Source organism: Monodelphis domestica, chromosome 2 (genome assembly GCF_027887165.1).
Source record: "Monodelphis domestica isolate mMonDom1 chromosome 2, mMonDom1.pri, whole genome shotgun sequence".
NCBI lineage: Eukaryota > Metazoa > Chordata > Mammalia > Didelphimorphia > Didelphidae > Monodelphis > Monodelphis domestica.
This window is the reverse complement of record NC_077228.1, coordinates 359,952,738-360,241,095: the sequence shown is the minus strand read 5'-3', so window position 1 is coordinate 360,241,095 and position 288,358 is coordinate 359,952,738. Positions and strand designations below refer to the sequence as shown.

The following is a 288,358-nucleotide window of genomic DNA, read 5'->3' as shown; positions in this document are numbered from 1 at the left end:
AGAAGAGAGAATCTCCAATGGGCAGTCTTCATAATAACTTCAACACCAAACTCAAAGACTATTTTATAGAGAACTCACAGAAGGCAAGGGCTCACATGGAAGTCAAAAGGCAATACAAGGATGCTCTTGAAGTCTCTCCAAAGAACTTTGGTATTGGTTGTGAGACATGGGAAATACTGGCATAGAATGGTACAGCATGGTATGCCGGCATCAAAGAAGGCATTGTGCTCTATGAACAAAGCAGGGAAATGTGAGTTGTGAAAATACTGTGACATCTCCATCCCAAATGTCCTAATAGGCTACTTGTGCCTGACCTGTGGTAGAATCTTCTGAACTCATATAGGACTGGTCAGTCACAGCTGAACATACTGTATCCTGGCCCCAACATCTTGATGTCATTAGTTGTCTTTGAAAACAAAGAACAAGCAACACAGATAGTAAAAACAGAATCAGAAATTCTAACATTTTTTTCCCACTGTCCCACACAATTTATGTGTTGGTAGTGTTTGAAATTCCTTCTATTCAGTTAGTAGAGCCTGTGAGAAGATAGGAAGTCAGTGTCAAAGCTTTAATTCTATGACTTCCAGTTTAGGGCTTTTAAAGTCTTGAGCCTGCAGGGTCTGCCTGAAGCATAAATAAGCCTTTGTGTCAAAACATACTGCTTCTATTTCCCTCTGAATCTTACAATCAAATGGCTACAGTCCCATCTTCACTGATACATAGCACTGCTTTAAAGTGGTACTGAATACAAGGACTATATTAGGGGAAGAGACATTCTCCCCTTGACGCCAGTACTAGAATGCTAACGTCCCATCTAATCCAACCTCCTCATTTTTCCAAATTGCAGAAGACTTTTGTCTGTGATATATACATAGTAGGTTCTTAAGGAATGATGGCAGAATTGAATTCTTTTAAAAATAATCCTTACCTTCAGTCCTAGAATCAATACTATATATTGGTTCCAAGGTAGATGAGTGGTAAGAGCTAGGAGTTGAGTGACTTGCTCAGGGTTGCACAAATGGGAAGTGTCTGAGGCCAGATTTGAAGCCAGGATCTCCTGTCTTAAGGCCTGACTCTCAATCCACTGAGCCATCTAGCTTCCCCTTGAATGGAATTTTTTACGTTAACCCACTTTTCAAGTTGGTGTAGGAAATCAGATGCTTTAGTATGGAATTAATTGCATGCTTCTAATACAAGAGTAGAGAATAATGACCTTCCTTTGGAATTGCTTAATAATTCAATAATTCAAAATACTTTTGGAAGATGGACATGTAGGATGCCCCACAGTCAGGGAAAGGGCATCAATCAATCCTCAGTTGAAAAAGTGCCCTTGAGAGGTAACTAGTAACTTTTAGACAAGTTCTATATATCTAAGATTTTCTTTCCTCTCAGTAGTCCATGAATTTAGTAATCAGAAAAAAAAATTAAGTTGTCTTAGCTATTTATTCCAATAGAAAAAGTCTTGGTTTGAGCTATAGTGACAACTGGAAATGCACATTAAGGAAAAATCAGCAATGTTCATAATGAGAGTGACTTTCAAGATTGAAGGAGAATCTTTTAATCTGGAAGATTTGGGAAAAGTTTAATGGTTTAGATGATTGGTCCAAGTGTGAAATTGGAGGAAAAAATATGGAGCATTCTATGTAATTGTTTCCCAAGGGGTAGTGTTTTTTATTTGAATGACATTACTTGTAAATAGTGGAAGCCTCATTAATTTGAAATTCAAGGAAGTAGAAAAAAAAGAAACTTTGAATTAGTTAGGTTTGGATAGTCCAAGGTCTTTAAAAGAACAATAGGACATAAAATTGGTTAGGAAATAAGAGTTGCTTTACTTTACACACGATTTTAATAAATCATTATCAGATTAACAAGGTAGAACTCTAGCAATTTGCCTCGCAGAACAGTTAAGCATACAACACTGATTTTATCTTGTCATCTGAATTTTGACTTCCATAGATTAAACATCAGCCTATGCATCTATATAATTCAAGGATAGGTTGCCTCTAAAGGTAACGAATACCTGCTTTACCCTTCAATATTCAGGCAAAGACTGGCTAGCTGTTAATGATATTGTAGAAGGTTTTCTTACCTTCAATGTAAAAGTGAATTAGATGATTTCCCAGATTGCAACTCAAAGGTTCCACAAATCGTAGAACCACCTTTGATATAACACAAGAAATGTTTAAGTAACAACTTAATGATCATTCAATCATTATAGTAAAGTTGAGCCAATTCAGTGATTACCAGCTAGACAGTAGCTCGGAATATTGCCTGGGATACTGCATCATCTTCCTAATTGGTGTCTCTCCCTCTGCCATCTATTGTCAACACAACTGCCAAAGTGTTTCCATCTTACAACCAAGATCAAATAAAAACTACCTGTTTGGCATTAGAACATAGACCCAACATAGACCCAAGTTACCTTTTTAGCCTTCTTATCAGTAAATCCTATTTGTGCACTCTATGGTACAGCATACTGTTCTTCTTGTTTTTCATATTACACTCCATCTACAATCTCCACTGGCTGTCCCCTAGTTTTAGAATTCATTGCATCTCAACTATTTACTTTCACAAAATACAACCTATAAAGACTATAGTTTTGTGGACAGCCCTCTTCTGCAATTATACTACATAAATGGAAATGCCCATTTTATTTGATGTTAAGTTCATGATAAAAAAATGAGCTAAAGAGTCAATTCAAATGCAATGGTTTTTCTATATGAAGCCTTTTATGATTCCAGCAGCAACTAGTGTCTCACTTCGCCCCTTCCAAATTACCTAATTGATTTTGCCTATTTTTGTCTATTTCCCTTTCTAGAATGTGAACTCTTTGCAGACAAGTACAGAATCAATAATATTTGATTCCATATTTTCCTGGAATATAGTAGGCACTAAATAAATACTTGGATCTTTTAAATAAAGATGTATTTTTTCAATCAGTAGCAATCTGTATTCTCTCTCTCAATCTTTACTCTTAATTGAAAATATAAGAAAAACAAACCTTTTGTCCTCTGATTCTTTCTTTAGAGGTGAGTAATGTATTGCATTATTAGACCTTTAAAATAACGATTGGTTATTACACCGACAAAAGTACCAAAGACTTTCAAAGTTGTTTGTCTCTTCAATATTGTTGACATTATAGAAATTGTTCTATTGGTTTGGTTTACTTCATTTCGCATCAGGTCATAGAGATCTTCCTAGGTTTCTCTGAAACCACACACTTCATTTCTTATAGCATAGTAATATTTCATCAACTTTATATAATATCACTTGTTTAGTCATTTCTCAATTGATGGGCACACCCTCAAACTTTCATTCTTTGCTCCCTCAGAATGAGCTACAAATATTTTTGTACATTCTAAGAGTTTCTTTAGCTTAGGATTAATTCCTCCTTTAATTTAACCTCCTAATTTGCCTTTCTGCCTTTCTCCATTTCCCTCCTACTTTTGTTTAGAGAAATATATTTCTGTATCCCAATATGTATGTAAATTTCCCCCCCAGTTTAGATGAAAATGAAGTTTGTCAGACATTCCTGCACATTCCCCCTTTTTTGTATAGACTTCTATTTGTGCATCCTATCATGTGAAACAATTTTTCCTAATTTTAATTTCCTTCTGCCTCTACAGTATATTTAATTTCTGTTCTCTTTTCATTCTTCTTTTAAGAACATTAAGATACAAAAGAAGCAGACCCAGGACTGACATTGAATTGGACTACCTTTCTTACCTCTGAATGATGATAGGGACAATAGGCTTCAGAGGAGGCACATATGAAAATCAAGCATGTTAGCCTGGTTTGCTCCCTTATGACTGGATTCATCCACTATCAGCTGGGAAGCTCTGTTGGTTCAGGCTCCCTTTTGAGCTATGATTCCTACTCTGGTTATTCCTCCGCAGGCTTCAGACTGAGCTAGAAGTAGGAACTGAGGCTCCATTATTCTCCAGGGTTCTAAGTCACTGCACTATTGCTTGCTTTTAAACTTGTTTTTCTCTGATTATACAGCCTATGGTTTCTGTCCACTCCTCATCTGGATTCTTAGCCTCCTACGTGCAAGTCCCTTCTCATTCTTTCAGGGATCTGTGATGGGGAACTTGGTAGTGAGTGACAAAACTTGAGTTAGCACATGGTACGTCACTTTGCTTGATGTTTCCACGACTCAGTAAAGGTCTCAGATCTCCACTTGCCCCAGTACACAGCCTTGTGCTAGAGTGCTCCTTGGAGGGTGCTTGCAGTCGGAGTTCACCCCTAATATCTACAGACCTCTGTCTCCTAAGCTGGACTAGAAAAATGACTCACTGATTGTGTGTGTGTGTGTGTGTGTGTGTGTGTGTGTGTGTGTTTCCTCATCAGGATTTGGTCTGGTGTATTTTCTGGACCTATTTAAAGCAGATTTTTCTGGTGGGTGGAGGAAGATCTAACTGCTTTCTGCTACTCTGTCATCTTGGCTTCAGCCTCTCCCCCAGTAAAATAATTGTTGATTGAATTTACAAGAGTATTTTAGGTGTAAAAAGGGCCATTATTTCCATGGATGAGAAAGCAATTTTAGAATACATGGTCTGGGTTTAATAGCCCATAACATTTTTTTTCTAACTCTTACCTTCCGTCTTGGAGTCAATACTGTGTATTGGCTCCAAGGCAGAAGAGTGGTAAGGGCTAGGCAATGGGGGTTAAGTGACTTGCCCAGGATCACATAGCTAAGAAGTGTCTTTAGGTCACATTTGAACCCAGGACCTCCCATCTCTGCCCCTGACTCTCAATCCACTGAGGCACCATGATGCCGCCCCTCCCCCCCATAAATTCTTTATCATAGTTACTGTAGAAAAATACAAGATTGTGGACTGCAATTGTAGAGATATCTTTTCTTATTTTATATTACATAAGTTGAAAAATATGTACATCCTGTTCCCTCACTAAGTCGGGGTATCTTGTCCTGCTATTGCTTCCTCAAGGTAAGCTGAACCTCTCCTTTCCTGACATCCAGCTGATGTCAAAATTGAATTTTACTGTAACTGGTTTAAACTATTCTTCCAAATGCTGTAGAATGCTATTGAAAAGCATATGTGTGTGTATTTATTTGTTGTTGCTATTTGTACTGTTTTTCAGTCATGTTCAACTTTTCATGACCTTATTTGGGGTTTTCTTGGCAAAGATATTGGAGTGTTTTCCTATTTCCTTCTCCAACTAATTTTATAGATGAGGAAACTGAGGAAAACAAGATTAAGTGGCTTACCCGGGATCACAGAGCAAATGGTGTCTGAGACCAGATTTGAACTCAGGAGGATGTCTTCCTGACTCCAAGCTGGCACTCTATCCACTATGCTATCTTGCTGTATAAAATATAAAATATTTGTATACACACACATATAGAAGGTTCACATTCTTATTCTTGGGGTGGACCCTTAGATACACAGATAGAAAAAAAAAAGACTTTTTGCTTTATCTTTGGACTCCTGCTCACTTACTGACCCTATCTCTACTGAGAGAGGTGAGCAAAAACTCCTTAGGGTCAACTTCAAACTTAATTCCAACACATCCCTAAACCGCAAGGATTTTACATTTAGAAGGTAAAGGCAGGTTAGTGACTATGATGAAAATAAATGCTGACTTTAACTGTATATATTTTTCAAGCAAAGGTTGCAATTCTCTACTTCCTAGAGTATTTCCTAAGATGTTAAGGCTGGAAGAAATTTGAAGATCGTCTAGTCTAGCCCTTATGCCACTCCTCTTGCAGAAAGTAAGGCCTAAGGAAGCCAATCAATTCTAGCTTCTACAGCTAGTGTCAGAGCTGAGACACCAATGTAGGTTTTCATGCTCGCTCCTTCCTTCGTTCCTTCGTTCCTTCGTTCCTTCGTTCCTTCGTTCCTTCCTTCGTTCGTTTGTTCGTTCGTTCCTTCCTTCCTTCGTTCCTTCCTTTGTTTGTTTGTTCGTTCGTTCGTTCCTTCCTTCCTTCCTTCCTTCCTTCCTTCCTTCCTTCCTTCCTTCCTTCCTTCCTTCCTTCCTTCCTTCCTTCCTCCCTTCCTCTTTCCTTCTCTCCAGAAGACATGCCTTTTTGTCTTTTCATCTTTCCAAAGCAATAAAATGGTTTGTTCATCTCTTCCCAGGTAGATGACCTCTGATCTCCCTGGGGAAGACACTAGAGAAAGATATAATCAGCAAACTCTCATTCTGATGACTAATGGGTCTGTCTAGTCAACCCTCAGTGCCCTCCAGATTTACTTACAGGTCCCTGGGGGCCATTCACCAAATGAATTCCCTGGCCTGACACTGCATCCATTCTTCTCACTGGTAGCAAGACAGACTGACTTTTTTGTGTATTCCGATGCCAAGAGATCTAGATACAGTAAAAATATATATTCAAATTTCCAAATGTTTTATCTGTATTAGACAAATACTTGGCTATTTTGGTTTTCCTGTATATATAGTTCTTACCTATTGAGTCTTTTAACAATATAACCACCAGGCAAGCTTATCATCCCTTTGCAAAGTATTAATCATTTATTAATCCAGAAGTTCACATTTGATATTTAGCAAATTTAAATCTTTGGAAGCATGATGGCATGGTAGCAAGTCTTCTGAGCTTGGAGACTGGATAATTTAAGCACAAATCATTCTTCTGACACTAGTTATCTGACCCTGGACAGGGTTTAATGTGAAGGAGAGTGAACAAATTTGATTTCAGAACTGATCCACTGTGGAATAATGCCTATATTGTGTTTATATAGCAGCTACTTTAAAGAGAGAGAGAGTTGGTCTCTGGGTTAGGAAGACCTCTGTTCAAATCCTGCCTCTGACACTCATTTGCTATTTCATTCTGGGCATATAACTTAACCTCTAACTGTTCTATAGAGATAGATGGATAGACAGACAGACAGACAGAAAGATAAATGGATAGATAGATAGATAGATAGATAGATAGATAGATGTAAAGAGCATACTCTGGCCTCATTTTCTTAGAATTTGGCTTCCTATATATTTTTCAGGGTACCAGAGAGGAACTGTAAAATATTGGGGTATCTCTTTTCCTTGCCATCAGTTGGGTTCCCAACTAGCTCTGTCCCCTGTCTCATTATCAGGGATTTATGGCTAGTGTCCCAATTCCACATAACTGATTAATATCAATTAACTTATTCAAAGGGATGTTTTCTTCAAAGATATAGCAAAATCCAACATATAGATATTTCCTCTACAAACACATTGGGGGCATACTATCTATAATACTATGCTGGGAGAGTAGTCTATATCCTATACCACACTGATTCCATCAAAATTCACATTAAACATCAATATTACTAGTAGTTGAGTACAGAAAGTCAATCCTAAAGATCTTTCCTTGATCCTCAAGGCACTGGTGTGCTGGCTGCAAAATATGTCCCCAAATTTTGGCACTGTGCTTGGCACATAGCAGGTACTTAATGGATGTTTATTTATTTAAAAAAAAACCCTACCTTCCATCTTAAAATCAATATTGAGTACTGGTTCCAAGGTGAAAGAGCAGTAAAGTCTAGGCGATTAGGTTAAGTGACTTGCCCAGGGTCACACAGTTAGAAAAGTATCTGAGGTCAGATTTCTACCCAGGACTGGCTCTCGATCTACTGAACATTGCAGGTGTCTCCCCCAAATTTATTGATTGATTGGATTCTGTCTCCTACTATATCATTACTCCTTTTTCTAAGATTTATGACTTTATCCATTTCACATAGAACATGAGAAAATGAAAAGGCCAAGACCCGAGACCTATTTCTCAAGGACTATGTGGTTTTAGAAGGGAGGAAGAGTCCTCAGGCCCTTTTCTTTATTGTAACATTTCTCACAGAGAGAAAGAATTATGGAGTACTTTAAAACTTCAGTGCAGCAAAGAGGTCAAAGATAGCTCAAGCTTTTTTGAAGATGTCAACACTTTTGGTTATGAAGTCAATTGGAAAAGGTTCCTTCCAATTATGTGGTCAACCAACTTGAACCAGAGTTATACATGCATGCTCCATGGTTTCTCCAAGATTCTTTCCATAGCAGGGTCCTCCTTGAGGAACAAGCTGATGAGGTCCATGCATATTCCAGGTCCCTGTATATATATATTTTTTGTAGTGCTTCAGAGGTTACAAAGTCCTTTAAACACACAATAACCCTCAAGATGACCCTTTGGGGAAGGTAGAGGAAGCACTATTCCTCCCATTTTCCATTACTAGGTCCATTACTCTTTCCAATATATTTCACCACAAGGTTATGATCTGTTATTCTAAGGCTACACTTCTAGATATAGTTTTAGATTGTGGGTGAGTGGAGAAGACACAACAAAGTCAATGAGTACAAGATCGACACCCAACTTCCTCCTTGTCCTTGGTGATCTCAGCAGTCCTGTGAAGTATACTCAAGGCTCTGGTTAAACTATTTGGTTGCCACCACAGTCTTCTTGGGCCAGAGATGTTTTGTCTTTGTTCTACCTGAATTGATATTGTTCAACAGTGCTTTATAGACAAAGCTGCATTGGGTAGATTGATATGTTTGTTAGGATATCTTACAAGGGAGACAAAATCTAGGGCATCTTCTTAAGTCCCACATAGTGGCATTTTTAAGAGTCTGGGGTAGGTTTACAGTCATAGTTTCTGAGGTCAAATTCTGGTTTTGCCACTCCTCTACAGCCCTTGGCAAGACATTTTACTTCTCAGTTTCCTTACTTGTTAAGTAAGGGATTAGGGCCAGATGACTTCTAATGTCCCTTTCAACTCTAAATCTATGGTCCTGTAATTTCAGTTTACCATAGAGAAGAATCAAAGAAACACCAGCCAAATGTCACCTGTAATCCCTCCAGACAGTCCACGCTCTTGGTATGCGCTTGTATTTTAATTTAACATTTACTGTTTCTCGCCTTGTGTAAATAGGGGTATGTGAAACTTGAGTTTATTACAAATCAGGCCTGACAACATGGGGAAGGAAGAGGGAACATTTCAGTGAAATATTCTGTGGCCCCATGCCAGGTTCACCTTTTGTTCCCCCAGATCCCCCTTGCCCTAGGGCTTCACTTCCCATTCATTTCCTTAGCCTTGAAGCCCAGGAGCCCTTGTTGGTGGGGACTACAGAGTGGATATTATCTGAGCCTCCAGTGAATCACAGCTGACAGTGCTGCTATTTCTAAGCTGGAGAATCACTCTTTGAACAAAATGCACTCGCTGTGTCTTTTCAACCTGTGCTCCAACAGAGGGAAGCAGCAGGATTCCCGCACTGTATAATAACTGTCAGAAACAATTTCTGCTCTGTAAGTGAGGTGAAGCAAAATGTCAAAATATTTGAATACATTTCATTGAGGATATCTTCTTTTAAATTAGTGAAGGCTAGAGAAAAAGAATTCCATTCTCTTGCATAATAAATATGCAGGGAACTGTGGATCCACGTGCATTCGGTTCTGGCTTGTTAATACATTAGAGGTCCACAACAATAAAATACAATAATTATTAGTTAAAGAGATGCCAGGGTTGGCCTTTTACCAACACTCCTGGACATATAATTCATAATAAATTTGGTAAGTCTGAAGTCAGGCTGTTAATTAACCTATTTCCCACAATGGTTGAGATGGAAGAAGCAATCATATTATCTGATAAGGCATCCCACCCAAATGTAGATATCTCATTATTAGTCCACTGTGCTTTTTGGAACTCATTAGCCCTGACTCTCCTGCCTTGTGTTAATAGTGGTGGAGAAAGAGCAAGAGGCTATGACATGCATTATGGTTACCACAACAATATCTCTGGTACAAAACTCATCAATGAGAGGTGGAAAGATGGAGAATGAACTCCTAAGTACCAAGAACCACAATGGAGGTTGAGTCCAATGATATTTTCAAGACAGCAACTTCTAATAAGGAGATACAGATGACTCAAATTCAGATGCACTTAGTGTAGGGATGGGGCCAAAATCATCCCACTCTGGTTAGTCCTGACAAACATATCAAAGAAGTAGTGGGGCTGGATGAGATGGAGTTATTTTGACCCTATTAGTTCATTAGGAAATAGCATGAACATACCTGGAGCCCTTGCAAAAACACTTTCTCCAAATGGGCAAAATTCAGAATTAGATCTATACTTACTGGAGGACCCTAAGTAGCTTATAATTTGGTTTCACCCATCTATGTCCCTCTCAAATAATAAGAAATTATTTAAGATGTAAGAGGGACTTTAGAAATTTTCCTTGGGAATAACGAATTGGAGAAATTCCATAGGAACTAGAATGACCTCCAGGAACTGATGCAGAGTGAGAGGAGCAGAACCAGGAGAACATTGTACACAGAGACTGATACACTGTGGTACAATCGAATGTAATGGACTTCTTTACTAGTAGCAATGCAATGATCCAGGACAATTTTGAGGGACTTATGAGAAAGAACATGATCCACATTCAGAGGAAGAACTGTGGAAGTAGAAACACAGAAGAAAGACATATGATTGATCACATGGATCGATTGGTATATGATTGGGGTTGTAGACTCTAAACAATCACCGCAATGCAAATATTAATAATATGGAAATAGGTCTTGATCGATGACATGTGTAAAATTCAGTGGAATTGCTCATTAGCTATTGGAGGGGGGTGGGAGGAGGGGAAAGAAAGAACATGAATCATGTAACCATAGAAAAATATTCTAAATTAATTAATTAAATATTTTTAAAAAAATAAATTTTCCTTGAATGAGACCTCTTATATCCATCTACATGTTAATCCATGCTAACAAATAATTATTGAACATTTACTATATCAAAAGTGCCATGGTAAATGGTAGGGACAAAAAAGCAAAAACAAAATGATCAAAAATCTTCACAGACAATATTTCTATATTCGGGTCATGTAGCAAGCTCTAATCAATTTCAGTGGTATAGTGGGAAGCACAGTGAACTTAAATTGAGAATATCTGGCTCTGTAACTTTTTAACTATATAACCTTAGAAAAGTCATTAAAGATCTCTGGGGTCTCAGTTTTATCATCTGTAAGATGGAGGCAGTAATAAACTTCTAAGATGACAAAGATGTTTAATGATCAATTGAGATAATGTATTTATCTGGATTCTTTTTTTTAAACATTATTTTATTTGGTCATTTCCAAACATTATTCATTGGAAACAAAGATAATTTTCTTACTGCCCCCCTTCCCACCACCTCTCCCATAGCCGACGCATGATTCCACTGGGTATCACATGTGTTCTTGGTTCGAACCCATTTCCATGTTGTTGGTATTTGCATTAGAGTGTTCATTTAGAATCTCTCCTCAGTCGTATCCCATTCCCCCCTGTAGTCAAGCAGTTGCTTTTCCTTGGTGTTTTACTCCCATAGTTTATCCTCTGCTTGTGGATAGTGTTTTTTAGATCCCTGTAGATTGTTCAGGGACATTGCCTTGACACTAATTGAGAAGTCCATTACTTTCGATTGTACCACAGTGTATCAGTCTCTGTGTATCATTTCCTGGTTCTGCTCCTTTCGCTCTGCATCACTTCCTGGAGGTTGTTCCAGTCTCCATGGAATTCCTCCACTTTATTATTCCTTTGAGCACAATAGTATTCCATCACCAATATATACCACAATTTGTTCAGCCATTCCCCAATTGAAGGGCATCCCCTCATTTTCCAATTTTTGGCCACCACAAAGAGTGCAGCTATGAATATTCTTGTACAAGTCTTTTTCCTTATTATCTCTTTAGGGTACAAACCCAGCAGTGCTATGGCTGGATCAAAGGGCAGACAGTCTTTTATCACCCTTTGGGCATAGTTCCAAATTGCCCTCCAGAATGCTTGGATCAGTTCACAACTCCACCAGCAATGAATTAATGTCCTGACTTTGCCACATCCCCTCCAGCATTCATTACTTTCCATAGCTGACATGTTAGCCAATCTGCTAGGTGTGAGGTGATACCTCAGAGTTGTTTTGATTTGCATCTCTCTGATTATAAGAGATTTAGAACACTTTTTCATGTGCTTATTAATAGTTGATTTCTTTGGCTGAGAACTGCCTGTTCATGTCCCTTGCCCATTTATCAATTGGAGAATGGCTTGATTTTTTGTACAATTGGTGTAGCTCTTTATAAATTTGAGTAATTAAACCTTTGTCAGAGGTTTTTATGAAGATTGCTTCCCAATTTGTTGCTTTTCTTTGATTTTAGTTACACTGGTTTTGTTTGTACAAAAACTTTTTAATTTGATGTATTCCAAATTATTTATTTTGCATTTTGTGACTCTTTCTAAGTCTTGCTTGGTTTTAAAGTCTTTGCCCTCTGTAAACCTTAAAATTTCTTAGACTTATAAATGTTGGAAATTTCACCTTTGGGAAATTTCATACTTGAAAAATTTCCTATTGATAGTGGGAACTCTATTGGAATGTGAACCCCATTGGCATGGGAGGTTCCTCCTCCTCCCTTCTTAAGATTACTTTAGGACAGAAACCTTTTGCTGAACAATGGAAAAGGCTTTGACCTATGCTTAATCATAGAACAGGAAGTTCTTTGAGTCATGATTGATTTTAGAATTGATACAATAGAGATACTTGGAATGACAGAACCAGGTCTTGGAAAATACAATTTCCACCCCACTCAGTCCTAACAGGATTTAGGAAGGGCTGCAGCAAAGGATCAAGATTTAATTATTGAGAATATGACCTTCAACAGACATGTGCAAAGCCACAGACCTCTGGGCGGTCCTGGGTTAAGCTAGAGCCACCATTGGCACAGGGAAGACATGGACAGTGATTGGTAGATGTGAGAACTGAGGGGAGGGAACTTGGATGGTTTGCTTAAAGATAGAGGGGTCTGAGGACTGAGGAGGTTGGTTGGAGAGGTTTTTGGGCTGAGAGGTGGTGCTTTGAGAGTTGGCTCTGAAGGAAGCTGGAGGTGGAGGCCCCTGAGACTGTGTCTCCATTTTGGTCACATGAGTAATAGGGACTGATCTCCTTTCTTTGCCTCAGCTATCTAAGGGCTTGGGCCTTTTGGCCCAGCCTAAACAGAAGGAGTATTTAAGCCCTATTCCCTTCTCTCCCCTTTCTCTCTCCCTCTCTCTCTCTCTCTCTAAATCCTTTCTTCCTCCTGTTTGTAATTAAACTCTATAAAAGGTTGACGGCTGACTTGAGTTTTCATTTAGGAATTACATAGCTGAATTCCTTGACGACCTTAAATTAATATATATCAGTCTTTTAAAGTGATTTCCTTGGCACACCTCCCAAAGGTCTGACATGTATACTATTCTGTGTTCACCTAATTTACTTATAGTTTCCTTCTTTATGTTCAGGTCATTCACTCATTCTGAGTTTATCTTGGTGTAGGGTGTGAGGTGTTGATCTAAATGTAATCTTTCCCACATTGTCCTCCAATTTTCCCAGCAGTTTTTATGAAATAGTGGATTTTTGTCCCAAAAGCTGGGATCTTTGGGTTTGTCGTATACTGTCTTGCTGAGGTCACTTACCTTGAGTCTATTCCACTGATCCTCCTTTCTGTCTCTTAGCCAGTACCAAATTGTTTTGATGACTGCTGCTTTGTAATGAGATAATGTATTTAAAGAGCTTGGCAAACCTGAAATTCTGGAAATTTCAAGTATTTCCATAAGATATTTAAGGAGCTTTATAAACCATAAGGAATTATATAAGGCTATATCATTATCTATTACAGGTGGACTTATGGAGCCCAAAATAATAGAGGAAAGTTGATAAGCATCTGATGAATAGAGACAGCTATTATCTTCAAAGCCCCCATTTTTTCTTTTCTGAATGATTCAACTTGATTGCCTTCAGTAATAGAGGATATTGATTGTCTTCTAACACAGAGATAGTATAGTAGACTAGTGCTAGTCTTGATGTCAGAAGACTTGAGTTTGAGTCCTGGGTCTGAAATTTTTCCAGTTGTATGATCTTAGTTAAGTCATTTAACTTCTCTGAACATCACTTTTCACATCTGTAAAATGAGAATAACATTTGCAATGGAAACTCCACAGGGTTGTTATTATGAAAATGTTTGCAAGTTTCAAGTTCTATATTTCTAAGTTTTTATTACATTTTTTGTCAATTAATCCTTAATCAACCAGAATGTCTCTTTTTTCTTTTCTTTTTGTTACATTTTATTCTGCTTTAACTAGATTACAATTAAATTTAACTCACAAACTTGTGAGAACATTTTATAAAATAATGCACTAATAAATATGATTTATATTATTTTACTTTATATTTTCCTCAATGCTTATCATTGGACATTAAAATTGCTGAAAAAGGTTTGTTTAATGAATGATTGAATGGATTAAATATGAAAACTAGCTTTACGATGAGCTAATTGAAGCTGTGCATATTCTCTCTTGGTAAATCAAGGCAAAACTGGTCAACCTAACATATAGCAGCAAATTCACATGATATGATAAACATGTTATTTATTTATATACTACACGTGATGCATACCACACTTATGACATGATTACATAACATATGTATACATACATCATATGTGATAAATGCCACCCATATGACATGATTATATATTATTATTAAAAAAAACTTTGAAGTTTTTTGACTCTTTCAGTTTTGTCTTTGTCTTCTTGGCACCTTGCATATAAGATCTTTTTTTTTTTAACCCTCACCTTATGTCTTGGAATCAATACTGTGTATTGGCTCCAAGGCAGAAGAGTGGTAAGGGCTAGGCAATGGGGGTCAAATGACTTGCCTAGGGTCACACAGGTAGGAAGTGGCTGAGGCCAGATTTGAACCTAGGACCTCCCATCTCTAGGCCTGGCTCTCAATCCACTAAGCTACCCAGCTGCCCCCTGCGTATAAGATCTTAGTAAATGTTGGGTGAATTGAATTGACTTGAAGATGGTTCTTTGGAATTAAAAAATGTGGGACCCTCAAATCTGAATGACTAGTTTGATGAACTCAACCTTACCATAATTACTGTTAGAAATTTGTTGAAAAGCTATGAGTGATAACAATGAAGAATATTTCTCCCAGAAATTCTGAATTCTTCTAAAAATGTTCTCTCAGGTCGTAGCTGCTAACCAAGACTAAAAAGTTTTGGTTTTGTTGGTTCACTTCCCCTAAAACTATAGTCAAGGAATTCTCACCAATGAGGTTACTGTTACTAGTCAAGAAGAGTCTATAATTGAGTGAAAGCAAAGCCATTTGGCCAAATGCCAGAGTAAGAAAAATAGTAACAAAATATTCCTTTCATAAACCTTTTGCACACTCTCCCATGAAGACAGACTGGGAAGGGTAGATAATATATAGATCACATATGGAGAGTATCAGATAGGGAACATGTACAGTCATGGCACACACATTCAGAGAACACGTGGTGAGAGAACAGGTGTAGAGAGGTGCCATGTAAGGAATATGTGTGACCAGGGCAAATGTGGAGGGGCAACATACATGTCTAATAATCCAAGACTGCTGATGGGAGGCAACTAGGTGGCACAATGAATGGAGTGCTAGTCAGAAAGACCTGAGTTAAAATCTGACCTCAGACGCTTATTTAGTTGTGTGACCATAGGTCAGTCACTTAGTCTTTATCTGCCTTGGTTTCCTCAATTGTAAAATGCAGATAATAATAACAATTACCCTGTAGGGTTGTTGTGAAGATAAAATGAAATTATATTTGTCAAATGGTTAGTCTGGTGCATAATTTATACTTAATGAATATTTGTTCCTCTTTCCTCCTGATGTCACTATGCTATTTCTAGAAGGTGCTTATTCTCTGAAGTCTGTTGCTCATGAGCTGTCCCATAGTTCCTACCGGATGTCCTAGTCTCCATTGTATATGCTCTTCCAGTTTCTGGCTCTTCACTTCCTCAGGGACGAGGAGGTAAAATCATGTTCTTACTTTAAAGCCTATAAGCTTTTCCCCATTCCTTTTAGAAAAGGCAAAAAAGCCTTGATTAATTGATTTATTGAACACAAAAAGCTTTCCCTTTCCCATAGTTGCCCTAGAGGCTTAGCTACTGTAGATGCTTTTCATCCAGGAGATTCTCAGCCAGAGGTGCCAAAGCCTTTAGAACAAAGAGCAGGATCTTTCCAGCAAGCTAATACCCCAGGCTCAAATTTTTTCTTTTGACTCTTCTTGATCCATGAACTTGGGTTATACAGTCATACACCTTGTGCTGGCTAATAGTAAATATTGCATTACTTCCCAATTTTCAATCTCTCAAAGCCAGGCTATAATTTAATCAGAGATTGTTTGACTAGCAACTATCAGAATAGCTCTTAAATTCAGGGTACCTTAGCTTTCAAACCCCAAGTCTCTCCCATTCTCCTACATAGAATGGTGGAGAAAAGGCAGAGATAATGCTGAGGTTAAGGCGCTAAGGCATCACGTCCTCTGACCCAGGGACATTTCTACCTGGTCAGTTAGAGCCAATCAAAGTCTAAAAATGGCTTTGCAAAAAAAAAAAAAAGAGTGACTGCTGCATTTTCTATGTGTCTTTGAGAGTCAAATAGATACTCACATATGTAAGTAGGGTGTCTTAAATGACACCTTATCTAATTGTAGGGATTGAGCCAAAGGAATCTGTCAAATATCTTTCCTCTTCACAGAACACTCATCTTTATTCTCCCCTAAAACCCTTACCTTCCATCTTGGAGTCAATACTGTGTATTGCTTCCAAGGCAGAACAGTGGGGCTAGGCAATGTGGGTGAAGTGACTTGCCCAGGGTCACACAGCCAGAAAATGTCCGAGGCTAGATTTGAACTCAGGACATCTTTTCATTAGACCTGGTTCTCAATCCACTGAGCTAAAATAGTTGCTACCTCACCTCCCTATCGATTTCTCCCAACCAAAACTGTGAAGAGAAAAATGCCATCTTTTACAAATGGAGAAACTAAGACTAATTGAAGCTAGGATTTGTCCAAAGTTTTATCTCTTCTGATAATCTGAATACTTAAGGAATGCATATTGAAAATACATTCAGTGTTTGATATCTTTTATAAACATCAATGACTCAAGATGCAGGCAAGAATAATACAAGGAAGAACTCATCAGATGACAAATTGGGAAAGGAAATTGAGGCGCTAAGTGCAGAAGTGTTCTACACCATTCAATGGAACTGGAAAAAAAATCTTTTCAAAGTAAGGAAGAATGAGTCTGATAGCTTGATCCAGTGACACAGCAGTTCATGTACAAAAGGATAACTCAACCCTGATGTGGGGTTTTTAGATTTTTTTTCATCTTTTTTACTTTTTCTTTTAAACCCTTACCTCCCATCTTAGAATTTACACTGAGTATTGGTTCCAAGGCAAAATAGTGGTAAGGGCTAGGCAATAGGGATTAATTGACTTACACAGGGTCACATAGGTAGATAGTTATATGACATATATCTATATCTATGTCTATATCCTCTCTATTCCCAAATCCAATCTCATACCAATAGGACAATATGTAATAATGCTAATAATAGATTAATTAAATTAATATTAGATCTTATTGTGTGTTAGGTATTATGCTAAGTGCTTTATAATTATTATCTCATTTGATCTTCACAATAACCTTGGGAGGTAGGTGCTATTATAATCTCCATTTTAGAGATGGGGAAATTGAGTAAAAAAGAAGTTAAATGACTTGCCCTGGATCATATGGCTATGAAGTGTCTGAAGGCAGATTTGAATTCAGGTCTTCCTGATTCCAGGTCTAGAACTCTATCCACTGTATCATCTACCTATATCTGTCTATATTTTACTTGTTAGGACATAATAATGAACTATACATAACAATAATAGCCCACATTTCTTTAGTACTTTAAGATTTCCAGAGGAATTCCCTATAGCCACTTTGGCAAACATATGGCACGTGTGCTGAAGGGAGATGCTCCCCTCCCCCTCTCCACAGGCTCCTGAGGACATTTCTTTCATTTCTTCCATCCTGAGGACATTTGTCCCTCTGCCCAGGCGCTCGTCCTCCTTCTCCTATCTGGGGTAAGGTGGGGGACTCCTATGTGGCACTTGATCTCTAAAAGGCTTGCCATCACTGCCCTATATTGATGTGGAGTAGGCAGCACAAGTATTTTTATGCTACAATCACAAATTTAAAATAGAAAGAGTCTCAGAGACCACCTAGTTCCACTCCTTGCCCCCTTCCATTTTTTTCTATAGAACCCAAATCCCAATTAGCGTCATAAGGTTTATAAGTGAAAGAGATGGGATTCAAATTCTACACTTTTTCCCACTATACCACAAAGCCTTCCCATTTTACAAATGAGGAAACTGAGGCTCAAGGAGTTTAAGTCATGGCTATACATACATATGCATAGAGTACATATCTAACACTCAATTCAAAGGTTTAATGATTGCCTATAGTATGTAGCCTTATGTTTTAGGGAAGCAGTGCAGTAGCTTATAGGAAACATAATTCTTGCTCAGATGGATCTTATAGTTTAATAGTGGGATGCTCTGAATTTTCGAAGATTGTCCAAAGAGTAGCTATTATCTTTCATAAATACTGACACATCAAATTGCAAGCCCAAGAAAGAGCTCATCAGTTTGGAAAGGATACAGTGCTCTATTGCAAACGAATGCATCACAAGGTCATAAGAAGGTACAAGCACTGGACTATGTGAGGTTTGATCATTACTGCTTCTGAGGTCAAGGAAGGCCTCCTAGAGAAGGCAGTATTTAAATTGGTCTTTAATGGATGGAGAGGAATTTAATTGCTGGGGGAGAGGAAAGACATAGGTCACTTGCTGTATTTTGATCTGCTTTTTTGAAGTATTAAAATGTCAACTTCACGTCCAATAACATTCCTTGTTGTTGATTTTCTTATTCTCCCACTGTTGTATGAAGCACTCTCTTAGACCATCTCAGAGATATTTCAAAAGCATTCTTTTTTTGATTTGCAATTTTAACAAGTCTTTTAAAGTCTTATAAGCAATCAGGAGCAAGACCCAGGAACATATAAGCACTTGGCTCCTACTACTATATTACTGTTATGTACTAGACTTTCATTTAGAAGTATATATAAATCAATTTCTGGCTCAGGCCCACCTACTTGACCATGTTCCTTTTCTTCCTATCTCTTCATGATGACTCAGCCCTTCACTTTCACTCATTGTCATAATTTAAGCACACAGTTTAATTAGATTAATAAATGCATACTAAAAGCAGAAGCATTAATCATTTGCTACATAGACTATACATTACATTCAGTCCCCAGATCTAGTTCCTACCAAGGCAGAAACCACTTTTAGCCTGGAGTCCGTCTGTTTCCCATCTCTTCAAATAGCTGGTCCTCAGCATGGGCACAAAAGAGGAAGATGACTAGAATTTCAGTGTCTGATAATAGGTCATTTATTTCTCTCTGAAGTAGGAGGGGGATATATTTGCTTAACTTAAAAAAAAATTAGAGACTACTGTGGAAATTCCAATAATTCTTATGGTCAAAGACTCATGGGCAAACCAAAACAAAAAACAAAACCCCAAACCAGAACCAAAACCCAAAAGTTTTTCTTCTAGGGTCCTTCCAGGCCTCCAGAGTCTAGCTTTTTCCTGTTTATTCCAGCACTGGAAGGAAACACTGCTGAAATGTCCTGGAGATTATGCCCAAAGATGCTGTCTCATTGTCATAAGTCAAATGCCAACATGATCAGGGAGACAGATTTGACTGTGTGTCAGCCCAGCCGCCATAGTGTCTTTTTCAGTCTTTTTGTTTCCCTCTCAAAACTCCAAGTACAGAAGCATGCACTCTGCTTCACAGTTAGCCAGCAAGACCATCGATATAAGCCAAGTCGGCAGTCAAACAGTATAACCAAATGCTTGTCCAATCTGTGTAGGTAGACTGTGTAGTCACAACCCTTCTGGGGAGCAGGGGTTGTTTTTCTTCCCCCATCACTCAGAATATTTGGAATAGTAAGGCTCTGAATTCTTTTCCTTAAGGCACTAGATAAAACTCTTTTTGAATTCACAAAAGTGAAAAGGAAACTCTAACCCACTGAACCATCCTATTCATAGATCATCAAAAATGAACTTCCGTTTGTAGAATGTCCAAACAGAGAAAGAAAGGAATTAATATCATTTCTTATACCAAAGGCAGATGTGGAACAAAGCATTTGTGGGCCATAGGCAAGGCTCAAAAACTATATCCCTTAAGTTCAAAAGTAATACTCTTTATTAATGTCTGCTCAGGATCTTGAGCCTGCCCTATAATGGGAGTGACTTACAGATTCAATTACATTCAAAAAACAACCTTTACTTTCTGTCTTAGAATTGATGCTGAGTTCCAAGGCAGAAGAAAGGTAAGGGTTAGACAACTGTGGTAAAGTGTCTTGTCCAGGATCACACAGCTGGGAAGTGAATGAGATCAGATTTGAACGCAAGACCTTCTGTCTCCAGGCCTGTCTCTCTATCCACTGAGCCTTAGCTGCCTTTTCAATTACATTAAAAAGATTTTTTAAATTAAAAATTTACTCTGTACAATGAACAATGTTAACCACTGAGATACAAAGATTAAAATGTAACCGTCCTTACTCTCAAGGTTTGGAGATAGCAGATACATATATAAATATTATACACTGTACATACAATCAAGTGATTTCAAGAGGGAGATAGTATTAATAATTTGTGAGATTGGACAAGTTTTACCTTAAGTCAGGCAGCAGCATTAAAGGCAGCTAAGGGGGCAATGAGGTGTCCCGGTAGAAGGAGCACTAGGGCATAAGAGGTCCTGGGTTCATATATGGCTCAAATTTTTCCTTGCTGTGTGATCCTGGGCAAGGCAATTAAACCCAGTTGCCTAGCCCTTACCAATTCTTCTGTATTGAAACCAATATCTAAAATTGATTCTAAGATAGAAGAAAGGTTTTAAAAATAGAAAAACCAGCTAGGGTTCCTAGCAGTCCAACATAGCAACGCAAGGAAGTTCATTCCAGTCATGGAGGACTCAACTGTGCCAGGGCACATAATTAGGAGATGAATGATTTTATATGGAGAATAGCTAGTTGGCCATAGCTGGGGATGGTGGGATATTTTGGCATCAAAAAAGGTGTTTTTACAAAGAATATAATGAAGCTGGTACTTTGCAGTGGACCTCCTCCTCTCCTCCAGCATAAAGAATGGGCACTATGCTGCATCTTACCTTGCCAATCCTAATCTTGGCTCCAATCCAAAGTATTATGCTGCATAACCAAATGAATATCATTGTGTATACATTGAAAATGCCCAAATGGCCAGTTCATCTTTTCTTTTTTGCATCTAAAATGATGCTAGAAGAACAGCCTAATATGATAAGAAATAAACTGGACCATACAAGTAATGATCCAATCACACAGGCCTTTTATAGCTACTTGTTGTTAGAGGAAGAATACTATTACACATAACTATTAATGTTGATGGGCATTTGAATAAGAGATTCATTCTTCTTCGTGTCAGCATAATCTTCCACATCACCCTCCTCTGAACTCTGAGAGGAGAGAATCTGCAGAGATCATCAGATTTTGCTAATGGTCCTGTTGATTCATGTTACTCTGGCCTATTGATAGATATAGATTAATATATATGCATATAGGTAAACCCATATAGATGTGCATATATACAACTGTGTATACGCACATGAAGATAATAAGGAAAAGCAAAAGAAATTGCATCCCATTGGTACAAAAGGAATCTGGGGGGTAGAAATCTTTCTCTGTGTGTATCCAAACACACAAACACAGACATGCATGCACATACACACGTCTTAGTCATAACACTATCATAAAATCATTGGAAATGGATAATTGAATAGATAATGAAACCCATTCCCTTGCCTAATTTAGAAGCCCTGCTGTATTTGGCAAGATACATTGGCCAGCCCACTTTTGAATACTCTTAATCACTGTATTGTTGTACTATTAGGTACTATTACCCATGTGTTCATTATTTCAACAGTGGCAGAAACTCCTTGATGGTACAAACGATGCTCAACTCAGAGCCTCGCAAATGGCTGGATAATTTAATTTTAAAGCATTCTGTGACCTCTCGGCTAATTGGTTAGGATGCTTGTTCTGTCTTCTGCTCACCTCTTTGGTAATTACCCTAAGTTCTAAAAACAGAACAAGTGATTTTTCAAGCTGCCTCACTGGCTCCTCTTGAAAGGAACAATAAATATCTGCCCCAGACATACGGTATTTTGCAGCAGAAGCTGGAAGGGTGCTGTTACCTGTGGGCATTCTATGCATTATTGACATTCAATTTTTCATGGGTCCTGTCCTGCTTTTTTCTATGTATGAAAAACAAAAATATCCAATGCCCTTGTGATTTGTTCTTTAAGTCTTCGACCATATTGCAGTGGAGTGGCTATGTCTGGACCACTTTCTTGCATCAGGTCATGTAAATGTCACTGATATTTATTTACTAATCAATAGGAAATGTTGCAGACTAGTTCACATACCGGCCAGCCAAAGGGCCTCTGAGTCATTGACAACATGAAGGAGGAAATACATAGAGAAAGGTTCATTTATACATAAGTGAGTTGGAGAAGATTTGGGTTCTGGAATTAAAATCCAGGGCCTCGCACTTAATACTATTGTTATTGGTCACCTCACAACATAAAATAAATAAACAACAATAACAAACAAAACTATGGTTCCTTCCATGAAATTTCGCTTATCATAACAAAGATAAACCTATGTAAAACTACATGGGGTGACTATCATTGGTCCATATAGAAGAAAGGCTATTCCTTCCCTCTTTTCTGCCAAAGTGAGACTTAGAAGATTGTCCAACTGAAGGTGAAGAACTTGAGGAAATGAGTTCTCCCCTTTTTGAATGGCCTTTAAGCTTCTAAGATAGGATTTAGAAGATGCTAACTCAGAAAGGGACAGGATCCACCCACAAGTCTCAGATTTCCTTTTGGCTGTGTTAAATAGGGCAGAGAGTAAAAGCTTCCAGAATCAAAACTTACCAACCCTGCTTCTTTTGGACCTTTCATGGTCACTTTCTTGCCTCCTTGCATCTTAACTCCAAAAAGACAGAAAGAATAATCTAGTATCCACTCCCACGTGCCTGAGTTGACCTCTATTGGTCTAGAACTTGGTCTAATTAGACCCGTGATATCTGCTAGATTCCTTCTGATTAGCTAGACGCTTGGTCCTAGCCACCTGTTCCTACATATACATACATACATACATATATAATATATATATATGTATATATATACAGACTATATACCCTATTTCAACAGATAAACTTAAAGCTACCCAAAGCATGTTTGTTTAATTTCCTTGTAGCTGATTATTTTGATAGGCACTTCAGCTACATTCTCTGCTCCTAAAATGTAGAAGAGGTAGCCAAAATGCCAGACAAAGTAGCATGTGATCATATTCTTTCCAGGATGCTCATGCCTCTTTCTACCTGTCCAGATCAGCAAATCGTCTGCCAATGTATAGTCTTTGAGACTGGTATGGTAAAAAGTTAAGTGCCTACAGTCACACAGCCAGTATGTGTCAGAGACAGGACTTGGACCCATGTGTCCCTGATTCCAAGGCTAGCTCTTTTCCCATTTCACCATAATTTAGTAGGAAATGGAGTACATAAGCTGAACAAAATTAACCAATGAAAGTAATACTTTGTATTTGCTCGGTGCTACGTATGCGTCTAAGCTATGAAAATGCCCCTAAAACCAGTATCCTTTATACCTTCACATTTCTTTCTGCAGGCAAACAAGTAGCAAATGTTATTGTTTTCATTTTGTGTAAGAAGGAGTGGATGATCAGTTTCTCAGAAATCACATGATTTGACTGGACAGGATGCATATAGAGCTGATGATTCCTTGATTTTCATTCCTTGATACCAGACTAATTGAAAATAAAAGTGGGCAGGGGATCCTATGAGTGATAAAGGATGAGAATTTACAAGAAAAATATTACATTCCACTACACAGATGACAGAACCAGCTATGGTGTGTGTGAGCATTTATTTATTTATTATAGTCTATGTATCATGTCAAATTAGCCCACATTCATCATTGGCTTGAATTCTCCATTGGCTTACATGAATGCATTTACCACCCCTTTTCAAATGTAGCAGAATAAGAAGGATAGAAAGACCTGCTTCTGATTTATACTAGTTGTATGACCCTCAGCTATACTCTTCAACCTGTCTGTGCCCCCAAGCAACTCTCCAAGACTGTACAGTATAGAGGAATGGCTGATCTGCATTAGTGTAGGGAGTTTTCACACTGGGAGTTACCCTATACAAATGAAATCATAGGTTTAGGGAAAATCTGAGTGATCTAGGAGACTGTTCTTAGAGTTAGTGAGAGATGTGACAGAAGTACAATGTTTATTCTTAGCAGTGGGAAATTTGAGGGAGAAGCTGGGTAATGATTTTTACATCATTAATCACCTGGCATAGCAATGACATCATACTGAGTGATGACATGTAAGTACTCTAGAAAGAATGATTAGATCACAGAAATCAATTAAGCACCAAAATTTCAAGTGTATGAGTAAAGACTAAGCTGTTTGCCCACGTGAGAACCTGTTTAGGGGCTTTGGTAGGATGTGATTGAGGTAGTGGAATTGATGCCATATTCTACCATTTTTAACTTTCAGTCAATCAACAGGCAAATATTAAGTGCTTACTATGTTCAAGGCACTGTGCTTCATTTGCCAACTTCATTTGCAGTTCTTGGGAGCGACTCCCCCATCCCCTAGGAAATGTCCTCATCACAAATTTCATTTCCTGGTGAGACTACATCAGCTTTGGTATTCATACCTCCTTACTACACTCAGTGCCCTATGCTCCTCTGATTGGAGGGCTGGAGAACAAAGCAAAGAATTTCTCCTAGAACCTCAATTTAAAGAGGATTCTCAGACCAACCATTTTTTTTTTTGTATCCCATTAATTTGCATCCCTTGGATTGGACTCCATCATGCATTCCCTACCCTGTTCCTTTCAGCTTTTCAGATTCCTTTTTTTTGTTTTTGTTTTTGTTTTGGCTTCCTCCATTAAGATTGTAAGTTCTTTATAGGCACAGACTGGCTTTCTTTTCTGTATTTATATACCACTGCTAAGCACAGTGCTAGGCACATTGTAGGAGTTAATTGTTAAAACTGTGAAGTTAAATCTTAATCAATTAGTAATTGACTATTGACTGACAACTCTATAAGCACAAAATTGATATAGGACCCTACCCTCAAGGAGCTTACATTCCAAAGCTTCCTTATTGTTAGCCTCTGTGTGGCTCTGTGGATGGAAGCCTGCACTTGGAATCAGGAAGGCTTGAGCTCAAATCCCATCTCAGACATTTTACTAGTTATGCTACTAAGGCAAGTCACTTGGTCTCAGTATCCCCATTTGTAACATGATGATAATAATAGCACCTTTCTCACAAGGTCGTTTTAAGACTCACATGAGATAACAAATGTAAAACACTTTGTAAACCTTAAAGTGCTACATAAATGTTGGCTTTCATTATTATTGGCTTTCTGACTTCAGAGTGTTAGTGAGGAAGCTAATTAATGGTCTGCTGCATTATACAATCTCAAATACAACACTTGAATTCTCTCTCTAAAATTTTCTAAATTCAGGAATAGTAAAAAAATCAACAACACATTTCCAGAAAGTTTCAGCATCGTAGGCGTCTCAGCCTACTGAGAAAAATAATGGGAAAGAGGGTCCTTTTATAAACGAACTAATTTATCTTCATTTCCCACAAGGTGAAAGAACAGCTATAAGGGGAACTCTCTCCTGGAGTTACCTAGAATGAGACCAGGAGCCACTGACCTAAATACAGCTATTTTGATATATGACTAAAGTTCTGGCAGCTGAACTTTTACTAAACAAACCACTTTTGGTCTTCTGCAATCTGGCTACAACAGACTCGACCTTTTTAGGCTTCTTAGAATATTCCTCCTCATGGATTCTACATTCTAGCCAAATTAAAGTTGAGTATGGACAAAATAGAGATAGAATGAAAATTGTATTGCAAAATAAATTAAAATTTAAAATTTTTTGTATCAGTTGATAATGCCTGATCCTTCTAGTCTCACGATACTCCCCTGTTCAAAACCCTTCAAAAGCTCCCCATTGCTTAGAGGATCAGTACTAACGCTAACAAGGCACTCAAAGTACTCTACTTAAAGAAACTTGTTTTTATCATGGTAACTATGCAATATATGGCTTCATGAGTGTGTGTGTTGTGAAAAAGAGATTACTATGCCAGAAAAATATTGGCAAGCAAATGTGTGTGTGTGTGTGTGTGTGTGTGTGTGTGTGCAGAATGGCAAGGTAGAAATGCATGGGTAAATAACTTTTAATAATTTTCAACCTCAGTTTTCTCATCTATAACATATTGATGATAATCAGGTCAGGTAGGTAGCAAAGTAGATAGGATGCCAAACTTGGAGTCAGGAGGACCTGGGTTCAAATTTGACCTCAGGCATTTCTTAGCTGTGTGACCCTAGACAAGTCACTTAACCCCAATTATCTAGCCCTTGATGCTCTTCTGCTTTAGAACAAATATTTAGTATCTCTTCTAAGACAGAAGGTAAGGGTTAAAAAAAAAGAAGATAATAGTAGTATCTACCTTGGAGGAATTGTGAGGATCAAATGAAATAACATGTAAAGTATTCTGCAAATCTTAAAACATTATATACATCATACCAAATGCAAGGAAAACAAGAAATTTGGTGGACAATTTATATATTCATATCTCAATCAAACAGAATGTGGAGAGATAAAGACTGAAGTAAACAACTTTAGATTACAGATGTGATGTGCCATTTTAATGTAATATTAATAGCAATATTTATATAATGATTTGAGGTTTGTAAAGCACTTAAATATTTCAGTTTATCTTCAGCAATCTTATGATGTAGGTATTATTAACTTTACAGATGAGGAAATTGAGGCTGACAGAGATTAAATGACCTTCTCAGGATCATATAGATTTATAGTAAATTACCTAATCTGGATTTTTACTTAGGTCTTCCTGAATCCAGGTCTGATACTCAATTCTCTGTGCCATGGAAAAATGTATAGAAGTTCATTAATGCCTGCTAGGAATTCTACCTTTAATTCAGGTAAATTATACTAAGTACATGGAGTTTTGCCTTGGATTATGGCAAATGTAGGCTAATTGGGTGACAGCTTTCTACAGGTATAATAGTTGAATTTCAAAATAATTATGTCTCTATTTCTGGGCTTTTTCATTTTTTATAACTTTAATTTTTAAAAAATTATTTAATCCCTTTTCCCTCCCCACATCGTTGGAGGCATCATCTGGCAATATATATATATACTATGTCTTTCATATTTTCATTTCTCAATTCATTCTCTAGAGGTGAACATTCATAAGTTATTCTTCAAATATTAAATATGTAGCTATATACAATGTTTTCTTGGTTCTACTCATTTCACTCTTCATTATCTCATGTAGTTCTTTCCAAGTATTTTTTCTCTGTTAATTCTTGCGGTCTTGTGAGATCATTAGCTTCTACTTGCCCAGTTTTATTCTTTAAAGACTGGTTTTCAGTTATGATCTTTTAACTTTCCTTTTTGGTTTGGTCTAACCTGCTTTTCATAGCTCCCAGCAAGTCAATTCTGGTCTCCAATTTGCATATTATTTCATGTGATTTCTGTGCCTTTTTTTTTTCCAAGTGGGAGATTCTGTTTTTTTAAGTTATTCACCTTTTGAATTACTTGCATTTCTTTCTCTCACTTTTCTTCCCATTGTTCCTCCATCTTTCTTACTTGGTTCTTGCACTCCAATTTGAGATCCTTAAGAGCTTGTGACCAATGTCCATTTGTTTTGAAAGTTTGAATGCTTTTGCTTTGCTGTCACCTCTGTACTCTGCTCTTTTTCTCCATAGAAGTTATTCAATGTCAGAGGCTTTCTCTGTTGTATCTTACTTTTTCTTGGTACTTGTGGACTGTAGTTCTTGGGTTTTGGTGGCCACTGCTATATTAGTTTTATCTCCCCTTCTTAGCCAGAAGTCTGAGTGAGGTTTCCCAGAGTGATTTATGCCCTGAGGTTATTTTTCAAATCTCCACAGTGTCTGCTATGGATAACCCTTCTCTATGCTATCTCTGATTCCTAGCTCTGGAAATTCCAAGTCTCACTGCCAAGGCTTTGCACTATCCTCAGGGGGTAAGACTGTGATGCCCTTAGTCAACTCCCAAGAATTTAGATATTGCCCTGGCCCTCTCTCTGACTATGGTGCGGTAGGTGGTGCGTGTGTGTGTGTGTGTGTGTGTGTGTGTGTGTGTGATTAGCTCACACTTTGGTAGGTATAATTACACTCCCTTATAGTGTGGAAATGACCAAACCATGTGTACCTTCAAGGGTGTGCCCTATGATAGAGCTTCTTTCCTTGTCTGATTTTGATTTTTGTTCTTTTGAGACTCTGTTGTGATCAGTTATAGGAAGAGTCATGAAGTTTCTTCTACACTGCAGTCATCTTAGCCTAGAAGTCCCCCACGTTTTTTTTTTTAATTTATTCATCATTTCTTATGGAATAATATTGTTCCATCACAATTATATGCTACCATTTGTTTAATCATTTCCTAATTCTTGGACATTACCTTGATTTCTTGTCCTTTATCACCACAAAGAGAACTGCAATAAATATTTTGGAACATATTGATTCTTTTCCTTTTCCCTGGTCTCCTTCAAATAGGCCCAGCAATACTTTTGCAGGGTCTAAAGATATGCAGTTTTATAGCTCTCTGGACATAATTCCAAATTGCTCTCCAAAATGGTTGAATCAGTTCACAGTTCCACCAACAATGTATTAGTATCCCCACTTTTTCCATGCCCCATCAACATTTGTCATTTTATCTTTTTATCATTTTAGCAGTTTCTTCAATTCAAATGAAAATCACAACTAAGAAGTGATTTAAATGTAAACTATTCACCAATATTTGCATGCCAATATAATTTGACAAGATATAGAGCAGTTAAAGACATTAAAGGGTTTGAAAAAATATAAGCATTGAGGCCAAGTATCTTTTCTCTCTAACTAGACATAAATTATTTTCAATAACTCCTTATCAATAATTGCTTAATCTAACTTTGAGTTTGCTTCCTAGGCTTAAGTAGATATTGCCCTGATTCCATTCATAGAGTCAAAAGCCTTCTTGGCTTCTCTTCCTCTGTATACTTCAAGGCCCTTAAAAGCCCCCATCTGCTTACTTTTATCAGAAAGAAGGCATTAATACCTTTAAAACTTATTCATTTTTCTCTATCTTGAAATCCACAAATAAGGACTCTCCTTCAAAATCCAACACTGTAGGGATGATTAAAACCTTACAGTTTTTAGTCTCTCCTTCCCTTCCCAAAGCATTTTAATTCCCAACATTAATACTCCATGTAATCATTGATATAAGTGCTCCTTCCAAGGATGCCGACTGCTGCTTATCTATGACTGCTCATCCTGTGAGAATCTTGTCCACATATTCCTGTAAATCTTCTTGGTAGTAGGAGAGAGGGGATGGTAGTCTGCCCAGTAAAGTCAAGTCAACTAGCATTTGTAAAGCACTTACTACCTGCCAAGTTAACTGTGCTAAGTACTGTTAATATAAAGAAAGAAAAAAAGATGGTTTCTGCTTTTTTTTTTAACCCTTATCTTCTTTCTTAGAACTGATACCAAGTATTAATTCCAAAGCAAAGGAGTGATAAGGGCTAGGCAATGAGGGTTAAGTGACTTGCCCAAAGTCACACAGCTAGGAAGTGTCTCAGGCCAGATTTGAACTAGGACCTCTTGTCTCCGGATCTGGTTCTCTATCTGCTAAGCTACCTTGCTGCCTCTGATGGTCCCTGCTCTTATGGAGCTCTCAGTGTAATGTGGGTGTCAAGAAATGAACAACTATGTACAAATAAGAAATAGATAGCTTGGAGATTATTTTAGAGAAAAAGCACTGGGATTATGGAAGGCTGGGGAAACTTCTTGTATAAGGTAAGACTTAGATTCTTTGATTATTAAGTCACTTCGCAACCTTGAGCACTAATTACTGTTGATAGGAAGAACACCCGGAAACATTCTGGGTAAATTAAAAAAGCCAGTTTGCAAATAAACTTCCTTTGGACAGTCTCCAAAATGTAATAATCATCCAGGTATGCATTGGCAGCAAAACAGCAAGCTCCAGAGTGATCTTGATGCCACATATTTTTTTTTTTCTGTTTTCTCTTCCTGTTTCCCTCTGTTTGTCACAACCCCCTATGAGGAATATTGTACAAATGATGGCATCTGAATAGAACATTTTAACTAAGCCTTATTTGTTTGTGCTTTGTTTCCATTTACCTCATTTAAAAAACATAACAGTGCACTTAGAAAAAACATTGGATAGGAATTGTCAACTAGAAACAGCTCCCGGAGGCACTGCTGAAAGGAATCTTGGGAACTGAAATTGTAGATTAAAGAGAAGTTACAAGACACTGGTGCTTTGGGGGGTGGGAGGAATTCTGGAAGATGGACAAAAAGGATATTTTTTGAACAAATAATATTCCCTCTAGAGAATTTATCAAAGTTTTGAAAGACTTCAGATTGTACTATTTACTCCCTCTTTGCAATCATACATTTGCATAAATGTGCTATTCTTCATTGATAATGCTGCTGACCTACCATTAGCAAGGCACATGCTCTGAATTCTACTCCCAGCAGTGATGATTGGTTTTGTCTACCACCGCATAGATTCAGATCCTTCAACTCTGGCAAATACTTGTAGCACATGGGAGCTGTCCATACCTAAAACTTGTTCACAGAAATAAGAGGAAAGGGTTCAAAATGAGGAAAACAGTCAAGGTGTGTAAGGACTTTCTGTACTGTCTCAAACCTGTTTGAACATTTGGTCTTTTAATCTGTTGCTCATCTTGGATATATTTTCTGTTTGCCCCTTGGATTCCATTACCACCATATTCTTGTCATGTTACGCATAAAAGAACCTACTGTGTGCCACCACCCTGATGAAGGATATCAATCATCTCATGCCTGGACTATTGTAATAGTCTGCTAGTTGGTCTGCCTTGCACCAAAGCTATCCTTGCTTCAACTTCCAAAGTGATTTCCCTAGTATAGGTTCAATCCTCTAGGATCACATCCAAAATCCTCTGTTTGGCTTTTAAAGTCCTTGAAAACCTAGACCTCCTCTTCCCCCTGATCATACTTCAGGTCTTCTTCCACCTTAAACCCACCGTGGACTCTTCAGTACATTGACAATTCCTCCTTGCTGTACCACAAACAAGACTGTCCATCCCTCAGCTCTTACACATTTTCCAGACTATCCCTCATGCCTAGAATGGTCTTCTTCCTTATTTCTGCCTCCTGGATTCAATGGCTTCCTTCAAGTGCCAACTAAAATCCCACCTTCCACAGGAAGTTTTTACAAATTCATCTTAATTTTAGTGCCTTCCTTTTAAAAATTATTTCTTATTATCCATATAGACTTAGCACAGTGCCCAACAGAGAGCAGACAACAAAACCTAAGCACTGAGGAAAAAGGCAAAAGACAGTCCTTTCTTTCACAACCTAATGGGGGAAACACCAAGGAAACAATTATTTACAAACTATATACAGGCTCACACTCTCCTAAATCTTCTTTTCAGGGTCCATTTTTATTTTTGCTGGAATAGAGAAGCTTTGCAGAAAAATCAGATGAACCTGACAATATTAAAGGCCATAAGCACTTTTATTTGGTTTATGTAAGAGATGATCATATGCAAATTAGAGATGCCCACAGGAAGATTGAAGGAGTGATTTAATATGATGTGACAAAATCTATTCCTGATGACAGTGGAAGGGGGACAGGACATTGTATAAGATAAAAGAAGAGCTTGGGATGTATGTCTTCCTGTGGCTTTCCAGATGGCTTCCTGTAACTCCAAAATGTCCTGTGAGAGGGTGGAGGATGGTGGACATTTCTTCACTCCAGTGTCATGGTAACCAGGAAGTTAGTAAAAGGAGTCTTAACTAGGAAAACTTTTTTTTGGTTCTTATTGTTTCCTAATCTTGGATGAATAACGATCTATTCCTAGATGACCATGTCCAAGCTTGGAGATGACCTTGTGAAATTTAGAGGTCTGGGATTTCTGTTTACAATGAGTAGAGCTGGCTAGAGATAGGGTATGTTTTACATTAGAGGCAATCACTATGGAGAAAAGGATTGGGCCAAGTTTGGCTATTTTTGCAGAAGATATGCATTAGTTGTTTAGACAGGACAGAACAGAGGTGAAATTTTAAATGCTTAGTCACTAGTCTTATGAAATGATTTATGTTCTAATGAGGTGTAAGTATAAATCTCCTATGAAATTGTAATTATAGTTATATTATGCTACTGAATCCTATTTAAGTTGTCCTAACAGAAATTTGCTATAGCTTCTTTTTGGTTTGACTTATTTTTCTGTGTCAGAAAAAATACCTCTCTCATGCATGATTCATATTGTATCTTGAGTATCTCTTTACCCCCTTTGCCCTTTTGGGGAAACACTAACTATGAACCATAACTTGAGCTATAAATAAAATTCCCTCTAGGGCATCAAAGCTAGGTATTTAATGAGCCACTGAGTCTGATAATAGGGACTTTAGTTCCCTTTCATCAGAGTACAAACTCACCAGGAATAAACCTTATCCAAATACCTGAGCACAAAATAGGGAGAGGGTACAGTATTCCAGTCATGGTGAACTAATCAGTAGTTCCTTAATGATAGATACATATTATCTCATTTGAACTTCACATTAATCCTGTGAATTAAGTATTATTCTAATTTACAGTGAGGAAACTGAGTCTCAGAGAGGTTACATCACATTGCTAGATATGAACCAGAGGCAGTATAAGAATTCAAATCTTCCTGATTCTTTTCTAGGGCAATATCCACTACACCACACTGCTTCTCTGCAGGCTTCTTCTTCTATAACATTTATGCAGTTCCCTCACCTACAGAGATAAGACATTCTCTTAGTTTCCCTCTCACCTTTCTATTTTCCTCATCTATTCTTAGCCTTCTCTTGACCATTTAATTTGTGTTTCCCAAGAAGCATTACTTGAATCTCTTCTCTCTCTCTCTCTAACCTTTCTTAGTAACCCCATTTGCTTCAGTAGTTTCAAGTACTTTGTCTATACAGAGGACTCTTAAGTCCCTAGACTTGACATCTTTACTTATATGTCATCTCAAATCCTTCATGTCCCAAATCAGATTCATTAGCTTACTTGTGACTATGTTGCTTCTCTAGGTGATACAGTGGGTAGAGTGTTGGGTCTGGAGTCAGGAAGATGGAGTTTAAATCTAACCTCAGGCACTTACTAGTTGTGTGACCCTGGGCAAGCCACTTAATCAGGTTGCCTCAGTTTCTTCTGTCAACTCTTTAAAATGAGCCAGAGAAGGAAAAGACAAAGCACTCCAGAGTCCTTGTCAAGAAAGCCCAAAATGGGATCATGAAGAGTCAGACACAGCTGAAACAACTGAACAACAATCTCTATTCAACCTATCTCTCATGTTTATAAATTTAGGATTACCTTTGATTCTCCCCTCTCTCTCTTACTCGTCATATCTAATCAAGTAGTATACAACCAAATATTACTACCTCTATCTCTCCACATTTCTCAAATTAATCCCTTTCTCTCTGTTTCCACTGCTGCCATCCCAGTATGGGTCTTTGTTAATACACTGTTGGCCTCTTGCAATAAGTAGCTTTCATATTTTCTTGTCTGCATTTTCACCATCTCCCATTCATCCATTGAACATATTACAGTCAGAAAACTTTTTTATTCATGGATCTGGTCAATCCATTCTTCTGCTCAAAAATCTTTAGTGGCTCTATGCTGACCAAATAAAGTTAAAAAAATTCAAGGCCCTGTATAATCTGGTGCCTTACTAGTTTTCTATATGGTCTTCCTTCACTCTATATCCTCACACACCTTTGCTATATACCCATATTCCCTATGTATACTTTTGTTTTTTAGGCTAAGAATAAATAATCTCAGTCCCTTAACACTCTTTGCTTATTAGATTCCACTGAGATTGGGAGAAGTTGCCATTTACAGAGCTAGAGGTAGCATTTTATCACCCAGGAAAAGCTTCAAAGAACCTACCCTGGACAAATAGTAACATGAAAACTGTCAGCAAAGTAAGTAAACTTTTGAAGACAATTTTTCAGTGAGAGTGAAGGAAAAGACAAACATGCCAGGGTACAGCATTGCCAATGCTACACTGCTTTGAGCCGAATAGGTTGCCTTTAGGATATGAATTGGTGAGGAGGAAGCTATCACATGGTAGCTTCCTATTTTAACTAATTATTCTTGCTAACTGGGTGCTAAACTCTCTTGTTTCTACACTGGAAAAGGAATCTTAAGTGCTCCTAGCACCTTCATATTTTAAGGCCCTGGGGCAAAACTCTGATCATCTTGTCTTAGTTATGGCTTCGGCTATCAGTCATGTGAGAGAGGACCTATGTTGAAAAAAATCATATTTTTGAAAATACCACAAAGTAAGAGAATTGGCATAGATGGACAACAATCTAAGGGAAATTAGGAAATGTCTAATGAGATCATTTTTAGTAAGGCTCACTTTAAATTGCAGTTCATTATTCTTACTGACCTGGAAATCAGAGTACACATATAGCACAGGCTAATTTATGAAGGGGACAATTGGTGGATGGCTATAGAATCTTAATGAATGAATAGTGCTCCCATTTATTTTTTATTTTCATCCAAATGTTAATAAATAGCTCCTGTGATAATTACTGATTTTCTATATTTATGGAAAACTGGCATTTCATAAATATCAAATTGTGATGTTATCTCCATGTGCACTATTTTTCTATGAATATATAAAATTTAGTTATTGCTACTAGAGCTCTGATTTAAAATTTTAAAGTGGATAAATCAAGCAAGGTATGACATGTATCTGTTACAACACTAGAAACAAGTAAGCAAGTCCCTCCCATTGTTCCTTTTGAGAATTTATGCTAAGATGGTGCTAACAGAATGGCTATAATGAAAAAAAGCATTCACTACAAGCCATTATTATTTCCATCAGAACCAAGTCAATTTCTAGGCATTTGGTTAATGACCAGAGATAATCCTGATTAGGGCATTCCCACAAGAAGAAAATAAAAAGGTCTAATAATGCTTTGCTGAGTAAAGTTCTAACATTTAAAGAAAAAAAACATTAAAAAATCATAGTGTGATTGGCTGGTGTGGAATAATAGAGGGAGCAATGCACTTGTATTGAAGAACTAGATTTACCATAGATTCATTGGGTGACCTTGGGTTCAGTGGTACCCCTCAGTCTTTTTCTTTATTTTTAAAATGAGGATAATGATATTTTAATATGCCACTTTGAGGGACTGTTGTGAGGATCAAATGAAATAATTCATGTAAAAGATAAGGTAAATTTCTATATAGATGTGAATTATTGTTAAAGAAATGCTGCAAATTATTTCTTTAAGGAAAAACTGCCACGTGTGTCAATTTCATGGAAATAGCATCACTTCCTATATTAACTATTAAGATGAGTGCTCTCTTAACTTATCAAAAGAGATTACTCATAAATATTTATTTTTGGAATTATGTTTTGCTCAATTTAAACTGCTTCATTTTCTTTAGTATTTCTGAATAATGTTTCTTTCATCTTCAATCACTCCTTATAATCTGGCTCTTTACCTACATTAAAAAAAATATGCTCAGGACTGATCCAATCTTAAAAAGACTTCATTTGACCCTGCTATTCCTTCAAACTATTGCTTTTCATTTCTTCCCCCTTTCACAGGCAAACTCCCAGAAAAGGTCTCCTTACCTTTATTTTATCACTTCCCAATCTTTTCTCAATATGTGTATCTTTTTTTTTTAACTCTTACCTTACACCTTGGAATCAATTCTAGGTATTTGTTCCAAGGCAGAAGAATGGTAAGGGCTAGACAATGGCAGTTAAGTGACTTGCCTAGGATCAGCTAGCAAGTGACTGAAGTCAGATTTGAACTTAGGACCTCTCATCTCTAAGTCTGGCCCTCCATCCACTGAGCTATCCATCTGCCCCCAATCTCTCATTATCTTAATTCCACTAAAGGACTGAAACTATTCACTAAGGTAACCAATTAGTTCCTAACTGCTAAATCTCACTGTCTTCTATACAGACTTCATCCTTCCTACCACTTAGAGTTTTTGATGCCCTTTCTTCCTTATCTCACACTCAGAGTTGGCAGGATATATAGGGTTTTTACCATTCTTCCTTTAATACTTGAAAGGTCTATATGGGGTGTTCAGAAAAAGTAACACTTCTGGTGTAAAGACTTTCCAAGCCCTCTGCAGGTCTGCTTATCCACTTTTGGTGTTCATTTTTCACCCAATTCTCACCTATGACTCCCAGAAGCTGTAGCTTCTGAAGCCACCACATACTGGTAAAATTGTCTTAGCAGATGAGCTAAACCAACTTGAGAGTTATCAGCAGATCTAGAGCCCATCACCGAGTTAAGAGGATGTCTACCTATCTCAAGCATGTGAAGACTTTCCCAGGTGAATTGGGTGAATGAGAACATTTTCCCCCTTGTCACAAAGACAGCTAAAGCAGGCATTGTGGAGTGCTTAGATCTTGGTCACATATTGAAGATGCCAAGGTCATCTTCTGACTCTTGAACCATCACCAGCTATCCTGACTTTTGTCCTGCTACTAGACTTCTATGACTCTGGAAGAGAGTCTGTCTTTGTGCAAATCTCCCTCACTTAAATTAGATTTGTACACCTGTCAAAGCATCACTTTTGTTATAATTAAAAGAGTGTTTTGCATAAATTGTGACTGTGGAAATATGGTTTCAAGACATTGTCCTGAGATAAATCAAATATAAAGTGGTTGCCAGGGAAAAATTCCCAAATTTGAAACATACCCAAGTCAGCTGGGTTTTTAATGGAGATTTAATTAATACAAATAAGGAATTAATGAGAGAGAGAGAGAAAGAGAGAGAGAGTAAGAGGAAACAATGAGAAAAGGACTAGGCCAGCCTAGGCCCAAGCCCTAAGAGAGAGATCAGTCAGTCTTTAATCCACTCACCACAAGATTTGTCCCAAGCAAGATTCTAGTGTTCAGAGAGAACCACCAGTTCAGTTCCTGAGCCTCACTTCAGCTTCCAAGGCTGAATTCTTCCTGGAGGCCTTCTGATTCTCCTTTTAAAGAGAATTTTCTCCTATGTCACCTCCCCTAAGTTCTCATATCCACCAATCACAATAGACATTTTCACAGGACTGACCATTTTTAATTCACACCTTCTTTAGTTCTCAACTTCTCTGGGTAGACTAAAACTTCTGAGTAAGTTCACACCTCTTTGCCCCTTGCAAGTTTGCAAGTTGCCTGACCTTTTAGTGATTAATTTGACCTTCATAGGTACTTAGCACCTCTTTGTATTAGATCTAAAAATAGACTTAGCTTAAGGTTTTTTAGCTTGACTTTAAATATGTGTTAAGTACTTTTCATTGTTCAGTAAAGAGTTTACAACTTTATCTTCCCCTAAAGTATGCTTAAGTATGGGTGGAGTAGAGTTCTCACATTCCTGATCAAGTACCTTCATTGTTTAAAATGGGGAATGGTCTTAACCAAATCTTCTGAAGTAGGGTCTGAGAATTTTTAAGGTTCACAATCCCCCCTGATGATCATTGGGAGACTAGTCTACCCATTGATCATTTAACATAATCATCTTGTAGTCCAAAACGCACTTCTAACTACACATATATACAATATTCAATTTCTAAGAGGAAACTGGAGTAGTGAGGGAGGAATAGAAAAGAAAGAAAGCAAAACCAATGTTTTGCTAAGCGCATTGACAGAAAGCCAAATTAGGGGCAGTCCCTTTTGGCATAAAAGTATACATTTACAAGAAATGTTCAATCAAACTTCAGTTCAATCAACCATATCCAAAGTTAATTCTTGATCTTCTTGATGTAGTGTGGGTTTTTTGCATCTTTATGCAACAGTTCATTCTCTGGATTTAGGAGTTAGCAAGCTTCTTCCTTGAAGATCTTTTCTCAAACAAAAATCAAAATACTGGATTTTTATAAAAATACAATCTCAAACAAAAAATCAAAAATCTTGGATTTTAAATTAAAATACACTTTGTGATGTCATCAGTCTACTTCAAAAATGAAGGAGGAGAGATGGGAGGTCCTAGGTTCAAATATAGCTTCAGACACTTCCTAGCTGTGTGACCCTGGGAAAGTCACTTAACCCCCATTGTCTAGCCCTTACCACTCTTCTGCCTTAGAACCAATATACAGTATTAATTCCAAGACAGAAAGCAAGGGTTTTAAGAAAAGTGGAGGATCAACATCAAACAACAGCACAGAAAACAGTAAGGTAGGAGTAGATAAAGGCCCAATGAGACCAATTTGAATAATAGGTTCCATTCCTAGAAACAACTTCAATTGAACAAACAACTGAATGGCTCAATGACTACAGAAGGACCCATGCTGGTATGCAGTATTCTCATAATGAGAGCTGGAGAATGGCTCTGTTGACTTCAGGTGTCCACTCATGACTGGGGATGGGAAGGAAAAGGTGAAGAATTTTATATGATCAGACGTTAATTGGCACTTGCATGCCCAATAGATTCAAAGTTGTCAGGGTCAAAATTGAAGCCAGGAGGTATTTTCCTTATACATGCCTTTGGAGGGTGTCCCAAATCCTCAAGCTGCTGTATGAGATCTAGCACCATCTTAAAGCCACACACCATTCTGTGTGGGATTCTTGCCTCTAGCTGCTGTTTTTCCAAACTGCTTACAGATCTTGCACATGGCATTGTACTACTTGCTGTTCCTAGTACTTTTCAAATTGTTTTGGGGCAGTGCTTCAAGGTGGCTATGCAATCACTTCTATATATTGCTCTGATTTCTTTTAGTGATGGATATACTCCATCATAATTATATTATCATATCATATTATGCTCCACATAATAGAGTATATATTGCCTTTTCATTCCCATGGCTATGTCCACCTCCTCTTCAGACATGCCCAAGTTTTGAAGGTCAATAGCATTCTTTGCTAGTAGCTCCTTCAGGCAGTAAGCAAACTCTTGTTGGGATTTTGTATCACTGATCAATCTCCCTCAATTTCCCTACAGCCTCAGAAATTCTGGAACTGCTTCACCAGGTGGGGTTCTCCCTCAGCAAGTTCTTTCATGGCCTTCTCAAACTATGCATTGGTTGGCAGCATTCTAGCTTGACTGCAAACAGTTCTTGGAAGAACTCTTGGGAAGCAAAGAAGTCATATTAAATTCTGCTTGCAGGTAACCTCTTCTGGGAATGTAAAGCATAGGGGCTATGGTGGTAGGAGAAAATGCTGGAAATAGTTTAGTTCTACTGGGATAATCAAGGGCATTTTCTTTTTTTTTTAAACCCTTACCTTATGTCTTGGAGTCAATACTGTGTATTGGCTCCAAGGCAGAAGAGTGGTAAGGGCTAGGCAATGGGGGTCAAGTGACTTGCCCAGGGTCACACAGCTAGGAAGTGACTGAGGCCACATTTGAACCTAGGACCTCCCGTCTCTAGGCCTGGTTCTCAATCCACTGAGGTACCCAGCTGCCCCCTCAAGGGCATTTTCTAAAAGTTTATCTATAGGTCTATGCTAGATGCTCTCTCTTTTTGGGGGCTATCTTGTTACCTTTGAATTGTGGTAGAAAGTAGGGCTTCCATTTTCCTTTCATGTGCTTCCCCATTCCTATCCACTGTCGTTCAGTCTATCTCAACCAATGGAAATAGGTTAGTATTTAGTAAAATTCATTACTTTAGTTCTATTTAGGGTTCAATAGAAATGTGGCTTTTTTGGTCTATGGTTCACAATTCATTTCAAGCCAAGCTCTTGGCATATAAGAAATAACCCCTCTCCATTAGTGGTAATGCAATGTCCCTGAACAATCTGCAGGGATCTAAAAAACACTATCCACAAGCAGAGGATAAACTATGGGAGTAAAAACACCGAGGAAAAGCAACTGCTTGACTACAGGGGTGAAGGGGATATGACTGAGGAGAGACTCTAAATGAACACTCTAATGCACATACCAACAACATGGAAATGGGTTCGAACCAAGAACACATGTGATACCCAGTGAAATCATGCGTCGGCTATGGGAGAGGTGGTGGGAAGGGCGGGGGGGGGGGGGAAGGAAAAGAAAATGATCTTTGTTTCCAACGAATAATGTTTGGAAATGACCAAATAAAATAATGTTTAAAGTGAAAAAAAAATAAAAAAAATAAAACTGAAAAAAAGAAAGAAATAACCCTAACTGATTTAGAAGTAAGGACTAAGACTATGAAGGTCTATGGTATTTTATTTTACTAGATTGTATTTTTCAATTCTGAATTGTTTGTGTTCTGTGACTCACCTTGTACTCTAATATTATTTCCCTTCTTCCCTCCAATTCTTTGGTTCTTTTGTTCCTTCCTTCCTTCTTTCCTTCCTTCCTTCCTTCCTTCTTTTCTTCCTTCATATCCCTTTATTTCTTCATATGCTGTACATTTCTTAATATGTAATTTTTATTGAAAGGCCCTTGCTTAGGGATATTAAAAGGCAGTCAAAGACATTGATTGACTCATATCTGCAGGTTCACCTATATCCAGTAAGATTATAGATTTAAAGTTGGAAAGAACTTTAGAAGTCACCAAGTCTAATGTCCTTATATTATACATTAGGAAACTGAGCACAGAGAAGTTAAATAGTTTTCATGAGGTCCAACAGCACTTAAATGACAGGCAAGATTTAAGCCTTGTTTGGATGCCTAAATCCAGATATTCTCATAGTACCACACCGCTTTCCTTGGGTCACATATTCAGTGAGCCATTCACCAGATCAAATCATTGAATGGATGCAAATTATTTACTGACATTGATTATATAGATGTGAATTCTAGTAGCTAATGCTACAATATACTGTTATTCATCTTGGATAGAAGTTTGGTTATCAACCTAGGAAGTCAGTCCCCTATAGAACAGAGACTTTGAAGACCTGACAGGAGCAGCTGAAGAGGTGTGAATGTTGGTTAAGCATTCTTTCATCTGCTTGTAAACAAATTTTAAGAAAACACATTTCACACCTGTTCAACTGCTCTTACCCAGTTTTCAAAGGTTTTGGACCTACAACTACTCCTGACAGTCAGCAGCCTTTAGGGAGGGAGAGTGGTTATATGAAGCAAGAATTCAGGGATAAAGAAAGAGAATTATAGGAGGGGAATAATATTAAATTGGGAAACAGGGGAAAACAATTTGAATTGTGTTCAATTTCTGATGCTGAGGCTATATCTGATGGTAACCCGAGAAAGTCATGTGACAGGTTTGCTGCCCTTAAATGCACCAGACTAACCCTTTGAGATAATTCCTACTATTAAAAACCTTCAAATGAAAGATTCCACATCTTCCACAGAGAGAATATACTTTAAACATAATCCATTAAAAGAATGTTCTTTGTTTTTAATTGAAGCCATATTTCTTTCCCATTTTGGAACTGTTCCTTTTCTTAGTAGCCACAGGGATCAAGGAGTCATTTTATCCTCATGTCTACTTTTGGGACATTGAACCGACACTCCCCTTCTTTTCTCTAGTTAATCAAAACTACTTATAACATTTTCGATTAGTCAAGAGAAGGAAGGAAAAAAGAGGAATTATATTTATCTTATTTGCCTTGTAATATAAAATACAACATATGATAGGACTAGTATCTTCCAGGGTTATTCCTTCCCCAACTGTCCAGGGGTTAAAAAAACCCAGGACTTTGCTGGCCAGAGGACCACCATGTCTATGCTGGCATGACTTGCTGGACCACTGAGGGATTGGGATTGCTCCAAATTGGTAGATGTCTGCAGATTTGATGCACTCTGTCTTGATGACTAAATGTAAACAAACAGAATAAAATACACAATAGCCACAAAAGCTTAAAGAAAAACAATACTAAAAACATCAGAAATTAGATAAATTGAATGATGAATCTTTATTTCAGGAGACTAGTGATAAAAATATCTTCTCTCTGTATTGTAGAAGAAGTAGACTATGAGTATAGAATGCTGCATATGTTACCAGAGATGGTGGAGGTATCTGTTTATTTTGGTTACCTGCTTTTCTTCGTTACATCAGAATGTTCTTTTGGGGTAGATGAATATTGGGAAGTGACATTATATAAAAGAAACAAAAAAATTAAACTTTTTTAAAGGAGGGCAGGAGGCAGCTAGATGGCTCAGTGGATTGGGAGCCAGCCCTAAAGATGGAAAGTTGTATGTTCAAATATGGCCTCAAACATTTCCTACTTATATGACCCAGGATAAAATATTTAACCTCCTTACAGATATTCTGCCCTGGAACCAATACATGGTATTTATTCTAAGATTTAAAAAAGAAGGGCAAAAGGAAATAGGAGACAGGAGATGTTGTGGAAGTACATTGGAATAATTTCAGAATTCATTTAACTGATGAAAATCTTACCAAATTGATAACATTATAGACAAGAAAGAATATTGGATCCAGAATCTATAGACCTGTGTTTAATCCATTTTCTATCACTTATTACCTGTGATCTCTAGCAATTCACTTAACATTTCTGGGCCCCAGTTTCCTCATATGTAAAATTAAGGGTAAGGACAATTGATCTTTAAACATTTCAGTCCTAAATTTGTGATCCTTTGGCTTAATTATATGTGTACAGTATCTCTCCTAATGGTGCACAGAGGCAAGATGCCCAGACTATCTATCATTCACAGACATCTTACTGATAGGTAAGAGTCTGATTGCCAATTTAGGACTGGAAAAAAGGTTTAAAAAGAAAGATCCAGGAGGCAGCTAGGTGACTCAGTTGATTGGGAGCCAAGCCCAGAGATGGGAGGTCCTGGGTTTAAATGTGGCTTCAGATACTTCCTAGCTCTGTGACCCTGGGAAAGGCTCCCCCCTCCCCAATTACCTAGCCCATACTATTCTTCTGCCTTGGAACCAATACCCAGCATTGATTCCAAGACATAAGGTAAGGGTTTTAAAGAAAAAAAGAAAGATTCAAAGTCAAATTAATATACTCTATCAGATGAGTAACTTATAGGAGGTATACAGAATGTTCTGAAGCCAAATATAAAATGTGAGGCTTTTTGTTATTGAGGAAACATTTCAAAAATACTTTGTTTCATGTATTCCTAAGAAATCACACATCATATGTGATATTTAGAACAATACAGAAGATGCCTCCCGGTGGTTTTCTCTTGGCCCAGTTATTCTGTAGAGAGAAATTGATTAATAGAAAGCATTGCAGTACACATCTAGTCTAGAAATAACACTGTTAAACATAGTATTTTCCTCTTAGTTTATTTTTATATACATCATGTTTTCCCTAGTTTATTTCAAGAAAGGTAAATACAAGCATACTTGATATTAGAGTAGAAAGGAGTTTTTTGAGCTATTAAGAAGAAAATATTTTTATTAATCATTTTATCTACCAAGGACTACAAATATGATTATTTGTAACTAGGTAAGTGATTAACACTATACAAATGTTCTATGAAACTGAGTAAGCATGCTCATATGTTGTATAAGAATCTTAGAATTGAAAATAGAGTTTGAAGGGATCTTTGAGTCATTCAGCTCAATCTGTACCTGAACAAGAATTCTCTCTATAATATACCAGCATATGGCTATCCAGCTTTTGTTTAAAGACCTCCAATAACAAATGGTCTTAAAAAGAACCCTAACTCCTGCAGCAGCTCATTGTTTACATTTATCTCTCTTAAACAGTTCTTCCTCATCTCAATCCAAAATCTCTTCTATCCTTTGTTCTACTTCTTTCCCTCTGGGGCCAAGCAGACCAAGTCTACTCTCTCTACCATATCACAACCTTTCAAACACTTGAAGATAGTTTTCATGCTTTATTGTCTTCTTTATCATGTCTTATTGTCTTCTTTCTGAGACCATGTATTTTCATTTTATTCTACCATTTCTCTCCTGATGATCCTCCTGATGCTATTTCTCTACTTAAAAATGGACTACCAGAGGTCAATATTTCTTGAGGCCATGCATCCTTATCTTTACCCTGGCCATTTTCTACCCTCCCTTTGGAATAAACCTGCTTCTCACACCTCATTTCCATCTCTTTCCCAGAGAACTATAATCAAACCACCACTATAGTTCAAATTACCTTTGAACTGGGCTTGTTAACAAATTGCTCTATTATTCCACTTACCAAATTCAAGTCTTCTCACACCATAACTCCTTTCCTTGGTCACTATTCCCCCATATATATTGTCTCTACCATTAGAATGTAAACTTCTTGAGGGCTAGAATCCTTTCACTTTTGTATTTTTATCCCTAGCATTTAGCACAGGGTTTAATAAATGCCTTTTCATTCACTGACTGAATTTGGAAATAGAAGATTTGAGTTTGCATCCCATTTTTAATCACCTAATTATTTCTGTGATCTTGGGACAAATCATTTAACCTCTTTGGACTTTAATTTCTTCATCTCTAAAATGAGAAAGTTGGATAATATGATCTCTAATATCCTTTTCTGCTCTAAATCTATGATACTCTAGTAACAATTGACTATGACATCTGACATTGGATATAACAGATACAATCAACATTAGTCTTTTTTCTTGTACAGTAGGATCAAGAACTTTTTTTTCTGAGAAGTTATAAGGGGTCAGAGTTTGGCACAGAGGTTTAATATGGAGGTCACCATTTCTGTCTTTGCAAATAACACAAAATTAAAACCATTTGGTTTAGGAACAATATCCCAACTTCCTCCTCCTACCCCTTTTGAAATTAGGCTAGTTTTTCCTTAAAAATTATTGAGAACTTTCTCAAGACTTGGTTGACTTAGAAGAGTCTAGGTTTAGATTAGTAATATCATTTCCTCGTTGCTTAATGCTTGACTGGTGTATTACAATGAGCAACTCAGGTAAAGATACTTCACTCTGCTGAATCAACCTGAGATGTTCTTAATTCTTATCCTTGTATTTCCTTCTCCAACTGTGGCTTAGTAAATCTCATTTTCTTAGTTATAAAATGACATACAAATGCCTCATTTTATTTCAATATCAAATTTTAACTGTCACAGGACTGGCATGAGTCGGGTTCAGCCCAGAATGCCACTGGATAATTGCTATGCAAATCATATATCAGGGAAAACCTGTCCACATTGTAGTGACAGAAGTCTCCCACATCACTCAGTTATAGCCTACATACTACAAATCATCTCATGCATGGATTATTTTCTTTTTTTTCTTTTTCTTTTTCTTTCTTTCTTTCTTTCAGAATTGGAAAAATTATTTAATTAATTGACTTAGAATATTTTTCCGTGGTCTTTTCCCCCTTTTTCTCTTTGAGATATAAACCCAACAGTGGTATGGCTGGATCAAAAGGCAGACAGTCCCGTAAAGCCCTTTGAGCATAGTTCCAAATTGCCAATGCATGGATTATTTTCTTTTCCTTCATTTATCATATTTCTTAAGTGGCTAATATTTACCTTCCTCCTTTACTACCCCAGCCCCATGTTGTTAGTGTTATTCTATTTTCATCCATCAGCATGATATTATGATTTTGTTACTAGAATCCTGTGTTGCTGACCCAAGTGCACTAGAAAAGTTAGGTTAGGGCTCAGAAGGCAATGACAAGGATAAGGCTGCATTGGCCTTATAATATACCATTATCACTGACTTTTCAATATGCTGTGCCTTAAGATTTCTAGCAATTTGAAGTACAGTATAGCCTACTGTATTTATTCGTAGAAAACCATATAACACAGGGTAACAGAAGCATGTCAGACAGAGTAAGCCTATGCCTGCACACATATTTCAAAGCTACCCTGCTCTCCCCACATAGAGAGCTTACCTTATTTTCTCTTGCTCTTTTGTTGTCAGCACGGTCTTCTTGTGCATTGTAAAGTCTATGGAAATACTGGCCCAAGAGAAAATGTGTTAATAATCTGGCTATGGGCAACTTTAGAGAAAGAAAGTACCCATTTTTTGATTATCCAATAAATGAATGGCAACATTTACTATGCATAGGATACTGTATTAAGTGTTGGGAATTCAAATACAAAAACTGAAACTACTCCTATCCTCAAGAAACTTATAGTCTTTTGGGGTGAAACAACGAAGGGGAGTAGTGGAAAGGGAGGAGCATTTTGGTCCAAAAAATTATAGGGATGGTGAGTGGGGACATATGGGAGTAGATTGAATATATTTCTCCGAGGGGTAATAGTGGTTTATGGTTCCAAAGCTTAAGGACAATGCAGGGGGTGGGGGAGAAAAAGGGAAATGAGGTTTCTAACAAATCAGATAGTTAGGAGAAATGCAGGTGGTAGCTAGAAAGGAGGAATTTAAATTAATCATGGCGGAGGTTCTTCTGAAAATATCCTAGGAGAGATTGGAAAAGCAGGATGTGGATGTGGAAAGCAGGACACTAAGATGTAAATTCCTGTGGGGTATGATTTCTGGTATGAATGGTGAGGCAGCAGGTGAAGAGACTATGGATTTGGGCAACTGCTTTCCTGATGAACAAAATGAGTTCTCTGGATTCATGATTAGTGTGACAAATTAACTTGTGCTTTTCTTTTAAGCTCCTTTAGAGCTGGGGTCTAGTTTAAAAAATCTTTTCATCTCCAATAACTAGTACAACTCTGCAAACATAGTAGGTATCTCTCTGACCCATATTTTGAGCTTCTCCTTCTTAGGGGAGAAAATACATTACAGCCTGATCTTTTCTTTTAAGGCATATAATATTTAAGAATTTGTGTGTCAAACAACACCTCATCATACTGACCTAGTTGTAAGATGCTGTTCCTTTAAGGTATTGTGAACTTTCATATAGAACAATTTGTTGTTGAACTAAGTCTGCCTTGACAGTTCACTTGCCTAGGTCATTTATTAGCTCAGAGTTCTTTTTTTTTTTTTTACAAAATTTGTCACTTCATCTGTGGAGAGACTATAACCTTGCTTTTCTTGCTTTTTTAAAGATTTTTTTAATTTAAAAATTTAAATTATTATTCCAATTTTATGAAGCCAAACAAAACAAGAATTTCCCTATATAAATAAAATCACAAATCTTCTGTATGATTAGCTGCCTTTTCTTCATATCTATATAAAAATGCCATTCACAAGAGTCCCAGCCCCTCACCACCCACCCCATATGATAGAAGACATCATCAGGGAGACCACTATGTACATAAAAAATAAATCTTTCATGTTTCTTTCTGTTCACTTTCTGGAGATAACATTCATAGTTTATTCTTCCAGCATTAATTCTGTGCTGTATATGCTGTTCTTCTGGTTTTATTAATTTAATTTCATTATATCATGTAGTTCTTTCCAAAATTAAAAAAAAAACTGGCCTGCTGATTGTTTTTTTTTTATGGCACAGTAATATTCCATCATGATCATATACCACAACTTGTTCAGTCATTCCCCAATTGATGGGCATATCCTTAGTTTCCAATTCTTTGTCATCTCAAAGAGAACTGCTTTAAATATTTTGGGTCAAATGGGTTCCTTTCCTCTTTCTCTAATCTCCTTAGGAAACAGACCCAGAAATAGTATTGTTGGGTCAAAGGGCATATACAGTTTTATAACTCTCTGGGTATAATTCCAAGCTGCTCTCCAAAATAGTTGGAACAGTATATAGTGCCACTAACCATAATGCCTTAGTGTCCTTCATTTTCTAACATCCCCTCCAACATTTGTCATTTTGCCCTTTAAGCAGTCTGATAGGTGTAAAGTAATATCTTAGAGTTGTTTCAGTTTGCTTTTCTCTAGTGGTGATTTAGAGCATTTTCTCATATACCTATATATGGCTTTGATTCCTTCATCAAAAATTGTTCATATCTTTTACCCATTTATCAATTAGGGGACAGCTCTTATTCTTATAGATTTGACAAAGTTCTCTATATATTTTAGATATGACACCTTTATCTGAGAGATTATCTATAAATCCCCCAATCCAATTTTCTGCTTTCCTTATAACCTTGGCAGCATTTGTTTTATTTGCACAAAATTTTTCAATTTGGTATATGCAAAATTATGCATTTTATATTTCACAAGGTTCTTTATCTCTTACTGACTTAAAATTCCTCTCCTATCCATAAATATGATAGTTAGTATGTTCCCTTTTCTTCTAAGTTACTTATAATTCCTCTTATATCTAGATCATGTATCTGTTTTTATATTATCTTAGTGAATGGTGGTCAATACCTAGTTTCTGCCAAACTGGTCTCCAGTTATCAGCACTTTTTACCAAATAGTGATTTCTTATCCCCAAAACATGGATCCATGATCTTATTAAATATAAGATGACCATAATCTTTTATTGCTGTTTGTTGTATGTCTGTTTTGTTCCACTGATCTATCTTTCTGTTCCTTAGCAAGTACCAGATAGCTTTTATAATTACTGCTTTATAATACAATTTAAAATCTGTTGCTGCCAGACCTTCTTCCTTTACATTTTCCCCAAATTCTTTTGATTTTCTGGATCTTTTCTTCTTCCAAATGAATTTTGTTATTATTTTTCTAACTCAAAAGATAATTTTTTAGTATTTTTAATTGGGACGACATTGAAGAAGTTGATTAGTTTAGGTAGCATTGTTGTTTTATTGATATTGACTCTGTTCATGCATGAACAATGAACACTTTTCCATTTATTTAGTTCTGACTCTGTAAAAAGTGTGTTACAATTATGTTCATATAATTCCTGAGTTTGTTGTGGCAGGCACACTCCCAAGTATTTTATTCTATCTGTGGTTATTTAAAATGGAGTATTTCTTTCAATCTCTTCTCATAGGACTTTGCCAGAATATATAAAAATGCTGATGATTTTTGTGGGTTTATTTTATATCCTGATACTTTGCTAAAATTGATAGTTTCAACTAAATTTTTAGTTGAATTTCCAGGATTTTCTACATATACCATGATGTCATCTACAGAGACAGTTTTATTATCTCTTTGCCCATTTGGATTGCTTCAATTTCTTTCTCTTCTCTAATTGCTATTGGTAGCATTTCTAATACTATGCTAAGTAATTTTGGTGGTAATGGGCACCCTTGTTTCACTCCTGATCTTATTAGGAAGGTTTCTAGTTTCTCCCCTTTATATACAATACTTGCTGCTGATTTTAGGTAGAAGCTTCATATCAATTTAAGAAAAAATCCACTTACATCTATGCTTTCCAGTGATTGTAATAGGCATGGGTATTAAATTTTGTCAAAGGCTTTTTCTGCTTCTATTGATATAATCATATGGTTTTTATTACTTTTGTTATTGTTCATCAATTATGTTGATAGTTTTCCATATATTAAACCATCCTTGAATTTCTGGTATAAATCTTCTTCAGTTACATTGTGTTGTCTTTGTGACATATTGCTGTACTCTCCTAGCTAGTATTTTGTTTAGGATTTTTGCATCCATACTAATTAATGAGATTGCACTATAATTTTCTTTCTCTGTTTTTGCTCTTTCTGATTTATGTATCAGCACCACATTTGTTTCATAAAAGGAGTTTGGCAAAACTCCTTCTTTACCTGTTATTTCAAATAATTTGTTTAATATTGGGATTAGTTGGTTCTTAAATGCTTGTAAGAATTTCCTTATAAATTCACCTTGTCCTGATTCTTTTCCTTAGGAAGTTTGTTTATGATTTGTTAAATTTCTTTTTCTAAAATAGGTTTATTCAAGTATTATATTTCTGCTCAGGGAGGAGTAGTATCTCTGGTATGGAGGGCTTGTCGTGCCCTCTTAGGGCAGCTCTCCAGCCTCTGACCCTCACCTGACACCCAGCTCTCACTTGTGGCTCCTAGTAGCTGCTAGCATGCAGCAGTGGCCACACCCTGGGCAACGGCTTCGACAGGATGGCTAAACCTTGTGAGGGTAGCCATCTGGTCTTTGACCCCTGGTGAACCAGGGCCTTGCTCACCCAGCATGTGAAGACTGCTTCGGCTGAACAGATGGAAGAAACCAACAAAAAGGTTCAATGGCTGAGAGGGTGACGCAGCAAAGCACTGTGGAGTGCTTAGGGCATGTTGGAGCACAAAAGACAACCTGGCCATCCAATGCATCTGAGGAAGTCTCCAGGTGTAAGGACTTTTCATGTCAATGGACCCAGGCTTCCAATGCCGAGAGAGTGGGACTATCTCTGTGCATCGACTTTTCCACTTAAATATCCTTCACGCACAAGTGTTTTTGTGCACACTCATCTACATTACAGATGAAAGCTCACAAAGACAATCATCATCCTCGGTTACCGAGAGACTACTACCATATTTCTTGCTCTGAAAATCTAGGCATAATTTATTCTTTAACCCACTCATTCTTTAAGATTAAGTTAGTCTCCAATTAAGTTTTACTTTCTGTAAATATCCTTAGATTTCATTCTATAGCATCTTGGAAGTCCTTATTTATTAATGGACATTTTTTTTGCTCTATATCCTGTAGGCATAAGAATTCATGATTTATTTTCATTTGAGTGATTCTTCCTCCAAAAGGTAAAGCAGTTGTCCAGCACAAGATTGATCATACAACATAGATTGTCCAATTTTCTGCCAATTTTTAAAAAGTCCCTTTTGCTTCAATGAATAAGAAAATCTTTAAATGGGCAGTAGATCAAAGTTTCTAAGTTTCTTGAGGTCAGAGACCACAAATTCTGTTTCTTCAGTGTTCTCCTACAGCTCCTCATGTAGTACCCTGAACACAGTGGGTTGATTGAGTGACTGGCTCTGTTTCAAATCAAGGATGAGCTCAACCATATCTCACCCACTGCCAATTGCCTTTTCTGCCCTCGGTTTTACACAATCCCCACTCTGTTTCTGTATTCATGTAAAATCTTTTGCCCTTTCACTATAATCCTGAAGAGGGAGGCAGTAGAATTTGAGGAAAGGTCAGGCTGAAAAAATTAGGTATGGCAGAGGAGAACAATGACGTCAAACAAAATAAACACTAAAAATGCATCATCACAGTGATGCTTAGGGGGACCAGATGCAGTAGATATATGCTACATTTATTTTTGGAAATGCAGTTTGACATGTTAGACTTATTAGGCAGGGGCTATTATTCCTATCCCTGCTCTAAAATGATATTGGTACCCGCTTGGAATACAGAATTTTATCTGTGGCATGGTAACAATGGAGAAAAGTAAGAATGATCGTCTCTTCAAACCTCTCATCTCTTATTCATCCATCCTACAGTACTTCTGAATTCACAGGAGGCATTTGGATGTCTTGATACAATGTCGAGCGTAGTTTTGTCTGGTCTGGAACCAGATATATTGAGCTAAGTCTACGCTTACTCAAGATAGTCTATCCCCAGAACAGGCATTCTCTGAAAGCACAGAAACATTCCAGGGAACAAAAGAGAATAACAATGCCCCTAGGTTAACTGAAAGGGCATATAGCACTCAAATCCCAACCAAAGACTATTCTCAATGACCATGTGATTTATCTGTATCTATCTTTTTTCTACTGAGCTCTAATGCCTCATCTGCATTTCCTGCTCATATAGGGTATGACTCAGATCATCTTCATTCTATAACCCAGCCAAGTGAGGAGAAAAGGAGTAAAAGAAGATCTATTCAGAAATGGAGCTGACGCTCTCTCTTTCTGTGTGTGTGTGTGTGTGTGTGTGTGTGTGTGTGTGTGTGTGTGTGTGTGTGTGTGTGTTGGTAGACTTTAATTAGTGAAATTGAATGGTAACTCATTCATGACAGAAGCACTATAGGCACAAATTTTCATCTCTCTTTGGGTGGGCATGATAAGGAATAAAGTCATATTTGTATTTCTTCTTCTCTGGGCACTGGAGGAAGGCAGAGAGAGAGATCCATTTGGATCAGGGAAAGACAGTGTAGAGTTATTTTCCAAGGGAAGGAGGTTGGTTATCAAGCAAACAGATATAGTCTTGGAAAAGATCCAGAGGCAAGAAGTGACTGGATACATGTAGTTAGTAATTCTGCATCACAATCTATGAACAGGCTTAATTGAAAGTAACAGGGAAAATGAAGAGTTAGCCAAATTGTATGCCAGGAATGAAAAGGAATAGGGTTAAAACCTGGGCAAAGACTTTATGCAATTCATAGATTCATAGAATGCTAGAGATTAAAAAAAAAAGTCCTTAGTAGTAAGGCATCTACTAGTCCAACAAGAAACTAATGCCTGGAGAGGTCAAATGATTTGCTGATGCTGGGTGGACTGAATCTTTGGGAATTTCACACAGTTGTTGAATTCTAGTCCTGCATTCATCCAGATGAACTGAAGCTGCAGAAAGTGCCTAGGTTCATTAGTCTTGCTTTCAATGATTAAATAGGAGACAACTATATCAGGGCAATAGTGAAGAGGTCGAAGTACTAACTTTGTGGATGATTAATTTCTGACCTGAGACAAGTCATATAAAATCTCTGGGTCTCTATCTTTTCAGATTTAAAATGAAAGTATTGTCTGGAGCAGATGTTTTCAAATGGATTTTAACAAATATTTCAAAAGTAATAAATACCCATACTACAAAAAAATTCTGAAAATTAAGGACATAAAACATTCTATCAAATTCCTTTTCCGAGTGAAATGTTACTAATACTTAATTCAAGGAGAGACAAGATAGAGTAAGAAAAATACAAAATTATTTCCCTGATTAAAATGAGAGCATATATTTTATATATAATCTTCACAAGGAAACCACAACAATATATGCAGAAAATAATTTACCATCACTAGGCATGTGAAAAAATGATTCAATTTTGATAAAGTAATGAATACAATTATATAAGCACCAAAGTTAACATAACTTACATTTCCATTTTATATATGTTTATAAAATGTAACACTCATTTTAAAAATTACAAAAAAGTACAATTCAGGAAAGATTTTCCTTTAATATGTTTAAAAGTATAAATTTATTTGTGATAAAAACATATATTTTGTGATGAAAAGCTTTAGAAGTTTTTCCAGTACAAGCAGGGGTAAAACAAGAATGATTTCTCTCCACAATACTATTTGACTCAGTTCTAGAAACTATTACTACCATTACAAGACAAATGGATAAAATTAAAGGTATAAATATAATCAAATGGCATGCTGATGGCATGATTATATGCCTACAAAACCCATACTATCAATGAAGATAATAATTGAGACAATAGCTTTAGCAACATCTCAATATATAAAATAAATACATGAAAATCATCAGCATTTTTACAGAACAAAACCAATGAAAAATCAATTATAAAAGTTCTATTCGATATAGCTACACAATGCATAGAATATCCAGGGATTACAAGCAAGACACGCGAAATAAATAAAGATACAATTAAAAATACATGCTTCACAGAGGATAAATGAAGGGGGAAAATTCTGAAAACACCAAAGGAAAGAGCTCTGATGAATGGGAACAATGGGATCTAGCAGAAGAGGTTAATGTGGATACATAAGAAACTCTCTTTGAAATTTAGACTTTTAAAAGAAATGTAAAGAAGATGGAAGCAGGGCCAGGTGCCAGAAAATGAATATGGACTTTGCATGGTCCTATAAATTAGTTTCAGAAATGTTAAAGCTCAGAATTAAGCTAAATCTGAATATGAGAGATAATGACAAGAGTAGTTGTTTTAAAAGAATTTAAACTGAAAAAAAAGAACATCAAAGAAATGCTAGGATTTTTACTTACAATGGATGTAATGATGATAAATGACAACTGAGAAAGGTGATGATGGTTCTTAGTTTCTATTTTTCTCTGTAAAGAGAACAACCTTTACCTTGGAATGACATAACAAAAATGAATAAGAGGATGTTGATATTCAAGATAAGTAAGGAAATAATATAGATAGGGAAGTATTAGCTGTTTCTGATGAAATCTACTATCCCGGATCAGATGAACTAAAAGTTTTTAATGGTTTAATTTCTATGTGGCAGGAAATCTCTAATGGAATATTCCAGGAATCTGTGGTTGTGGTCTTATGCTCTTACTACTTTTGTCAATGACTTGAATTAACATTTCTTTACCTGTGACATGGGAATTTAAGTATTTAAAATACTTTGATAATTGTGTTTTGATGTGATTGTTTTCCTTTGTAATCCTCTGCATTTAATTTTATGCATTTAAGACTTTTTTTTTCTGAGTAAAGGATCTATATATAGACTTTACCAGACTGCCTTAGGAGCCTATGACACAAAACAGGTTAAGAACTGGACATGCTAAGTCTATCAGTCAATAGGCCAAATAGGAAGAAGAGTTGGGGGATATGATATCTGGCTTCAAATATTTGGAAGATTGACATGTGGAAGAGAATTAGATTTATGTGTTCCTAGTGGCATAAACCAGTAATAATGTGTAGATGTTACCCAGAAGAAAATTTAGACTTGATGTCAAGAATGCCCCAAAGTGGAATTGCTAGCCTCAAGAGGTGGTAAGTTCTGTCTTGTTGGAATTCTTCAAGCAGAAGGTGGACAACCACTGGTTTAGTGGCTTATAGTGTGGCTTTCTTTTATCTACATGTTAGACCAAGTGGTCATTGATATCTTTTTCAAGTCTTAAATTCCGAGTTTCTGTAAAATAATTCTGAAGTCTCATTTCCTACCATGTAACCTGGAAAAGATAACCAAAAATTGGGAACATTAATTTGCTGAAAAGACTATGGGAAGAAAGGAAATTTGATCCAATTTTGATGGAGCTATAAATTTGTCTTATCATGCAGGATTTCAAATTGCAACTATGTAAGAAAATAGATCAAATTGTTTGTACCTTTTGACCCATCCTGCTATTGGCTATCTATCCCATATAACACAAGGAAGTAAAAAATGTAAACAAAGGTTTTAAATATACCAGAATATTGCTAGCAGTATTCTTTGTGGTAGTAAGCAAATAGAAACAATGTAAATATTCACTGACTGAAAAAAATGACCAGAAAAACCATATCAGATATGATTATTATGTAGTAAAAATGACAAATGTGAGGACTTCAGAGAAACAGAGGGGGTGTTGCATGAATTAATTTAAAATGAAATAAGTAGTTGTGAAATAAGTGACTGAACAAGTGACAACCTTCCTGGACCTAATCTTCCTTATCTGCAAAATAAGAAAAATAGAATAAATGGCCTGTGAGTTTCCTTCTACCTCTAGGGTCATCACCTACTGTTTAATAAATCATTAATACTATTTTCTCAATGAGTAAAAGTATCACAGAAATGTAAGCAGAAGAGATAGTTATCATAGTAGGTTTACTCCTTGCCCTTCTGGGTTAGAATGTTACTGCCAGAAAGTAAGGTTTTTTTTTCAAAACTTCAACATGGTCTTTGTACCAGCTGTACGATACCCATATTTCACATATAATGCAACATTATCCATAGCACATAAATAGAAGCTGTTATTTATCAAGCAAAACAATGAGAAATTTAGGTTAAAATTTGATGAACCTCAAAAGAATTAGCTGAAAGATTTAGCATGCCAAGGAATAAAATTTTTGGTTATATGACAGTTTTGACCCAACTCCACTGGTAGCCTTGGTGATATTCCATATTCTGACAATTTACTATATAACCCTTCATGGTTGTTTCTTGAGATTCAAAAATAGAGTGGTGGAAAAAAATTCTGTCAGGGGAATTGTTTTGAGTAAATTCTAGAAAGGTAGTTGTTGAGTGGTGGGATTGAAAGACAAGATGGATGGGTTGCCATATTGGTGTGAGGAAGGGATGCTTTTTGAGCCTGGATCTCTCTGAGTGAATAATGGATCTTTTTATAGTCACTTAGCTTAGCTAGTGAAAAAGAGTGACTTTAGAATAATGTGGTTAGGAAATCCCTTAGAATTGATGTAACAGAGTAGATTCTTTTAGAATGAGGGTGAAAAGGAATTGGCAGAGTCAATTGGTTAATGAAGAGGTAAATAATGGGCTTTTAAGCCTTTATAGTTCCTTAGATAATTTTGTTAGCTAATATGATGCCAGAATTTGTAAACTGTGGAATAGATGGGAAAAAACCATTGCTAAATAAAAAGTTATCATTATTATCACATCCACCAACACCATCATCATCATCATCATCATTATGATATTGCACTGTTCTTGAAGTTAGATGATTTGGATTAAAATGTTGCCTCTAAAACATAGTAGTGTGTGATTTGGGGCAAATGACTCAGTTTCCTCATCTATAAAATAAGAAGAATTGAAATAAATTACTTGTGAGGTTCCTTCTAGCTCTTTAGTCATCACCTACTGTTTAATTAAGCATTGATATTATTGTCCTAATAAGTAAAAACATACCAAGAGTGTAAGCAGAATTGGTAGTTATTATAGCAGACCTTGCTAGGGAATTGAGAGGCATTAAGGACTTGAAGGACATCAAAGGAAGGCCAATTATAATAAGTAGTAATTGGGTGGAGCTCCACATATACTAGTTAAACATTTCAAGGAACTGCAGATTCATTAATCACTGCCATTCCTTAAAAAACACTTCTGATCCTGTCCTTTGTAACATATTCAGCAATAAATTGGGAAAATGTGATCTTGGCTGCCTACTTGTCATATTACTGGATAATTTTTCACTCGGCAATAATTATAATATATTCACTAATGTCTATATTTTATAACATATTCAAAACAGATTAATTTGAAAAGTGAAGAATGTAAAGTTAAAACATAGTTTCCCCTTAATGATGAAAAGTAGCCTTAAAGAATCAAATGAATACCAAAAGAAGTAAAATCCTTCCTATAGGTGTAGCCTGTGTTGGATTGAGCCAGTGATTTAAATTCCTGGTGGACCTTCCTTTAAGCAAACTTTTACAAATATTAGATTTACTAGGAAAAAACCATCAATTAAGGTGTGTGTGTGTGTGTGTGTGTGTTTGCATTTCAAAACTTTTCACTGTTGATTCCCCCCCATCCCTTTTTTTAAACCCTTACCTTCCATCTTGGAATCAATATTGTGTATTGGTTTCAAGGCAGAAGAGTGGTAAGGGCTAGGCAATGGAGGTTAAGTGACTTGCCCAGGGTCACACAGCTGGAAGTGTCCTCATCCAGATTTGAACCCAGGACTTCCCATCTCTAGGCCTGGCTCTCCATCCATTGAGATACCCAGCTGCCCTCTGTTGATCCCCTTTTTTTTTTCTTTTAAACCCTTACCTTCCATCTTGGAGTCAATACTGTGTATTGGCTCCAAGGCAGAAGAGTGGTAAGGGCTAGGCAATGGGGGCCGAGTGACTTGCCCAGGGTCACACAGCTTGGAAGTGGCTGAGGCCGGATTTGAACCTAGGACCTCCCGTCTCTAGGCCTGGCTCTCCATCCACTGAGCTACCCAGCTGCCCCCTTGTTGATCCCTTTTAAATAACTGTTGAAATAATTTTAAATATTATTCAGTTCAGGTTAGAGATGACTTTTTAAGCATGTATCTTATATATATGTTACATTATTACATTGCAATGATGCAATGATGATAGCTGTGAACTGCCTCTTCTAGCCTGGTTCTGCTTATTTAAAGTTTGCTTCTGTTTCTAATCTCAAGAGTAGGCTGACAACATGCCACCAGCAGCAGTGAACATTCTTAAATGGGCAACCTAATGGACAAGGCTAGCACAACGCCTGGTACATAGTAGGTACTTAATAGATACTTATTGTTCAGGGAGGGGTAGTACCTCTGGTATGGAGGGCTTGTCGTGCCTTCCTAGGGCAGCTCTCCAGCCTCTGCCCCTCACCTGACACCCAGCTCTCACTTGTGGCTCCCAGTAGCTGCTAGCATGCGGCAGCGGCCACATCCGGGGCAACGGCTTTGACAGGCTGGCTAAGCCTTGTGAGGGTAGCCATCGGGTCGACATCGACCCCTGGTGAACCAGGGCTTTGCTCACCCAGCATGTGAAGACTGTTTCAGTGGAACAGGCAGAAGAAATCAATAAGAAGGTTCAATGGCTGAGAGGGCGACGCAGCAAAGCACTGTGGAGTGCTCAGGGCGTGTTGGAGCACAAAAGTCAACACGGCCATCCAATGCAGCTGAGGAAGTCTCCAGGTGTAACAACTTTTCGTGCCATTGGACCCAGGCTTCTAACGCCGAGAGAGTGGGACTGTCTCTGTGCATCGACTTTTCCACTTAAATCTCCTTCACACACAAGTGTCTTTGTGCACACTCATCTGTATCACAGATGAAAACGCACAAAGACAATCGTCATCCTCGGTTACCGAGAGACTACCACTACTATTAAATACAATAATCAGTTCATGAAGTGACTTGCTCATTGCTCATTTAACCTCTAGCAATGGGCTACCATCCCTAGTTCCTTAAGGATTTTGTCTCCTTATCTATTAATCCTCAACAGGAACTAAACCCCCTTCCTTTGGGAGCTTGGGCACATGAGATGATAAATCTTTCCTAACCTAGCTTTATTTAATAACAGATATAGGAACAGAGTACTTTACATGGTTTAACTTATTTGATTATCACAATAACCCCGTGAGCTAGGTGCTATTATTAATATCATTCTATAGATGAGGAAACTGAATCTGAGAGTGGCTAAGTGACTTGCCTAAGATAACAAAGCTAGCAAGTGTCTTAGGCAGGATGAAGCCAGATTTTCCTAATAGTGTACATAGCAGTCTATTCACTGTATCTTTTAGCTAGCTATCTCCTAACTTCTCCTTACTTCTCTTTGAAAAGAAAGAAGGGTATTTTTTCTTTTTTAAAGAGACTTGAGGCTCCTTAGAAACTAGGAGATAGCTTATTAGCAGACATTTACAGAGAGACGATCTATACATAGTCAATTAACACCATGTTTCTTTCACAAGTTGACTTATTCAGACCATCTCACTATGAATTGCTAATAGCAGAACTACCAGTGCATCCAGGCTATGAAGGGGCCTTTCTAAGTGGCTACTGACAAGCGAGGTATAACACCAGGTGGTTAGTTCTATAAATTTAACTGATTTAGACTCAAGTTGATGGTAATTTCCCACTGGGTCTGGATAGAATAAATACTGTCACAGATTAGAAGTAACACAGAAATAGTCAATAGGTAAAGTTTGCCTCTACATTATACAGCCCATAATACACGAAAGTTTTCAAAGCTGTTTTCCTTGATTTCCATGCTACCTGATTACAACTGGTCTTGGCAAAATCCTTTCAAATATTCCCAATTCCAAGTTGCAGGACATCTCTGATTAGAACCAAATATTTGATATCTGAATTAGAATGGAGATGGCTATCAAATGGTGAGTCACACCTGAAATGGTTTAAGGTGTATAGTTTGAGAATATCATTGTGTTCACCACTATATTCTTTTTATAAACCTTTACTTTATGTCTTAGTAGCAACTCTAAGGCAGAAGAGCAAGATTTAACAGTGCCAAGGGCAGGAAGACTTGCATAAACTGATGCTGAGTCAAGGATGCAGATACGGGGGAAGCATGATACAAAATGACTGCAGCAAAGAACAAAGACAATAATAAAAACAAAGCTGAACACTGAATACCAAGTTTGCCCCTGAAGCAAAAAAGATGAGAAGCTGCACTTCCCTACTTTATTTGCCCAAATAGGGACTATGGTTATGGAAGAGTGCACATAAGACTTCATTGGTGTGTTAGTTATGTTGAAATGCTTTCCACCCCTTTTCTTATCTCTTAAAAATTCTTTGTTGCTAGGAATAACTCCCATAGGATGAGAGGGGAAAGGACATATTTGGGGAAAAGGCAATTAGGTACAAAAGATAAATAAAAAAATTTTAAAGTTACCAATGACAACTAATTTTTCTTTTGTTTCTAGTTAATTAAAATACATTCATGCCTATAAATCAAAGAAAGACTGGGAAGCAAGATAATAACTTCTCAAAAATACTTAGAGGTGATATCAGTTTAAAGAGAATTTATTAATAATATCAATACATATCTACCATTAAGAGAAAGCTACAGGCCAATAAAAATTTTCACAATTTCATACTCATTCCATACAGATAAATATAGACCCACCAAGAAACACTGATTTCGTTCTCTTTTTTTAAATGAGCATCATTGTAATATGATGGATGGAAATATGACCTCAGAGTGAAGAGCACCTAAATTCAAGCCCCGTTTCAGACATATACTGACTATGTTACTCTAAGAAAGTCACCACCTCTAAGCTCTCCAGATAACTCTCTGAGACTATATAATGTAGTGTAACAGTTAAAATTTAGGGAAACTGAGGCAGGGTAGAAATTAGTTTCTCTCTGCAAGGAGTATTATATTTTTAGAGGTTCATTTAAGATTAAGAATTTAAGAATATACAAGTAAGAAAAGCACGTGTCTAGGCCAGAGAGAGGCCTAGACAACCTCACCTACATCATGAAAGACCCGTCTGCTTGCAAGAGGAGACAGGAAAGAAAAGAGAGGCCCAGAAGCCTTTCCAATCAGGTTAAATACCCCATCTCAATCTTGGCCCAGGTGAGAATTCAGTGATATTACAAAGCATTCTGGGGAAGTGGAGCAAGGACTTCTGGGGATTGAAGTCCTGGATTCAAGTCTCCATTTTTACAGTAGTAGGTAGGTGTCAATCTCTATGAGTACAAGGAGCTTCCTCCAAGAAATCCCATGGAATGACAGGTACAGTCTCTGTCCTGCTGGTTAAATTTTGATAATATTCAACTTACAAATTAGTATCATTGGTGCAAATGCCTTCTTCCATATATGAAGAGGAATTTCCAATAATTAGTTCAGAATATCAAACATGATCATTGATCAATCATTGTCTTCATATTAGAATTCTATAGTTTCATGATGGGAACATCTATTCTTGACCCCAACAGGAAGAAGAGACTTAATGACTTGGATTTTCAGGCATCTTCAGAGCCCCAAATTTGGGGAGTACATCACAAAACCTAATTAATTTTTGGAGAAAATTATCCCTAGTCATTCACTTTTTATGAATTGATTTGTATGAACTAAACTTTTTTCAAAAACATTTATTATTTGAAAACCATGCTTTTTATTGTTTCCATAATGCTAATATGACATACTTAATCTTTTTTGTCTTATCAGGGCTCTTAAATCAGGGCTTCAAAAGAGCAGAAAACTTGTGAAGTGGCATATTCTTAGGACACAGTATGACAAAGAAATGAACTTGAAATGGGGGAATGAAAAGGACCAAGAAAAATTATTCTGTTAAGGAAAGCAGTACACACTTAGAATTTCTTTGAGGGTAGGGACCACATTTAATTCCCTTTTATATTCCCTTTGGTACCTAGCACTGTGCCATATGTTCATTAGGAGACTAAATGCTTGCTGAATAAATGAACATGATAGAACTCTTAATTTTTCATTTTCAAGTATTGATCCTATTAAGTATCTTTTTGAGCTCACCAGATCCTTCAGAAGAAATGCTTTGTAATTGAAGGGACTTCATTCCAGTATACAACAATAAAATGATAGAACAATAATTGTAGGGTTTTTTTGTTTGTCTATACATTGGCAGGGTAAGATTTTATTAAAAATATAAATGCTGGCAATTTGATATCATTGGTGATATTTTACTGAACACTTAGTTCTGCTGTAGGGGAGAAAATGACATAATAGTACACTTAATTATGCCTTTTGCAATGCCTGCTTAATGTCTCTGATGTGCAGTGTTGTGACACTCATTTTTAAAGGCTGAAATTCCAAATGAAATTGAATTCTTGAGGTGTTTAGATCATATTTTCATGTTATAAATCAGTAGTGATAGAACTGTATAGGAACAGCAGGACTCTCAGCATTTTCTTGTTTACTAATAAGAGTAGCACCTTCATGCAATCAAGGTTTTGTATTCAGAGGTGAACATAATCTAGTGATTGCATTTGCATCTTGAAGTATTGATCCTGTTAGCATCTTTTCAAGCACACCTGTGGTGTGTCCTTTGAAATACTGTTTCACAATGTGAGAGAACTACATTCTAGAACACTTCATTAGTATGGTCAGAAAAACAAAAAGGATCTGAATCTTTCTTATCCCACTTGGTATACATAAACAAATGAGGAAAAGCTCTCTTAAGTTTCTTTAGTGAGGGAGAGGCAGATGAAAGGGAGTATGAGAAGTCAGGGAAGTCATATTCTTCTAGCTGTACAAGCAAGGATTCATAGGTCCCTTTCTTTTTTGTACCACATCCAGAGCACAAAAGTTTCATTTTGTATTTTTTTTCTTGAGACAGAGCCTCTCTATCTTTCATGAGCTGGAAGTGTGGTGGCCACACATATCTCATTTCTATCCCAATGTTAGCTGGTAGCTGATCCATTTTTCTGACATGGACTGTACAGAGGTGTGTCACCATGTCAGGCCTCAGTGCATTTTTAGGAGTAGTGGTGGAAGGGAGGGTTGAAACTGGAAGAAAAAAGACTGTTTTAAGAAAATGCTGATTGAAGCACTCACAGGTCTTTGGAGAATGTCCCTTTCTTCCCTAAAAATCTATGGCTATTAAGATTGTACAATACTATTATGGCACAGAGACTCTGGGCTCACTCTCTCAACTAATGTGACACAGTGCCCAGCATATGACACTTAATAGTCAGCACTTAATAAATATTTCTTAATCAGTACACTTGGACTAGTGGGTCAAGTCCCCAGAGCCTGGCTGGTTACTTCTTCTCTCAGGATTCTAGTGGTAACCTTAAGTAGTTTGATGGAGGCATAGAAGTTTAGTACTACTACTCATGAGTCCCCATGGCATTGATATGGTCCTCTTAATATCACTTGACTAGTTATCATCTCCTCAAAATCAATTATCCAATTAACATCAATTTGCTTTTGCAAATGGATATTTACTAATATAGTACAATGAGGACCCAAGCACAAAAACCTTCTGTCCTCTTAAATCAGGATCTACTCTATCCTTTATATACCCTATCAGTCCTTAAAGAGAAGGGATTTAAAGTCCATTAGTAAAAAAACAGTTATTAATTGCTTACTATGTTCTCGACACTGTGCTAATTGCTAAGTTGCTACAGAAAATTTCCCACTTATTTCCATCCACTTGGAGCCAAGAAAAGGGGTACTTCCTGACTTGGGAAGTAATTTTCTCCCTTTAAGGAGTGTCTGCCAAGTTCACTTCTGAGTTAGTATGGATGATAGACAACTGTTTCCCCACTTTCAGACAGAAAGTCTCAGGTATTAGGTCAATTCCCTACTGGCCTGGGTCACAGGTAGCTTCTTAGGATGGCTCCTCCCCAGACTTGATTGCTGTGCTTATCAGCAGATTTTGTTTCCATCTCAAGTTGTTAAACCTCTAATGGAGCTTTCAGTCTTTCCAAGCTTACAAAGTCATAGCATGATATAGTTAATCTCTGATACTCATTCATCTAAGATCAAGAAAGAATAAACTCAATAGAGACAGGAGAAGCTGAATTCATGTGTTCAAAGCTGTTCAAAGGTGGCCAGGTGGAAAGATAAGGGACCAATTGCAGCTTGCTGGCACAATTGCTAGTCTTCTCCGTATTCCTCCTTTCTTTTTCCCTCCTCCAGGCACATAGCAGTTGTTCCTCCTCACATAGAAGCTGCCTTGAAGAGAGAAAAAAGATGATTTGTCCAAAGAATATTTTTATCTGCATAGTCAGATTTGGATAAACAGTCAAATAAAAGACTTTTCCATCACCATGCAGTGAACTGGCAGAAAATAATGAGAAGACGAATCGATAATATATGAAATTACAAAAGGGGGCAAGCATGCCAGGTTCTTTGAGCACTCACAGGAAAAGGCTATGATTGGCAGTGGGAAACAGGGCAGCAATCACACTTTAATAAAGCTAAAGGGTATGAGGGGAAACAGCAGAGAAAATAGAGACAAGAAGTAAAAAGTGGGGATGAATACAGAGGTAGATGGCATGGAAACAAGGGAGAGGATACTAGAAGAAGCAATGTAATATGGGGAAGAAGATGCAATGGGGAGAGGCTGAGAATGTCACTATTGTAACCTTGGATTACAGTTGGGAAGTTGGGAAAACTTGGCAGCATGGGATTAATAAATTAGAAGAGTGCTTGGGGGCAGGAATTTAAGGACTCATTTTTATAGAGTTTTGGGGAAATGGATCAACTTCTATCTGTGCCACATTGGAGTTAGTTCTTTAACATATTCAAATCATCTCAAAATGATAAGTAAAACTTCAAAGTTAATATATTCACTCATCATCTTAAAGTTATCAGTGCCTTTTGATGTTCTGCTGGTCTGAAGCCATTGTTGTACCATTTTCATTCATGTCTGAGTCTTTGTGACCCCTTTGTGGAATTTTTTTTTTGGCAAAGATATGGAGTAATTTGCCATTTCCATCTCCAGCTCAATATAATGATGAGGAAACTGAAGCAAACAGAGTTAAGTGATTTGCTCAGGGCCATATCTTGGTAAGTGTCTTGGGCTAGATTTGAATTCATAAAGATGAATCTTCCTGATTCCAAGTCCAGTGTTCTGTCATCTGTACCTAATTGCTCAGAACTGTGGAGGTCTGGAATTTGTTTAGGAATTATATATCATTGGACAAATCTCTGACAATAGCACCTAAATGGCTTTCTCTGACTCAGCATATGTTACCAGGATGTGAATTTTGGTTATTATATGATATGTAATTTGTAAATTGTGTTCCTTTATCTTTAGAATGATTTGTACTGGACTTTCAGGTCCTCCTTTTCAAACTTATTTCCTGCTACTGCCCCTTTATACTGGTTAAATGTAAACTTACTATATTGACTAGAACAGGTGATGGTGGACCAGAACAAGATACAGTTTTAAAATAGAAACTAGATGTGCCTGATATGAAGGTGGATGGGAAATGGCCCTTCCATCATTCCTTAACATAGATCGACCTTCATTGTTCAGTCCCCCATTACATAAATTCTATGATACTACAGTTCTTTGAAGTACTATACATTGAAATAACAAAGTTTCTTTAGATGGAGAAGAAGGTTCAGATAGGGAATGAAAAGGTGGTCTTATTCGTGTTCTTAATAGAGAAGCATAGGATTATCATAAACCTTATCATAAATGAGATTCACCTTTGTGCACCATGATTCACTATAAATAGCATGGAGAACTCATCATGTGGTTCTTCCTGTCCATATTTAATACTATAACTGGTGTGTAGTAGGGACTTTGAAAATATCTTTGGAGATGTCTTGATTGCCCCATCCATATCTAGTAATTTAAAAAAAAATCTGCTAACCTGTATTCAAAAACCAAAACCAAAAATGACTTCCTGGAAGCCCCTTCTAACTTGAGAGACACAAACACTAATGATTTTTAGATTTTTATTCAGTTTTCTCATTTGTAAAATGAGTTTGGATTATATGATAACACACTTCCTGTTAAGTTCTAAAATGCTATGACTTTTATTTTAGGTAGTTCAAGTAGAATCAATGAGTAGAAAGTTTAAAACTTGGGATAATGAACATAGGAAAAAAGGAGGAATATGGTTCCAGCAAGGTGCATATGACTGATTAATTAAATGAGTTAGAAGGTTGGTGGCTCTGTTAAAAGACTAATTATTCCTGTAGTATGGAAAGAATGGTACCCTTCAAAGCTTCAGACTGAAGAAATTGCAGGCAACCTTTTAACTTAAGAAACTTATAGAATCAATTCATTAAAGCTGTACAGCATCTTTCCAAAGAAGATTGGATTTCTTTGTTTATAGGAAAAATTAAGAAATCAAGACCCAGGGTGTTTAAGCAATCTGCCTGCTGTTAGAGAGAAGCTAAAATCAAAGCCATATCTCCTAATGCCTTTCTATCTAGCCCCTTAAATATGGACTGCTTTAGATTTTGAAAAAAGAATCTTTTAAAATCATTTGTGTTGACTCTAACAAGGTAGGTACATATATAATTTTTGAAAAAGAAGTTACATTTTTCATCGCTTAAGGAGAGAACAAAGAGAATATATCTTGGATCATCTGATTAAAGAAGATTCTTATTCCTAATAATATTCACAAAGATATCTTCCACTACAATCATTTGTAAATGAGACTCTATCTATAGTTTGGTGTTTTCATAAGTAGAGAGATATTTTAGCATGGTACACATGCTAGATATAGCAATGAGATGAGAAAAAAAGAGAGACAAATATAGGCAAAAAGTAAACAAATTACCTTTCACAACTATGGGTAGAGGAAAAGTTCATGGAGAGAGACATACATACAAAGGAGAGAGACAATCATAACAGAGAAATGGAAAATTTTGATCATATAAAATTTTAAAAGATTTTCCATGAACAAAACTGAAATAGAATATAAATAGCTAACTGTTACATCATATTTCTTTAGTAAAGATCTCACTTGCAAAATATAAAAGGAAATGATTCAAACTTATAAAAACTAGAGCCATTCTTTAAAAGATGAATGGTCAAAGGATGTAAACAGGAGATTTCAAAGGAAGAAATACAAGCTATCAACAAGCACAGGAAAAATACTCCAAGCAACTAATAATTAGAGAAATGTAAATTAAAGTAACTCTGAGATACCCCTTCCCACCTACCAGTTTGGCAAAAATGGCAAAAATGGAAAATGATATTTGTGAAGGTTCTATAGGAAAACAGGCACACATACAGAATTGGTGAAACTACAAATTGGTATAGTAATTCTGTAAAACATTTAGAACTATGTCTAAAAAGTGAGTAATTATATAAACCCCTTTGACTCAGCAATGTCATTAGGCACACACTTCAATGAGATCAAAGAAATAAGAAAATCATATCTATATAAGATAATAATATAATATACAAATTATTGTTCAGACATTTTCAGGCATATCTAACTCTTTGTGGTCTCATTTGAATTTTTCTTGGCAAAGATACTGAAATGGTTTGCCATTTCCTTCTCCAGCTCATTTTACAGGTGAGGAAATAGAGACAAATAGGATCAAGTTACTTGCCCAAGGTCACACACACACACATATGTATATGAAAATATATATAATCTTTTGTAGTAGCAAAGAACTAGAAACTAAGGGAGTATTCATCTAAATCATATTTTGTGGAATATCTAAAAAAATTATGGCATAATTTGAATGTAATAGAATATTATTGTGCCTTAAAATGATAAAATAGGTAGTTTCAGAGAACACTATGAAGACCTATATGAACTGAAGTGGAATGAGGTGAGAAACAGAAGAACAATTTTCACAATAATAACATTATTTAATAAATAAATTGCCAAAAATTGTGATCAGTGCAATGACTAACCATAATTTCAGAGGACTAGTGATAAAGTACCAATTCTTCTTAAAGTAGAAAGGTGATGGATTCAATATGCAGAATAAGACTTATATACTTAGATAGATGTAGGAATTTGTTTTGCTTGATATCTTTTTTTAGAACAATTTTGTATAAGGGCTGTGTTCTAATTTCCCTTTTCCTTTTTTTTTAAGGTGGATGGAAGGGCAAGAAGGAGGGGATGATAGGGATACGATTGCAAAAGAAAAGTTTAAAAAGAAAGGAGACTCATTAAAACTTTTTTCCCAAACAAAGTAGAAGAAAAACCAAGAAGACCAGATACTTAGGAAGCTTAGAAAGCAACATATTGAATAATATATAATTTAAAAGAAAAGCAAGCTTAATAAATTGGAGACACAAAGTTTCATATATAGTTCTTTTTTCTGTTCTATTAAATTTATGGAAATTCCCATTTTATATGGTTTTTGTTAAGCTCCAACTAAAAATGAATCAAATTCTAAAAAAGAAGTGTGAAGGTAAGCTATCAGAGAGAAAAAAGTCTTATGCACCTGACACCTCTCTAAATCCTTCCCCTGTGTGAGTTTTTCTCTTGCTCCCATTACCACTATTACTTTGGAGACTGTTAATAACAATTGTAAATACTCACAGCCCCAGTAACAGTCATGGTGGATCAGCACATGATAGGGGGCAACTAGATGACTCAGTGGACAAAGCATTGGTTCTAGAGTCAGGAAGACCTGAATTCAAATCCAGCCTTAGACTAACTAGCTGTGTGACTCTGGGCAAGTCATTTAATCTTGTTTATCAATCCCCTGGAGGATGAAATGACAAACCACTCTGATAATCCTTGCCAAGAAAATCCTATAGGATGATATTGGAGTGCTATCATCCAGGGGTTTATAGAGTCAGAAACAATTGAATGTGAATCACAATTCCATTGTGAATTATGATTTCCTTTTTCCCCATTCCAGTAGCATAGAACTAATGCTAAAGGATCCCCCAGAAGTTTTGCTCAACACCTCTTAATTCAAGTGTTTTCCCTCTATTAATTGCTTCCTGTTTGTACTGTATAAAGCTTATTTTGTATATATTTGTGTATTTGTTATCTCTTCCATTAGTCTGTGTGAACTCCTTTTGCCTCTTTTTTAATCTCTATTATTTCACACAATGGCTGGCACATAGTAGATGTTTAATAAATATTCATTGATTGATTGATTTTACATATGAAGAAAATAAGAGTTGTGACTTGTCTGGAGTCACACAACTGGGAACTGTAGACTATGGGATCAAGGATATCTGGGAAATATAATGATAAGTCTCATGGGAATCTGTCCAGAATTATCTCTGGATCAGTGAGCTCTGCTTGCCAGAATTCTGAGATAATGTGAGATATTCTGGGCCTCACAGAGGCCACCTAATTCCCTAATAGGCTAGTGGCTATTCTTTCTTTACTATAGCACTGCAGGATTTGTATATGCTCCAAACTAACTTCTTCTGCAAAGTTATCCTGTCGAAGGGGACAGACATATCTCACTTATGACTCCCTATTGTTCTCTCTCAAAGGTAAAATCAGGCAGTTTGGACCCCAGAGTTTTAACCAGAATCCGAAAGACCATGGTTCGGAGTCTTAGAGAGTTTCTACAGCAACCTTGAGATATCATCCTTATAATACCCTGGGGTTCTATATCCTAATTCTAACACAATGGAATTCTTAAAATTTATTCTATGCTTAGCCACAAAGGGGAACACAGTTTATGATTGAAGGTAATGTGCTGATCTAGCATTTTTGAAAGTTTGGGACTCCAAATACTATTAGAGATTTGGGATTCATCTTTCCCTTTAGGGAAAAGAGATGCTCATAGCTCCTGCCCAGGTTTTCCATGACCTAGTCCTTTATGACTACCTAGGAAATGGTTCCTTCCTGTGTGTTGTCTGAAAGGGGCAAAAGGAGGGGGACTGTGGGTAGATGGGAGACAGAAAGTGATGCCAGGGAAAATATAGTGTCTTAGAAATGGAAAGATTTGTTTTATGGCATAATATATTCATAATAAAACTACATTACTCAGGAGGAAAAGAACCCATTGAAATGGAAAAAAATTCAAAAGAAAATAGTTTTCTGTACGGCACACAAGGTACCTGCAATGTATCAATGGAAGACATATCTTTTATGAATCAGTTGAATAGATAAAGAAGTCTAGAAGTCAGTAAATGAGATGGGGCCTCAATGAAACTAGTCCTTTTATCTTTTCTATCCAATAGTGGCATATTCATTCCCTAATACTTGATCATGGTGAATGACCCTTTTGATCACTTGCTGGAGTCTTTTTGCTAGTATCCTATTTAAGATTTTTGCATCTATATTCATTAGGGAGATTGGTCTATAGTTTTCTTTCTCTGTTTTTGACCTGTCTGGTTTTGGAATCAGTACCATGTTTGTGTCATTAAAGGAGTTTGGTAGAATTCCCTCTTTGCTTATTATGTCAAATAGTTTGTATAGTATTGGGATTATCTGTTCTCTGAATGTTTGATAGAATTCACTGGTGAATACATCAGGCCCTGTGGATTTTTTCTTAGGAAGTTCTTTGATGGCTTGTTGGATTTCATTTTCTGATATGGGATTATTTAAGAATTCTATTTCTTCTTCTGTTAGTCTAGGCAGTTTGTATTTTTGTATATATTCATCCATATCACCTAAATTGGTGTATTTATTACCATATAATTGGGCAAAGTAATTTTAAATGATTGCCTTAATTTCCTCTTCATTGGAGGTGATGTCCCCCTTTTCATCTTTGATGCTGTTAATTTGCTTTTCTTCCTTCCTTTTTTAATTAGATGGACCAGTACTTTGTCTATTTTGTTTGTTTTTTTCAAAGTACCAGATTCTTGTCTTATTTATTAAATCAATAGTTCTATCCCTTTTGATTTTATTAATTTCTCTCTTAATTTTTAGGATTTCTAGTTTGGTTTTCTGCTGGGGTTTTTTAATTTGATCGTTTTTGAGGTTTTTTATTTGCATTTCCAATTGATTGATCTCTGCTCTCCCTAGTTTGTTAATATATGCACTCAGGGATATGAATTTACCTCTGATTACCTCTTTGGCTGCATCCCAAAAGGTTTGAAAGGATGTCTCACCTTTGTCATTTTCCTCGATGAAATTATTAATTGTTTCTATGATTTCTTCTCTAAACAATTTTGGAGTATCATATTGTTTAATTTCCAATTAGTTTTTTATTTGGTTTTCCATGTACCATTACTGATCATTATTTTTATTTCCTTGTGATCTGAAAAGTCTGCATTTATTATTTCTGCTTTTCTGCATTTGTGTGCCATGTTTCTGTGACCTAATGTATGGTCAATCTTTGTGAATGTGCCATGTGGTGCTGAGAAGAAAGTATATTCCTTTTTATCCCTATTTATTTTTCTCCATTTATCTATTAATTCTAATTTTTCTAAGATTTCATTCACCTCTTTTACCTCTTTCTTATTATTTTTTGATTTGATTTATCTAAATTTGATAATGGTTGGTTTAAGTCTCCCACTAATATGGTTTTACTGTCTATTTCTTCCTTCAATTCTCCTAGTTTCTCCATTAGAAATTTGGGTGCTATATTATTTGGTGCATACATGTTGATTAGTGATATTTCCTCATTGTCTAAAGTCCCTTTTAACAAAATATAATTACCTTCCCTATCGCTTTTGATCAGATCTATTTTTGCTTTGGCTTTATCAGATATCATGATTACCACTCCTGCCTTCTTTCTGTCAGTTGAGGCCCAGAAGGTCTTACTCCATCCTTTACCATTCCCTAATATTTGAGAGGAAAATGACTTACTTCTCACAATTTTTGATGGCTTCTGCCATGGCTAAATGAAGCCTTTAGTCAGGCAATCATAATGGACCCAGATGGTGACTGACTTCCAGAATGGAAATTTAAAAAATTAAACAAAATATTTCTCCAATCTCTCTTTCTTCCAGAGAGATTCTATAAAAGCAGCAGGTAGAGGAGGGGCAATCCATTAAGGATGGCCTTGGGTAAAGAGATATAGGCTGCTGTGAGCACAACAAAGAAATAATATTTATTTTTATGGTCAGTCAGTCAGTCAACAAACATTTATTAAATACCTATACTGTGCTAAGGTTGTGGCTTGGTGGCACAATGGAAAGAGTGCCAGGCTTAGAGACAGGAAGATACAATCTTTCAAATCCAGCCTTAGACACCTACTAATTGTGAGACCCTAGGCAAGTCACATCATCATGTTTACCTCCATTTCCTGAGCTAGAGAAGGAAACCACTTTAGTATCTTTGCCAAGAAAATTCTAAATGGTGAAACAAAGTCAAACACTACTGAAAAATTATTGGAAAACATACTGTGCTACGCAATGAGGATACAAGGAAAGCCAAAAAACCAAACATATAGAAACAGCTCAGGCTCTTCTCTCAAGGAGCTCAGGAGTCTAATGCGGTGGAGGTGGGGGGATAACCTACGATTATGTTTAGACAAAATAAATATGAGATACAGTGAGGATTATCAACAGAAGGAAGGCACTAGCAGTAAGGAGTTTGGGGAAAGTCTTATAAAAGTCAAGGAAACAACCTGGCCAGATTGTGCTAAAAGGAGACAACATTACTACAAAGTATCTCTAATTAGAAGTAAAGAGTCAAGGAAGTCAGAAAGCAAATATTTTTTTTCTTAGGCTCACTTGGCTGCAAATAATTCTACACATTTTTCCATGTTATTTTGGTCTTTCTTTTGTGTTATAATAATAAAAGGGGGATGCTCTTGGATTTGTTTCTATTAAAAATTCTGTTTTGAAAGTAAAAGCTTCATCGGGACTTGGGAAAAATCTATGAAAGGATGTAGAGATGAGGAAGGAGAGAATTCCAGGCATCCAGTATAGCCTGTGAAAATGAGAGAAGTGGGGAAATAGAGTGTATTTATTATGTGAGGACAATAAGAAGGTCATTGTTACTGTATACCAGAAATATGTTATAGGGGGTAAAATGTGAGAAGACTTAAAAAGTAGGGAAAGGCCAATTGAGGAAGAGCTTTTTGTATTTGATTCTAGAGGTAAAAGGAGACACAAGTGTATCGAATAGAAGGTGTATGTGACATGTTAGATAAGCCTTAGGAAGATCAATCTGACAGCTGAGTGAAAAATGGATTGGAGTAGGGAGTGAATTAGGCAGGAAGATGAACTAGAAGGCTATTTCAACAGTTCAGGTATGAAGTGATGAGGACCTGAACCAGGTTTATATACTTTGGATCCTCAGACCTTCTGAGGACAAATCCTGGGTGATTTAGTCTACTTTGTTCTGGAACTATTGCCCTGGAGTTATACTATCCTCATTGGTGAGTCAATCAGTGAAAATGCACATCTAACCAGCTGCTCACCCCAACTCATTTGACTGTCCATCTGGGCTACATTTTTTGCTACTCCCCCATTTCCAAATCAATATTACCAAGTATTCTGGAAAGAGCATGTCAGCCAACCCTCCCATCATCCCTTTGATTCTTGAAACTTAAACATCCTTTTTTTTTTTGCCCCTGCTCCTTTACATGTATCGTCTCTCTTCCATAATAGTATAAGTTTCTTGTGGGCAGACACTCTTGGTTTTGTATTTGTGTTCCCAGCACTTATCATGGTACAAGGCACATAGTTAGTGCTTAAGAAATGCTTTTTATTATTTCATTTCACTTATTTCACTTTTTTCAAGAGATGGGATACAATTCTTTTCCCATTATCTTCTTCCAATAAAAAAACAAACACAAACAAAAACCTTGAAATTTGGTCTACCAGTTTATTCCTCATGGGAAACTACTGTCATCAAGAAATTACAAAGAGAGGTAGAGCTAGTAGTCTAAATCAATGGGTTAAAATCCAAATAGGAATGGATTGACTTCGAAACTAAAATAAAAAAAATCACATTATTCATGTCATATTATATTTTCATTCATTTTATTAACATTTCCCAATTATGTTTCAATCTGATTCTGTCATACTTAGGAGTTTTACAGGCAGTAAGTTTGACACCTCTGGACTAGACTGCCCATTCTGACCAAGAAAATAATATATCAGATCCCAACTAGGGATTATTACAATTACAATATTACAATTACAATTATTACAATTACAATACAATTACATTATTACAATTACAATGACAATAAATTACAATTATGAGTTCAAGAAAGATGCCATGAATGGTTAAACATATTATTGGAACCTGGTTTCTTTTTACTATGACTATTATACATTTAAGGAGGAGGGATGGAGATAGGGCTGACCAAAGAGGGCCCAATTCTCATCAATATGGGCAGCTTATTCTTCCTGAATGCAATCATCTACTTGGGTGTTTGATGACCCTGGAAGCTTTTGATGTTATAGAATGGAAGAACCTGGCTCTCAACTTTAGAGTATGCACCAGTATTCTGGACCTGGATCCTAATGATTACTGGTTGCTAAAGAGAATCCTTTTGACTGGGTGCTAGCCTGAGCAAACTGAGTTTGCATACTAAAGGTATTAACTAGCCAAATCACTCTTTCTCTTTCCTAGTGGTGACTGGGGATGAAAAGTAGTTCATGTGAAAGAGATATTGGTGTTTTTGTATACTACAGCAGTGAGTCAGCAGTGTGATGTGGTAGCCAAGAAATTAAATGTGATCTTGGGCTTTATTAATAGAAGTGTAGTATCTGAAGTAAACAAAGTGATTTAACCCTGCTGATCTTTTTTCCTGGTCAGGTCACAAGTAAATAATTATCATTGGCTCTGAGTCTGACAGTTTGGAATACTTAAAACTGAAGCTAGACCAGAGCAGGGCAACCAGGATGAAAAGGAGACTATAAAGTGCCCCAGGGGAGAAGTTGAAGAAAGTGAGGATGTTTGTCAAAAAGAAGGAGAATTCATGTCCGATATTTGAAGAGTTTGACAAAAGAAAGATTAGGACCCTTTCATGTTTGTCCCTCAAGTCATAATTAGTCCCAATGAGTAGAAGCTACTAGGAGGCATATTTCTGCCCAATATTAGGGAAAATTTTTTCTTATAATTAGGGATGTTCAAACGTAAAATGAGAGGCCTCAAAGAGGTGGGGAGACAAAAGTCACTAAGTTGCAAGTCCTGCCTCTGACATAGTTTACCAATGACCTTTTGGCAAACTATTTAGATGCTCAGTCCTCTGAACAACTCTTAAAGATTAAAAGTTGTCAAGAATGTGCTGACCTGCTTAGGTAGAGGAAGTTGTACACTGACAATTCCCTAAATAAATAAAATCACAAATTCAACATTTATCCCATCATATCATAACTAGCTTCTAAGGTTCTTGGCCCTCCATAGAAGAGGGATGCAAAATAAAACAGAAAATCCAAATATTTATGTGAAAAAAATGATATGAACATGCTGCAAACTTGGATAATATAAAGAAGGAGGGAAGTACTTGCCACCATGTTAGAAAAAAATACCTAAGGGGCTGAGAAAGAGTACATTATTCCAGTGTATTCCCCAAGGGAGCTGCCAGATGCCCAGTCTCTGAACCTGAAAAAGTGTGAACAGTACCCTAGGGAATACACAACTTGCAGAATTGTCCTAGCTTATCAAGCCACTGACCCAGAGATGCCAGTAACAGGGATTGAGAAAATATGATTTGACTCTAATTCTGGATAAGCAGAAGGGAGAGAAGCATTCCAACTTCAGGTGAAACCCTATGACTCTTCCCTGGGCAGGGAGCATAACTAATTTTATATTCTAGATGTCACCTAATCCTCTTCTGGTACCCAATAAAAATATGAGATAACACATTAAGCAAAAAACATTTTTTTCTCCAAATGGTTAAAGCTCTTAAAGACTGCAATCTCCAGAATAGAGTCAAGATTTGACAGAAATAATGTTTGCCCCTAATTCCCTTCTTCATTATTCAACAATGACATCAGGCACAAACCTAGGAAATGCTAAAGGTCAGGTGGGAGAGAAGGGGACTCAGCATTCACCCACAACCTTGACCACTATATTCTGTTGTCTGATGGAGTATTCAAGTGAATTAATAAATAATAACTAAGAGGTATTGTAGTACCATGGAAAGCCTACTAAATGAGTATCAGGTGACTGATTCTAGTCTCAGGTGTGACCCTGGATGACACAGGGCAGGTAGTTCCTTTACCTCTATTGGAGTCAGTTTTTTTTTTTTTTTGTGAAATAAGGTGGTTCAGTCAAATGGTGCTCCAACCCCTTTCTACCTCTGAAATTCCAGGATTGATTGACTTTAGCAAAGTTTATTGAGTGTCAAATATAAGGCTAGATTCTGAAAATACCAAGATCTACCCCCTCCAAAATGAAACAAATAGTCCCCACCTTCAAGGAGATTACATCTTTTGGATAGCTGAATATGTTTAAAGAAAGTTAAGTTGATCTAGAAACTAGTCACCTTAAAGTATAGGTGTACTTGGTCTTTCAAAAGTCCATTGCTTAAAATCTAGAGTTCTATCATTTATTGAACGCACAAGTAACTTGAAGTAACAGGAAGCTTAGTTGGGTGGAAGCTGTTTTGTCAATTATTCCAACAAAGGTCTTATATATTGTACAGGTGCACTCTTTGTGCCAGTATATCAATATATTCATATGAATAAGTTTCAATCATTATTAAAAACTCTAGTTTCAGAAGGCATACTGTTAGCATACATAAATCGACAGACTGAATAGATATAATGGTATAATGGATTGGATATTGGACTTTGAGTCAGGAAGAGTTTGGTTCATATCCTGCCTCTGGGTTTCATTCTGCGTGACTCTCAGGAAGTCACTTGTCTTTTCTGAACATTAGTTTCCTCGGGTGTAAGTGGAGATGATGGAGCACTTTCTTCACTCAATAGTTTTTTGGATTTAAATGAGATCATATATGTGATTGTGTTGCAAAACTTAAAGCACTAAAAGGTCAGTGATTATTTCTATTTTTATCATCATTCTGAGACCCATGACTAGTCAGCCATAGAATACAGACAGCAGTTACTAATGTATCTAGGGTCCATTGATTATAGACTCAGAACTAGTATGGCAACTTCTAAGAAAGAAGGAAAAAAAGGCACTTTCTGAAAGAAACCTTTCAATGACTGCCATATAAATAAGCATTCCCTCATAGCATGAGTTAATTGTATCCCATTGATGACATTGCAGCACCAATATGATGAAACTGATCTACTATTTTGAGTTTTAAAATGCTGGCTATTTCTTCTTTTAAATATAACTTCCTTTACAAAATAAGTAAAAAAAAACTACCACCAATAATAATCAGATATTATACTGCAATTAAGTGACACAGTTTATCTTCTAATTAACATCTTACCTACTTTTATCTTGAATAGTTTTAAATTTAAATCAGCTCAACAGAACAAAATTTATTAAGTTTCTATATTGTGCTAAACATTTGGGGAGATACAAATGTGAAATAAGACAAGGATCCTGGTCCCTCTGAAACTAGTCTGCCTTTAGTGGGGAAGGCATCAAATTTAAAATGATTTTTTAATGTATCAGTTAACTGAGGTTGCTTACAATTTATTATTTTTATAACTTTATATTTGGACATTTCAAATTAATATGATTTGATTAGATGAAGAACAGGGATAGAATTCAAAATATCTAAGCCTGTCCCAATGCTATAGTCTACCTTCAACTCAAGGATCTTATTTGCAGAACATTCAATCTTTCTAAGTCTGAATGCTATAAATATTTCCTATGATGTCAGTGGTAGGCATAGTACAAGGGTAAGGACAGAGGGAAAATAATAAATTAAAAAAGGAGCATAGGAAAAGCCAAAGAAAAAAGATAGAAGAACAGAAAAGAAGATAAAAATGGTAGTGACATGATAAAGTGTTTTATGCAAAATAAGAGAAAATACCAAGAATAACCCTACTCTTTAATATTATTCCTTCTTAGAGAGTTCTAGCCAATGAAAACTTACATCACAGTGAGGAAGCTGAGAAGTCACTTTAGCCCTCAAATGACTGATTTGCTGCCAAGTGGTAGAAGATGGCAGGTACAGGCAATAAAACAGTTTAGGAAATAAACTCATTAGCAAAATATTTTAAAGGAGCATGATGGAACATTAAGGAGAGTACAACCTTCGAATTAGTGAAAAGTTATTGAAAAAGGTTTTCAGAGAAATGGCAAATAGCTATTACAGTTAGTAATGCGAGCTTTTAGAGATAAAACTGGAAAACACACCAAGAAACATCATCACCTAACAATTCTATAGGAGACTATCATATCACAATGACACCTAAGAAGAGAAAGTTGGAGAGAATAGTTGGACACAGAAAAAAATGTGTTGGAAGATATGCAATTTGAAAGATAGGATCAAAATTTTCAAACTATTTCAGAAGAGAAAATTTCTAAAGAATTGAAAAATTCATGGATGATGCTTTAAAAAACAAAAACAGGAAGGCATAAGTTTTATGTCTTGGTATAATAACTAACTCATTTTAAGCACAGGGAGACTATATAGTGGTCTCCTAAGATCTATATAATTCCATACTCTTTGATGTGAAGGATTTTAATTTAAACAAGCGGCTATGAGTGTAGTCACAGCTATTCTGAATCCAGTTATGAAAATTTCTAATATTTAGGTACAAATTGGTCTGCTTCCCTAATTATATATATATATATATATATATATATATATATATATATATATATACATATATATGACAGCAGAAGCAAGCACTGCTGTGGAACTCTTACAGTTTCATTAGACATCAAAGGAATCAAGGTCATCCACTGCATCCTGAACCATCACCAATCATCTTGACTTTTGTGTTGCCATTGGACTTTGATGAGTAAGGCTGATGACTTTGTGCAACTTTTCCCCATTTAGATCCAATTTGTGCATGAGTCAAAAGATATTACTAGTGGTGTCATTTTGGTCCTTTTTGAATATGAAGAACAAGAACCATAACCAGTCTTTTGGGTCAAGGCTGAAAAGATCCTAATCTTTCTTTCTTTGGTCAGACTCTTCAAATATTGGACATGAGTTGTCTCCTTCCTTTGACAAACTTTCCTATTTTCTTCAACTTTTTCTCTGGTGCATTTTAATTTCCCCATCATCCTGGTTGCCTTGCTTTGGTTAAACTTCAGTCTTCAGTGTTCCTGTTCCAAATGATAGTGCTTAGAGCTTAGACCAGGAAAGACTTCAAAATGGTTATCCCTTTGCTTTAGTTCAGACATTATTCTTCTATTTATACAGCTCAAGATCTTATTTGATTTCTTGGCTGCCACATCACATTGTTGAGTCAAAGAGAGCTTGTTGTGCACCAAAACACCAAAATCTCTTTTACATGAACTGCTTTCAAGCCATCTCTCTCCCATCTTGTATTTGTAAGCCATTATATATAATTGTTAACTTTCCAGGCCAGTTTCTTTTTGAGAGGAAGAATCAATACAGAGAGAGTATCTGTTTCCTTTTTGAGCCTATGTAGTGATAATATTTCTTTGAGAATTTGAATCAGCCTGAGAGGACTGGAATTCAAATCCTGGCTCTGCCACTCATTGTGTGACCTTTGGCAAGCCATCTGGACCTTCATCTGCATAAGAAGGAGGTTGGACTAGATGACCTCTCAGGTCTCTTCCAGCTTTTGTTTTTTAATTTAAAATTTTTTTATAAACCCTTAACCTTCCATCTTAGAATCCATATTGGTTCTAAGGCAGAAGAGTGGTAAGGGCTAGGCAATGGGGGTTAAGTGACTTGCACAGGGTCACATAGCTAGGAAGTGTCTGAGGTCAGACTTGAACTCAGAAACTCCCATCTCTGGGCCTGGCTCTTTGCTTTATTCTTAATGTATATATATATATATATATATATATATATATATATATATATATATATATATAAGTGTAAGTATGCAGCATATACAAACACAAATTCCTGTATTTATGTGTACACATACATATACATAGATGATGTGGCAACTGGACCTCTCATTTCACTGGTATATGGGACTCCTAGAGGAAGGAACTCCTCTATCAAAGCACATTGACACTTTCTCTTCAACCTATACTATTATTTAGAATACAGAGATGTTGTTAATTACCTAGGTTTTCACAGTTTGTTTTAGAAATGGGACTTGAACCCAGATCTTCCTGGAACTTAATTCACCTTTCCATCTACCATGCAACACTGCTTCTCATGTCCATACCATATATTTAAGATAGATTTGAAATGTAAAATTTTGATATTTAATTATTAAAATATTTTGATAATACTTATATTTCTTTTACCCATGTTTCTAAAAACCAAGAAACTGAGGCATAAAAAGTTGAGTGACTCTTCAAAGACAGAAAAGTAGTTATATATAGCCAGTTACAGAACTCAGCATGCTGACACCAGTCCTGGGCAACCCCCCTGAACCATGATATCTGTAGAGCCAGAGAATTGTGTCTGCTCTAATCTTCTCTCCCATTGATTAGTTTTTAACTTTGCTGGAGGTATTTATTGTTCTGGTCAATCTTTGAAAACCAAGAGGTGAAAAAAACCATCTGATCCCAATTAAAAGGATGTTTCCCTTCTAAGGTGTGAGAAATCAGCATCTTTTCTTTGTTCCAATTTCCTGGGAAGCCTTACAATAGAAGGCAGCCTTAGGCCACTTTATGGCTCTCTTGGCACCTAATTGATTTCAACAGGCTTATATGTCATGCTCTGAAATACTTCCTTTCTAGGAAAATAGTTAATAAGGATCCATCTTTTCTGCCCCAGATTTCCAAGAAGTAATTGAGTAAAATGTAAAAAATTATAGAAAAATAGCACAGTTATCACCTACCATACATATGGTGCCATATGTATAGATCTTTTAATACCCAGAGGTCTCCAAATTCCTCCAATTTTAATCTGTTCTAGTATGGTTTGTCTACCTACCAACAAGAAATATTTTTATTTCTCTAATCTTTTCCTTTTTTCTATTCAGTTTGAAGCAACCAAAATTGGAGATAGCTTTCAAAGTGAGATTGAACTATTCATTTCTTATTTTCCAGGTGATTTTCTATCTCCAATTGAATAAGAAATGAATGTTTTCAAGTGAACAGAACTCCTTAAAGTTCCACATCATTACCAGATTGCAAGTCTACTTTAAGTTATCAGAGTCTCAAATAGAATGATCTTTCAAATAGAATGGCTCTTCCTTTACCTGTGAGCCATTTTATATATCTTTCTTAAAAGTCACTGATCAATTAAGAGGAAATTTATTAAGTATCTACTATGTGCAAGATACTGTGCCAGATATGCTGGTAAATCTTTTCTGCTCCAGATTTCCCAAGCAATTCATTTCCAAAAGAAGTAACTGGATAAAATGCAAACAAATCTCAGAAAAAAAATAGAGGCAACATTACTTAGTGGATAGAGAGCAGGTGTCAGGCTCTGGAAGACCTGTGTTCAAGTTTGCCCAGTAATATATACTGGCTATGTTAAGTTATTTAACCACTCAATACACTAAACAGTTCTCTATGATTATACACTTCAGAAAATATGGACCTTTAACATTAGAGGGAATTTCCTTAGCCAGTGTTTCCTTTGAGCTTTCTGTCTTTTATTTGGACTCCATCATTATATACAGAGGTAAGCATGATGTAGGGAAAGGAGAGACATTGCAAAGCACCTTGGAAATATTTCAAGAGGGAAAGAATATTATCATCTAGGAAGAATAGGGAAGCTTCACCAGAAGAGTTAGTGTTTGTGATGAGTTTTGAAGGAAGTTAAAAAAACTAGAAAGGTGGAGATGAGGAAGAAGTGCATTCTAGGTAAGGGACATGGCACCTGCATCATTATAAGATCATGGCAAACTGTTCTGATAAAGTAGCCATCATTTCATCTTGCACTGTAGGAGGGAAAGTCACCATAGAAACTAGAAATAGAATTGACCTTATAGATCTTCTAGTTCACCCCTTAATTTTATAAATGAGAAAAAATGATGCAAAGAAAACATAGACAATAATTAGCAATGCCAATATTGGAACCTAGGTTTGGGAATTCCAAATCTAGTGCAAGAGGAAAAAGTGAGGCTGGATTTTTATGTGTGTGTGTGTCAATCAGAGGAGAGGGTTAAAAGAATTATTCTGACCTCTGATCACAACTTCTTATAAAATTAATTCAATTTTATTTAATAAACTTGTTAATGTTCTTGCTACATGTAAGACACTGTGCAAGGCCATGAGAATACAAAAATGAAATCTAACATACCTCTTGCCTTCAGGAGTGTTGTCTAAAAGAAGTGATAAAAGCCTTGTACAAGTAAGTAATATACAAAGTAAAATGTGACAGGGCCAAGAAGAATTCAGAAAAAAGTATTAAATCTTTGAACTGAAATACATAATCTAAGATTTGAGGGAAGAGATGGATTTTTAACAATCTCTCTGTCCTGTGGATGGACTGCTTCACAGGTGTCAGAGATGGACTATATTTTTACATGGAGGTGGGAAAATGTAACACAAGATTAAAGGATAGTCAAGTAACCTAGATTGAAATGGAACATGTGAGGGGAAATAGTGTTAAATGACACAAGAAAGATATGAGGGAAGCCATTTTGAGGTGACTTTAGTGACAGGCTACAGAATTTATATCTTAGCCTGTATGCAATGGTGATGAAGCTTTGAAGGTTTATAGCATGGAGTAAGTTTGTCTCTAAAGGATGAAAGGGAGGAGAACAAACATGCTCACTATCACCATACCCCATACATCCTTTCCCATTTTTCTTGTCTCCTATTGTGTTTTATCTCTATCCATTAGATTATAAACTCCTTGAGGGCAGGGACAATCTTTATTTATATTAATTGTATTCCCCTAAACTTGGCTCAGAGCCTGGCGCATTGTAAGTGCTTAAGTGATTGAAATGGATTGGTCTATAAAAGTATCTTGTGGGGGCAGCTGGGTAGCTCAGTGGATTGAGAGCCAGGCCTAGAGACAGGAGGTCCTAGGTTCAAATCTGGCCTCAGACACTTCCCAGCTGTGTGACCCTGGGCAAGTCACTTGACCCCCATTGCCTAGCCCTTACCACTCTTCTGCCTTGGAGCCAATACACAGTATTGACTCCAAGACAGAAGGTAAGGGTTTAAAAAAAGTATCTTGTGCTTCCTTCTAGAAGGATGGTTTCAATCTTTTCAATAAAACATGAGAAGGGATCATTTGGTGAATGAATTGGATGTAGAAGAATTTAGAGACTAGAGAATAGAAGAGAAGGTTTGATAAAGAGGTCATGAGAAGTGTGACAGTCATAGATTCATAGAATGATTATCATACAACAGGGTGGATTCAATTGAAGTCACATAGCATAAATATAGAAATAATTCAATTAGTACCTCTGATGGTTTTCTCCTGCAATGGTTGGATTTTCCAGAAAGGATTGTAGGATACTGCAAACAAATGTGCATTAATGGGGAAGAAAAGTGGAAAGACAAGGGGATAAGGAATTTAAGAGTAAAGAAGAGTTTATGGTTGAAGTGTCTGACTACATAGTCAAGAATGAGAAAGAAGGGAAATGAAACCAAAATAAGAGTGAGGTGTAGGTTAGCAGAGCAGAGAGAAATTGAAGGACCAAAAGTGAAGGAGAGGATAAGGAACAGGTTCAAGAGGAGTTGTGGGAAAGAAGTGACAGGATAGAGTATTGCATTCAAAGAGGGGGATATCAGTGTTCAAGGACTTGGAGTTAGAGCACTTTCAAGTGATGTTGAGGTTCAAAGAGTGACAGTTCTAGGATAGTTAAGATAGAATGGAGATGGACATTGTGGGTTTTTAGGAGGTTGAAGAATGGAAGGGCACAATGGGAAAGGGAACAAGTATTTGTTAAACTCCTGTTATATGCCAGGAACTGCTAAGAACTTTACAAATACCTTATTTGATTATCACAACCCTTAGAGGTAGATACTATTATGAATTTCATTTTATATTTGAGAAAACTGAGGTAGACAGAATGACTTGACAAGGGTCACCTGGGTTGTAAGTGTTTGAGGCTAGATTTGAATTGATCTGTCTCTATCCACTGTGCCACCTAGATGAATGGAGAAATTATGAATGAGGAATGATGCTAAAAATCCATTAATATGGATATTGGAGTCATAAGGATAATAGCAGAGACTAGAGTGGAAAGGTAAAAGGACAAGAATTTGGGCAGGGTGCCATAATCAGATTATTTGAGGAGAAATTGTTTGATGGTGGCAGAGCAAGAATCAAGGAGAGACTATTGGAAGAAAATATAGATTATTCCTCCCTTTCTCATCTTGGGGTAAGGTGGAACTAGCTGAAAGAGGAGCCGATGTAGGGAAGGTGTTAAGTCTCTGGAGTCTTTTTTTTTTAACCCTTACTTTCTGTATTATTAACAACTCTAAGACAGAAGGACAAAGGTGAGTTTTCTGGGCTCCTATGCAAGATCTCTATCAAAATATATCTTAAAGGCTTTCATAAAATTCTATTACTGGAAATTTGGGTCAAACTAATGCCTTATCAAATAGTCAAGAAAAGAATTTAAAACCTAGAAGACCTTTTGCAGTCAGATTTGCAGACAAGGACTTAATTGACTGGTTTACTCATGGCACCAGAATTGCTTTATACAGGCTAAAGCCAATGTTTTATTCTCTTCACATATGCCAGCTTAAGATTTGGGACCTATCCTGTGCCAGTGATGGTCACTAGAGGCCAATTACATTCATCAGCAGAGGCTTGACTAAAAGTGAGACTCATTACTTTGTCCACAAGCTTGAGTTCTTGGCTTTGAAATGGGCTATCACTGAGAAATTCAACTACTATGTATATAGAGCAAAACTCCAAGTATGGAGTAGTGACAAGCAATTTGCATATTTGACAAGTGCCAGGTTGGATGCTGCTTGCAAGAGATGGACAGTAGCACTGGTCAATTATTTCATCATACACTATAAACCTTGAGAAAACTCACGGAGATGCAAGTGCCCTCATCTAGATTGCCAGTTGACACTGGAGCTACAGTGATACCATAAGAAGATGTGAGGATTATCTATGATATCCAAGGATCTGGACTACAAGTGAAAGTATAGCAGAGAGCTTGTGACTTCTACCAGCCTGCATGCCAAATGCTTATGTAAACATTGCTTCATTGAACCAATTTTTCTTGCCTCACTGGTTTATAGGTGCCTAGCAGGGAGAAGAGATGACTAATGGAGGACTAAAATAAGTGATACACACCAAAAAGGAAAGAAATCATCTAAAGAACTTTAGTTCAGTCAGAAAAAGGCACTTTTTAAACAATGTCAGAAATCAGGGCCATGTCATGAAGTATTGTCTCAGATGGTTACTAATCCTATACAAGGAACCAGTTAATAGCTGGAGACACCCTAAACATAGCCAATATTCATGAATGCTTTATATGAACACTTTGGACATATGGGTCAAGAAAAGGTCCTTGACCTGGTAAGAAATAAATTTTACTTGCTTGAGATGGTTGCAGATAGAATAATAAAGATTGAACCTTGCTAGATATGCACTAAGAAAAAATATAGCCAAATTATACTGATAATTTGGTGAATATAATTATCATCAAGTCTTTTGAATGTTTCCATTGACTTTTTGAATGGAGATAATGGAAAATATGCCATATCTTAGCGGTGACTTTCACCAGCTTTGTATAAACATACCCAACTCTAAACCAGAAAGCATCTGCTATTTTCCAAAAGATTGTGGGAAAAGCATTTTTAATTGTACCAGTTTCCTGCTGGGATCTACTCACATCAAGATGGTGACTTTTACAGCAAACCTATCAAAGGAATACTGGATTTTATGGATAATAAAAAGCCTAGCACTACTCCTTACCAATTGCAAAGGGACTCACAGTCAGAATGTTTCAATCATACACTGTTGAACATGTTGAGAGCTCTGAGATGAGAACAAAAAGTTCAGTGGAATCAACATGTATCATTTCTTGTACATGTGTATAATTCTACCAGAAATGATGCTTTAGGCTTTATATTATACTTATTAATGCTTGGGAAAGACCTAGATCTACCTTTTGACATTTGTTTTGAACTTCAGTTGAAAGAAGTATAATACAATTCAGCAAATCTCTCAGGTAAGAGAGAAGCGAAAGAAGTGCATCAACTGTCCATAATACAGGAATAGCTTGGAATATTGGTGACAGAAAAGAAGCTGATAACTTGCTAGAATATACCATCAAGACATTTAACATGGAGGCAATGTCCTGTTGAGGAACTTTAGCATTCAAGAGATTTACAAATTAGTTGTCCAGTGGAAAGCTAATCCAAGGAAAGGCATTTTGAGAAGCTATAAAAATTGCCAATTTACAAAAGAGTCGCAGAGAGTGGAAGAGAACCTATCAAGATTGTTCACTACAACCATCTAATTCCTGTAGAAGAGTTAGTTGGATGACTCTCCTAAGGGCAAGTAGAGAAAATGGACCCACATTTTATTTAATGATGAGCAAAAAGGACTGTCCACTACTAGTATTGATTATAATATGGAAGATAAGACTTAAAAAAAGACAATATGATCAGAACAGCTGATGGTTCTAGACCTCAATAGCACAATAGCTCATGTGACTATGGATGATTTCTGACTCCTCATTTGGGTGGAAAATCTCAGTCAGTATGGTTCTGGAACTATTAATGGATACAGTGCTGGAGATTAATGATTAATCCTCTGGAAAGAGAAAGAGGGAGAGAGATAGATAGACAGACAGACAGAGGCAAGGCACAGAAACAGAAATAGTGAATGAATAAAAATCTGCCAAGTCTTAAGTACATATTTATTTGTATTATGTTACGCCTTTTATGTGTATATCATGATGATTTAGTATGTAACATATTTTCCCTCATTTCTTTTTTCACTACTACATTTTCAGCCCAACCTTGAAATGACTATTATGCAAGTGATAAAAAAAACCCCACTAAACTTTCCACAGTAGTATGGTTGAGAAGAAGCACCAAACTTGGTTTGATTTCCCCACCCGCATGAGTTATCCTTAGTACTATTGTCCAACCTATTCCCTTTCCTAATTAAGGTAGGATTTGGGGTAAGGGAGAAACAAAAGGAAAACATATAAATAAATCTGCTTTATTATTCAGGAAGGGAAAGGAATAAGGGTTTATTCTTATTTTAAAACTAACTAAACTATATTAACTATGTTACTAAACTAAAACCTTAGCTTCCCAAATATCCCAATCTTACAATAGGAGTCCAAATCAAAAAGAGCCAGGATTTTTTGTTAGATGTTCAAGTAAATCCAAACTGATGCTGGCAGCAGCCAGAACCAGGAAAACTCCTTCCTCTGTTGATCACAGGCAAACTTCTCTTAAGGTCTTCCAGGAGAGCAGACTAGGTCATTCAAGGAGAGCAGACACACTCAGAAGACAAACTGTTGGTCATAGAATCTTCCCAGATCCCCAGGCTCAGGCTCCCATGTGACCTTTGGTCACATGCCACTGTCAATCATTCCTAAGGTTTGCATTTCTCAGTTTTTTTTGGCAACAGTTTTGAAAATTGCAAACCTTTTCATCCTTTATCACAATGGAGACCCTAAGACACCATATTCATTGTAACAAAGTCATGTCCACATACTCCCAAAATGGTAAGACTGATGGATATTGGAAATTTGTCTCTTTGGGGGTTTAGCCAAAAGATTATGGCATCTAAGAGCCAAGAAACTTAGAATTTGAAATCTCCATAGTACTAGAATGTTGTTACCCAACATAATTATAGGATGGAGGATACTGAATGTCTGAGTGTCCAACACTGAATTTGAACTCAGGTCTTCCTAATTCCAGGTCCAGTGGAAAATATTAGCTCTGATAACTATCTGTCTGAGCTTGAGGAAATAACAGAACCTCTATGAATTTGTTTCCTCATTGATTACAGAAGATGGAATATATAGAACTTTCTAGTTCTAGAACTATGATCCTATGTTTAAGTATATTTTCAACATTATTGTCCTTTTAACATGGCTACCATCATTGACGGTTAATTTATTTCTCCCAATATACATCACTGGAAATTAAATTGTTTGGTGAATATATCTCTACAATTCTTTGAAATGAAATATTTTAGTTTTGAGTATATCAGTACCTTGATGATAAAGGAGACTTTGGGGGAATTAGTATACCTGCTAGAGTAGTCTCAGCTTTTCTCATCTAATTGATGGAAGAAAGACTGTGAGGACACTGAAGTATTTATCTAAAGATGTGAGATACTATATTCTTATGTGAAGGACAGGAATAAAAAATACATTTTGGATTGGATTTTTGTAAATAAAAATTCCTCGTATTTTCTAGTTTTTTAAAAAAAATATTCCAATTTCAGAAACATGTAAAACTGTACATCAAGGAATTCTATGCTAAATTTCTAGCTAAAAGGGAACTTAAGTCAACCAACCCAACAATCTTATTGAAATTGGGAATCAGAGAGACTTGTCTGAAGTCATATTGGTAGTAAATGCAGCTAGAATCTGACTCACACCCTTCCCCCTGCTTTTTGTTACTCTATGCTGAGGCTTAAATATTATCTAAATATACCAGTAGTTCATGAAAAAAAACTGTGACGAAGTGACGAGACATCAAGGGGACTATATTTAAGTTTCATCTATTGTCATAGTTTATGGTCAGTGACAACTAATTTTACAGTGGAATTATCCAAGTGGATTATCTTTACAAACTAGAAAGCTCAAAATCGAGAGTAAAGAGGGTGAAGTTTGTATTATATCTGGGCATAGCAGCTAGTAAGGAAGGCTATGTGTACACTTCCCACCTGACTGCACTTTTTGGACTTCTGTGACTTCTCTACCATCTCCTCAGTAAAGTGATCACTGGGAAATTTGCAAGATCCTCAGTACCCTTTGCCCCTCTAATTGGGGGATGGAGTCATCAACTGACATCCCTCATTTAAGGATGGAGGATGGAACAGATTTTCATTTCTCACTTGACTGCACCCATTTTGGATTTGATATCTCCACCATGCCCCGATCCTGGCTACCTACTGCCTCCGTTTTATCACTCTTATTTGTGTATTGTCTTCCTCCATTAGACTGTAAAGACCTTGAGAGCAGGAACTATCTTTATTTTTCTTATTTGTATTCCTATCACTTAGCCAGAGTGCCTGTCACATACTAGATGTTTAATAAATGTTTATTGAATATTGATTGGCTATTGACAGAACATAGTGTGAAATGACCGACTACCAGAGTCAAGATTAGCTTTGAGTTGACTCTATGTTCTGAATATATGCATTTTTATCTGTCCTCTCTGCCTGAAATTCTCCTTCTACATCCTTATTTCCTAGTTTTCCTAGTTTCCTTCAAGTCTCAACTAAAAAGCCATTTTCTGCAAGAAGTCTTTCCTGATCTCTCTTAGTGGTAGTGCCTTCCTTCCATGGATTATCATCAAATTATCCTGTACATAGCTTGTTGTATATAATTGTTTGCATATTCTCTCCATCATTAGACTGTGAGCTCCTTGAGAGTAGGCACTGCCTTTTTCTTTTCTTTGTATCCTCAGAATTTAACACAATGCTTGGCATGTGGTATATTTGCTATATGATTATTGACTTATTGGCTCCTTTCATAAAGTTTTGGAGGCACAGAGGGAGGTGTACCACAGTTTTGAGAAAGGTAGTGTCTTATAGTGGAGAACCACAGTTGAGTTCAAGTGGCTGAAGTTTGAATTTGGTTTCTGACACTTTTAGCTATGTGGTCCTAGATAAATCATTTAACCTTTTCTGAGTCTTAATCTCCTTTTCTAAAAAAGTGGGAATTGCAATTCTTTAAATATCTTCCTAACAAAATTGCTGTGAGAAAATATTTTGCTATTCTGAATGACAAATGGCTGTGTATATGTAAAGTAATAGTTCTTCCTACTTGAGGAGGTGAAAGGTTTAGAAGAACATTTCTCTATATTATAGGTAATTGGAGAGAAAGAAAAGTTCCTTAAAAATGAAAGGAGTATTTTTGAGAAAAACAACCAAATAATCCTGATGTATTTGGTAAGTATTTAAAAAGATAATATCTGAGAATTGAATTGGAATTTCTGGATAATAAGTAAATATATGGAAATGAAGGGCTCTTGACCAAAAATGCAATATATCTTAAGAGGGCCAGTAGAATATATATATATATGTATGTATGTATGTATTTGCCCAGTCTTATAAATCTGATCAAGAAGGCTTTAAACTGAAAATATAGGGGAAGGGAGAAAAGTGCCAACATATTTCTGCCAAGCAGGGTATCACACAGAATAGTGGGTACAATGTGGGAAGCAAGATATTAGTAGAGAAAGTCATGGATTTATAGGAGAGAGTAGCCAAGATAAAATACAGCAATAAAACCCTTGGTCTCAGAAACTTTTATACACAAATGCAAAATGTGTGAGTAGTACATAAGGCAAGTTAGAAATTATGTTCTAAAGAGACAAATTAAACTTTGTAGTCATCACTAAGACTTTAGAGACTAGGAATCCTGATTTATCTGTTGTTATGGAATTATTTGTTTAATTCAAAAGGAATTGGATTAAAGAGGTGGCAAAGCAGCATTGTATGCCAAGAAAATATTCTTGTGAGGAAAATACAAGAGTGAAAGCACAGTGGAGGACATTTGGTTAACTGTAAATGAAGAAAGAAACTATTTTCTTGAGAAGACCTCACCATAGAGCATATGGATCAAAAAGAAGCAGACAAGGGGCTCAGGAAACCACAAATCTGACTTAGAACTATGAAATAGTAGTGATGGGACTTCTATGATTCAGTCATCTGCTCACAAATGTTTTACTTTCCTTAATGATAATCTCATTTTTCAAAAGGTGGAGAAAGCAACAAAGGGGACTGTTATTCTAGAACTGACTCCCCATAAAGGAGAATCTGATTGTTAAGGGACAAATATCAGGAATGAGTAACATTTATGGGAAGTGACCACTACATCTTTGGACAGGAAAATTCTCTGACATGTATCCTACATTTGGGAAATCCTTCAAATGAGGGGCATTGGACCATATAGCTTCTGTCTATTCATTCAGGTTCATAATCAAAATCCCATAATTCTAAGAAAGAGTTGAAAGAAAGAATAGGCAGGAACTTATGGCTTGAAATTCTCTAGGGAAATTGATGAATGAATGAATGAAGAAGCATCTATCAAGTAATTTCACTTAGATTTCAGGAAACAATTTGACAAAATTATGATATTCTTTTTTGGAAGTTAGGTAGGCTGGGAATTGTTTGAATAATTTGGATCTAAAGAATAAATTAACGAATCAAGGACAATTTGGAGGGAATCTTCTGAGGGCTGTGTATGTAAAGATGGGAAAAGTCCTTGGTTCTGGCTTGTTCGATAGTTTTAAAACCAAAGATATGGATGAAATTATAGATGTCCTGTTTATCAGATTTTCATGTGATATACTATGAGGAGTGATAGTTCATAGATTATATTACAGTAATGTCACTAAGTCTCGAATCCTTGCCCTGGAGGATTTAACCCATTCTGTCTATGAAACTCCTGCTCTGAAATCCCCTGTACTGATTAATGGTTGTCTTAATCACCCAATACAATCAGTTTCAGCTATACATATATTCCAATTTACTGACCAGCTACCATATCAAAACACAAATAAACCCATCTTTTCTGGAATAGTTCTGGAATATATTTTGTTCTGGAACCATAATCAAATCAACTCTGCAATTTCTCTTTGCAAGAATGAGTAACTAGATCCCCAGGTGGCTCTACTACCAATTCTTTATAAAGAAATATCCCTCCCAATCATGTATTAGGTTTTCTGTTAGAATGGGGGCTCCTGTAAAGAACTTTTACATTTGCATTACTAGCACTTATTATAATGCTTGATATATAGCAAGCACTTAATGAATGCTTATTTATTCAAAAAGTTCTCAGCATATTACAATGTGAAGACTAACATAATTAGAAAAAAGTTTGTAGTGATAATGTAAAGTCCTATTTTAGAATTGAAACACTGCAAAAGTACATATTGTGGAAAGCGTGGTTAGACAACAATGCTTGTGAAAAAAATCTTAGGATTTTGTACTACAAGCTCATTAGGAATCAAAAATCACACAGTGGCCAAAAAAGAGAGGAAAATCAAAGGTAGCATTAAAGGCATCCCAGGGTGACAGAGATGATTTTCCTACTAGCCTCTGCCCCATTCACATTCAACCTGAAGTATTATATTCAGCGTTGTGTCTTACACTTTAGAGAGGATGTTGACAAGCCAACATTCAACTGGTATTATTATTTAGTATCAAGACACAAATACAACTTTCTGAAGAATTTCTGAAGAATTAAAAAGGAGGCAGCAATGTTGAAGCATATATTAGGTGTGACTAGAATGGGGCACAAATGAGGAACTTCAAAGCACAGGATTAAAAGATACCATCAAGAAATAGGTGATAGACATAGAGAATGGATTGGTCACAGAGTGGTGATGAGGGATCACAAGTCAATAGAGTGCTCACAGAATGTGAGGAAAGCCTCTAGAACTAAAGGGTGTGCGTTAATTAGGGTCTAATAAGGTAAGAAAGCATAGATGGGTTGAGAACTCTTACCATTGACAGAAACTCCTAAATCAATACATTCACAGATCCATTTTCATAGTAGAGTATTTGAGAGTTGATTTGTTGGAGTTTGACAAAATGAAGATGAATAGAATGTTGCCTGGATAAAATGTTTAGATATTTTGGGATGTTTTGCCAGGACAAGAGAAGACTTACTGGTAATACTATCACTGTCTTCAAATATTTGAATGACTCTAATGAGAAAGAGGCATTAACTTTCCTCTGCCTGCACCCAGAAAACATTTAAAGAAGCACTAGGTGAAAGTAGCAGAGAGGCAACTTTAGGATTAACATAAGGAGGACTTTGTAACAATCAGAGCTATTTAATAATAGAAAGGGCTGCCATTGGAAATGCTGGGCTCCCATTTTTTAGTTTTAAGCATTAGCCTCCCAGGCATTCACCAGGGATGTCAAAGAGAATTCCTGTTCAAGTTCAGGTTGGACTAGAAAACCTCTTCCAACTCTAATATTCTGTGATTTGATGATATCCACTCTTTGGGGGAGGCTCTTGTCTGTGTGGGATCTGGGTTGCAATTGGCAATAATACCAAGTCATCACATTCTAGCACTGATACCACAGCAGCAGCCACCATTGCTCCTGTATCTTCTCATTCTCTAACCATAGGGAAGAAATCAAGGGACTAATTGAGGAAAACTGAGTTGGAATGATAGGTAAACCAGTGCCCCAAGTTATACCCCTGTAATGTCACTATTTAGACAAATATGTAGATGATCATTTTGGATATGGTATAATTATTTAAATGAGGAATGATTGAAATTATCATCTATGATTGGTTATGGCTTCTAGGATGCTAGAATAACAATTTTAAAGAAAACATTAAAATCTTTCAGTATAGAAGACAAATAATTGCAATGAGTTTTTCCTGAGTTTGACATAATATCACTGTTACTATAACTTGATGGTATAATTGGGGCTTTGGGGCTCTCTGGTTCTATGAGTTGGTAAAATTCAAATCCAGGGGAAAAATAAATTTTCTAAGAGAAACATTTTTAGCATCACTAATAAGTTGTGATTTGTTTGACAATTTCACTTAATGATAAAAAAAAAATAGCATTGAACAAAGAAGGCTGAACATATTTTTTTTTTCCTTTTCAAAAGTCTAGTTGTCCATGATCTGTAGCCAGACTCCCTCTAACGTTCCTTAGGCCTTAATTAAATAAGAGCAGGACAGGACATCAGGATTTGGGTTCATGATAAACATCCCCAGCTTGAACAGGAGATGTTGCTTTAATGATTTGGAATCTGTCCAGAAAGCACACACTGGCTAGCAGGCAAATTTGACAGCTACTGGATCTCCCTGGCAAGAACATTTCAACCAATTAAAAGCGAGGCTAGAAATAATGGTTTGTCACAGAATTGTGTAACAGAAACCAATTGGTCCAGATTAACCAAAGGATTAACTTTTCTAACTGAATTTAAAGGTCACAAGGAGCTAGTTTTAAAGAGAAAAGCATTCAATTAGAAGGGGCAAATGATTTTCAGGTGTTAGATGTGTCAATGAAAATTAGGTTTATAGATTGTTCAAAAGAATTTATGGTGCATAGAGTAAATTGTTGTCTGTTTTTATTACAGAAATCATTGTTAATGATACAAACACACATACACATGGACACACAATGTTTTAAACAAAATGACCAAGTGATTCCAAGGCATATCCCTTACTTTTTTTTAAAGCATATGGCCAATGTCTAATAGTATGTCCTTCAAAAGATTTCCTGCTAAGTAAATCTGAACTCTTGATGACTATTATCTGCAGAAGGCTGTACCATATTATCAATGAAGAAATGTACAAGAATCTATATAAAGTATGGCATATGAAATATGTACAATCAGAAAAGACTGGGCAGTCATTGTGTGTATATGTATATGAAAACTGATAGACAACTCATGTGCTCCATTGCTCTCTTTGCAATATCCAGAGAGAGAAGACAATACCTAGCACATTGGGTAGAGACCTGGGGAAGAATTTACAAAAGGACATGGACAAAGCTCAAATACAACGAAAAGATATGAGTGGGCAGTGATCTACACCAATGGAGGAAACTGCTACATCAATGAAGAAATCACAAATCCAGTGAAGTACTAACATTTTTTTTAGAAAATTTTTAATTCCAAATTTGACAAAACCACATGAAATAAACATTTCCATAACCAAAGTAAAAGAAGATAGAACACAAATGAAATGAAATCACAAATCTCTTATAGCTTTAGCTTACTTTTCTTCATATCTATATAACAATTCTAATTACAAATGTCTCAGTCCTTTCCCATCCTCCTCATATCACAAAAGATATTGGGCAGGTAGTCAACATATATGTATATATATGTATAGATATATGTAGATATATATACATATATATATATATATATATAAATTGTCTTTAACATTTCACCTTTCTGTTCACTTTCGGGAGATACATTCACAGTTGATTCTTCTAGCATTAATTCTGTGACTGTGTATAATGTTCTCCTGGTTTTACTCATTTCACTATTCATGATCTTGTGTTGTTCTTTCCAAATTTTAAAAAATCAGTCTGTTCATTTCTTATGGTACAGTAGTATTCCATCCCAATCATTTACCATAATTTGTTCAGCCATTCCCCAACTGATGAGCATCCCTTTAGTTTCCAATTCTTTGCCACCACAAAGAGAGCTGCTATAAATATTTTGGAACATATGGGTTCTTTTCCTCTTTTCCTGATCTTTTTGGAAAACAGACCCAGCAATGATATTGCAGAATCTGAGGGTATACATAGTTTTATAACTCTCTGAGTATAATTCTAAATTGTTCTCCAAAATGATTGGATTAGTTCACAGCTCCACCAATTTTTTGATATTCCCTTCAACATTTTTCTCTGTGCCCTTTTGTCATTTTAGTTACTCTAATGGGTGTGAGGTGATATCTCAGAGTTGTTTTGGTTTACATTTCTCTAATCAGTAGTGATTTAGGGCAATTATTAAATATACCTATATAGGACTTTGGTTTCTTCATCCAAAAATTATCTGTTCATATCTTTTACCCAAATATCAATTGGGGGAAAGCTCTTATTCTTATCATTTGACAACATTCTTTATATATTTTCGCTATGAGATCTCTTAACTGAGAGGCTGTCTATAAAAATCCCCCACCCCTAATTTTCTGCTTTCCTTCTACTCTTGGCAGAACTTATTTTATAAGTTCTTTTTATAAGAACAAAACCTTTTTATTTTATAAGAACAAAACCTTTTCAATTTAATGTACTCATAATTATCTAGTTTACATTCCACAATGCTCTTCATCTCTTGTTGACTCATTAATTTCTCTCTTATCAATGAAGATGATATGTGTTCTCTGTTCTTCTAATTTGCTTGTGGAATTTCCTTTTATGTCTAGATCATGTATCTATTTTTATCTTATCTTAGTAAATAGTGTAAGATATTTGGCTAGATCTAGTTTCTGCCAAACAAGTTTCTAGTTATCCCACCAATTTTTACCAAATAGTGATTTCTTATCCAAAAAACCCTGATCTATGATTTTGTGAAATACAAGATTAATATAATCTTTTGCTGTTGTTGTATATCTGTTCTGTTCCACTAATATAGTTTTCTATTTCTTAGCCAGCACCAGATAATCTTGAAAATTATTGCTTTTTAATACAATCTAGTATTGCTAGACTTCCTTCCTTTATTTTCCCCATTAATTCCTTTGATATTCCTGATCTTTTATTCTCCCAAATGAATTTTATTATTTTTAACTAACAAAATAATTTTTGGGTAACTTAGTTGGGATGGTATTGACTAGATAAATTAGTTTAGGTAGGACTATCATTTTAATTATATTAGCTCTTCCTATCCATGAACAATTGACATTTCTCCAAGTACTTAAAGCTGGCTTTATTTGTGTAAAAAAAGTTTTAAAATTATGTTCATGTAGTTCATGGGTTTGTTTTAGCAGGTATATTCTCAGGTATTTTGTTCTCTCTGTGGTTAATTAATTAATTAATTTTTAAATTAATTAGTTAATTAATTTAGAATATTTCTCCATGGTTACGTGATTCATGTTCTTTCCCACCCCTCCTTTCTCTCCCCTCCTGGAGCCAAGAGCAGTTCCACTGGGTTATGCATGTATCATTGTTCAAAGCCTATTTCCATATTATTAATATTTACAATAGAGTAATCATTCAAAGTCAACATCCCCAATCATATCCCCATTGAACCACATGATCAATCATATGTTTTTCTTCTGTGTTTCTGCTCTCACAGTTCTTTCTCTGGATGTGGACAGCATTCTTTCTCATAAATCCCTCAGGATTGCTGTTAGTAGAAAAATCCACTACATTCGATTGTGCCATAGTGTATCCATCTCTGTGTATAATGTTCTCCTGGTTCTGCTCTTTTCCCTCTGTATCAATTCCTGGAGGTGTTTCCAGTTCACATATATTCCTCCAGTTCATTATTCCTTTAAGCACAATAGTATTCCATCACTATCTGATGTGTGTTTATTTTAAGTGGAGTATTTCTATCTCTTCCTGGAGATAGCATTTTAGTTGAATTTCTACAACTTTCCACATATGCCATCATGTCGTCGGCAGAGACCATTTTGTTAATTCTTTGCCCATTCTGCTTCCTTCAATTTATTTTTTTCTCTTATTGCTACTGCTAGCATTTCTAATGCTATGTTAAGTAATATTGGTGATAATCAGCATCCTTGTTTCACTCCTGACCTTACTGGAAAGGCTTCTAGTCTCTTCCCATTATAATTAATAGTTGCCAGTGATTTGGGGTTGATGCTTTGTATCATTTTAAGAAAAAAATCCATTTATACTTCTGCTTTCCAGGGATTTTAATGAGTGTTGTGTTTTGTCAAAGGCTTTTTCTGCCTCTATTGATATAATCATATTTTTTATTACTTTTGTTATTGACATTATCAATTATGTTGATAGTTTTCCTTATATTAAACCATTTCTGGTATAAATCCTGTTTGGTCACAATGTATTATCTTTGTGACATATTGTTGTAGTCTCTTAGCTAGTATTTTGTTTAGGATTTTTGTATCCATATTCATTAATGAGATTGACCTATAATTTTCTTTCTCTGTTTTTGATCTTTCTGGTTTATGTATCAGCATCATATCTGTTTCATAAAAGGAGTTTACCTGTTATTTAAAATAATTTTTAAATAGAAGTACTAAAATTGAAGTAAGTAATCTGTATTGCTCAAATAGGGCAACAAATTTCTGAATCTCTTCAATTTTACCTGAGTATAGTCTTTCTGTTAGTCATTTATATCAAGAAATACTTACTTTTCCATTTTTGGAATAAAGAAATCTCATGTCATTTATTAATATCCTCTCAAACTCTTTAGTTGAAGGTTGTTGTTTTTTTTTTACTCTCAGTATCTACATTATTCTCTTTTTATGGAAACAACAATTAAACAATGAAATAATTGGTTATAACTCAGGTTCTTCAGACATTTGTTTCTATGTTTATAGTAGCAGGTTGAGATTGAAGGAGGTTGTCAATGGAGTTTATGATCAAAGGAATGAGGGTTGTCTTTCTCTGTAGTGACTGATATGGATGAGATCTGGGTGATGGTGTTGTTGAGAAGGTTCCACTTGAAAAGAATCTAAAGTCTGTAGCCAGAACAGTTCACATGTAGTGTTTTACTATATGAAAAATGCTTTGTGTGTTTTCTCATTTTGTCCTCATTTCAATAATAAACATAATTCTGTTAGATAACTTGTGTCTAACTCTTTTTTGAAGAACTTTAAAAAATTTACCTTTTTTCCATTAATTTCAATTTGTTCAATTACATCTTAGCTTCTGGCTGGAAAATTAAGACTAAGAAACACACAAAAAGACCCTTCCTTGTTAGGTTTGTGACTTAGTTGGAAGGAATCATGGAAAATTAACCATAAATACATTGCCTCTTTAATTCTAACCCCATGTTCTTACCATGAAGCTTTCAGATAGTTTGTGCATGTAAACATTCTGGTGCTTGTGGAAACTGAGACTTTTGAATCATTAATTTTGCTCAACTGTACAGTATGTAGAAATAAAATAATTTAGTATTAACACAATTCTCTATTATTAGCTTTGAAAAAAAAAGGTGGAAAGTCAAAAGAAACAAAACAAATCAGGTTAAGTTGAAACATAGACTCTTCTGCAAAGAGGCAACATCAGATACACATACCTTACACAATGTATGTTTTTCTTCCCACTTCCACCTAGAATAATTCTTCAGTTCCCAGACAAACTGCATATTGGAAGGCAGAGGCAAATTACACTTGAGACCATCCTGTCGAAAGTAGATGGAGTTTTTAGAATTGTGCATGGCTCACCAAACCAACTTCTTTTCTTGTGGAACCCCAAATAAGAAAAATAAAACCCAATCAAACTTTGAGAAAGCCACTAGAGGGGAATAAAACACTAAGAGAATAATCACAGCAGCAGCAGCAGCAACAACAAGCCAACTCCATAACTTATATCAAGTTGACCTGACTAGTTAGTACAGAGGGGTTTTTTGGGAGGTGTATGTGGAATGAGAGTTCTCCCCTCCCTCTCTCCTTTCTTTTTTCACTTCTCTTGTTTCCTCTCCTGCCTTGGGAAACTCATTAAAAGCAAGGCAAAACTAGCCACATCATTATATCCACTTAAGGCAGAGCCCCAGCTAGCCAGCTTATGCCACTGACAGTAATAACTACCACTTCTCAATTTTTGCCCTTATTGGCATCATGGTTTGGGCTGGGATTTTTTTTTTATTTGTCTTACTTTGAAATTTACATGTCTTCAGAACAACTAAAATTCGCAAGAACAAACTAATTAATGGATTCCATTTTTGACAGCTACAAGAAGACGGATGAGAAAGTAACATGCTTCTGGCAGCGTGTTATCAATTGGGAGGCAACAGTGCATTCCCTCTATGTGGAACACTGAGCTGGAACAGACACTGACAGATGACACGGCCCTTTGACAGTGAAGCCTGTACAAGCTGACAGCTCCACTTGCAGTCAGTCAAGTCCACATTTTGCACTGGAATTTCAACCAACTTGATTTGCAGAATATGCTTTTCCAATTTCCAGTATGTAGAAGAGGTGAATAAAAATTTCAGGGCATTTACATTAACCAGTGAATTCTAGGATCTATTACTCAACTTTCCTTTCACCCTCAAAGGGGCTAATCATAATAATAAAGAGAGGGGAGCGGGTAGGATAGATCCTCCAATGAACTGGAGAATAGCCATCTGGGAATAAGAAAATATTTTTCTTTACACTGAGATTTTTCTATGAGTAATATAATTCATATACAAATCAAAACATTTCAGGAAAGATAGATGATAACATTTTAAAAAATCTTTAGAATTGGAATGTGATTTTTAAAAATGTAGAGATCACCTCCATAAAATGGCTATTCTTTACTGAACAGTGCTTCAAACATATTCATTGCTTTATAAATGTTAGTGGTTATTAATATCATCATCATCATTGGTATGCCCTTTGCATTGAGAAGCTATGTTCAAATCTTAGCTGTTCTATTCCTCTTTTAATGAATTATTATTAATTGTACTGGCCCAGGTCTCAGACAATGGTTCTTGTGCTACCATTTTGCATGTCATCTTATTCTACTTGAAACTAAATAGAAGTATAATAAAATGAAAGGTGCTATCAATAAATATTTTTAATTTTATATTCATGTAACAATTAATTGGATTTCAAAGGAAACATCATCTACAGATAAAAAGCAATGTTTCAGTAACTTTACACTCTCCATTATCCCCCAGAACTGAACATGAGTATCTTCCAAAGGTCAACAGAAGGGCCCATTCAATTCAATTAAACAAGCATTTATTTATTTAAATGTATTTTTTTTTGAAAAATTTATTTAATTAGTCAATTTGGAATATTTTTCTTTGGTTACAAGAGTCATGTTCTTTCCCTCCCCTCTTCCACCCCTCCCGTAGCCAATGCACAATTCCACTGGGTTTTCCATGTGTCCTTGATCAAAACCTATTTCCATGTGGTTGATGTGTACATTAAGGTGATCATTTAGTCTACATCCCCAATCATATCCCCCTCAATCCATGTGATCAAGCAGTTGTTTTTCTTCTGTGTTTCTATTCCCACAGTTCTTCCTCTGAATGTGGATAGTGTTCTTTCTCATAAATTCCTCCGATTTGTTCTGAATCATTGCATTGCTGCTAGTAGAGAAGTCCATTACATTTAATTGTGCCATAGTGTTTCAGTCTCTGTGTACAATGTTCTGGTTCTGCTCCTCTCACTCTGCTCCTCATTCAATTCCTGGAGGTTGTTCCAGTTCACATGGAATTCCTCCAGTTCATTATTCCTTTGGGCACAATAGTATTCCATCACCAACAAATACCACAATTTAAACAAGCATTTATCATGTACCTTCTATGTGTGAGACATTGTGCTAGTGCTGGTGATACAAAAACAAAATTTTTAAAGACTATCATTACTCTCAGAGAGCTTATATTCATATGGTGAGCAGATTATAATGTTACCAAAGAGGGACTACGTGAAGAAAGCAGAGTAAGAAGTGTCATCAGAGACTTAGTTGACCAGAAAAAAAAACAATGAACTAGTCACATGATGAATATGCTGGATTTATAACCTGTTTATAAATGGCTTGTGTGCAACATTGATTTACAAGCAAGTTGAAGAGATCTAGAAAATAGTGCTAATTGGACAGAGTCCCTTGTTATTGATTTATATGAAGATATGGCAAGAGTCATCTAGCATGGGCAGGTATGGATGGATTTGATGTATATTTCTGGAGGGATTACCCATATAGATGAAATGTTGTAGTATTGGCAGTATAATTGTGAACAGAGAATACATTCACAAGGAAGAATTCAGAATTTAACACTTCATATGGAGGCAATCAGATTTATAAAGTGCAAAAAATTGTGCATATCATCCTTTGTATATAAAAAATGCATGTATTGCCATATGACCAGAGCCTCAGAAAACAGGTAGCTACTTCTACCACTTTGGGAAGCCTCTTCCCTTTTGCTCCAACTAGTCAAGAATCTCATTGATTCTCTGTACTGGTTTTTTAGACACGACTTCTTCTAAATTACCTGAGTTCTGAACCACACAAGATTTTTATAGGAGAAAGGCTTTTCTTTCTGTCTTCCCTTCCTAGATTCTTCATGACAATATCCCAAAATGTTAGGTTCATAAAGTTGTCATAGACTTAGATTTTGATGAGGCCTTGAGAGTTATCTAGTTCACCATCATCATTTTAAAGTGATTTGGTGGACAGATTGCTAGAATTAGATTCTGGAAGAACTGAGTTTGAATACTGTTTCATACCCTTACTAGCTATGTGATCGTGTTTCTTCTTCTGAAAAATGGAAGAGCTTAGTTCAACAGCCTCCAAGATCCCTTGCAGCTCTGGACACAAAATGGAGAGCTCGGAGCTTAGAATTGGGAGAGACCTGGGTTCAAATCCCATCTCTGATATTATTAGCTACATCGCCTTTATCATAGTCTCTTAACTTCTGCATGCCTCAGTTTCCTCATCTTTAAAATGGAGATAATAATACTTTAGTATCTTTCTCATAGCAATCATAAAGTTGAAAGGAAAAATGCATAGAAAACACTTTTCCAAGTTTAAAGCACTAAGAAAATGTTACCTATTATTAGAAAAGGAAGAAGGATTGTTATAGACAAAGAGACAGTAATGGATTAGGTTAAGTTTTCATAACCGGAGAGCAGAGACTGTGGTATATAACATGGCCAAAAACCAGACCACAAATTCCAGAGTGTTCTTTAGATTAAATAGAAATATACAGCAAGAAGGTATCAATTTCGATTGTATATAAATGTCCTTCAGAATATTCCTGCTTTCCTTTTGTTTTCCTGTAATTGGACATTCATTTAGTGAGTTCCCTATTGTACCATGACAGATAAAATAAACAAAAAAGAACTTTTAGCTTTCATCATATCTATCAAAATCTTGAATGTCAAAGAAAATTTATATCTTGAGTTACAAAGAAAATGTATATACCATTAACCAGAAAGTTACTCCTTCTTAATGATTAGAATTTGTCTGTGGTGTTCTCACTGAAGATAACTGGGCTGGCTGGGTTTGAAGAAATATAACACAATGAAACATGGAAATGCCAGTGGTTGTCTTCTGAGTGTATTCTTTGAGTTTTTCCATCCATTCCTTAAACCTTTTTTTCTTCTAAAGAGCATTTTTTTTTATGATTCTCTATCAGTGGACCCTCACTGAATAATATCTTCTAAAGTCCAACATTACCCTAACTTGATAGAACATCTGAAACTGAATACAAAGCTGACTTCTCAGCTTAGAATAATTCAAGCACAAGTGTTGAGCGAACACTCAACATGGTTCTAGATGTTCTAAGAGATATCAAAGAAGTAAAATTAAAAAGAAATTCCTACCTTCAAGGAAATTATAAAAGTTGTTGAGAAAAGACATATATTCCAGAGGCAAATGTAGAATAATCCTAGAAAAAATAATTTTCCATTAGCTAAAAACTAGTTGCTACTTTTTTATTACAAAACTTTTTCCTAATAATGATTCTTATGAAGTAAATAATATAAGTATTATTACGGTTAATTTGAAGATGAGGAAACCAAGACTTTAAGACATTACATAGCTTACCCAAGGGTATATCAATTAATAAATGACAGATTTTGAACTCAAAATCATGTCTTTTGTCTTTGACTTTCTTAAAATGATTATAAAGACAAATGTTTTAGTTATAATTTATGAGATATTTTCAACTAACATCAACATATTTAAAATTGATAAGCATTACTATCCTTACTCACAGACTCTAAAATAAAGGAAGCAAATAAATGAGAAGATATCTGCTGGTGAGTATTCGAGTGAAATAGAATATATGTAGCACCCCTGGCCAAAGATATAACTAATGCACAGTGAATGGATCTTGCCAAAGGCTCCAAAAATCTGAGGGTGCTGACAAACCTTGCATTGCTTCAAAAGTTGGAAAAATATGGTAGATTAAGTAGGTAGCTAATATCTGTGTAGTACTCTTCCCTCTATGATCTTTCTATCAGCCCTGAACCTTGTAGTTCTCTATCAGTTCCTTGTTAGTTTCTATGACATGACAGCTCCTGCTCCCAGACCTGGAGCCACCAACACTTATAGTCCTTCCCCTTTCCTAAGTCTGGTCTGGAATCTATTGGCCCACCTGACCAATCAATCACAATTTTCCAATGGCATTTTTTTCACTGCATTGCAGCTTCTCCCTAACTGCTCCTCTTTATTTCCAAAATGTGGATTTTAAATCCTCAATTTCAAAAATAGTCCCACAGAGATTGAGACTTACTTGAGTTTCTCAATTAGTAACAGAGTCAGGATTCTGATTATGAGTCAATGTTCTTTCTACTATACATACTATAATGGAACCAGGAAAAGGCCCAGACAGTGGGATGGGTTGGAGGGGGTTGTCCTCATTTTGGAAATAAAGAGGGGCAGCTAGGTATCACAGTAGATAGAAAGTCAAGCTTGGAGTCAGGAGAACCAGAATTCAAATATGACTTCAGACACTTTCTGTGTCTGTGTGACCCTGTGCAAGTTACTTAATCACAATTGCCTATCCCTTGTCACTTCTCTTTCTTAGAATTGATCTTAAGACAGAAAGTAAGGGTTTATAAAGGGGAGAAAGAGAGAGAGAGAGACAGACAGACAGACAGACAGAGACAGAGAGACAGAGAGACAGAGACAGAGAGACAAAGACAGAGACAGAAACAGAGACAGAGAGAAAGAGAGAGACAGAGACAGAGACAGAGACAGAGTCAGAGACAGAGACAGAGAGAAGTTGATCTTTCAGTTCCATTTTGGTTTAGACCAATGAATTGAATTGTGTATCTGCCATGCAAAATGCTATGGAAGGCATCTCCCAAGATGGGCTTTTCAACAAAGCAAATTATAAAGGAATGACATGATAAGAAAGAACTACCTTCTTTCTTAACATGAGTCTAACAAACAATATTATAATGAGTGCTGGAAATCATGAGAGGAATATGAAACTTCATCTATGGGTATTAAGGAGATTTTCAGAGTCAGGAGATTAAGACTTAATAGTTCCCAGTTTAAAAGAAATCTATGCTAATTGAATTAAAATTAGAATTCTGTAATGATTAAATCTTCAATTAATTCTTTAAAAAGTATTCTTCTAGGATTCAGAATAGCTACAGTGATGAAAGGATAAACAATTAGAAGCGGAGAAGTTTTTTCCTGAATTGAATAGTTTTTTTGGTAGCAATATCAATCTGAAAAACTTCTTGGTCCAGTTTAAACCTCATTGACATGACAACAAACATATTGAAGCAAGGAAACATTTAATATGTAAAAATGAGCACTGAAGATATCATAGTTTTTTAACCTTCATAATACTTTATGAAAACCATTCCTTTAAATTTTTTATAATTTAAATTTATTTGTTACATTAAAATACCCAGTTAGCTCCTTCCCTTCCCTTCCCCATTAGAGCAGCCACAGTTTGACAAAAGGCTATATTATATATATATGTATATATATATATATATATATATATATATAAAACTATGCTTAATTTATTTCCATTTATCAGTTCTTTCTCTGGAGGTTAATATATACAAGTCATTCTTCAAACTATTTATGTTGTTGAATGTACTGTTTTCTTGGTTCTGCTCATTTCACTCTTCATAATTTCATGTGACTTAACATGTTTTTTCCAAATTAACCTGCTCGTTCTTTCTTATGACTCAGTGGTATTCCATCACAATCATATACCACAACTTACTTAGCCATTCTCCAGTTAATGGGTATTGCTTCAATTTGTTTTTTTGCCACCACAAAAAGAGCTACTCTAAATATTTTAGAACATATAATTTCTTTTCCATTTTTTTGATCACCTTAAGAAATAAACACAACAGTTGTATTTCTGGGTCAAAAAGTATATGCAATTTTATAACTCTTTGAGCATAATTCCAGACTGCTCTCCAAAATGATTGGATCAGTTCAGTTCTGCTAACAGTGTATGTGTCCCTGTTTTTCCACATTCCCTCCAAAATTTCTCATTTTGCCCTATTATAATTTTAGCCAATCTGATAGGGGGTGAGGTGATATTTTAGAGTTGCTTTGATTTGCATTTCTCTAATCAATAATGAATCAGAACATTTTCCATATACTTATATGTAGCTTTGATTTCTTTATCTATAAATGATCTGTTCATGTCTTTTGACCACTTATCAATTGGAGAACAACTCATACTCATATGTTTGAAAAATGTTTCTAAATATTTTAAATATGAGACCTCTATCCAAGAGGCTATCTATAAAAATGTTTGCCCAACTTATTGCTTTTCTTCTAATCTTGGCTACATTAGTTTTATTTGTATAAGAACTTTTAAATTTAGTGTATTCAAAATTATCCATTTTATGTCTCACAATGCTTTATAATCTCTTATTTACTTGTAAATTCTTCTCCTACCTACAAATCTGATAGGGAATATCTCCTAATTTGCTTATGATATCTTGCTTTATGCTTAGGTCATGTATCCATTTTGATTTTGTCTTTGTAAATGGTGTAAGATAATGGTTTATATCTAGTTTCTGAAAGACTGCTTTCCAGTTTTCCCAACAATTTTTACTCAATAGTGAGTTCTTATCATCAAAACTTGTATCTTTACTTTTCTCAAAGACAAGATTATTATATTTTTTACAACTTTTTGTTGTATGTCTGTTCTGTTCTACTGATCTACTTTTCTATATTTCTTAGTCAGTCAAAAATGGTTTTGATAATTACTACTCTATCATATGGTTTGATAATTTGATACTGCTAGAGTTCCTTTATTTTTAAATTTTATTCCTTTGATATTTTTGATCTTTTATTTTTTCCAAATAGATTTTATAATTTTTTCTAATTCAATAAAATAATTTTCTCATAATTTAATTGGGATGGCATTGAATAAGTAGATTAGTTTAGGTAGAATTATTTTAATTATATTGGCTCTGCCCTCCCACAAGCAATTGATATTTCTTCATTTATTCAAATCTGACTTTAACTTTGTATAAAAAATGTTCTATAATTTTGTTCATGTAGTTTCCTTTAAATTGAGGTGTACTCAAGTGTAGTAGTGTATGCCTGCAGTCCCAGATATGTGAGTGAATAATCTTTGAACTCAACATAGGCAAAATTGCATTCAATTGCATAGGCAAAATTGCATTCAAGAACAGATGTTCTTCACCTCTTCCTCACTCCCCTAAAATTGTCAAGGGTATTGCTATCCTCATCACCCAAACTCATAACCTAGATTAAATTCTTGATTTTCCATTTTCTCTTACACCAACCAGTGGTCAAGCCCTGCCATTATAACTCCTTTATCTTCTAGGCACTTCCAGGATCCTGGTATATACCTTTATCAACTTATATCTGGATTATTACAAAAATCTCATGCATGGATTCCCTGCATCAAGTCTCTCCTCACTCCAATCCATTTTCCAGTTAGTTGTCAAATTGATCTTCCTAAAATTCAGGTCTGATCATATTAATCTCTTATTCAATAAATTCCAATGGCTCCCCATTACCTGTGTGATCAAATAGAAAATACTCTATTTAGCATTCAAAGTCTATCATGACCTGGCCCCTTCCTACCATTCTTGACTCCTTATTCCTTACTCTTTTCTATGTACTCTCTGATCCATTGACAAAGCCTTGCACATTATACTCTATTTTCCAATTTTTATAGGTTATCTCCCCATGTTTAGAATGAACTTCCTCATGTCTACTGCTTGGATTCTCTGGTTTCACTCAAGTCTCAGCTATGTCCCACCTTTTGCAAGAAACCTTATCCAGTATTCCTTACTCTTAGTACCTTCCCTTTGAGAATACCCCAAATGCCATACATTTATGATAACTGTATGTGTTTTAAAAGAGTATAATATGATAAGCATGCTGAGATATTTATACATGTACATATAAATGTGTTATATTTTGCATGTATAACTCATACATATATACATATATTGTTTGTACATAATTTGTACATAAAAATAAGCTTATTGAGAGAAGAGATAAAGCTTTTTATTTCTTTTTATCTCCAGAACTTAGCACAGTGCTTGGTACAAAGTAGGCACTCCATGAAAATAAAGACACAACCAGTTTTTTAAAAAGGCTATGATCTGTATAAAGGGACTATCTAGACAAGAGATGTTATTGCCCCACTGGAATGTAAGCTCATTTAGGGCAGAGGCTGGGTGTCACTTTTTATGCCCATATCCTTTCATATATTAGAGACTTCATATGTGTTTCTTGAATAGAATTAAATGTTTCTTGGGGGAAAAAAGATATCCAGCTTACTGTCACACCATGATGAGAAGGACTTGAGAAGAAGAATGTCTCACATGCCCTAATAAAGTCTTTTGCCATGCTCCCTCATATATTTTAAGAGATGAAGAACTGTGAAAAGATAATGCTATCCACAGTGAACAACATGTTCATTATATTGATTGGTATTCTGAATTGTTTTTCTTTATTACAGGAATAATTCATTGGATAGGTGGGAGCAAAGCTGGAAAGTCTATGATTTTAAAACAAAAAAAGGCACTAATTTGAAAACCTGGAAGTTCAGTCAGTGATATTATGGAGTTGTGAAATAATAATTGTAAAAGCACTTAGCCTTTTTCTGGTCTCAGATGCTAGCTGTATGATCTGGGGCAAGTCACTCAATTTCTGTTTGCCTCATTTTCTTCATCTGTAAAATGGAGGTTATAGTAGCACCTACCTCTCAGGATTGTTTTGATGATCTAACGAGAAACTAATTTTAAAAGTACTTATCTAAATGTCTAAAACATTGTAAGCACTATATAAATGTGAGATATTGTTGTTAATATTGTTAGATAAATAGCATATATATTGTTAGCCCCATTTTGAGGATACAAAACCTAACATATATTAGCACATAATATGCATATAAAATTAGATTTGTACATGAAACAATATATATTCATATATATTGAAGGCAAAATTATTTATCCACAGTTTCATATGTAGTATATATTACATCTAAGTAGGAATCCAGAGTTTCTGATTTCAAGTCCAGAATCTTTGCCACTGTTCTATTCCTATAGAGCTCCTTTGACACATTCCCTTAACCTGCATTTGTTGTCTGTGGCCTCCGAATCTAGCTATACCTTCAAATAGAGAGGTGAAGTACTCAGAGTAAAAAAATGGAAAAAATTATTCTTGAACATACCAATGCAGAAATTTGTTTTGCTTCATCATATATGTTTATAACAGGAGTCTTGTTTTACTTTCATTCTAATTTTGAGAGGAGCAAAAGGTAAATTTTAGCTAGTCTTGTTTTTTCTTAATGGTGGAGGAGAAAAGGCAAATTTTTCTAAGTGAGAAAAAAAATTTTAACAAAGATATGGATAATTTCTAGAGGAAAAAATAACAATATAGAGTCTGCAGAAGACCAGTAGCAACACCTATAGAAAACTATTCTGTGGGAGGAGTTGAGGTGGAGGGAGATAGGAGGAGTCACACTAATTGAATAACAGAACTAATTTAAAGATTCTGACAGAATTCCTTTTCCCTGGTAGAGTTTAGAATCCACATGCTTCGAAGGAAAAATCCTCATTTTCATTGCTCCTTTCAGACTACGACAGCACAGACATCATCCCCCTCCCCCTACCTTGACCATGCCTTCTTCAAGGGTGCTACTATATCTTCAATGTATGATGAAACAGAAGAATTAGTTCTCAACCCATAATCTTATAACCATATTTCATTTTGACTATATTCCATCACTATAGTTTCATAGTTATAAGAAGTTCTGGTATATTATAAGAACCCCTTTATTTACTAAAAATTGAGAATGTTGGGCTATATGACCTTAATTTCTGAATCTATGAATCTTTTCCTAGGCCAAAGTATGGCCTAGAAATAAAAATAATGGATGCTTTCACTGACTTGGCTATTTTTTAGATTGATTATTTGACCCCCATGTTTACTAATCAGTATTTCTTGTCTTTTTTATCATAGAGAGGACAAAAGGATTCTCCCAGGCCTAGAAGAAGTCTGGCCAACTAGATTTCTCCATGGGTATTAGTAGGTGTAATACCAGTCTGTATGTTACCCAAATCTAAAATCAAATTTTTTCTGCCAAGGGTATTTTCTTTGTTTCTCAAGTACTTCTGAATAAATTCCTTGCTGAAATTCAACACTGTCCTAGCAAAACTCCTCATTTTCCCTAGTGCCCTTATTTTCCTGATTTCCTCTCTTTTTTACTCCCCTTTAGCATGAGCATTATTAACTCTGTTACTTTCATGCAATCACCATGTTAGTATCATATTTAACATCTCTAATTCACCAAATTCTACCAGTTTCCTCATCCAGATATCCAGTAAAATTTCTTTTTATGTCTACCTTGCAACAATTCAAATCCCCATTCAAATGCTGGAATGTGTTTGGAATTATTACAATCTTTACTTTCTCTTTATTATTTTACCTCATGAACTCAATATCCTATGGCTAAAAAGTATTCTTATTGAAAACAGTACAACACAGTCTCTAACTTCTTCAAACCTGGCTTTCACTGCTTTTCAAAAGAAGTTTAAAGTTTTGCTCTCATTTTCAGTCTCTACAAGTCTCTTGTCTTTGATTATATCCATGCCCTTGATTATATCTATGAACATCTTTCCTGTACTCATGTTCTCCCTTATTAGTTTCCCAAGTTCTGGACAAATATTCCTGCTATTTGCCATCTTTATCTTTCTTTCCTTTGACCACTAATGTTCCACTCCACTTGCCTTGAATAACCTTACCCTAAATATCTGGCAAGCAGCCTCACTATTTTCCTTTAGTTCTCTCCTTAAGACTCATTCATCCTGGCAAACCTTCCTTGAATATTGTCCAACTATTGATTCCTGCATTTTGCTGAAGCTCCATAAATATTAATATTCCACAAAGAACATCATTGAGATGTGGACTGAATAACTGGGAAGAGGAAATCTTCTATTATGGATGTGTCCACACAATGCCAAAATCACCAGTCCATTTAGTCAAATAAATCAGTTAAAGTTGGAGGCAATATGGAAAGATAGTCCTGTGGTCAAGACCTCTGGGTTTGATTGCTGGCTATGGTGCTTACTGGCTGTGTGACCATAAACATGCCACATTGTCTCTGAGCTTTAATTTAATTATCCATACTGTATAAGAGGGAAAGGCCAGAAGCAATGGAAAAATTTGAATTTTGACAACCTATCTCAGGGGAAGAGGAAATGGAACCCCAGCTGACTTCCAGGGATGGTATGGAACTTTTCATACCTGAGCTTTTCATACAACTCCTGAGCCAAGCTCAGGAGGGGATAGTTAGAAAACTGGAGGAGGTTCTTTGCTCCTGGAACTGAGAGAAGAAGGGACTGACCCTTTGTTGTGAAGATACCCATTTTCTTAATCCTTTTGCCTGAGCCATAGAAGATCTTATTTTTCAATTGGTGACAATGTTAGGATAAAGACTTTTGGTCCCTTAGGGGAACTTCAGAGCTTATCCTGAAGAAAGACCCTGGTTCAAATCCCCCAGATCTGTATAGGAAACAACTAGGGATTTCCTTTTCCCCTCTGTCCTCATCACCTTTCAATGCTTTATTCCTAAATAAATAGACATCTTGATTTAATAGAGACTTCAATCAGATTCAATTTATTAGGAGGGGAACTTCAAAGAACATCATTTCAGGAAGGAGGGCTGAGGGGATATCTAACTAACCCTTTTAGTCCAGTCAAAACTGACGCCATTTGTTAACAGCCCAACTTGGGGGAAGGTGAGGAAGGAAGGAAGTGTTACCTAATATCCATTTCCCAAGTAGCTGGAACTTTGGTTCCTTCTTCAAATTTCCCCACTAATACAATAGATGGGAACAATAATACTTATATATACTGCAGAGTGCCAGGTAATAGCAATTGGTTAGTAAATTTTTGTCAATGGATTGATTGATCCTAAAGCTTTATGGGGGGGTGCCTTCTGAATCATTAACTTCTATAGAAATGTGAGTTATCATTATTCTAAACATCCTACAGATCAAACAAATAGTAGACTGAATGTTTAGTTTTTCACTGACATTTGCACTGTATAACAGAGAATATGAAATCTTTGTGAGATCGTGTGAATTGTGACTGATTTTTTACATTTTTTAAAAATAAAGACTATATTAATGGCAATTGACCATTAATTATATAAACTGAGATGTTAATTAAACTAGCTCCCAATTCCCAAATCAGAGGAATAACCAAAATCTAAATCAGGCTCTTTGCTCCTGAAATGTAACTACAGAATGATGATCACGTATCACCAGCCGAGTATCATCAAATGGCTGTTAGATTCAGGATGTTAGGACTCTTCAGCAACATCTACATCTTGTCAAATAGAATGTAAGATCCCTGAGAGCAAGAATTCTTTTCATTTTTGCCTTTGTGTCATCATTGCTGAGCACATAGCTGATATTTAATAAATGATTGTTGATTGAATCCAGAATATCTGTGGTCCAGGATATTTCTTCATGTTTTCTCAGAGGCCAATATTCCATTACTAGTGTGAATCTGCTTTCACTTCTAGTCTTAATTGAACTAGACTCCCTTGGCTCCCTCATGAATGAATTTCTCCTGGCCCCTTAGCTTCTACTAAATTAAAACCTTTTTCTTTTTCTAACTGTCCTCTACCTCTTGTACTGGGCTATTTGGATTTATCATTAAGCTATCACACCATGGGATTAAGCCCATTAAGTCACTCCTAAAGGAACTCTGCTTATTCATTAAAAATAGACACTTCCCAGCACAGTTATAGGCCCTACACACAGACATCAGTATGAGAAGTCCCACACTCAGGCACTTGCAATAAGTGGCAATGCACCACTGGACTATTCCATAGGACACTGAGCCAAACCCTGCTACACAGCTCTCAATAGCATTGTTACTATTGTAGACAAGGACTTCAATTTCCATGTCATCTGACAGTCCATAAGCTCCATCAACGATAGATAAATAAAGGAGTGATCTGTTTCAAAAAGCTTTGCAGCATTAGCCTGTCTTTGAAACCTTATTTATTGTGCACTATAATACGTCAATTTAAAACTCATGTTTGGTCAACTCTTTTGACAAATGTTAGAACTGCAATCTGTACTTTCTTTGTTGGTTTGAATTTTTTATAAAAGAATTTTTCCAATAACAAAAAATAACCAAAAGGGCTTTCATTCATGAAAATATGTGAGGCATTTGGAAGCCTGGTACATGTAGGAGTAATATCCTTTGGTACAGTTCTTTCTGAAGAAAACTTCTTTTAACTCTTTTCTAACTCTCAAAATGACTCTGATTTATGGAGAATGCCCTGTTTACAAATAGCAACTAAAAAACATCCCTTCATAAAAATGGATGTTGTTATTGGGAGCAGAAAGAGGTAGAGAATAGATCAAGGTTAGGCTCAGTCAGAGAAAAGAGAGAGCAGGGAAAAAATGAGAAATGAATTTCTTGTGGCTAAACCCTGCAAGTATTCTGCTGGCTATTTCTGTTTAAACAAAAGAACAAAAGAAGTTTAAATGTCATTAGTCATTCCCTCTCAACCTGACTTGTAGCAGTTCTCTTCCAGAATTGCCTTTCCCCTATTTTCTCACTTCCTAAATCTAAGCAGCACCAAGGGATTTAGTCATTGAGTTAGTCAAAAGAGCAGTTCTTTGAACCTTTAATCAATTAACACTTTCCAGGATAATTGGCCTCTTAAGAGACTTTGGGGAATTTTTCATGACAGAGAATTTAAAAATAGGCCGAATTTGGGGGATAGAGGTGAAGAGGGGCAAGGAGAGTGGGGATTTCAAATAAAAATTGCCCAGAGTATAATCAGATGCCATGTCGGTTTCCTTAATTTGTAGGTCACTTACAAAGCCAGCTACTATATAACCTTGATATATCTTATCTGATAGGTAAGCGTATACAATTAAAGCACTAGATAGGAAAGGAGGAAAACAAATGAGGCCCACTCAGCCTAGAAAAACTTTCATTAAACGATGACATTTACCATAAAAAACTTGACAGTTGCTCCATTTTTTTAGTCTCTATTTTAAGGATTCCTGAAAGTTTTTAAAACTAGCTATTCCCATATGAGTAATTTAGGGACAACTACCCAGCTTCTCATGAATCCTTTTCTACATCTCTGCCCCTAGCAATTGATAAAAGACCATAAAAAAAAGTCAATACAGTCTATCATTTGGCAATGAATCAGGAGTTCAGATGGCAGATTAATATGCCTAATCAGTATGGTAAGCTCATTCATTAAACACTCATTCAACTAACATTTTTTTTGAGTATCTATGATGTACAACTAACTGTGCAAGGAGCCGAGGGAAGGAAAAAGATAAATAAGACATAGTCTCTTACCTTAAGAAACTTAAGAGCTAGAGGAAGAAATGAAATGTGTAGAAAAAATAATTATTAACTTAAGTTGGAATGTAAAAAATGTCAATGAGAGGTACAAATGCTATCAAAGTTCTAGGGAGAAAAATCTTTTTTAGAGATTATGAAAAACAATTATAAGTCTATCAGAGAAGGCAGCTCATGAGTTCAAGAAACTGAAAAATAAAATTAGATCACATTGTCAGTGTGGAACAACTTCTTTAAGGATACATGTCCCTAAGTTATGAGAGATTTGGCTGTCAGTCAATAAGCATTTTTTAAAGCTCTCACTATGTGTTAGACACTGTGCTAAAGGGTTAAGAATACAAATACTAATCAAAAGAAAGACAATCCTTGTCCCAGTGGAACTTAAGTTTTAATGAGACATGACAACATATAAAAGAGAGATGAAAAGAATGGGAGAAGAGAAGGTACCCTCATTGAAGGAGGATGGAAAAAATAACCTGAGAGAGTCAGAAGAATTTTCCTTAAAATGGAAGTTCTGGGAGGAATTAGTCAATGAAAAAAAGGAACTTCTGGGGTAAAATGATCTTCCAAGGTAAAAAGGCTACATCTCTGGTCCACTATGAAAGAATCCATTTAGAGAGTAACATTAGGGGAAATGTGTGTAGGAAGAAGGACAAAAAAGAGCTTATTGAACTTTCACTTATAACTAGTAATAGCTCAAGGAAATAAACCTCATGAAGACAGCTATCCTCCAATACCTCCACCTTAAAGCCTCATCCTCAACACAGACATTCAAGAAGATCAGAAAGCACACTATTGTGGAAAAAGTTCATTGTAGAAAGTAGAATACATAAAATGTCTATACCCTTTAATCCAAAAAATCCACTGCTAAAAATTTGTGCTGAAGAGGTAAAAATGAGAATGATTTCTATACTCCAAAATATTCATAGAAGAACTTTTTACAGTAAAAAAAAAGCAATAGAAACAGAGTAGAAGCCCAGTTATTAGGGGAACAGGTATACAAATTGTAGCTCTTGAATGTAATGCTAGTGTATTTTGACTTTGTAAGAAACAATGAATATGAAGAATTCAGAGAAACATTAGAACCCTTATTTGAATTGATGTAGAATCAGGTACCTGAAGCAAGTAGAAGTGATATCCACAATGCCTTTTTCATTATTCAGTCATTTTTTCAGTCATGCCAAATCCTTTGTGACCCCATTTGGAATTTTCTTGGCAAAGATACTGAAATGGTTTGCCATTTTCTTCTCCAGCTCATTTTACAGGTGACAAACTAAGGCAAATAGGGTTAAAGGACTTGCCCAGGGTCACACAAGTAGTATCTGGGATAAGATTTGAATTCAGGAAAAGGAGTCTTTTTGATTCTAGGCTAGGTGCTCTATCCATTGTGCCACCTAACTCCTCAAATAGCTGTGTCCTGGGTTATTATGTTTGCAACATAAGTTTAAGGAACAACAACAAAAAAGATAATTAACTCTGTGTGATTATAATAACCAACTTTGGCTCTGGAAAAGAGATGGGAAAAATGTTCTCTCTCCCTTCTTTGTATGTATTGGCAAATGTGGAACATTGTATATACTTTTTGACCTCTTTTCATATGTTTGTGTAGAGGGTGGTGATTAAAGAAAATATCTCAACTGAATTCTGAATCCACTTAATGAGATTACAAGGTGTGAATTTTTGTAGAAAAAGAAAAAAAAGTTCACATCAAGGAGTTGGACATGTGCCTTGGCCCTCTTGCTAAGGACCACATGCCTTGTTTAGAAGAGTACACTCAACTCCTGATTGGCAAAGCAACAAAGACTTGGAGTTTGTAGAATATTCAAGGTCACTTGATTTCTTAGAATGTGGAAACCTGTTTTTAGACTCCTGCTCTTGTCTTCTTTCCACTAAACCCACAGGATATTAGAAAAGATACTGTACTAAGGTTAAGGAATCCTGGGTACTTGTCCTGACTTTGCTTGAATATTCGTTTTCCCACCTATAAAATGAATGTATTAGACTAAGTAGTCTTTTTCAGATCTAACAGTCTCTTGCAACTTGACCATGCTGATAATTCTTTTCCAAAAATTCTTTTTGTAGAAACTGATACTTTCAGATACCTATAAAAAAAAGAAAATCACCTAAAGGTGTCTTGTATGCCAGGTCTATGTAAAACAATTCCCCCTCCTCCCTTAAAAAAAGGTCTTAAGAGTTCATCTAATTCAGAAGTGCAAAAATCTAACCTGCTTGAACCTCAAAATAAAGGTGTAGCATTACAACTAGAATGTCATGCAGAGTTCATTCCTGAGCACGAGAAGGTGATCCTGGCATTCCTTCTCTGACTTTGTGGTGTTGAACATTTGTTTTTAGATCCATTCAAGAGGTCATCCTCTGGAAGTTGCAAATTGAGAATACTATCCTGGTTGGGTGGTACTTGACCAGATTGATTCATTTATAGTATTTGAAATGACAGAGCCCTCACTACTGTCTTAAACAAAAAATTGATTTCAGATCCTTGGACATGATTGTTACAAGTGGGCAGTCATCCCTTTACCATTCTGATAGAATGGCAAGACTGTTCATTAAATATTTGTGTTTTTTTTCCTTTTTAAAAAACATACTTTAAAACATGGCAGTTTGGGGGTAGTTTACAACTCTATTTTTAATGTACTGATTTCACTACAGATAGTATAACTGCAAGGAAAACACATTTACAAAAAGCTGTTGCCTTTAGAATTTTAAATCTGGCAAGGTTTTTTAGCAGTAAAACCTTGGCTAAATAAAAAGTTGCATCTTTTTATGTATCAGGGTGTTAATTGGGCTTTTCTTGTTGTCATGAAGAGTAACAGCAGATGTTGATCTAAAGCAACTCCTTATCAAGGTACAAGTGGTTGGTCCTTAGAGATAGCATTTTCTCTGGGGTCTTCATTGACCTGGGTTATTTCCATCTTACAGTTTTACATGCTATTCCAATTATATAGGTCAACAGTGAGTGATTCAGAAAATATACTAATATAATGGGGGAAACCTCCTTAAGGAAATTCACATATATTTTCCCCCAATGGACTGTAGCCATGTCAAGGTGAGAATAACTAATCTCTTCACCTTGATGCGCTAAATTAAGTAGTGTGAAAAATCAGAAGACAATGGTGAATAAAATGAGCTGCGTGAATAACATGTTATTTCCTTGCATAAATAAAGTTTGCAGTGATGATTAAAAGCTTACTGGCTTTACTGCGGTGGGGGGAGGAGACGAACTCAGTTGTTTTGCATACCAAAAGAAGATATGATTTTTTGCACAGGAAATATCTTTCATCTTATGTTGATTATTATTTATAATAAAAGTTAGAAAATGTTAAATAATAGAAGAATGGTATTCCCATATTTGCCATGGCATTCCAAATCTAGGTCAAGAACCTAGGCCCGTGTTGGCGAACCTGTGGCATGTGTGCCAGAGAGAGCTTTGCTCCTCCCCCTCTCCAATCTTCCCAGAGGACATCCCTCACTTTGCTTGTCCCTCTACCCAGGGGCCCAATACTAGAACTTCCTCCTTCCCCTGTCTGGGGTAAAGGGGAGTGGGACTGCCATGCAGCATGAGAGTTGCAGTTTAAGCACTAGATTTAAAAGGTTTGCCATCACTGACCTAGGTTATTTTACTTCTTGCATTTGAATAGCTTTTATTCAAATCCTGCCTTTGTCAGAATGAAAAATATGCAGCATCTGGTCATTAAAGAAAGCTTTAAGGATAGCTTCAGTTGGTAGAACCTGATGAGTTTGTAATGGATACTGGAGGGTATCCTTAAGGTAATCTTAGAGTATTGTCTCTGTCTTACAATGGGGCCATAAGATTCTGAGTTAGAATAGGATCTAGAAGTCTTCAAGTCTAACCCCCTCATGGGTGTTAAATGACTTGCTCAAGCCTACATAGTCAGTAAATTATAGAACTTAGATTTAAACTTAGATCTTCTGATTATGAATCTTTCCATTGGTCCATAAAGAAGTTTCCTGGAAATCTACATTGATTTAGCACTTCAAAATTCACAAAGTCCTTATATAAGGTATTTTGTATATAACATGATCTCATTTGAAACTCATAAATCCTCACAAAGTATAAATATTACACAGGATCTTACAAGCATTGATTTAAAGGTGAAAGTTTCTTAGAATCCATCTTTTCTAACCTTTTTTATTTTAGAGAGAGGAAGCTAAAACCTAGAGAGTATAAGTGATTTGTCTAAGGTCACATAGTAAAATGATAAAAAAAAAAGAAATACCTCAGTCTTCTAACTCCAAACTCATTGTTCTTTCCATTGAACCACAATGTATTATCAAATATTACTACTGTTACTAGAACGATGATGATGATGGTGGTAGATGGTGGATCATCTTGCTGATGATAGTGGTAGTGATGATGGTAATAATAATGATGAAGGGGAAGACTAAGTCTGGAACAGTGATTTCAAGGATGTTAGGAAGACGTGTCAAACCTGTAACTGGCAGGCAGAACTTACATAATGTTAATAAGTGATTTTTAAAGTCTTGTCCTATAGGGAGCCTTAGGTATGGTTTAGTGACTGCATTTTTATTTGAGTTTGACACTGCTGATGGAAGTACTGCTGGTAACTCCCAAAGAGTCACCTCTCCCAATACAGATAGGCAATTATTCATTATTTCATCCTTCCTCCCAGTTGAGGTAGTTTCATGCCTAAAGATTCATGCCTAAATCTGATTAAGTCTACCAATGGTTACCCTATAGCTCTGAGGTTTTACTAACTGTTCAGCAGAGAAAAGCTAATGAGAGGTAGTGGATATCTGGAACACCGACTTCAGCAAGGAGCTACATTTAAATGAAGTCATCACATCAGAGATTTACCCTGTTTGCATACCATTAGGCAATCTGCCTTTTGGCTACCTTGCTAGACCTTATAGTAGGATGTGCACGCTTTGGCCCATGTAACTTATTACATCACTGCTAAAAAGGCCTCAATCATAAATCTTATTGTCAGAAAGTAATAGCCCCCAGCAACAGTATTTATGAATACGAAGGGATTTATTTATATAGACAGCATGTGGATCTGTACATTAAGAATGAGAAGAGAGGCTCTTGATCAAGGGAGCTGGGTATATGGTCTCCATAGCAAATTGTGCCCTATCTTTAAGGGGTCACAGCAAAGGAGCTAAGTCAATGCTCACTTTTTGTCAACACGTCAAACTGTGAATGATGAGCCAGTGTCACAAATCTGTCCTTCCATGCCCTCAGACAAAGATCTAGGAGGATGGCAACTATTAATGGCAGGAGCCCTGCTATTCTTTTTTAGGCCTCTGGGCACAAGATAGTAAGTCCATGGAAAACTTGGAAAGCTCTTGCCTGCATGATTTATGGCTATACCCAGTTCTTTATTCCTTCACTTTCATAAGCACCAGATTCACTTAGAAAACTTGAAAAAAAAGCTGCCAATCCCAGGCTATTTTAGGGTTTCTTCATCTTCTCTTGACCTTTGGTTTGACAAGCCAAAGAACAAAGTGAAAAATGGACCATGCGGTCTTGACCATGATTACAAACTACTGTAGGCTGGATGAAGAGGGGAGGGGAAGAAAACATCATTTGGGATCAAGGTAGTTGAATACTCTTAGCTAATAGCAATGGGGAAACTTTAGATATCGAGCACAAAAAAACGAACCAGAAAAGCTAGGTTTCCAATATGCATCCATTTTATGATGTGGAATGAGAAAATCTGAGGTTTGGAGTGCTTTTAAGAGTCTACTCATACCAGTAAAATCTTGGGGAGTAATTTGTGTGTGCTTGCATTTTTATGCCAGCCTGGTTATAAGTTCTAATGCAATTCCTTTAATACCCCTACACTCTTATTGATCCCCTTGAGAAAATCAGCAAATTTAGCATTTTTTAAAGTGTATTTGTCAATAACCACTTTGCTCCTGTTACCATGCTGAGATCTTGTGTGAACATCAAGGCATTTCAATATTTCTGACAGTTTTCCATTCTTGCCATATATAACACAGCTAAATTTGAAAGTGAAAGCAAGATAATGAAGAAATTTGCAAAGTGCCGACATATATTTCTCTCCTTTCCCTTTCTGAACTTTTCCTTCTAGGTAAGGAAGGAAGCGTAAGGTGCAATTTAATCTATTCAAATGCAACCCCAGCTTTGGAAATTTGAGGGGATTTTTTTCCCTACATATACATGCATAAACAATAGCGCTATGAAAGGTAAACTTAGCCCTACCATCCACCTAAATCTCTAGAACATGTGCATACATTAAACTAGTTCAAAATTAATAAAACTCTCTAAATTATGCATGGCACAGGGGGTGAAAAAAAGTTGATAACAGGAACTGCTGCCTGCCTGGTGCTATGAATTTGGTAATTCACTGACATCAACCCTATGGCTATGCACTAGAGAAGATCATAATAAGGTATAATTGTTGCTTGCTCATTTGTTTGAACTCCAAAACTATATCAAATAACACTTAATTATACGCATAGAATACCATTACAGGAGGGAACTCATATTTGAATAGCTCAGTAGAAGCAAAGCCATTTAATATTATGCTGTTCCTGTAGGTGCAAACAGAGACAAAGTGGTGGCTGCTAATTTATCTGGAGTTCGATGTTTTCCTTTCTCGTAAACCTCCGAAGTAAGTTGACAGAACGTTTCTTGGCGTTGGAATCCATAAAGTTGTAGAGGCTCCCATCTGGTATCTGCCCTCTGATTACCCAGCATGGTGGCGGACTGTTTGAGGGACACATTTGCGAGCTGGCCAAGTTTAAAGGTCTTCTGGAGGTAAAACAATGCCCGCTCTTTTACAAGAGCGCCATTGTTCCTTCACAATGAAGCGCTCCGGCTGATTTGAATGTCAACAATTCAGAAAAGTTGATGTTTGGAGCCATCAAATAAAATGTTTTTGTGAAACAGTTTATTATTTCAGTGGTAATTATTTGAATCATTCATGGTAAAGGATGTTTGCTAATGAGAGCTTGGCGGCTGGAAATTCCAGAGAGACTGAATGCTCTTTGTGCTGACAAAAAGGCCCAAATCACTGGAGAGCAACTGACTGGACAAATCATTCATCTATGCAAATGCCAGCTGAAATGGTCAGATGCATTTATTACCCTCCTCATTATAGTAAACAAGGCAGGAATCGTGACTGGCAGTTATCAACTTGCCCTGAAGTGTGATTTGTTCTCCTACCACTATTTAAATGAGAGGAAAAAAGGCATGCCACTGGGGACTTGGTTGGTTTATAAAAGAGTAAATGTCACCTCGCCCAGTGCTTAAAGCCTGGTGATTGACAAATGTTTTATTTGACATATCAAACAATGATGGTTTTCATATCAAATAGTCCATATTTGTTAGCAAAAATCTTAACCCTTTCAAGATTGGCCATGGCCACCAGCTCTTGTCTCCAAGAGCCGGGAGACTGGAACACAGATGGCAAATTACATGGAAGGTAATACCAGATCCCTCTGCACATAGTGTGCAAAGACCTAAAAATACCTTGCGTCGGGTGACAGAAATGACACAATGTTTTATCACAACACATATACTGTAAAATGTTCTTCAGAACTGATAATGCAAATTAAATGGATGTTGACCTACTTGCACTTACTAAGTATTTTTTTCTGCTGCTTAGTGCAAGATAAGCAAAACATTAAAGGGTTTATACTGCATGTGTCACGGTGAAACCTGAATTGTCTGATGGAACTGTGTTTAAATGTCATCGTGGTGCCACTCGATTCTTGGGGTTAGAGCGTTCCCAGAGTTTCACAGTACCCTTATAACCTAGTCTTCTTGTGCTCAAAACTTTTCCTTTTTTTCCTTCCGAGCAAAACTTTTGGAACATAGTTTCGGTCCAGATGTCTATTTACTAGTGTGCCTCCTGCCACAGAGACAGGAAGTAACCATTTGGATTTATAAGTCAGGGCCATGATCTGCTGTATACATCACAGGGCCATTAGCTTTATGAGCTTTTATGAACACATTTTGGCAACTGGATTCCTCTATCCATTCCTCAAACGTGTATTTTAATCTGTGACCTGCTTGGTTTTTGAGAGTCTCTATTTTCTCCTCTTACCCTCCTCATCAAACTGCTAATTTTAAAAATCTAATAGCTTTCACAAAGTCTTAGCAAAGGATCTGATTAATCAAAAACAGGTGCATGTTATGTTGATGGAAGATATGAGGGAGAGAGTTTGCTAGTTGCAAATAGTACTATTGAGCTATCATTATTATTTTTTCTTGTAGGTCACTGAGTGAATGTGTTAAAATACCGTTAAACTCCTGATTGAAAAGCACTGGCTTTGTTGTCAGAGGTTCAAATTCTGATGCTACTACTTGTCTTTTTTGGTTTTCTAAGCCTCAGTTTCCTCATCTGTAGAATCAGAAGGGCTTAATTAGATGATCCTATATTGTTAGAAATTCTTGAACCCCTAAAACTACATTACCCCAAATTCCTTTCTATATTACTTAGACTCCTTTCCCCTTTTTCTGCATGCCCCTGTTATACGATTGTATTTAAGTTGGCTGTGACTCCTCCCTCGCTCTCTCTCTTCTTCCTTGTCAAATTAGGCAGGTTTATTTTAGTGTTTTTTTATTTTAATAAATTTTATAAATATAATACTTGAATTACTGAATATTAATTTTAATCTTCACAATCCCTAAAGCCCCTTTCAGCTATCTACATATGCTGAATTCATAAACTTCCAATGCTTTGTATTTTGTTGACTATTTTGGACCTGACCTTTCACTGGTATAAGAACTCTCAATGAGGAAATTCCTTCCACCAGTGCAGAAAGATGGACAATTGTTCCGCAACTCAGTCTCAGAGTGTTGCCTGAGGCACTGAGAAGTTAAGTGACTTGCTCAGGATTACATTTATGGACCCGATCCACAATTTGGCCTCTTACCTCAATCTTCTTGATTCTGAGATTGTCTCTCTGCCTAGTACATCAGTGGTGTCAAACTCAAATAGAAATAGGGACCATTAAATAGTATATAAGGATTTGTTTTGTTCATTTTTCTCAATTACATTTTAATTTAGTTTAGGTGACATCCCAGAGTGTTATAATATTCTGATATAAGTTTAAATTCCATGGGTTTAGTCATATTCAGTACTTTTATTTAATTTTTAAAAATTAATTTATTTAGTCAATTTAGAATATTATTCCTTGGTTACCAGAATCATATTTCCCTCCCTCCCCTCCCCCCATCCTTCCCACAGCCAACGTGCAATTTCACTGGGTATTACATATGACCTTGATCAGAACCTATTTCCATGTTGTTGGTGTTTGCATTAGGATGTTCATTTAGAGTCTACATCCCCAGCCATATCCCCTTGATCCATGTATTTAAGCAGTTATTTTTCTTCTGTGTTTCTACTCCCACAGCTTTCCTCTGGATGTGGATAGTGTTCTTTCTCATAGGTCCCTCCGAGTTGTTCAGGATCACTGCATTGCCACTAATGGAGAAGCCATTACATTCGATTGTACCACAGTGTATCAGTCTCTGTGTACAATGTTTTCCTGGTTCTGCTCCTTTCACTCTGCATCACTTCCTGGAGGTTGTTCCAGACTCCATGGAATTCTTCTACTTTATTATTCCTTTGAGCACAATAATATTCCAACACCAACATATACCACAATTTGTTCAGCCATTACCCAATTTATTTTCCAATTTTTTGTCACCACAAAGAGCACAGCTATGAATATTCTTGTGCAAGTCTTTTTCCTTATGATCTCTTTGGGGTGCAAACCCAGCAGTGCTATGGCTGGATCAAAGGGAGACAGTCTTTCAGCACCCTTTGGGCATAGTTCTAAATTGCCCTCCATAATGCAACCATTATGGATCAATTCACAACTCCATCAGCAATGCATTAATGTCCCTACTTTGCCACATCCCTTCCAGCATTCATTACTTTCCTTTGCTGTCATGTTAGCCATTCTGCTAGGTGTGAGGTGATACCTCAGGGTTGTTTTGATTTGCATCTCTCTGATTTTAAGATATTTAGAACACTTTTCCATGTGCTTATTAATAGTTTTGATTTCTTTAACTGAAAATTGCTTATTCATGTCCCTTGCCCATTTATCAATCTGAACATGGCTTGATTTTTTGTACAATTGATTTAGCTCTTTATAAATGTGAGTAATTAGACCTTTGTCAGAGGTTTTTGTTATGAAGATTGTTTCCCAATTTGTTGCTTCCCTTCTAATTTTGGTTGCATTGGTTTTGTTTGTACAAGAACTTTTTAATTTGATGTAATAAAAATTATTGATTTTACATTTTGTGATTTTTTTCTAGCTCTTGCTTGGTTTTAAAGTCTTTCCCTTCCCAAAGATCTGACATGTATACTCTTCTGTGTTCACCTAATTTGCTTATAGTTTCATTCTTTATATTCAGGTCATTCACCCATTCTGAGTTTATCTTGGTGTAGGGTGTGAGATGTTGATCCAAATCTAATCTCTCCCATACTGTCTTCCAATTTTCCCAGCAGTTTTTTTTCAAATAGTGGGTTTTGGTCCCCAAAGCTGGGATCTTTGGGCTTATCATAGACTGTCTTGCTGAGGTCACTTACCCCAAGTCTATCCCACTGGCCCTCCTCTCTGTCTCTAAGCCAGTACCAAATTGTTTTTATGACCACTGCTTTATAGTATATTTTGAGATCTGGGACTGCAAGGCCTCCTTCCTTTGCATTTTTTTTCATTATTTCCCTGGATATCCTTGATCTTTTGTTCTTCCAAATGAACTTTGTTATGGTATTTTCTAATTCAGTAAAAAAGTTTTTGGTAGTTTAAAGGGTACGGCACTAAATAAGTAAATTAATTTGGGTAGGATTGTAATTTTTTTATGTTAGCTAGTCCTATCAATGAGCAGTCAATGTCTTCATCTGACGATTTTTAATTTCTTCACTTTCTGTTTTTTTTAAATTTGTATGCCCAATTAATTGACCTCATATTTAGTGCTTTAAAAGTAAAAAAAAAGTAGACATTCATTTTAGTACAGGATAGTGTAAACCTTAAAATTACACAGACTTATGAATGTTAAAAATTTTACCTCACATTTGAGGAATCCTCCAATTACCTACTTGAAATAATTCCCTACCAGATAGTGAGAATTCTACTTGAATGTGAAAACTCCTTGCTATGGGAGGACCTCTATTCCACCCATACTTAAGAATGCTTTAGGGCAGAAAACTCCTTGCTAAACAATGAAAGTACTTGAAAACCATACTTATAAAGGAAAGGAGTTCTTTGAGCCATGCCTATTTTTGGAATTGATACAATGGGATGCTAGGTGTCTATAAAGGTGGGGCAACTTGTAAACTACTTAGACCTAAAAGGTGAAAAATTACTCAGAGGTTTTCTCTTAATGAAATTAGTCGACACAGCAGCATTTTTTTTCTGACTTACTAAAGAGATTAATCTACTCAGCTGTGAATTCAAAATGGGCTGTCTTTTGGAAAACATCTACAGTGATTGGTAGATGGAAGAACTTAGGGGAGGTGACATAGGAGATATTTCCCTTAAAAATAACAGCTCAGAGAAGAGCTGGGGGTCATTCTGAAACATTCAGATTGAGGAGGACTCATTCTGAAACATTCAGATTGAGGAAGGACTGATTATGAAACATTCAGATGGAGGAGGGAGCTGGTGAAAGCAGCTGAGATGATGCTGGCCTGGTGTCACTAGAATTCTTGCTTAGGCAGACCTTGTGGTGAGTGTTAAAAGACTGACTGACTGATCTCTCTCTCTTAAGACTCAGGTCTAGGCCATGTTGGCTTAAGGCCCTTCATACTTATTTCCTTTTTCTCTCTTTCTCTCTTTTCTTTAATTCCACATTTGTATTAATTAAAATCTCTATAAAACCCAGTTGACTTGGGTATTTGAATAATTGGGAATATTTCCCTGGCAACCTCCTTATATTTGATTTAAAAACCAAGACACTGTAGTGAAACATATTTTCTGCGGTCAAATTTACTCACCGTCTCCTATATCTATCACAATTTATATCTTCCACTATTTTAATCACTACAGTTTATAGGCTTCACTATTTTAAATCTCACAATAGTGGAAAGAGGGCTGGTTTGCAGTCAGAGGACCTGGTTCAAATCCCACTTCTGCCATTGATGATCTTGGGGAGTTTAGACAAGTCAGTTAACTCTTTGGATCTCAGTCTCCTCCTTTAAAAAATGAGAAGTCTAGAGTAGAACTGTAAGGCCCCCATCAGCTTTTGAATATTTGATCACATAACTGTTTTCTTGAGATTAAATAAAAGATTTTCTGGAGATCATGCTATGATATTTCACGTTTGGCTAGACCAGTGTGTAAATAGCAATCCTTCCTACAGTGGCTAATGTAGGAAGCCCTTCAGTTTGTGACTGTAGCTCATGGCTAGAGAAATCATCATTCATTATCATTTTGTGACAGTGTATAATGCTTTAGTTCAGAGTCACTCCTTTTTGTTTAGCTGTTTGATAAACTGGTCTGTCTGATACATTGCTTGCATGAAACATAGAACTTTGAGCACATACTCTGTAGTTCCATCATTCAATCTTACTCTTTATGACTCCATGGGCCATAACATGCCAACTCTGTTCATGGGATTTTCTTGGGAAAGATATGAGTGGTTTGCCATTTCCTTCTCCAGTGGGAATAAGACAAGTAGAGGTTGAATGATTTGTCCAGGGTCACATAGCTAGTAACTGTCTGAGACCAGATTTAAACTTAGGTCTTTCTGACTACAGGTCCATCATTCTATCAATACTTTAAAATAGGGTTTTTTTCTTCTTTGACATTATAGAGTTATAGGTTTAGTAATAGGATCACTCAAAGAGAAATTAGTAGTTTAATGTTTTTTCTCTTATATTACCAAATTTTTTTTAAAATGATGAGAATGTTTTACAGCTCCTCAAAGAGTTTATTAGTGTGCCTGTCTTCCCATAATCCCTTGAACACATTCTCAGTGCTCTAGTCTGATTAGTTTATTTGTTCTTCCTGAAACATGACTTGTGCTTTTCTGTTTCCATTTCCTTCTTCATAATCCAGAGATGGAAACATGGAGAGAGCGTGGGTCCTCACAACTCTCAATATAGTAAGCGGGAGAAGCCTTGATTGAATAATGGGGTTTCTTTTTACAGAAAAAAATTTAAACCCATACATGCCATCTTAGAACTGATAATATATATATATAGGAACCAAGGCAGAAGAACTGTAAGGACTAGGTTATTGGGGTTAAGTGACTGGCCCAGGGTCACCAGCTAGGAAATAGCTAAGGCCAAATTTGAATCCAAGATTTCCCATCTGCAAGATTGCCTTTTTATTCATTGAGCCACCTAGCTGTCCCAGTGAAGGAGTTCTTAAAAGAGGAATCAGGCAGCAAAAGAATTCCTGAACTTGGCTTCCTGGACACAAAAGGAATTCTACTGGAATTCCTAACTCAAGACCATTGTAGAGAAGAGGAAGAACCACCAGGTAGCCCTTGAGCTGAAATAAAGGCAAAGAGCAGAGCCACAATTTGGAGGAGCATGTCTGAAGTCTGAACTCTCCCTCCATTGTTAGCCATGATTCAGCCATTCATCACCTGGGGTGTTCACACCTTCCACAAGGACATCTTCTGAGTCAGCTCAAGGTCTCTACCTTTAACTTTGTTAAGATGACTCTGTGAATACATATATGTCTATTACACATTCATAACATATATCAATATCTATGTTATATTTAATGTAATTATACATATATAATATATATTACACACATAACTTACATTTTACATCAGTCAATCCATTAATAGTTATTCATTAAGTTCATATATCACCATATAAGAGTGTCTAATCTCCGATGATTCTCATTTGGATCAAAGAAGAACTAGACTTCTGGGTTTAGCTGCAGTTCCATAGAGAATCATGAAGGCAAAGTTTTGGATGGAAATTCTAGGTAGAAAGGACAAAAAAAGAAAAGACACAGTTTGTTTTGACTAGAATTTTCTATATACTCTCATGCATCAAATCATTTAAATTTATATCTCTCCAATTTTTAGTGACTATTCAATTAGCTTTTCCAACACATATATAATGCATATATGGAAATGTAAGTGTATATATGTACATATAAATTTACATATGTAATAGGTGTGTATATGTTAGAGAGAAAGGGACAGAGGAGACATATATGAGGCTCGTATTCAAGACATAACCAGAGGATAAGGATTAGGGAAGTTTTCCAGCTTATCTTAGAAAAACAAAGTTTAAATGGGGATATGATTGAACTATAACAAATCATGGATTTGCTCCATGAAGGCAGATTTGTACACCAAATGTTATTATAAGGGAAAGAAGATACATATTTTGAAATTGGAGAATAGATATAGTTTTAGAATAAATAAGATAAATTGCTATCTTGTTTTGTAGGTACTAGACGTATAAAGCCTGGCAATTCAAAGAAGTGGAAAAAGCAGAATATATAAATAAACTTAAGAAGGATTTTGATAAATTTATGAGAGACCTAGCTATACCTGATTACTAAAGAGGAGCTCTTCTTGGGTTCTATCCCTGACCTTTAGATGTCATCATAAAAGAAAAACCAATATTTTGCAAAACTTCTCATAGCACAATTGCCAGAGATATAATCATGACTCATATGGAAACTGTTCTGACCTAGTAATTTTTTAATTTTAATTTTTGTAACTTACTTATTGTCAATTTACTTTTACAAGAAAAATACAACTCATTGGTTTCTATTACCTTTAATACTACTTATTACCTAACACCGTTGATAGTTTTCCTCTAGTCAACTTTATGCCTAGATAGAGAGGATACCCTTTCAGTGGGGGAAACCTGAACCTAATCATCCGTGTAGCTTCTTCTAATTCAGACATATGAGAACATAGTGGGACATAGAGGCATATGAGAGCATAAGATGCCTTTGCCATAAAGTATTGGATTCATGATTCCATTGAAGGTTGTGAGGATGGTGAGGAAAATAATAACAATAGTGAGGTCTGCATAGGACCATGAAACATTTACCTATTAACAACCATTTGTGAGTATTTCACATGTGCTCAGCATGACACTAGGTACAATAGAGAATGATGAGTTATAGGACCTCGTTCCTGTCCTCAAGGCACATAGAGAGTTGGGCAGACAAGGATAATACATGATGAAGCAACTAGAAGACAATACAGGGCAGTATATAATTATAAAAGAACTTGAATCAATCAACAAACATTTTTGGATCGCTTTTATAGCCTTTGTCTACCTCTAATGCCTTATTATACCATGGCGGTAAGCATGAATCTCGTGAAGTAGACGATTCATTCTGTCAGATCCTATTTAATTAGAAAGATTTCAAATATGCATCAGAGTATTGATTGTGTATCTGTCATCTGAGAACTCCTAGTTAACTGGGAAAATCTACTCACTAGAGACAGCTTGGTGGCACAATGGGTAGAATACTGGTCTTGATTCAGGAAGACCTGAGTTCAAATCTACTTTCAGACTCTTAGCATTTATGTGACTCTGGGCAAATCATTTGATCAATGACTGCTTCAGATTCCTTAACTCTAAAATAGGGATCATTGTACTCACCTTCTGGGACTGTTGTGAAGATTGAATAAAAATAATATTTGTCGAGCATTTAGCACTGTGTGTGGTATATAGAAGGCACTTAAATATTTATTCCCTTGCCATTATCTTAAGAAACTTTTGGCCATAGCAATATACAAGAGATTAGGAGTTTTTAATCTGGGTCAAATGGAGTATTCAATCTGATGCAATTATAGATCATTCAGTGTATAAAAGCCTTATATAAGCAGAGTTGCTTAAAGTTTAGGAGTCTTGTTGTTAGCCACATAGACTTATTAAAAGCAGGAATTTTGAACAAAGAATAAAGGTGGAAGGCAATGTCTCTACATAACTCCATCTAAAGGTTTTTTCCTTTAATTACCTGATCCCTTTCATTTGCATAGAAGATCAAAATAGTCTTGTGATTTTGAAAACCAAAAGGTCTCAAACCCAGATATCACTCTGGTTTATTGAAAAAGAAAAGTCCACTCATGGTTCAAGGAAAAACCCAGGGAGAATTGTATGGACCAATGCAGAGTGAAGTACACAGAACTAGAACAATTTATGTTGCAACAGCAATAATATAAAGGTAATCAACTTTGAAAGTCATAGTAACTTTGATCAATACAATGACTAACCATAATTCCAAGGATTCATGATGAAATTTACTATCCTTCTCTACACAGAAAACTGATAAACTCAAGATTAAAGATGGAAGCATAGTTTCTTCTAGTTCTTTCTTTTTATTGATTTTGGGAGGGAACATGGCTAATACAGAAACTGCATGCATATTTGTAATGAGTTCTATTTTTCTCACCTCCTTAACTAATAGGAAGAGGGAAATGGTAGGAGAAGGGAGAGAAGAGAGAGAATTTGGTACTGAAAAAAAAATAAAAATTGAAAAGTATGTAAAGAAAAGTAAAAAAAGTTCAAAGGGGGCTTAAACAATCAGGGAAGGGTTGTTTGAAATTTAATGTATATATTTTTTAAAAATAAAGAAAAGACCATTAAAATAAGTTTGAAGGTGCAGAATCTGCCTACAGGAATTAAATGGAAGTTGCAAGGAATTTCTAACCTTAAGTTGTATTTTTGTGTAGGATAATAGTTTGCTATTCAGCATCAGATACAGAAGATGAAAAGATAGATTAAATGCCTTAAAACACTACTGACATTATTGGCTGCTGCATATTTCGAAAGGGCTTGACTTTTGGAAGTGAAGGCTCTCTTTTTAAGAAAGGAACCCCAAAATTGCCATGCTCAGGAAACTGAAAGATTTTCGTCTCCTTATGGAAAGAAAAATATTTGAAAATTTTTCTTTGTCTTATCCTGGCTGTAGCAGTCCAGCCCATAGGTATTGTGGAGAGACAAGGATTGTGAGTGAGCACATGGCCATTCTGTGCATGGCAATGAACTCTATTCCCAGCATGGCTGAAGTTAGGGCGCAAAACCTTGCTTCCCTTTGTCTCACTCACCTGAGGATAATAACCCCACCTTCACCTTGTCATAATTTGCAATTATCCAATGGCAATACACATTGTAACTCATCTATATGTATTGAGGCATCATGTAACTTATCAATATGTATTGAGTTCATTTGCGTATCAAAGAGAATAAAAGGTAGGAACACAGCCAGCTCCGCCCACTTTGAGGACATCCACAGGTTTGCCCTACAGACCAACTTCTCCCCTTTCTCTTTCCTCTTTTTCTTTCCTGAGGCCTGGCCTTTCAGTCAGGTCTCTCTCTTTGCCTCTCTCTCTGTCTCTCTCTTTTCCAATGCTAATACCTAGCATTGTCTAACTCTTTCAGTTATCTCTCTCCCTACTGATCTAGTATTATCCTCTGACCACTGCAGTGTTGAATTGGGATCACTGGATGGGAATAGCCTTAAAAGTAATGTCCAGTGGTCGGAGCATGGCTGTGGCTCCCAAATATTAATAATAATTGATTATTGACTCATTACTCATATCTCAAAGGTTGGCTCTTTCACGCCCTTCGTGGGATTCAAAAACTTCTATCCCTCTTCTATTTTCCTACCATAAAGCTTCTCGCTGGCCGGGAGGCTTTACTGGCTGAGTGGATTACTTGCTTTTCTAGATGAACTGAAACTTAAACCTCTGGGCTCTCAGGCAAACAAGACACCAATGTCCACTTTTTCACATATAAAAAAAGAGGCAGTCTTCAATGGAGAACTCCAGCTGAAATCAAAAGTTGAAAGGTAAAAGCAACCATGTTATCAATGGAGCCACAACCACAGGGCCAGCAGACTACCACTCAGTAAGAACTATAAAATAATATGAGAAGGGCAGACCCTTTGGAAGCACTATGATGACAACACCAAAATTCATCACTGACTACATAGCATCTATGGGATAAGCTAATCACACATGTTCCTTTTGCATTCTCTTTGAGCATGTTCAATCGTCCCAGGAGGAGATTATTCTATTTCTGTTTTTCTTATTATGCGATTTAATTAAGTGTCTTAGATTTGAATTCATATGTTCTTACTGTCTAGAAAAAAAATAAAAATATGGGTGGAGGCTCATGAACTATGGCTTTCTGTGGGTGAAAACTATAGAGTAATTTGAACTTGATCCCACTTTTGGGGGAGTTCCATGACGTGGGAGGGTCATGTGCATATAATTACCCTCATGACAAGCAATCTCTATGTCATTCAAAAAGCAGAATGATAACCAGAATTATCTTCTTAGTTTTCTTGATTAAGAAGAAAATAAAGTTGAAAATCACAAATGAAGTCAATGATGTAGTAGTGTTAGGATTAAAACTATTTTAGCCTCTGGGTTTAAGATCCTGATCATTCTGATAATAAGCAAGCATACCCAAGTCCTATTCTTGTTAGGAACTTTATTACTCCCATCTCTTGCATTTTTATTGATAGTAAAGATGAAATAGAAAAAAGGAGGATGATGAGCCAATGATTCATGCTGATGTTTGCCAAAGCACAAGTAAATACTTTACTCAATGATGTTAGTTTGAATGTGTTTAGGCACTTTGTGCCTGCATATGTCTAGAAGGGTCAAAAACATTAGTGACATAAATTTGATGTTCCAGCAAAATTTTCCAGATGTTTCCAAATATTTAAATCTGGGCAAAGATACAAACTTTTTGAACAGAAGTTAAAACTGAAGCTTTTAAAAAGCAATTTATAAATTAGTTACAAAAATCTATGAATCTAATTCACCATTAAGGAGCCACAGGTGCTATTTCTGAGAAACTCTATGTGCTTAAATATCATTGGTAAAAATACTAATTTGTGAGGAAAAAAAATACTAATTTGTGAATCAGTTGTGGTCCACAGAATATTTTAGATGTCAATGAGGATAATGACACTTGAGTCATAATCTCAATATGTATGTAAGAACCTTGAGCTAAGTGAACAAAGAAACCAGTATAATTTATCCAGGATAAAACTTAAGTAGACCTCAAACTGTAATAGCTTATTAAAATGGGAAATGTTATTTCGTAGAATTAATTCTAAGGTGTAAATCAGGAGCCTTAGAGGTCATCCAGTCCAACTGCTTTGTTTGCAAATTATTAAAGAGCCCCAGAAAGATGAGGTGACTTGTCTAAGGTCACACAACTAGTTAGTCATAGGGCTTGAATTAAAACCCAGGTCTCCTGATTCCTAGGCAATATTCTTTCCTTTACTCTTTGCCAAAGCATGGACAATACTTTATTCAGTGATGTTAGTTTTGAATATTTAGAGAAACTCTTTATGCCTGCATATATCTAGAAGGGTCACATTAGTGAAACAAATTTGATGTTCCAGCAAAAGCTAGATGTTTCCAACAAAATTTCCCAGCAAATGATGGCTTTCTGAAGGTGTAGCCAGAAGGGCTTTCTGAAGGTGTAGCCAGAAGTTAAAAGGTATTATGTGGGTATCTTTCTTGATTCATTTGTGTCATCAAATCCTATTGAATCTTCTTTGAAATATCTTTTGTTTATGCCTATTCTTTCTTACTATTAACATTCTAGTCCAGGTCACCCTGACCCTATTATTTTTCTCTTCCAATCCCTGTTGAGGATTGTTTTCTAAAATAATCTTCCTGAAACACCATATTCATCACATCATAACTTTGTTCAAAAATCTTAATGTATTTCTGTTGCCTACAGGAAAAATCTTTGCAAGGTTTCCCATAATCTTTCACCAAATGCCATGCCCATTCTTACCTCCTACTATTTCTCAATATAAATCTTACAATTTAACCAGGACAGCTTCCTTATCCTCCCCACCCACCTATCCCCAACCCCCATGCTTATTTTGCTTATATTCTTGGTATCATTATGTTCTAATATCTGGAATGCTTTCTACCTATCTATATCCTTTCCTTTCAGAACTCATCTCAGGTCCCATATCTACCATGAAGTCTTCTCTTATCACTGCAACTCACATTAATTTCTCTTTCCTCTGAATTCCTATGGAACTTATTGTCTGTTCTTATTTTATTATTTTAGCCCTTACTTTTGCTCTGTATTTAACTGTCTCACATGCATATGCCTTGTCTCTCAAAATAGATTGTAAACGCCTTGAAAGCAGAGAATATGTATTTTCCTTTTTTATTTATAGGAATTTAGAATTGAAAAGGACTTTAGAGATCATTTAATTTAATACCATTTTTGCAGATTAGTAAATTGAGGTAGGTAAATATTTAACATTGAATCTTGAATGATTTTGAAAATTTTAGTAATTTTGATCAACACAGTGACCAATTATTATTCCAGAGGAGTCATTATGAAACATGCTACCCACTTCTTACTAGGTGATGGACTTACAATATGTATATATATATATATATATATATATATACATATATATATAATTATATATCCACTTTCACACACATATCAATATCACAATATCACAATCAATGTGGAAATATGTTTTACTTGACTATATATGTTAGTAACAGATTTTGGTTTTCTCATTTTCTCATTAGGAGTGACGGTAGCGAATGGGAGAGAAAGTAGTCCTGAGAATGAAATAAAATTTAATTTTTAAAAAAAACCCTTTAATGTTAAAGGGAATTGACTAAAATCATATAAGTAATAAGAGGGCAGAGTCAGAGTTAAAACCAAGATCTTTTTGGAAACTTTGGGTACTCTTGAATATCCAATATTTTCCCTATGTATTGCCTTGCATTCCATAGTACTGAGAACATAGAAGGACTAAAAAATCACATACACACATATTTAATGAGACTGAAAGAGCAATTAAAATCTTACATCTTTATAAAATTTGTAGTTTTTTAGGTTCTATATTTGAAATCATTACTGCATGAATGTGATACAACAGAAAACAGTCTTATTTCTGAGGATGATGTTCCTATCTCCTTTGGGAAGTGATCAGGGAGCAGCCAATGGAATGAAGGGAAAGAATAAAGAGGACTCAGATTTACTGTTGACAAGCAGCATTCATCTGGGCCATTAGGTAATAATGGATCCTTCTATGATATAGACAAAAGGATTTCCACCAAGCTTTTGCCCTCTGCAGGATACACTCCAACTTTCTCCTATCATGATTTTTAATCCTCAACATTCTCCTGAGTTTGAGAACCTTCTCACCAACTACCTGGTTGGACATCTCTTAGACATCCCATAGGCATCACAAACTCAAATATCCAAAATAGAATTCATTATCTTTTCCCCTCTCCTATAATCATCTCTCTTCTAAACTTCCCTATTTTTGTCTAGGACATGTTCACCCTTTCAGTCACCCAGGTTCACAATCTCAGAGTCACCCATGACTTTTCCTTTTTCACCTCCCAAATGTACTTAGTTACTGCATTTTATCAGTCTTACCTCCACAATAGCTCTTATCTATCCCCTTTTCTTCACTCTCACAGCTGTTAACACAGGTCTAGACCTTCATTACTTACCTAGATTCTTGTGATAATCTCTTAATTGGATTCCATGCTTCAAGTCACTCCTCTCTCAACTCCATCCTCCAAAAAGCTGACAGATCCTAAAGAAAGAGGTATATCCATATCACTTTGTTGTTCAAATGTATTCAGTGATTCCCTAGTACCTTTTATATAAAACAAATTTCTCAGCTTCACATTTAAAGCCCACCAAAATTAAACTCCCATCTATCTTTTCAGGCTTATTTTTTATTATTCCTCTTTATTCACTCTGTGTTTTAGCCAGACCAGCTTATTCCCTATTCCTTTAACTCAGTGTTTCATCTCTCATTTCTGTACCTTTGTGCCTCAATCCCTTTGTACCCCAGTTCCTTTGTACCTCAATCCCTTTGTCAAGGTTCAGCTCAGAAGCTGCATTTGGATCCCTTTCTGATCAGCCCTTTCCTCCTGGCCTTTCCTCTCCTTTCTCATATTATTTTGTATTTTACTCATTGATACAGTCACTACACCCCCAACCCCACAATGTGCTTGCTTTCCAGTAGAATGCAAGATCATTACAAATAATATTTGATTAATTAGATTATTGTAACTCTAACACCTAACAGTGCTTTTTATATAGAAGTGGTTGCTTTTAAAAAATATTTTGTTTTCCCAATTAAATGTAATAACAATTTTTTGACATACATTGTCTCAAATTATAAGATTGAAATTGTCTCCCTTTGTCTCCTCTCACTGAGATGATAAGAAGTTTGATCTGTGCTAAACATGGACATCATGTAAATGATATATTTCTATATTGATCATTGTTGTGAAAGAATATGCATATAGAATGAAAACACAAATAAAATAAATTGAAAAATAGTATATTTTGATCATCATTCATACTCTAACAATCCTTTCTCTGGAGGTGGTTTGCATTCTTTGCCCAAGTCCCTCAGAACTGTCTTGGATCATTGTGTTACTGAGAATAGCTAAATCTTCCATAGTTGATCCTTGTATTGCTATTACTATGCACAATGTTCTCTTTGTTCTGCTTCTTTCACTCTGCATCAGTACATGTAAGTCTTTCCAGGTTTTTCTTGAAATCATCCTGCTCATCATTTCTTATAGAGCAATAGTATTCCATCACAATCATATACCACAATTTGTTCAACCATTCCCTAATTGATTGATATGCCCTCAATTTCTACTTCTTTGACACCAAAAAGAGCTGCTACAATAATTATGTACAAATAGGTCATTTTCCCTATTTTTTTTATCTCTTTGGGATACAGACCTTGTAGTGGTATTACTGGATCAAATGATATGCACACTTTTAAAGCTTTTTGAGTATAGTTCCAAATTGATTGAATCAGTTTACAACAATGCATTAGTATCCCAATTATGCCATTGTCCCTCCAACATTTATTCCTTTCCTTTACTGTCATATTGTCCAATATGATAGGTGTAATGAGGTATCTCAAAATTATTTTAATTTCATTTCTCTAATCAATAGTGATTTAGAACATTTTTTCATATATTTTTCATGTAGCCTTAATTTTTTCATATGAAAACTGTCTATTCACATCCCTTGACTATTTGTTAATTTGAGAATGACTTTTTTCTTATAAATTTGATTCAGGTCTATATATCTGAGAAACAAGGCCTCTGTCAGGGAAAATGGTTATAATATTTTCCCCCAAATTTGTTGTTTCCCTTCGAATCTTGGTTAAATCAGTTTTGTTTTTATAACCCCTTAAATTTAAAATAATCAAAATGATTAATTTTACACCTTGTAATGCTTCCTATCTCTTGCTTGGTCATAAATGTAGTTGTTGAGAGGCCATGGATTCAAATTTGACCTCAGACACTTGCTAGTTGTGTGGCCTTGGGCAGGTCATTTGCCTAGCCCTTATGATCCTTCTTCCTTGAAATTGATACTTATATCAATTCTAGAACAGAAGGTAAGGGTTTAAAACAATCAATAAACATTTATAAAGGGCCCGCTATGTACCCTGCTGCATCCTGTGCTAAGCACTAGGGAAACAAAGAGGCAAAAGATAGTCTCTGCCTTCAAGGAACTTAAAATCTAATGTTTGCTAAATGTTGTTGAATTGGGATGGAACTTTAATTGGGACTTTAAGTCTCAAGAGGATCCAATTAGAGAAAGAGAAGAAGGTTTGCATTTAGAAAAATGGCAAAGGCACAAAGGCAGATGAGCACTTGGCATACTGGACAGATCCTCACATCAGATAAGATGTAGTTGAAGGTTATCTAATTGGGAGGTAGGGGGCGATAAATGTGGAAAGAGGCCAGATTATGTAGCCTTGAACTCCTAGTAAGAGAAGTTGAGATTTGCTATCATGACTATAGAAGATTTTTGAGTGAGTGGTGAAGGGTGGAGAGGGTGGAATATGCATTGTGAAAGCTGTATTTAAAGAAGATTTTTCTGATATTTGTAAACAGAAGGTATTGGAGAGGAGATCATGGCAGGTGAAAAGAAGTTCCCAAACTATCCTTAATAAGAAATATTTAATATTTTATTTTTCTAATTACATGAAAAACATTAGTTTAAAAAAATTTTTGAGTTCCAGATTCTTTCCATCCTTCTCCCTGCCTCATTAAGAAGAAAAGCAATTTGATATAGGTTATTCATATACAGTCATATAAAATATAAAACTGCCTTTAAGATAAAAAATTATTACTGTACAGTCCAGAAGCAAAGAGCTAACAATATGTTGCACACTTTTCAAAGTTGTGGTGCACTAGAGTACTTGATATAAAGAATTGAATCAGGTTTTATGGGATCTGAGTTTGAAGTCTAGCACTATTGTTTCCCCAAACAGGTGATCCTGGACAAGTCATTTCACTTCCTTGAACCTTAGTTTCCTCATCTAAAATAGGAGGGATCCTTGAAGGTCCCTTCTAGATTTAATTCTATAATCATTTAAAGCAGGATTTCCCCCCCTAAAATTACTATTGTAGTTTGTACTTATTACTAATGATATCACCATAGAGCGATGTCTCAATTAACACAACATTTAGGAACAGAGTTTCTTTATAATGACATGAGCCACATTAAAGACATCACAAAACAAAAAAAAAATCATAAATCATGTGAAGCAATGTTGGCGGGGGACATATGACTCAATAGTAATTTTCTTGCCAAACTGTGGAAAGCAGACTCTGGGCAGTTTGTATTGCTATTTACTTGCTGTCTGTGTGAAGTTGCAGTTGGAACTCTTCCCTGGCTGATTAAAACTTGTCTTTCCTGATTCTGATGTCTGAAATAAAGAGCCTAGTGGCTTGAGATAGAAACCTCTAGCACTGAGCTGAAGACAACCCAAAAGTTCCTTGTTCCTTACTTGCCTGGAATCCTCTGTTTATGGTCCAGCTCTGTATAAACTTCCACTTGCTGAAAAGTATTTCCTTCCAGGTCTTCTGAGAAATACATCATTAGTTTGTTCCTGAAGTTGTCCCTGGGATCTAGCTGCTTACATTCACCAATGCTTTGTCTCTATTTAGCCATCCCATCTTCTTTCTCTTTGCCTTTTCACTTGCTACTTCTCAAACTTGGAATCTACTTCATGTTTACCTATGTGTCTCAGAATCCCTGGTTTCCTAAATGACTCAACTCAATTGCTACCTGTAGTATTCCCTGATTCCTCCCAACTTCTAGTTCTTTCCCTCTCAAAACTACCTTGTATTCATTTGTAAATATTATATAAATACTTATATATACATATATAAATATGTGTGTGTGTCAATGTTGTCTCTGCAATTAGAATGTAAGCCTCTTGAGGGAGGGAAAATTTCACTTTTGTCTTTGGAATGCAAATGCTTAAAATAGTGTTGTTTTGTTGAGTTGTGTCTGACTCTTCGTGACCCCATTTGGTGTTTTCTTGGCAGAGATTACAGAATGGTTTGCCATTTCTTTCTCCAGCTCATTTTGTAGATTAGCAAACTGAGGTAAATAGGGTTAAGTGACTTGCCCATGGTCATATAACTAATAAGTGTCTGAAACCAGAGTTGAACTCAGATCTTCCTGACTCCAGGCCCTGCACTCTATCTATTGAATCTCCTGGCTGCCACTGAAAATTATACCCGAGTGTCTAATAAATGCTTATTGATTGAGTAAGACTAAATATCAAGGCTTTTTAAAACTCTCATTTAGACCTTTTACAGTACAGTATTAGAATTTACTACTGATTCTTATATGTACAAAGCGACACAGGACAAAAATGCCTTCTTGCAAGGCTTTTAATTTGAATGTGCATAGCTAAAGATTGGACTGATCCCAGGCAAAACTATGGAGTCACTGAAAAAAAAAAACAACTGTTCAGGTTTAGTCTTCAGGCTCCATTTTCTATTTTCTATTCCTTACCATTTCCCCAACTTTCACTGTGGCTGCTCATCTCTTTTCCCCAGGTCTCACAATAAACATAGGAAAATACATTGCCTCTTAAACTTTTCTTGAGGATCACTAATTTCTCCTGGAAGAGTCACTTCTCCTGTCTTGGCCTCAGTCCACTCATCTGTAAACTGAAGGCATTGGATCAGAGGGTCTCAGAAGTAATCTTTATCTATGAAGCTATCATCTTTTCTTTGCCTCTGTGAACTAGAGGCTTCACAACTTTAATTGCTTCCCTATGCTCCAAGATTCTTTGATATGGAATTGGTTTCAAGCACATTTGATATTTTTTTCAGCATTTAATCATGTTTTCATATCCAAACTCCACCCTTTTCTGATGTCCTGGATAACATTGTTGTTGTTCAACTTCTAATGAAGCTTCTGGCAATGAAGTCTACTTGCTACCCTTTGAAAGTATCCTCATCAATGAAAGAAGTATCACTGCAGGATGCGATTTTTCAAACCCTTACCTTCTCTCTTAGAAATGATATAATGTATTGATTCTAAGGCAGAAGAGCAGTAAGGGCTAGGCAATGGGGATTAAGTGATTTGTCCAGGGTCGTGCAGCTAGGAAGTATCTGAGGCCAAATTTGAACCTAGAACCCCCTGACTCTAGGTGGGCTCTCAATCCAGTGAGCCATCTAGCTGTTCCACCCTCCATAGTATAATTTTTATGTTAGTATTGGCATAAGTGAAACATGGTATGACATAAGGATAGAATGTTAGACTTAGAATCAGGAAGACTTCAAATCTTGCCTTTTACTGTTACTGGCTATGTTACCCTCACTACTCAATAAATTCTAATGACTCCCTATTACTTCTAATATCAAATACAAAATGCTCTTTCTGGCTTTTTAAATACCATTCTATAACTTGGCCTCTTCTGATATTTCCATTCTTCTTATACTTTATGCCCTCTAAGATCTATTGACTTCTTTATGGTTCCTTGCACAAGACATTTCATCTCACAACTCACTGCCTTTTTCACTGGCTGTCTTCAATGCCTTGGGTGTTTACTCTCTTAGTTTCCCTAGTTTTTACCACCTGTAGATATTTTCTGGCTTTATTCAAGCTCTAGCTAAAACCTTGTCAACATGACTTGGTCACAGCTCCTTGGTACTTCAGAAAACTCTCTAAAACTATAAGTTATAGATGAATTTCCCTCCACTGGGGAGTGAGTTCTCAATCCAGTAAAAGCATAGATCCTGCATCTTGATAGCATACGCATGCCTATTTTAAATAGATTTTGCTGGGAGCCATTAAAGACCACACTGTTTGACACAGTCCAAGTAGAAACTGGGGACTGCAAAGCAGCCCCCAGGAAGGATGGAAACACCCACTGAAACCCCCCTAATTTTCCTTATTAGCATCCCCTTATTATTGGAATTGCTATGATTATTATTCTTACTTAGGCCCAGGAAAAATAGATGTGAGCAAAATGCTTACAGGGTTAATACAGATGTTCCACTCTCTCCCCCTTAGGATATTACCAGGAGAGCCCACTTACAAAATTGAAGCTAAGGATTCTTATATGCCCACTTAGATAGGAGCCTCTTTTCTAGGCATAAAAACTTCTGGCAAATCTGTGCTCTGAATTCCCTAACCTATATCTGGGTCATGTTGATTCTACCCACTGATCATGCCCTTAGCAACAATGTTTCACTGACTAAGTCCCTAGGCTTCCTGTCTGTTGTTAGGGTCCATGGAAACATGTATGCTGAGAATGAAACTGTGTGCCAAGTATATGTGTGATCATGAGGGTATAAAATAAAGCCAGGCCTCAGCCAAGGCAGAGCAGTTTATCCTGTGAAACCTGTGCTGTGGTTTGAATGCAAAAGCTGTGTCCCATCCATCATTTCGCCAACACCATCCCACCTCCAAGACCCCATCCCCTGTGGGAGGCTGACCCACCCCACAGCAACTGGTGCCTGGGACCAGGGACTCTTGGCTAGGTACGTCCCCCTCCTCCAGATAGAAAAAGGCCCCCCAGAACAAAAGGCTCTCTCCAGTTTCAGATGGTTAGGATCCCACCCAGGGTATTGCAGACCCCTGTAAGTGAGTACAGGTAAGGAGGGGTGGGTTAATTCAGAACTTTTGAGAAATTAAAAAGGAAAGGGGCACAGTGAATCAAAAGAAAGAAAAGGGGAGCAAAAGTAAGAAAAGCAAATAAGCCGCAGTTGGCTAAGTTCTTGGACTTCATTCAAATTTGTAGTACTTGGGTTGACTTGCAAACTTGGGAATGAATTGGACTCTATTTAAAAACCTAACAAAGGACCAGAGCAGGTTCCCATTGAGACATTTTCCTTGTGGTCACTCTTCAGAGATACTTTAGACCCCACCCATGAGGCTATTCATCTTGGGCAGACCTTTTCTAACCTGTCTGCCATGGAGAAAACACCCCTATCATCTGGGCAGAAATTCAAGACTGAAGTCTTTAAGACTCCAGGGTCAAACCTAGATCCTGACAAGGAGAGACTTCCCCCTGGAGAACAGGCTGTATTAGAAGGTGAGGCAGCTAAGTATAACTATCCCCAGGTTAGGAAGCCACCAGCAGCTCCTCCTCCTCCTCACTCACCTTCTCTGAGGAATTTTCTTCCACTTGGGAAAGGAAGGAGAGGATGGACAGAGGTAAGAGGTCCTCCTTTTTCACCTTCATGACTCTGGGATCCTTGGTTCTAGCAGGGAGGTTCCCCTCTTTCAATTCCTTGTCACCCAAGTTTTCAAATGCTTACACTCAAGGTTTGTGAGCCAAAACTTTTCTTCTCTTCTCACATCTAAGAGACAGTATCTTGGAAAGAGCAAGTTAGATTATTCATTCCTTCTCCCCCTTTTCTTCCTCAAGATCTTGAGTAAACACCTTAATTCTTAAAATCATGCTTCCCTTAGTCTGTGTTTAATATCTGTTTTGTGCATCTCTATGTGTGTCCATGTTAATAAGTCCTGTCTGTGTCTTCCTAATTGGGCATTCACAATTTATGATCAGTCCTCCCAAAAGGAGGTAATTAATTTTGACCTTTAAAATTGACAAAGTGTTCCATAAATCTTACTTTTTCTTCTTTTGGGAAGGGCCCCCCAAGAAAAGAAAAAGGGATTGATTTGGAACACACAAAGGGAAATTTTATCTCATAAATTGGCTATTCTCTAAGATTTAATAATAAAGACATATATGTAACTTTGGAAAATTGCTAGTTAGTCTGAAAATGTACCATGATATAGTGTGATTTTATGGTGATAATTGTATATCAATCAAAGGTAAAATGTTAGCAAAATTCGATTCTGCACAATACCTATACTAGAGAATTGTTTATTGTCACTAAGAAACTTCAGAAGTATTTGAATATAATTAATAGCCAGCTTCACACCAAGAGGGAATCTTTCCTTTTCAAAGGCAAAAAACCATATGGTTTAATATTAATGTGCAAAATCCAGTCAGACAAAGGTTATGGTGTATGTTGTGGAGAATTTTTTTTCAATCTTTTTTAAGATTGAAATTTGGGGTTTTATATGGGATGTCTTTTAATTACATGTACTACATATTAGTACTGAGATCTTAGAAAGTTTAATTTGAAAATCTATATATATATGTGAATTTGCATAGGTATTAAGAATTTGGTGTGTGGCTAAAATTGGAATTCTTAATCAATGTACTTGAGTGTACTGAGAAATTTTTATTTATTCAAATATAATCTGTTATAATGTCATAATAGATACATGCAAAATTTGTATGAAGTTGTGCTGTGAAGAAAATTCAATTTTATGCAAACTATGTATAATGCTATTGGCAAAGGAAATTCAACCAGTCCAGAAATCAAATAAGATTCATTATTAGGCTAATAAATATAAGTAGATAGTCACTTCTCCCCTATTTATAGTAAGAGTAATAGAGACAGAAAATGAAGGTTGTATTCTGCTTGGAATAGAAGTTTGAAAGGAAAACTGGAATCTTAAGGAAACATTGTTAGGGAACTTTAATCAAAGTCAATCTGGAAGTGAAGTTTTAATTAATACATTGGGAGTGAATTAATATTAAGATTTTAAAAAACATGTAACTTAAGTGTTAAATTGAAAAGAAAAGAAAAATGTTTTATCCCTCAGCAAAGTACCTTTACTGGGAAAATAGCCAAGTGCAGTCATGCAGCCACTGTCTTGGACCTTTTCCAAAAATAAGCTAACCCCTTTCTCAGGCACAGGAAAGAGATCAAAGTGCTTGCAATTACCTAACATTTATATTAAAGGACCAATAAAGCAAAACATCTTAAACAGGTAAAAATTCTCAGTTACCTCATCTAAATTTTAGAGATACAATTTGAAAGTCCTGAAAAATTAATTGACAGCTAGAATAGATTTTGATCTGACAATAAGATATTAACAGGAATTTCAAGAGCCTATTTGAGCATGCCCAAGTACCATAATTTCTTTATATGACTATTAAGTAAAAAAATATGAGCTTTTCTAGAAACAAAAACAACACAACAACAACAACAATAAAAAAGGGTCTTTTACTTGAAATGGTACAATTTGGCTATGTGATAAAATTTACAAAGTCCAAACTACAAATTCAGAATTCTAAAGAAGCTCAGGTTAAAGAACAGATTTCCCCCTTAATCACAGCAATTGATATGCTAAAGTTAGTTAAACCTAATTAATAATACAATATATGAATAATTGGATCAATTGTTTAAGATGCAAATGAGAATATATCAGAATTAAAAGATTCATGACTTAATTGGCTAGGATAAAATTTTTGAGAAAATTTATACAGCTACATATCAGTCTTTTTTCCTGTGGATGCTTCTGTGTGGGCCATGATGTGTCCATGGTGTGGATTTGGGACAGCATTTTGAGAAGTTGAGTGTGTTGACCCCTCAAAGGAGATTGTTTGAAGTTGCTATGATACAAACTTGAGGAAATCATTCCCTCGCTCCCCTTTCTTTTCTTTCTCCTCTCAACTAGAGTGAAACTGTACTGGCTGACAACCGGAAACAGGTTTTTTGATTACAAATAATTTCATTGGTTACTGGAAAAGGGACTCCATTATCCATCTACATATATGGCAATCCACATATAATTTTGAAAACAAAGATCCCATGATTTCAAAACACTACTATTAAAGATTTTAATTTAATTTTTGAGTTAACCTATCTCATCATACACACACCTTTTCTCCTGTTACAGTAAGTTACCAGTTACCCCTCCCTTTTTCTACTGCAATAAAAAGGATTCTTAGAGAGCACTAAAAAATTCTATCACAAATTTAAACACATTTTAAGTGACATGTACATAAATAAAGCTTTTATGTAGCAAAGTTAATAAGAACCTTACACTTATTTGAGGTAAATATATAAACATGCAAGCTACCTATTTTCAAATTCTGATAATGATTGAAATTGGAAATGGGTGAAAATTCTTGTCCTTTAAGAAGTAAATAACCACACATATTATACTTTGTCTTTATTGATATCTGATGCTTAGTCTATGCATGTATATTTCTAAACAAGATATTTTCCCTTATATTTTTGAGATTCTGATGAGCCTACAATTAAATGTCAAAGTATAATTTAGCTATTTACTAGGGATGTATAATCAAAAATTTTAAGTTAAAGGTTGGGACCTTTAGGACATGTCCTCACCATGACTCCCACTCCAACAAAGAGTTACACAATACACCCCAGCAGGAAAGCAATGAAGAGACTGCAGATACAGAGGGACTGTGTTATGACAACAACCCAGAATGCTCTACCAACTTGGGAACAAATCAAGACACCTGCAGTCCAAGCACAAGCAGGAATTTTCACCTCCTGATTGCACTGCTGCCTTCAATTGACTCTGATTTTCTTGGTGGTCCTACAGATGCGTTATGTTATCCCCATGACTCTTAGAATTTCTTGTTCAGGATGTATTTTAACCAATTGTTTTAATCCCCTCACTGTATTTGTTGTTGAACAATATTTAGACATTTATACCCCACAATTGATTTCCTATAGTTTAAGTCACTTTAAGCTTACAGCCCTATCAACTTCCACTGCAGTCATTGCTCAAGAAGTCCACACTGCACAATAGTCATCATCCATAACTAGGTTCTACCCTACATCAAGCCCAAGATGAATTGAAGTCACTCCAATTAAAAATCAAAAAAGGGGGAGATGCCGGGACACATCAAAGACCACACTGTTTGACAGGGTCCACATGGAAACCAGGGACTGCAAAGCAAGCCCCAGGAAGGATGGAAACACCCACTGAAACTGAAACCCCCCAAGTGACTTTCCTTATTAACATCCCCTGTGGGAGGCTGCCCCCCCCACAGCAAGATTTAACCATTTCAGTTTTATTCTTTAGAACATATTATTAATATCTGCATATTTAATGGATATAGTCTTATCTGTATCATCTACTTTTGTCTGATTCAGCTGGTTGGTATTACTTTTCCATTTTGTCTTCCAATTGTCAGTAAAACATCTGGAGTATGTTAGGTGATATTCTATGGCCAGGTCTATATAGTATTATAGAATTAGGTATATAATCTAGGAGAATTTGTTTTGCCAAACAAGTTTGTATCATTTCAAGGTCTAACTTTCAAGGTCTCATCTCTTACATCTTAGAGCTCTGTTCTGTATGTATTCAAATTTTTATTTGTATATTATAATGTTTATATTTAGCCCTGGCATTAAATGGAATCATTATAATGCAATCAGTCTGGTTTTCTACAAACCTATGGATCATAGCTGTACAAAACTTGTATGTAGAGGAAAACCCTTCAAGAAATGAATACAGAAGGGGCAGTGAGAAACTCCAGATGGGTCTGGGTCTCATTTTCTTCACTGAAGAAATGACAAAAGAAATGTCTCTCTTCATTAATTTTAGAGGCAGAATGCTCTGTTTATGGAGCCAGTAAAAGTCATAAGAAAATGGACCAAGTTAGAAATTTCAGAGGTTCATCTGATCCTTCACTGTCTAGCTGCCCCACCATGCCTGAATCAGATTAAAATATAATTGGGAAATATTTGACAAATCAAATTTAAGATGCAATAGAACAAAAATAATATTAATATATGGTTTTCTAAGTAAATATGTGTGCTTCAATGATTCTTATGTGCAGTTGAGTGGCCTGTGCTTCTATTTGAAACCACTATTTAGAACTACTGTTCTAAATGACTTCCATTGTTTTAAGAAAGCATACATTAGATTGAAAACTATCTTTCCAAAACTTTCATCCATTGCTCCTACTACTACTTTCTAGGGACCTGTGATGTATGTTAATCTCCTTTTATAAGCTATCATATGCCTTTTCCTACTCCCACAATTCTTCTCTTCTCTAGGATAAGCATTCCCAGTTTCTTCAGCTGATCCTCATATGAACTGTTCTCCAATTCCTTCACCATCTTTGTTAGCCTCCTCTGGATATACTCTAGACCAGTGCTGACAAAGTATCAGTGCCTAGCCAGCATAGGGGAGCTGATCCATTCCCCCTCTTCTCAGCACCTGAGGACAATTTTTGCATGCCCCATGCCTCTGTCTGGTCATCCAAAGTGAGTACTTCCTCCCTCCGCTCTCTGGGGTAATGCAGTGGGGCTCATAGGCAGCTCAAAGTTGAAGTTTGGGCACACAAACATGAGAACATTCACCAATACTGCTCTAGACCATCAATACCCCTCAAGAATTGGGTTCCTAGAACTTGGCACAATACTCTAGATTTAGTTAAATCAAGAAACAATTCAGGCTTACTATTAGCCAACTCTGGACACTATAATACTAATAGTACAGACTAAAATACAATTCGCTTTTAAAGATTTAACTCATCATATTGTTAATTCGTATTGGGCTTGTGGTCTAATAAGAACCTTTAGGTCTTTTTCTTCCCATAAACCACTTCCTCCTCATCCTCTCTATTCAGTTGAATTTTTTGAGGTGAGAGACTTCATATTTAGTCCTATTAAATTTCAATGCATTTTCTTCAATCTATCATGTATTGGTTTCAAGGGGGTTAAGTGACTTGCCCAGGATCACAGAGATAGGAAGTGTCTGAGGCCAAATTTTAACCCAGGATCTCCCATTTCTGGGCCTGACTCTCAATCCACTGAGCCTCCTAGCTGCCCCTATATCCACAAATTTTAATAATGATGCCACCTATGCTTACATTCAAATGGTTGCTAAAAAATGCCCAGGAACTCTTTTGGCATTCGCCTAGGCCATGTTAACAAACCAATGGCAAGTGTGCTGGAACATGCTGGCTCCGGGTGGCTGCTTGCTCCCTTCCCTGTTTCCATGCTAGTGAGGACATTTCTCACAAGATCCACCCCTCTGCCTAGCAGCCCAATGGGGGCACTTCCTCCTGTCCCTGTCTGGGGTAAGGGGGGGAGAGCTCACATGCAGTGTGAGAGCTGCTGTTTGGGCACTCAGTCTCTAAAAGGTTTGTCATCAGTGGCTTAGAGTCTACTCTCCATTAAACAACATTTTGGGGTCTATTCAGTCAGTCAGTCTGTCTCAAGTCCACTAAGCTATACAATAATTCATTAAAATTATGGACTCTTCTTTTTCCCACAAGGACACATTACAATAGAATTTAAATTTCTTGAGGGAAGGGATTGTTTCATTTTTGACTTTGTGTCTAGAGCACCTAGTAGAGTACCATGCATATGGTAGGCACTTAATAAATATTTATTAAATTGAATTTGTGGATCATGTGAGAGACCTTGTCAAATTCAAATGTCAGTTGAAATCCAACTTAGATTTGTCTTTGACTTTTTTTTTTTTGGTCCTGGTCTTCTTTGGTGATCTGGTGAAATTTATGGATCACTTAAAACAACAACAACAACAACAACAACAACAACACCTCACCTACTGTCTTAAAATCAATACTAAGTACTGGTTCCAAAGGAAAAGAGTGATAAGAGGAGGCAATTGGGATTAAGTTACTTGCCTAAAGTTATATAGCTAGGAAGTATCTAAGACCATGTTTGAATCCAGGACCTTCTATCTCTAGACCTGACTCTCTACCCATTTGGATATCTAGCTGTTTCTGGATCACTTCTTAGAATAATATTTAAAATGCATAAAATAAAATATATAGGAACTGTAATGGAATAAACATATGAAAATATATGAAAAAAATTCATGGACCCCAGGTTAAAAATACCTCTGCTCTAAGGTATTCCACTGATAAAGGAGTTTAGTACTGCTATCAAAGTAAATATAATTAGAATGTGATAATTTTTTTTCTTAATGAACCCATTCTGGTTCATTTTGATCACCTCTTTATTTTCATGGTGCTCAGAACCCATCTCTTCAATAATTTGACCTAGAATTTTACTAGGAGTTAAAATCAAGTTAATTAAAGCAATTAAAATAAAACAACATTAACTTTGACAAGCTTAAAGTTTTAAAGCATGTACCTTTTTTCTTCTTTTTAAAATTAGGATAACTTTGCTTTATGTCTTTCAGTATCTGCTAACACTCATTAATGAGCCGTAGAGGCAGAATCAACTTAAAAGACAGATAGCTCACGTGAAATCCTGAGCAAAAAGTCTCTTAGCTTTTTAAAAGCTCCCCAGAAACCCATCTCTACCTTGTTGAATTCCATTGGCTAATTAGTGAACAGATCTATTCTGTTCCTTTATCAAAACTTCTCACAGGTAGCACACTTCCCATATTATTAGAGACTGATTTCCCAACAAAAGACAGTGAATAGAACTGTTAAATACCTTTAAATCTGGCTCTTCCTCAGCACTTTTGCACTGATCCTCTTTTGTTCCCACTTAATTTCTAGTAAAAGACCTGACTAGAATTCCCAGTGGCCAGTTGGCAACAGTGGCCTTACCCACCCTAGACTGGATGATCTTCAGTTTAGTCACCCTGCTCCTATTTCTCACAGTTCCTCAAAAATCACTGACAGAGATACAGTGGTTAAAACCACAAACTCTTTTAGTATCCCTGCATATAGTTCATTTATTCATTTGTTCATTAAATAAGCATTTATTAAATTACTACTATATGTATGGAATTGTGCTAGGAGCTAGGCAATTACATAGTTTAGATAACACACTGCCTTTCCTCATGTAGCTTAACATCTTTTTAGTAGAGAAAGATGTCTACTTGAAGAACTATGATGTACAATATTTTATGCTTGGTGTTTTAGAGAGATATAAAACAAAATATTACCTTTATTTTGAAGGTGGTTCTTTCAAATGGGCATATTAGAGAAAGTTTTAAGAAGGTGATATTTGACTTGACTTTTAAAAGATGGATAGAGTGCCTAGCTCTAAAGCTATGAAGTAATTTATTATTTATTATTATCATATTATTATAAATTATTTATTATGAGTTGAGCTATAGATGAGAACACTAATGTCTATAAAGGCTATGACTTACTCAAGGTCATGAAGGCAGTAAGCATCAGAGACATTTGAGATATGAACCCAGTTTGACTTCAAACCCAATGTTTCTTTCCCTTGTAGCATACTGCCTCATTTAGCAGACACATAAGAACACACAAAGAGAACAACAGGGGAACATTTGAGCAAGGACAGAGGCTCGAAATCACAGTATATATTGGATGAAGGGCAAGCAAGCACACAGAGTAGTTTAGGCTAGCTGAAGTATTCAGTACAAGAAATATGACGCATAGATAGAAAGAATGGCAGGACATTGTAGAAAGATTATAGAGGGCACAGAAAACCAACATAGGAATTTGGACTTTATTTTTGGTCCAGACTTGTGATTTCCATTTCCAAACTCTCCCTGAGCAAACCCTCCTCTAGCAACACTGAGGACCTAGAGAATTGTTAGTTTTCTCTTTCAGCCAAAGTAAATCACTAACTCACAGACATTTTAAGATTTAGTAACTTGTCCACAGTCACCCAGATAGTATATGCCAGGGGTAGGATCTGGACATATTTCTTCCTGATTCCAAAGCTGACCTTCTATCCACTAAGCCATGTTGAACTTTACTCAGTAATAATAATGGATTATTAACTTTGTATAGTGTTTTAAAGTTCACTAGATACTTTGGTATACAACAGGGAGTAACTATAGATATTTTAGTAGAGGAAAGATGTAATCAGATTTATGCCTCAGAAAATTATCCTGGTAGTCATATAAAGTATGAATTGAAGAGGAGAAAACATAGAAGCAACTAGACCTTTTGGGAAGCCAATAAACTATTTCAAGCAATGAGGTCCTGTTCAAGGGTTGTAGCAATAAACAGTCAGAGGGATGGATGAGGTTTGACAATTGAATAAATATAAGACATAAGAAAGAAGAAAGATCAAAGGTTATCCCAAGATTACAAATATAAGATACAGAGCAAATTGTAGAGCAATATATAGAAATGGTGAAGTCAGAAAAAGGAAGAAGGTTTTGGGAAAATAGAATTAGATTGATTTAGGACTTATAAAGCTCGAGTTGGCAATGGGCAGATAGGTGACCCAGTGGATAGAGTGCTGGACCTTGAATCAGGAAGACTCGTCTTCATGAATTTAAATCTGGCTTCAGATACTTACTAGCTGTGTGACCCTAAGGAAATCACTTAACCCTGTTTGTCTCAGTTTCCTCATCTATAAAATGGACTAGAGGGGGAAATGGCAAAACCATTTTAGTATCTTTGCCAAGAAAACCCCAAATAGATTCACAAAGGTCAGACATGGTTGAAACAACTGAACACAAACAACTCATAGTTCTATCCTATAAGTACTTGGAGTTGTAGTTATGGAGGGAAGTAGAAGAAGAAAAAGAGACAGACAAACAGACAGATGGGCAGATAGAATGAGAGAGACAGAAAGAGAGAAAGGAAGTCCTGGAAATGTAGTTTGTAATTACTTTTGTAGAAATGAGGGGTTAAAACTCTGTGAGCAAATGGGATACCAGAGGAGACAATATGAACAGGAGAGAGAAGAAAGAATATTTATTTTTATTTTTAACCCCTTATTTTCTGTCTTAGAATCAATACCGTTTATAGGTTCCAAGACAGAAGAACAATCTCAATCCACTCAATCCACAATTCCCTCAAGTTAATTATTTTTAAACAATATTTTATTTTCCCTTAATTATATATGACAAGTTCAGTTAGATCTGTTAGATGCTCCCATTGTGAAAGGCAATGTGCTGAATTGAATACCAGAGTGATGTCTCAGAATCAAGAGCTGAGCTGAATCCATATATAATCACAGTGTGACACTGGGCAAGTCAGTGAACTTCTCATTGTCCCTAGACAACTCTAAGACTAGAATCTATACACAAGTTACTGATATATTTTGGTAGACGGAGTTTGTTCACTGAAAGCTCCCTATAATAGTGGCTGTCAAACTTTTTGGTATTTAGACCTCTTTATCCTTTAAAGTGATTATATTTGTCAATATTTCCCTTATTAGAAATTAAGTTATTTATAAATTCACTTTAAAATAATAATAAATCAATTAAATGTTAACATAAATAATACTTAATGAAAAACTATTTTGTAAAACAAAAAATTAATGAGAAAAGTGGCATTCTTTTATATAGTTTTGAAAATCTCATTTTGGATTAATAGAATTTAGTGGGATTCTCATATTTGTATCTGCATTCAATCTGTTTCTATATTGTATTTGTTGAATCACATAAAGAAAATTTAGCATCATACAGATATGTAGTTGGAAAATGAGGGAGTATTTTAATAGGCGAATAACATCTTAGTATTATTGTGAAAATAATTTTGGCCTCTCTGAAAATATATCTTGGATTCCCCAGGAGATTTGAGGACCACACTTTAAGAACCATTGTCCTATACCAGTCAAATCATAATTCTAGGGCTATGGAGAGGTAAGGCATTTCTTTTACCCCGGGATACCTTTTGAGGCAAGGGTTGCATGAAAACAATTTACAAGGAATTTGAACCATTTTTATTTTACTTATTTTAGTCTAAAATTTATAAGAGCATAGATATAGAACTGGAAGGGAATTTAGAGGCCACTGACTTTACAGATGAGGAAACTGAGGCACTATAAGATTAAGTGACTTGTCTACTGTAAAACAATTTACAAGTGTCTGAATTAAGATTTGAATCAAATTTTCTTAAGTCCAGACTTGGTGCTATATCTCAATGCCACCTTGTCTCCTTGGTAGGTAAAACAGAAAGAAAATAGGATTTTGGTACCACCCTATCTCTATCTTCTCTTATCCTCATCCTATTTTCATTAATCAGTGACCCTTAACCCCAGTGAGTTATGATCTTGCCTCAAGTATAACAACAAAAAAGCCTTTTTCATTGTCCTTATTTTTCATTTCATTCTTCAGGACATTGAGGGCTTTAAGCAACAATACAGTACCACTAGTTTGCATTCATCTTCAATGAGATAGATACTCTATCTTTTTATGTGTCCTTTTAAAATCTAAGCTTGTCAATAAATTCTGTGTACAGCCATATCAGTCTCTTTAAATACCTCTCCCTTTTTGTCTCTCATAAAACCATCCCCCCCATTTCCTTTTCCCTCAACATTTCTTATAACACAATAGTATTCCATCACATTTATACTCCATAAATTGTTCAGCAATTCCCCAACTGATCAACATCTTCTCAGTTTCTTATTTGTACCTCCACAAAATGAGCTGCTATAAATATTTTTTTATATCCTTGGAATTCTTTCTCTTTTTTCCCCTCTGCTTCCCATTTTCCTGTTAAATGAAATGCATTTCTGTACATGTGTGTGTGTGTGTGTGTGTGTGTGTGTGTGTGTGTGTGTGTGTATGCATAATCTTTATTTTAACCAGTTCAGGGAAGAGTGTAATCATTCCCTCACCCCTTTCTTCTAGTTTGTATATATAGATTTCTCCATCTTCTTTTCTCTTCCCTTCTCATCCCCACCTCCACCCCCACCCCTGTACCCCACCTCTTCCTTTTTTCCCATTCTTTTTAAAGACCAAATCATTACAGAATTACTCCTAGGCTTTCTGTATTTTTAGATTGCCTCTGAGTTACCTACTGACAATAGGTTTCTGAGAGGACACATTTAATCATCTTTATAGTAGAATGTAAAAAGTTTATACTTGTTTATTTCCTTCTGATTGTTTATTCGATTTTGTCTTTTAAAAATATTTCTCTTAACTCTTGTGTTTGTGCCTCAAAGTTTCTACATAAATATGATTTTATCATTAGGAATGCTTAGGAGTATTCTATCTCATTAAAGGCTCATTTTATTTTTTACTTCACAGGATTAATTTATACTCAGTTTTACTGGGGAATTTATTCTTGGTTGTAATACTATATCTGTTACCTTATGGAATATCACATTCCAAGTTCTTTGCTCTTTTGCAGTGGTAGCTGCTAAAATCATGTGTTAGTCTAACTGTGGTTCCTCAGGACTTGATTTTTTCTTTTGGCTGTTTGCAACATTTTTTTTCTTATACCTAAATGTTTTTGATGTTTATTATAATGTTCCTGGGAATTTTCATTTTGAAGTTTCTTTCAGGAGGTGGTAGGTGGATGCTATTTCCTCTTTGCTTATGGTTCTAAAAGATATGGATATTTTTCTTTTATTCTTTTTTTGATCATTTTTGGTCATCATTTTTGGTAAGATAAATGATTCTCAAAAGATCTCTCTTTGATTTATTTTCTGGGACAATTGTTTTTACTATGAGATTCTGTATGGGTTTTTTTCTTTTTTTACTTTTCTAGTTTTTTTTGTCTTTGTTAATTTTTTTTTTTTTTTGGTAATCACTTGGAGTTGCTAGCTTCCATTTGGTCTATTCTGATATTCATTGAGTTTGTTGCTTGACCAAGGTTTTATACCTCTTGTACCAAATTGGTAATTTTATTTCTAATTATTTTTCCTTAGCTCTCAGTGACACCTCATAGACCTACCAGCTTTCAGTGCTCCCCAAAATGTCTGTTTAGTCACTTCCAGCTATTATCTATTCAAGTTGCTGACCTAACATTGGGCCCAATAAACACACTTTCTAGTAATAATTATAATAATAATATAGGAATATTATTATTATATTTGTATGTATGTATGTTTGTGTATTTTTCCACGATGTTATTTTTCATATATGTTTGGGGTGAAGGTTGTTGATTTTTAGGGGGTTAGGATTTGGAGAAGATGTCAACAAAAGAAGTCACTCAAAGAGCTCAGGGAACAAAAATAAAAAAATAATTTCTATGGAAAAAATAATAAAACACTTTCTAATAGATCATTTCTGTACACCGCCAATATAAGTCAGGTGGAAAATTCTACAGGTATCAGAACTGCAGGCTCCTTTTTGATTTGAGAGACACATTTGGTTATTCTCCCAAATGTTTTGGACTGGGCAGGAGGTTGGAAATGGGACCCTGTTATGCTTCTGTGGTCAGATCTACACAGCTATTACTTGCTTCTAAACATCTTCCTTGTTTGGTATTCAGCCTCAGGTCCATGGCCTCTCTTCAACCTGAAATGCAAGCCCCAGGTGCAAGTCCTTTCCTTAGTCATCCCTGGATCTGTGACCCAGAAGTAGGTAGTAAGGAGAAGAGCTAAAACCTGGCACCTATTCTTGTACCCCACAAGGTGTAGGTCCCTCTATGCTGTATTTTGTGTCCTTCTTGTTCTACTGTCTAATCTCTTCCTGTTAGAATGCTTTGCAGTGATCTTCCTGGCTAGATTTAACCCCTCAGTGTCTAAAGACTTCTCTTTCTGCTTCTTCATGCTCACCTAGGCTAGAAAAATGACCAAAGGGATTATTTTCTTGGATTTCCTAATCAGGGGTTAGGTCATTTGTTTTCTAGATTTGTTTGGAGGAGTTATAGTATAGAGAAAAGTATTTCTTGTTGCTGGTCTACCATGTTGATGCTGCCCTGAAATCATAAAGTTCTATAGAAATCTGAAAAATCATTATCCTTATACTAGCACTTTATTTAAAACCATTTAAAAAATAGTTTTAAGTTAATTCCCAATCTCAGGAAGAACTGTGGTAGCTAGTTCTCTGTTAAGGCACCATTCTCATTTTTAGGTCCAATTCCTTTTTACAGATAAAGACAATAAACCTTTTTTTGATGCAATGATTTCACTACTAGATTTAAACCTTAAGGAGGCCTTTGATAAGAAAAAAGTCTCCATATATACCAAAACACTTTATAGTAGCACTTTTTGTGATTGCAAAGGAGAAGGGAAGTAAATGCTCATCAGTTAGAGAATTCCTAACCAGCTTATCGCCTAAGAATGTTATGGAATGTTACTGTGCTATAATAAATTATATATATATATATGATAAATTCAGGGAGGCATGTAAAGATTTGGACAATTTGATATAGAGTGGTAAATAAGCAAAGCCAAGAAAATAATCTCAACATAACTTCAGCAATGCATATGGAAAGAAAAACCACAAAATAATTAAGAGAGAATGCTGCAAAATTTTGAAGGATGAAAATTGCTTTGGAAAAAGAAGATATGAAAAGACAACACTATTTCTTTTGAGAGTCATATTTGGTTATTATCTTGAATGCTTTTCCACCTGGCTTATATTGGCTGTATACAGAAGGGGTCTACTGGAATGCAACAAGTGTGTTTATTGGACCCAATGCTAGGTCAGCAATTTGAATAAATCATACTAGGAGGCAATTGAACAGATATTCCGAGATGCATTGCAATTCCTTTTTTGCAGGGGCAGGAAATTTTTGATTAAAGGAAATTGCACCTGTTTTAGGGGTTTTGTTGATGTTTATCTTTTTTATTTAAAATTTTTATTTTTTATATGAGATGGATCAGATCGGGGAGAGAGAGGAGTATGCAGGGGGAAATTTTGTTGATGTAAAAAGTAAAAAAAAGACTACAAAATTTATATTGTAAAAGAGAACAGTTCTTGAGAATTGAATTTACAAATCTAAACATATAAATAATAATGCATATTTTAAGATAAAACCAAGACCCCTTTTCAAAAGAGCTTTTCTTTCCCTAAAATTAAATTTAAAAAGAGTATGTTGTAGCATGATGTACACAAAAGTGAATAAAAATAATAGGAGAAAAATATTCCTTGACTCTGCCTACAACTTTAAAGTGAACTCATTATTCAGTCATGGGAAAAGATAGATTATAGTTTTACTCATTAGAAAGTATGTTAAACTAGTAAACTAGGTATCAAATGTCAGGTTTTCTATGTAAAAATCTTTGTTGGCATGTTAAGTTACTTCTAATGGAGAAAGGAGTTGTACTAAATAAAAGAACCTTTGGAAATAAAAGGTATATATGAATGAATTATTTCTTTCATAATAACATGATATACATCTTCCATTCAAAGATATTAATATCAATCCTTTTATTATGCAAGGCTTTTTCGAGCCTCTGTACCCTAATTAACATAACCATCTATTTCCATATGAACAGGGATCCATGCTAATTGTACATTAATTCCTAAGATGAATAATTGATATATTGGATGCAACACCTCAAAAAGCTAAATCGTGTTTGGTGCTTGAAGTAACAAGTCCTGAGCCATGAGTTAATCAAGAAAACTATACATAGGTCTTCATTAACATACCAAGAATCAACCCACCAATAACAAAATCACTGAACATGCACATTTAATGGTGCAAAATTCAATCATACTTAACTTAGCCTGAAAATATCAGTATCTTAATAATATCTTGTGTTTTTATAGAGCTTTTGCTGTGAGGAGCTCCAAGTACTTTTGCATATCTCCTCTGATTAATCATCCCAATATTTCACAAGTTAGGGAGAGAATGGATGCTATTTCCCCTCATTTTATGTGCAATAAAACTAAAAGACAGAAAACCTACCCAAGTCACACAGAAAATAGTATGCAAGTTACCAAGATTGTATTGTCCAACTGTGTTTCCATGTTTTGTTAATTCCAACTTTTTTCAAGAGGCTAGACTCTTGTGGCAACCACTAGTGCTTCCCTAGTACTTCTATATTTGGTAAAAAATTAGGAGAAAAGAATGGGATATGATGGTAATAGGTAGCTAACAGGCATTTTTAGTTCTAATAAAAGCGACTGAAATGTCCAAAGTTCTTTATGTACATTACTTCATTTTAACCTTATAGCAACCTGTGAGGCAGGTACTATGGTTATCATTAACCTCATTTTATGGATGAGGAAACTAAGTCCAAGCGCATTTGGGTAATATCCATAGTCCACCTAATAAATATCAGAAGTGTGATTTGAACCTAGATCTTCCAGATTCCAGATCCAGAACTCTATTGTTATACTTCATTGCCTTCTGTAGCTTTTAAAAAGGGCCACGGATTGACATTAAGACTGCTCAGAAGGGCACAAATGGCTTATAAATTGCCACTTAACCATAACAAGTTTGCAGTTTTAGTAGTTAAATGAAATGGCTTTAGAAAGCTGCAATGCGAATTGAAAGCAAGAGGATAATAAATTTTATTTATAAAATATTCTTCTCTCTTTCCTGCCCTCTCCTGAACACTTATAAATGTAGTTCTTGAATCATTTAATAGTTAAAATCTTGCTGCATTTAAAAACGAATGCTTCAAGCCATGAGTAAAATATTACAAGGTCAACTCATAGGCATCCAGTAGAAGAACCAGATGCCCTCTATATAGATTTGTAAACAGCAGAACTCATTGAGAACGTGAAATGTTTCCAGAAGAAGATGAAGGTATATTAGAGACATGAGGTAAACAAGACTGGGAAAACTTTGCCCATAAATCAGCAATTACTGGTAGTTAGTCAATACCACAAGTTTGATGCAGTGCTGAAGCTGACTAATGGTATGAGAACATTAAGTCTCAGGTCGCAAAGTCACAGTAAGCCCTTGTTCAGATTTACTTTGTAGCTGTCTCGGCTTAGAGCTATTGCTGTGAATTACAAATCGAACGTCTTCCCTGTGCCAACATTCAGATGGCACTCTGCTGTGCTTTCAATGGCTGAAAGCAGAGACAAGCAGGATCTGAATAGCAGATACAGCCGTGGCACACTTACATTGAGAAATCTGACATTTCGAAGTTTAACCGATAGTCTAGCTCCTGAGTTGTTGGCATTATACCAGAATTGTATCTGCAAAGTTCTTCTAATGTTGATACCTGCATTGTTCATTTAGCTGCCAAGTCAGGCCATTTATAAATATTCTAAGGTTTCTGAGAATATCTCACTTGTACTGTCACTACATTGGTTTCTATTCTGCTCCAGCCTTTTCAGTTAAACAAAAATGCTATATGGCTTTCCATCCCAACCCCCACATTTCAAGGGAATTCTAAAACTCTCTACAGTGTCAACACAAATGCTTAACAAGATCCTCTTCATCTGCCACATATTGCTTTGTAACATCAGTACCCTGTTCATGTTAAGTCTTCATCTTTCAGAAACAAGATTCTGCAAGTGAAATGGCCTAAAGGATTTTTAATGTTTTCTCTGAAAATGGTATTTGTCAGTCCTTTTCCCTTTAAGAACCTGTCTGCTTAGATTCATAAAAATATCTAGAGTTTAAAGTTCGCACAAGAAAAAAATTAGAATAGAGATTATACATCAAAACACAATTTGCAGGGAATACTCAAAGCTTTATGTAAGTGGACTTGAATTCCCATTACTACCAGTTAAAAAATGATACTGGCCTTGTTTTTTAAATAGAAAACAACAAGCTTATGAATTTTAAGAAAACAATAAAAATTACTTTCAGATACTACTTCTATCTGCATCAAAGATAGAAAACGTATTAATTCAATGCTCAGGAGATGTCACACAGACACAGACACACACACACACATATATGTACATACATACATACATATATATATATATATATATATATATATATACACATACAAGAAAATAGGGACTGAATCTGTCATTTCACTGGTAGAGAACACTCCTAGATTTGAAACAACAAAAAGCTTTCTTCAGCCATTTGGTTTGGTACTTCCTTGGCAGCTTTTGTAATTCCAGAGAGCTGCCTACATGTGAGTTGCCCAAAGGAGAGGTTAAGTAACTCGTTCATGGTCATACAACAAGTTTATATTGAAGGCAAGAACTGAATCCAGATATTCTTGACTTAAAAGTTAGCTGTCTATCCACAGGAAATCACAAATGAGGAAAAAGCTGGGATAGATGGGATCGACCAAGGTAGTCAGTAAGGCTTTGTGAAGGCTTTGGACATAAGCTGACCTTGAAATAGACAGTACACTGCTAAAGAAACTATTCATAATAAATATTGATATAATTTGTTAGTAGAAGTTTAATGGTTCTGCAACAAGAAGGAACTTTGGAGATTTTCTGGGAATCCAGTCCTTTTGGTAAAGTGACTTACAGCTAAGTGGTACAGTGGATTGAGTATGAGATTTGATGTCAGGAAGATCTGAGTTCAGATCTAGTCTTCTCAGACACTTTAGCTGTGTGATCCCAAGAAAGTCACTTAAACTCTGCTTGCCTCTCTGTCCTTAAATGGAAATAATAATAGCACCTAATTCCCCAGTGTGTTGTTAGGATCAAGTGATATAAAATTTGTAAAGTGTTTAGCCAATGCCTAATCCTTATTAGGTGATGCATAAATGTTTGTTTTCTTTCTTTTGAGTAAAGCAGCAAAGTCAAGATTTGAACCTAACTCTTGGTTCTAGATCTATTTCTAAATTTTTAGGAGGTAGGAGTGGGTAGACTATAAGTGCAGCAGCGTGGTTTGGAGCTGGGAGTCAGGGTATAAATTGGAGATTTAGTTCTAGGAGATAATGTGAAAGGTCTACTACAAAAGCCCAGAATATTTTCCAAGGGTAGTATCCAAGTTTCCTTTGGGATGGAGGTGAGGATAATATTATCCAAGTGGAGAACTCACAGTTTGGCTAGTAGAAACAGAATGATGCTATTCTCTAATGAAGTTCTCTACAGTAGGTTGACTATAATTGATCAACCTACCTTGAAACCTTGATTGTAATTGACTGGTCTACCTTGAAGCCTGGTTTATCTACAGATGGCTCATTACTTTCCTGTCATTATATCCATTAATTACATGTGAAGATTACTAGTTGGGGGGTTAACACAATGAGCAGCCATTTCCTCTGTTATTCCCACTTACTTCCTGATTTATGCTGTTTGAAGCTGTCCAACTTTCCTGAATTCTTTCCCCACCCACTTTCCAACCCAATCATAAGGCTATAGGAAAAAAAAAAATTCAAAAATAGCTTCCCCTCAGGAAAAGGCTTCTCAGGCAATTGCTCTTGTGAACTTAAGTATATATCCTTAGAAGGATGAAACCATGGGAAGACAGAATAAAGTAACAATTTTAATGTAGAGATGTGTAATTAAAATAGTACGAGACACATTATGTTATGACAATCTCAGAAAACTAATAAAAAGAAGAAATCAATTCCTTCTCAAAAATATAGATTTGAATTTTTTATGAGTAAGGAGTTTAAGAGACAAAGAAAAGGAAGTTTATTTTCTTCATGTATTTTCTCTTTTTCCCTTAAAATATTTTCCTGGAACTAGAAGTTTTGATCTCTATAAAGAGTAAAGGTAAAACTGACAAAGAACTCTTACAGAATTGTAAACCAAGATTTTCCAAACAGTCCAAGATAGGGATATTTTTACTATTTTAATCTTTTTCATTCACATTATACTAAAGATTTTTAGAGTTGCTCAGATATATGAAGTGTGCAGGAGGGAAAGAGATAACTCAAGTGGCTCTTTTTTTCTAAAACATTTGCTTTAAATTACACTTGATTAATTAGATTCAAAACAGTTACCTTCTTCATAAGGAAAAAATGATGAGTATAGATAACTCAGGTTTAATACAAATTACAGTAACTTTTTCTTTATAACTCTTAAGATATGATGAGATTAGAAATTTTCTCTTAATTTTTAGGTTTAGAGTTGGAAAATGCAAACTCAGACTTGGGTGACACATATGTCCCAAGGTTTGGGCTTACATGGTCTTAGGAATAGCTAGAATAAAGTATTATTAAGCATTAATATGCACCAAACATTGTTTTTATGTAGTAGGGGTACAAATGCAAACAAGAAATATAATTCCTGGTCTCAAGGAATATTTATTCTAATAGGGAAAAGTTACACAAAGTGAGGAAAGGAATAGAAAGTAGAAATCATTAAGAGGATACAGTAAGCAGTTAAGAGTTGGTGTAGGATAAGACAAAAACTCATATATCATGCCTTAGGGACTTAGAGGCAGGATCCAAGTTTCTGGTGGGATGGAGATGAAGATATCTAGAAAGCAAACAACATAGGAAGGAGATCATGGTAAAATTGCCCCCAAATCACAACAATTTAGCCAGAATGACATAATTTGCTTCCTACTGAACCAGAGTTGCAATTACACAACCTCAGAAGAGCTCAAATTAGCACATATCTAGATCTAGTTAAGTCTAAAATAGTTCTTAGTTCTCTGACAAACACTCAAAGTAACAATGTACACTAGACATAAGTTAAGTCTTTATTTAACCCCACCAAAAAATGCACACACCACATAAAAAATACACAATAGTTATAAATTATGTATATAATTCTCCTCACTTGCCAGCGACTCCTATCTTCCTCTAACATTTTATATAGCCCTCAGTCATAGCATTAGATCTAACCTCTGTTTAGATCTGATGCTATAAGCAAAGGTCTAACAAAGAATAGAAATAACAATCTCAACTTTTATTTAGACTCTCATCAGAAGATAAGTACACGTAAGGTTACTAGAGGAGCAATCCCTTTCTCCATATTACAACATTCTAGTAAATCCCACAATCACTCCAAAGACTTATATTGGCCTATATCTCAATACCAATGTCAGCAGCAATATATCATATAGAAGGTAAGGTCTACAGTATGGGAGGCCATAGAATCAGAGATTTGTTCCTGGAAGATACTTTAGAGGTCATTTAATCTATCTCCCTCATTTTTAAATGAGGAAAACTTACTCCAAGATAGCTTAACAGAGTGAACAAAGTCACATAGCTACTAAGTAGCAGATAGAATTGAAATGCAAATACTTTAATCCAAAGTCCCAAGATTTTTCCACAAAGCCAGTTTGCATCTATAATTTGATAAATGTTGAAAATCAATCAAGAAATATGGCGTTTTCTGATAAAGATCTCACAAACAAGATAGGCAAGGAACTGAATCAAATTTATAAAATTAAGAGCTATTCTCTAACAGATAAATGGGCAAATATGAACACATAGCTTTAAAAAAAGAAATCCACAATCATCAATAGACATGAAAAATGTTCTCAATTACTAATAATAAGATAGATGTAAATTAAAGCAACCTTTCATCTCCACCTAAACTCATCAGACTAGCAAAGATGAGAAAAGGTCAAAATATCATCTTTTAGAGCAACTGTAGGAAAACAGGAACACTAGTGTACTGTTTATAGAGTTATCAATTTGTCTAGCCATTCTGGAAAACAATCTGACAGTATGAATGGAAATTCACTAAAAGTATATTCTTTGACCCATTGATACTACTACTACACATATACACCAGAAATGAAGAGGAAAAAATGTATATGCAAAATATTTATAGCAATTTTTTTCGGTTGCCCAAAAATTGAAAACTAAAAGAGTACACAAAAAATAGCTAAACAAATTATGGTATATGAATGCAAAATGGAATATTATTTTGCCATAAGAAATGACAAAATGGACAGTCTAGAAGGAAATTGGGAAGACCTCTATGAAAAGACTCAGAATAAAGTGAGAACTAAAAGGACAATTTATACAATGACAAGAATATTATCAAATAAAGCAACTCTTAAAGGCTTTAGACCTCTGATTAAGGAAATGGTAAACCACTGGACCTGAAGAATATAGATAAAGTTCACCTATTGTCTCTTTCTGAGATGATGAACTTAAGACTTCAGAAAGATACATAACAGTTTGAGACATGGACAATATGGTTATTTATTTTATATGATTATGGTGAGGATTTAGTTTATTATTTGTTATTCAATGGGGGATAATTATGGTAGGAACAGATTATGAATGCATGCAAAGATGGAAATTTTTATTTTCTTTTTGAAAAGAAAAAATAAAATTAATCCAGAAAAACCTAAGCTCCCATGCCTACCAGTGAGGAAAAACCAATTTGAGGAGAAGGGAATAAAGACTTCAAATTATTTAGGTTGTAATCACTCAGTCTGCCTTTTTTTTTTTTTTTGGTGTAGAAGAGGACAAATTATAATCTACACCATTAGGAATTTCTAGAGTTCTTTGTTTTTGTCTTCTTTAAATATTGCTCTTAGAAAAGAGAACATAGGTATTTGCTTAATGAATATACCCTGGAACTTGTTAGAAAATAGTAACAATGATAGCTAACATTTAAGTGAGTTTACTAAGTGCCAAGTATTCAGAGAGAGAGCCATAGACTTTTGTAAACCTTAAAATTTCTTAGACTTATAAATGTTGGAAATTTCACCATTGGGAAATTTCATACTTGGCAAATTTCTTACTGATAGTGTATTGGAATGTGAACCCCATTGGCATGGGAGGTTCCTTCTCCTCCCTTCTTAAGATTACTTTAGGACAGAAACCTTTTGCTGAACAATGGAAAGGGCTTTGACCTATGCTTAAGCACAGAACAGGAATTTCTTTGAGTCATGATTGATTTTAGAATTGATACAATAGAGATACTTGGAATGACAGAATCAGGTCTTGGAAAATACAATTTCCATCCCACTCAGTCCTAACAGGATTTAGGAAGGGCTACAGCATAGATCAAAATTTAATTATTTGAGAATATGACCTCCAACAGACATGTGCAAAACCCAGACCTCTGGGCGGTCCTGGATTAAGCTAGAGCCACCATTGGCACAGGGAAAATGATGGACAGTGATTGGTAGATGTGAGAACTGAGGGGAGGGAACTTGGATGGTTTCCTTAAAGAGAGAGGGGTCTGAGGACTATGGGGTGGTTGGAGAGTTTTGGCTCTGAGTGGTTGGAGAGGTGCTCTGAGAAGCTTGCTCTGAAGGAAGCTGAAGGTGGGGGCCTCTGAGACTGTTTCTCCATTTTGGTCACGTGAGTAATAGGGACTGATCTCTTTTCTTTGCCCCAGCTATCTAAGGGCTTGGGCCTTTTGGCCCAGCCTAAACAGAAGGGGTATTTAAGCCCTATTCCCTTCTCTCCCCTTTCTCTCTCCCTCTCTCTCTCTATCTCTAATTCCTTTCTTCCTCCTGTCTGTAATTAAACTCTATAAAAGGTTGACGGCTGACTTGAGTTTTCATTTAGGAATTACATAGCTGAATTCCTTGGCGACCTTAAATTAATATATATCAGTCTTTTAAAAGTGATTTCCTTGTCACACTTTTTAGATTAAAGTTGTCAAACATAATGCCTATAGGCCACTTTTGGCCTACAACACTCTGAAATGCACCTAGGTTCAAGTCCTAACACTGCCATTTATTACTCATATAATAACCCTTAGGTAATCTCTTTGACCTGAATTTTTTCATCTTGCAAATCAGATGTTTGGATTTGATGACTTCTGAGGTCCTTCCTAGCTCTAATTTATGACATTTTGAATTTTATTCAGTTAACAATACTCACTGAACATTTTTTTTTTGATTAAGGGAGTGACATGAATCAAATCTCTGCAAAAGAATTATAGTTCTGCCAGAGATACTATAAAAGAAACTAGGAAAAGAGGCTATGTCAAATAAAACCTAAGGTGATTTAAAGCAACCTGTAGTTTTCCTGGGCTATGAGGGACTACTTGAACAGGTGGGCGATGCAGTAGATAAAGCACTGGTCATGGAATCAGGAAGACCTGAATATAAATCCAGCCTAGGAAACTTACTAGCTGTATAACCTTAGTCAAGTCACTTAACAGCTGTTTGCTTTAGTTTCATTGACTGTAAAATGGGGTTAATAATAGTACCTATCTCCTGTGATTATTGTGAGAATAAATGAGATAACATTTGTAGACCATTTAACATAGTGCCTGAAACACAGTAGGTGCTATATGAATGTTATTGTTATTTTATTAACATTCTCCTAATGCTGGTAATTGATGGAGAACAGCTATTGAATCTGGAAATTAAAAATAGTCATTGGTGACCTTAATAAGAAGAGTTTCAGTAGAGTAATACAAATAGAACTGAGGAGTAGTGAAAAATTTGAGGCTCTAATTATAGACAATGCTTTCAAGAAATTTGGTATTAGCTGAGAGTGAAAAGATTCCTTTACATATTGAGGAGATGTAAATATATTAATAGATTCATGGGACATTTAGGGAAAAGGAAGGAAGCAAGAATTTATTAAGTACCTACTGTGAGCCAGGCACTTTAATAAGTACATTACAAAAATCATCTCATTTGATCTTTATGAGAACCTTTTGCCACTTTACAGTTGCGGAAATTGAGACAGTCAGAGGCTAAGTGACTTGTCTAGGGTCACATAACTATTAAGTTTCTGAGGATTCATTTGAACTTGGGTCTTTTTGATTCCAGGCCCAGCACTCTATCATGTGCCACCTCATCTTATACCTAGACTTTGCTTAGAAACTGAGGAGGAATCAGTTGATAGGGAGTTAGAATATTTCAAACTCTTCATATTGTCACTAGATGGAAGCCATAATATGACTCTCACACAGTGATATGTTGCTCTATACATTAGGGTGAGGGGAAGAGAGTTAGTTTGATTCTATGATTTCATTAATGTAGGGAGATCCCAATTAATGTAGGGAGAAAATTGCTTTTACTGATCAATAACAGAAACTCACCTGTAACTCCTAGCATTAGAAAGTTGTCTGGGTGCATTCAAAAGGTTCCCACTGTCACACAACTTGAAGAGTGACTTGAACTTAGATCTTCCTCATCCCACTATCTGATGTCGCTTCTTGGTATACTTCTACATAGTTTCATATTTGTATAATTACTTAGCATTCTATTTTGAGATAATATAATTTAAAAAGGGGGAGAGGTTGAGTTACTTTCAGATAGAATAGACTATGGTTAATAAATTGACATTGTTTTTAGAACTAAGGACAAAGGGGTATATTCTGACCTGCTTCTTTCCCCCACCTCCCTGTTTGGGTAGAACATTGTAACTTTTGAATCTAATAGAGAATGTGTAACAACTAGCCTGCTGAGCTTGTGACTTTATATACAATCAAGCCTTGTTAGAGTCCTCTTCATTTATAATATCACTATTACAGCGTAGGATGATATTCAGTTCCAAACAACATTCCACTTGATGACTAGAGATTAGCTTGCCCACTAAGTCTGTGGTAACACTAACTGATAAGCATCACCATTTTCCTTTTTCCCTTTTTGCTCTGCAATTTGGCCCTACTATTCAGCCTACAAAGTGTGAGTATGAAGTGGTCCTTCAAATGAGAAAGCTGTTGGTAGGAATGTTTGAACATTACAATCATTGCCATATAGCCTAGTAATATCATTAAAACTATTTTATAAAAACCTCCTCTCTTCTTAACTATAAACAAATATACTTTTCAAACAGTATGCAAAATGTCATTTATACCATTTCAACCTTATTATTCTTAGGAAATTGACCTGTGCTTAAAATTTGGGTATTATTATTTTTTATTTTTTTATTAAGGCTTTCTCTAAGCAAAATAAATTGTGAGGACACTTCCAGTTTGCATATGGGTCTCCTAGACAAGGCTACTGCAGATTCCAGCTAAAACATGGATCCACATCTATTAAAAAATGATAGTGCTATTATTATCATCCACACATGATCACAAAGGCACACCCTGTCCATAGAGGTAGGCAATACAAATATTGTTATGCTTTTTCTGGAGTTATGTAAAATGGAGATTTGATCCCTAGACTTCAGTCCTCAGAAGTCCTTGGTATTTCCCAGAATTCCCTATAATCTCACCTGAGTCTCCACCTGGGTGAGATCACAATGAGTATTTAACTGGCTCTCTGCCTCCCATGCACTCTTCTCCTTCCTGCTTTTGCAAGATGTAGTAAGTAAGCTTTGAATGGGCTAATCAGCCCTAGGCACATGGTTTTCTTATTTTGTATTTTCTTTATTCTTTGATTTCTAATAATCTTTAATAAACCTCTTAAAATATAATACTTCTATTACTCGAACTAATTTAATTTTTACAGTTTTGGCTGACCATGTCGGTTGTGATGAAATACCCTCAATCTTCTTAACTTTCCTAAACCTTTTCTCTACTGTGACTATCCATAAGTTCAGCTTTTAAAAGCTTATTTTGATCAGCTGTAGAGCAAACAACTGCCTAGATAATTTTTTTAAGCCACATTTCTCCAAGGCTTTTCAGCAAAGCTTCTTGATTCAACTCGCTCCTGCTGCCTGCTCCCGCCTCCTGCTATCTGTTCCTGCCTCCAGTCATCTGCTCCCAACCTGCTTGGCCCTGCCTGCTCACCAGCCCCGACCCAGCCCCAGATGATCTCCAGCCTCTGAGCCAGATCGCCCCACGCCAGCCCCAGGACCCAGGCTGCTAGTAGCTTCCCCTTGTGTCTTCGGAATAAAAAACCAGCTAGTAAAATGGAGGGTGAATTTTCCTTAGGCTACAATTAGCCTCCAAGTGGTAGGGGACCCGAGGGGGGGACAATGAGGAGAAGGAAGAGGCTTTTCCAAATAGGAAGTTACAAGTATGGCGTATTCTATGAGAGAGCAGTGCATTTCCTATCTAAAAGGATGTTTTTTCATGACTGCACAGATTCTTTTATTTATATCACCTGAGATTCAGAAGAGAATTTCATCTCCCTGCAACTCTTTGGCCCAATTTGAGATTCCTAAAATCCATCCTCACTATGGGGGGAGGGGCAGCTCAGTGGCTCAGTGGATTGAGAGCCAGGCCTAGAGACAGGAGGTCCTGGGTCCTAATCTGGCCTCAGACACTTCCTGGCTGTGTGACCCTGGGCAAGTCACTTGTCCCTTACCAATCTTCTGCCTTCTGACAATAGGCATCTAAATGGATTTTAAAAAATGAACTTTAAAGAGACTGGAGGTTATATTTTAAGGCATATAAGGCATTATAAAACATTTCCAATGTTTTATAAAAACCTCTGTATTTTATTGCATTTTGCTGATTGTTTTGTTTAAGATTTAATTTTGTTGGTTTTAAGTTCATATATCAATGTATTCAATACTATTCTGTTACACTGAATCATTTTAATGTACTGGGTTTTAACTACTGTTATATTCTGTTGCTTTTCCCCTATAACTATACTGAGCAAATATTATTGAATAAGCCTATATAAAAACAGCCCTTTTCTATTTTGAATTTGTAAATTGTCACCTAAAGGATGGATAGACTTCATAAAAACTGGTTGCAATTGTATAACAACCTTTGGAAAATTTAATAAGTTTTAGCTAAATAAGTTCAAATTTATTTTAAGGAGTTTTTAGACATGATTTTTAGATCCCCCCCCCCCCAACAACTCTGGCCATTTTGCCTGTTTTTAACATGAGGTAAGGTCCATTTTAGTAGCTGAAGTGAAATACAATTATAATCCCCACCTCCCACATTTATAGAAATGTGAATGGATGGGACATCACAGTCTCATACCAAAGGAGCTGGGAAGTTAATCCCAGGGCATGGTACCCCCTAGATGGCTCCCAAAAGAGGAGCATCTCTCATTTATAACTCTTCAGCTCACTTTCCTTTCACCAGAACATTCTAGATTTCTTGATGATATTCTAGACCCCAATAAGTTTTACTTTGTTTAAAAATGTGTTTGCTAAGGTTGAAAGATTTGCTATGCCATCAGTTCATAGGCTTTTAATAATTCCATACAGCAAGTTATGTGAAATATGACAGTGTGTTTGTTTTTGTCATTAAATGGGCTAGTATAACTTTGGGGATTTTGTATGCTGCACTACTGTTCTTTATAAAAAAAATAAAACTGTTACCTTTGTGAAATTCATTTGCTTGTACTCACAGTGGATCGTGGCCAGGTATGAAGAGGAAATGGATCTCAATTTTGGTGAGAAACCTTGTATTCTACATTTTCATAGCTGACACAGTGTGTCAATAATTATAAGCTATATTTTTTAATTTAAAAACTCTTTTATTATTATATTTTACTTGCATGTGCAATATACTATTTCAGGTTTTTATTTTTTCTCTCCTTTTTATATTTGAAGCACGTCACCAGTATTAAGATTTTCTTTACCGTTTTTGATTTGCAGTAATATAAATTTAAAATATATTTGCTATAATGTCAATGCATGCCCCCAAAGCTTGAGACTATAAAAAATGATGCCATTTATTGATAAAAATTATGGGACTTTGCTTAATGATTCTGTCTTATTCCAGGACAAGAGAATACAAAAAGAGCCATTGCAGAGTGCCAATCGAGTACAAGGTCAGAGACCAACCAATCCCAAAGGGGTTGATGGAAATTTTGAGCCATGACAAAAGGACTTGAACCTAGTGTGAGACTCAAGGTTGCGACACTTGACATACGTTAAGATGTAGACCTTCCTTGTATCCACATTCTTCATGAAAATAATTACAAACAGGTATCTCAAATTTGGCTCCTACCTGGCTCCTATGATCTAGTTCCTTTTTCTGTCTTTCATAATGTTGCAACCTTTCTGTAGTCCTGGCTACTGCCTGGGTAAATGCTTATATCATTTTAATTGGTCCCTGATTCAAGGACCTGCCAGATTTATTTTTCCTTTACTTAGAATTTTTACACATAAGGCTTTGATAGTCTATATTTCATCCAGAAATTATTTTTTTATTTGGATTTTTTTGATGTTTTTGATTTCTCTTACTAATTGATTCATATACCTCATAACTCAGTCATGCATCCCTAAGTGATCCCTGTGTTTTTCAATCACTTTTGTCAGGGGGTGGGGGAGATATATAAAAATTATTATTATTTTAAATTGCAAAGTTTAAATTCCTTGAGAGAGTAATTTTAGGTTAAGAAACATGATACCTCTCCTAATACAGAAACTGAATTCTTTGGAGAGGACACCATGAAGATGCCTCCACAGACCACAAGCTGCAAGAGAAGATCAAGAATGAACTTTGGGTGCCATTGATTGAACATTTATTTGCATGTATACTTTCATGCCAAAGGGGACTGCCCCCTAACTGGCTTTTTATCAATGCATCTAGCAATTATTGGTCTTGTCCTCTTTTCCTCTTATCCTCACATTATTGTAATTTCAAAGTTGGTATGTTTATAAGACCCAGTGGAGCCTCATGGGGGAAATGTAAAATGGAGATTTGATCCCTAGACTTCAATCCCCAGAAGTCCTTGATATTTCCCTGAATTCCCTACAATCTCACCTGAGTCTCCACCTGGGCGAGATCACAATGAGTATTTACTGGCTCTCTGCCTCCCATGTGCTCTTCTCCTTACTGCTTTTGCAAGATGTAGTAAGTAAGCTTTGAATGGGCTTATCAGCCCTAGGTACGTGGTTTTCTTATTTTTTATTTTCTTTTTTCCTTGATTTCTAATAATCTTTAATAAACCTCTTAAAATATAATACTTCTATTACTAGAACTAATTTAATTTTTACAGTTAAGAAACTAGAAGTTAAGTTAAGAAACTAGGTTTGAAATTAATTCACATATCTTCAAAAGTCATTTGACAGGCCCATATATACAAAGAGGAATTAGCTATTAGGTCTTTATCATTTGCTATCATGGGGAAAAGACCGCATTCTGATTCTTTATGACTTTAGTTAAATGCTTTAACATATCTAAACTTCTATTTCATTAAAAAAAATCAGCTCAATAAGTACTTATTAAGTACCACCTATATACTAGGCAGAGTGCTAAGCACTGGGGATAAAGGAAAAAGATAGTCCCTGCTCTCCCACCTCTAATGTGGAGGACATGAAATTAACAATGTAAAACAAATATATGGAAGATAAATTGGTGACAATGGATGGAAGGCAGTAGCACTAAAGGAGATTGGGAAAGACTTTCTGAATAAGGTGGGATATTAGCTGAAACTTGAAGAAAGCTAAGGATGCCAAGGGAAAGAGAGAGGAGGATGGAGAATATTCTAGGTATGGGAGATAGTGAAAATGGAGTGTCTTGTGTGAAGAATAAGGAGTACAATGACCAATCCAGGAGTAATGGGGGCTGTCTTTCTGTTTATATTTGCATTCCCAGTGTTTAGCATAATGCCTGACACATAATGATAAAGCAATGGTTGTTAATTTATCATTGGATCAGGGAATACATAGAAAAGAATAAGAAATGCGTAGATTGAAAAGGTGGGAAGGGCCATGGTTATAAAGAGCTTTGAATGCCAAACACAAGATTTTATATTTTATGCTGGAAGTGATTGAATAGGGTATTGACATAGTTTAGACCTGTACTTTAGGAATATTAATTTGTCAAATGAGAGGGAGTGGAGAGGCTTGAGGTAGAAAGACAAATCAGCAGGCTATTGTAATCATTCAGGAAGGAAGTGATAAGGACCTCTACTAGGGTGGTGGCAGTCAGAAGACACATAGAAATATCATAAGGATAAAATCAATAGGATTTAGCAAATCCAATGCTATTGTAAGGAAAAGTCAAAGAAACCACTATTATTAAAAATTTGGACTACTGGCTAAAGTCCAGTAAAAAAGGATGTTATCAAGGGTTGGGGACTAGGGCATTGTGTTGATTTGGGTTAGTAGAGGGATTGCCCTGTTAGTAGAGGGATTGCCCTGAGAAAAGAAAGCTACTGAAAAGCATGTGCAAAAGACATCATAATACCATACTGCCTGTGGTCAGGCCATCTTTATTAAACAAACAAGTGGTTTGTATAGAGTGTTACAGGGGAAAAGAATCTTAAAATCATTACATTTTATGAGGGAATTGACATCCAAGGAGTTGAGGTGGATTGTCTAGGGTTGCTCAGTTACCTGCGGGAAGAGTTGAGACTAGAATCTAGATCTCTAGTTCAAGACCTTCTTTTAAAGTAATATATATAAGCTTTCTCAGCTGTCTGTCTCTCCTTCCTCTTGTTTATTTACATTTTGTGACTGGACAAATATGAAAGGAGCTACTTTTAATTTACACAGTAACTGTGTGGAAACATCTTTGTCATTTGTATTTAAGTCATTGGTTTCAGATTACAAGAGGCCTTCAAGAATTTAGTGGACTTCCAGTGTTTTTAATTAGTGGAGAATCCCTTTGCCACTTTGTTGCAATGCATTTCTTAAAGGAGATCGTAAAATACAGCTGGGATCCTCTTACTTCAACACAACTATCTTTGGGCCAGAAAAACCCCAGTTTATGTAAGGTGGGGAAGACAAGAATTTAAGGACCAGTCATTGGAATATTGCAACCTCAGCGATGTAATAGTTTATCTGAAGAGTTTTTAACCTTTTTTCGGGGGAGTAATGGACTCCTTTGGAAGTCTGATAAAAGCTCTAAACAATCGATCTTGTTTATACAATGTTGTCTCCTTGAGATTGTGGATTATTCAAGAGCATGGATTGTTTGTAGCTTTTCTTTTCTTTGCTGGGTTTAACACAGTGTCAGCACATAGTGGACACTTAAATATTTGCTGACTGGAGCCCTTCTAAGTATAACGTTTCAAAGGCATAAAATACAAAGGATTACAAGGAAAAAACTGGTTATACTGAAATAAAGATGTATTTTTTTAATCCAAGTTTACAGACCCTAGGTTTACTGGACAAGTGTCCCCGGAAGCCTAAGGTCAACAAAGGTGTTAGGGAAGACTTTCCACGGTGAACAGAAAGTCAGAAGCTCACCATCTTAATCCCGCCTCCGCCTCCGCCTCCGCCTCGGTCACTTGCCCTTAAGAAAGAGTAAGCGACGCACTGCGTCACGCCACGCCTGCCCCTCCTCCCGGGGCACCAGCACGCGGGTGCACGCTCTTCTACCCAAATCCCCCCCACCCCTCAGCTCCCCAGGCTCCTCTCCTCCCTCGTCCCGTGAGTGGTCCATGCGCGCGCTCACTCTCTCACTGCCCCGCCCCCATCCCCACCCATCCCCTCCCCCGCGGGCGTCCGCATTGGGGCTGCGCCCGTGGCCTCGGCCTCTTCTTTCCGGGTTGGAGCTGCTCTTCCTCCGGCCCCTCTATAGCTGCTGTCATCCTCGAAGCTCGGAGCCTGGTCACCCTTTGCCCCATTCCACCCTTCCCTCTATAGGAGCCGGCGCCTCCCCGAACCGCCAGGCCGCGTTGTTTCACCAGTGAAGCTCCATGCAGAGGGAGCTGAGGCACTTTCCGGAGCTCCCCAGCCGGGTACAGTCCTTTATTTACTTCTCCCTCCTCTAGTTCCAGCCCACCAGGTCCCTCCTTCCGCAAGGCGGAGGCGGGGCTGGGGCTTGGGCTGGGGCTGGGGCTGGGGCCGGGGCCGGGGCCGGGGCGGAGCTTTGTGTCCGCGCGCGAAGCCGCACGTCGGCGGGGGCAGGCCCTCGCTGGAGCTCCCTCCTCTGTGTGGTGTGCAGCTGTGCGCGTGCGCGCCACAGATGCCTTCCTTCCCTTTAGACGCATAGGGTGGCAGTGACCTCCGCTCTTCTTCGCTGAGCTCTTATCTTTGCCTTTTCTGCTTCGGCCTTCCTCCCCCCACCCCCCACGTAATACACAGCTGCGCCCCTCCACATTTTATTTAGGAGAGCGGGGTATTGTGGAATCGAGGTGCGAGTCAGTCCGCGTTCATCTTTACAGACTTGAGAATGTCTCCTACGATGTGTCGCGCCTCACACTTGCCTTTAGCACGAAGTAGGACTGAGGCTAATGAAATGTGGTGGGCAGAACCTGGGACTGCCCTGCAGTGGACTGTATATTGTGGATGCGCTACCAGGCTCTGAGCTACATACCCGGCCGCAGATCTTGCTTCTGAATTGGTTCTTTGACTTTATTCCTAGTGGTCTTTCTAGCCAGTTATTCTTAATGGGGCATCTGTGGATGCTAAAAAAAAGTGTGTGTATATATATATATATATATATATATACACACATACACACACATACATATTCATGCTGTGTATATATATAATACACATGTGTGCTATATATATATTTAGACATTTATAATTTTATATAATTGCATATTTTATTTTATAACATGAGCATGTTTAAAATATATGTATCTTCATATGTGTATATTCAAATACAAATGTAACTCGAAGTTCACAGGCCCCATATATATTTTTCAGTGCATGTCTATATGTCAGTAAATAACATTAGTAAATAAACATTTATTAAGCGTGTACTGGGACAGCTAGATGGCATAGTAAATAGAATGCTAGGCCTAAAGTCAGGTGGACATTTTCTTGACCTTAAATCTAGTCTCACTTATCAGCTGTTGGACCCGGAACAAGTCACTTAACCCTATTTGCCTCAGTTCCTCATCTATAAAATCATCTGGAGAAGGAAGTAGCAAAATACTCCAGTGTCTTTCCCAAGAAAACCCCAAATAGGGTGACAGAATGAATGAACTTAACAATAATAATAAGCACCTACTATGTGCCAGGCACTGTGTTAAGTCCCAGTAATAATACAGTTTAAAAACAAAGACCTTGCCCTCAAGGAGCTTACAATCTAATAAATATAATTATATCTATGTACACACACATACTGCAGCTTCTTGGAGTCATGGGTGAGAAGCTGTAGCATTCAATGGTCATACCCTGGTAAAATTGCTTTGGCAGCTGGGCTAAACCAGTTACAGGTTAATCAACAGGCCTCAGATCCTTTGGTGCGTTAGAGTAGATATCTACCCCAAGCATGTGAAGATCCTTCCTTCCCCTCTTCTCCCCCCTCCCCCCCCAGTTTATTCCAATGCCTTGAAAGCAGGTAAAAATCAGATACTATGGAGTGCTTAGAACTTGGTCAGTCATTGAAAAAGCCAAGGTCATCTGCATCTTGAGGCATCCCTAGTCATCTTGACTTTTGCCATTGGACTCTTGATGTCTGATGCTGATTTTCTGCAGTTTTGTCCAACTTAAATTGAATTCATGCTTCCCTCATCCCCTTAGGATGCACTTCCTTCTATGGGTGTAGAACCCCAGCTTCCTTAAAAGTTAAGGACCCATTTCTGTATGTGTCTCAATTTTTTTGATATACTGTTTTTTTTTTTTAAATCTAGCATGTCCCAAAAGTTTTAGTGCATTTTAGTTATATCAGTTTAGAATGCACTAAGACTTTTGGGACATACTGGACATATAAATTATTTCTCTAGATCATCCTGAGGGTAGGGACAGTTTCCTTTTTTTTGTTCTCTTTTTATTGACCTATGTATCTTTGGAAAAGCTATTCCTTTGGTTTGGAGAAGTGCAAAATGAGGGAATCAGAGTATATGACTTCTCCTCTCATATTATTGCTGTACTGGTTATTTGCTGGCTTGTTCTGTTCCTGGCCAATTTTTACTTAGAATGTAATTATTGTCACCCATGGGTGTAGTAGGATGTACTCAGCGTGATACTAATAGATTTTTTTTGTTTTGTTTTCAAATGTTCACTTTGCTACAAAGCCTCAAGATGCATTTACATAATTAAAATGTACAAATACTTAAAATTCCAAAAGTATATAAACATTTTGCTCACACTAGCATACAGAAAAATATCTTACTTTATACCTAGAAAGTGGAAAATATTGCTAGATTAGGTTAAGGAAGGTTTTTAAATATTTTGAAATGTAAATGAGTTAATTACCATATCAGTTTCTTTGAGTATGGTGAAGAAAAACAAGGATTTCTTAGGTGTTGTTGATTTGTCTACAACCTAATTCATCCATACCTTGAAACACAGGCAAATGAGCTATTTTTAAACTTACTCCACCTTCATGTGTCTAGGTTAATACTCTATATATGCCTTAGTTCTTTAGTTGGCAGAAGAGAGTTTTCTTGATTCATTAGTGCCCCTGCAGTAATTTTGCTTGCACTTTAAGACAGTTAAACTGTTGTGTGAATGCTTCTGAGTTCCCATGGCCAGTAACTTAAATTTCTATTTTACCCTGCTCTCTGTTTTTCCTTAACTCTCCCCTGCTAATGATTTGAAATGCAGACAAGTCAGCTAGGTACCAGATGATAACTCATTTTATTAGCTCCTTGACTACATTAATATAATTGAGACACAGAGTACATAAGAATGTTGATATCATATTTAACTCTTAAATGATCTGTTTCCCACATATAGCAACCTGCTGTTATCCTTTACAATAATGCTCAATCTCTATAGCCATTTGCATAGCCAAATGCATTCTGTCTGTTCCTAGAACTATTCTTCTAAAGTTAGTCATAAAGTCATGACTTTAAAACTGAGAGGGAGCTTAAAGTCCATTGAGCCCAAACCCCTAGTTTTGCAAATAGGGAAACTGAGGCACATAAAGAGAAAGCCATTTTACCAGGGTGACATTGAATCCAGGTTCTCTTGACTCTCTGTCCTTTATATTCCTGTCAGAATAATTTTCTTTTTGAACAGTTTCAGCATGTTAATTTCCTATCCACAGAGGATGTAGACCTTTTGTCTTCCTAAGAAAAACATCTTCTTAAGGCTATAAAGTTAGACCTGGAAGGGACCCTTGAGGTCATCTATCCAATCATTTTTATTTTACAGATAAGGAACCTGAAGATCTCAAAGTCACATGGTAATAAATAGTTGGGATTCAGACCAAAAACTTTTGACTCATTGAATTTTTTGATTTCACAGCAGTCTCTAATCAGAAATCCATGTTTTACATGTCACCTGATTTTGTTCATGGTTCAAGATTATACTCTCTAGGATGAGTACTGATATAAGTATTTTCAGTTCCAAATGGAAGATTTGTATAAAATGTTATTTGATAGATTTAACTATACAAGGAACACATTCCTGCTTTTATATTATTTGTGTGCTGACATTGCTCTTAAGCAGTAGCCATAAAGTTTTTGACTTAAAAGCTAAATATACAAGAATTACAGAATAGATTGATGTGAATTTTTTGTTATTTTACTTGATTATTTAAACACAGTTCAAAATATTTTATGCTTATGTCTTATCACCTTGATTTGCTTTAAACCAGTGACATTAAACATAGGGAGTTTTAATAAGATGAATATATAATTTGAATTTTACAGATATCTCATCAATGTGGACATTTTCTTGATGGTAAAGATTATGTGCCATGTATGCTTTCTCATCTTTTGTGACTTATATACATATCTTCCCATAATCCTTCAGTGAGTATCTACCTAGCATCCTGGGGACCTTTCTTTATTTCCCTTGACATTGTATGGATATGTATGGATTACTCAAGACTACTTTCAATCATTTTGCTATATGACCAGTCCAACTTTTTCTTAGTTATGTCTCTGATTATATTCTTCATGCTGATTCTCTTTCACAATTCTTCTTTATTAATACACTGTTGCCTAATCTCTTCTATCATAAACTTCACCACTGCTCTTTGAATGACCTCTCAATTTTAATCTTTCAATGTCTGTGGTCCATCACTTTTCATTAGATAGCAATACTAAAAAAAGGGTTGATGTTATAAATGTGCCTTAGTTCTAAGGGAAAACTTGAGATTGTTAAAACCACTGTGAAATTTCCCAAATGCCTTTCTTTTCCTCTTCTAATCCATTCTGGACTCAGTTAATTATTGTAAAAATAATAATCAATAATCATTTCATTGCGTATAAACTGATTAGATACTCTGCTTGTTGTGCTTACAAAGTGTCTTCAATTTATATCAGTGAAGTGAAGCTCATAAATGAACTTCTTTTCAGGGCCAGGTGCAAGGAAGCTCAGGAGTCTCTTGTTATGCAAAAATAAACTATTTATTGAGAATATAAGGATAAAAAAGAATTTCTAACTCTATGGGATACTATCTCCATCCAAATAAAACTCCCTGGTTCTGAAGAGAACCACTTCTCCTGTTTCCACAGGCTACACTGATCCTTTCTGATCTGACTAACCCAAATTTTCATTATTCCACAATAAACTAAATACTATTATCCTGATATGAAGTATATTCCCCTTAACTTTGTCTCCAAGTTATAAAAATAACAAAGGCTAGCTGGTTGAGGCTCAGCAAGAACCAAGTTAGGACTCTGAGCCTTAACAGATTCATTCAGAGTCCAAACCAAAGACCAGGTCTTTCTTTGGTCTTCTCAGATATAAAAGCAATTTATGTAACAGCAATAGACCATCACTAGTGTTTCTCAAGTTGGAAAGCTCCTTCAGGTTTTCCCTTCTTTCCTTTTACCTCAGACATTGAGGGGAGAGAGAAAAGATGTTACCTCTTCCCAGCATTCTGAGAGAGAGAGAGAGAGAGAGAGAGAGAGAGAGAGAGAGAGAGAGAGAGAGAGAGACAGAGACAGAGAGAGAGAGAGAGAGAGGGGCAGAGAGAGAGAGAGAGACCCAGAGAGAGAGTGAGTAACTGCCTGAGACCAACTGCCACAGAAAAACTGTTACCCCTCCCCCCACACTGTCAACATTTGAAACTGACACTGCCTCAACTCTGTTTCAAACTCCAATTCTTTGTCAAGCCAGCTTCTACTTCTTATCTCTAAACTAATATAACAAGACCCAATTTCTAATATCATCCTTATATTATCCATGTGTAGTACCTATCCTCATTTTATTTTATCCTTATTTTACAAATGAGGAAACAGTAATTTGCCCAGGGTCATGCAACTAGTAACAGTGATGTCTGTTAAATTTAGATGTTCCTAACCACCAAGTTCAAGACTGTATTTTCTGTGCCTCAGCTCAGGGTGTTCATCAAGTTCACTATTACCTACACTTTAAAAAGGTGGAAACTGAACCCTAGAGAATTTAAGTGACTTATCCAAAGTTACCCAAATAATCATCACAGATGGAATTTAATCCAAGGTCCTCTGACTTCCAAGTTCTAAGCTTATTCCACTGTGCCTGTCATCTCTTTAACATAGTGGTGTACAATAACAACAAAAGTGATCCTTTCCCCAAGTTGTTTAATTAGAACAGTGGATGATAGATGAATTTCTATAATATTTCTATTTGTGGCATTCATATTACAGTTTTTCAGTCAAAATGGTTGTGCATTCAAGTCTGTCCTTGGAATTGTTAGATCTCTATATGGATATTGTTTCAATTTTGGCTATTTTGGTTGAGTGCGTGCATGTGTGTGTGTGTGTGAGTGTGTGACTTTCAGATTAAAATGCTGGAGAAAGCACCAGTTCATTTCTATACTGCTTCCCAATTTCTAGTACTTCTAGAGGATGTATGCTGGGCCAGTCTTAGGGTAGTCCTGGAAGGATTGTTCGATTCTCAAGTAGCCATGGTTTCCATCCTAAATTTTCTTAGTTCAGAGGGTGATCTGATTTTTTATGAATCTTTCACTTGGTTTTAGAACCTGTGATCTCTAGGGATCAGGGTCCAATTTCTGTCTTCAGTGAATGAATCAAATGAATAGTTTCATTATGTCCAGGTAAATTATTGTAAAATTGAAAAGTCTTATAAGCTTATAAAGGAGTGTAGAGGAAAAGAGAATTACTTCTCAATTCCTGATGACTCAGTCCCTAGCTACTCTCTAAATATGAAATATTATCTGCATTTTCCCCCTTTATCCCTTCTGCCTGGAAAATGGTCATTTGAACATAAGTACTTAATAAATTATTATTGAGTTAAAGTGGAATGTTCTGCCTCCTTATTGCTGCCTTTTTTGTTGTTGTTGTTGTGTCCAACTTTGTGACCCCATTTGGGATTTTCTTGGTAAAGATACTGGAGTGGATTATCTCCTCCAGCTCCAGAACCAAAACAGGGTGAAGTGACTTACCCAGGGCTATGGTGTCTGAAGCCAGATTTGAACTCATGAAGATGAATCTTCCTGATTCCAGACTCAATGCTCTATCCACTGTGCTATTTAGCTGCCAAATTATCATCTTGCTTGAAAGATTAGTTCAGGAGCTACTTCCTTAGTGAAGACTGGCCTGATCCTTTCAACCGAGAATCTTCTTTCCCTGCCAAAAAGTTTTTAAGTGACATCCTTGGATATTTCCATTGCATTTATCCCTCCTTATTTTGTATTATGTTTACACAAGTAGGTTAGGTTGGAATGCAAGTTCCTTAAAGTCAAGGACTGTTGTTTTTTTGTCTTTGATTTCTTAGCTCCTAGAAGAGAGGGTTACACAAAATAAACATTTAATAATATTATGTTTGTTACATAGAATACTGTGGTTATTTCTATAGTTTTTTAAATCTGTTTTAAATGATCATTTATAGTTCTACTATTTCATTTAATTGGTTTTTATCCTTGGATAGTTCACAATGAACTACGTAATATCATATTATCATACTTGAAATGTTCTTATTAAGAAGGCTAAATATAAATTCTAGAATTCTTTTATTAGGGTGACCTGTCCTTTGTCTTGTAATAGCTGTCAAAAGTGTATAGCTAACATTTGGATTAAGTAAATTCATATAATTAGCATGTCTTAAAGCCAGAGGGAAACATCATTTTTTTCTCTTCAATGATTCCATCAAAAATTGTTACAATCATAAATGCCCAATTTTTAACATTCTAGTTAGTGCTAAATAATTTAGTTAATTTGGGGTTATTCTAAATTCATACGTACTTCTTATCCCAATAGTTAAGTAGTAACATTTGTCTAATAGACACATGAAGAGTAAATATAAGAGTATTTTTTACCTTATTAGTTAAACTCAAATACTTTTGTGACTTTTATCACCAAAATTCCTTATAAAATATTATGAATAATATTTTTTTTTACTATCTCTGTACATTTCTAGTCACCTCCTGTAATGGGAAAAGGACACTACTACATGCTTTTGATTTCCATACTAATTCCTTCCTGGTTATTACAGTTCTAGAAAGTTACCCTCCTAGGAACTTCTTAGAACTTCTCCAGGCCATCAGATGGAATTGGCCATTTTAGAGTATGTCATTTCCTCTCCCATTTTTCTCCTTATTCTTGTTTTCCTGTTATATATTAACTGTTGAATTTCTGAGAAATTTACTAAACAAAGTTTAGGGCAAAGTGAATTATGAAGAATTCTTCAGAGCTACACAATTTCACATTTTTAGGGTTCCCCGTTTCAGTTGGTCCTAAATCTTACGTCTTTTTTTTTTGTCTTAATATTTATGTCTGACTCTAGATTTGTTTATTCAGACAGATCTTATTTATTCCCTGTGAGAAGGTTCCCTGTTTCTCTTTTGTTTGGACATTTTAAACTTGTTTTTTGTTTTTTTTTTTTGTATAGAGTAAACAAATAGAATTGAATATTATTTTGTCTAGGATATCCTCCTTTCTGATTTTGTCAGATTCTTTAAAGTTTATTCTTCATCATCTTCAGCCCCTAGCATAGTTGATCCTATTAGTTATTCACATGTCCTCTGGAAACTGGTTTTCTCTATTTGGGACACTCAGTTTTCCCATTTGGTTTCATGTTATGCTATAATCACATCCTTCTCTTGTTTTTATCTCCTCTGACTTTTGACCTCTAGAGGAAAAAGGAAACTTTCCATTTAGACCCCAAGTTTATGACCTGGAATTCCTGCTATACTATGTTGGCTTTGTCTCTTGACTTTTGTTAAAATACTCTATACATCCTAGTTTCAAGAAATCCAAATCTGGCCACTGCCTTTATGTCTCCTGGGTCCACACATGGGTTTTGTGTTTTCAGAGTCCATTTCAGTTTTTTTGTTCTGATCAGCCACCTTAAGAATACCCTCTAATTAGGTTCTTATATTTGGTTTTATATTTGAGTAAAATTAGATTTCTTCACACATATTTTAAATATATTACTTAATTCTAATCTTCTGCATATCCATGTAGCCAGATATATTTGTGACCAAGGATTGAGAACTACAAAATACAAAGATTCACATTTTAATGAAATATCTTTATTATTTAAAATATCTTTTAGTCAGGATAAGCTATACTTATAGACACAGAATGTATGTCATGGGAGTAGATAATATAGCAGAAAAGAGAGAAAGGTAAATTTGAGAAATGTATCTGAAATTCTCTGTATCTGAAAATAGGATTTAGATTTCTGGACCATGGCTTAAAATACAGAAGAATAACCCCCCAGCTAGTAAGAGAAAATATCTAACAAGGAACAATAAGAAATGTATTTACCTAGAATCTTATGAAACTAATTTTAAAAGTTTTAAATGGAAAAGGAAAAAAAAAACAGGAAGAAAACTGCATGTATCCATTGAGTAAATATTATAAAAAGTAACTATGGTACCTACAACGTAAGTAGAAAAACAGTAATATAAACTTCTAGAAATTCACAGGAGACAAAAATCCAAGAAAGGAACCAGTTATAAAATCCATGACCTCAAATCTGTATACACAGATACATAAAGTGAGTAACTGTCACTGGAGTCAATATAACATCTCAGGAATCTGAGACTTGATGCAATGGAACACATTACTAGCATCATTACCAAGATGGTGAACAGTGAACTCCACTCCATAAAATTTCCCCATCAGATCTAGAATATATAACCAGACCAAATCTTAGCGGTGAAATTGAGAAAAAAGTGAAAATGAGTCATCTATCCAGCAAAGTTAGGCATAAGGAGACTGGAAACAAGGTCAACCAGTGCTCTGAGTACTGCACTGCCCAGAAAGAGGCTGTGTATCAAGGCAAGAAGAATCTCAGATGTATACCGGATCAGGTGAGGACAAGTGCTAACAGCAACTTTGTTGCTCACTGGATAACATATCTGAGGGGCAATAAAAGGGTATCTTTACAGGTTGGTAGTGTTCAAGATAGGGAGATATGAGGAAGTTCAGAAGCCAGGAATAGCAGCAACAGTGGTGTGGCTTAGACTTCAGGCCCAAAGCAGTGTCTCTCTTAAAACATCTAGCTTAACCCATAGAGGATCAACCAAGGCAGGAATTCTGACATTCTGAAGCAATAGTACTTTCTGATTGATGGGGGCTGATTGCTGCAGCAGTCTATTCTTGTGCTGACCCAAACTCAGGCCGAGGGAAGAGTAATCACATTTTGCTCAAACCTCTTTGGGAGTACTGAAAGATGGTAGGCTCATAACCTATATCTGAGATCCTGGAATAACAACATTTAATATCATAAGAAAGCAGCAACAGGATAGGTCTAGACTTTTCCTTCAGAAGAGTAGCATAACTTAGTTCTAACATCAAATTCAAACTTAGGAAATGGGCTGGAAGAATGGGTAAATTAAAAAAAAAAAAAGAATGGCAACAGGGACATTCAAGACAAGTGCAGAGGAAGAAAATGACACTAAACCATCTTCAGGGAAAACAACCAAAAATAATTTAACAGAATCAACGGTAAAAGTGGCAAAAATAGAAAGGAGTCATGAGTGAAGTTGAATAGCCAGGGATAACTAGAGAGGAGGGTTTATGATTTAATGCTCAATGCCTTGAAGGTCAAGAACAAAGTAAGAGAGTGGAAGTCCATAAGGCATCCCCTGGGGGTAGGAGGCTACTTCACTTTGTTTACCAAGCCCAGGAGCTTGCATCCCCAAGTGTACCACTGTAATCTACTGTCTTAGAGCCCCAGGAACAACTGTATCTGATGTGGCCTCAGCCTTGACTCAGCTTCTGAGACCCCCCACTGGCCCATAGTTGAGGATTGAGGGAGTGGACACCATGAAGGCACCATAACCTAAAGGCAGAAACTAAGGGTTTGGTGCTAGCAAACAAGGGATTTTGAGGCTTGAGAAACATGGGCTAAGTATCTCCTCTATCCTGGACTGAAGCAGCAGGAGAGCAGGAGTGATAAAGGAGCATTTACTGGTGAGTATGGTTGCTGAAGGACTGGGTTGCCATCAGTTATGGTTCCTCCTAGGAGAGTGGAATCCCTGGTTAACAGTTGCAGTGGCAGAACTACCTGCAGCTCTGGTTGGAGCATCTGAAGTCAGTCATGGATTGGACTTTGAGTGGGGGACTGAAGTACATTAGACTGAGAACTGTCAAAACTGGAATAACTAAATAGGACCAAGAAAAAATAAGCATGCAAAACAAAGCCTAAAACCTGAGGTAGTACCTTAGGAACTGTGGGACTGTAGCAAAAAGCCAATAATTAGGCCTATTGGCCTGACCGATAAAATAAAAAAAAAACAAACTTTTAAATGAGCAAGCAAAGGAGAAAGAACTCAACGTTTGATGGCTATTATGGGGTCAGAGAAGACCTCAGTGCAAACTCAGAGGACAGTGAAGTAAAAGTACCTACTTCAAGACCAGAAGAGAAGTATAGGCCACAAGCTTAAAAAGAATTTTTGGAAGCACTTAAAAAAAAAGACCCCCAAAACCAAACGAAAGCAGTTAAGGAAACATTAGAAGAAAAAAAATAAGAGCAATGCAAGAAAATTTTAAAAACTGCAAAAGAAAGATCATTCAAATAGAAAAAGAGAACCAGATACTCACGGAAGAAAATAATTTATTAAGAACTAAAATTGGACAAGGGGAAGCTAACAGTTTCCTAAGATAAGAAATAATGAAGCATAATCAAAAGAATGAAATAAAAGAAGAGAATGTGAAACATCATATCACAAAAAAAGAACTGTCCCGGAAAATAGATCAAGGAGAGTCAATATAAGAATAGTTGGACTCGCAGAAAGTTACAATTTTAAAAAATGTAGATGCCATACTCCAAGAAATCATTAAGGAAAACTGCTAAAAAATTCTAGAATCAGACGGTGAAATAGAAGTTGAAAGAGTCCACCAATCACCCCCTCAAAGAAATCCAAAGATATAGCTCCCAGGTTAAGGAGAAATTACTACAAGCAACAAGAAAATAACCAAACAATTTAAATAGTGTGGAGCCATAGTCAGAATAGAACAAGATTTAGCAGTGACAACATTAAATGAATACAGTATTTTACAGAGTAAAAGGACTGGTCTTACACCCAAGAATAACATCCAGCAAAGAATGGGCATAATTATAAAAAGTAAAAAATTGATATTTAATGAGCTAAAAGAGTTTCAACTATTCCTGAAGAAAAACTGAGATCTGTAAGAAACATACAAAGACAATGCAAGACTAATCATAAACAACCCCAAAGGTCAAATTTATTGATTCCTGAATGGGAAAATGTCATCTATGCCACTTGTAATGGCATCATTGCTGGGTAGAAGGGGTATGTATGAATCAAGGTGGAGTTAAATCATTGAGCTGAAATGGTAGTGGAGTAGACTAAGAGGAGATAGGGTGAAATGGCTATCTCATATGGAAGAGGAATGAGTGGAGGAACTACAACAGAGAAGGGGAAGAACAGGTGGAAGGCTGGTAGTACTGGAGCTATATGCTCACCTGACTTCAGATAGAAAGAGAAAAACATACACAGTTGGAAAGGTAAAAATCTTCTTAATGTGTAGAGAAATAGGAGGGAAGGGGGATGGGATAAGGGAGGGACTTGGAAGTCCCCTTGGGAGACTGAGGGAATAAGGGAAGGAAAGGCAGGTTAGGAGAAAGGAGGCCAAGGGGATAAGGGAAGGAAGGTAAGAATGATGAGACGGGAGGGATTTTTAGTATCTAACTCATATCAAAAAATTGGAGAGCCTGGTTAAGGGACTAAGGGAAGAAATTTTGGAAAGGTGGATAGAATAAGCATTTAAAGATAAGGGGGAAAGGATAAGGAAGGGACCTTTGGAAAGATGGGACAGTTTGGAACCAGGAAGGCAAGGGGAGAGGATAAAGGAGGATTTGGGGGCAGGAGTGTGAATTAGAGAGGCATTGGTAAAAGGAAATTCAATTTCTGAAAAGAATGATGGTGGAAAGAAAGGAAGAAGGGGACAAACAATGAGGAGGAATGGAATAGATGGAAATGCACAACTAGTAATTATGACATAGAATGTAAACAGGATGAATTCATCATGAATGGATAGCAGAAAGGATAAAAAACCAAGGCTGAACTATGTTGTATACAAGAAACATGCTGAAAATGAGAGTTACACATAGAGTGAATGTGAAAGGCCAGAGCAAAATATACTATGCCTCTACTGATCCAGAGAAGACAGAGTTAGTAATCATGATCTCTGACAGAGTTGGGGCTAAAATGGATATAATTGGAAGGGATGAACAGGGTAACTATATTATATTGGGGGGTACTATGAAGAATGAAGCATTATCAGTATTGGACCTGTGTGCATTAAGAATTATTGCATCCCTATATTTCTTAAGGAAAAACCAAATGAGACAGATGGAAATAGCAAAATCATAAAAGCAGGAGACATTAGTTTTCTTTGGTCAGAAGCAGTTAATTCTAACTAAAAATTAGAAAGAAACTAAAGGAATGAAAAGAACCTTATATAACTTAAATATCATAGATAACTGAAGAGCTCCCACACACCTGCATGAGACTAATAATAGATCTAACTCTGAGTATACAAATAATCCAAAGAGTTTCTGATGATACAGCAATGTTTTAGAGAGCTTAAATATTCTATGAAAATCTTACTTTAACATTTATCATACTATGGAGATAATCCTTCATCTCTAAGGGGTTGCAGCATTGGAACAAAACAAAACAAAAATTCTACTGGATATGACTAAGATGGAAAGAATTGAAGTTACTTAACATCTTGGTGCAAGAAGTACAAAATGTTGCTCAAGCAACAAATTCCCTGAAAATTAGAATGGACCAAATGGAAGCCAAATGCTCTATTTTAGTCAACAAGAAATATTAAAACAAAATCAAACAGCTGAAAAAATAGAAGAAAATGTAAGATATTTCGTAGGAAAAACAACTAACCTAGAAAAGAGATCAAGAGAAAAATTTTAACAATCACTGAACCATTTGAACACTATAAACAAAATGAAGAGCCTAGACTTATTTCAAGAAATCTTAAAAGAAAACTTAAAAGAAAACTGTCTAGGGGGCAACTGGGTGTCCCAGTGGACTGAGAGCCAGGTCTGGAGATGGGAAGTCCTGGGTTCAAATATGACCTCAGACACTTCCTAGCTGTGTGACCTGGGGCAAGTCATTTAACCCCTATTGCCTAGCTCTTAAACAGTACTGATTCTAAGACAGAAGTTAAGGGTTTAATTTTTTTTAAATGAAAAGAAAAGAAAACTGCCCAGATCTCTTGGAATCAGAGAGAAAAGAATAAAATAATTAATCCATTCATTACCATCTGTGGAAAAAAAACAACAACAAAATTAAAACTCCTGTCAAAATCATAGCTAAAATCTAAAACTTCTAGGGTCAAAGAAAAAATGTCAGAAGCAGCCAGAAAAAAAAAAAAGAATTTGAACACCAAGGAGCCAGTCGTATTTAGTCACAACACAATTAGTAGCCATTATTATTGAGGAGTGGAGAACTTGAAATATGATATTACAGAAGGTGTAGCAAAACTGGGTATAATGGTATAGTGGAAAAAATATATCTTTAATGAAATAGAGGACTTCCAAACATTCCTAATGGAAAGACCATAGATGAATAAAACTTTGAAGTTCCAATACAGAAATGAAGAAAAACATAAAATGAATAATGATGACATACTAACAAATATAAACCACTCACATTCATATGTGAGGAGATGATATTTGTTTCTTCTGAACACCATAGAGAGTTCAATTAGACAAAGCCTGGAGGTGGTTGTATTGTCTTGATCATCTTAAAAAAAGAAAGGAAAGAAAAGAGGAGGAAGACTTATGGGAATGAGGGGGAAGGAAAATTAGGAAAAATTATCTCATATTCAAGGTATAAAAGTAGACATCTGTACACTTAAGGAGGAGGAAGTGGAGGGAATTATTTGATAACATGAATCTCACTTTCATCTGAATTGGTCAAAAAAAGGAAGACCTAAGTATAGAAAGGTAACCTTTTTCAGAAGGAACACAATAGGAAAAATGGGTGTGTGTAACATATACCTATATGTAAATTTATCTATAGATAAAGATATGTCTATGTCTATATAAAATGCAGTATCCTCTTTTCATCATAGTACTTTATCCCTGAGTCATGGCCAAAGCCTGGCTCTTCTTAAGACTCTTCTCAAGTGTCTTAGACTGAGACCAGGCAGGGATTATCTGTACATATTTCAGAGTTTGAACCTTCATTGGCCAGTCTCCAACTTATATTTTTTTTTCAACCCTTCACCCCTTATTTTACTAGGATGCATTTTAAATTTATATCCATATACCCAATCTAGAACAGGGAGGCTTAAACATTTTCATTTTAACATGCTTTCTCTAGTTCCTTGAGCTAACGATTCTCAGAAAAAGTCCATGTGACGGTAATCTTATATGGTTCCAAACTTAAATGCAGAAAATATAATTACCCAAATACAGTAATAAAAATTTAATGAATATTTTCTACTATTTATCAGAAGTTCTGCTTATTTAGCACTCAGCCTTGGTGATCAAAACCACCTCCCAAAGGCAATAAGGAAAAGGAAAAGAATATTGAGCTTCTTCTCTCAGAGTGAAAGCTTCATTTTCCTTTCAGTGAATTTGAAGTCAATTGAAAATCAATCTTTCACCCTCAAGAACATAAATAGGAAATAATAGAGGGAAAGCTCAAGAATTAAGAGGGGTTGGGGAAAGTTTTCAGTAAAAGAAAGAATTTTAGTTGGAACTTAGAGGAAGTCATGGAAGTTAGTAGACAGAAAGAGAGGAGAGCATTCTAAGCCATGAGGTATACCCAGAGAAAATGCCTGGAGCCGAGAGAGAAAATGTCTTGTTCTTGGAATAGCCAGGAGGCCTGTGTCACTAAATAAAAGAGTAAATATTGGGGAGTAAGGCATAAGAAACATAGAAAGGTAGTGGGGGAAGCTTGATTATGAAAGGCTTTGAATGCCAAACAGAACATTTTGGATTTGACCTTGGAGGTATTCTAGGTCCACTGTAGTTTATGGAATAGATGAATAATGTGGTTGGGCCTACACTTTAGGAAAATCATTGTTCAGGCTGAATTGGGGATGAATTAGAGTGGGGAGATACTTGAAGCAGTCAGATTCACAAGCAGGTTATTACAATAATTAGTATTACAATAGAGGTGATGAGGGCCTGCACTGGAATAGCTATGTCAGAGGAGAGAAAGGAGTGTATTGGAGAGATGTTGCAAAGGTGACATTTATAGGCATTGACAACAGATTGGATAGGGGTTTGAGGATAAGAGAGAATTAGGAATCAAGGATAACTCCTAGGTTATGAGACTAAGGGATTGGGGAATAATATTGCTCTCTATAATAATAGGTACTAGAAGTGGGTGGGGAGCAGGGTGAGGATTAGGATGAGGATTATGGGAAAGATAATGAGTTCAGTTTTGGATGTGTTGATCATCCATATGGAGATGTCTAAAAAGCATTTAGAAATGTAAGATTGTAGGGTATCAGAGAATTGGACTACTTATCTACTGGGGAATGGTAGATTTGAGTCATCAGTATAGAGGGAGTAATTAAATCCATGAAAGTTGCTAAAATCACCAAGTCAAATAATATAGAATCATGGTCAGAACTCCAAGGGATACATTCCATTGAAGAGCATGATCTGGAAGAGAATCCAGCAAAGGAGGCAGAGAAGTAGTCAGATAATGGTAAAAACCTGGAGATAGTGATACCCTGAAAATTTAGAAAAAAAGAGAATGTCAAGGAGGAGGGTAACAAAGACTGCAGGGAGATTAAGGAGAATGATGATAGAAAAAAAGGCCATTGCATTTGGCAGTTAAGAAATCATTAGTAACTTTGGAGAGAGCAGTTTAGGTGCAATGATAAGGTTGCATGCTATATTTTAAGGTAGAGAGTGGGAAGAGATAAAGTGAAGGCATATTCTTCTGTATTTATTTTAGGTTTATAGATTTTACAATTTTAAAAAATGTATATTCAATTCATTGACCTTTTCTTTTTCTATTTTGCTAATGTATTTTCATAAGGATGTAATATTTTTACCTGAGGATTCCTTGACCCTCAGCCTAGAATTTTTGGAGTGTTGTTTTATTATTTCCTTTATCATCATCCTTATTTAGGGTTTTATTGTTGAGTTTCTATTTGAGTTCATTTCTTTTGTGTTCCCTGAACCAGTTTCTATTTTTATCACATTATGACTTGTAAATGAGATATTAACTATTTCTGGCTTTTTAATATTTACAGTATCTAGAGTATGGTCAGTTTTTTATAAAAGCTCCATGTGTTACTGAGAGATATGTATATTCTTTTGCTATTCCATTTAGAAGATACCTTAAGTCTTTTAACTGATGTTTCTTCAGGAACTTGTTCAGTTCCATATTTTCCCTTTTATTCATTTTTCTGTCAGATGTATCCAAAGCTGAGAGAGGGATACCACAATCTCCTTTCACTCTTACATTACTGTCTTCATCTTAAAACTCTTTCAAGATTCCTTTATTAATATGGATGATAACAATTTAGAGTATAAATTTATTGCTTATTTTGCCTTATGGTCTTATTCTTTTTTGGCATGATATGGTTTCTTTGTTTTTCCTTTTCATTTTTTGAATGTTTTTGCGTAATATTTTTCTCATCCTCTTAGTTATATTTTGTATATGTCTTCATTTAAAAATGTATTTCTTATATGCAATAGATTGTATGGCTTTGTTCTAATCTAGTCACTTTTTTTACTAGATTGTTTGATCTCATCACATTTGAAATTATGAAGTTTAAGTTTATATTTTCTTCAACCTGCCTCTAATATTGTTTTTATATGTTTTTTTCACTCTCTTCCACCAATACAATATAAGAATTCTTTATTTTTCCTTAAATTTTTAAGGGTGATCCTATTCCTTCTGGCTCTCCCTGCCTCTCTCCATGTGTAATATATTTTCTCCAAAAAAACATTGATTCAGCTATAGTCAAAGTGTCACTAGATGCTATTTATCGTGTCTTGGGCCAGTGATGGTGAACCTATGACACTGCTGCCAAAGATGGCATGTAGAGCACTCTCTATGGGCACTTGGCTACCCTACCTCCCCACTCCCCACCCCCAGAGTTCATTACCAGAAAGGCAGAGGGACTCAGGTGGAGCTTCACCCTTCCCTCTCCATTCACCACCCCTCTGTCCAACATCCCAATGGGACCTCAGGGGGAGAAGGTGGACAGGTCCCAGACAGAGCTGGAAGGGAGCAAAGTGATTGGGCCACTCCCCTTCCCCTCTCTACAATCACTGAAGACATTAATCTCTTCACCCATTCCTCTGTCCAGCAGCCCAATGGGAGTGCTTTCATCCCTTGTGTGGGGTTTGGGGAGGGGCAGAGTGTACCCAGTATGTGGTGGTGGGAGGGGCACAGCACAAAGTCAGGGGTGGGGATGGGCATGGCACTCAGTTTGAGGGGGCGGGGCCTGGTACTCTGTCTCTAAAAGGTTCATCATCACTGCCTCAGACCCTCTCTTCACAGGACCTTCTACCTTTACTCCATGTTTTCTAGAGTACATTTAGAAGGAATTTTCTTTCTGGCCTTTCTGCTCTCACAGAGTTGCTTTTTTTTTTTTTTTAATTTTAATATTATTTTATTTGGTCGTTTTCATACATTATTCGCTGGAAACAAAGATCGTTTTCTTTTCCTCCCCTCCCCCCCCCCCCCCCCCCCCGCCTTTCCCTCTCCCATAGCCGACGCATGATTCCACTGGTTATCACATGTGTTCTTGACTCGAACCCATTTCCCTGTTGTTGGAGTTTGCATTATAGTGTTCATTTAGAGTCTCTCCTCAGTCTTATCTCCTCCAACCCTGTGGTCGAGCAGTTGCTTTTCAGCGGTGTTTTTACTCCCACAGTTTATCCTCTGCTTGTGGGTAGTATTTTTTTTTAGATCCCTGCAGATTGTTCAGGGAAATTGCATTGATACTTATGGAGAAGTCCATCACCTTCGATTGTACCACAATGTATCAGTCTCTGTGTATAATGTTTTCCTGGTTCTGCTCCTTTCGCTCTGCATCACTTCCTGGAGGTTGTTCCAGTTCACATGGAATTCCTCCACTTTATTATTCCTTTTAGCACAATAATATTCCATCACCAACATATACCACAATTTGTTTAGCCATTCCCCAATTGAGGGGCATCCCCTCATTTTCCAATTTTTGGCCACCACAAAGAGCGCAGCTATGAATATTTTTGTACAAGTCTTTTTGTCCATTATCTCTTTGGGGTACAAGCCCAGCAGTGCTATGGCTGGATCAAAGGGCAGACAGTCTTTTATCGCCCTTTGGGCATAGTTCCAAATTGCCCTCCAGAATGGTTGGATCAATTCACAACTCCACCAGCAATGAATTAATGTCCCCACTTTGCCACATCCCCTCCAGCATTCATTACTTTGCATAGCTGTCATGTTAGCCAATCTGCTAGGTGTGAGATGATACCTCAGAGTTGTTTTGATTTGCATCTCTCTGATTATAAGAGATGTAGAGCACTTTTTCATGTGCTTATTAATAGTTTTGATTTCTTTGGCTGAGAATTGCCTGTTCATGTCCCTTGCCCATTTGTCAATTGGAGAATGGCTTGATTTTTTGTACAATTGATTTAGTTCTTTATAAATTTTAGTAATTAAACCCTTGTCAGAGGTTTTTATGAAGATTGTTTCCCAATTTGTTGCTACCCTTCTGATTTTGGTTACATTGGTTTTGTTTGTACAAAAACTTTTTAATTTGATGTAATCCAGATTATTTATTTTGCATTTTGTAATTCTTTCTAATTCTTGCTTGGTTTTGAAGTATTTCCCTTCCCAAAGGTTTGACATGTATACTATTCTGTGTTCGCCTAATTTTCTTATAGTTTCCTTCTTTATGTTCAAGTCATTCATCCATTTTGAATTTATCTTGGTGTAGGGTGTGAGGTGTTGATCTAAGCCTAATCTTTCCCACACTGTCCTCCAATTTTCCCAACAGTTTTTATGAAATAGTGGATTTTTGTCCCAAAAGCTGGGATCTTTGGGTTTGTCATATACTGTCTTGCTGAGGTTGCTTGCCCCCAGTCTATTCCACTGATCCTCCTTTCTGTCTCTTAGCCAGTACCAAATTGTTTTGATGACCGCTGCTTTATAATATAGTCTGAGATCTGGGACTGCAAGACCCCCTTCCTTTGTATTTTTTTTCATTAATTCCCTGGGTATCCTTGATCTTTTGTTCTTCCAAATGAACTTTGTTATGTTTTTTTCTAAATCAGTAAAAAAAATTTTTGGGAGTTCCATGGGTATGGCACTAAATAGATAGATGAGTTTGGGTAGGATGGTCATTTTTATTATATTGGCTCGTCCTACCCATGAGCAGTTAATGTTCTTCCAATTGTTCAAGTCTAGTTTTAGTTGTGTGGAAAGTGTTTTGTAGTTGTGTTCATATAGATCCTGTGTTTCTCTCGGGAGATAGATTCCTAAGTATTTTATTTTGTCTTGGGTAATTTTGAATGGGATTTCTCTTTCTAGTTCTTGCTGCTGAGCTGTGTTGGAATTATATAGAAATGCTGATGACTTATGTGGGTTTATTTTGTATCCTGCAACTTTGCTAAAGTTGTTGATTATTTCAATTAGCTTTTTGGTTGAATCTCTAGGATTCTTTAAGGAGACCATCATGTCATCTGCAAAGAGTGATAATTTGGTCTCCTCCTTGCCTATTTTGATGCCTTCAATTTCTTTTTCTTCTCTAATTGCTACTGCTAGTGTTTCTAATACAATGTCAAATAATAGAGGTGATAATGGGCATCCTTGTTTCACTCCTGATCTTAATGGGAATGGATTTAGTTTATCCCCATTGCAGATGATATTAGCTGATGGTTTTAGATATATACTGTTTATTATTTTTAGGAATGACCCTTCTATTCCTATGCTTTCTAGTGTTTTTAGTAGGAATGGGTGTTGTATTTTATCAAAGGCTTTTTCTGCATCTATTGAGATAATCATGTGATTCTTGTTGGTTTGCTTGTTGATGTGGTCAATTATGTGGATAGTTTTCCTAATGTTGAACCAGCCCTGCATCCCTGGTATGAATCCTACTTGATCATGGTGGATGACCCTTCTAATCACTTGCTGGAGTCTTTTTGCTAGTATCCTATTTAAGATCACACAGAGTTGCTTTTATTGCCCATGACTGCCATATTTATTTAGTACTCCTACATTTCTATAATTTGGGGTGTTTAAGAAGCACATGATCTCTTCAGTTCTGGTTCTTTCTAAAAATGTTTTAAATGCGACTTTATTATTGAACATCTATCTTTTTTAAAATTTGTGGTTAAGCTCCAATTCACAGCATAGATCATCCTGGGCTGCATCCTGAGCTCCATTGGTATTTGCAACATATTATTCCATCTTGGGTACAGAAGAGTCTTGCATTTAAAAAATTTCCTTCTTTTTCTATTTCTGTCTTTCATCTGATGGCTTGCAGAATTTGTTGTTTCTGAACTGAATTGTTATATTTAACCATTATATCTTTTGTAGTTTGCAGCATTGGTTTTTTGTTGTACTTTTTTTTTTGAGGCAATCTTTGAATTCTTTAACTGGTAATTCATTTTCTTTGTTCTTAAGTTCTTCATGGAATTTCTCTTCTGTTATTTCTTTTTTTTCCCATTTGAATTAGTTTATTTAGTCAATTTAGAACATTATTCCTTGGTTACAATAATCACATTATTTCCCTCCCTCTCCTCCACCCACCCTTCCCACAGCCCATGTGCAATTTCATTGGGTATTACTTGTGTCATTGATCAGAACCTATTTCCATGTTGTTGATGTTTGCACTAGGATGTTCATTTAGTCTACATCCACAACCATATCCCTTCGATCCATGTATTCAAGCATTTGTTTTTCTTCAGTGTTTTTACTCCCATAGTGTTTCCTCTGAATGTGGATAGGGTTTTTCTCATAGATTCCTCCTAGTTCTTCAGGATCACTGCATTGCCACTAATGGAGAACTCCATTACATTCGATTGTACCACAGTGTATCAATCTTTGTGTATAATGTTTTCCTGGTTCTGCTCCTCTCACCCTGCATCAATTCCTGGAGGTTGTTCCAGTCCCCATGGAATTCCTCCACTTTATTATTCATTTGAGCTCAATAGTATTCCATCACCAACATATACCACAATTTGTTCAGCCATTCCCCAATTGAAGGGCATCCCCTTATTTTCCAATTTCTTGCCACCACAAACAGAGCAGCTATGAATATTTTTGTAGATGTCTTTTTCTTTATTATCTCTTTGGGGTACAAACCCAGCAGTGCTGTGGTTGGATGAAAGGGCAGACAGTCTTTTATCACCCTTTGGGCATAGTTCCAAACTGCCCTCAAGAATGGTTGGATCAATTCACAACTCCACCAGCAATGAATTAATGTCCCAACTTTGCCACATCCCCTCCGGCATTCATTACTTTCCTTTGCTGTCATGTTAGCCAATCTGCTAGGTGTGAGGTGATACCTCAGAGTTGTTTTGATTTGCATCTCTCTGATTATAAGAGATACAGAACACTTTTTATGTGATTTTCAATATTTTGATTTCTTTAACTGAAAATTGCCTATTCATGTCCCTTGCCCATTTATCAGTTGGAGAATGGCTTGATTTTTTTGTACAATTGGTTTAGCTCTTTATAAATTTGAGTAATTATATCTTTGTCAGAAGTTTTTGTTATGAAGATTGTTTCCCAATTTGTTACTTCCCTTCTAATTTTGGATGCATTGGTTTTGTTTGTACAAAACCTTTTTAATTTGATGTAATCAAAATTATTGATTTTATATTTTGTGATTTTTTTTTTCTAGCTCTTGCTTGGTTTGAAAGTCTTTCCTTTCCCATAGATCTGACAAGTATACTATTCTGTGTTTGCCTAATTTGCTTATAGTTTTCTTCCTTATATTCAGGTCATTCACCCATTCTGAGTTTATCTTGGTGTAGGGTGTGAGGTGTTGATCCAAACCTAATCTCTCCCATACTGTCTTCCAATTTTCCCAGCATTTTTTATGGAATAGTGGGTTTTGCTCCTCAAAAACTGGGATCTAAGTTTGAGATCTGGGACTGCAAGTCCTCCTTCCTTTGCATTTTTTTTTTTCATGATTTCTTTGGATATCCTTGATCTTTTGTTCTTCCAAATGAACTTTCTTATATTTTTTTCTAATTCATTAAAAATGTGTTTTGGTCGTTTAATGGGTATGGCACTAAATAAGTAGATTAATTTGGGTAGGATTGTAATTTTTGTTATGTTAGTTCATCCCACCATGAGCAATCAATGCTTTTCCAATTGTTTAGATCTAGTTTTCATTGTGTGGAGAGTGTTTTGTAATTGTGTTCATATAGTTCCTGTGTTTGTCTCAGCAGATAGAATTCCTAAGTATTTTATATTGTCTAGTGTGATTTTAAATGCAATTTCCCTTTCTAATTCTTGCTGCTGAAGTGTTGGAGATATATAGAAATGCTGATGACTTATGCGGCTTTATTTTGTATCCTGCAACTTTGCTAAAGTTGTTGATTATTTCGACTAGGTTTTTGATCGATTCTCTAGGATTCTTTAAGTAAACCATCATATCATCTGCAAAGAGTGATAGCTTGGTCTCCTCATTGCCAATTTTAATACCTTCAATTTCTTTTTCTTCTCTAATTGCTACTGCTATTGTTTCTAGTGCAGTGTTAAATAATAGAGGTGATAATGGGCATCCTTGTTTTACTTCTGATCTTATTGGGAAGGCTTCTAGTTTATCCCCATTGCAGATGGTGTTTGCTGATGGTTTTAGATATATACTGTTTATTATTTTTAGGAAAGGCCCTTCCATTCCTATACTTTCTAGTGTTTTCAATAGGAATGGGTGTTGTATTTTATCAAAGACTTTTTCTGCATCTATTGAGATAATCATGCATGTGATTTTTATTGATTTGCTTGTTAATATGGTCAATTATGTGGATGGTTTTCCTAATATTGAACCATCCTTGCATTCCTGATATGAATCCTCCGTGGTCATAGTGAATAACCATTGTGATGACTTGCTGAAGTAATTTTGCTAGTATCCTATTTAAGATTTTTGAATCTGTATTCGTTAAGGAGATTGGTCTATAGTTTTCTTTCTCTGTTTTTGACCTGCCTGGCTTTGGGATCAGTACCATGTTGGTGTTGTGAAATGAATTTGGTAGAACTCCTTCTTTGCTTATTCTGTCATATAGTTTCTAAAATCTTGGGATTAGTTGTTCTTTGACTGTTTGATAGAATTCATTTGTGAATCCATCAGGACCTGGGGATTTTTTCTTAGGGAGTTCTTTGATGGCTTGTTCAATTTCTTTTTCTGGGGTTGTTTAGGTAATCAATTTCTTCTTCTGTTAGTCTAGGCAATTTATATTTTTGTAAGTATTCATCCATATCACCTAGATTGCCATATTTGTTGCCATATAATTGGGCATAATAATTTTTAATGATTGCCTTAATTTCCTCATTATTTGAGGTGAGGTCTCCCTTTTCATCTTGTATACTGTCAATTTGGTGTTTTTCTTTCATTTTTTTAAAAATTAGATTGACTAGTACTTTGTCTATTTTATTTGTTTTTTCAAAGTACCAGCTTCTGAAAGTCTTATTTATTAAATCAATAATTGTTGGACTTTCAATTTTATTAATTTCCCCTTTGATTTTTTGGATCTCTAATTTAGTCTTCAGCTGAGAATTTTTAATTTGTTCACTTTCTAGTTTTTTAATTTGCATGCCCAATTCATTGACCTCTGCTCTCCCTAATTTGTTAATATATGAACTCAAGGATATATATTTCCCCTTGAGTTCTGCTTTGGCTGCATCCCATAGGTTTTAAAAAGATGTCTCATCATTGTCATTTTCTTCAATGAAGTTATTAATTGTTTCTATGATTTGTTCTTTAACTAACCAGTTTTGGAGAATCGGATTGTTTAATTTCCAATTAATTTTTGACTTCCTTATTATTACTAATATTTACTAATTGTTATTAGTATTAATTATTATTTTCATCACTTATTGCATTGTGATCTGAGAAGGTTGCATTTATTATTTCTGCTCTTTTGCACTTGTTTGCTATGATTTTATACCCTAATACATGGTCAATTTTTGTGAATGTATCATGTGCTGCTGAAAAGAAGGTCTATTCTTTTTTGTCCCTGTTTATTTTTCTCCACATATCTACTAACAATAATTTTTCTAACATTTCATTTACTTCTCTTATCTCTTTCTTATTTATTTTTTAGTTTGGTTTATCTAATTCAGATAGAGGAAGGTTCAGGTCTACCACTAATATAGTTTTTCTGTCTATTTTATCCTTGAGCTCCCCTAGTTTCTTCTTTAGAAATTTGGATGCTATGCCATTTGGTGCATACATGTTGAGTACTGATATTTCCTCATTGTCTATACTGCCTTTTATCAGAATATAATTACCTTCCCTATTTATTTTAACTAGATTTATTTTTACTTTGGCTTTGTCACTGTGGTTTCATGGTATCTGAATGACTTCTTCTTGGCAGCTTGTAATATCTTTTCTTTGGTCTGATAGTTCTTGAATTTGGCTATAACATTCCTAGGTGTTGTCAGTTAGGGATTAAGTACAGGAGGTGATCTGTAGATTCTTTCAATCTCCACTTTTCCCTCTTGTTCTAGAATATTGGGGCAGTTTTCTTGAATTTTTCAAGAATTGTTTTCAAATTCAAGAATTATTTTCTTGAATAATTTCCTGTAGTTTTATGTCCAGGCTTTTTCTTTTGTCATGGTCTTCTGGTAGACCAATGATTCTTAAATTGTCCCTCCTCAAACGATTTTCTAAATACTCTGTTTTGTGAATAAGATGCTTCATATTTTCCTCAATTTTTTTCATTCTTTTGGCTTTGTTTTATAGTGTCCTGCTGCCTTGTGAGGTTACTTAATTCTAGTTGTTGTATTCTGGTTCTTAAAGCCTGGATTTCAACCCTGGCTTTTTGGTCATCCTTCTCATTCTGGTCTGATTTTCTTTGGAGGTCATCTTTCATTCTTTTTACCTCATTTCTCATCTCCTTTGCCTCAGTTCCAAGCTGGTTGATTTTGGCTTTTAAGACACTATTTTCTGTTTCCAAATGACTTATCTTAGTTTTTAAATTATTTTCCCAATTCTCTTCAGCCTCTCTTAATTGTGTTTTGAATTGCATTTTTAGTTTTTCCAAGGCCTGCATCCATTTTGCTGGGGTTTCTGTTTTATTACTTGAATCTCCCTGTGAATTATTTGTTCTTTGTTCATTGCCTGTGCAGAAGCTGTCAATTGTAATTTCTTTCTTCTTTTTCTGTTGTTTGCTCATATTTACCCCTTCTTTGCTCTCTGAATTTGTCTGTGCTCTTACTCCTCTTTTTTTTTGGTTTTGGGGTTTTCTGTCAGTCTCCCCTCTTGGAGCTTCGTCAGATCTCTCAGTGTAGTCTCTAGGGGAGGAGTGTTGGAGTTTGAGCTTCTGGAGGCTTTTGATTGGATTAAAGTCAATGAGGGAGGGGTGTTGGAACTTGGAACTTCCCTGAGCTCTGAAGACTTTTGATGGGATAAATTTCAGCCTGGTTGGGCTAGATGTGCCCTGAGGCCAAAACCTCCTTGAAGGCTGGAGCAATATGGCGGGTGTCAGGCGTCCTGTCCAGGCTGCCAGCTCTTCACTCCCTCTCTAGCTGCTTCTCTACCACCTGTGTTCAATGCTCTGAGCCTGGCACAGCCCTGCCCACAAGGTATACCCTCCAGACCAGCAACTTTGCCCGCCCAGAGGTTCCTGCTGCTGTTGGAGGCTTAGCACTCTAGGTGGGGAGGAAGGGGTCCTGGGACCTTCCCTCTGCCTTTCCTCTAAGCCGGAGTGTTCTTGGATTCCTGCTTTTGGGGGGCATACCTTTTGAATTGAGTCCAGCAGGAGGGTTCCCCTGCTCTGTCTTGTTGTTAGGTTTGATTTTCAGTCTCTTAGGAGCATTTAGTTTGTGATCAGTAAGGAAAGCTTTTCAGAGGTCTGAATTATTGCTGGTCCTAAGCTGCCATCTTGACTCTGCCTCCTCTTCTGTTATTTCTTGCATAATGATGTTAAGGATTTTTTGTCCTATCATGTACTTCTGGGAAATATGTGATTGCCTCTAAATATCTTGCCAAGCAGATTTTTTAAATATTATTGTTTTTCATGTCTTTCCTTATAGATTGTCCTTCACCTCTCGGCATTTGCATTTCTACTCCATAGTTTTCTTTTACTTCTTTGATAAGACTTGCCATTGCAGGTTTCAGTTTTTCTTTTCTGCCCATTATTTAATGGCTACATATTTTCTCTCATAATTCTCATTTCTCTTTTCAAATCACTTAGAACAGAGTGTTGTGGTTCCATTCTCCTTATCTTTTACAGTATCTTCTGAGTGTTTGATCATTTTTCTTTGTTTTCCAGCACTTATGCATATATCCCTGAAGTCATTGATTAGATATGGAGGTCATATTGCTTTCTGTTGTTAACATTTTCCTTATTGATTTATCTGTTTATGTTCAAGGTCTTTAAAGTTTTCTTCTTCCTGAGATTTTTGTTTATTCTCTTCCTGATTTCCCCCCATTCTCCTTTTGACTCTCACCTTCTGATGGTGATTTCCTTGGGAATTGGATTGCACAGCATCTCAGCCTGGGCAATTATAATTCACCAATTTAGGTCTTTGCCATAAACTGACTTTCGGGTAGTCAGATCAGAGCCATATGCTTTGTTCTTTCCCTCAGATTTACTGGACTGCTGCACAGCCCCCTTTCCCTGTCATGATATCCTGGCTAGGTGTCTTGTTCTACTCCCTTTACTACATAGTTCTGTGTCCTAGCACCACAGTTCAAAGAGCTGCTTCAGTGATTGTCTCTTCTAACACAAGCAGTTTAGAGCTTAGCCATATTAATGCTACACTGTTGTCTGTCCTGGCACTTACAGTTCAGAGCTTTGCAGTGCTGGTGCTATGGGGGTAGTGGCCCCACCAGGCCTCTGGAAGGGCTGCCTCTTGTCACACTGCCTGTCTGTCACTATTCTGATCAAACTTCCATAACCTTGAGCCAGGGTCTTTATGGTACAGAAAAGAGGTAAGGGGAACCAAGCCATGGGTTTGAGTTTTGTTACAAATAACTACCTATGGGTTGGGTCTTTGGGTTTGCTAGTACAGCCTTACTGCCATTAGCATGGGAGGTGGGGAAGGGGTGCTGAGTGAGTTCAAGGCCATTGAATGTAAATATATGAGTTTTTGGTTTTTGTTATTTTAAAAAACATTTGGGGTGGCCTAGACCATGGAAACAGCTAAAATTGCTTTGTCTCTGGGACATGAGTTCTGTTTTGGAGAGGTTTTAGAAGTGAGGATCAAATAAAACATTTAATCCTTCATTTTATACATGTGATCTGAAAGTCCAATAATTTCTTAATCATAATTTATTCTCTTAAAACAGAGTGGCAACAACCAAACAAAAGAAATCATGTTCTGTACCATTTCTTTTTATCAATAAAAGAAAGTTTGCTAGTTTGGAAATGAGGGGAAGTGACAAAAGTAAGCTCTTACTCTATCCAGGCACTGTGGATACCAAATATGAGAGAGTCTCTGCTTTCACAGCATTTATATTCTCTTAGATGGATACATGGTCACACATAAGTAAATACAGGAACATATACAACCAATTCACAGTAATTTGAAGTTGGACACTAACTACTGGGTTAATTGGGAAAGATCTCTTAATGATAATGCGATGGTACTTGAACTAAGCATAAAAAGTTGTTATGGGAGCTAATAGGAAGAGGTGAATAGAGAGAACACTTTAGGCATTAGAGTGAACTTTTAAGAACCATTAATGTGGGAGATGAAATCTCTACTTGTGTATTGGGAATCCCAAGTAGGCTATCCTTATTGGTCTTTAGCTATAGAAGGGAATATAATGTCTCAGTCAAGGAAATTTGCCTGGAGCCAGATTGTGAATACTTTAAAAATACCAAATAAAAGAGTTTCTTTGTTACCTTTGTTGTTTATTGTTATTCATCCTTCATTTTTTCTAACTAGCTCCTGTTCTTACTCCCTCCATAGACTGTGTCCGGTACCTCCAGTCCTTGCTGAATCCATAACTACTCTTTGTCCTAGTATAGTCTTTACTCCTTTTGCTCACTTCAGCCGGAAAAATGGTTCACTCTGTCTTCTTTGTCAGTCTTAGTTGTACTTTTCCTTCTCTCTTCTGTATAATACTCTTATATCCTCCATCATCCTAATAAAAGTCAAGTTTTTTCTTCTGAGAACCCCTTTTTTCCTGTTGTCCTGTTGTTAAGCTTTGCTTCTTTTTCCTTCATTCTTGCTAAGGACCTAGAGTATAGAAATATGTTCTTCCAATCCTTCTACTTTTTTCCTCAAAGAGGGAGGTCAATTTATGTTTTACAAACATCAAGCACTATCTGAAAGCTACTGTAAATTTTACCTAAGTACTTCATGGTGGTTATTATTTTCAACCTTCTTTCTTGAAACTGATTTACACCTTAACCCTGTGTAAAACTTTTTTTGTGGGCAATTATCACCTCTTAATATCTTGATAACACCCCATAAATTTCTTCCCTTTTTCCTTGTCTCAACACTTTCTCAATCCCATTCATCTCCCCTTAATTTTTAAAAGTGTCCTGTTTATTTCACTAATTTTCTACTCATCAATTCTTTTAGCTCTTTTGTTCCACATGTCTTCTGTAACATACCTTCATTTCTTTTGTCAACTATCGACTCATTCTTCTGGAGCCTACCTCCTTGTATACTTTTTAATTGTCCTTGATTCTTTTTCATTAAAAACCTAGAAGTAGAATTTGGACCAGGACTGGACCTCCATATTTTGTTAAATTTCTCCTCCCCAAATTTAACTTCTGACCTGTTTCCCTATTCAAAATCCACCAAAATCATCTACAAGGTTTTTTTTTTCTTATTCTCTCTTCTCTTGTTCCTTCTCCAACAAACTTTCACCATGAAAATTAGAAGTACAGTTATATTTTTTCATTCAATAAAATTAATAAAGTGCTTATACTTATAGAGTTTATATTCCATTGACTGGATATAATATTGCAGAAGGACATAGTACAAGGCATATTGAGGAGGAGGAGAGCACTAATAATTTGGGTAATCTAGAAAAGGCTTCAAAGAGGAGGTGTTTTCTTAGTTGAACCTGGAAAAACAATGGCATTAAAAAGTATATAGATGCATAGGGAGCATAGGAAACAGCTTGTGTGAGTGCATAGGTGTGAGAGACAGGGTTTAGGGAATTGTTAGCAGTTCAATTTTACTTAAATGTAGAATTTTGAAGGAGATCTTTGTGAAATAAAGTGAGACAGATGGAAAACAGATTGTAGAGGGTCTTAAATGTCAGAGTAAGAGGTTTGTACTGGTAGTAGGGAGCCACAGGAGGTTTTAGAGCAGTGTAGTGGCATAATCAGACCAGTACCTTAGGAGCTTAATTTTGGAAAGTATGTGGAAGATAGATTGGGGAGGGGAGAGACTTAAAACTGGAAAACCAATTAGGAAGCTGCTACAGGAGTATAGATGTGAGTTGATAGATATTTGAACTAAGATATAGCCTTGTAACTAAAGAAGAGGGGAATGAAAGATATATCAAATACAATCAAGAAAATTTGGGAATTATTTAGATATGAATCATAGGAACAGGAAAGAAGGATGACTTGAGAATGGTGCTGTTTTTACATAGAAATAAGAAAGTTAATAGTTAGAAAGGGTTGGGGTGGGTGGCATAAGTAATGAATTTTGTTTGGACAGACTGAGCATAATAAGATGTTGATGAGATATCCAAAAGATAGTTAGTAGAAAGTCAATGGTAGGTGATTGGATATTTAATACTAAAAGACAATTTTTTTCTTCTACTATTGCTGTTTGTATTCTCTCTTACATTAATAAATGCTTTTCCTTTTATATTTTTCTACATGTCTATAAGCCAGTAATGGGACCCTTATACTGACTTGTATTTTAAAACTTTGAACGTTAAAAGAAATCAGTATTCTTGGAAATAGCTTCCTTTTATCTCTCCAATCACCTCTTTCATGAATCTTCCTTTAATTTCCATCAGAGTTTCTTTGTGGCAATAGTACAGAAAAATCTTTTATATATTCAGGCCTCCTTTTGTACTAATAGAAGTATTTCTTTTTCCCTCATTCTCCTTGATCCACTGAATTTTCAATATGTATCATTCCATCCTCCTTCTGGATATCTTCATAGCTATTCCTATGTCTGATTCTTGCCTATTGTATTTCAGTTTTTTGTTAGCCTCCCCCCCCCAACTTTTTTCCTTTATACCAGTTTATGGAATCCTTCAAATTCCTAAAGAAAGGTTTTTTTCCCCCATGATGTTTTGGTCTGTGCTTTTTCCTTGGTCAGTTTTCTGCCTTTATTCTTTAATGTCATATATATATGTATATATATATATATGACATACATAATTTTATATATATATAATCACCTTTTAAAAAATTAAGCAAGTCTTATTGTCTTCCTTCCTTCCTTCCTTCCTTCCTTCCTTCCTTCCTTCCTTCCTTCCTTCCTTCCTTCCTTCCTTCCTTCCTTCTGCCCTCCATCCCTCCCTTCCTCACTACCATCCCCACTGATCCCCTTTCTCACAAGAGAGGACCATTCCTTGAAGCAAATACCCAATATATAGAAAAAACAGATCAACATATTGGCCATGTTTGAATGTGTGTGCATGATTCTAGTCTATCATCTCTCTGCTGAGAACCAGGAGGCATGCTTTGCCATCAGCCATTGGAGGGCAAAATTATTCACTGAATTATCAGTGTTCTGAAGTCTTTTCCAGTTGTTTTCCTTTGCATTATTGTTATCAATGTATTAATTGTTTTTGCAAATCTACTTATTTCATTCATCATGTTTCAAGCCTTTCCAAGTTTCTCTGAGTTCTTCATATTCATTAATTTCTATAGCACAAATCGTCCTTTGCATTCATATTCAATACTCAACCATTCCCTAATTAACTAATACCCATTTTCTTTTCCAGGTCTTAGTTATTATAAAAAAATTCTCATAGTTTTGTATGTAAGTTTTGCCTTTGAAAGTATAATTTTAGTGTAATTCCAAATTTAAAATTGCACATTAAATTTTTTTCCTCAGGTCATCTATTTTATCAATCATCCCATAGACATATGCAATGGTAATTACTTTTGGGAGGGCAGTGGATCAATATGCATCCTTAATTTCAGGCCTTTTCTTGAGTAATATGTTCTATTTTCTTCTATTCCTATTCCATATTTTATTTTTGAAAAAGTTTTTTATTAAGCCTGTTATATCTTCTCAATATAATTTTATCCTGATTTCTTTGGGAATATTTAGGATTGTAATAGAGGCTGGCACTAGAGAAAAAGTGCCAGGCTGAAGTGTATGTGAAATTGATCACCTTGATGGGGGAGGGGCTCCAGGAGTGGACTCCAGAGGAGAGAAGACTCTGACTGGGAGAGAGCAGTGAGGCTCTCAGTCCAGAGAGGGGGATAAAGACTTTCTCCTGAGGGTTATCCACTTTTCCTGCTGGTGACTGGAAATCTTTCCCCCCAACACTTCCCAATTCAAGGGACTTCTGAAGCGAAACCTGAGCAGACTTTACCTCAGCTCCTGTTGCCCAGGGGTGAGTCAACCTGACTTTCTCTCAGGGGGCTTAGGCTGCAAAGGCCTGAGTTCCCCCTCCCCCCCCCCCCCCCCCCCCCGAACTTGAGGAGGGAGGGGAGAGGCTTTATTTATTTATTTATTGCTTTTAAACATTATTTTATTTGGTCATTTTCAAACATTATTCATTGGAAACAAAGATCATTTTCTTTTCCTCCCCCCGCCCCCCCCCCCCCCCGACACCTCCCATAGCCGACGCGTGATTCCACTGGGTATCACATGTGTCCTTGATCCAAATCCATTTCCATGTTGTTGGTATTTGCATTAGGGTGTTCATTTAGAGTTTCTCCTCAATCATATCCCCTCAACCCCTGTAGTCAAGCAGTTGCTTTTCCTCGGTGTTTTTACTCCCACAGTTGGTCCTCTGCTTGTGGATAGTGTTTTTTCTCCTAGATCCCTGCAGATTGTTCAGGGACATTGCATTGACACTAATAGAGATGTCCATTACATTCGATTGTACCACAGTGTATCAGTCTCTGTGTACAATCACTCTGCATCACTTCCTGGAGGTCTTTCCAGTTGACATGGAATTTCTCCACTTTATTATTCTTTTTAGTACAATAGTATTCCATCACCAACATATACCACAATTTGTTCAGCCATTCCCCAATTGAAGGGCATCCCCTCATTTTCCAATTTTTGGCCACCAGAAAGAGCGCAGCTATGAATATTCTTGTACATGTCTTTTTCCTTATTATCTCTCTGGGGTACAAACCCAGCAGTGCTATGACTGGATCAAAGGGCAGACAGTCCTTTATCACCCTTTGGGCATAGTTCCAAATTGCCCTCCAGAATGCTTGGATCAGTTCACAACTCCACCAGCAATGAATTAAAGTCTTGACTTTGCCACATCCCCTCCAGCATTCATTACTTTCCTTTGCTGTCATGTTAGCCAATCTGCTAGGTGTGAGGTGATACCTCAGAGTTGTTTTGATTTGCATCTCTCTGATTATAAGAGATTTAGAACACTTTATGTGCTTATTAATGGGTTTGATTTCTTTATCTGAAAACTGCCTATTCATGTCCCTTGCCCATTTATCAATTGGAGAATGGCTTGATTTTTTTGTACAATTGATTTAGTTCTTTGCAAATTTGATTAATTAAACCTTTGTCAGAGGTTTTTGTTATGAAGATTGTTTCCCAATTTGTTGCTTCCCTTCTGATTTTAGTTACATTGGTTTTGCTTGTATAAAAACATTTTAATTTGATGTAATCAAAATTATTTTACATTTTGTGTCTCTTTCTAAGTCTTGCTTGGTTTTAAAATCTTTTCCCTTCCCAAATACTATTCTGTGTTCATCTAATTTACTTATAGTTTCCTTCTTTATATTCAAGTCATTCACCCATCCTGAGTTTATCTTGGTGTAGGGTGTGAGGTGTTGATCCAAATCTAATCTCTCTCACACTGTCTTCCAATTTTTCAAGCGGTTTTTATGAAATAGTGGATTTTTGTCCCAAAAGCTGGGGTCTTTGGGTTTGTCATAGACTGTCTTGCTGAGGTCATTTACTCCAAGTCTATTTCACTGATCCTCCTTTCTGTCTCTTAGCCAGTACCAACTTGTTTTGATGGCCACTGCTTTATAATATAGTTTGAGATCTGGGACTGCAAGTCCTCCTTCCTTTGCATGATTTTTCAAGATTTCCCTGGATATCCTTGATCTTTTAAGTATATTAATTTAGGTAGGATTGTCATTTTTATTATGTTAGCTCGTCCCACCCATGAGCAATCAGTATTTTTCCAATTGTTTAGATCTAGTTTTAACTATGTGGGGAGTGTTTTGTAGTTGTGTTGATATAGTTCCTGTGTTTGTCTCAACAGATAGATTCCTAAGTATTTTATATTGTCTAGGGTGATTTCAAATGGTATTTCTCCAATTCTTGCTGCTGAAGTGCATTGGAGATATATAGAAATGCTGATGACTTATGCGGCTTTATTTTGTATCCTGCAACTTTGTTAAAGTTGTTGATTATTTCGACTAGCTTTTTGATCGATTCTCTAGGATTCTTTAAGTAAACCATCATATCATCTGCAAAGAGTGATAGCTTGGTCTCCTCATTGCCAATTTTAATACCTTCAATTTCTTTTTCTTCTCTAATTGCTACTGCTATTGTTTCTAGTGCAGTGTTAAATAATAGAGGTAATAATGGGCATCCTTGTTTTACTTCTGATCTTATTGGGAAGGCTTCTAGTTTATCCCCATTGCAGATGATGTTTGCTGATGGTTTTAGATATATACTAGTTATTATTTTTAAGAAAGGCCCTTTTATTCCTATACTTCCTAGTGTTTTCAATAGGAATGGGTGTTATATTTTATCAAAGGCTTTTTCTGCATCTGTTGAGCTAATTATATGATTCTTGTTGTTTTGCTTGTTAATGTGGTCAATTATGTGGATGGTTTTCCTAATATTGAACCATCCTTGCATTCCTGGTATGAATCCTGCCTCGTCATAGTGGATAACCCTTGTGATGACTTGCTGGAGTCTTTTTGCTAGGATCCTGTTTAAGATTTTTGCATCTATATTCATTAAGGAGATTGGTCTATAGTTTTCTTTTCTGTTTTTGACCTGCCTGACTTTGGGATCAGTACCATGTTTGTGTTGTAAAATGAATTTGGTAGAACTCCTTCTTTGCTTATTCTGTCAAATAGTTTGTATAATATTGGGAACAGTTGTTCTTTGACTGTTTGATAGAATTCATTTGTGAATACATCTGGACCTGGGGATTTTTTCTTAGGGAGTTCTTTGATGGCTGTTCAATTTCAGGAAAGGTTTTAGATAGAGATAGGGACCCACTTTCCTTTTCCCATTCTTCCCTGCCCATTATTCCTTTTGTATTATCTGATTGAGTTAACATTAAAAGTTATCTGTTCCTCAAGCTGAGTGTGAGTAAACGAATTGAGGGGAGACCTTTTGGTCTCGAGTAGTGGAGGGGGGACAAGAGGGACAAGAGTGAATTGGGGAGAGCAGCTTTAGCTAAGGAGGGAAGGCAGAAGGGGGAAAATCTTCAAACCCCCTCTCCTGTCTCTGAGCCAAATTGTTATATCTGCTGTCTCCCCTGAACCCCGCTTTGAGAAGGGGTTCTCCTCTCTTCCCCCTCTCCAGATACCTCAGGGTACAAGATTCCCTTTGGGGGTACAAAAACTTATCCTTCTTTCATTTTTTTAAGACAGTATGTACATTGTAGTGTTTCAGTAAATGCTTGTTAAGTGATTTATTGATTAATTGATGGATAAGTGAAGGAGATAGAAGGGAGGGAAATTTGAATGATATTTGTCAATGAAGGTTATAAGAAATAAAAACTGATATCAAGGCAAAAAAAAGAAAGAGAGGGGAAGTTTTTGTACCCCCAAAGGGAAGCTTGTACCCCAAGGTATGGAGAAGGGGAAGAGAGGGGAACCCCCTTCTCAAAGTAGGGTTCAGGGGAGACCTGATTCAGGTTCAGGGAGCAGATGTAACAATTTGGCTCAGAGAGAGGAGAGGGGGTTTGAAGATTTTCCCCCTTCTGTCTTCCCTCCTTAGCTAAAGCTGCTCTCTCCAATTCACTCTTGTCCCTCTTGTCCCCTCTCCACTACTCGAGACCAAAAGGTCTCCCCTCAATCTGTTTACTCACCCTCAGCTTGGGAAACAGATAACTTTTAATGTTAACTCAATCAGATAATACAAAAGGAATAATGGGCAGGGAAGAATGGGAAAAGGAAAGTGGGGAAATGGGGTCCCTGTCTCTAAACCCTTTCCCTTCCCTTCTTGAGTTTGGGGGGAACTCAGGCCTTGGCAGCCTGAGCCCCCAGAGAAAGTCAGGTTGACTCACCCCTGGGCAACAGGAGCTAAGGTAAAGTCTGCTCAGGTTTCGCTTCAGAAAGTCCCTTCAATTGGGAAGTGTTGGGGTGAAAGATTTCCAGTCACCAGCAGGAAAAGTGGGTAACCCTCAGGAGAAAGTCTTTATCCTCCTCTCCGGACTGAGAGCCTCCCAGTCAAGAGTTTTCTCTCCTCTGGATTCCACTCCTGGAGCCCCTCCCCCATCGAGGTGATCAATTTCACATACTCTTCAGCCTGGCACTTTTTCTCTAGTGCCAGCCTCTATCACAGGATTACAAAATTTTCTTTTTTTTATTGAATTATGTACATGTGATATATATATATATATATATTTCTAAAATGCTGTTGAAGTGTTTTTTCTGCCTAGATATTTTAGTGCTGTTCAAATACTATTTTATACCTTTATTTCCTTATTACTTCATTGTCATATGTTTTGTTTCTTGTGAACTATTTCAGAAATAGTATAGCCACTTCCCTTCAAAATATTGTGCTTTATTTTCCTTTTCCCCCCTTCCCTTTCATTCTCTTATACCAGTAAGAATTTCTTTCCATATTTTAAAAAAAATCCAACTTATTTCAGGACAGCACTTGAACATAACCTTTCCCTTACCCTGGCCCCAGTTCATTTTTTAATCTTTCCTTTTACTTTTCCAGTATAAACTTTTTCCTTTAAACCTGCTGTTGAGGCAGAACTCCTCTGTAGTTCCTGCCATCCTGCTTCTCTCCGCCTCATCGACTTTCCATCTCACTTCAAATCTCAGTAGAAAACATATGTTCTCCCTTGTCTCTACCTCTTAATTTCTCTTTTCCACTGCTATTACTTTCTCTGTAATTGTATTATTTAACTTTGTAAAGCATTTTAGAATATGAACGATGCAGATGAAAATAAAGTTGTATTATAATAGAATCATGTAGTATAGAACAAATTGCTTTCCAAGGAGAGTAGAAGTCTCATGGTACAAGTTAAAATGACTTTGTTTTTGTACTCATTGGCTGCTAGTTTAAAACTTCAGTTTGTTGTAAAGAATTGCCATCCTTTTAAATAGTGTTGGAAGAGGGTAATCTAAGCAGGTGATTCAACAAAGACCACCTGAATTCTAATTCTAGCTAGCTGTGTGACTTCAGACAAAATTGATCTCCCCATACTCTTTTGTTACATGTGTATAACAAGAGGATTTATGTCCATATTATATTACTGTAATAAAAGTATCATTCAGGAGAAGTTTTGACACACATTTTTAAAGGACTGCAAAAATCTTTTAAAAAAACGAACTTAAGAAAACCAGTGTGGGCATTTGTTTTGCTTGACTATATGTTTTTGTAATTGGGAATTTTGTCTTTCTTGTTCTCTCAATTCGGGGAGGAGGGGGAGGAGAGAGAGAGAGAGAGAGAGAGAGAGAGAGAGAGAGAAGATACTTGTTGGAAAATAAAATCAATAAATAAAAATACTTGTCATGAAAAAAAAATACCCCAGAAAGTATCAAAGTGATATTATGCACTTAGTCTTTTCACAGAAGTTAGAGGGCAAATTTGTATTTCTTTACATGCCCTTAAATAAATAACTTTGTTGGTGGATACTCTCCTAATTTCCACATTCCTATTAAAGATATCACATCCTTTTATGATAATTTTTTCTCTCTGTCTTTAGAATTTCATCCTTGAGAGTAAAAGAAAAAATCTCTCCAGTATTTTTTCTGATTTATTTCCAATCTTCCTGATCTAACTTCTTTTCTAGAATTTTAGGCCACGAAATCTTATGTTTCTGTCAAGAAGGTCTTTAGAATACTTAGAATACTCAGATGACATCACTTCTGTTTTTGTCTCCATTGTTTTTATCTAAATATTCTTCATTATTCATTTCCCCTCTAGTTCCTGGATTTCTTATGTGGGCATATCCAGGTATTTTTAATATTCAAAGCTATTCTTATTTTATCTGTTATTTATTTTGCTGTTTTTTTGATAATGTATACTCTTCCACAGTTATATTACAGTTATGAGTCTTAGCAAACCTCATTGATATCTAAGAGGTCAAATTTAGGTGACTTGGAATCAGGAAGACTTGAGTTCAAATTTGACCTCAGATAGTTACTAGCTTGATGACTTTGGTCAAGTCATTTAACCTCTGTTTGCCTCAGTTTTCTCATATAAAACACGAGGAAAATAATGGCACCTATCTCACAGGGTTGTTGTGAGGATCAAATGAGATAATAATTGTAAAGCACTTAGCGCATAGTGCCTGGCACATAGTAGGCACTATGTAAATGCTATTTTTAAAAATTAATAATTCACCTTTTTGTGTTTCTAATTCATTGGGCCTATTAACCCATACTTTCTGCATTTTTATGAGTTCAACCCATGAGTTTTATTACTATCTCTATTCATACATTTTGTCTTCTGTGAACCTCTAAGCATTTCAGGGGCCATACTTTTGGCACTGTAGTTTACTCTCTCTTGTAGTTTCATTGTAACCTTTCCTTGGTGGATAAACATTGGTACATCTTTATGTCCCTTTATTTTTAAGACTCCAGATGATTCTCACTGACCCTTGTTAGGTATTTCGAGCCAGGGGCTTTTCATTCTGTATTGAAGCTATGGTTTAAACTCTTAGACAAACATCCTTTTGACTAGTTGTTCACTTCCCAAATATGTTTTTATTTTCTAAATCCCTGGCCATTTATGGGCATCATGATTAAAACATTACATATACCTCTAAGGTGTTTAGTTTCCTATTGAAATTTTCATAATCTCTGGCAGTGCTTTCTCAGTTTTTCCTGGCAATATCGTTTGTGCCCATGTGCATTACCAGAAGTGGATAGTAGTCACCCATTTTGACACATCTTGAGAGGCTTTCTGTTACATCTTGGTAATATGCTCTTGGAAGATAGCAAACCTCTCTGTTATCAGGTCAACAAATAGCTGCCTTAGTACCTTTCTGAAAGGAAATCACCAACTACTCATCTCTTTAATCTGACCCATGCTGCATTTTCTTTTATCTGATGGCACCTGGTCATTTTATTTTTTATTCCTTGAAGGACATTCAATTGATTATTTCTCACATCATACACTTTCTCAGAACTTCCTTTTCTTCTGGAAAAATCTTAAATTTGTTTCTGAGCTTCAAATATTTAGTGACCTTTCTGATCTCACTCTCTCCTTTGTATAGCATTCCACTGTCCCTCAAGCACCCAATATAGGTCTAGAATATTCCCCTTCAGATATGTCTTCCCATTTGTGTGGATACTGAACTTCTTTTTCTCCTTTGTTTTATTTTATTTGGTTTAGGAATATTTCATTTTCTGTAACAACTTGGAATGTGGACAGATATTCCTCAAACCCTTTTTCTAGAAGGCTGGTCAGTCTAAACTTTGTTTTTAAAAATTTTAGTTTTATCAGTATTTATTTTCACATTGCCAAAATTCCCCCTGAATTTCCTTTCTCCCCTTTCAGTGAACCAACTCATACTTGGGGCATAGATAAGTATTACTTGATCAAATAAGAGACATCAATATCACATATTTGAGTGAGAAATTCTTTTGTCAATTTTAACTTCCATTTTACATGTGAAAATCAGGTAGTTTAATTTTATTAAGCATGTAGGCATCTTTAAATATCTTTTAACTATACACAACCATTTAATATATGTTATATATATTAATAGAAAGGTGAACATTTAGTGAAGTTTATATAATCTATGACTGAAACTATAGTTGACAGTTATGAAATAAGAACATATAAGCTTCATTTACAAACCCATAATAATTCTTAGATGATTGATTTTATGAGTTGGAAATAAAAAATATCTATTTTATTATTAACAAATCCCAAACTTTTGATTTACAGATAAAGATTATAATTTCATCTCATATTGTGAAATTTGCATAGAACCTAGAATATTCCTCTATTCTGGACCTATGGATGAATGCCAACTTCTGGGTTTCCTTTGGATATCCTGTGTTTTGCACATGTGGGGTAAGAGATTTCCTAAACAAACTGGAAATTTAGGATAAAGTGCTTTAATAAATAATGCTAAGAATTATAAGTTAATCCTTTCTGTTGATCTGTAATTTTTTAAAGTGTATTTTAATTTATTTTTGTGATCTGTAATTTGTAAGGTAGTTAATTTATTATATATATATATATATTTATATATATATATAAACTATCCATTTAAAAAAACTCTGTTCCTTTAATGTGAAATATGTGCCACACATGTTTGGAACAGTGTAATAGTGAGTGATAGAGACTATTAAAATTTAAAATTGTCTCAGAAATCAAAGACAACTTTTTAGATAAAATTTGTTTTAGATCAAACATTTATGTAACATACTATATTATACATTTTAACTGAGTAGTAAATCTAAGGACTTAATGTTTTTTGAAATATGCTTATAGACATACATATAAAGAAGAAAAGATTTATTACTAGCATATTTCTATTTACATATATTATCTATGTATTTTCAAGATATTGTTTTTATACAGACTTGAATAACATAAATTAAATTAAAACTGTATTTCTCACTAGTAGATTGATAAAATATATTTCTGCTTTCAAATATCAGATTTTAAGTCTGTGTGTATCATTCAACAATTTGGAGTTTTTCTGACAAATCAGATTGAAGAAAAGCCCATTTATTTAATTTTTGAATGTTTTTCTGACCTGACCATTTAAATCATGCTGTTTCACTTAGCACTTCTTTTTTTCAGGAGATCCATCAAAGAGTTAACACACCTTAACTGAGGACACCTGACCTTTAGAAGCATCATAATTCATATCTAGATGCCACCAGTGTTTCCCATGTTAACAGTTCTGACTATGTTTTATTATATATGCCTTCGGCGCCGAGCCAGGACAGCTACAAGAGGAGAAATGATGAACAGCCGTAGAACTATTGAATCAAATAGCCGAACTTTACCTATTAATTCAGAAGTAGTCCAGTATGCCAAAGAAGTATTGGATTTTAGTTCCCATTATGGCAGTGAAAATAGTATGTCATACACCATGTGGAATTTGGCAGGCATACCAAATGTTTACCCAAGTTCTGGAGACTTTACTCAGGCTGCTGTATTTCGGACTTATGGAACATGGTGGAATCAGTGTCCTAGTGCTCCCTTGCCATTCAGGAGAACTCCACAAAACTTTCAGAGCCAGGACTATGTAGAACTTGCTTTTGAAGAACCAGTATATCCTACAGCTGTTCATGTTCTGGAAACTTATCATCCTGGGGCAGTCATTAGAATTCTGGCTTGTTCTGCAAATCCTTATTCCCCAAATCCACCAGCTGAAGTAAGGTAAAACTTCATTTAGCAATATAAATAAAATGGCCAAGACCAAGTTGGTTGTACTTTTACTTTCAGATTAAAAAAATTTTATGGAAATAACCATGCTGAGATTAAATGAATTTGTCTTATGTTTTCTTTAGTTTTGGGGCAATATTATGGGAGAGTGACCACTCATGTACATTAGTAACCTGAAGATTTAATGAGTTTTTCATATTAAGCTTTTACTGATGCTGTCTCCCTTCTGGTTTAAAACATAAAGTCGTCTTTCCAAACCAAGAATCTGTTAGCAAAATGCCTATGACAAATCATTGTGTTGGTACATCAGATTTTAAGTGTGTATTGAATTCCTGAAATGACCATATCTACCAATTGGAACACAAATTTTTCAAGGCATTTATTTAACCATTTAATGTTCATTGGGATTGGTGCCTCTGACAATAATAATGAAATTCAATGGTGTTGCTGTGGAAAGGAAGGTGATATCAATTTTCAGTACATTATATTTCATTCATTCAGCAAACATCAACTGACACTGTCTAAGGCTTTGCCTTGGTAATGGACAAGAAGGTAAAAAGTATTCTTATTCATAGGATAATAAGTTGATAGCTGGAATAAACCTTGGAAGCCATTAAGTCCCACCTACCTCTTTTAAAATGAGGAAACTGACAAGTTAAACCCAGAGAGGTTAAGTAACTCTCCTGGGATGACACAACTAGCAAGTGTCTGAATGGGAATTGAACTCTAGTTTTCTTGAGTTCAAATCCAATGCCATATCTGGTATATAATGCTGCCTTTCAGGCTAAAATTAACTTTAAACCAAAGGTTGTTAACCAGAGTTTTATGAATCCCCAAGGGGTCTTACAGATATTTAGCTTTTCCTTCAATTATTGAATTAAAAATATTCTTGGGAGGGGTCTTAACTGCTAATGGGATCCATAATAAGGAAGCTTTAAGAACCCTTGCTTTAGATAATTTTAAGCTATATATACCTAAAGTTGCTTTCATTTTCTCATACTATTCTTGGATATATCTAGTATATTTTTATTTATAAACCAAACCATTTTTTTTCTGGTCCCAAATGTTCTTAGTTGTGTTTTTATATAATTTCTCACATGCAAATCTTTTGGTAATATGCCATAACCTTTTTATACCCCAAAACATATCTTTCTCTTGTCCTTTGGGTCATTGACAATTTTGATTCTTCTGTCATTCATTTTTATGTCACCAATCAGTCAATCAATAAACATTTATTAAGTATCTACTATGTTCTAGGCACTGTGCAGAAGAATACTGGTATTCAAAAGGTGGACTTCTGAAGCATCAAGTAGCATAGAATCATCACAAGTATTGTAATTTTCTAAATATGACATAACCTACTCAATTTGAAATGTCAGTTCATAGTTTATCTTCAGTAGTGTTGCAAGGTATGCATACCCATTGAACTAGCCCAGTACATAGGATTGATTCTGAAAATTAAAGTCTAGGCAATATTCATTTTTCATCCTTGTATTTCTAGAGAGGTCTAAACTGATGATTTTAAAACAATTAAAGAGTTTTCATTGAGTCTTTGCAATGTTCTGAGATTCAATGAAATTAGCACCATTTCAGATAACATTTTCATATTGTAGAAAATTGTTTTTCTCTTTGGACTTGGAACAAGACATCTTCTGTAACACTGTTGAATACCTCAGGTAATAAGAATAGCTTGACCACCAGGCCCAGCATCCCTGGATGCCAGGGTAAGGAATCACAAATTTTTTTCTCTTCTATAAGCCAATTTATAAAAATATGAGCCATTCCCCACTTGATAAATGGTTAAATATGAACAGAGACTTGTTGGTTGAAGAAATCAAATATATATATCCATATGAAAAAATTCTAAATAACTCTTGATTAGAAAATACAAATCAAAAGAAACAAACTCTTAGATAGAGTTTGAAGAAATCAAACTCTTAGATATCTCATTCCTTTCAGATTGGTTAAAATGATAAAAGAGCAAAATGACAAATGTTGGAGGGATATGGAAAAACAGAGATACTAATATGCTATTAGTGGAACTGTGAACTGATCGAACCATTTTGGAGAATAATCTGGAATTATGCCCAAAGAGTTCTAAAACTATATACCTTTTGACCCAGCAATACAACTGGTAGATTTATTTCCTAAAATGATCAGGAAAAAAGGAAAAGAACCTATATGTTCTAAAATATTTATAGCAGTTCTTTGTAACAAAGAACTAGAAATAGAAGGGATGCCCATCAAGTGAAATAGATAAACAAGTTGTGGCATATGATTGTACTGTAAGAAATGATGAACAGGTTAATTAAAAAATATTAGGGACCTAAATGAAATTATGAGTGTGAAATGAGCCAAAAGAACATTATATAATACAACAGAAATGGTTTAAAGATTTACTTGCATAAGTCCACTAGAGAAAGAACTGATAAACAGAAATAAGCAACACATAGTTTTATATAAAGCCCTATCTTTTTGTCAAATGATGCCTTCTTTGATGAGGGAGAGAAAGAAGTAAGGGAGTTAGTTGGATATTTTAATGTAACCAATAAACAAATTAAAAAAAAAGACTGGAAAACTAGGAAGGGGAAAAAGATATGAACAGAGGGCTGTTTAAAGAAATCAAAGCTATATACATATATATAATTACCTATGTCTTGCTTGAAAACTTGAAGAATTTGAGTATGAAATGTGTAATAGTATCTTTCCAGTAATCACTTTATCTCCAAAAGTTGATAGCTGCATAACTGATTTTGAGTATAAATCATCCTCTTAGGTTTCTAGCTGAGAGTTGCACAGTATTTGATTATGATTCAAGTTAATATTAATTTATTTACTAATTTATTCTCAGAATTTGCCTACCAATTCTTTAACTTTATTCTACAACTCATTAAAATTCTTTTAAGTAAAAACATCAGTGATCAGTATGCATATTCCAAAGTCATAATAAAGTTATTCCAAAGGTCTTGCCCAATTGTTTAATTGCAGGATATAACATTATGCTAATCTCTGCAGCTCTATACAAATAGTACATATGGTGGAGCAGGATAGACAAAGCAGTCAATGGTAGGAACTATTTTTGGTGAACCAAAACCTTAACAGATTACATTTCTACCCTTACTTTCACATTTAGTGTAGTAGTAAAATTAGTTGGAGAGCTGATGAAAGTGATGATGCCAAATGTGCACAAAATCTGAGTGTAGTATCATAGGTTTCCATTTTGAGTACATATCTGTAGCTGTACAAACCCTTATTAATCCATTGGAACTTCAAATGTCCGAATCTGTAACATGAAATAACATTGTGTTTGATAAAAGGCATAATAGGGTCAATTGCAAAACAAACCCAGAACTTTTCTTTAAGTGGAAACTTAAATCAATTTATATTAGTCTCATAGTTGGTGCTAAGTCTCTTCTCTAACCATTGTCTTGTATTTGTAAGACATTGTGCTAGGCACTGTAACAGATAATAAGACAAATGGTATTGTTGGATCATTTTTTGGAACTCTGTTCTGTTGTGGTTTTCTTATTACCCATCTAACTTCTTTTAGTCTCCATTGCAAAATTAACATTCACATCCCTCTACCTTTCCTTTCTCTCTTCATTCTGTCTTATGGTTCTCTTGTCAACTTACATGATTTCAGGTAATACTTCTTTGCAAGGTTAATTGACTCCCAAATCATCTCTCATCTCTCTCCTGAACTCTAGTGCTCCATATTTAACAGTCTACTTGGCAACTGTACTTGGATATCCATAGATATTTCAAATTCAGCATGTCTAAAACTGAACTTATTATCTTTCCTTCTAAATTTACCTTCCTTTAAACTCCCTTAGTTATGTTTCTATTGATAGTACTCCCATTCTTCATCACCCAAATTTGCAACTTAGCATCATTATTGATTCTTCATCCTCATTCACTCCCCAAACCCATACTCTACCTTTCAATATATCTTGAATCTGTTTTGTTCCTTTTATCCATAACACATTTCCTCTAGTTCAGATTTCAGTAAATACTTATTTAAACTGTTTGAGTAGTCCCCTAATTTCTCTCTCTGAATTCAGCCCCCTTCCTCTCCAGTTCAACTACCATATAGTTGCCAAGTTGATATTTGTAAAGCTCAAGCCTGACGATTTTACTCACAGTCAGCTTAAGAAAATGAAACTTGGCATTAGAATATTTTGAGTTGTGTCATATTTTGTCACTAAGGAAACTATTTCCTGAGAATAAATATTAGCTATGTAAATTGTTATAGCATATATAGTATCATTTAAATGACAACTCAATGCAAAAACTTATATGGAAGGGACTTAAGAATTGATGATCTTCCAAAATTCAAGTTCTGTTTAGATCCTTTAAAATGAATCCATTATTTTTCTACAGATGAACTTCTCAAAGAAAATTGAAACCATTTTCCTTTCCAATTACAACCTATTTCATTACTATTAGAAGTTGAATTTTAAACAATATATTCATTTTAATGCAGATGCCACAAAATCAATTTATATTATTCTCACGGTTGGTACTAAATTAATTTCATATAGCCATAGGCCTATAAAGTAATTTTCCTGTGTTTTTCATTTTCCTTCTTATGTCATCTTGATACTCTGAAAAGTAATGTAAACAAACTAATATTATATGTGCTAGTGGTAAGGTTATTTTTGTTTGTTTTAAGTCTTACATTTTCTAGAGATATCTGTTAAGATTCATATAGTACTGTACTTTAATCAGTGTGTCATATTTACAACTTGTGATTTGCTCACATCTAAATATATTCATGCCATATAGAAGTCAAATGCAAAAATTATGTAAATGTAACATTAAGCCTAATGTATTTCAACACAGTATCAGAAAATGTTAGGAAAGCCTTTACAAAGTAGCTTTAACCTACCCATCTTGGATGTTCTTTATATATAGATATAATTAAAAACAATGTTCTAAATAGTAACTCTTAGATTTCTATTTCTGACATTAACATTTACATTAATTTAGTTTCCTATTATGAAAAGAAAACTAAGTATTTTGCCTTGTTACAAACTCACGTGGGCTAACCTTATTTTATGTATATTTTACTCACCAGAGACTTCCATTTACATTTAATAACTTTGGGTAGAATCATTTGCACATGTGGTAATTCATTTTGTTGTTGTTCAATTGGGTCCAACTCTTCATGACCCCATTTTAGGTTTTCTTGGCAATGATACTGGAATGATTTGCCATTTTCTTCTACGGTTCATTTTACAGATGAGGAACTGAGGTAAACAGGGTTAAGTTACTTGCCCAAGGTCACAAAACGGTGTCTGAGGCCAGATTTAAACTCAAGAGGATGGGTCTTCCTGATTCCAGGTCTGGCACTCTGTCCCCTGAGCCACCCAGATGCCCCAGTATTCATTTTAGAAAACTATTGTTAAAAGCCTGCTGTATAAAATGAACTTTCCTAGGTTCAAGGGGAGATACAAAGATAAATAATGCTACTAATATAACAGGAGTATGGATATATATGTACATATACAAATTCAGATGAGCTCATTCTGTTTCATTATGGCATAAGAAAGGCATACGAACTTATAAATTCACAGAAAAAAACTAACTAGAGGAATATGAGTCATGGCAATCATCATGGAAGGCACAGAATTTGTACTAGGCCTTGAAAAACAGGTGTGATATCAAAAAGTAGAATAGGGAATGATATGAACAAAGGTATATTGATGATAAATACTTTTATTTGGCTAGAACATAAAATAGGTAAGATATAGTATTAGATTTGCAATTATGGTGTCATCTCAGCCTCCTTACTTTCATTCTCCCCCTATATCCAATAAGTTCCCAGATCTTGTCACTTTTGTCTCCACTTTTCCACTACCCTTGTTCAGTCTCTCTTCAACTTGCACCTGCTCTGTTGCAATAGTCTCCTATTTTATCTGCCTGACTCCAGGTTCTTCCTACTTCAATCCACCTTCTACATGGCCACCAAAGTGAGATGATTAAATCACTTTAGGAATAAAATGCAAGTCAGTCCTTGTTACTGTCTCCTCATCCTCTACTCAATTCTAGTGGCTTCTTATTACCTTTAACATTGAATAGTAGCTTTTTTGTTTTTGTATTTAAAGCTCTTTGAAATCTGATCCCTGCTCTTCTACTCTCTCTGCTTTTTATAGTACTTGCATAATTGCTATCCCCCATGTACAGCATTCCATTTTCTATCTCTGAATATCCCTTCTTTAGTACTGTCTCCCATGTATGGCATGCTCTCCTTCCTGGCTTCTTTCTACTAGAATCTTTGTTTTCCTTTAGGGCTCTTTTCAAATACCTTTTCTGTTCCCTTCCCCAGTTGCTAGTACCTGCCCTTTCAGAGTTGCCTCATATTTGATTTATATATGTCTTAGGTATACCATCTACATATGTAGTTACATATGTATGTGCTTTCCTGCCAGAATGCAAACTCTTTTAAGGTAGTGAGACTTCCACTTTTGCACCTATATTTTCGAAGCTGAGAATAGTGCCTGGCCCATTATAGGTGCTTACCAAGTAATTGTTGCATGATTGACAGTGACTAAATTGAAAGATGGCTATAAAGGCCATAGAGAATGCGAGGTTAGAATTTAGACTTTAATAGGAAATGGGAAGCTATTAAAGATTTTTGAACAATAAGGTACTATATGTGGCCATTATGAAGATTAATCAAAAAAGCAATATACATATGGATGTATATATGTACATGTATATGTACATATATGTATTAAATGAGTTGACAAGGGGATACTGCAGGTGAAGAGACTAGATAAGAGGCTGACCAAAAAATAAATAAATAAAACCACAACACAATAGATGAAAGGAAATCATGGTCCAAACTAGGTTAATTAGAGTGGGAATGATAAGGAGAAAGAATGAATGTGAAGAGATTTTGTGGAATCTATTACAATATTTGACGACTATATGTGGCCTGCTCTTTCTTATGTACACATTCACTGTCACATTCACTGTCCATCACCACGCTTGAAATATGTTCTTTTCTCATCTTTCTCTCTTAGAATTCAGAGCTTATTTTAAGGCTTATCTCAAGTGCTACTTCTTTCATGAGATCTTTTCTGATTTCTCAGTTTTTAGTGCCCATTTAGAAATCACTTCGTATATATTTTGAATTTATTTATATGTATACCTGTATTTATACAGTGGAAATGTTGAGGAAAGGCACTTTCTCTCACTAGCTTGCTCTGTCTCTCTGTCTCCCTCTTCCTAACTACCTATCTTTTCTTCCCAGTATCTGACTGCTTAATAAATGCAGATTGTGTGGGGACAAGAGGAAAGAGTCAAGAATGACACTAGATGATTGGGAGATGGTTGTACCTTTGATAAAAATAGGAAGTTTTGAAGAGATGTGGGTTACAGGGTAAGGTCATAATGAGATTTAGACATATTAGATTTAAGATGTCAATTGCATATGCTGGTGGAAGTGTTGAGTAGATAATTAGAAACCTGACTCAGTTGATCAGTTGATTTAGATTCATGAGTCTTCTCATTAGAGGTGATTTTTACTAAAATCTGTGCCCATTGGATTTAAATTGTGAAAAAAGTGGGAGCTGTTATTAGTCTATGAATCTTAGGAAGTAGCACAGCCAGATCTAATTTCAAAGGATCCTGAATTATTCTTGTTTCTGGGTCTGTTAAGCTACTATCTAAAAGTCTTCTTGCTTTGAAAACTAGGAATAATTACTATCAGAAGCATTTGTGAAATATCAGAAACACAGTATAAGACTGATCATGTGATTCACTCCATTGGTATAAAGAACCTTCAGGTGAGTAAACTACCTATACCCAATCATTTCTGCATCATCTTTACAATTTATAGTCTTTGAGATTTGCCTGGGCACTGAGAGTTTAAGTGACTTTTCATGGGTCACATGGCATTGAAAGTATAATTGAATAAAAATGGATTTTGTTTTTGTTATCTCTGTCCACTCCATGACACTGAAATAATCCAATTACAAGCTTTCTACTTAAGTAAGCAGACAAAATAAGCCATTTTTTAAAGTAAGAAAAAGCATGATGTACTTTTCAATGATGGAGATGAGAGTTATAATTTAGAATTAGCTTGTTTTCTGGGTTAGGAATTGTTGCTGTTGAGCTGGGCTAGTTTCAGTCCAGTGCCTAGTGTCATGTTTTGCATATTGTAGAAACTTAGTAAATGATTGTTGGATTGAATATGTGGGGAATTTGCTTATGGCTATAAGAATGTTGCCTTGAGGGGGGACAGCTGGTAGCTCAGTAGACTGGGAGCCAGGCCTAGAGAAGGGAGGTCCTAGGTTCAAATCTGGCCTCAGACACTTCCTAGCTGTGTGGCCCTGAGCAAGTCACCCCATTGCCTAGCCCTTATTGCTCTTCTGCCTTGGAACCAATACACAGTAGTGATTCTATGATGGAAATAAGGGTTTAAAAAAAGAATGTTGGCTTTAGAACCATTATCTTACTTTTATTTTGTTTATCCTACATACCTCTTTCCCTGGTTCACTTGGAATCCTTTAGAAAAGAGTAGTGTGGAGTCTAGTTTCAATTTGGATCTCTCATATCTTCCAATTCAAATTGTCTCTGTAAGAACAATTTGTTCAAATAGCTAAAAGAATTTTATTGATACAGAAATATACTAACCATTTGCAAGCTGTGATAAGAAAAAAAATCTGACACACAGTGTAGAAGTGATTGAAAAGCCATAACAAATTGTGACCAGTTCTTTAGGACCAACTTTCATCATTATTTCATATGAATAGATCAATCAACAAACCTTTATTAAGCACAGTGGAATTGCTTTAAGGGTCCCTTTCTCTGAAATAGTAAAGTTCGAAGAGAGAGTATAACCAGAAAAGCTCTCTAAGATCAGTATCATGTATTTTAAAGATCAGTTTATGATAGTTGCGGTTTTGATCACTTTTGGTGACTCAAAGAAGCAAACAACTAATTTGAGCTAATATCCATGGCAACGAGGAATTGTTAACTTTTTAAAAAACTGTCTCTCATTTCAAATCGGCCATGCAGTAATTTCTTTAACAAATTCTGCCTTGAAAAAAGCAAACAAACAAGTTTTGTCTTCATTTCAGGCCACCATTTGTCTTTAATATGTGAAACTTTAAAGATTTGCCAGTTTTCTATTTCATCACACTAGGAAATAAATATTAGTCAACATTTTTATATGTCATCACTAGATAAACTAGTGAAGCCCCGCTTAGGGCAGTTAGAAAGAGAGCTTAAAATTGGTTTTAAAGTTCCTTTTTGACCTCTTCCTTGCATGGTTAACTGCTTTAGGAATACTCTCTCAGAATGCAACAGAAATCATCTTACCTTCATCTGGAGCCAGAACTCCTTATAAAAGTATAGATAATAAATGAACAAAGTTTATAGGGAACAGAAAACTCATGAGGGGAGTGAGTTGCCCAGGTAGCAATGAAGCAGAGGAAAGCCTGGAGAAATGATAATTTCACTATATTCCACAGCCCAGTAAGAAGACATATTCAAGCAAATAGCAAAGTCTAGGTAGACATATGGATCAGTCCACTAGACAAAGCTCCACCTGCTCATGATTATATTAATTTTTAAGTAACAGTACTCTTCCATGCCATCTATTCCCTTCCGATATGTCTCCACTCTGGGCCTCTCTCTTCTCTGAGTAGGCTTAATTATTGTGTTTGAAATCAATTTCTAGAACGACAGATGTACCTCTATTGAAATATAAGTACAAAATATATAGATTAGAATATTTTTTATTGCTTCCTTTTGGATCCAAGTTGTATAACAGGATCGAAGGTGTTATCTTGAGATCTAATCATTCTGCAAATATTTATCATTTACAATGTATTTTGTTATGTATATATAATTGGTTCACATGAATTAAAGAATAAGAGTAGTAAAGACTTGGGTTCTATCCTCAAGAAGCTTATAGTCTAACATGAAAAAATAATTGAGAAATTAAATACTTTGAAGCTGCAGGATAAAGACTCATATATTGAATACAAGAGAGATAATAAGTACAGTGGGAACAATGATATTTTATCACTTAATAATTTTCTTTTTTAAAAAATATTTTTCCATGTTTATATCATTCATTTTCTTTCCCTCTCCATTTACCTCCCCCCCTTCCCAGAGCCAATAAGCCCTTCCATTGGGTTATACAAATGTTATCACTTATACCTATTTCCATATTATTCATTTTTGCAATAAAGCAATCTTTTAAAACCAACACCCCAAATCATACACCTGTATAAACAAATGATAGATATTTTTCTTCTGTGTTTCTACTCCCACAGTTCTTTTTCTTGATGTGAATAGCATTCTTTCTTATAAGTCCCTTGGGATTGTCTTGTATTAGCAAAGTCCATTACATTTGATTGTTCCACAATATTTTACTTTCTGTGTACAATGATCTCTTGGTTTTCCTCATTTCCCTCTGCATTAGCTCCTGGAGGTTCTTCCAATTCATATAGAAATCCTCCAGTTCATCGTTCCTTACAGCACAGTAGTATTCCATCACCATCATATACCACAATTTGTTCAGCCATTCCCCCATTGAGAGATTTTCTCTCATTTTCTAATTTTTTTTGCTACCACAAAGAGCATTGCTATGAACATTTTTGTACAAACATTTTTTCCCTATTATCTCTTTAGGGTACAAACCTAGTAGTCATATTACTGGATCAAAGGGTATGCATTCTTTTAAAGTCCTTTGGACATAAGTCCAAATTACCTCCCTGGGTGGTTGGATCAATTCACAGCTCTACCAACAAGCACTTCATAATTTACAATATACTTACCTCACAGTGACTGTAAATATTATTATCTTTATCTATATCAGATGAAGAATTGAGACTGAAGGAAATTTTTACTCACCCGAGCACATAGCTAGACAGTAGCTGAGCCAGTATGACTCATCTGTTTTGACTTCATTTAGGGTTCTCTTCCCTGTACCAGAGGTTTTACTTCTCTTTCAGTGTTACATCCAACCACTTCATCCACTGAATTGAAATGACCATTGGTCCCATTCTTAACCTCTGGAAATGAGTTTCCAGCTATCCTGGTGTTGGTATGGAAATTCCTTTTCCCCTTTATTTCACTTAATGCAAAGTTGAAATTTTTAAAGGAATTTTTGCTAGGAAGCCAATAGATACTACAAACAATTTTACTAAGTGCAGAATTTTTATCATCTCTCCTTACCTGTCCCCTGAAATCCTCATGTTCCTTCAAGTCTCAGTTCAAATGCCACCTCCTATATGAAGTCATCCCTGATCCTTCCAATCTAAGTGTTCTCTCTCCATCTCCTACCCCAACCAATTGCTTTGTATTTACTTAATATATTGTTTGCATTGACTTATCTGAATATATGTTCTTGCCCCACTTTAGAATATAAGTTCCTTAAGAAAAAGAACTATTTCCTTTTTACCTTTATATTCTCCCTGTCTAGCAGCAGGTCTTGTTCCTAATAGATACTTAAGTATTCTAATTGAATTTAATTTCTTGGAAGAAAACTTTATCTTTCAGTGAATAAAATCTTCTTTATCCCTCTAGACTAGTGTCTGAGCCTACTCTCTCTAGAAAACTATGCCGATATTGGCTCTATAATCTTTGAAGTCCATCTATCAAAGCAGTTTATTCCATTATTTAGTGAAAGACTTACATCTTTTCTGGATTCAAAACTGGTAACCTTTTGGACTTCCTACTAAATTCCTCATTCAAATTTAAGGGATGTACCTTACTCTTAGCTCATTTGCAAAGCAGTGATTGCTTGAGTTAAAAAATTTATCATGCCTTTGCTGACTCATTAATTTTCTCTTAAACTTCATTTGATTCTGTCCCACTAAATCTTTCCCAACTACCTCACTTTCCTGTTGAACACATGCATCAAACTCCACCTGAGGAACTTTTTCTCAAGGCTTCAAGAGAAAAATATTTCACATAATAGAAATCATCCCTTCATAATAAGGAATCAAATAAAAAAACATGTTAAATGGTGGACTGGGAAGTTTAGATAATCTTGTAGATAATGAGTAAATCTAGAGTTCAAATTAGAATGAGGTGATAAAATTTGGGAATGTTAAGAAAAATGGATTGACAGAAGAGAAACATGAGACTAATCAGTTCTTTAGCTTCTTAAAGTAATTGAAACACGATGTTGTGAGGTGATGATAGAACTTAGAAGGAAATAAAAAAGAGAACTCAACATAAAAAACATTTCAGTGAAACAAATGGCAGGATTATTTGTCAGTGGGTGGCAGGGTTGGGGAGAAAGGAAGAATAAAAATCAGACAGAACACTAAGATTTTGAATCTTGGTAGTTCTGACAGAAATGGGAATAAGAAGAAAGATGGAGTTGCTGTAGGGGGAGTAATATAATGAATACAGTTTCTGTAATAGAGTCAATACTCAGCAGAACTTTATTTGTGAAGAAACTTCCTACTTTGACTACTTTTCATTCCCTTCCTTTCATTCTTCTACCTCTAAAACTGAGGAAGTTGGAATCTGTGAAATAAAGCATTTTATACAATTGTGGCAAAATGTCCCAATTTATTGTATCATAGCTCTATTTGTTTATAACTTGTAAAGCACTAATATAACTTAGAAGTTCTGAAACCTTATTTTATACTCTGAGTGCTTAATTTCATAGTTAATCTTGATCCATTATTATTATCACTTTATTATAGGTAAAGTTTCTTTTTTTGGCAGATGGGAAATTCTTTGGTCAGAGAGACCCACAAAGGTGAATACTTCCCAGGCTCGCCAGTTTAAACCTTGTATCAAACAGATAAATTTTCCTTCAAATCTTATTCGGCTGGAAGTAAATAGCACTCTTCTGGACTATTACACTGAATTAGATGCAGTTGTGCTACATGGTGTGAAGGACAGACCTGTACTTTCACTTAAGACTTCCCTCATTGGCATGAATGATCTGGATGAAGAGGATTATGAAGAGAAAGATGTCTGTGGAATGGAGGTTCTTTGCAAACAGTTCAACAATGCTACCCTCAGGGAATGGACAAACAATGGTTATTTTGATAAACTACCTTATGAGGTAAGCCAAAAAATGTCTTTCAAATAAGATAGAGCATATTTCACTAATAAAAGTATAAAATGCCTAGATGTATAAATTAATACATAAGTTTATTTCAGAAATACTAGTCTCACTTAAGAGATCATGCTTTACTCTTATATTCATTTATTATGCTAAAATAGTTCTCTGTGATTCATTGAAACATTTCAAAAGACTTTTATTTTAGCCATTTTATTTGAAGTATTTGAAATTTTAAGTCCATTAAATTTTTTATTGATTCAGATTAATATTCTTAATCAATAAGCATTTGTCATTATTCATAAATTTTATTCTTAATGTATTACCAATTAGACTGAATCTGTGAAGCTTTATTATAGCTAAAGTAAATGGCCCAGTTATCATGGAGTTGGTGATATTAGGAAAACTAGATAAAAGAGAATGGACAAGACAGAGGCCAGGATTTATTTTTTTAAGTCTGTTTAACTACATTTTCTTCATTCTTCCTAGATGTACTCCTCATCTTTAAAGGAGTACTGCTTTGTTTGTTTTCCCAACTAGAGTTCTTTAACCCTTAGGGTAACGGAAGTAAGGAAGAGTGAATGAATAAAGTGTGTGAGCCAGAGGAGAGGAAGAAAAAGTAGAGACACCAAGATAATATTGATATTAGGAAGAAATAAGTACTAAGTTGTATCATCAAGGACTCTAAGAAACACTATGCATTAGACTTAATATAATTACATCCATAGATATAGTTTGGGAATTGACTTGGAGAAGAATGGATTATACAGTAAGATAAACAGACTATTTTTTTTTGTTCTTAGCCACACCCTCTCTAAAATTTAGAGATTTAAAAATTATACAAACAAGTTTAATATAATATGTTGAATTTATATTCCATGGCAACTTTGTGTGTATTATTGATTTAGCTTCTGATATATTAAGCACTGTGTTTTATTAGGTGAACTTAACATTTGTCCAAATTGAGTATTTAAAATAGATTTAAGGGTCATGCTTTTAAAAGTCATTTCATTGTGAATATTTTTACTAAGTGTAGATTCATTCTTTAAAGCAAACAATCCTTTTTCTAATTTGTATTTTGCATAATTATAGACTTTCAAAGACCACTACTTTTGTTCAAAGAAAGATAATCCTGTATTATGGTAGAATTGCTGATGTAAAATAGTAACACTTTTCTTCATTTTTCCTTATTGTTTCTCCCTAATACTTTTTTTAGCTTGATATCTTAGGATGCATGATTTTGTTAACATACTTCATCAAGAATACTGATTATAAATCTTTTTTCCACTGAAAGGTATTTTGAGTTGATTTGATAAGACTTTTATTTTTTAAAAAAAGCTTTCCAAATACCACAATTTATCTAAGAAAGGCTTCTGATGTACACTTTCAAACTTAGGTAAGTTAATACTGAATTTAATGAATACAGTATTGTTCTTGCCATATTCCACTATTTTTAGGATTGAAATAGAAGACTGTGGTGTGAATGTTAGGAGGTTTCTCAACTTAAAGCAACCTCCAGCCCCACAGAATGAGGTTAGTTTTTCATTTGTAGGCAATTCATCCTATTTCAGTGGTAGAAAAAGTTACATATAAAATAGTCACTAAACATGTATATAGCATCTTAAAAATTTTAAAGAGATTTAGATATAGTACTTCTTTTCAAGTCATAATTAACCTGTGAGATAAGTACTGTGGTTATAATAACCTCTATTTTACAGGTAAGGAAATTGAGGCTCTGGGCAGTTATATGATTGCCCATAATTATTTATCTTGTAAATGTCACAGCCAAGATTCCAAGTCATGTCTCTTTTGACTTTTTGGTCATTATTCTTTCCACCTTACTTTGTTGCCTTGTTATGCTAAAATATTACAAAGCATAATACTTCCCCATAAGGGAAAAAAGAAAACTAGAGGGGAAATTGTATCGGATAAATTCTTTTTTTAAATTAGATTAATTTTATTTGGAGATCCCTTCTAAACACATAATATCATATATTCATTATATTATTAAATTGTTATTTATGCTAGGATCTCCATACATAAAGAAGAGGATTCTGACAGATACCAAAGTCTATGTCACTAATGATTAAAGGATATTTATCATCATAGGTTTGAAACCTGTTAGCTATTGTTTAATCATAGATAAACGTTTTTTACTTATATCTTAATATCATAATCTTATTGACATTTCATTATATCATTTCTATCTTTTATTTCAGCTTAGTGTTATTTTTTCAGTAAATATGGAATTTTGTTCTATATCAGGAACTGAGTAAATGAAAAAGTATGTATTTGGAAATGCCAAATTTTCTTGGGGATTAATTTTAACTGTTTACTTCTATAATAATATAGTTTATTTAATGTTCAAACTGCAAATGCCTCTAACTCAATCCTTTAAAAATTCAAAAGTATTTCCAGTTGAAATGAGATATAAAAGTAGTTTAACTAGCATAACTAACAACAGGGTAATTGCTAAATTTGTTCCTAATAGTTTGATGATGTCTTTTGTAAAACTAATTTTAAAATGTTACCAGTTTATGCACTTAGAAGCTTATGTATTTTAGTTTTGGTCATTGTAACATTTTAAAGATAATTCAATATTTCCTACTTTCTTTGCATATTGCAAATCATTCTTTTTTCAAAAGCAATATAATTCTGACCCAAAATGAACAGTTTGGGGAATCTGGTATAGTAATGGTGTTTGGCCCATTTTTTTAAATGTCAAAAAAATAAAGACTTTTAGAACGGGGAATCTGTTTTCTTTTACACTTAAAACAATTGCATACTATTTTTTCTACTATTAAGAAAAATCAATCATAAAAATATTTTACCCCCTTCCAGATTAATCTTTATTTAAAAACATAATATTTTTTCCTTTGTGTTTTCTGGAAGTTCAGCCATATTCAGCTGTTTTACTGCAAACTGACCAGTGCTTAACATCCAAATATGCTTGACTTTCAAACAATTAAACAAGATAAATAGATAATAAGTTATGGAAAGGAGTAGAATCATCATTCAAAACTGTATTCTAAATTGTTGTACCACTTACAAAACATGCTAGTTTTTTATTGTTCACATTGAATTTTAGTAGAAATCTTGTTTTAGACACCAAACCTAAATGAAAACAGTAGTCAGAAAGAGCTGGAAATACTTTTGAGTTTTGAAAACCTCTGATGCCATGTTATTGTGTTTTGATACATATGGTAGCTTTCTTTTTGATAATGATTCCTTTCAATGTTTAGCATATTAAAAGTACTATTTTGATTAGAAGTTTACAATGACTTCAGTAGTATTTCTAGTTTATATCTTGATATCTTTTTGTTTTCTTTTATGTAGCTCATCCAGTTGATTTTGAGTCATCTTACACTGCCTGACCTATGTAGATTAGCACAAACTTGTAAGCTACTATACCAACATTGCTGTGATCCTCTACAATACACTCATCTCAATTTGCAGCCTTATTGGGCAAAGCTGAATGACACTTCTCTGGAATACCTACAGTCTCGCTGTACACTAGTTCAATGGCTGAATTTATCTTGGACTGGAAATAGGGGCTTCATCTCTGTTTCAGGATTTGGCAGGTTAGTGTCCAAACATGGGGAAGTTCACTAGAAGACTGTGTATAGTTCTTATGATGAAGGTTAAAATGACTCTGCAGTACATATTTATGAAAAGAAAATATAGAAATGCAGTTTGTACAGTAGTGGATTGGTTTCTCTTAAAAGTAATATCTTGTAGTAACCTCTTCTGGTTGAGCAGCTTAAAAACACCTTAAACTATAATATTATTCTATGAAACTATATTTTTTATGAAAAATAATTTTGAGCAGAGAGTCTTTTTTCATTTTTATACCCAATGAGAGTATTTTTTTTAAATTAAAAGCCTTTTCTAATTCTTATAGTTTCAGGTTATATGAATAACACATTACAAAAAGTAGTTCAAAATCAAATCTACCTCTCTAATGTGATTTGTCACAAATGGAAAACAATTTATTATAGAACATTTTTAATTAAATCTTAATTACATGTGCAATGCATCACCCAAATTTAGAAGCTCATTTGAACTAATTATGTTGAAAAATGCAATTGCACGCTAAATAGGCGACCACACTTGCAGACCTGCCCAGGTGTTTTTGCTTCCTTCTATTTAGACACTTGGTTTCCTTCTTATTAAATGTCACCTGTTAAACACTGAAAGATTACACAATTACATATTTATTTAGGGCTATCATAACCATTTTATCTTATGTTGTAAATTTGTGGGGGGGTTGGTTTGCTGTTGATGATAATTTCCATTATGTTTCAGAAAATAATTTTCTTACTTATTTTTATTAAATTGCCTAAATGGTAATTGTGAAAATAAAAATATTATTTTAAAAAACAAAATAATTAGTTGATCACCAATGAAAGAAACTCTCAGGAAATTTCATGAAATTTGTTTAATGAAAAATATTTTGTACTCTTATTTTGAATAACTAAAAATGAACTAGAGGTATTTCTTGATATTCATTACTCTAATTTCTTGAAAAGCCCTTTGTAAAGCAAAATTTCATCAAATTTCATGAACTTATTATAAAACCAAGTTATAAGATCTTGTATAATTTTTAATGTCAAGATAGAGAATCTGATACAGTAATAATGCTTAAACTGATATTTAAAAAATCTAAAGTGTTAACATTAGTGAACAGTATTTCAAAAATAAAAAAATAAGACAAAAGCAATTTAGGCTACATTTTTGGTATTATAGTAATATAGGGTAGGCTTTTCTTTCTGTTGGGCTTTAAGATATATGTACATGGAGGGGCAGCTAGGTGGCCCTGTGGATAGAGAACCAGAACTAGATTCAAGAATACTCATCTTCCTGAGTTCAAAACTGATCTCAGATACTTCCTAGCAGTGTGACCCTGGGCAAGTCACTTAACCCCCATTGCCTGGCCCTTACTGCTCTTCTGTCTTAGAAGCAATATCTAATATTGGTTTTAAGACAGAAGGTAAGGGTTAAAAAAAAGCATACATGGAGCCAAAAGTATGGAAATTCATATGATTCTGTAAATCAGATCTTAAATATTTTACAACTATAAGAATAAGTTCAATATGAATTCCATTTCTGCTTTATAAATTTTATAAGTTTATAATAATAGTAACAATAATTAGCAGTTATATAGATCATTAAGGTTTATCAATAACTTTACATATATTATCTCATTTGATCTACGCAACCCTGGAAGGTGAGCACTGTTATTATCCCTATTTTACAGATGAGGAAACTGAGGCACAGAGATATTAAATGACTCTTACAGAGTCACCCAGCTAGTGAATCTCTGAGGCTGAATTTAAATTTGGATCCTCCTAACTCCAAGTTCAGTGCTTTATCCATTACACAACCTGGATGCCTATATGAACAATACCTACAAAAATAGTATTTTTAATTTCTAAAGGATATATGCATTTTTTATTTATAACATTTGGAGCCATTCATTTACTTGGCCTATTTCTCCTCTTCATCTTGAACTTCTGTCTTCAAGTAAGACCAAAGTGTGAGTTATTAAGACAACCCAAGAATGAAAGAATATAAGTATAAATGGAGGCCACTGACAGTAACAAACACGTGCTGTTAAGCTTCTTGAGGGCAGGGACTTTATATCACTCATAGCAGTCAACAAATGCCTTCCATACAGAAGGAAGTTAATCAGTCATTTAACCACAAAGCATGTACTTAGCACCACTAAGCCAAGCAAGCTATGTATTGAGGATGAAGAAAGAAAAAAATTAAGTAATTCCCAGCATGTAACACAGATCCTGGAGCATAGAAGGTACTTAATAAATGCCTTTCAATTTCATTCTAAATATAAGGTAGTTAAAGGAAAGGAATTAGGGAGAGAGGATATTCACAATAATGAGGGTAGGGATGGAATTGGGAAGAATTTTGTGTAGAACATGATGCTTACTGTGTGTCTTGAAGGAAGGGATAATTTTTTTTTTCAGTTTAGAAGTAAGGAAGAAGAAGTGCATTCCAGGCAAAGGGAATGGATGGCCAGTGCAAATACACAGAATCCAGAGTTGGAGAGTTGTATGAGAAGTAGCAAGAAGGCCAATTTGTTGACACTAATGCAGGAAGGAGAATGATATATAATGATTCTGGAAAGATGAATTGAGTTTATATTGTAAGAGAGTTTAAAAGCCAAACAGAGAAGTTTATGTTTTATTCTAGAGGTGATAGATATCCCCTGGAGTTAATTGAGTAAAAAAAAACAAAGCAAAACTTTAGGAGCTATGTGGAGGATTGACTACAGTTGGAAGAAAAAGAGAGAGTTCAATTTAGAGGTTATTGCAATACTGTAAACAAAAGGTGATGAGGGTCTGATCTAGGATTGTAGCTGTATGAGTAGAGAGAAGAAAAAAGAGATGGTGTAGTAGAAAGAAGATTTGACAACTGATTGAAAATGTGTGGTGAGAATGAGAAGTCATGGGTAACAGTAAAGTCACAAACTTGGAAGACTTGTCAGAAATAAGGAACTTTGGAAGAGGGGTGGAGTTTCAAGGAAGTTCTATTTCACATGTTGAGTTTTACCTATCTCCAGAAAATCCAATTTAAAATATCCAGTAGGCAGTTACTAATGAACAACTCAAACTTGTGGATTAAATCCTTGGAGCTGATGAGCTTACCAAGAGAAAAAAAAAAGACACAATATAGATCATTGGAGAATACCCACAGTTAAGGGGCTTGATATGGTTAATTAGCAAGTAAAGGATACTGAAAAGGCAGAGCTTACACAGGGAGAGGAATAAAGACAGAATAATATTATAGAAATATAGAGAGGATTTTTCAAAGATCACAAAGTCATAGCTATCTCTAATCAGTGGCATGTTTGTACTTATCAACCACATCATGGCAACCTGAGACCTCTTCCCCATCAAGAACTTAGTTCTCATCTCTTTACTTGAACCTTCCAGAAAGAAAACAATCAAGGAAAAAAAAAAGGATAAACCTAGGCTTAGTACTCCAATTCTGTTTCCATAGTCAATTACAGAGACTTTTCTTCACCATTTTGTTACTATACCAGAAAGTTACAGAATGTATATGTATACCTTAAAGTCCATGTAGATATTGTGTTAACTCAACACTCTCCACATGCTCATAAGGGCTGGGTTCATTATCCATTCCTCCATTATACTTATTTAAATTTTCTTATTTATATGACTAATTCTAGTACATAAGACATAAGAAATGAGAAGAAAAAGGTAATTCCAAGTTTTAAATGATTGCTTTATGGATAGAATTCTTCTTGGTAAGATTAAAGTTTCATTTTTTTAAACTAGAAATTTTCATCTCCATCGTCAGTTCTAACTCAGTTGCTTGGATTTATTTAAGGAATATCAAAAATACAAAAATGAGCAAAAAAGTACTTACTTTATATTTAACTATAGTATTTTAGTTAGTAAGCCATTTGATCTTTAAAAAAATTTATACTTTTAAAAAACCTTCGCATCATTCTCTAGAATAGAATAGAGTCCTTTCTTGTAACGAAGAAGTACAAAGCAAACTGGCACACTCACCAAAGACTTTCAATCTTAATATCATCCTTTTAACCATATATTAAGTGAATTTTTTTAAAGGAGGAAGGAGAATAGTTGGAAATACACACTCTGTTTTTTCAAGGGGGGCATTAAAAGTTTTTCTGACTGATTGCTGTTGGCCCCTTAACTATGACTACTGAATTGATAGTCATTATGATTTGTAGGCAGCATTCCCAGAATAAACAATAAATATTCATAACTTGATTATTAATGAATAATCTATGAATAAGTATGGTCTATTTATGCTCATTACTGTGAACAAGATTTATTTATAATAATTTTAAGAAAAAAGTGGATTTTTTTCCAAAGTAGAGATAAGTGTTAAATGATCCATGTTTCTAGAGAGTTTTTGGAAAAAGATTGAGGTAGCTCCTTGTTGCTGAAAATTCTTAGTTATATAGATACAATACTGTATCTTTATAAGTTGAAACTATTTAGGATAATTTTTCATATGAATTCTGAGGATTTTGTATCCTGAAGTATTCAGTAAGTAGATTTAGGTGAAGGTAGTAGTACTTTTAATTTATTTCTATTTGAGTATATATGTTGAAACGTAACCATCCATAGCTCCATGATAGGCCCTTTTCTATTTTGACTGAATTCAACTAAATTTAATTAATTTGATGGAAACCAATCACTGATACCTTCCATTAGTTGGCAAGCATTTATTAAGTATTTAATATGAACCAGGCACTGTGATAAGTGCTAAAAGTATAAAAAAATGACAAAAACTGTCCTAATACTTGAATTCACACTCAATTGGAGATAACACCATGCAAATAGGTATACATATATAATATATAAAGTCTGGAAATTAATCTAAAAAGAAAGATGCTAGCAGTGGGGAGGCCAGGTGTGGATGGCAAGGAGGAAAGTCTTTCTGTGAAAGATAGGATTTGAGTTGAGTCTTGAAGTCAAAAAAAGTGGGATGCAGAGATAAGGCAGGAGAGCATTCTATTTCTTCTCCTGCATTATGTCTTTTTCATTTGTTTTATTGATTTTCAATATATCCTCAATCTTTACTTATATACTTGCTTTTGCTCCAATATCTAAAATTATTATTTTATATGAATATTCCAGTAGCCCTAGCACATATCACTGTCCTCAGAAAACTGCATTGTTTCTCTATTGCCTCAAAGACAAAATAAAATCCTTCATTGTATGTCCCCCAGCAAAATAGAGGCATCAATCCACTTTTCCCCTCCATGTTCCAACCAAACTGATCTGTTTGCTGTATCTCATGTATAACATTCTGTTCACATGCTTTTGTAGTAGCTTGTCTCTCATGCCTGTAATGAACTTCCTCCTTGACTCTCTCATTTGGAACTTCTAGCTTTCTTTAAAGTTCACCTTGAACTATTGATGCCTTCCCCTTCCCTGAATTTAATCTTAATATAATAGGACATTTTGTATCTGTTTATTCGCATATGTATTATGTTTTCCCCAGTGTCATACATATGCCTCTGAGTGCTGAGACTCATTTTTGTTACCAGGGCCTAGGACAGTGCATGGTCCATAGAAGACACTTTATAAATGCTTGTTGATTAATAGATGATATAAATAGCTTATTATAGATGAACATTTTTACTGTTTTGATTCATTTATCTGTTTTGTATATCCATGTTGGAATGGCTCTCTCCTGGAAGAAATAGTTCCTTCAGATTCTCTTTCTACTGTATCATACCTGTCACAGGGCACACCCAGGAATTCAAAAATTAGTACCATTTTAAGTATTCATTTTTAATAACTTCAAACTGCATTAAAACTTTAAGGACACCTTATATGTAGATAAGTATTTGATGACTACTTTTTAATAATCTTTATGCATAATTTCTTTTATTTGGTATAAGCATTGTACCAAAGAAAATAACAGGCAATTTTAGAATAACAATGACTTTAAACTTTTTCAAGAATCAGTGAGATATGAATAATGTAAACACACAGTTAGGACTCAGGAGGCCTAAGGCTTGCACCTGATGCTACTACTACTACCTTCTTATGAAGGAGGCCTGCTCTGAGTATTAGTGCTTAATGCTGGGATGAGTAAAATTATATTAAATTGTTCATTCATGTGATGCTAATTATTTTAGGGGACAAAATATCATTTAGCAAATGACTTCTTTCCCTCTACTATATGGTACTTCAGAAAAATTAATTCACCTTATAAGGATAAACAAGTTATTTCTACATTAGAGACTTGTTTACTTGATATCATGAGGTAGTTGGGGATTCCTGTTATTTGAAAGCAGTTCTATTCAAAATATCATCATCATCATCATTAATAATTATGTTGTGAGAATCCACTGAATGTATTACATACTCCTGGTTTGCAATAAGCATGAATGAGAGACAGAAAGTGAAAAATCTATAAGCTTACATTCAAGAAGCATCTCAAGGTGACAAACTATAACAAATTAACTAGTTTAAATTTGTAAGATAGGAGAATATATGGTATCATGATTTAATTAATCTGTCTGTAGCAAAAGTGTTCAATGGAGAAATCAGGATAAAAAGGAAAGGAAGAAAGGCAAAAATCATCATCTTAATTATAATATCCATCTCTTGTATTTCCTTAAATGACCATGAAGGTCCATTATCATTTTTTGGATTTCTGATGCTTAAGTTGATGTTAGTTTATACATTCTTTTAAAAATATTATTGCAGAAGAAAACAGTGCCAAGGAATTCTCGACAAAGAAATATAAAACAAAGTACCATGAAGTTCTTGAAGGTTAGGATCATTGGAGTCTTAATTCTAAAAGAGTTGATTTACTTTATAGGATATCATTTACTATTTGCATCCCTAAGCAAAAAGCTTAGAAAAATGGAATGTTATATTATGTACTGTGGGTAGAATATAAAGGGAAGATTAAGAAAATTGCTTTTTTTCTCACTCTACAACAATGTGTTAAAAGTATGAACTTTTTATAACCTTCTTCTAACTTGCAGATGTGTAAATAACCTAGAAATTATCACTGTTCCACAGTGTTCATAGTTGGAAAAGTAGAGAAAATATTATAGGTTTTCAAAGGATTTTAACTCTAAAGCACAAAGAAGTCATATGGACCAACTCCCTCTTTCTGTGAATGAGAGCATGAGAGAGGTTTAGTGACTTGCCCAATTTCATACAAATAATAAGTATTAAAGATGGGATTCCAATGGTCCTCTCACTCTTCAGCCATGACATTGAATTGGTCTGAATATTCAGAGGCCATAGCAGCAGCATCAACCTGATTTTAAAAAGGCCTTGTTATTAAACACAAGTATTTTTCATTAGACAGTTGAATCTGCTCCGGGTAACCATCTGAGAAGAAAAAAAGTATAGGATTGGTTGGCTGTCTGACATAGATAGGAAACAAATAGTAAGTAGAAGAAACTAGGAAAGAGTAAAAGCTCAGTTAAGGAGGCAGAGGCATTCATAGTCATGATATTTGGCTGACAAAATTCCAGTTATGATAATTGAAAAAACAAATTGCCCAAGAGAAAAATTGGTCAAATGGGATGGTCCAATGCTTTAAATAATTTTTTTCTTGTTTCTTCACTTTCATTTCTATCCTTACCCCTAATCAGAAGCCATCCCTGATGGAAAAACAATAAAAAAGAAAGAGGAAGAAGCAGTTTGATCATATTAACACATCAGCTAAGTTAGACTTTATGAATGTTTCACACCCATATTCTCCCACCTTTGTAAAGAAAGGAGGAAGGTGTATGATTACCTTACTTCTTTATGAACTAAACTTGGTCATTATAATTATAGTACTCAGTTTTGATTTTTGTTTTTGTCCACTTTACAGCATTTTAATAATTTTCATAGTTTTTTTTCTGGTTCTGCTTTTTCATCTGCATAAATTCATATAAATCTTCCCAGGCTTCTCTGAATGTTTTCATATTCATCATTTTATTGCATTTTAATAATTCATCATGTTCATATGTCACAATTTGTTTAGCCATTCCCCTGTCTATGACCTCTGCTTCATCTCTAGTTCCTTGCTACTACAAGAAGTCCTGCTATAAATATTAGTATAGATAGGACTTTCTTTTCCATCTTTCATTTCTTTGGAGATTGTACCTAGATTAAAAGATATTCAGGTAATTTTCAGACCCTTATAATTATGTACTTTCTGTTTTCTGTATTCCTCATAGAATCAGAACTTCTAAGTTATAGGCTCTCCCCTCTAGGAAATGTCTGCCACTGCCCCAAGGGATTCCCTTTTTTCAATGTGTCTCCCAGAACAATGTCAGTTCCCCTGTATGATATAAAGAACACATTCTCCCACCAAGTCCTTGATTATGTAGCTCACCTGATCTATACCCTCTGGCTCTTTACCTTCTTTTCTCTATTTGCCTCAAAATCCCATTCTTCCAGATATCGGTTGCCCTTATAAATTCCAACTCTACCCCTCCCAATGTGAAATGAGTGACCTTTTCAAGCACCAGATCCCCAAGACCACAGCCAACAAAAGGTCCCAATTTCTATTCAAAGAAAGCCTTTCTTTACCAATCAGTGTTGATCAGAGGAACCTCCTCCCACTACCAAAGCAAAGCCTCCTTTCTTTCCCATACCCACTTTCCCTCTTCTTCCTTACCCACCTTTTTATAAGTTCTTCTCTTCCTGAGATCATAAGTCATATTCCCCTTATTACTAGCCCTCAATTTGACCCAAGTACATCATACATTCCCATCTACATCCTGCTTTCTTTTATTCACTTTCATATTTTGTAATGTATTTCCTCAAAGAATATGGATTCATTTGTAGGTAGGTTGTCAACAGGTTTTCTCCACAATGCCTTAGACTCATACCTTCACTGTTACTGTCATCTGATTTCTGCCTTTACAAACTCATGTTTCCTTGTATATATCTAGAAGGAAGTCTCTTACTGGTCTCTCTGCTCTAGCTGTTCTTGACTATTGCATGCATTTCTGTTGTTTGGGGAGTTTGAGAAGCAAATTACCTCTTCAAGTCTGGTTTCCTAAGAACATTTCAAATACTTCTCTATTATTAAACATCCATCTTTTTCATTTATAGTTAAGGTCAGATTTGCCAGGTAGGTCATGAGGGTACTCTTTGGGATACACTATTCCATTCCCTCTAGCGGAATGTAGAATCTTGTGTTATTCAAAATTCTTTCCTTTGAATTTGAAGGTCTTTCTCCTGGTCATTTGCAGAATGTGTTTTTTGAATTGAATTGTTAAATTTCACCACTATGCTTCTTAGAGTTTGCATTCTTGAATATTTTTCTGGAGGTGATCTTTGAATTCTTTCAATTGATATTTCATTTTCTGTGTTCGGAAGTCCTGGGCAGGTTTTCTTGTATTAAGTTCAGAAGTTCATCAGTTCTCTTGCATTTTGATTTTTTTTTTTGGTCATGTTCTTCTGGGACACCTGAGATCTCTACGTTTTGTACATCCTTTGACATCAGCATGTTTTGCTTGGATACTCTGTATATTTTCTTTTAATTGTAATGAGTAAAATTCTCTGAAGGGTGTCTTTTTAGTTTAAAATATCAATTTATTAATCTGCTGCTCAAGAAAATCTTATTAGCCAATGGACTCCTTCACAGTCCAGATAGAAGGCCCATAATTTGAGCCAGGCAGCCACATTGGGAGGGAGGAAAGAAGGGGGTGGGTGGGGAGAGAGACAGAGACAGAGAGACAGAGAGAGATAGAGACAGAGACAGAGAGAGAGAGAGAGAGAGAGAGAGAGAGAGAGAGAGCTGAGAGACAGTACAGCCAGAAGATAGGAGCAAAAGAAGGAGTGGCTAAGCAAAAAAGACTGACTTCCTTTCACATAAGCCCATATATGTCCCTTCTGACATCATCACTTAGTCCCTCCTCAGGACATCTCTGATTTGAGAACAATTACACAAAGAGTGGCGTCAGAAACCTCAACTCTTCCCTCACTACTTCATCACAGGAAGAGGTGGGACTCAGGATAATGCTAAGAGATCCTCTTCCTCCCAACCATAAGCTTCAAAACTCACACTTCCTCCAAACATGGTGACTACCTAATTTTATCTAATCAAGCCCTAGATTAAAGATTATTAGGGAGCAGGTTCTACCCTGCCAGTTTTTTTTATCTAAAGAAAACAAGAGAGGACCTAATCCAGTTTCATAGTCTGGGCATGTCACAGTTTTATAGTTTTTAATATCAAACTGTCCTTGGGCACCAAAAGTGGAACCATTTTTCAAAAAAAGATCCCAATTCTGATTTGTTGGGAGATAGTCTCCCCATGAATCATTCCAAATATGATATCTATACATTTCAGGATTGCCTCGCCAGGATACATAGGGGCCCAAAGGTATATATTTTATGGAGGGCCTAGCTATGTTTGAGTGTTTCTTAACATGATGTTAAAATGATTGATAGAGGCACTGACAGGAAGTCATTGGGGGTGCAAGGGTTTTAGAATAAAAGTAAAATATCAATACATGGGGAGGACCAAAAGTTATGAGTGATCCAACCCCTGTGGTTCAGTTCCTTATATCCAAGGGCTCATTCAGAGTCTTATGATGTAGCTCTCTGATTTCTGGGGACATCTTGTATTGCTCTCATCTTCCTAAACCATCTGGGATTTTGCTGCTCCTTATCATTTTCTCTGGCAGATCTACTTTTCCCAGTCTAGGTCACTGATAACATCTTTCCCTAAAATTGCTCAGAAAATAGATCTTATGTTCAAGATCTTTGAGTTTTTTCTTCTTGAGATATTTGGTAATTTCATTCTTTTTTCCTTCCTTTATTTTCTCCAGTTGCTCACTTTCAGACTCTCTCCCCTCTGGTGGTAGTTTTTCTGGGGGATAGATCTTACAGTGTCTCATCCTCATCCCATTCTGGGCAATTCATAGTTCTCCAGCCTAAATGTCTGTTCTAAGTAACATTTGGGAAGACAATATTGGATCAATCAGGGTGCTGAACTTTTTCTTCCAGGCTTAGTAGAATATCATGCAACCCTCCCCAGCTTGCACTCTCTTGAATCTACTGTCATTCCATTTCCTCTGTTTCTCAGTTCTCTGGCTAGGTACCAGCAGTTCAGAGAACTGTCATGTTGATGGTAAAGGCTTGATTTCTGCATTTTGGGTCTCCAGTGCTCTGGAGAAATGTGGGTAAGGGTTATGGTTTTGAACTCTATTTCAAGCCCAAGCACATGCTCTACCTCTTTCCCTCTGTTTCTCAGCTCTCCCACAGAGACCTTTTGCAGCATCTGGAATAGTGTTGTCTGTCTGTCATGGTCTCATCAAACTTCTGCAGCCAGAGCCTGGACCTCTTTGGCACTGGAAAGAAGGAAGGGGGACTGGGGTGTGAGGTTAGGCTTTTTTGTAAGTCTAAGTATTGGGTTGGGTCTTTGGGTTTTATTGTAAGCCTATCCGATTGTTGAGTCAAGTAGTGTAGCTTTGCTACTAACATGGTAGTGGTAGGGAATGGAGTGCCAGTGAGTTAAAGGTAGGTGCCAGTTTGTTTGTTTGTTTGTTTGTTTTAACTTGGATTCTAGGTGTCTTAGACCACGGAAATAGATGACTTTGCTTTGTTTTTGACAAAAAAAAAATTTTCAATTTTAAAGGGATTGGAGAGGTAGAGGAAAGCAGGCCTGTATCTTGTTGGTCACCTGACCTGGAAGAATTGGTAACTTTCTTAATGTAGTTCCAAATTCTTTGCATAATGACTGGGTCAATCCACAGCTCCAAAAATAACACATCAATGTGCCTGGCTTTTCATAGCCCCTCCAACATTATCTAGGTTCATGGTTTTTTTTTTTCCATTTTTACTAGTTGTCAGGTATGGAGTGAAAACTCAGTTATTTTGATTTGCATTTCTCTTCTTTTTGGTGACTTGAAGGTATTTTCCATAGGATTGCTTAGTAATTTGAAATTCTTGTTTATTTCCTTTGACCATTTTTGGATTAGAAAGTGGCATTTAGTCTAAATTTTAAAGAGTGAACTTTCCTCATATTACATATAGTACAGGGGTCTATATTTTGATTTATTTACTCTTAGTGAATTTACTAGATCTTCAATATGGAGCTAATAGATTATTAACAAAGGATGTTTGATATTCTTACTGTGCTTGAGAGACAGTGTGGGATAATGAAAAGAGGGCAGGAAGATTTGGGTTCAAATCCAGCATGTGATTCTGGCTGGGTAAATCTCTTCACTTCTTAGTACTTTAGGCAGCTGTTTAAGACTCTAAGTTACAAAGAAGGTGATAATTTGCATTGGTAGATGGTGTTTCCTCACTGTTGCAGTAAAGGTTTTTGAGTCATAGCTAAGAATATCCAGCCTACTCAATGTCTTTCATTACTTCTAAAACTCAAGTTATATGTAAATTGTTTAAGCATAGAGGAAATACAGAAGACCACTGGGATCCAAAAAGGGTGTGAAAAAAAGATTTTATAAAAACATTCAGAAGCCACAACATCCTAATTTCATTACTGTAAAACATAGTTTTGGCTAATTAATGTCAAATCAATGAAGTAATAGTAATTTTACTTATGTCCTTTTACTATTTCTATTTTTATGTTTCAAGTTATTTTGCCTATTTTATCTCATTAAGATTTGTAAATTATTAATTTCTCATAACAGATATTGCCAAATTTTGTTTTGATGGTGACTAGTTTGAACAAGGTAATAATGACGTATTTAGATGTGCCAATATATAGAATATATGTGTATATATATGAATATGTAGATATAATCTGTCAACATATACATAATTATACAGATATGACTTGGGAATTATAGCAAGATAAGTTAGGTTAGGAGAAATCAAATAACTTTGTGTGAAACGGAAAAACTGCCCCACTGTGTATTTCTAAACCTGAAATTGAGGATCTAATAATAAAAGTTAGTATTTGACTATTATTGCTAAACCTCATTTTGAATCTTCAAAATTCTTGACAAGAACTAGGGGTAAAAATTAATTCAAATTAATGAAACTGAAAGGGATCTAGTTTTGATAGCTTGTCAAAGTCAGCAAGCCATGTAAAACTAAAGCTGGATGAGAAAGAGAAGGAATGCATTCTCTCAGTCAATTTTGGTTCTTGTTCTCTATTATTTCCAGCTAATAGTTAAATTTGCATCAGTCATCTACTTTTAAAACTTGTCTCTGGTGCAAGTCATTCAGCTTATTGTACATATCTACAATGTTAGATGAGAGAACAGAAACAGTTAAGATGGCCTGTCTGTCATGCTTGCTCACAGTGCCATAGTGTCAAAGCTATAGCCATAGCCTCAGTCTTCTCATTTACATTTTTGTTCTTAATTCACTACACCATGCAATTTTTTGGGAAAAAAAAATCAGATTCTGTTTTTCAAATGCTGATTACAAAACAGTTGAAGAGAATGTCTGCGAGACAATTTATAAAGATTGCTCATTTGTTTCACCTCATTAAAACTTGAGTTGAAACTCACCTTTATCAAAACACAAAATTATATGGATGTCATTTCTAATTTTGTGCTTAAGCACCTCTAGGTGAAGTCAGAAACGGGATGTGGTTATAATGGGAAAATGCCACAGAAGTTCTGTCAGCCTCTTCTTCATTGTGAATTAGGTATTGAAGAAATCGCCAGATGTTTAGGATAGGATTTTTCAGTTTTTGAAAGTTATTTGGGATACTGATGTGCTTTTCCCAGGATCACATATCCTATAGCAAAATTTGAACTCAACTCTAACTGATTCTAAGGCCAGTTTTTTTCTGTTAACCACACACTGCTTCTGAAGGCCAATGCTAGTAATTATTCTGTTTCTTTTAAATTCTATCTAACAATCTTGTGCCCTATTCAGGAACTCTACTCAGTTAGAAGATGTTTTTAAAATCAGCTGGCTATCTTTCTTTCCAGAATGTATAAAAATGATGCTAGTAGGCAGCAGAAAATTTGACATGGTTATTATTAACGTGGTTTATCATTTAAAATAATCAATTTGCTCAGGAGAAAGGATTCCTTATGCTTGGAATATCCAGACCCAAAGTCACTTCTGGAATTTCAGGATATTGTAATACCTACCTGTTGTAGGAAGAAATGACCTTTTTCCATCTGTATCTGATTTTGAAATTGTAATTGCTTTTCTGATATGGATCTCATCACAATCCTTTGTTGACCTATAGGTTGGATTATTTCAATATTTAATGTGAGAGGCTACTCCTCAAGAACACGTAGTAATTTCAGTGGATACAAAATACAGTGGCTTAGCAACTAATAATACCAGCTTCAGGGAATACTTAACAACTGTCTACTTCAGCCAACCCAGAAGTTTATGAAGGTAGAAAGAAGGCAGGTAGTAAAGTTTTTCTTATTCAATTTGTAGTAGTTTAATTGATTTCTACTTTTTTGTGGTATTTATTATGTGATATTCTTGATTGAGTGGGCACTTATGAAAACATTTTTTCTAAGTTTCCAGAAAATATGGAAAGGAAAGAAATTGATCTAGCTAAGTTGTGCTTACAAACTAAAATGTGAATATCACTTAAGTAGGAGAAAAAGTATCCTTTGCTCTGTTAATTTCCTGCTATGTTCATGGAGTTTTTTCAGTGAAGTGTAGCCACTTAATTTATTTTCTCAGGTTAATTTATTTTAGTCTAACCAGGCATATTTTTAGTATGCAGATGAATATAAGAGAATTTAAGTGTTCCAAGTTATAAATTTGCCATAATAGAAATGCATACTTGTAACAGCATCTGTTTAGAATTGACAGTATTCCAAAGCCCTGCAAAAAAATTGAATTAATTTTTTTCAATTCACATGAAAAATATTTTTCACAGGTTCCTGAAAGTTTGTGGATCTGAATTAGTACGCCTTGAATTGGCTTGTGGCCACTTCCTCAATGAAACTTGTTTGGAGGTTATTTCTGAGATGTGTCCAAATCTTCAGGAATTAAATCTCTCCTCCTGTGATAAGTTATCACCCCAGGCTTTCAACCACATTGCCAAATTGTGTGGCCTTAAGCGACTTGTTCTTTATCGAACAAAAGTAGAGGTAAGAATTATTCATTTATTTTTATCACTTTAGGATGACTAAATTACAACCTTACCTTGCCTAATGTTTGTTAGTTCCATGACAAGATAATGTTTCTAGGGATGGTTAGTTCTGTAGTAATAATGTCACAAATGAAAGCTATATTATTGAGGTTTATATTATAGAGTTTGGTGGATACCTGTGGTGGCTATAGTGATAGAGGGAAAGGGACAAGATGGGACTTGAACCTAAGCACTCTGGTTCTGGGGACCAGGGCTGAATTGATTTTAGTGGATTCAGTGTCCCTAGGCAGAGAGATGTGCTTGGGTATAGTGCTAAATAAAATGGAGCCATGCTGGGGCAGGATATGTAGTGAATTTCAGCTATGAGATAAAGTACAGAAGAATTAGGAGAAACTAGAATGAGGGATGGAGAACCAAGTGGTGGGATAAGGGAAGGGTGTCTGGTGATTAAACTAACAAAATCTTCAATAGCTCAGTTTTATAGTGTTTAATGTATTAATGGTATTACAAAATTTCCTTGGTTTGAGCAACTAGATGTAGCATATGTAATTAGTTGACTGTTTATACTACTAACATGATTCTCATTTAAAAAGTTATAAACAAATTAAAATTTGTTGTTCTCTAAATCTCATAAAAATCAGTAGTGATCTTGTCATATTTACATTCCATGGAATGAGAAAGTATAGGTTGATGAAATGGGCCATAGACTTAGGGGAAGGAGAGTATCAAGTATTCTTGATAAAAACAAAATTTTTAATTAAAAAAGATTCTGAACCTAATAAATATCAACTAAAATGAGTACTCTATAGATAGTGAAGCATAAAGAGAAGATTGTATATGAAAATTAGTATTATGTACAGCTTGCTTTCTTTTAAAATATATAATAAATTCAACATGTAACTTTCAAAGCTGTCCTTCCTTCTGGCCTTCCTTCTGTTCTCTTCCATGCATTTCAAAAACATCTCAGTGACTCTCTTTTATTCTTTTATTTTTCTTTCTCTTTTTGGACAACCCCCTCCCTGTCTCCTTTCTTCTTTCCCATTACTTTCCCCCAAACTGAGAAAAGGGAAAAAAAAAACTTTTGTAACAAATATGCATAATCAGGCCCCCAAATCCCATATTGGTCATGTCTGAAAATATATGTCTTATTTTGCATTTTTACTATCTCTATCAGGATGTATGCAGCATGTTTTCTCATCAGTACTCTGAAATTATGATTGGTGATTACAGATCAGAGTTCTAAATCTTTCAAAGCTGTTTTTCTATTGATATCACTTTTGTATAAAATTTTCTTTGTTCTGCTACCATCATTCTGCATCAATTCATACAAATTTTCTCAAATTTCTTTGAAATTGTCCCTTTCATCATTTATAAAGGTACAATAATATTTCATTACATTCATATACCTTAATTTATTCAGACATTCACAAATGTGTGGGTACCACCTGAGCTTCCAATTCTTTACTATAACAAAAGGAGCCACTATAAATATTTTTGTACATATGAGTCATTTTCTTCAATCTCTGATCTCTTTATGGTATAGGTCTACCAATGGTATTGCTGAGTCACAAGGTATATATAATTTAATGACTTCTGGGAAATAGCTTTACATTCTTTCAGTAAAGTTGGATCAGTTCACAGATCCACCAATAACAGTGCATTAAAACTTGTTTACTCACAGTCCTTTCAACATTTATCATTTTATTTGTTTTTTTTTGTCATCTTTACCAATCTAAGAGTCTAAAATGAAACCTCAGAGCTTTTTTATTTGTATTTCTCTAATTTTTAGTGATTTGGAGCCATTCTTTATGCTTATTGATAGCCTAAATATTTCCTTTGAAAACCTCTTATTATATTTTACTATATTTAAATATTAGAGAATGACTTTTATTCTTACAAATTTGAATGTTCTTATATATCTTAGGTCTGAGGTCTTTAATCAGAAGAATTTCTTTGTCAAAGAGATTATCAGAGATAATTCAGAGGATTTTTTTAAAGTTACTTATTTCCCTTCTAATTTTTAACTGCATTGGTTTTGTTTCTTTTAAGAACAATAACAATAGCAGCAACTTGGAAATTGGCATTATCCAGGACTGCTTTTTGTGGAAGAGTATTTATGTCAACACAGTTCAAGGAACACCAGTTTTTTCTTCAAAAAAAATCACACACACAACTGTATTCTATGATTGCTAAGTTCAAGCAATAAAATAGTAAAAATACACAGATGAAAAATTAAATACTCCTTTCCCCCAAAGAGCTTATATTCTACAATATAGTGATAAATAAATTGTTGGGTTTAAGATATAAACAGATCATCCAGGGTTAGGTGTCCAGCAGGCAATTGGAGATGGTTGGAATTTAGAACAATTAAAACACATTATAATATAATAACGGTTCGAGACTTTAGCTGTCCAGACATTTATGGATCTTTTTTCCGTGACTAAAAGAGAGCAGTTGATAATATCTTACTTTGATGATGATTTCATCCTTTAAAAATTGAAGGAACCTTTCAAATGGGCGGCCTATATTCTAGCCCTGACTCATGAGTGGAAATGAAAAGAACCTTGTTGGGGAAATCCAGTTTAGAATTTGTGAAAGGAGAAAGTAAAGCCAGGCACAGTCTAACTTACCCCTTAGATTTTTGGGAGAGCTGACTTCAGAACATTCAGAGAAAGGAATAATAGGATCCTGTAACATAAAATTCTACAGTGTAAAGTTAGCCCAGGAAGGACAGAAAACTGCATATCAAAATCCTTCATACACAAAGAAAAACAGTTTCACTAACCAGTTTATAGATAATAATCAAAAGTAAATACAAAAGCATGGCTTTGCCCTTCAAGAATCTTGTCAGCAGTGCTGATGAGTTGAGATTGAGGAAAATTAGGAAATCTAAGAATATCAAGCTTTTTAGAGCTACATTTGGGCAAAGGAGGAGAATAAAACAAGAAATATGATTGCTGCTCAGGGTTGATAAGACAATGATAGGCTTTCACCATATGGCTCCAAACTATTGTTCCATGATTATACTTGCCTTATTCCCCTCACAAACTCTACCTTCTAGCCAACCTGATCTGTTTGATGTTCTCTGTATATATTTCAACTACCATCTGAACTTTTATCCCATTGCCTGGAATTCTTTCCTTTCACATTCATATTTTTGGAATCCTAATGCTTATTAAATTAAATTATATAGAATTAAATTAAACTAAACTGAATGAACAACAATGGAGAATTGAGGATGAAATTAAAATGGCTGATAGGGAGTTGATTCTTAAGATAAGCTAGGAGATACACATATGAGTCTTAGCTACTTTTGAAGAATTGTCTCCGGACCCAATTGAATTAGCTCCTTGAATGCTAAAAGAATTAGCAGGTGTAAATGATGAGTTGGAGTCAATGATATCTGAAGAGTCATGGAAAATGAGAAAGATACTGCAAAATTGGAGGAGGGTCCATATTTTGGTTTCCAAAAATAGGAAGAGAATAGATTTCAGCAAAATATAGATCAGCTATACATCAACGAGATCGAAGAAAGGAAATGGATTGCTGTGTTCACAGATATTTATAGCAGTTTTTGTGATAGTAAAAACTGGAAGCTAATGAGATGCCCATCAGTTAGAAAGTAGCTGACAAATTAAGGCATATGAATATAGTAGACTGTCTTGTGCCCTTAAATTTTGGAAGGGTCAGTTTCATTGATACCTGGAAAGACATACAAACTGACTGAATTAAGTAGCAGAACTTGGAGAGCAATTTATACAATAACAGTGACAATATAAAGACAAAATAACTTTGAACGACTTAAGAACTCTCATCAAAAGAATAACTAGTCATGATTCTAGAGGACAGATGAGGAAGCATGTTATCTACCTTCTAATAGAGAGGATGCAGGAGACAGAACAAGACATGTGTTTTCAAATATAACCATTATGGGAAATTGTTTTCCTGATTGTGCATATTTGTCATAAAAGTTTTGGTTTTCTTTTTATTCTTAATGGGGGAATGGTAAGATAGAGAAAGAGAGAGTAGTGAAAGACATATTTGTCAAATCAAAACAAAGAGTGTCACTGAAGAGATAAGAGGGAAGACCAGAAGAAAGTATAGGTATGCAAGGCAGCTTTGAAAGTCATATGTTCAATATGTTGTATGCTTTAAAATAAAAGAAAGCCATATATTATAAAAATTTGCAGTTTCATGGATAGTTCTTTTTTCTGTGCAGTGAATATAGAGGAGGTTATTTTAGTTGATATTTGTTAACATTATGAAAAAAAGTAAATAAATAAAACACATTCTATGCCAGGGAGATTGATTTCAAAATCATGGAAAAATTCTAAAATTGATTATTAAGGAACTGATTAGTAATCATTTAAAAAAGGAAGCAGTGATCTCATAAAGAGTCAATCTAACATCATCAAGAACTCATTAACAGAATAAACTCATTTTCTTTTACTATATGGTTAGTAGACTGGCATTTTAGATGAATGATATATATGTGATTTACTTGGATTTTAGCAGAGAATTAGACAAAAATTTTCATTAAATTTTTTTATTGATAAGATGCAGAATGTGTTCTGAGGAATAGTATAGTCAGATGAACTTGAAATCAACTGAATGACTAGAACATGGATCATAAATATTTCGGTATAAATTTCAAAGGCATATATGGTACAAAGCTAGGAGGAATAATTAACAAGCAAAATGTCAAAGTTAAGTGTTCATAAATAGCTGTGTAGGAATCAGATTAATTTAATATGTATTTATATATATATATATATATAATGAATGGGTAGGAGATTCAAAGAAGAAAATTTAGATGGCATGTAAGGAAATATCTTTAATAGCTAGAACTACCCAGAAGTAGAAGGGGGGCAGTTCCCTCAAAAAGCCTTGCTAGAAGTTTTCAAGCAAAGTTTGAATGACAACTTTCCCTTTTTAGAAGAGATTCTTCTTCTATATAGGTTGTATCAGATGCCCTCTGAAGTCTCTTCTGTGATTCTGAGTTTCAGGTAGCACAGTAATAGGAATAAGGTAAGGGATTCATAATTTTTCAGTCACCAGTGTAGCTTTTTATGGTCAGTTTGTTTTCTTTTGCTGCTGTTTTCAGAGGTAGGTCTGTAAGTCTGTAAGTTTTTGGTGCTTCTAAGGTAGTGTGGCCACTACTCTCAGCCTGTGCTCTGGTTTTAACCTACATTAGAGATTTGATCATTACCAATAACAGTTCCAGTTTAACTTAGGTATAGGTAGGCTTAAAGCAGTTTCTGCTATTAGGAAGGGTCCTTGTTCCATGGCAGCAGCAAGTGCTAAGAATTCCTCATGACCCTAGAACTTTGACCAGGTCCTTTGCTTTTCTGTGGCTATAAGCACTTAGTGCATCTCTTTGCCATGAAACTGTGACCAAGGTCCTCACTCTCCTGTGGCAACATGTGCTGGAATTGAGATGACGATCCCTGCTCTTCTGCAACTTCAGTCACTAGTGCACCTCTCTAACTTGGATCTCCTTTAAGGGCCCTGCTCTTCTATAGCAGTCAATCTTAGTGTTGTTTTTTTTTCTTCCCTAAGACATACAACCCAGAGCTGTGAAGGAGTAGTGCAATAGTGCCCTGTGCCCATTGTTGGTTTAGGGTCCCCTATAATCTCCTTTTTTTAAAACACTTTCCAAATTGGAATCAATATTATGTATTGGTTTCAAGACAGGAGCAATAAGGGCTGGGCAATGGGGGTTAAGTGACTTACTTGCCCAGGGCCTCACAGCTAGGAAGTATCTGAGGTCAGACTTGAATGTAGGACCTCCTGTCTCTAGGCCTGGCTCTCAATCCATTGAGCCACTCAAATGCGCCCTATAATCTCCTTCTGACCAGTTGCCCAACCCCCTCACTTCATCTCTGAGTGGGGAGCTCTTGTATCCGCTATCATAACTATCTCCAAGGACCACAGCCAGTGTTGCTGCTATGTGTGCTCTGGGCCAGTCCCAACTCTAGTTTCCTAAGTTGTTTTGGTATGGAAAAATGTTTTACCTTGACCTTTTATTAGTTCTACCACTCCAGAACAATTTGAGGCATTATTTTAAAATTGTTTGGAGGGGAATGTTGGAAAGTTTCAACTGGGTTTCAGCCTCTTCTCCACCATCTTGACATTTCTTAAGTGTATATAGTTATTTGCATGTTGTCTCCTCTATTGAAATGTGAGTTCCTTGAGAAAAGGCCACACATTAAGGGATTGTTTGTTCTATTGATAATAAACCTTCTGTTAGTAATGGTTTTGTAGCTCATGCATGATTTTTAACCAAAGAATCACAGAATCTCAGAGTTGGAGGCATTATCAGAGGCTTAATCTATGGTTAGAGTGTTCTGATTATTAGAAAAATATCTATTTTTGTCAAGCCTAAATCTGTCTCTCAATAACTTTTATTCATTACACCTAATTCTATCCTCTGAAACTAAGCTGATCAAGTCTAATTACTTGTTCCATGCAACATCCTTTTACACATAAGTATTCTCAATCTCTCTCTCTCTCTCTCTCTCTCTCTCTCTCTCTCTCTCTCTCTCTCTCTCTCTCTCTCTCTCTCTCTCTATCTCTTCCCCCCCCGCCCCCCCCACACCCAAGGCATAAACTTGAGGCTAGTGACCACCCCACTTTCTTTCTGGATAATTTGTCAATTTTCTTCTTAGTCTAATTCATTATTCCAGTTGTGCTCTGACCAAGGTGAGGTATAATGAGACTTTTCCTAGTCTTTTCCCTATTTCTGTACATCAGAAGTGTCAAACATGCAAGCCATGATACTCTAGAACTAGATTAAAATGTGATTAGAAAATATTTAACAAAATTAAAATATAGCACAATATAGATAATGTTAATTTGTGGTTTTCTAAGTCAACATGATGTATTTTTATTTGATTTTGACACTACACCATTTTTCTCAGTGAACCAAAGGTCATGCATGAGTTTTTTTGACTGCTTTATCAGACTATTGACTCACATTGAATCTATATACAATTCACTGAAAGCCCTATATCTTTTTTTCAGATCAATTTTTGTTTAGCCATTTCTCCTCCAACTTGGATGTAGTTTTAGATGATTTATAAAAACAAAATAAGACTTTGTTCCCATTAAATTTTATTGTATTTTATTTGGTTTAATATTATAACTCAGATATCTCCAAATTAGATGCCATGACCATTAGGGGAATAGAGTTCAATTCAATTCAATTTAGGAACCATATATTAAGTGCCTGCTATGTGCCAAATACTGTACTAAGCACTGGGGATACAAATAAGAAAAAAGAAAGCTAATCCTTAGCCTCAAGGAATTTATAATCTAATGGGGAGACAACACACAAAAGAAAGGGGCAACCAGGGCACCTTATCGTCCATGGAGTCCAAACCAAGCAGAGCTGCTGATAGAAAGTAGAAAGCTAAAAGATTGGTGGGAATGCATAAAGAAAATAAAGCCTACCTAATTGAACTCATTTTTCTGGCAAAATCTGGCATATTTCTGGCAAACCCCACTATATATTCTGTAGCTCCCCTGAATTTCTAATTCTTTGTCACCACAAAACAGTTGCTGCAAGAAATTTTGTGAAAATAGGTCCTTAAAACTTTGATCACTTTCAGATGCAGACCTAATAGTGGTATTGCTGGGTCAAAAGGTATGCATATTTTTACAGTACTTTGGGCATAATTCCAAGTCATTCTTCCTAATGGTTGGACTAATTCACAGCTCCAACTGAGTATTAGTGACACAATTTTTCCATACTCCCTCCAGAATTTATCATTTATCATTTTTCTTTTCTGTCATGTTAGTCAAACTGATGAGTATGAGGCTATATCTTGGAGTTGTTTTAATTTACTTGACTACTTACAGATTTGATTTCTTCTTTTAAAAACTGCCTATTCATAGCCATTGATCATTTGTCAATTGAGGGATGGCTTATATTTTTATAAATTTAGTTTAGTTCTCTATATATTTAAGAACTAAGACCTTTATCAGAGAAATTGGCTGTAAAATATTCTCTCCAGTTTTCTATTTTTCTTCTAATTTTGGCTGCTTTTGTTTTCTTTGAGGAAAAGCCTTTTAATTTCATGTAATCAAAATTATATGGTATCACATACTTACTAGTTGTGTGATCCTAAGAAAATCACTTAGCCTTCTTTGCTTCAGTTCCTCATTGGTAAAGTGAGGTGGAGAAGAAAATGGCAAACCACTCAGATATCTTTGCTAAGAAAACCCTAAGTAGGGTCATGAAGAACTTGGCATGACTGAAGAGATGAAAGAGTAATGGCAGAAGTACTCAATTTTTAAATTTTGCATGTGTTTTTCTATGACACAAACAAAATGGAAAGAATAAAACAAAAATGGTAGGTGCACAGGCAACTGAAATCCAGAATAAATTTATGTAGGAATAGTAAAAGAATGCCTGGATTTCTCAAAGAATTCAAGTCACCAGATCTGGAGCAACTATATCCTAGAGTGAAAGAACTGGCAGATAAATTTTAGTAACTGCTGTTGATAAACTTTCATAGATTGAATAATTGTGTCCTAAGACTGATGATGGGCAAATATTACAAAAAAGGGAAGACAAAAGATACAAACTATAGCCTTGACTTTGTTTCATGGCAATATTCCAGAACATTTTTATAGAGATGGTTTGTAATAATTCATAAAGAGAAATGTTGATGATTTAGAACCAGCATAGCTAACTAGGCTAATCGCATTTTCTTTTTTTTGGGGGGGGGATAGGTTAGTATACTTAGATTTTAGTATAGCATTTGGCAAAATATCACATATTATTTTTCTGGACAAGATAGGAATGTGTAGCTTAGATGATAGCATAATTAGGTTCATTCATGTTAAATTATGTGACCCAAAAAAGTACTGACTGGTGGGAGGAAAATCTCTAATACTCCAGAAATCTGTTTTTGTTTCTGTCCTGTACATTTTTTCCAGAGGCTTGAAAGAAGCTATAGATGGCATGATTATTAGGCTTGCCGATGAGATAAAGTTCAAAGTGATGTCTCCCAATCTTTGGATAAACCAGTCAGGATCCACTACATCTCAGATGTTTGAAAAATGTACTGAATTTGTGAGATGAAACAAGAGGGGGCAAAAGTCCTATATTTAATTTACAAAAGTAAAATTCTGAAGTATAAGATAGTTAAAAATATGACTAGACAACTCACATGAAAAAGATCAGGTGGTTTTAGTGGATAAAAACTTAAAATGAATTAGCAATGTGACGGTGTAGTTTAAAATGCAGTTATGATCATGGCCTCTTTTGAGAGGTTTTTGTTTAGCTCAAAAGAGTTAAAAATCCTTCATTATCCTGGCTTAGACTATATCTACAATTATTGTATTCAATTCTCAATGATACATTTTAGGAAGTAAATTGAGAATCCAGATTATGGTAACAAGAAGGTTAAAAAAAACCAGAGATAATTCCCTATAACAATTAGTTGAAGAAACTAGGGATATTTTAGTTTGGAGAAGAAGATTTAGATAACTGTCTTCAAGTATTTAAAGAACTATTGTATGGATGAGTGATTAGTCTTGTTCTCAACCCAAATGATAAAATTGGGAGCAAAAAAGACAAATGTAGGATTAATGTAATGAAAAATTTCTCAATATTCAGGCTTATGAGCAGCATTGTAATTTAACAAGTTCCCCTATCACTGAATCTTTTCAAGATGAGAATTGATGGTTACTAGCTAGTTTGGTAGAAGGAATTCTTATTTCCTAAAGATTTGGTGCTCTGAGTACTAGCTGAACTCTGAGATCCCTTCCAATTAATATTTTGCAATTCTAAAGGAAGGTCACAATTTCCTCAAAGAATATGAAGGAGTTGGGCTAGATTCTCCTAAGTTCTATTCCCACTTTAAATAAATGGTTTTTGAATCTCCTAAAAATATAGTATTGATGTAAAAACTATAAAATGTGGACTATGTAAAAAAAATCTGTTATTGTGCATCTACTATGTACAAGACAGTGAGGTAAGATGGTCTTTATAAAGAAAAATTGTATTTCATTTCATTTACATTTCTCTTGAGAAAAGATGTTAAATGAGATACTATCAGGTACTATTTATATTACCTTGGTCATTAATGAGAAACACTTTTGTAGGGATGCTATTAACATACTTTTTTAATGCTAATATAAATTAAAAGCATTAGGAAATTATTAGTTTACAATTTTAGTCAACAGTTGAGTGTACTTAAAGTATTTAAAGGAATGTGGATGTTTCAGATCAGGTATATTGAGAAAAAGTTATTTTTTAAGGATTTGGAAGAGTCATCTCCATAGTTCATCAACAGTATAACACATACATTACACACATATGTTTTTAATATATGTATATCTGTACATATAAAATACAAATATGTGATAATAAGTGATAAATAGAAGAACTTAGATATTGTATATCATATGGATAAAAGTCTGTACTACCCTTATTTCATTTGAATTGTTTATCTTATTTTAAGTTACTATTTGTTGTTGTTGCTCAGTCATTTTTCAGTTGTGTCTGACTTTTCATGACCTCATTTGGATTTTCTTGGCAAAGATACTGGAGCAGTTCACCATTTTCTTCTCCAGCTCATTTTACAGATGACGAAAACTGAAGCAATAAAGGTTAAGTAACTTGCCCAGGCCACCGAGTTAGTAAGTGTCTGAGGCCAGATTTGACCAGGAATATGAGACTTCCTGACTCTAGGCCTAGCATTCTATTCACCTACCTGACTCAAGTTATTTCAGCATGTATTATTTATCTTTTATATCCCACAGTGCACTATGCCTACATATACTATGAACATTTGTTGAATTGATATAAGAAGAAAATAGTTTGTAAGCAACATATTTTCTAAAATTATGTAAAGCTTATAAAATATTTCTTCATCAACCCATGATGAAATGTCTTAAAAACAGAGCCAGTACAAATGGTTAAAATGTAAAAATTTTAACATATGTAAAAATGGGGTTCTTCTTATATTAATAATAGATGACTTTGGCTCATTGGTTGTGTTACACCAGTGAGGTGTTGGGATGATCAAGTGATCAGGAACAGGGGTTGAAGTGAAACCTATGACAGAGGGAAGGGCAGTTCCCTTCTCTCTCTTTCTCAAGTGGTAACAAGCAGTCGGTATCACTTGAACCTCTTTTGATATAAAGGCTGAGGGGATAAGATGCCTGTCTCCCCAGTCAGCACCTCTAAAGGAAGGTTTCTATATTGCCTTCCTCAAAGGAGATATGTGGCAGGCCTTGTCTGACCTTACCACAGAGGGACAGGTCTCTAGCTTGAGGCCTATTCCCAGTTACTTAAGCACTCTTCCTTTTATGAATTAGGCCAAACTGAAATCTGACTGCTAATTAAGGGATTTATTAATGAGAAAAGGTAAATGGGTTAAGGGGAGAGGATAGAGGTAGCCATGTCAGAATATCTCTGCATTCATTGGTTCAATGTTTATGCCCACGAACGTCTTTGTCTCTTTCCCAAATAAATGCCCTTTCTATAGTCTGAATACTAGTATAGCCTAAAGAAATAATCTAGAAACAGTTCTGAAAGGCAAGAAGAATTCAGGAGGGCAGGGCTCTGGTTTGAAAGTCCTAGCCAGCACTCCCTCAGGGGTCTGTGATGTTTGTAGCAGGTGGAGGAAACAGTAGTAGGATTTCTGGAGAGAAAGCAGCTACTGGTTTAAGGCAAGAAGCAGGGCCTTCAATGATGGCTTCAGAAGTTCTTCAGCCACCTAGAAATTGGACCTTTCAGCGCTTGGTCCTAAGGTATAAGACCAAGGGGCTCATCAGAATCCCCTCAGCCCACCATTCTTCTCCCATAAGCCCTTGCTCTTCCACCTGTCACTCCAGTCCTGACGGTTAACCATAGAATTCCAAAATCCTTCTTGCTCCATCCTAACACATAGAGCAATAAACAGTCTGATTTTAAGTGCTTTCATTATTAATTATAGGTTGTTGCCTGAGCAAATTCACTTTTCAGTACTTTTATCTTTACATTCACTGGTTTCTGGAACAGGGCCAACTGCAACATGGGCAATATCTTACATGAGTAAAGGGACAAAAGCTTATTTATATTTAGCAAGCAAATAAAAGCTCTATACTCATATATGCCCAAAGAGTCAGTTATTACACACTGATTTTGTCCTAGGCACTGGGAATATACAGATGAATGATATTGCTTCCCTCAAATAGCTGGTAGTCTTAATTGAAGATGAGGCAATTGGTGAGAATACAATGTATTTGATTTTAATTTTTCCCAAATTGCATGAAAAGATTTCCAACATTTTTCATTGAATATTGAATCCCAAATTCTCTCTCCCTCTTTCCCCCCAAACACTAATCCCCCTTCAGATGGTAAGCAATCTCATATATAGATTTTACATGAGAAATGATAAAAAAAATTTCTATATTAATCCTTTTATGGAAAAAAATAAGAAAGCAAAAAAGTTTACTTTGTTCTGGATTCAGATTCAGTTCTTTTTCTCTGGAAATAGATGGAATTTTTTTAAACCCTTACCTTCTGTCTTGGAGTCAATATACAGAATTGATTCCAAGGCAGAAGAGTGGTAAGGGCTAGGCAATGGGGGTCAAGAGACTTGTCCAGGGTCACACAGCTGGGAAGTGTCTGAGGCCAGATTAGGCCTGGCTCTCAATCCACTGAGCTACCCAGCTACCTAGCTGCCCCCTGGAATTTTTTATTATGAGTCCTTTGGAACAGTTTTGGATCATTGTATTGGGCTCAGAATAGCTGTTATTCACAGTTGTTCACTGTAAAGTCACTGAACAATGTTATCCTGTTCTGCTTATTTCACATCATTACAGTTCATGTAAGTCTTGGATTCCAGGTTTTTCTGAGCTTGTCATTTCTAATAGCATTATATTCCCTTCCCCTCCTACTTTCCTATAGGGTAAAATAGCTTCCTTATTATGTATGTTCTTCCCTCATTGAGTCAGTATTGGTGAGAGTAAGGTTCACATGCTCTCTTTCCCAGCTCCCCAACTTCCCCTCCACTTTGAGTGCTCTATTCTGCCTCTTTTATGTGCAGTAATTTGCCCCATTCTGTTTTTTCCTTCCTCTTCCTCTCAATTCCTTTCTCTTTCTCATGTCTTAATTTAATTTCTTATATCATTCCATAATATACAACTCACAGCTTTGACCTCTAGGTATACCCTTTTTAACTGCCCTAATAATGACAAAGTTCTTTGACATTACAAGAATCAGCTCCCTATGTAGGGATGAACACAATTTTACCTTATTGAATGTCTTTTGATTTTACTTTCCTGTTCACTCTTCTATGATTCTCTTTAGTTTTGTTTTTGAGAGTTAGATTTTTCCTTCTAAAAGATTATGCTCAGTTTTGCTGGGTAAATGATTCTTAGTTGAAGTCCTAGCTACTTTGTCCTCTGAAATATCATATTTTAGGCCCTCCTATCCTTTAATGTAGCTAATTCTTGCATTATCATGACTATGAGTCCATAATATTTAATTGGGTTTTTTTTTGGCTGTTTGCAATATTTTCTCTTTGACCAGGGAGTTTTGGAATTTGACTGTAATATTTGTCAGAGTTACCCTTTGGGGAATCTCTTTTGGGAGATGATTGATGGATTTTTTTTCAATTTCTAGATTCTAGAATATCAGGGAAGTTTTCCTTGATGATTTCTTGAAAGGTGATATCTAAGCTCTTTTTTTTTTATCATGACTTTTAGGTGGTTTGATAATTCTTAAATTATCTCTCCTGGATTCATTCCCATGAAATATTTCACATTTTCTTCTATTTTTTCATTTTTTTGAATTTGATTGTTTCTTTATGTCTCATGGAGTCATTAGCTTCTATTTGCCCAATTTGAATTTTTAAAGCATGATTTTCATGATTGAGTTTTTTTACCTCCTTTTCTATTTGGCCAATTCTACTTTGTAAAGAGTTCTTTTCCTCGGTTAATTTTTGTACTTCTTTTTGCAATGGGCTAATTCTGTTTTTCAAGAAGTATTTTTTTTCAGTGCATTTCTGTATATCTTTTTCCATTTGGCTAATTCTACTTTTTAAGAAGTTTTTTTTTGGGGGGGGGGGATTTTTGTACATCTTTTACCAAGAGACCTATTTTGTTTTTAAGATGTTAATTTCTTTATTTTTTGTGCACCCTTTACCAGACCATTGACTCTTTTTTAAGGATTTCCCTGTATCACTCTCATTTCCCACTTTTTCTTCTACCATCTGTTATTTTATTTTAAAAATCCTTTTTGAGCTTCTCCATCAATTCTTGCTAGGTTTGAGAGCAATATTAGGAGTATTAGGTTTGTGGATTTTATAATGAGCTTGAGACAGTGTGAAAGGATAACAGCATTTACTCCTGTTACTTACTTATAAAATCAAAAAACCTAATAATACTCCTAATAGAAATTCATATTTTTCTTAAAGGCTTTGGTTGCAGCAATATCGATTTTGTTGTCTCCTGAGTTTGAATTTTCCCTGTCACCAAAATGACTTTTTTCCTTTCTTTTAATTTAAAAAACTGTTAAAGTTGGGCTCTATAACTGGTGAAGAGCACTGTTCCAACCTTCAAGTTCTTTGTATAGCTGCCTTCAGATTTGGCATTTGGGAATCTACCTTCTTTCAGATTCTTCCATAGTAGTATGCTGTAAGGAAAGGTATATTTAATACACTCTGTGCCTGTGCTCTGGTCTGTGAGTAACCCCAAGCACTCTTTTACCCCTTGGAACTGTGATCAGAGTACCCTGTTCCCTTGTGGCTACAAGTACTGGTCTATGCTGGTGCTCTTCCTCTCCCTGTGACCATGTCCCAGGACTGTGACTTGTTTCTGTGTATGGGCAATAGGACAAGAGTATTGCACCTCTATCCAGCAAAGTGACCCCCTATAATCTCTTTCTAAGGATTTGCCCAGCCCCTCTTACCATCTGTGACTGAGAGTTCTGAAAGCCTTGGCTACTTCTTCAGCTATATTCTACACCCACCCCAGAGTACTAGATTACCTGTGCTGACCTTCTAAGTTGTTTGGGGCTGAAAAATTACTTTACCTTTTTATAGGTTATGCTGCACCAGAATTTGTTTTGAGGCATTACATCATTACTTTTTGGAGAGTAACTTGGCTCTGCCCCAGGTGAATGTAATTTATATGCATATATGCAAGAGGTTATGTGGTGTATTAGAAAGAGCCCATAGCTTAGAGTCAAGATCTAGGCTTGATTCCTAGTTCTGACACTTACTAGTTGTGTGACCTTGCAACCAGGAAGGATCACTTTGCCTGGATCTTAGTTACCTCATCTATATAAAATGAGATGAGGGGCGAGAGGATTTCAAAGGTTCCTTACAGTTCTAATACTGAAGGTGGATGTGAGGTATATAAAAGAAGCATATGAGCAGAGGGAAGGGGAGATTTAGACAAAGCACCCAAGGACATTTTGAGAAGAAAGAATTTTCATTTGGAGAATCAAGAAAGCCTTCAATAAGGATGTAGCAGCTAGGTTGGGCCTTGAAGGAAGAGAAAAATTTCAACAAACCCGAGATTAAGAAACAATGTGTTACATATGATAATTAATAGAGAAATGAGAGGACAGAATGAGATCAATGCATAACTAGTCATGTTTATCTAGAATATAAAGGATATGAAAGTATGGAATATTGTGAAATAATACCAGAAAGGTAAGTTGAAGCCAAATTATGTGTGGTTCTTAAATACTGAGAGTAAAGAGTTGAAATTTATTCTGTAGACAACAAAGAGCCACTGAAGCTTTTTTGAGTAAGGAATTGATTTGGTCAGACTTGTACTAGAAGGTAATTTGGCAACAGTATAATATATGTGAAGCAGTATGTTAAAACAGAAAGATGACTAGCTCTGTTAACAGCATATATAGGCTCAAATCCCAGTCTAGTGCTTATTACCACTATGAATTTGGGCAAATCATTTAATGTCCCCGAGTCTCAATAAAATGAGAGGATTTGACTAAATGGCCAGTCAATGATCCTTCCAGCTCTGTAATAATATGAACATTACAAAAATGAGAATGACTTTGTAAAGCAGAGAGATAGAGATTCAGACAACATTTAGAAGCAACTGATCCATTGAGGATATGTAGTGGTTATAAACTAAAATGGACTTAACAATTGATTGTATATGGATAAATTATCTTTTTAATAATATGATTTTATTAATATTTTCTGTTTCTTATATCATCATAGTATCCCATGTATTTCCCTCCCTGAGTGACATCCCATATGACAAATAGTAATTTTTAGAGGAAAAAAAATGTCAGCATAACTGATTTATACATTGAAAAAATCTGAAAGCATGGATCACATGTAACATCAGTGGACCTTCCACCTTTATGAACAATTAAGGCTTGGGGTGTCTCTTCCTATCTGTTCATTTGAATTCTATTTGATCTTTATAATTTTGTTACATTTATTTTTCTTTTTTTGTTGTGTCTGTGTGTTTTCCATTAATATTGTTGTATTTCCTGTATATTTTGTTTTCTTGGCTGTACTTACTTCGCCTCTTCATCAGTTCATATAGATCTTTCCTTGCTTTTCTGAATTCATCACATATATCATTTATTATACCACAGTAATATTATGTTACATGCATGTGCCAGAATTTTGTTTAACTATTTATCCAATTGATGAGCTTCTACTCTGTTTCCAGTTCTTAGCTATCACAGAAAGTGCTGCTATAAAGTATTATGGAGTATATGAAGACTTTTTTTTTTCATCAGCTTCCTTGGATTTTAAGCTCAGTAATAAGAGTCTCTAGTTCAAAGCATAGGGATATTTTAGTCACTTTATTTGCATAATTCCATGCTACTTTCCAAAATGGCTCTGCCATTCACAACTCCACTAATAATGTATTAATATGCATTTCTTTCCACAACCCCTCCAACACTCACTTTCTGAAGAACTTTGGTATCAATTATAGCACCGAGGAGATACTGGTACAAGACCATCTTGCATGGCATGCCCACATTAAAGAGAAAAAGCAGAATTACAATAGCTCAAAAGAAACATGAGGTACAGGAATTTACATCTCTATTTCAAATGTTCATTCAGGCAATTTATGTCCAACCTGTGGTAGAGCCTTCCAAGTTCATATTGGTCTAATCAGCCACAGTACAGCCAATACTGTACATTGATCCTGACATAGTGATGTCATTTTGATCCTCTTTTCCTTAGTTCTTTGGCCTGTCATTGACAGTTCAAAGCTTGTTTTTTCTAGCACTGGAGTTCAGCATTTTTTAGCACTGGTGCTTCTGGTTTATAGCTCTCATTAGGTTTTTGCTTCAGAAGGGTCAAACTAACTGTCAAGTCCAGAGCAAACATAAGCAAACTAAAACTAGGGTCTCCATGGCACTGGAAAGAGGGAAGAATGACCAGGGTGTAGGGGTAAGTGTCGATGTAAGCTTGTGTTGTATCCTTGACTCTGCTAGTACAGTCTTGCTTGCTGGTATCATGGGAGATGAGAGAGGGGATTTTAAGTAAGCTCAGGGTCAGTGAGCATCAGATGTTCCTGGTTTTTTTAACTCTCTTTTGAATTCTGAGTGTACTAGATCGTGAACATAGCTCAAGTTGCTGTATCTTTAGCACACAGTTTCTATTTTGGAGAGGTTTGCAGGGTTGTGAGGATCAGAGAAAATATCTGGTCAGCCATCTTTATGCTCATGAGACATGTAAGCTCACTCAGATAAATACTATTTTTATCAAGTTGAGTGTGAGATACCTATGGAAATACTGTTGGAAATGCTTACTAAACAATTGGTGTGCAGGATTGCAGTTCAGGATAGATACCAGGACTATAAACACTTCAAGTTTGAATGTCATCTGCATAGAGATAGTAATTGAACGTATGGGACCAGTTGAGAGAATATAAAGAGTACAGAAAAGTGAGGGCAGGATTTGAAGATGCACATAGTTTGGAAGGAAGAGAGCCAAGAGAGAACAGTTTCAGAAAAATCCAGAGAGGGGAGAATATACAAGAAGGTGGCCAACAGAGCTTAATACTACCCAAATTATTGTTACTATAACTGATATATTTACTTTAAATGTATGACTAAATAGATGTTTTATTATCTCTATTTTTTATGAGACATTGGGAGCCCTTCTGCAGGAGTTCTCAATGAATGTATAATAAAATATGTGTGTGTGTGTTCGTGATATAAAGCTTTTATAATAGAGACAATGTGATAGAATGGGAAGAGCACTAGATATGGAATCAGAAGACCTCATCTTGGCTCTACAATGAATTGCTTTGTGATCTTGAGTAGCCACATATCTTCTTTTCTGTATAATGAAGTGGGGCTACCTCTTAGAAGCCATGTTCAAACTTCATGGTGATTAAAAGATTTAGGCCAGTTAATAAAGGACATTTATTTTGAAGAGTATGTGAAATAGAAAAGAGAAATGATTATTCACCTTGTTGACCATCTCCTTTGGGAACTTATCTGATGAATAATACTCTTTTCTTTCTCTTATTTTCCATCCTATCCCTGTCATTCCAAGGATTCTGTCGAATACAGAATCCAAGGGTGAACCAACAAACATGAGGGATGAGGATCCCAGGATGAAAATGAGAATTCAGGAAATTAATTCACTTATCTAACAATACTTTATTTTTGCTTTTTTTTTTACTTTTATTTTTATTTTGAAATTTTTATTTAGTCAATTTAGAACATTATTCCTTGGTTAAAAGAATCATATTCTTTCCCTCCCTCCCCTCTCCCCTACCTCTTCCCGTAGCCGACATGCAATTCCACTGGGTTTTACATGTGTCCTTGATCAGAACCTATTTTAATGTTGTTGATGTTTGCACCAGGATGATCATTTAGAGTCTATATTCGCAATCATATCCCCTTGACCCATGTAATCAAGCAGTTGTTTTTCTTCGGTGTTTCTACTCCCACAGATTTTCTTCTGAATGTGGATAGTGTTCTTTCTCATAAATCCCTCCGAGTTGTTTAGGATCACTGCATTGCCACTAATGGAGAAATCCATTACATTTGATCTAACAATCATTTATTAACAACCTACTATGTGCTAGGCACTGTGCTATATTGGGCATACAAGATAAGACTTTAGGGAAGCATTTGCAGACAGGAAGAGGGAAGCAGGTCAGCATGTCTGATCCATAATCAAGTACATTGTAATCACTCAGGGAACTGAAGATTCAGATTCTGTAAGGCTAGTAGCAAATCAATATACTAAACATTTTTTCATCTGCTTATGGTTAAAAGTAAGTCCTGTTACCATATCCACAGTTGTCTCCACCTGCTCTCTGTGATGTGATGTTGAAAATGTCCTTTAGATACTTTTTGGAATAAGACTATGATTTAGAATCTAACTTAATCATATTAGTGATCATAGCAGTTTATCATTTTATCTTTCCTTTTAAAATATATTATTAGTCATATATATATACATATATATATAATTTTCTATCCAAAGTCTTTGATCAGGAACACAACTTCCAAATTAGAACATTATCCCTTTGGGAAATAAAATCTTCTCTGTAACTATCCACATTATAGCAAAGTTTCCAGGAATGTGATGGGTCAAAAAATATGTAATACCTGTGTGTATGTGTGTGTGTGTGTGCACACTTAATAGCACTTCTGTTAAGTAGCATGAAATACTACTAACATTGACCCTTATTGATTGACTTGTTTCCCTTTGACTCTGACCAGTTGTGTCAAAAGGTAAAAGTAATGAGTAAAGAGTATACTACTACTGTATCCTTAATAAATTTATAGTGATTATATAGGGATTAAAAATTAATGGATTGACTAAAATACATGAAAATTATAAATAATAATGGTGGTCACCAATTCAAAGTATTATTGCTCAAAGTCAAAATGACTTTAATAGCTTTTATTTACAAAAGAGGTGGAAAGAGTGAAAGCAGAGACATACAAAAGGGTAGAGAAGACATTAGCCTATCTAACTAAATATTGCTCCACTGCTTGGCTCAGCCAGGACTTGTTGACCTTCAACTGGAATTAAACTCTCTCCAGAAGACAGGAAGGGAAAGCCTTCACTCACCCAAGTTCCTTCCAAGAAGCAGGTCAAAATGATGACTTGAGCTGAAGGTGACTCCAGAGGCTGATTTTCTTCCTTGAGCTGACCTTCTTAAAGTCAAACTCCCCAGCCCCAGTTATTCAGGGCCTTTTATAGTGGCTTCTTGTCCCTTCCTGTATTCACAGGGGCCTAGCACAGCTTTCAAATTGTCCAGCACTGCCCAGGGCATGACAGTGTCTGTGGGACTTACTTCTCACTTTATGGAGGTGTGAATTCTCCTCAAGAAGGTCCATAGTTTCCTGGTTGATAGTTTCTGAGGCTGTGAATTCACTAAGTGGTTTGTGAGCTCCTCCACCTAGTTCAAGCTGGCATTGATTCAATCAAAAGGTAGAAAAAGGAGAGTTAATTCTGTCTTCACAATCTAGTGAGGTACTAAGTAGGAGTACTTAAGTTATTGTTAACCAAAGTGTTAACTCCAACTAGACAAAGAGAACAAAGGATTCCCTTTTCACAATTCTCAAATTATAAGAATAAAAGTAAGAGAGGCTTACAATCACAAATTCAGATTCTTGTGATTCATTTATCCATTCTTCTTATATCTCATTCACAATTATTAAAGTATCCCATCACCATATCTCTCACTCTTTCTCTATTTTTATATACCCCTATCTTGATCAGGCTGTCCCTTTTTTCCCCTCTTCTTTGTCTCAATCCCCTTTTAATCCTTTTATTTTGCCACCATCCAGTTCAAAACAATGGGAAAATTTGCTTTCACAGTACAAAGGAATAGGAGGAAGTAGTGTAATTTCAACCCTAAGTTAATAAAACTGACAATTATATCATAGAATTGGATTGGAGTTGTTCTTTTTACAAATGAGGAAATAGAGGTCCAGAGAAATTTGTTGACTTGCTCAATATCATACAAGTAGTAAACATAATGGAATTTGAACTGAGGTACTATGACTCTAGAGCCATTTCTTCTTCTATTGTATTATAACTTAACTTCCAGTATCAGCAATGTTTTATTTATAAAATGTTTTATTGTCATAATTAGATAGGTTAATCCAGAAAAAGCACTGAAGATCTGAATTCTGAGAAAGGACTTCTAAGTGTATACTTGAATCATATTTGCCAAGGATTTCAACCCTGAAGATTGTTTTATAAATGAACTGTTTATAAATTGAGTTCATTTCTAGTACTTTGGATATATGTTCAGGATTGCAGTTAAAAATCTCTATTAAATTCACTGTTTGACAAAAATACCTTGGAAAACTCAGAAACAATATGGTAGAAACTCAGTATAGACCACTATCTCACAACCTATACCAAAATAAAGTCAAAATGGGAGTATGATTTAGATATAATGTTGATATTGTAAGTAAATTAGGGGAACATAGTTTTTCCTATCATACCTATGGATAAAGGAAGAATTTATGACCAAAAAAAGAGGTAGAGAGCATTATAAGGTGTAAAATGAATAATTTTGAATATATTAAATTATAAGTTTTGTACAAACAAACCCAAAGTAACCAAAATTAAAAGGAAAAAAACAAACTGGAAAAAATGTTGTAACAACAGATTTCTCTGATAAAGATTTTATTTCTCAAATCTATGGAGAATAAAATCAAATTTATAAGAATACAAGCCATTCCCCCACTGACAAATGGTCAAAGGATATGAACAAGCAGTTTTCCAATGAAGAAATCAAAGCTATCAATAATCATATAAAAATGTCCCAAATCCCTCTTGATTAGAGAAAAACAAATTAAAAACCAACTCCAAGGTACCACATGACACCTATCAGATTGGCCAATATGACAATAAAGGAAAATGATGAATGTTGGAGGGGATGTGGTAAAATTGGGACACTAGTGTATTGTTGGTAGAATTGTAAACTGTAATACCACTACTATATACCAAAGAGATTTTTAAAAAAGGGCAGGGGAAAGGACCTACTAGTACAAAAATATTTATAGCAGCTTTTTTTTATGGTGGCAAAGAATGAAAAATTGAGGGGATGTCCATCAGTAGGGGAATGGCTAAACAAATGTATATGGTGACTATTGTGCTGTAAGAAATGATGAAGAGGATGATTTCAGAAAGAGCTGAAAAGACCACCATTAACTGAGGCAAAGAGAAATAAAAAGAACCAGGATAATGTCATACACAATAACAACTGTATTATACAATGATAAGTTGTGAAAGACTTAGCTTCTCTCAGCAATACAATAATCTAGACAATTCTAAAAGACTTATGATGGGTAATTTATCTACCTCCAGAGAAAGAACTGGTGTAGTTAGAATGCATATCAAAGCATACTACTTGCCTCTTTAGTTTATTTGTGTTTTAATTTTGAGATTTTGTTTTTATATGAGTATTCTTTTACAACAGTGAACAATATGGAAATGTTTGCTTGATTATATATATATATATACATATATATATATATATATGTATATATATATATATATATATTTGTGTGTGTGTATGTGTGTGTTTTACCAGGAGGGGAGAGGGAAGGAAGGAGGGAGAAAATTTCAATCTTACAACTTCAGAAAGTATGTGAAAAATTATTTTATTACATGTAATTTGGAAAATAAAAAAATTTTTTAAAAGGGTAAAAAATGTATCTTGATTATAAAAGTAATAGTGAATTACTAGTTTGTGTATCGGCTACAAAAATAAAATTATTATCGTGATCATTCTGATCAGTTTTCTTTAGCCTAGTTATTTTTTTTATTTGAATTAGTTTATTTAGTCAATTTAGAACATTATTCCTTGGTTACAATAATCACATTATTTCCCTCCCTCCACTCCTCCCACCCTTCCCACAGTCGACACTCAATTTCATTGGGTATTACTTGTGTCCTTGATCAGACCTTATTTCCATGTTGTTGATGTTTGCACTAGGATGTTCATTTAGAGTCTACATCCCCAACCTTATCCCTTCGATCCATGTATTCAAGCAGTTGTTTTTCTTCTGTGTTTTTACTCCCACAGTGTTTCCTCTAAATGTGGATAGTGGTTTTTCTCGTAGATTCCTCCAAGTTGTTCAGGGTCACTGCATTGCCACTAATGGAGAAGTTCGTTACATTCTATTGTACCACAGTTTATCACTCTCTGTGTACAATGTTTTCCTGCTTCTGCTCCTCTCACTCTGCATCACTTCCTGGAGGTCGTTCCAGTCTCCATGGAATTCCTCCTCTTTATTATTCCTTTGAGCACAATAGTATTCCATTACCAACATATACCACAATTTGTTCAGCCATTCCCCAATTGAAGGGCATCCCCTCATTTTCTAATTTTTGGCCACTACAAAGAGTGCAGCTATGAATATTCTTGTACAAGTTTTTCCTTATTATCTATTAGGGGTACAAACCCAGCAGTGCTATGGCTGGATCAAAGGGCAGACAGTCTTTTATCGCCCTTTGGGCATAGTTCCAAATTGCCTTCCAGAATGGTTGGATTAATTCACAATTCCACCAGCAGTGCATTAATGTCCCAACTTTGCCACATCCCTTCCAGCATTCATTACTTTCTTTTGCTGTCATGTTAACCAATCTGCTGCGTGTGAGATGATACCTCAGAGTTGTTTTGATTTGTATCTCTCTGATTATAAGAGATTTAGAACACTTTTTCATGTGCTTATTAATAGTTTTGATTTCTTTAACTGAAAATTGCCTATTCATGTCCCTTGCCCATTTATCAATTGGAGAATGGCTTGATTTTTTGTACAATTGGTTTAGCTCTTTATAAATTTCAGTAATTAGACCTTTGTCAGAGGTTTTTGTAATGAAGATTGTTTCCCAATTTGTTGCTTCCCATCTAATTTTGGATGCATTAGTTTTGTTTGTACAATAACTTAAATTTGATGTAATCAAAATTATTGATTTTACATTTTGTGCTTTTTTTCTAGCTCTTGCTTGGTTTGAAAGTCTTTCCTTTCCCAAAAGTCTGACAATTATACTATTCTATGTTCACCTAATTTGCTTGCTTATAGTTACCTTCTTTATATTCAGGTCAGTCACCCATTCTGAGTTGGTGTAAGGTATGAGGTGTAAGGTATGAGATTTTGATCCAAAATTAATCTCTCCCATACTGTCTTCCCATTTTCCCAGCAGTTTTTTTTAATCAATAGTGGGTTTTGGTCCCCAAAACTGGGATCTTAGGGCTTATCATAGACTGTCTTGCTGAGGTCATTTACCCCAAAATCTATTCCACTGATCCTCCTTTCTGTCTCTTAGCCAGTACCAAATTGTTTTGATGACCACTGCTTTATAGTATAGTTTGAGATCTGGGACTTCAAGGCCACCTTCCTTTGCATTTAACCTAGTTATTGAGTACCAAAGGGCACAGAGTTGTGGACTGAGGATATGAGCCTTGCCAGCAAGGAGGTTATGCATTAGTAGTATAGAGAAGAAAAACTAATATGTAATCATCCTTCCCTTTGGCCCTTCTAGACCCTCAAGTTGTTTACTGCTAGGAACAGTCTATATCTAGTGCTTCTTCTCCATATCCTCTTTGGAATCTTGTTTCTATTCATTGCCTTTTCTCCCAAAACTATAATCTATTAATTGCCTCATTCAGTGACTTCCTCTCATTTTTTTAAATGTATCTTTCCCCAGTGCTTAACATGTATTTGCAGTAGGAGATGTTGATTGAATTTCATCAAGCTCAAAAACTTGCTTACAAATTTAAATATGTTTTTAGGGGGAAATAATGTCCAGTGTTTGCACAGGGAGCTACATTGAATCAGCAGAGAACTTTCATTGTACTTAGTTTCACTGTCATCTGCCAGGTAGTATGATATTATCAGTGATTTGAAACCTGAATACTTGAGTACATTTCAATTCACTGATTTAGTGGGCATTTATAGAGTAGTTGCTGTTTCAGGCCCTGTGTTGTTGTTCTGTCGGGTCCAACTTTTTATGACCACATTCAGGGTTTTTTTTTAGCAAAGATACCAGAGTGGTTTGCCATTTTCTTCTCCAACTCATTTTACAGATGAGGAAACTGAGACAAACAGTTAAATGACTTGCCCAGGATCATACAGCTTCTAAGAGTCTAAGACCAAATTCGAACTTAGGAAGATGAGTCTTCCTGACTTTAGACCTGACCCTCTATCTGCTATACCATCTTCTATCTCCAGGGAAGTGGGAGCTTACAATTTACAGAGGGAAAACAACATAAATGCATAAATAAATATAAATGTTTATAGTGTAGTTTCTAGGAAGAAGTGTTATTAGTTGAGAACCAGAAAATCCTCTGTAAGAGGTGCCACTTGAGCTGAGCAATTAGACTACTAGAGTAATGGAACTGAAGAGTCTGTTGTGATAGTGAAGGAGAAAGTACTCAAGGCATGGACAGTAGCTTATGCAAAGGCATAGTGACAGAAGGCAGAATTTTGTGAATGATATCTAGTAGACCAGCTTAAGTAGAGCAGAGTGTATTAGAGAATATTGTGAAGGGCTTTATATGGCAGAGATGTTTATTTTTTCTGTTGATAGCATTGATTTCTTCTTTGAAAACTGTATCCTTTGACTATACATTGGAGAATAACTCATATTTTTATAAATTTGACTCATTTTCTCTGTATATTTGAAAAATTACACCTTGTTATCAGATAAACTTGCTGTAAACATTTTTCCCATTTCCACTCTTTTCCCAAATTTTGGTTGCATTGGTTTTGCTTATTTTATATATTTTTATTATATATTATATTATTATATATATTATATATATAAATTATATAACATTTTAATGTAATATAATCAAAATTAGCTATTTTGCATTGATTTTGTTTGTACAAACCTTTTTTTTAAATTTAATATAATCAAAATTATTCAATTTGTATTTTGTAATGTTCTCTGTCTCTTGTTTGGTCATAAATTCTTTCCTTATCCACAGATCTGACAGGTAAACTATTCTATACTTCCTTAATTTGTCTATGGTATCACCCTTTATGTGTAAATTATTTACCTATTTTGACCACATCTTGGTGTGGGGTATGAGATATTGATCTATAACTAGTTTTTGACAAATTATTTTCCAGATTTCATAGTAGTTTTTGTCAAATAGTAAATTCTTATCTCAAAAGCTGCAGATTTGGAGGTTTATCAAAAACTAGATTTCTATGGTTATTTATCACTATCGTGTATCTAATCTATTCCACTGATCTAACAGTCTATTTCTTAGCCAATAGCAGACTGTTTTGATGATTACTGCTTTATAGTACCCTTTATGGGCTGATACGTGGCTCATCTCCATTTCAATCCACTCAAAATCAAAGACCTTAAAGTCTATAGTGATCCATGCTTGAGTTGACCAACTTAGGGATCACAACCACATTTCTTCAAGTGGAATCTGATTACAATCTACACCGTGGGGGTTTGTGTGCTTTGTTACCTGGGTCCTGGAGTCATTTAAGAGAGAAGAGTCCTCTGGATTACCCCATATTGGAAGTTTCAGAATTTTATGACTCTCCAAGTACAAATTGAAGTAAATCAAAACGTTAAGAAGAATTCTGACAAACATTTTGTAAAAGAAAAATGGCTAATGATTCTAATGACTATTTAATAAATAAAATGTGTCCATTCTTCAGTGCCCCAGGCATCTGTGACTCAATATGGGTCTTTCTGTCAGCACAGATCATGATTTGTTTTTTTGCCTTTGTGGTCAATTTTCATGAGTTACTTTGATTACAAATTTAATTATGCTAAGGACAATCTCATAATGATGCTCTTTGAATTTAGCTGTACTGGCCCCTGGAAAACATATTTTCAGTCTGTTACCTGGCCTGTGCTCAAAGCTTTCCAACTTGGAAGAATCTGTGAGTTTGTACTCTACTGTAGAATAGCCTTTGAACATCACAGATTACCTCCTACCATAATGAGGCAGTTGATTACAACTTTGGAGTAGGCTTCTATATGTACCTTCTAATGTTAATGTTCAGTGCTTGAGACTGTAATTGATGGTATAGTCTGTGCTGGTACTAAAGTTTGTTGGAGTTCAAGTATGACAATAATTGAGAAAATTATAAAGAAATTCCTAACAGCAAAGGGTTTTAAAAACAAACATACTTGGTAGAACTCCTTGAGGGATTCTATTTTTTAAAAATAAATTTATTTTGTTTGAAGTGCCTCATTAATTTCTGTTTCTAGTGAGAATCTTACCTGGGCTTTGACTGAATGTTTTAGATCATACTTTTCCAAGTGACACAGTTTAAAAAAAAAAGTAGTGATGCTTTTCAGAATTCCAAAAGGCTTTGCATGGATTAGGCAAAGGTTATAAAGTAGCTTCAGACCTTTGTTAGGAAGATGTGATTTTTGTTTGATCTATTTGAAATGCTAAGATTTTTACCATGTTAAAATACTTTTAAGATACTTTTAATATTATAGAAATGGGATCAAGATGTGCAGCTTAATGTGAATTGTTTTGTACAAAGTTAAAATATTAATATTTAAATATAATTTTAAATGACATGCCCAAGCTTATAATGCAACTTTTGGTTTCCTTAGTGATAAGACACTATTCAGGAGACAAAATGGATGGGGCTTAAGTGACAGAAACATGACTGTAAAGTACACATTATATTTGTTTCAGTCAGCATGTTCCTAGTGACAGGTGCTCAATGGTTGTTGGTATCCTTGTCAGCAAAGGAGAATCCTTTGACATTAAAGTCACCAGCTCAATCCTGATTCACTGTGACTCTATTGGCAGTTCCATCAGGCAGCAACTGATCAGTGAATGTCAGAGCTGCTCTGCTGTTCTTTAGGGATGTCACCAGGCCGCTGTGTTTTTTTGGCTTAGCCTTACTTGTTGTTCAAACTTACCAGACTTTCAAACAGTTTTCCTTTGGGAAATGAGTAGAGAGGTCATAGGGAATATAAGTATCTTCAGGGCATGCAAAACCATATCCAAAGTGACTTACATTGAGACTTGTAATGATTACCTTGACTCTAAGCCAATCAATGGTTGGAGCACCTGGGGACTCATTAAATGGCATTTGTGGTTTCTGGAACCTAGGTTTTGAGCTATATTTCAGGGAAAGTGGTGACAGTCTTTAATGTCTAATTGACCTCTTCTCTTTGTTTCACTTTCCATATTTGCCTCTGATGTGGTCCCTGATGGCAGCAAACATCGCTGCTCAGCATTTTGAACTTCTGTTCAGAGCTTCAGCACCTCAGTCTGGGGAGCTGTGTAATGGTAAGTATTTGAAAATATTCTCACACTCCCTTTTGTGTACACTACCCATCCCCTGTCCTGTTCCAGATTAATGGTAAATTATTTTCTTTCATTTTCCTTCCCACCCACTTTCAGATATTTCTTTTAAATTAAAGTTCATATAATCAAAATACTGATAATATTGTCTCAGGGAGGCAGCATGGCGAATGCCAAGTGCTTAAGAAATATTTCCTACCTGACAGAATGGCATAGAAATTAAGAAAACTATTAGACTGAGAGTCAGTCTCATGAAAGGTTCTTCCTTGACTCTACTACTAGTGATCAGTGACTTTAGGCAAGTCACCTAGTCCCTCTGGTCCTCAGTTTCTTCACCTCTAAAATTAGAGAGTAGGACTCAATTATAATATCTAACATCCCATATAGCTCAAAAATTATGTGATTCTAAGTAAACTGAAAGAACTTATTAGATTTCCATCTTTTTCATGCTGATTATATGAGAGAAGTTTAAATGACATAAAATCAACCCATTATCTCCCAAAGGAAAATGGAAATCTATTGTGTATGCTACTGGGCCTATACATATATAAAAAGTTCTGTACTTACCATGAGACAATGCTATCCTTCATTCCAATATAAGATCAGAAGAGCACCTAAACAATTTTAATATTAGTAGAGCAAATTCAGAAGATCTTTTGGGTTTTAAACTATTAGAGGAAGACTCTAAATAGGCAGTTTGGAGGTTCAAAATGACCAGAGTGGTGCCACTCAGACTTGAGATTCCCAAATGATCTTTAAACCTTGTTTAGGCCAAGAACATCTATAGCAGCTGTGATTCACTAGTCTTGTTCTGTTCAGAAACCAAAGAGGGTCTCTAGAAGATCCAGTAATACCATATGATGTGGACTCAGAGGACAAAAACTACATTCACTTTGTCTCTCAAACCTTGTCAGAAGCTAACTTAAAGGTTCAAGTCTGTCAGAGATTCTTTGGCCAATCTTGATCGTAGAAGAGAAGAATATAAAGATCCATGTCAGATGTTCATTGGACATGACAGCAAATCAGTCTTTATGTTGGTCCAGCTCTGACCATATCTCTGACAACTTTTTAGTATCTCAGCACTTACATGACTAGACTTTCTACTTTGTATCCTAGTCTCTTGGTAACAAAATTCTTGCCTTATGTGTCTTTCTTTTGCCTAGTACCTTAGTCTTTCAGGATCTAGGTCTCTGCATCTGATATCAGACTGCTATTATATAATGCTAATGACAGAGCTAGTGCCAAAAAGGTCTATTCCTAGTGTGTACCTTTATTAACTGACTACCTTGTTCCTGCTTATGTTGACACTCTGGAGTTTGGTCTCATTTTAGACTTCAGCTGACAATACTAATATCCAGCTTGCCCTCTCCCTTTATGTTCAGCTATCAAAGAGATTCTAAAATGCAGATCTGACCATGGCATTACCTACTCAGTAAATTCCAATGGCTCCCTATCATTTCCATGATCAAATATAAAATCATCTATTTTGTTTTCAAAACCCTGTAAAACCTGCCACCCCAAAAAATACTTTTCCAATTTTCTTATGCCATATGCTCTCTCTGCAACATGTCTGTGATTCAGTGTCAATGACTTTGCTGTTTCTAACAAGACACTCCTATCTCTCAGTTCAAGCCATTTTCACTGGCTATTCCTTCTGCACAGAATGCTTTGCTCCCTTATCTTTGTCTCCTGGCTTCCTTCAAGCCTCAGCTAAAATCCCATCTTCTACAAGAAGCCTTTCCCAATTCTAATTCTTAACTTTTCCCTCCATTTAGTATCTTCAGTTTATCCTATGTTCAGCTTATTTGAATATAGTTGGTATCCACCTTGCTAGACTGTGAGTTTTTTAATAGCAAAGACTATTGTCACCTTTCCTTGTATTCCCCAAGTGTTTAGCACAGTGCCTGGCACATAGTAGCTATAGTATTCAATAAATGTTTACTGACAGTGTTGATTTTCCCAATTTTAGATCTACTTTTTTTTCTGCTCTAAAATAACATAGTCCTCTTTGTATTCAGATTGAGACATCTGGTCTTTTCCTGACTCTGTATATGTGCCTAGTTTCTTTAACCTGTCCTTACTTGATCTGAAGGAAAAAAAAATATATATATATATATATATATATATAGAGAGAGAGAGAACTATGCCTTATTTATATTTTCATCCTCTCCATCCTTCCTTTCCTTCCTTCAACTGGCACAATGGATATAAGATGTGTCTAATCAACATTAACTAGATAACTTGTATGAATGTATGAATAAATGAATGAATTCTGCTGCCACCTAAGACCCAAGATAAAAATCATATTCAGGGGTCATTTTCATAGATTTCTGAGTAAGGATGCAGGAGCCAGCTACAAGTATATTTATGTGTAGCTAATACTTAAGTGGACGGAATCTGGCAGGGGTTATATTTTATCTTGGCAGCCCCATCTTCTTGCCTTTGGTAGGATTCTTTTTTCCTCATTATTCCTCAAATTAGATATTGTTACTACTGTGGTTGTTCCCTAGTACACAAGCACTGAGTAATTGCCAAAATGTTACTTTCATCACTACCTTTAAAAAGATTCCTTCCTAACAATATCCCAAGGTGCATTTGCTTTGAAATGCTCCTCTCACCTACCACATTCCAATGCCTTATTACAGTACCTATCATTTCAGCTTACCAAGCAACATTTTTTAAAGTTTAAACCCATTTGACTGGGCCCATGAGCATTTACCTTGTGTTTGATCCCATTGTATTAAGATTTCTGTTGACCTTGTCTTATTGAATAATCCATAAGCTGGTTCTAAGGAAAAATTTCTAGAAATCTCATTATTATATATATATATATATATATATTATATAATAGCATTCTCCAGAATTTACCAATGTAATTAAGGAAGAGAACACTTGCTACTAGTAGTTTAATACCACATTGATCTTAGTTTTCTTGCATATTAGTTTGCAAAAAGGCAGGTTGGCATTCATCATTTCTGGCATACTTCAGACTATAAAAGATTTTCGATGGTGAATGGGGTAATGAATTGTTATAATTAACATGCTGAGGATGTGCCTGTCTGATAGTTTTACAGGATGATAGAGTCCACCAGTGCTTCCTTCCTTTTGGCTTTTCTTTTGAGAATTTAGGGCAGTGTTGGCAAAGTATTGGCACACATGCCAGACTGGCACTGGGGGAACTGCTCCATTTCCTCTCTTCCCAGTGCCCAAGGACATTTTTGCATAATCTGCTCCTCTGCCCAGCAGACCAATGTAAGCATGTCCTCCCTTCAGTGTCTGGTGTAATGCAGGGGGCTCACAATCAGCTTGAAGTTGCAGTTTGGGCACTTGGAACTCAAAAATGTTAGTCAACACTAACGTAAGGTCACCTTTACACGATAATATAGCTTTGGAATAACACTTCAGTGAAAATATTGTTGTGTTAATTTTATCTTTATGCTGTTAATAACCACATGTGGCACTTAACCTAGTAAAGACTGATACTTGTGCTCTTTCCAGGTTAATTTTCAGGTCAACATGCTGTATTAATTATGAAGAAGAATTAAATTTGTTTCATATTTTCTGTGGAATATCTTAATTGTACCATTCTAAAATAGAATGTTAGTCTAGGGTAAAAACTTCAGCCCTGTTGGACACACAAAAGATTTTAGTGTTGAAATAGAGTTAGGGCTTTGGCTCCGATGAGTAGATGATAAACTGAAGAATTTTCCATTTGGAAGAAAGTTTAATCTGACATCTCAAAGATATCACATAGATTAGATCCTTGCAAAATAATTTTTCTTTAAAATGAGGCCTGAGAGAAAGGAGATAAAACAAAAGAAAGTATGAAGTTGTACCTGCATGTACTTGGAACTGATGTTTATTATTACTTAACACCACTGTTATGTAAAAATCATGAAAAAAATGAGCAAAATTGAGTAGGATATAAAACCCCATAACATTCTTTTAGTGAGATCCATACTAAGTGGTGAATAAAGCCATCAAAATGTTTACATTATTACTCTTTGCATCTAGGATCACAAAGATGAGATTTGAGGGTAGGTGGAGATAATAGTTAATACTGATACAATTCTAATTGTGCAGAATATTTTCTGACATTTATCTTTATTTTCAGAAAGACAAAATGACAATATTGTGATGAAAGTGAACTCTATAAATAGCCCACACCAATGATCAAACCACATATTCCAGTGTGTCATTTTTTTAATCCATTCTTTTACAGTGATGGTGGTATTTGTGAAACTCTTTGAAAAGTTTTCAGTTCTTAATGTGTTAGAGAAAGATTGTAGACATTCTTGACCCCAAAGAGTGCTGAATCAATGTCAGCCTGAAGGGAGTTGTCTTTTGCAGCACCCTGGGGATCTGTACTTAGCCCATTTCCATTCAACACTAATCGATAGCTTGGAGAATATATGGAGGACATACTTGTGAAATTTTTAGATGACATAAATCTAGAAAGAATAACTAATATACTGAGTAAATGAATAAGAATTTCAACAGATTGAAATAATGAAATAAAACCAAATACAAAGCCTTGCGTTTAAGTTTTTTAAAAATCATATATAGGATGAGGGAGAAAGTAGTTAATATGAAAAAAACTCTAGGGATTTTGATGAACTGCAAGCTCAATATAAATCTCCTGTGAATTAACAACCAAAAGAGCTAATAAAATCTTAGTCTGAATGAATGGAAATATAGTATTGTGTAAAGGGAATTTCCATCTCCAACCCCCTCCTGTATTGTCTACCTACTTCCCGCATCCCATTTTGCATGCCTGTTGGACTACTGCACAGGTGATGTGTGTGTGGGATGATAAAAGGACATAGTGCAGGACCTATGCCCTCTATTCCCTTGGACAATGGCAGAGGAGTGCCATGGCTGAGAGAGACAGCCATGTAGAGAGCCACATCGTCAGGGTTAGGTTAGATTAGGCTTAAATCTCTATATATCTGCTTTCTCTATTTCAAGTGATTATTATTTTAAACTCTATGGAAAATAAGAACCTGGAGTTATTAATTTAAATCTAACAAACTTTTTCAAACCACATCCAGAATATTGTGTTTTTAGTTCTGGGCACTGAATCTTAGAAGTAACAATGACAAGATAGAACACCCTGATAACAGAGTAACCAGGATGATATGGAGTCATGAAACCATGCTCTAGAAAGAGCAGTTGAGAAACTAAAGATGTTTACTGTAGAGAAGATAGGATATACAGAGGTAACCTGGCATAGCAGAAAGAACCTTGGATTAGGAGACACAGGACCTGTATGTGAATTCTGAGTATTATTTATTAATTCCATGACCTTGAAAAAGTCATATAATTGCTCAGGACTCCAGTTCCCTTATCTACAAAATAAAGGTGTTGGATTAAATGATATCTATGGTCAGTTCCACTTCCAGAGCCTGGGATCCTATGATGTGATAGCCATTTTTAAAGAATAGTAAATAGTATTAAAGAATAGTAATCTGAAAAAAAGAAATTGATTTCCTCTGTCCAGCCCAGACAATAGTATTATGACCAATGTGGAGAAGTCACAGGGAGACCCATTTTATTCAATAACCTTACTAACAGAGTTTTACAAAAATAAAATGAACAGCCTTGATAAGAAGTTGGTAACATAAGTGGATTAAATAACTTCCAAGTTCCCTTCCAACTGTTAAATTGTATTGTGTTCCTATCATCTCATTCTAATTTGACTTTTTTAATGCACTCAGCTATATGCTACTCATGGTCATTTTCAAAAATTGCAATATAAACAATTAAAATCCCAAAGTTATAGGAAACATAAAACATTTTCTAGGGTCTTAAGACTAACAGAACCATAGAGATAATTTAGTTTAAAAGGTTCTTTTAGAGTTTGATTTACCTAAGAACAAATAACAGTTACAGCCAGGATCACAGCCCTCCTCTGTCCTTACAATTTAGTCCTCTTTCTTCCATTCTACACTGTCAGTTCACCTTGTCCAGTTTCAGCCTTCTTTCCCACCAAACATTTTACCGTATCTATTAACAAGTAGCATTTTCTATGATGTCTTCTTTTTGTCAGATATGCTAAGTACTAGTGAAATAGTTCATTGACAAACAAAGAGAAAAAAAGTAAGGGTAGATTTTTAATAACCTACTCAGTTATAAACCCCTTTATAAATAAAATTGGCCATATGCTTTATATTTTGACAATTCTAAATATGTTTACTTTATAACAGGCAACACCATTTACCATAAAGAGAAATGCTAGTTTGACATTCAGAAGACTTAACTTCATATTCTTATTTGCTGCCCACCAATTTTGTGATGCTGATCAAGTCCTTTATTACCTCTTTGTACTTTTTTCCCCCTCTCTGAAAAGTAATGAAACCTGATCCTATAGAAATTGTTTTTAAAAGTAACAAAGATGTGAAAATGAATGTGATAATAAATATGAGATCTTTGAACTTTTAGGAGGAAAGGTGCTGAATAATTATTCGTCATTTATTTTAAAATTTTATTATTATTTACTTATTTAAAATTTATTTAAAAGTGCTATATTGGTAGTAGAAACACATACACACATATACACATAGTCTACATACTCAGTCTACATGCTGTTTGAGATCCAAAGCCTATAAATTTAGCCTTATCAAAACTATTCTGTTAATGTAAAAATACTTTTAATTGCTCAATTATAAAATCTAAAATTTGTGTTTTGCAGGTTTTCTCACTTAGGAGAACAAATGCCTTATCTCCCACTTTGCTATTCTGGATTCCATCTTCTCTTTGACTTCCATTATAAAAATGAAAACATTTTGCTACAAAGAATTTAGGCTGATAGTTGTAACAAAGGCATAGGCACAATTTTTATAATAATTAAAAAATAAGTAACTCTCCAACAAAATATAGTTAAATTAAATTGTAAGTTATTCTATACTCTATACCTCAAAATAATGAAATTGATATTCTAAAAGTGAAACTGTAAGATGTTATGGGAAACTTTTATCATTCACTTCACTGTTGCTTTCATGTTGTTCTCATTAGGAATATAGCTTATGCTTAAAATTTAATAATTTTGGTGGTTATTTCACCAGCCATAACTACCTTAATACTTTCATACTTTATTATGTTATATTCAAATCAACTCATTTACACATAATTTATACTTTTTTTTCTATCACCTTACTGTGTTTTTCTTTTCTTCAGGCAACTGAGCAACATTTATTCAGTATCCATCAGCAGCAAGAGATGGCAATATATGAAGCTAAGGACTAAAATGTTCATTTTTGGATAGAAGTTTCCAAACTACAGTTTTTGTGACTTATAGTTGTTTAGTAACTTGTTGATACTCACACATTATAATAGTAGATTATTTCAGTTATATCCATTCAATTCCAAACCAAATGGTTTGTTTAACTGATTACTACTATCTTCATTAGGGGCCTGTTACTATACATAGGTGGTATTTAATAAACCTAACAAAATAAATATTCTTCTTAGGCAAACAGCTCTTGGCATGAAGTTAATAGTAGCACATCCAGTAGGAGACTTTCCTGGTGGGTTGAGATTCAAGAGCCCAATTATAAGCACAATATGGCAGTATTAGGACCCCCCCAAAAAAGCATAAAACTTGATGATGCTTCTCCTTAAAATGAATTTATATTTAGTTCATGAATTCATTATGAATAGAATTTTGTTGAATAATTTCTGTTAAATTGTGAATTTTTTGTCATTTTATGGTATGCTAATGATGTTCAAATATTAGTGGGCAGATCTTTATTAATAAGAATGTGAACATACAAGCAAACCCCAATCTGTAAAAGGATTGTATCTGAAAAGTTCAGATGTAAGTTTAGTGTTTGAACCTTGAAACATATTCCTATAGAAACAACATTCTAAGTAGTGATAGGTAATATCCTCAAAACAATCTATGTTATCATATGATCCATAACACTAAAGTACTAGAGAAGCTAATAATTGTATAATAATGTGCCTAGGGAAAAAGTATATTCAGAATTCCAACTTGAGAGGCTATTTGGTCTATTTTTTCTTGTGGCAGAAAGAGAATACCCTCCTTCATTTACCAGGCAAGACCTCTAGCTCACAGCTATAAATAAACTGGAGGTTGTATCTCTAACAGGATAGAGTTTGGGGAGATGAGATCAGGAGTAAAGCACTCTCAAAATTAGGTACAAGAAAGATACTAAAGTGGGATGAGGGACCGAGAAGGAAATACCAGAAGTGATGGGCAGGGAACTTTAGGGGCAATTCCTCTTGTTAATATAAACTCTAGAGAAAGTCCTAGACTAGTTCCCTACCATCCTCTTTTCTGCCTTATGTTGAGGTATTGGCCTGTCTGTTTCTCTTTCCTCTTGGATTTGGGGTGGGAGCAGTTCACATCAACTCATGGAATAGGCAACAATTTAAAGGCCCCATCCTATCTTCCTTCCCCACCGACTCTCTTTTCAGGTAGACATGGTAAGGCCAGTCAAATAGGTAGAAAATGGTAGCACTTTTATATATATATAACAAAATGCATAGTGTATAGTCCCAGGGGAAAGAATACAACTCAGTCCATAAAGGACAGCGAATGAATTGGTAGAAGTGAGGGGAGAGCAGAAATGCTGCATTATTACATCAGGCTAGTACTGGGCTAGCACTCAGCCATAGCACTGAGTGATTGGATCAGATAGAAGAGGAATCTTGTGGGTTTACCCTTTCCTCTCTCACACTCACTGGTCTTGCCTCCTTATTCCCCAATCTTCACCTGCCTAGAGAACTAGGGAGGGACTATCAACTCCAGGCAATTGGAGTTTGGGAGAAAAAAGAAGATATTAAGGGGAAGAAAATTTCAAATTGTGGCAATAAAGGGGGAAGTTTCTATGACAGCTAAGTTATGGGGCTGCAACAATTGTTTAGGTAATCCCTTGGTATGACAAAAGCCAAGATTGAACTGCACGCATATATTCTTTTTTTTTTGAAAATTTTATTTAGTCAATTTAGAACATTATTCCTTAGTTAAAAGAATCATATTCTTTCCCTCAATCCCCTCCCTCCACCCCTTCCAGTAGCCGATGCGCAATTTCACTGGGTATTACATGTGTCCTTGATCAGAACCCATTTCCATGTTGTTGATGTTTGCATTAGGATGTTCATTTAGAGTCTACATCCCCAGCCATATCACTTCAACCCATGTATTCAAGAAGTTGTTTTTCTTCTGTGTTTCTACTCCCACAGTTTTTCCTCTGAATGTGGATAGTGTTCTTTCTTGTAGATCCCTCCAAGTTGTGCACATATATATTCTTGCAAACTTTGATGGATTATTAAGACTTTAATAATGTTTTTAAAGTTTATTTTTCTGAGGATTAAAGTGTACAAAATATTGATTTTGTTTGGTTCACAGATTGAAGACTATGATGTGATAGCTAGTATGATAGGAACCAAATGCAAAAAACTCCGTACCCTGGATCTTTGGAGATGCAAGAACATTACTGAAAATGGGATAGCAGAACTGGCTTCTGGTTGTCAACTTTTGGAAGAACTTGATCTTGGTTGGTGTCCTACCCTACAGAGCAGTACTGGATGCTTTGCAAACCTTGCACGGAAACTACCAAACTTGCAAAAGCTCTTTCTTACGGCCAACAGGTCTGTGTGTGACACAGATATTGAGGAGCTGGCTAATAATTGCTCTCGTTTACAGCAGTTAGATATATTAGGTAAGGAAATGTACTACGAATTATCTTTAAATTATATTTCATTAATATAGGAATAACTTGTGTTGGGGTTGGGTAGAGAAGAACCTCCTAAACAAGTATAAATTTGGCATCCCAAGTTAGGTCCCATACAAAGTACAAAAGAAAATAGAGAGTAATTATTTCTTTTTTTTTAAGGACTTAATAAATTCTTAAGAGAGTGGCAGCATCACAAGACACAGTTTAAACCAAAATGTTTATCATTTGGGAGATCTTATAGGATGATCAAAAGAGAAGATTGAAGGGTTGACTGATAAAATTCATTATAAAGGTTAAAATAATAAATCAAGAACACCTAAGTTCAAGTCTTATCTCTAACAAATATAAGATCAAGGGTCAAGAAGACCTGAATTCAAGTGTAACCTCTGACAAGTATTTACTGTCTGACCTAAGCAATTGCTTAATGGCTTAGTTTCCTAGGCAACTCTCTAAGGACATAAATTGCTATACATTTGCATATATATTTGCATTAGTAGACAGATCTTTCTACACAGGTGAAATCAGGAGGCCAGACAAACAAATGATAAAAAGAACAAAAACAAATCAGGCTATAAGTATTGTATTTCTAATCTGATGAGACGACTGAAATTAGTTAATAGTGATTTTTAAATAAATGAAGGAGCAACTAGATATTCTCATTGAGGGCTGAATACTAGGAAATGCACTTAACCTATGATATAAGATTTATATATAAGAACAATCTTAGATAAATTATTTAAACACTGAACAGGTTGTTTGTTTGTTTTTAATCCTTATCTTCCACCTTAGAATCAATACTAGATATTTTCTTCCAAGGCACAAGAGCAGTAAGGGCCAGGCAATTGGAGTTAAGTGACTTGCCCAGGCTATACAAATAGGAAGTATCTGAGGCCAGATTTGAATCTAGAATGATTTCCAGGCCTAGCACTCAATCCATTGAGCTTCTTAGCTGCTCCTACCCCCACCTTCCCTTAATTAACAGTGAACTAGTTCTTAAAGAAAAGTGTGGAATTGCCATCTTTAAAGATCTAACAACTGAAGATTTGCCCAAATATAGCTATTTTGAAGTCCCTTCTCACTCTTTATTTGATTTATACATTCATCATATGAAACATTCTTTATATCTACCTGTGAATTCATTATGTTGTTCAGTCATTTCCAGTTGTGTCAGAATTTTTGTGACTCCTATTTGGGGTTTCCTTTCCTAGTTGTTGGTATTTTCTGTTTTTAGGGATTTATGCCAAGGCCACTTGAAGGGGGCTGTATAATGACTGATGTGATAACATAATAGAATGAAAAGAAATCTGTTATTTCAAAACCTTGAAAACTTCAAAGGATATCAAGGCTGTTAAATAACACAGAGTTCCTGGGGGTGACTTAGTTTTTTTTCTCATAGGTTTAAGAGGAAAAGAAAAAGGAGAATAAAAGGAATACACAAGTGTAAAAAAGGAATAATAAAGGAGTAAACCTTAATATTTGTTCTAATCTGGTTGTGAGAAGAGTATATGATGGTAAATCCTAAAAGGGGGATTTAAAAGAAAAGAAAAAATTGTAATAACCAGTGATTAGAATCTAGACAAAGGAAAGAGAGTAGGTCAATGAAATTAAAGGGGATTGCTACAGTTTTATATCACTTATTTTAATAACTTCCCTTCATTTTCATTACTTTATTGTAAAGGTGGAGGAGAAGTACTAAAAAAGGATACACTGTAAGGATATGCTGGGGGAGAAAACATAGACAACAATTATAACATGTTGAACATAAATGAGATAAATGTGACTATCCAAGATATACATGGAAATGGTAAAATCTGTAAGAACAAGAGTAGGCCAATGATCAAAAGATCTAAACAGGAAGTTCTTAAAAGATCAAATTCAAGCTCCAGTATAAGTTGTTTGTGCTGTTATGAAAAAATGCTCCAAATCACTATTCATAAAAGAAGTGCAAATTAAAATATTTCTGAAGTTTAACTTCATACCTATTGTTTTGTCAAAGATGACAAGAAAGGAAAGTGACAGTTATTAAAGGGCTCAAGAAAAACAGACATATTGTATAAAAATGGTGGAACTGTGAATTGGTCTAGCCATTCTAGAAGGCAATTTAGAATTATACACATATAGTGCATTTATAAGGCACTCTATATGCCTTATAAATTTGGGTGCAGTGGTCTCTGAGATCTTTTTCAAACTTGAGATTCAGTGAAATCAGTGAAGATATCATAGAGGAGGTCACTCCTGACCTGATTCTTGAAAAGAAATGAAAGATTTCAACCAGTAGTAATATGGAGGGAGTACATTTCAGGAAAAAATGACATAGATGAATGCACTGTTTGACTGAAATAGAGTGTTTAAAAGAGAGTAGAATGTATTAAATATGGATAGGTAGTTTGGAGTCAGATTGTATTGGGTCTTGAATGAAAGGTTAAATAGTTTGCATTTTAACCCCATTAGCATCGGGAACAGCAGAAGTTTTTGATATGGGGCAGTGGTACCCAAGTCAGGCATATTCATTAGAAAAATCATTTTCCAGGAATGGGAAGTCAACATCATTTATTATATGTACTAGGCACTGTAGTAAGAACTTTACAATTATTATCTCATTTGATCCTCACAACAATCTTGTGAGGTAGATGTTATTATTATCCCCATTCTACATTTGAAAAAAAAAATGAGGCAAACAGAGGTTAAGTGACTTTCCCAGAGTACACAGCTAGGAGGTGTCTGAGACTAGATTTAAACTTAATTCATTCTGATTCCATGCCTGCTACTCAATCTCTTGTACCAACTAGCTGCCTCTTTGAAGATGGATTTTAGACCGGAAAAAACTAGAGACAGAAACTTTTATTCCTAATGCTATTGCAATTATCCAAGTGAGAGGTAATAAGAACCTCAACTGACTGGATGGTATCAATGTGAGTGGAAGGGAACAAGAGAAATATGATAAATACTGTAAAAGTAGCTTCTGTAAGTCTTGGCAACTGATTGAATTGGGGTGAGGAAATAAAAAATAACTAAGGCTTTGGAGCTAGATGACTTTTTAAAAGGTAGTGCCAATAAAGAGAAATTAGGATGTTAAGAAGGGGGATGTTTTAATGAAAAAAAGATGAGCAAAGATCAACTGTTACAGAATGTTAAAGATATTTAGGACCTTTCTATTCTATCCTTTCTAGCTTGATTTTATAGATGCGAAAACTGAAGCCTAGACATGAAATGACTAATGTAAGGTCATTAACTAATTAAAAATAGAACTGTACCTAAAATCTAAGTTTTCTGATTCCAGAAGCAGTACTTTTCCCACTACACCAGTGGGTCATAGCTAGAAGTTACCAATAATCAAACCAAATTCTTATGTCATGTTTCCTTAAATATTTCAATAGAAAAGGGTCATCTCTAAGAAACTCACATATACTTCTCAAGGTTGATTTTTTTTTTTATGATTCTGTCGTACTTCTTTAAAAATCTTCCTTGTGTGTCACAGATCATTATTTTCTGAGGAACCCTAGTTGGGCCAAAATTATTTCCATTACTGTGATACTTATTTTAGAGTGAGAAAAATAGAACTGCAGATGACTGACATTTTTCTTCATATGATATGAAAAATATTTCCAAAATCTAATGTCCAAAACCTCATAAAAGAGAGGAAATTCAAATTTTTAGAAATAGGAGTCATTAAATTATCACGGGAATTTCTAGTGATCAAAGGTATGCAAATTTATGTTATCTTAAAAAAGAGCAATTCATTTTCTGTGAAATAATACATAATGAAGTCATTCCATTACAAGCTTATTTTTATGTAAACAATTTGCTTTAACCTTCTTTTTTTCTTAACAGGAACAAGAATGGTAAGCCCTGCATCTTTAAGAAAATTGCTGGAATCTTGTAAAAATCTTTCTTTACTTGATGTGTCCTTCTGTTCACAGATTGATAATAGAGTTGTTCTAGAATTGAATGCCAGTTTTCCTAATGTGTTCATTAAAAAGAGCTTCACTCAGTGATTCACTACTCTATGGGCTGCAATGGAATTAATTTAACATCATGTGATTGGTTGTGTTTATTTTCAGGGTATATAGAAGTAGATATATACTTCTTAAATGGAAAATAAATAATTCAAATCAAGGGAAAAGATCAAATCATTTTCATAAAATAAGGAGCATCTATAAAGATATAATATGAACAGTGGGGAATTATTAATAATAATTCTTATTATTCTGTCTAGCTGTTTTACTCATTAATCAGTGGTAATGCACGTTTTAATCAATAATACTTAGAAATTCAACCTAAAATAATTTAATGTAAAAATTTTAACTCATATGTAAAGGAGCATTTTGTGCAATAAAGTACTGTGATATTTATATAAAAATAAAGTTAATTTTCCACATCTAGCAATAAGGAATGACATTTACCAGGTTCCTTTATTTACTGAGTTATGGAATTTAAAATCAGTGTTTACTAAAAAGCTTTTGTGCTCTAACATGTAATATTTTATCACAGAAAAAAGAAATTTTGAAAGAAATTTTACTTTCTCCTAATTTTGCGGGAAGAGTGGGTAATAGACTTGGACCTACTCATTTTAATCTATAATATATTTGGTAGGAGGTGTTTATTCCCTTTTAA

General features: G+C 35.6%; 1 protein-coding gene and 3 long non-coding RNA genes across 4 annotated transcripts; 2 read left to right on the top strand and 2 right to left on the bottom strand.

The window, feature by feature from the left end:
* Positions 1-42,982: 42,982 nt before the first annotated feature.
* Positions 42,983-46,678, bottom strand: LOC103099599 (uncharacterized). The gene is made up of 2 exons (XR_008916628.1): positions 45,733-46,678; positions 42,983-43,123 (listed from the first exon to the last, which is right to left on the bottom strand). It is a non-coding gene; the product is annotated as an uncharacterized LOC103099599 (long non-coding RNA).
* A 75,509-nt stretch (positions 46,679-122,187) lies between these two features.
* LOC103099105 (uncharacterized) lies at positions 122,188-172,624 on the bottom strand. Its single transcript, XR_008916626.1, has 3 exons — positions 172,378-172,624; positions 134,416-134,501; positions 122,188-126,892 (listed from the first exon to the last, which is right to left on the bottom strand). It is a non-coding gene; the product is annotated as an uncharacterized LOC103099105 (long non-coding RNA).
* LOC107651460 (uncharacterized) lies at positions 168,582-170,139 on the top strand. The gene is made up of 3 exons (XR_008916627.1): positions 168,582-168,626; positions 168,959-169,164; positions 169,604-170,139. It is a non-coding gene; the product is annotated as an uncharacterized LOC107651460 (long non-coding RNA).
* On the top strand, positions 172,473-288,142 carry FBXL4 (F-box and leucine rich repeat protein 4). The gene is made up of 9 exons (XM_001377513.4): positions 172,473-172,871; positions 212,759-212,887; positions 213,626-214,210; positions 226,919-227,264; positions 230,598-230,842; positions 245,589-245,802; positions 273,957-274,028; positions 283,417-283,729; positions 287,576-288,142. Exons 3-9 carry the CDS (start codon positions 213,699-213,701, stop codon positions 287,737-287,739), a joined length of 1,866 nt encoding a protein of 621 aa, XP_001377550.1. The 5' UTR covers positions 172,473-172,871; positions 212,759-212,887; positions 213,626-213,698; the 3' UTR covers positions 287,740-288,142.
* The last annotated feature ends 216 nt before the right edge of the window (positions 288,143-288,358 follow it).

Excerpts from the sequence above, each read along its gene's own strand:
- FBXL4 (XM_001377513.4), top strand. The coding sequence starts at position 213,699 with ATGCCACCAGTGTTTCCCATGTTAACAGTTCTGACTATGTTTTATTAT. Across the intron at positions 214,211-226,918 it reads AATCCACCAGCTGAAGTAAG|ATGGGAAATTCTTTGGTCAG; the intron begins GTAAAACTTCAT and ends TTTTTTTGGCAG. Across the intron at positions 227,265-230,597 it reads TTGATAAACTACCTTATGAG|CTCATCCAGTTGATTTTGAG; the intron begins GTAAGCCAAAAA and ends TCTTTTATGTAG.